We start from the raw sequence: 288,358 nt of genomic DNA, 5'->3' as shown, positions 1-288,358 counted from the left end.
CCCTGTAAATCCATTTTATGATAATTTAATAAAAATTACTCAGTATACTTCTATAGTTCCAACTTCTCAATATTTAAAAACTGCTGCTTAATAAGATTTCATCAATCCCTAATTATACTTCCAAAACCCCTAAATTTATGATCTTTAAAATTCTTTAGTAATTTACAGCCTTATTATTTTCCAATTATATATCTTCCCATTTATCCAAATTTTAAAGTCTTATTTAACTTTCCTTCTTTTCTCTTTTCTTCTATCACCTTTCTTCTTTAAGAACATAGAATGTTCTGTTAAATAACATTAATAATCCAAATCCAAATTAACCCACTAGATTCCTCCAATCTTTCAGATCCATAATCCAGTAACCAATTTTAATAAAACTTAGTTATTTGCATGTTAATTCCTTTTAGAAATCTTCAGAAGGGGGGGAAAACTCATTAAGTATCCAAGTCATCTTCTAACATAAAATCAAGGTCAGGCCATCTTCCAGATGTTGTTATTTCTATTCTGTGTATTAGACTTTGTGTGTATTGGGTTCACTTTCACTGAGTATACTGCGGCTATAGTGCTGTAGTACTTCTCTTCTTCTAGTAGATGGCTCTCTTGTTCCCACATCCAATGTTAAACAATCTGTCAAAAACAGCTGATTATCAGATAAATCAAGGGGGTTTAGAAATACAAATAAATAAGATGGTTTTTCCCGAAAATCACCTTTCAAATTGCTTAAGCTTTTTTCAGGCTTTCTGTGTTTTAAAGCTTCACTTGGGCTTCTTTCGCACTCTTGATTTTCAGGGGGGGTTTCTCCATGAATTGAATCGCTGCTTTCTTAGGCTTGGAAGTTCTCTTTTAGAATTCTTGTATTTAAATCAGGTCTTTAGAGTAAAAGTTGGTAATTATCTCAACCAGTTTCAATGCTCTGTCCACGATCTGCTCCAGCACAAATCTTACAGTCCCAGTTGTCCCAGCTTTGTGACTGCCAAAAATGGCCATTGTCCCTGCTGCCATTCAGGAGAGCTTGCTTTGGACCAAACAAGGAAATTGCGAGTTCCTCGTGGTCAGCAAAGCATCTCTCCTTCCTTCAACACCCCTACAAGGCGGCTATGACCCCGTAGTGTCTCCTGACAGCAGTTATCAGCTGGATTTCTCAGGGCTCAGAGGAGTCCACTATTTTCCAGCCATTCTCACCATGATGTCAACCAGAAGCCTTACGCACAATCAAGTTAAATTGTGCTGGTTTCAGGTTGTGAAATATATTTCTGACTGTTTAGTATCAGTAGATGATTGTGCATTGTATAAATTAAGGAGGAATCTATGGGGATTTAAAAGCTTTGTAGGTTGCAAATATTCTTTTTAATATATCCAGTCACAGCCCGAAATCCATTAATTATTCTTAAAGGAATTTGTTTTTTATAATATTTGTTAAGTTGACTTCTATGTGTGTTTGAAAGTTTGTGGTTTACATAAGGCCACAAAATGAGCTTCAGAGCCAAACAAAAATTTGGATTTACATGTTCCCCATCCTAAGCAGCAATGGATTGATTTATAGTGGAAACTAAAAAGTTTCCTGCTGATGTTTAGTTCCTATTTGAAAGACATAAGAATATTCTTATCTAACTTCCTGATCAGTGGCATCCTGGTTTTCTGCAATTTTGTGCCAAAGAACATTTTGACATTGGAATATAAACCCAAAAATAGGTTTAATGCAGTTTGGCAAACACCCTCTTGGAACAAGAAATAAGTAAGCAAACATGTTGGTCTTGCTCATGTATGTCACTATGGTAACAAAGTTTGTTTTCTGTATTTATCTGCTAACAATAATCCTCTAGATTATAGCAGACCATGTCAGATAGCCCTGCTGTGGTTATTCCTATCATCTCAATGTATGACAACTTTTAGCCTTACAAGTTTACAATAATAGAAATTTCTATTATTTCTGGAATATACCTAGATGTTTTGCTTCTTTTTTAGAGAAGCATCTTTTCTTCCCAAATAGGTTTCAGATTAAATAGTTTAGGAGACTTTTCTCCTTATTGTGGATATTTGTGCATGTGCATAAGTAAAAGAAAATGAGAAAATCATGATTTACATGTTGGAAAAATGCATGGAATCTTATTTAAACAGGATTTGGCAAGTCTGAACTTGCCAAATATCTTGTGTTGTTTAAAAATATTCTTATTTAAAATTGAAGTGAACAAAAATCTGTATTGGGCAGTACAAGTGTCTTTTGAATCCACTTCTAGGGCCCACTTATATCACTTGTAATGTTTTCTAGTACTTACCTAATTTTAGTAGTGAGCGGTGGTAGAATGCAATATTACAGGCTAATTCTGTTAGCAGTTCGATTCTCATCAGTTCAATGTTGACTCAGCCTTCCATCCTTCCGAGGTCAGTAAAATGAGACCCCAGTTTGTTGGGGGCAAAAGGCTGACTTTGTAAACTGCTTAGAGAGTGCTATAAAGCACTACGAAGCAGTATATAAACCTGTTATTGCTATAGCTATTTGCATAGCTTTAATCACCTCATAAACAAGCCTTTTCTAATATTACTGAACTTTTTTCAGTATGGAGTATGAACTTTTTTTCTGATGGAGACATAATGTTTCAGCCAAGCACATGAGCTCAAGCACATAAGCTAAAACATTTTATGCTGGAAATACTATATACTGTACTCCTAATCTTGTTTTTATTGCTTCAATTCATGTCATGAATTCTAAACTCAATGCTGCCATTTCTAATAGCAGTGATCTACATGACCTGCCAGCCATAGCAGAAACTTAACAGGACCTTGTTATACTGCCATTATCCTAGTGCAAGTAGAAAATTCATAATCCATATGACGAACATGGCATTTTACATGCAGCTAGAGAATTTGTTTCTTCACACACATACACACACACACACACACACACACACACACTCAAATATTTTAACTCTTTTGCCTTCAGGATATTGGATGTATGTGAGGATCAAAATGACTACTCCCAGTTTGATAGTTAAAACCTGCCAATCATCAAAACACAAAAAAGAAACAGAAACAAATCACCATTCCCCACTACCTATTCTGATAACACCATGATATTAATTGTTACAACTCTTGGATCACCAGGCCAGGAAAAAAGCCAAAATAAGCCTCTGGCCTTAAAAAAGATTAGCATTGCTCCTTCCTTGACTAAAGAACTGCTAATAAAAGAATTGACAACCGCCTACCTGCCACAATACTTGCTTAGCTGAGTCACATGCAGTCTACTGATTTTTAACTTAATCCAAAAGGGGGGAAAGGAATTCCTTATGAAATATAACAGAAGCGAAGAGGGAAAAATGGAAAATTTAGAGTCAGCCATTTGTGTTTGGGCTTTATATAGCACCTGCCATTGTCCTGATATCTAAACCCTGTGGAAAAGCCCAGATGAAAAGCAATAGGCCTAGAAAGATATTTCATGAGGGAAAGGGATATTATCTAAATGTTATGCATATTTATTGTCTCTGCAGATAGGACAGGATGTAGTGAAGGATTGTATGATAGCATGGGGGCGAAATTTTGGATATCCCCTTGACTTCCAACAATGGGAACAGATTTGGTTGAAAAATATGAAATTAACCATGGCCTCCTCATATAAAGAAAACATATATAAAATGGTCTACCGGTGGCATCTCCCCCCGGCGAGATTAGCTAAAATGTTTCCCGGGACATCTGCCTGCTGTTGGAAGTGCGGTTACAGCAATGGAACCTATTTTCACCAATGGTGGACCTGCCCGCAGGCGGTTAAATATTGGAAAAAAATACGGCAATGGATTTTGGAAATTACACAGATTAATTTGGAATTAAGACCTGAGATTTTCCTATTGGGGGCAAAACCTTTGAATGTTAAATCAGATATATGGTTCTTGTTAACTCACATTATCACTGCAGCAAGATTAGCGTATGCGCAGGAGTGGAAAAATCAATACTTACCGATAGATTTGAAAATAATATATAAAATCAATGAGTGTGCGGAATCAGATAGATTAACTAGACTGATCAATGGTAAAAAAGATTCAGAATTTTATAACAGTTGGAAAGTATGGTACGATTGGGTCCAGAAAAGGTGGGATAGAATAGATATATGATGATGTATATATATATGGTGGCAAATATGTATGTATAAAGGAATGATTTTATACTTATGGACAATGTAATCATATTATACCATGGTGGCAGGATTGTATATTTTATTTGTGTATTAGTGTATAGAATATATTAATAAAAATTATAAAAAAAAAAAAGAAAGATATTTCATGATGTGACACTCATATTCTCATCTTGCAGTGACCTTTTACACAAAGCTTCTCAGCTGCAAATGAAAAGTATAAGTTCCTATTCAGGTAAAAATAAAGACACGGCACAGAACAACAAGCCATGGGTCTTAGCTAGGAGTTCCAAGAGAAAGACTCCTTTTGTGAGAGGGTGGAAAATGTTAGTTTTTTTTTAATGGATTTAAATATTTCATATACGTTTATGAAATGCAAATAAGAGAAAAACGAGGAGACAAAACAAGGTGATACGTGCAACTTAAATATGAGAAAAGGGGAAATACAATTGTAAAAAAAAATCTGGAACTGGAATAAATGAACTGGAAGGTGGAGAGCGAAAATGATAATGGTGAGGTTATTCAAAGTGGGTCAGTTGTGTCAAATTGAGAAGAATAATTTGTGACATCCTCCCTCCATGAAAACATAAACGAAGATGAACCTCTCTGATTTCAAAACATTTTCCTGAAGTAGACTGGCAATAAGTCATTCATACCATTTAATAGCAATGCACCGATCTACCATTCACTTTTCGGTAAGACAGAAATGTAACTGAATTCAGCGTGAAAGATTTCAAATAATTTAAGATTAGAATATTCTTTGTTGGAAGGAGGGAGGGAGAGAGGTTTATGAAAAGACCTTTAATGTGATATTGAATTATATACCAAAACTTGGGAAGCTGTTAATCAACAATTATATTTATATCATAAAGGGGATAGTGGCTAAAGCATGAGCCGCGATGGCACAGTGGTTGCAGGCTAATTCTGCTGACTGTTTGGCAGTTTGATCCTCACTGGCTCAAGGTTGACTCAGCCTTCCATCCTTCTGAGATCAGTAAAATGAAGACCCAGATTGTTGAGGGCAATACGCTAACACTGAAAACTGCTTAGACAGTATTGTAAAGCACTTTAAAGTGGTATATAAGTCTATTGCTAGAGGACGCTAAGTGGCTAAGGCGCTGAGCTTGTCGATCAGAAAGGTCAGCAGTTCAGCGGTTCGAATCCCTAGCGTCGCATAATGGAGTGAGCTCCCGTTACTTGACCCAGCTTCTGCCAACCTAGCAGATCGAAAGCATGTAAAAAGGCAAGTAGAAAAATAGGGACCACCTTGGTGGGAAGGTAACAGCGTTCCATGCGCCTTCGGCATTTAGTCATACCGGACACATGACCACAGAATTGTCATCAGACAGTGCTGTCTCTTTGGCTTAGAAACGGAGATGAGCACCGCCCCTTAGAGTCGGGAACGACTGGCATGTATGTGCGAAGGGAACCTTTACCTTTACCTTAAGTCTATTGCTATTGTTAAAAGAATTATGTTGTGAAATCGGAAAAGTTGTACTATTAACAACATCAGCTACTCATTATTGGGTTTTTCTATCCTTTTTTTTTTCTTTCATAATACAGTACATTTCCCAAGCATCCACTGAATTGATGTTGGCATGTTTTCAAAGCACAGAATATCCAAAAGTCCATCTTCTGTGAAGTCAGCATAGTTTTTGAGGGGAAACAGATAGAAACAAATGGGCTACAAGTAAGTTATAATCAATTTCTAGTTGTAACCAGTTTCACTCTCTTCCTCATATACTGCAAATTCTGCATATTATGTGAAGTGGGACTCACATATAAGAAGACCAGATGAAATTATACATTTCCAGAACCAGATTTCCACATTATTTGTGCTCTCCTAATGAGTAGATGGAACACATTAATGCTAAATTGGAGAACTACCAGTGAATCACTCAGGTAGAAAAGGTCCTTTATTTAAACATAATTTAAGTTCATTCTTGCTGACTCATAATTTTCTACATGCATTACAAAATAAATTCTGCTAACTCACTTTGTTCTGATCTCATTCTTTGGTAAAAAAATGCTGGGCTATATTTGGAATACTGAGGATAGTGAGATGTAGCAGATAAATAATAGATTGAATTCCACCATCCAAAACATTCTTCATCATCCTTTTATTGACTTCTGATCCATTCCTTGGCTCAGTTAAAGATGCTGGGATTAATCCTTACAGGAATGTAGTAGATCATTTGGGATCAAGTATTTCCAAAAGTGTCTTCTTTTCTTTAAATCTTTCTCAGAGGTCCTTGTCTGGTGTCTTCATAATCCAAAGTAGGGAAGATGAAAACCTGTGACAGAAACTTTCCCCCCGCCCCCTAATTTCTAAGGTGGGTTGCATGGCTCCGAATGCTTTGACCAGAGCAGTATCCCTCTGAAGTTTTGTGTGGCCTTGATGCCTCCATCAAGATCATTCAGTGAGCTCAGTGGGCCAATGGATGTAAGACAATTTATCAATAGTTCACCAAAGACTTTTCTGCAAATAGCTTATTGCTGATCATTTGGTAGAATGATAAAAAGTAAGCAAATTCCATATTGCCTTCTGTTTCCATGGACACCACTTTCTACTTCTGTGTGGAAGTCTTGAGTTGCTTTTTGGTGTTCTTTTTTGGAACAAAAAAAATCTACCAACCTCATTAATTCTGTTCTAGGAGCTTCTTTACTTAATAGCTTGTGCAAATGTTGGCACCAGAAAGGAAAGTACACAAAAATAGAAGAGAAAAAGAGACTTCCAAATACAGTAAAGCAGTTATAATGAATGAAAGACCTAAAGATTGTGAATCATCATTGTGATCTGAAGAGGCTTTCAGAAATAGCTTTAAATGAGAACTACAGTTTTTTCCCCTCAACTAATAATATCCCCCCATTTATCTTTAGGTTGCTTGGGTCTCTCACCCCAGAAATGGCAATTACAAATTGGAATATAAATCAATTAGCTGATACCATGAGAAAAGTCACAATGTAACAGAAATGGTAAGGTACTCAAATACCAAAGTAAAGTACACATAAAGTTGACTCAGGAGCTGCATTGGCTTCCAGTGGACTTCCGGGTGCTGGTGATCACCTTTAAAGCGCTCCATGGCTTAGGGCCAGGGTACTTACGGGACCGCCTTCTGCCACCAATAGCCTCCCACCAGCCGGTTCGCTCCCACAGAAAGGGCCTCCTCAGGGTGCCACCGGCCAGACAATGCCAGCTGGCGACCCCCAGGAGGAGAGCCTTCTCTGTGGTGGCACCTACCCTATGGAACAATCTACTCCCAGAGATACGAGTGATCTCCGACCTCCGGACTTTTCGTCGGGCCCTAAAATGTACTTTTTTCAGTTAGCCGGTCTGTCTTGATTTTAGGGTTAGTTTTAAAATTTTGATATTGATTTTAAATTGACAAGTTTTAAATTACGGGCCAAATTTATAAATTATTTTAACTCTATTTTTAATTGTAATGTTATGTATAGATGTTTTTATTTTGGCTGTTCACTGCCCTGAGTCCGAAAGGAGAAGGCCGGTATAGAAATTTGAATAATAAATAAATAAATAAATAAATAAATAAATAAATAAATAAATAAATAAATAAATAAGCATATGAATTAGATTGCCTGAGATTTAAGATTGCATAGGTCTATTTGAGGTCAACAATAATCTCAGCATAAGTTGCTAATGGGAATGGTGGAATCTGATAAGAATGCTAAAATATTTAGGATTATTATTAGTAGTAGTAGTAGTCATATTTCTATGCTGCCCACTCTCCGAGGACTCTGGGCAGCTTACACCAAAGACAGTATACTAAATAGCATATTGACCCCAACAATCTGGGTCCTCATTTTACCCACCTCGGAAGGATGGAAGGCTGAGTCAACTTTGAGCCGGTGAGATTTGATCCGCTGATCTGCTGAACTAGCAGTCAACTAAAGTAGCTGCAGTACTGCACTCTAACCACTGCACCACCTCGGCTCTTCAAAGGATCTTCAAGGATCCTTTGCTGCGCCACCTCAGCTCTTCAAGGATCAGCTGGGTGTGTTTTTTCTTGTGCTTCTTTCCAATCCATTTTTATCCCTAGCCATTCCCAATAATTGCTTTCAAGTGAAAATAGATACATTGCTAAATTCAATTGCTAATCCCCAGATTAAAGTGCAATTTGGCTCTTACTCTTCATCTGAATATTAATTGGGAGTGTTACAGCTATATGTGAATAGCATCTATAAAAATTAAACTTTGCTGGAATTTTGTATCCAAGGGACAATAAAGTCTACCTCCATTCTATGCCCCACCCCCAATTGCCTATTCTTTGCTCATCTAATAAAGAAAGAAAGAAGGACCTGCAATAAATACAGTACTCATTTTCTGTATTTTTAATGCAAACAATAGTTGCATTCCAAGCAAAGAATACAAGCTTGAAGTCATGTCCAAATGCCATAAATAGCATTTGCAATGAGCATTGTTCTCCACTGCATTTTTTTTTCTGACTGACAGGACCCCGTTTCTTAAATTATCCGTTTTCCTCTCCAGTTTTTTTCTTATACAACATTTAAAAAAAAAAAAACCCTCATATTTAGGACAATAATTCCCCAAAAAGTTATTTTGGGGAGATTAAAAAGAAGATTCTGATTGATCCTACAGCAACAAATTATGTGCATTACAGCAGTTTAAAAGAGAAAGGACAGTATTTATTTCCTACCACTTGAAGTTGGAAGTGCTCATACCCATTGATTAATGGGTGATCTAACTGCCTCAGGATCTTACAGGTTAGTACTCAGCTGCCAAAAATTTGTATTCTGTGTATCTCTGTGGAAATCCATGATTACTCACCATGATCTTGTTTCAGAAAAATAAATTAGTTTTAGGATTAGCATGAAAAAAACTTTCAATACAAACATCAGATCTGAAATTATTACTTTTAATTATTTATAAATAAATATTCCAAATATTTGGCTTTATCTGTAAATAAACATTTCTCTTTTCTTGAAAATGTAATTTAGAATCCAGGATCTAGTTGACTAGATCTAGTTGACTAGATTTCTAGACTTGAACAGATGAACTGATGGTTGACTCATTCTTCAGAAAAATACTACATCATGACACTGCTACTGTAAAAAAGCATCTTTAGCTGGAAATAGTTATTACATGCATTATTGTTGTGACTGCTCACACAACTTGCTAAGTGCCTCTGTGAACCTTACTGCAAGCAAGCAGCCTGATAGCAAAGATCCTCAGAATGAGGACTTCAAAAAATGAGCATAACTTTTTTTTTCAGTGTGTGTCCCCCATGTAATCTTGTTCTGGATGTCTGATTGTGAATTCATGGAGAACCATGTGATAAATCAATACCACACACATTTATCTAACTGAAATACACTTTCTTCTGTTAAGAAATGAATGGAATGATCCTCTTAGTAATCTCCATTATCAAATGCGAACATCAGAAAACGGTGAAGTAATAGGTAGATTCAGGATTGTGTGGCAAAATGCTGACATTCTGCTTTGACAGTCTCCAGTTCCTTAGATGGAAAGAATAGAGACAATATTTTTTTTGATACCTTAGAATAAATTTAGATTATAGAATTACATCTAAAAATAGACTGAACAAATGCACAAGAAACTGGGGACTGTGAGTTACTGTCTCATTAACCCAGAATACAAAAATGCTCCAGGTTTTTTTTGTCAAAAGTTAAAAAAAAAAAAGACTTCAGTTTTGGAAAACAGAAAAATTGTAGGAATGGCACATATGAGATCATCTCTTACCTCCTTATATGCTGCCTATCCAAAGTCTTTTGTGTTGAAAAATATAGATTTCCCTGCTGAATCAACACCAGTGGTGGGTTGCTCCTGGTTCGAAAAGCGCAGGCGCGAAGAGAACCGGTGGTAACAACGGTTGGAACCCACCACTGATCAACACATATAATTATTTTAATTTTAGCCAATAATTTTATATTGCATTTTGCTCCTATGTTTGGAAAGGATGGCTGAAGCGAATCATAGATGAATCTTAAAAAAAAACAAACAAGAAATTACCTCTTGGGTTTTTAATAATTTCTTCCCCCTCTGAAGGCTGCAGGACACAGAGATGGCAATGTAGTGAGCAAAGATTTCAACTTTTTTTAAAATGCTATTTTGATGGATTAAAAAGTGTAGTAAGAATCATAGAGCTCTTTGAAGTTATTTGTGGTATCAAGTTGAATATGTACACATATTGTGTGACCAGAGAGGGCATTTACTCTGGCATGATATCATGCCCTCCCCTCAGCTGTCCATTAAGGCTGATATAGGGAGAACCTTGTCTGGAGAGACAATGCCCCATGATTCTGGACACACAAAAACAACAGAGGATGTATTCTCCCAGTGCATGTACTATAAAGACATTCATACAAGTCTCATATCACCATTACTGCATAAATATCCAGGGCACAAAGAACAAATCTACATTTCCCTGCTGCTTTCAGATACCAGTTTCCCTGCTGCTTTCAGATACCTACTAAAGCATGCAATGTTGCCAGGTTCTGCATAGACTTAAAATCCATCAGATGATGACTGGTACCATAAACCAGTTTTAAGGAGCACCTGGTTCACCATTCTAGAGCGCCAGGTATTGTGATAGATCATATTTTGCATTCATAAATTGATCCATCCTAACAAAACAAAAAAAGTCCTTATTCAAGCTTTAAATTTTCTGAACTGACATCAAGCAACATGATGAGTCAGGAAGCAAGAGATCAAGGAGAAAGAAGTAAATAGAAGTAGAGACTAGAATTCATTCTCAGAGAGTCAAAGAACAATATCTTACCGGTAATTCTGCCTTTCTTCTCCCAGTACTGTTGCACTGAACATTACATTGACAAATCAACTATTCTCAAGATTAAAGCAATCAGCAGCTCCAATGGCATCAGAAATGGTAATATCCTAAAACAAGAGACAGTGCATCTAAAGACAGTGTGCAGAGAAGAGCAACAAAGATGATAAGCGATCTATAGGCTAACTATATAATGAATGATTGAGGGAACTAAGTATGTCTAGTCTAATGAAGAGAAGGTCTAGGGGTGACATGATAGCAGTCTTCCAGTACTTGAATGGCTGTCGCAGTGAAGAGGGAGTTGACCTATTCTCCACAGAAACTGAGGCCAGGAGAAGAAGTAACAGGTGGATTATCATTAAAGAGAGATCCAACTGAGAAGGAGAACAATGAATCAGTGGAACAGCTTGCCTCTGGAAGTTGTGGGCGCTCCATCACTGGAGATTTTCAAGAAGAATCTGGACAGCCATTTGTATGAAATGGTATGTCTCCTGCTTGAGCAGGGAATTGGACTAGAAGTTCTCCAAGGTCCCTCTTAACCCTAACATTCTGTTTTCTATGTTCTAAAGTCTCCAAATCATTTGAAAAAAAGAATTACTGTACAGAGATAAATTGTACTGTATGAAACAGATGAACAACAATCCATCAGAGTTTATATTTTCAGTACAAAAATAACTATCACATAAGAAAAAAGCTACTGTTAAAGCTCACTATCCTCAGTTTTTTAATCTCTCCTTCACTTTATTTTCTTTTCTCTGTTCATCATTCTTCCAGAATTGTATGATGTACATGTGATTATACTCCACTCATCTGATTAGATGATTTATAATTTAAAAACAAAGATATGCAAAAATAAAGGTGTTATTCTCTTATCAACAATTGCTGATCATACAGAATGCACCCTATGTGTGATAATCTTAAATAGACGCTCGTTAAAAGTACTTCTCTGCACATCATGAAGGAATGAATAAATCAAGTGAATACTCTTAGAGTATAAGTCAATTTAAATATAAAATTTTATATAGAGTATAAAGACAATTTTTAAAAAACTATGAAAAGCAGTTATTTCATAAACTAAGAAAAACAACACAATGAATTACAGTCTCATTAAAATAATTGATGTAAAATTGAAATGTTATGGGGTTAAATTTTCTGCAAATGTATAACTTTTAATTTAGTTTCTAAAGTTTCAGAAAATTCATATCTTCATGTTAGTATGGATAAGCTATGTGTTAATGACCTATATCATTGTGATTAAAAGAAATAAAATCCTGGGAACTTGAGCTTATCCAATTATATCATGAATTTGCAGTGTTGTTTTACAATGAATGATACAGATTTTCATTTCTGTTGATAATGTTATTACCTTTCCTAACTTCTCAATTTCTTTTAAAATTGCAGATAGTTCATTTAAGAATGTCATATTTATTACAGATATTATTTTAATGAATTTCAAAACAATTAATTGACAAAAACTCAAAACCTTGCATTCTTTATAAAACCTTTTCATATTTAAGTGACATTTATTGACTACTTAATTCTTGCCAAATGAATTCTTGTTATAATTAGAAGGTAATGAAAATCAGCCACTTTATATTTACTCTGTATGGAGTGACAGAAATTTGTTGGTGGGGAAAGCTGGAAATACCTTCTGGGAAGTCAACATGCAACAATCTATAGTTTAAAATAAAGACTTGCTTTTAATAAGAATAGTATTCTGGTTTCACCAGTGATGTTTTATTATTTAATAAATTCATTAAGGAAGTTATTGTTTAACAAATTGAGACTAATCAGATGACCACTTTCAAAGGAATCCATCCTAAATTATGGGAAAGAAGGAACATGACAAATTTGATGTTCATATGAAAAGTAAGGTCCTACTAAAGCCATTCTTTAGTAGGCCAATGGAAAGTAATTGAAAAAATAATAATTTTCTGATATCCAAAAGAAGAAAAGGTGGCATTTCCCCAGACCAAGACTCTTAAAATGTAGATTGCATTCAGTCAGTAGTTGAGTTTTATAGGCCTGTGGAGACAAAGACTTTTGAACTTTGTGCTGCCTTCTGTCTGGCTATGATGTACCCTCAGTTTTTGGAGCCAAAAGCTCTTTTAACTGCTTGCAGTTAGGATATAGTCCTCTAATCTTCTCCTTAGGCAAAATCACTTCTACTGAAGGATGAATTGACTATTTGTTCTTATTAAAGCCTAAGGTTACTGCATTAAAGTTTGGAAGGATGGATAATGACTAAAAAAAGTTTATTGAATCATAGAAGATGTAGGATGAGATTACTGTAATACTGAGTACCAAATGTGTTTGATATTGCTAGTCTTGAAGAAAGCTGGGATGTTCACCTCCACCTCCCCATCCATACAGCTCTGCCATTAAGTTTCGTTTTAAAAAGTCAGTAATTCCAAGTCAGCTCAGTGAAATCACTGATGCCTTTGTTAAGGTATTCATATTTCAAAAGTATTCATTTTTTTTATATTGGTTAGATTCAACATTGGATCATGAGAAGGAGAAATTTAATATGAAAACAACAGCTGCTTCATATGTTACATAAAGTTCAAGGGCCACAGTAGATTTTGCATTCCAAAAATGGACAGAGATCGGGAATTTTAAAATATAGAGCAGTGGTTCTCAACCTTCCTAATGCCATGACCCTTTAATACAGTTCCTCACGTTGTGGTGACCCCCAACCAGAGGTGGGTTCTAAATTTTTTTACTACTGGTTCTGTGGGCGTGGCTTATTTTGTGGGCGTGGCTTGGAGGTCATGTGACTGGGTGGGTGTGGCTAGCTGGTCATGTGACCGGGTGGCCATGGCTATGTGTATACGGACTACTCAGAGGGCTGAAAAAAGTCATTTCTGGCAGGTCCTCGCACTTTTGACTGGTCCTCACACTTATGACCATCCTCACATTTATGCCCGTGCAGCATTCTTAACAACCATGTCACTCATTTCACAACTGCTTCTTTTAACCATGGTAATAAGATAGGGCAAAAAATGTAAAATGTGAGGATAGTAGTAAATTCGAGATCTAGTCAAAAGTGCGAGGACCAGTCAAAAATAACTTTTTCAGCCCTCTGAGTAGTCCATATGCACAAAAGGACTACCCAGAGGGCTGAAAAAAGTGATTTCTGACAGGTCCTCGCACTTTTGACCCGTCTTCGCACTTATGACTGGTCATCGTTTATGCCCATTGTAGCATTCTTAACAACCATGTCACTCATTTCACAACTGCTTCTCTTCACCATGGTGACAAGATAGGGCAAAAACGTAAAATGTGAGGACAGTCGTAAATTCGAGGACTGGTCAAATGTGTGAGGACCAGTCAGAAATAACTTTTTCAGCCCCCTGAGTAGTCCATATGCATAAAAGGATACAGCAATAGAGAGGGATGAAGGAAGGGAAGGGAAATTAGAGTAGGAGTGAGGGTAAGAGAGGGAGGAAGAGAGGAGGAGAAGGAGAAAGGAAGAGGAAGTAGGGAGGAGAAGAAGAGGGAGAGGAAGAGAAAGTAAGAAGGAAAGAAAAGAGAGAGGTGGTAGGTTTGAGGAGAAAGATTGCTGTACAATAAAAAAAGATGAAAGAGAAGAAAGCCAACCCCAAACAAATATAAAGATATTAAGATAAAGAATGAATTGTTAAACTTTAAAGAATAAAAGAGAACAAATATGAATAAATAACAATAATTAGAAACACACATACAAACATACAATGTATTTTCTTTGAACAGAGTATTTGGCCGGTTCACAAATTTAAACAGTGTTTAGTCATTTCAATTAAATTTACAATTTCTATATTTCATTTTTGCCATATTTATTCCTCATCTATTTTTGTAAAAAACCAATATTACCCTTCATCCTCATCTCTAATGTTAATCAAATTCAATTTTTCCCTTCTATTCTATATTATACCCCTTCCCATTGTCATCTATTTTTATATCCATCCTCACATTGGTTAATTATGTAATATTACAGTTGTTTAATATAAATTCAACATTTTAATATAAATCAATTAGTTATATAACTATCTTTTTTGTATATTAATCAATATGAACATGAATATTCCAATTATTTCCATGCAATCCAATTTCTTACAAATCAATTAATTATATTTACCAATAATAATAAACCAAATAATTTCCCCCATATATTCCTCCAAACCACAACTTAACCATTTCTGCTTTCAACACAATATACAATTAAGAGTATCTCAATTATTACAATTCCCTAGTTAAATAAAGCTTTTTTTCTTTTGTGTTTTAAAATCTTGAACTCTCCTCTTTTTCCCTAAATTTCCCATTGTTTGCACCTACCTTTTTTGGTGAGGAAAAAGAAAAGAAATCTGCCTGACTAATTTTCCAATGTTGCAGCAACAGCAAAGCCAACAGCCTGCTTTACTTTCAGTTTCGTTTTTCAGCATAGCTAGGGGGAAAAAAAACTGCTCCAGCAAGCAAACAAGCAGCAGAGCCCTGAGCAAAACAGCTGAGAGCAAATCAGCTGAGAGTCGGGAGCCGATCTAATCAAGGGCTAATTAGCCTATGCTGAAGCTCCGCAGGCCAATAAAATTACAAAAAAACACCGAACCATTTGTTAAATTGCTGGTTCGCCCGCCCCTCGCCCACCACTATTTATTGGCAATAAATAGTGGTGTGGAGGGGTGGGGCAAGGGGCGGGGCGGAACCGGCAGAATCCCACCACTGGCTATAGGGTGGCCCTTTGAAGCCCCACGGCAAGAATTTAAACAGTTTTTTTCCTCTAGCCATCAACTGGGACTCAGGAGGCAGCAATAGATTGGGAGTGGGCGGGGTAAGCGAACGGCCAGCAATCCAACAGAGCAGAGAGTGAGGGTGAGTGAAGGTGTGGGGGGGCGAGAGAGGGCTTTGGCGATCCCTGTGAAATGGTCGTTCGACCCCCAAAGGGGTCGCGACCCCCAGGTTGAGAACCACTGGTATAGAGGATATAAGACATTATTTTCCTTAAGCTGCCAAATCCTACAAATATGCAAATAATTGGGTCCCCTCTGAGAGCCCCAAAGAGATGGTGATGAACCAATACGTGGCTCTCGGCCACAATTTGTACATTCTCCATTGAGGGTGGAGACAGCAGCCATGCTTGGGTAGTGACTCATACGATCAGATTGGAGGACTGAGCCTGTAAAATTTGACAAGTCCCGCCTCTGTTGCCAGGGATCCCAGCTTTTGGCTCAGTCCTTCAGACTGGACAGTCGTCTGGTTTTCTGTCTCTGACAATTTTACTAATTTTCCTATTTTTCTTTTTCAGATGGTTGATATCAAGGTTTGACTCAGATTTCTCTTGGACTATTCTTTCGTGAGTGTGACTAATTCTTTGTCTCTTTTTACCTCAGCAACCAGCATTGCTGGGTTGCTGGGGGGTGGGGGTGAAAAGGAATTCCCTCTTCCCCTTCTATATTAATTTTAAAAACCTTCCCCTGACTGAAGGGATCGTGGAGCTTCGCGCCCCCTTCCTTATTTGGTCAATCCCTTACCTCACCTTAAATATATTGTGGTAGCTGGAAGAGTGTTTGCGCTCCCTACATTGTGTCCCTCTAGTCACAGAGCTCCACATTATAGCCTGGAAGCCATTTTGTCTCATTTACTGCTATTGAATTGTAAAAGAGATTTACCATCTCCAGCCTGTGTCTTGGCTTGCCTTATTATCTGATTGCCCTTTTCGCAGCGTTTCCACTTACTTAATTGATTTGAAGGCTCTGAGGCAGTTTCGTTCTTGCGGAGCTTCGCGCCCCCCTTTTTGATTGATAGGTGGCCATTTTGAGTAGGCATTCACCCAAAATCGCTGAGGAGCCTCGCACTCCCCTTTTTGATTGACAAGCAGCCGTTTTGAATGAACATCCACTCAGAATCACTGCGGAGCCTCGCGCCCCTTATTTGATTGACAGGTGGCCATTTTGGATAGCAATTTACTCGGAATCGCTGCTTAGCCCCTGTTGCCAGGGGATTTCAGCGTTAGAGTGTATTTTATTCATATCTGATTATTCGGTTTTGACCATTGGACTTTGTATTGGACTACTCTTCTTCTTACGGTAAGATTTGAACAAAAAAATTTACTTCAACATACCTTGATTAACAGCAGGGGCACATTGAAACTGGTCAGTTTCAAAGGTTAGTGGACTTTCCGCTCCTGTGGGTGATCCAAAGTCACTGGTTTAGCCGGTGAGATCCTAACAATTAAATAATGTTACCAGCTGTGGAGCTTTGCGCTTCCATATCGATTCTCCCAACAACTATAGCCATAAACTTTTCCATTTGAGGAGTTGTCTCACTCCCTGATTCTTGCCGCTTGTCGGCAGTTTTAACAAAGCACAGAGTTTTCCTGCTATTTTAAACTGCCTCACAGCTGATTGAAGCTAATTAACAGTTTCGCTATGAGGCTTGACTCTCTCTGGCTATCTCTGTTTATCAGAGCTTTTAGCAGAAGCTACTTTCCCCCTAATAGGCTGTTAAAGCGCTACTGCTGCTTAGCCTAACTGCCTCTCAGCTGATTGAATTTGGTGCTGGCTGTGAAGTGGAGTTTCGCACTCCCAAAGGCTTGCCACTTGTCGGCGTTTTTTACAAACAGGCTTATTGCTTATTAACTGACTGAGACTAATTGTGTGTACTCTCTTTACTCCGACAGTGCTTTGATTATTTGGCCAAATTAGAGTGTTTAAGACAGATCTGCCTTCATTTGAGACTGAGCAGTGCTTCAGTTTTTGACAGTTACGCCAGCTTGAGCTCTTAGGTGACTGCTCGGCCGCCATTTTGTTTAAGGGCAAGGGCACTGTTTTTTTCTATCAAGCCTCCAATCCTGAGTTCTATGCCAGCTATAAGCATATTCTGCCCTTATAAACTAAGACTGCCACATCTGGCTATTGGAAATTGAGTTGGATATATAATTTACATCTATAACACATTTATATTAATTTAAACTACTTTTAAATTTACATTACCCTATTACAGGGCTGATAAAATTTTAGGGGTGTCCTTTCAACCCTATTGATTAATTACGGCCAGACATGCCTAAGGCTCTGGCCAAGTCAAAACATGGCCATAGTGCCATAGTGCGTGAGCTGTCAGTGGCTTCTAAGATGGAAGCTTCCAAGCATACACAAGGGGAAGGCGTAGCAATTAAGCCTTGTTCTGAGGCTCCTCCTAAGCGCAAGGAGAAGCTACTAAGAAAACCTATTGTCAAAGACAAAGGCACTGGTTCTGCCCCATTGGCTATAACCGTTGGGTCTCCAGGAGAATGTAGACATGCCTCCTCTCTGACCCCGGATCAGATGTCAATGCAAGATTTCCCACTATTAGTTGAGTCATCTGATTTATGGAGATCTCCTCCTCCTGCTCGGAGTAACAATAATGTGGAGTCTAGCGCTCCCACCCTTATGGTGGCACAGTTTGTGGATAGCTAGCTCTGACAGCTTTCAGAGTTAGAGTGTTTTCTTTCATACCTGATTCTTCAGATTTGACCTTGGATGTCATACTTGGCTATTCTTTTGTTTGCTGGACATTCTGTGAACCTTTTTACCTCAGGAAGCCTCAGATTGCAATTCTGAGGTCTCGTTGAAGCCATTCTGCCATTCCATCCTTTCATCGAACTGGTAAATTTCTGTATGTTGGTGGAGCTTTCCGCTCCCATGAGTGGCTCAAAATCACCAGCTTTGCCGGTGGAGCCCTGCGTTTTAAACAGTGGCTTCTCTTTGCAGAGTCTTGCACTCCCCATGGTCTTTGGGCAGCCATTCTGTCACTGCCAGCCGCATAACTGTTAATGGAGTTTTTCATGCTCCCTGCCTCTCGCCGCTTGTCGGCCTTTCACCCAGGCACGGCTTTTCTCCAGCAGACTCAATAGAGCCACTTCTCAGCTGTTTGAGACTAGCTGCCGGGTTCTGAGTGGAGTCTTTGCGCTCCCTGACTATCACCGCTTGTCGGTTTTCCTCCAGGCTCTGATTCTTTCCTGCGGAAATGAACAGAGCTCTGCCCGCTGTCACTATTAACCGCTTCTCAGCTGATTGACCTTGCCGCCGGCTTCGAAGTGGAGTTTTCACGCTCCCTGTGATTTGCCGCTTGTGGTCACATCACAAGGGCTTGGTGAACTGTAAAATCGCCCTGATTTATTCCTGCTCAGCTCTTTGACTTCTCTTACCAGTCCGCATCTCAGCTGTTTGACATTGCTGATTTGCTCAGTAACAGAGCTTGGTGATCCCTGAGTTGGCAGCTTTGGCTGCCATTTTGTTTAGGGGTGAGGCGACATGTTGAGCTTCTCTCAGGCCTCCAGTATTTCTGGCTGTACCTGCTACCCTGGCCTAACCTTGCCTTCAGCCCTTTTGGCAGACATTGCTGAACCTTACAGGCTTGGGGTTAATTGCGTTCTCCTTTCTCTGTTGGTGCCTCGCATATTTATCACAGGCTGCATCTAGAATTTGACATTCCTCTGATACAGGACTGCCTTGCTTAACACGGAATCTAATTTCCACTCCTTGGGTGTTATACGGCCTATCATGCCTAAGGTTCTGGCCAAGTCAAAACATGGCCACTAGGCCACAGTAAGGGAGCAGTCAGTTGCTTCCAAGCATAAAGATGCCAAACACACGCAAGGGGATGGAGTATCTATTAAACCTCAGTCTAAGTTTTCTGCTAGACGCAAGGAAAAGCTTCTATGGAAGCCTGTAGTCAAGACCAAGGACAGTGGTTCTACATCATCTACAACAGCCAGGGTTTCTCCATGGGAATGTAGACATGACCCCTCTCCGACCCCAGATCAGATGTTGCTGCAAGACTTCCTGGTGTCAGTTGAGTCAGCTGACTTATTGGGATCTCCCCTGTCTGTGGGGTGTCAATGCTGTGGAGTCTAACACTCCAGCTGGGTTGGTGGTTCATCCACCTCTATCTTATGCTCTGGTCCGAGCCTCTATGGACGCCAGCCCAGCCCGAGACCATGATTCTACTCCTTTACGTCCAGAGGACATTCAATGTATGATTGCAGCAATGGTGCAACGATCCCTGTCGGCTCATCCTTTTTCGACTGCCAGACCGATTACAGTGTATTTGGTCCATTTGGACCATTCGGCTTCGCACAGATGGTGGCAGTCTCCAGCCATTTCTAGGGGCTGCCTTTTCTTTGAACCGCAGTGGCTGGTCGAGTCATCATTAAACATCAACTGGCTCGAGTTACATGCAGTTTATTTAGCCCTTCGAGCCTTTCAACATCTAGTGTCCGGATCTCACGTCTTAGTTCTTACAGATAATGTGACGACAAAGGCGCACATTAATCGCCAAGGGGGCACCAAGTCCAGAGCACTTATGCGGCAGGCCAAGAGATTGGGTCTCTGGGCGGAGCGCTGGCCGGCTTCTTTGAGGGCAGAACACATATCAGGGAATCAAATGTACGTGCAGACTGGTTAAGCCGACAACTAATTGATCACGCAGAGTGGCGTCTGAATCCTCGTTTGTTCCAGGTCCTGTCATCCCGGTTCGGCACTCCAGTGGTCGATTTGTTCGCATCACCAATGAACTCCCAACTTCCACGATTTTTCACGAGATTTCCGGCACACCAGGCGGAGGCTGTGGATGCTCTGCGCTCCCGTTGGCCCCACGGGCTGCTTTATGCATTCCCCCTGATTCCCCTCATCCCAAGGGTTCTGCAGAAACTCATACAGGAACAAGAGGAGTTGCTCCTTCCCACACTGGCTGCGAAGGTCATGGTTTGCCAACCTTCTGTAATTGTCAGTGTCCCCCCCCCCAGAGACTTCCCTGCCCCATGGACTGCCTATCTCAAGGGGTAATACTTCACCTGGATCCCCAGTGGTTGCAACTGACCGTTTGGAGATTGAGTGGGACGCGCTGCTGCGAGACAATCTCCCTGCCACGGTCATAAAGACCATCCAGGCATCTAGGCGCCCATCCATGGACCGTATTTACTCAGCCACTTGGCAGGCATTTTCTACTTGGTGTATCCTACACGGCATTGCTCCCATCCGGGCCTCGATAGTTCATGTTCTCATGTTTTTGCAGGACGGCCTAGATGAGGGTCTCTCTCCCAATACTCTCCGACGACAGGTGGCGGCTCTCGCTTCAGTCCTAACCTACGGCTCCCTTCCTTCGTTGTCACAGGATCCTTTGATTCGTTGCTTCCTCAGAGGAGCCTCTAATTTATCCCCACCGGTGTTACATAGGTACCCCACTTGGGACCTTTCTATTGTTTTGACTTCTCTCACAGGTGCACCGTATGAGCCGTTGAAGTCTACCAGCCTGCGGCTTCTGTCTTGCAAAGTGGCCTTCCTAGTGGCGATTACGATAGCTAGGAGGATTTCAGAAATCGCAGCACTATCGATGAGAAGCAACTTATGTGTCTTCCATGCGGACCGTGTGGTCCTAAGGCTAGATCCTACCTTTGTCCCTAAAATTAACTCTGTGTTTCACCGTTCACAGGAACTTATCCTTCCAGACTTTTGTCCTCACCCAACCACTTTGTCAGACAAGAAGTGGCACACGTTTGATGTCCGGAGGGCTCTCCGGATATACCTCAACAGAACAGCAGCGATCCATCGTTCGGAGTCCTTGTTTGTCTCCTTCCTTCCTGTCTTCTTAGGTTCTAAGGTATCCTCTTCTACAATCAGTTGCTGGATTCGCCAGACAATTGCTACGGCTTACAAGCTTCGCTCTTCTCCTGTACCTGCAAGGTTGATGGCGCATTCGACACACAGCACGGCAACATCCGCAGCCTGGGCCACGCAAACTTCCTTAGTGGACATTTGCAGAGCGGCAACCTGGACTTCTCCTTTCCCTTTTGTTAAACATTATAAGTTGGGCAGGTTTGCCTCACAGGAGGCATCTTTTGGACGTAGTGTGTTACAAGGGGTTCTTGCGGGAGGAGAGTCGTTGGCCCAGACTGAGCCCTCCCTTGCCTAACACTGTGAACTTGGGTATGTCCCAAGCATGGCTGCTGTCTCCACCCTCAATAGAGAAGGGGCGTTGGTCCTACCTGACACGCTCCTTCTCGTTGGGTGGAGACAGCAGCCATCCCCACCCGTTTTCAGTCTGGGTCTTTGGGGTATTGTTTTTTTCTCTTTTTGGTACTCTTCACAAATGTTTCTGCCACACGACGAGCCTGTTTCCTTCTGTCTTCACCAAAAGCTGGGATCCCTGGCAACAGAGGTGGGACTTGTCAAATTTTACAGGCTCAGTTCTCCAATCTGATTGTATGAGTCACTACCCAAGCATGGCTGCTGTCTCCACCCAACGAGAAGGAGCGTGTCAGGTAGGACCAACGCCCCTTCCTACACTAGGTTATAATGTAGTTAGGCCTAGCATGATTGAACCTAGAACATGGGTTAAGATGTGACTAATTCAGGATAAATAACCAAAATGTATAATTATGGTTTGTTCTGGAAGTTCCTTCCAGCACCTGGACAGAGAGAAGGAAATCCAGAAAAATCACATACTGGAGCCAAATCAGCAACAATATTTTATATCTTTTTTTTTCCTTATCACAGGTGTGTGTGTGTGTGTGTGTGTGTGTGTGTGTGTGTGTGTGTGGCTGGAGGAAGTCAGTGGTGTAGCATCTTTAAAAACTCTGTATTTTACAAAATAGTGTGTTTTTTTTAATTACAAAAGTGGATAAAATATTGGTCATAAAATATGGAGGGTGGTGAAAATCAAGGTAGATCTGGTGTGCCAGAGATGAATATGTAATGTATCCATGATTGACCCCAGACTTGTGCAAAAACAATTTCTCTGTGGGTTTTTTCTTTGAAAAATATTGACTTCATTCCAGTTTCAAAATAGTATATTTGAAGGGGAGGAGATGACATATACTCTTAATGTGCATTACTCTTTTTTCAGCACCATATTTTATCATTGAACACAATAAGTCCTTTAAGCTAGAATAATACATCAGCTTACCTTTGAGCCAAATACAGCTTACTTTTAACCTGATTTTATATATATATATATATATATATATATATATTCTCAGGTTTTCGCGGGTGTTTGTATGTGGGTCTTTGGTTATTCGGGTCTTCTCCCACGTAAAATTGGAAGTGTCTTGGTGACGTTTCAACAAAGTCTCATTCGTCATCTTCAGGCTGGTGTTCTCGGCTTCGTGCTTCCAGGAGCAATGTGAGATCGCAGCTGTCTCTTCCTTTCAATTTTGTCTTTGGGGTTCCTTAGGATGGTGGATATTTTTCCGAAAAATATCCACCATCCTAAGGAACCCCAAAGACAAAATTGAGTTAGAAAATCAAGGAGTATATGAAATCCCATGCACCACCTGCCCCACCACATACATCGGACAAACCAACAGACGAATAAGTGCACGCATAGAAGAACACAAGAACTCAGTCAGAAAAGAGGAACCAACTTCTTCCCTGGTCCAACACCTTAAAGCCACAGGACATGATATTGACTTTAAAAAGACCAGAACTATCGCCAAAACTGAACACTTTAACAACAGAATAATCAGAGAAGCCATCGAGATAAAAAAACGCCCACACAGCATGAACAAATGAGACGATACCTCCCGCCTACCAGCCATTTGGAAACCCGCCCTTATTGACAAACGAGTCCCTAACACGACGAATGACACCAGACCCACACTCACGAGAGCCACACAGGATGTCACCACCACACATCCATGCAGAAAGCAGACTCAAACCCACACTGATAATGAGCCATGACCAAGGACCAGAAGCCAGACCGCAGCTGCATCATTAGCCACTTTAAACCCCTCCAATCCATACATGAAGCAGACTGACACCCACCATGAAGAGCTCGCACGGCCACAAAAACAAAGCCAAACAACAACAACGCAGCTCACCAGCTCAAATCCCCCTGCAACTCAGACTAAGCTGAGCACAACCAAGCCCACACCCAAACAGAACACACCCCCAGCCAATCAGAGCACAACCAACCCCCCATCCAATTAGAGCACAGCCAAGCCCCTAACCAATCAGAACACACCTCCACCCAATCAGAACACAGCCAAGCTCCCACCCAATCAGCTCACACCCCCACCAGCAGTTAAAAGGAAGAGACAGCTGCGATCTCACATTGCTCCTGGAAGCACGAAGCCGAGAACACCAGCCTGAAGATGACGAATGAGACTTCGTCGAAACGTCGCCAAGACACTTCCAATTTTACGTAGGAGAAGACCCGAATAACCAAAGACACACACACACACACACACACACACACACACACACATATATATATATTTACACACTCTTCATATTTTAGACTGTGCTTCTTTGTACACATACTAAGCAATATGCTTCCTTTAATTTACTTATTTACTTCCAAGTAAACATGCTTAAAATAGCATACTAATCATTTTATTGCACATATGAAAATTATTCATTTTATAGGATTACTTTAAGTAGTTATGGGAACTATAGTTCAAATATATCTGACGGGTATATGTTGGAAAATAGTATAGATCTGTTTAAATTAAATACAGTTTCTCTTACCATGATTGGTGTATTATGGCCAGATGGGTATCCTTTATGGTGGTTGTCAACTCTGCTTTTCAGATGCTAACTATTGATGAACCATTTCAAAGCTCCTTTCCTTTTGTGATGTTGCATCTTGAAACCTGAAAGAAAATGAATCATAACCTTTGAAGTACAACCAGGAGGCCTTTAAACTCCAAAAAACAGCACATAAGAGCCGGGGTGGTGCAGTGGTTAGAGTGCTGTACTGCAGCTACTTCAACTACTTCAAAAAAAAAAAAAAAAAGAGCCTTGGTAGTACAGTGGTCTAAGGCACCCTGTTATTAAGCTGGTTATTAAGACCAGCTGCCTGCAATTACTGCAGGGTTCGAATCTTGCCAAGGCTCAAGGCTGACTCAACCTTCCATCCTTTCTAAGGTAGGTAAATTGAGGACCCAGTTGTGGGGGCAATAAGCTGACTTTATATAAACATACAAAAGGATGAAGGCTATTGCTGAGCACATTGTAAGCCGCCCTGAGTCTCCGGAGAAGGGCGGCATATAAATCAAATTTTAAAAAAACCTGACAGCTAGTTCAGCAGATCAGCAGATCAAATCTCACCCGCTCAAGGTTGACTCAGCCTTCCATCCTTCCGAGGTGGGTAAAATGAGGACCCAGATTGTTGGGAGCAATATACTAATGCTAATGCAATATGCTATTATGCAATATGTTATATGCTGACTTTGTAAACCCCTTAGAGAGGGCTATGAAGCGGTATAGAAGTCTAACTAATAAATAAATATGGCCAACCAAGTCAAGTGGGGGATTACTGTTGCAGTCGTTACATTTGTATTCAAAAAGTACTATTGACTATGGTTACTATTTGCCTAAAGATGCAACATGAACACGTGATTGTAATAAAGATTCTGATGTTAAAATCATAAAACCAATGGAGAGGGAAAAAAAACCCTCCCTGTAACTAATTCCATACTTATGAGTTTCCCTATCTTTAGACAATTTTCTAGAGGTGGGAAATGCTGCTTATTGCAGTGTCACAGAATACAATACTGCCCACAAGTCTGTAGGCGGCAAATCACATGGTAATTTGGGGCAAAGGGGAGATTTTTTTTTAAAAAAAATCCCTAGTTTCTCAAGTGCTCTTTTAAATATTGAGTTATATCAGTTGTTTCCAAGGAAACTCTGTGTCATTTTTGAAAACGTCTTACCATTTAATCCTGCAGCTGGTTTTCAAGAGCTTTTTTATGGGGGGTGGGGTGGGGTGGGGGATGGAATACTTACTATATTTGGATTTCATATTTTTAATCCAAGCCTCAGTTCCTTATAAAGGTGAGGAAAACTCAGTGAAAAAAACTGTGACATTTTATTTTTCCTATTATATACACCACCTGAAATTTTTGCAAATCTTGTATCGGCATCCATACAGTACACTAATTAATGATAAAAATAAATTCTCCAACAAAAATAAATTGTTTTGCAGGAATATTGTAGAATAATCCATAACTAAATTGTGGAAATCTGGCTGGCACAATAGGAACAAGATATTAAAAGAACATTTATTACTTACATACAGAAGAGCAATGTTTTTTAATGACCATAATAAAATGAATAAACAGTTTAGTACAATTATTAAGCAAGTAAAAGAATAAGTTTCTTTTATGCACTATTTTAATTGCATGGATGCAAGAACAGAAATTCTCTCTCTCTTTCACTCTCTCTCTCTCTCTTTCTCTCTCTCTAATACACACACACACACACACACACAAATTATATCTCTCAGAATTCCCAGCCATCATGAGCATTTTAACACAGTTGGTGATTGGCTGGTGAAATCTGCAGAATACATTTATATCTGATCTTCTTTTATTCCTGCATCACTGCACTTCCTGCCCTTGCTTCATGTCAGAATGTAAGGGCCCCTTCCATAGCAGCCTAGCTGTATCTGGGATGCCCTCCTTGTGTGTTAAGATTGCACTTCCCAGAATTCTTCGGTCTTGACCAATACTAGCTGGGAATTTTGGGAGATGCAGTTGAAAGATACTAGGGTAGAACTTGCTACTCTACTCCAAACCAACATTTGATCACCCTTGTTTCTTCCATGGTTAGTATATTACTTGCTAAATTATTCTTTCTTATAGCATTTGTTACGTATTTTTGTTGTATTGTGATTCTATGTATCCCTCAGAATTTGTCTGAAGGCGTATTCCAGTACAGGAATAGGCATATCTGTTGAATTTGTCTTTTAAGCATGCAAAATTTAAAAATATTGGGGCAATCTTATGGCTCCATAACTCTTTTATGGTGACACAACTGCTGACAGCTGTGTGCTGGTAAAGGAAAATGGGTGCCAAACGGGTGCCCATTAAAGAGGGGAACTTCTTTAGTGATATCAAATGTAGTTCTAAGAGCATCCAAAATTCTCATTAAACCTCTCTTACCCTCTCCCCCTTTTGTCCTGGCTTGCACAAAACAGATTTCTTTCCTGATCCTGAAGTGCCTTGTAATTCCTATTGACACCTATTGTTTTTTGGGGGAGGTGAGGGGTGTCCTAACTTTTTCTTATAATGCCCTCATTTGTGTTTAACAGTCAGCTTTATCTTCCAGGACACTGGCATTCTGGGAAGTGATTACATTTGTTCTCTTTTGCATCAGTAGGAAGTCGTTTGTGGACTTTCTGTATGTTAAATACAGTAACAGGTGCTTTGCAGACAGGTTTGAAGACCACTGTAATATTTAGGCTAACTTCTTGGCTGTCGCTTTTAATTTTTTTCTTTTCACTTTTTATATACTGTCTATTAGATGTTGGGTCGATTCTATTATTAGATAGTAACTTCCTGATCTGAAATATATCTTTATATATTCTTTGCATTTGTTAAATTATTAACAGTTCAAATCGTATGCTTAACAACCTGAAGAAAATGGTTGGAAGATGGAGTCAACTCTTACATTTTGTAATAACTGTATTCTTTCTATATCTTAACACACACACACACACATACAGAGAGGCATACTTGAAAGGAAAACAGGATTATGTCTTTAACAGATTTCAATTGATTTCATGCTCCTGACTCCATGCGCAAGGTCTTCACCCCAATCTCCAGCTGAAAATAAACAGACCTCCCACATAGTATTTGTCTGCATACGTGTGGTCATTAGAGCTTTAAAATTGACAAGTTGGGGAATTTATTAGTAGAACTTGGCCAGCTGGAGAATCCTTTGTCTTTCTTCCTGTGGACCTGGCGGAGTTGCAAAATAGATTACAATTATTTCCCTTCCCAATTATAGATCTGCAATTCTACTTATCATGCTTAGGAGGGGTTATTCTTTCTCCCTTCCCAACATACCCAACACTCTCTTATTATACATTATTACGAATTATGGGAACATATGTTGGGCACATGGAAACTTTAGAGGTGCCTGCTGTAGACAAAGACTTAATGTACAAATTTCCTTTTGCAGGATTCTCTAAAAGATGAAAGTTGTGATGTTTACAAAGATAGGTTCCCATACATTCAGATCCAAAATAATCCTTTAATGTAATGGACAGTTCCAGCCTAAAGATGGCAATTAAGGCCCAGAGGAGACAATTGGGACTTGTCCTGTTGGAGTTACAGAGAGAAGTATAATCGCCAGTTCAGTCAGCATTTATATGTGGAATAAGCCTGCCATCTTGTTTACACTTCGGGTAAAAAAAACCCTCAAATCTGTACACCTTGGGGTCTTTTCACCTGCATGGTTGACATATTGTAGAACTGATAGCCCAATTTAATGAGACATCCTGCTTTTCTCTATACTTTTAGTCACCTCCTTAAAAACAAATCTGGTTTCATTTCTGTGTGTATGTAAAAAGAACATATCATAAAATCATAGTGTTAAAGGACCATGAAGTCTTCTTCTCCAACCCCCTACTCAGGGTAGGCATCCTCATTTCAGGAGCCAATCTGGGTCAGTTACTGGGACCAGAGGTTTAATCCTCTGAGCTTTCAGTCATGTGCTGGAGCCCATCTTCATGGAACATCTTTCTAGCAGAATGACCGACCCAGACTGGATCCTGCAACATTATCCTGGGACACATATATTTGCCTTCATTCTCATTTCATCCTAGACCAGTGATGGCTAACCTTTTCCAGACCGAGTGCCCAAAGTGTGTGCCCTAACTCTCACAATGCAATGCGCTCTGCTTCTTGTGCATGTGCCCCACCCCATGCATGCACACGCCCCCCATATCCACCCCACCCCATGCATGTGTATGTGCTCCCCATGCGCCCCGCTTCCCGTGCATGTGTGTGCAGCCCCCGCACATGCGCCCTGCCCACAGATCATGTGAGCCCACATGCACACATGCCTCCTACGTGTCCCGACCCCATGCATGTGGATGTGGCCCCCACAAATGTGCCCCACCCCATGCATCCACATGCAGGCTCCCTGCATGCACCCCACCCCCCGCACATGCATGGCAGAGACCTAACAACCAACTGGCCAGAGGGAGGTGCTTGCGCATGCATGGTGGAGCTGAACTGGGCCAACAGCTCGCATACCCACCGAGAGGGCACTGCATGTCACCTGTGGCATGCATGCCATAGGTTCATCATCACAGACCTATACAAATGGCTGTCCGACCTTTACTGGAAAACTTTCAGTGATGGAACACTGACAGTTTCAAGAGACAGCCTGCTCCACTGCTTAACAGCATTCATGGTCAGGAAATTACTTTTTAAACGATAGTTTTATTTGGACTTAGCAATTACCTCTTAAAGGTAATAAAGATACACCTGTTGAGAGGAAGTTTGATACTCCTGTTCTAGAGAATTGATTTTTTTTTTCTTTTTAAAAACACAGAATATGTAAAAATCATTTATTTATTTATTATTTATTAATTCAATTTGTATGCCGCCCCTCTCCGAAGACTCAGGGTGGCTCACAATGCATTTAAAATCATTATAAAAAACATTTAAAAATTAAAAACATTAAAAACATTAAAACTCATTCACACCATTCATGGCCGGATCTCGCCGGATCGCAAGAGCGAGATCAACGGCCCCAGGCCTGCCAGAAAAGCCAGGTCTTCACCGCTTTTCGGAAGGCCAATAGGGTGGGGATAGTCTGGACCTCAGGAGGTAACTGGTTCCAGAGAGCTGGGGCAGCCACAGAGAAGGCCCTCCCCCGCAGGCCTGCCAGCCAGTATTGTTTAGCTGACAGGACCCAAAGGAGACCAACTCTGTGGGATCTTACCAGTCGTTGGGAGTTATGCAGTAGAAGGCGGTCTCAAAGATACCCTGGCCTATACTATCCCCTGCTTTCTAGCTTCCTTCTCTAAATGGCATGGGCACCAAGCAGATTTCAGAAAGACACCTTATGATGAAATTCTGTAGCTAACCTTTAATTAAAAATAGAGTCTTTGGATTGTGGGATGGAGACTGGGAATGGGAGGTGCAGAGTGGGAAAGGCATCTGCAACTACAAAGCATAGCAACCTTATAATTAAAAGTGTGTGTATGTATATATCCCCCAGGGGTGGGTTTCACTTACCTTTGCTACTGGTTTGTTTGCGCGTGCTCGTGCTCACTTCACTCATGCACCACTTCTGCGCATGCGCAGAGCGTATATGATGATGTCCAGGTGGGTGGGTGGATCCTCCCACCACTGCTGCTATTGGTTCACCTAAACCGGGGTGAACCAGTAGCAACCTACCACTGGTAACCCCCCTTAAAGGCAAAACTTATATGGATTCTTCCCCAAAGGTATAAAAAAAGTGGTGAGCCTCTCTGCTGAATTATTATAATTGCAATAACTTCAGTTTTTCTCTCTTATTTCAAAATATTATTTTTATAAAATACAGTGGATGATAACAATGTAATGATTTTCCAATAATGTTTAATTCATCAATACATTGCTTTGTCTTTTAAGGGGGGGGGGATATCACCTTCTAACCCCCATTGTTCTTTCTTCTCTGACATTTTCAAAATATTACACTATACAACTGGTGGCAATTGGAACAGTCTGAAACTGATGAACTATTTAAAAAAATTGTACTGTGTTTGTATAACATTTGTATATTTCAAATTATCTATGTTGTACTTCTTCCTTTACTTCCTTCCTTTTCTTTTGTTTTATCCAATGTGATTTGGAGTGGGTGGGTGTTCTAAGCTTTAAAGCACAGCAACAAAATTGATATAAATGCACCAGGATAACCTTTCCGTGATGTGATAAAAAAAACAAAACAAAAGAAAACCCACTCTCTGCTTTTGATTTTGTTCCTATCAGTTGCAAACCCACTGTGAAGTAAAGGGTTATAGACTTTGTCTACATCAAAGGAATACACTGTTTATTCAAGATGCTATGGATTGTACGTTCTGACCTGCATGAAAGTAGAAATTACTTTGCAAGTCAGGGTTCTCATTACTGTGTATTTTATTATTTTTATAATTTCCCAATTTAATTTTGCCTGCTCTTTCTTGTTCTATTTTAGAACAAGAAAAAACATGTTCCATTTTACAGCAATCCTGTAGAGTAGGTTAAACAGTAAATGGATAATTCCTGAGCTCTATGTCTCAGATAAACATTTAAACCTGACTCTCCTCACTTCTATTCTCATCCTTTTTGGCTCAGTCCTTTTCTGTGCACAATAAAAGTATAGCTTAGTCATCCCTACCTGTAAACAATAAGAAGAAATAATGTAGAACATTATTCTTATTAAAAATGTTCTGAAAGTCAAACATAACTACTTATGTTAAAAAGAGCCTTGGTGGCGCAGCAGATTAAAGCACTGTTAAGTAACACCAGCTGCCTGCAATTACTGCAAGTTCAAATCTCACCAGGCTCAAGGCTGGCTCAGCCTTCCATCCTTTCGAGGTAGGTAAAATGAGGACCCGGATTGTGGGGGCAATGAGCTGACTTTGTATAAAAAAGAACACCACTTTGGGGGGTGGGGAAAGCCCTACTAAGCAGGTATATACAAAAAGTATGAAGGCTATTGCTTAACGCATTGTAAGCCGCCCTGAGTCTCCGGAAAAGGGTGGCATATAAATCGAACCAATAAATAAATAAATAAATACTTTCCACCAGCTTCCTTGGAAATATCTTGAGTTTCTCTCTACCACTCCAGAATAAGCTTTGTGAACCTACGGAGTTTCTTGAAGATCTATTGAATAGAAAGCTTTCATTGAGATGGATTGCTTGTGAAATGTGAAGGATATATTGAAGTACACTGTGCTTAAAAGAGAGTGGTGGGGGGGAGGAGAGAGAGAAAACAGAAGACAAGCATCCAACTTGCTGAATGGAAGAGACTCAAAAAATTATGCTCAGCTGGTTTAGTTCACACTGTGACCCTGCCTGGCTTCCTGCTATTCAGATGTGTTACTTCCTTTTTCCAGTAATGGCCTGTGGCACTCAGCCAGGGAACATTATTAATTTCAGAAGTGGCCTGACAGCAAAACCACAGCAAAACGAGAGGAAGTAGCAGGGAGGCCATCTGTTGGTTTCAGCAGAACAGTAGGAGCTGAGCTCCATAGGCTCAAATGAGGAAAGCAGATTAATAATCCACAGTGAGGAAACAGTGCTAAATTTATCCACAGAGCATATTAAAAAGAAAAAGAAAAAAGAGTGAGCTGCAGCTGGACAGGAAATTGCTGGAGCAGCTTGCAATTTTTTTATTTTGCTTTGAATGACACCGGACAGAGACGGCAAAGGAAACCCTCGATCCTAGGTTACAATCAGGGTTCTTCCAGAATGATGACTACAGATCCAAATTAATTGTGTGATTTCACATTTGTGGAAAGAAAAGGAAGAAAGGTTAAAGTAGATGGCCATTCTTGTTGCTTGGTTCTATACATTAATCTGGGTGGGGGGGGGGAACCTTTGTGTCCAATCATTAAAGCAACGTAACTCGTTTTATTTAGCTTTGCTTCTGTGAAATAAACTCGCCCCACCATTGATGTTTTAGATGCTTTTTTCCATTCAGTTTCAGATAGCTCAACTATGACTTTTGTTCAGCAGAATTTGGGACTGAAATAAACAGGAAGTGCTGGTGTAAAACTTTTTCATGGTTTTAGTTTTGGTTGACTTCTATCACTAGAAAGGGAAGCAATTTATCTGAAGAATCTTGCTGCTGACACATTGGTTACACATGGTCTGCTTTCTTCTTCTGTGTTTTAATTTTTACTATCCAGCTTTTGCTATGTCATCAATGTACTGCTTGGTCCAAATGGTATGTAAATGCTTTATGTAAGATACTGAACAAATTTATATGAAATGAAAGTGTTATCCCATGGAAAGTAAAGAGTTTCACAGAATCCATCAATTAAACATCCTGTTTTGTAAAGCCAGCCAGATGCTTAGAAAGTCTTAAAGTAGCACTTAAAGAATTTTGGTAATGTCCAGTATTATTTGACATTCAAATTCCAAACAAGGAAGATAATAATCATAGCTAATAACTATTTCCCGCATCCATTAATTTATCTCCATCTTTTATGCCATTAATTGTTTGCCTCATTTTATGATACCAAATCCTACATACTGGTATATTCTATAAAGAAACACCTTGTCTTGTTTAATTGGATGCAACTTCCTGAAAATCAGCTGCAGTAATAATGAATAATACTTTATTAAGCTTATGTGCTGCCCAACTCCTAGTGAAATGAGTTTACAAATTACAAAAAAATATTTGAAACAAGAAACAACACAAAGCAAAAAAACAGAGGAAAGATGGCAGAGATTACACATCCAGATGGTAATAAAGAAAAAGAATAATACAAGGATTCAATCATACTCACCAAAATCCTGATGATCATTGTCCAGATACTCAACAGTGTGTGTTCAGCATTGAGCCAAAAGATATAATTAGGTATCATCAGCATATAGATCAGTAGTTCTCAACCTGTGGATGTGACCCCTTTGGGGGTCGATTGACCCTTTCACAGGGGTCACCTAAGACCATCAGAAAACACATCTTTTCAATGGTTTTAGGAATAATTTTATGGTTGGGGGTCACCACAACATGAGGAACTGTATTAAAGGGTTGCGGCATTAGGAAGGTTGAGAACCACTGATATAGATGATACTGAACCCAAACAGTGGATGGCCTCACCCAGTAGTTTCATATAGATTTTGAAATGGTTGGAGGAGAGAACAGAATTTTTCAGCAACCCACAAAGACCTGGAGAATTATCTTTCCCCACCTACCAACACTGAAGAAGCTGACCCCAGAGAAAAAACAAGAATCACTGTAAAATAGTATCCCAAATACCCAATACACAGATCTGGTTTAGGATATCATGGTCAACCAATTGAATTGAAATTGAAAACCAAGAGATCAAGGAACACAAGGATGGGCCACCACGTCATCTGGGCTCTACTATAGATCAGCAAGTAAAACCAAAGCTGTGTCATTAAAATGTAAATTACTTGTTGGGACTTCAGCAGTCTGAAATATCCCAAAGTACCTCATCTGTATTGTTGTTAAAAACAGCACAGGCACTTTGCAGGCAGATCATATCAGATGAAGTATCAGGGCTGGTGTAAGAGAGTCCCTACTCAGTTTGTGCCAGATTTGATATTTGAAAGAGTGACTTCCTCATCTGCAGTTTAGGGTTTTGAGCTAACGAAGAATGTTAGCATACTGGGAAAGGTTTAGTTGAAAGAGAATTTTGTTCTATGGTAGGAAAAGATATTGAATTGACAGGGTTAGATTGAATTAAAATATTAGCTAAAATAAAGTTTGGAGTCCTAGTTTTAATAGAGATGCTGCAAGGATGCATAATACCAACTTCACATTCAGTTTATTTGAAAACAAAAGAATGATGGTGCAGGTATCTTGTAAACAAGATGTGATAAAACAGGAATAAAATCTCCTCTAAATAATTGGGAGAAAAGGAAGCAACTCTTCTCTCAAATAAAATATGCCATAAAATTAGGAAAATATGTCCAGCTTTTGGTAAATCATTACAATGCTTAGTATATGAATTCACTGTTGGAACATGGCCTTTCAATGGCCTTCATTTCCAGTGAAGGATTTCCCAAGACCATCTCCATCATGGTTGAACAACTCTTCCCATTAGGATTTTTTTTTAATCCAACCAACATCTACTTCCTTGTTAATTACAACTGATTTCTTCCCTTTGCACACAATAACTTTTCAGATACTTGATAAGTCATGTGTTCCCATAGTCTTCTCTTTTCCAAACTAATGATGTCCAATCACCTTTAATGAGTCTTTCCAAGCCCATCATCTTCACTGCTCTCATCTGGAAATACTCTAATTTGCCATCTTTTTAAAAATGAATATTCTAGGTGTGGTCTAATCAACACTGGATAAAAAGATTGATGACTTCATTTAACCCAAGACTTCTGTTAACTGAGCCTAAGGCTGCATTTACTTTAATTGCATCATGACTGTTTAACATTCAGCTTCTGAGTCATTAAAATACCCAGATCTTTTTCTTCTAATTGTATTGTTAGAATTGGCCTTAACAAGGCATACTTCAGGGAAGGTAATTCACTAAACAGTAATCTCGGGGGCAAGAAACACTGATTATTTTCAAAAGATTTATCTTTCAAAATATGTACTCTTGCCCAAATATAAGGAGGTACCTGAATTTGCACAGAGCACACATTCCAATGAAAATAATGCAGTGAAGACTGACATGCTACAGTCTACCCAGCATCTCCATCAAATGAAGTGTATAAAAATGTAGCCGTGCCCAGAACTTATTTTCTGATTCAGGCTGAAAGGTTTTTTTTAGAACTAAAATACTTGCAAACTTTAATTCCTCTTTTTGTAGATTACAAGATGGTCCTGGCTTTTGGGGTCACTTATGAACATTCTTACATAATACATAAAACAACCTGGTTTCTCAATAACCAAAATAAGTCATTTATTAATAATTTAAGTTCTTACATACTGAGAATAACATCTCGACTTCATACTAACAAATTTGAGACTTTCTCTTACTGACAATCATGTGCAGGATCTTCTTGCATTTACACAGGTACACAATATTCACACACCCTTCGTTTTCTACAAAAATAAATGCGAGATATTGCATTTGAGGTGAAGCTCCCTGAAGTATTTGTAATGCACTGTTTAGCATTTATCATATATATCCTTCACTTTGAAGAAATGATTTTCCATTTTTAAAATATGCAACAGGGATTATTTATAAAGGCTCCTACCCCCAAAAATCATGAGACCAGTTTCACCACACACACACACACACACCAAAATAAAAATTATGTAACTATAAAACAGACTATTCATTCACAAAATTGAATAAACAAACCCAAAGGGATCAGCGTTCATTTATAACCAAGAAAGTTTGCCTAATTCTATAATAAAATTAAGCATGCTGCAGATGATGTGTCATTTGTGCTCCAAAAAGAACTTATCACTGGAGAATGCAAAGAATACATTTCAAGCATTCCTCTTGCAACTTTCACGTCATTCATCTGAGATTAAAAACATTTACATTGATCAAGCTGAGTATACCAAAGGTCTTTGCAAACAGATATTCCAAAATACATTAAACTGAAATCGCTCTTTGGCTCCCCTAAATCAGTATTAATAATTTTTAAAAATCAAGTCTTCACTGAAGACAACGTATATTATAAATGCACATAATACATTTCTCCCAGTGTCACACACATGGATGTGTACTTATAGTGTTCATTCTTGCTCATCTTTGTTTGGAAACCCTAAATTTTAAGTCACTGCTTAAGTGTCTATTGTGCATGGAGTACAATATACTGTCCCACTTGAAGTGGTATCTGTCTTTTTTCCTGCTGGGAAAACCCAGCAAAATCCCTCATTTTCCAACAGCAGATTCCAAATGTTGTAACCTTTATTGTGTTGAATCAGAGACAGCTACTGCCCAAAACCAGGGCTCACAAAAGAATTGCAGTTCTCCTTAGCTGTCAAGAGAGCAGCATTGTGGAATGCTCACAATACCCAATTTTGGAAGAATTGATGATCACGTTGGCCCTCACGTAGATTGCAAAGAGTCCACCTGGAAGACGTTTTGATTGGAAGGAGTGGTAAAATATAGTTGCTGGGTGGGCATGCGATTATCACAGGGGCTATTCAGCCCCAGAGTCCTTTCAAAGTCTAGCAACTGTCCCATGAAATTAAAGTTGGGGGAGATATTAGATTTCTTCATTTTGACAATATCATAAGCATCATTCATGGATAAGTTGAGTTTTTGCATAAGATATGCAACTGTCACGGTGACCGAGCGACTGATCCCTGCCAGGCAGTGCACAAGTACTCCACAATTTTTCCCACGAGCTTCATCTGTTGGAAAAAAAAGAGAGACAAGAGACTATTAAGTCATATATTTCTTTCCTGTTTCAGATAACGTGAGTACCTGATGTGAGATGAAACATCAGTGAATTGCTGCTGTAATTTATTAAAAACCTACTGTACCTTCTCATGCCCAGATTTGAATAATATTTTAATACTTGGGTTTTCCTTTCCCAAAAAACCAAATACATCAAGGAAATAAGGTATTTCAAACTCAGGTCGTTCTATCCATATACAGCATAAATATTCTCTGGTGTTAAATGCAAGTGGTGAAATTACATGGTGCCATCTTTACTGGGCTGCATCACTCAACCTATATGCACACAACTAAAATGTGCATTACTCTGTGCATAGACTGAACTGCTTTCTTGCAATGAAAGGGTATTATGCACTGTTCTGCACATAAAAAAGTAGTTGTGATCTATTTTTGCCTAAATGTCTGATCTACCCATCTTTTAAAACCAAGTTTTAATTAAAGAATATCTTTTAACTTTTTGGAATAATCCCAATAACTGTTCATCTGAAATAGAAAGGTCCTGGTAATTTGGTTGGTTATATTTACTGGCTGCCAGCAAGAATTCTTTGTAAAATCACATTCTAGATAGAATTGGAAAGAAGTATTTTATAGAAATCATTTGTTGTAAAAACTTGGTCAGACACAGAAGTTTAAGATCGCATTTGGCTGATAAAATAAAGCATTTTTTCAAGAGGAAGGAAGAAAAGAATCCTCCTCCAAACGCTTATGTATTTTATTTGGGTTTGTTTTCAAAGGTCTGTTAAATGGTTTTACAAGGGTAGTGCACTGCAGCTAAACAAGGAAAGTATTCAGCTGTTGTTTTTTTTTTAAAAAGGGGGGGAGACCCAGAAGTCACAGGGGACAGCCCATTAAGAGAAACAGGATGTCAACATGGCTAGAAAATGGATTCCTTTGTCATAAGAAATACATTATAATGCCTGGAGATTTGCAGCTACCATCCCACAAATTCTTCTTACTGAGCTCAATTTACCAATATTGTGCTTATTACTACTACAGTTCCATCAGATTACAGTACAGTATTCATTGACAAACAAGGGCAAAATGGAAAAAGAAGTCCAGCATAATTGGATCATTTCGCAGAGAGTAGAGAGAGAAAAAAACAAGTGTTTGTGTCTAGTGCCACTTGAGAGTATATCTGATGTGTTTAAGAGCTGGTATTCCCAAGAAAAGGCATGTTTGAACATATTTTAAGAAATTCGCTAAACCAGGATTGCTTAACCAATGTCCTACAGATACTACATCCATGATGGGGCAGATCCAAATTATAGTGATTATTTGAATTGAGAGTGATTTCATGATAAAAAGGCATGCCATAAGCATGCAACATAACCTATTCATGCTGACTCTTGTTTACTAAATTACTAAATTTTGAATTTGATCAGATTCACTTCAATCAGAAGCCATCAAGAAGTTTTGAAACTGTAACATTTGATGGCATATATTTCTAAGATAATATACAGACAAAAATATTTGGTCTAATGAAAGTAATCAATAAAGCTAAATTAAGATTAAAAAGTATAACTGCCTGGACTATTTCTATTTTCTGGTACAATTCTACCTCAAACTATTGCTTATTTAAAAACAAAAAGCACAAAATGCAGTGAACATGGAAATCATTCTTCATAAAAAGCATTTATTAAAAACCAAAATTGTAACAGCAAAAATAAAGACCCCTCCACCCTAGGATATCTCTTTTCCTTATCCATTTTCACAACAAGATCAATAACTAAAATATCAACTGTACACTGTAAATTGAAATTATGCCAGCAGAAATGGATAAAGCTAAAGACATCTCTTGTGATCTGAAAAATGTGTGAAAAAATGCATTATGAAGTTGTCTTTGGAGAAGACTTGCTGCTAGCAACATCTATGCTATCAAAGACAGGAACTAATTTTTCAACCTTACCTATAAAAGAGATTGCTTCAGGAAAGAATTGGGATAGGTTTTGGCTCCAATGATCAGAGATAGGGATCTGCTTGTACTTAAACTCCCCAGCATTTTCGAAGAGATTGGGCAGGTTGGGGGTGACATTCAGTATGTATTTAATGCCAAACTCTTCGAGAACATCCAGGTTAGTAGAGTCCTTGGCGCAGCCCAAGTAGAGGTATGGCAAGATTTCCACAGGGAAGGAAGGCTGGTTGTTAGACAAAGGGCTGCCATCAGAGTCGGTGGCACTGTTAGGATCTCGGTCAATATCGGATTCCACATCTGAAGATGAGTCAGAGCTGATTCGGAGACCGCCCAACCCCAAGACTGGCAAAGGCGGAGAATTGCTGCTACAAGAACTGTCTAGATTAGTTTCACAGTGCAAGGCATACTCTGCCTGGAACCTGCAGAAACCCCCTGGGAAGAAAAGAAAAAGAAAGGGTTGGAATTAAAGAGAGTTCCCTTTAGAGCTCCTATAAACTGCTAGAGCCAGACGTCCCGGGACACTTTATGGTTTAAAAACATTAGAAAACTGAAAAGGGACTGATGCAGCTGTAAAAAAAACAAGCAAACCCAGGAGATATTAGTGAAGAAAATTGAAATATTTCTCTTCTGTGGAGTTTAGTGGAATAAAACTAAACATAAACATAGCTATAGTGTCCCTTAGTAAAATGAAATCTATGTAACTGGATTTAGGCCATCCACCATTACAGTTGATCCAACAGCCGCAGCACATCAACTATTAATCAGACCTTTAAAGCATACATAGTAAATTTCCAATCGCTTAAACATTCAGATGCTTTTATCTGAGCCCTCACATATGCCTCCAGTGTTAAGCAGGCAGCTCAAGGTGCTAAAAAATTCAAACCCTACCCTTCCCTTTGGCTTCAGCTCCCCCACATCTTGATAACCTTCAAATAGCAAAGCTTATGCCACTCCAACCAGCAGGAACAGTAGCATGCAGAGGGATCAAGAACTGTAGTTCATCACTGATCCGGAAACTGGATTACATGATCTGTAAAGTACCTCTTTGGGTGGTATCGGGTTAGGGATGCCAGAGCTACCCACTGGCTTTTCAACCAAAGATGCAGTAGAACAATTGGCTGTTCCTTAAGGGCATCCTTTGCTTGAAAAGATTTCCTTACCCCTACAGAGCCTCTATACAGTATCCTTAATTGAAACAGCAGGATGCTCCTTTGAAATAATATTTTCGGTGAAGAAGGGTATTAATGGCTTAGGGAAGAGGAATTTTAGGAAGCAATGCATATTATTCTTCTGAAGAGCTAAGCTTGATTTGACAACCTCGGAGCCCAGACTATTCCTGGGGAAGGAAGCTGAAAATGCTGCTTGAGGATTCCCCTCCTCTCCGCCCAGAGCGGGCTCTTTCTCTTTGGAAGGGGCAGGCACAAGGCGTTTGACGCCAGAGGCAGGCACTTGCTACGTCGTTTTTCTGGAATCGGGATTTTCCCTACGAAGGGAATCCTTAACAAAGAGGAGAGTTCCTTTTACTAGAAGGGGGCACGTTCCGTTCATCCACCGGACTCCAGAGGCGGGGAGTTTGCTTCCAAGCCAGCCCAAGAACTAGTTCAAAGGATTGAAAACATGGGAAGGGGGAGGGGAGGGTTTGCAGCCTGGAGCCTACAAGAGGTTTTAATCTCTTTACAACTCCAGGGCCATCTGGCAGCTCTGCGCTTCGGGCCACGCAGGGCAAAGGCGCCGGGCGGCCAGATGCCGGGGGCTGGTGCTAAAAGGAATAAGGGCAAAAACGAATGGGGGGGCGGGGGAGGGAGAGACGCCGCGGATCTGGGTGCAAAAGGCAAAAAAAAAAAAAAACCCGCGGGAGAAAAGCGGAGCCGACCTGGTTAACCCCTCACCTTCCAGGTAGAAGGCCTTACAGCCGTCGTCTTTCAGACGCTTGAGGAGCAGCCCCAGCACCGAGTCGCCCACCGTGTTCTCGTTCCAGTCGCTGCTGTTCTCGTCGTAGAGGACCACGGTGTCGGTTCCGCAGCGGCGGGCGAACTTTTCGCGCTCCTCCTCGCCCCGGGCGAAGAGAGCGCGCAGCGGCAGGTTGCCCTTCTGCAGCCGGCGCAGCATAATCCCCGGCAGGGCCACGTTGATGGCCGACTCGATGTGCGAGGACTCGTAGAGCTCCTGCGGGCGACAGTCCATCAGCAGCAGCCGCTCGTTGCCCAGCTCCAGCTGCTCGTTTAGCCACGCCACCGTCTTGCAGATCGCCATGTCCGACGCGAGAGAGGCTACCGGCGAGCGAAGCGTATCTAGCATGAGGAAGGACTCGGGCGGGCCAGGCTGGGGGGGCCGCTCCGCAAAGCGCCCCTATCCAGAGAGCCACGGCGACCGGCGGGATGGAGCCCGGGAGGGGGGGAGGGCGCCCGTTGCTCGCCTTTTCCGCCTTAGCCTCCGGGTGAAGGGAGTCGGCTAACCCGTCTCTCCGCGGCGCTGTGCGCGTTGCAAGCCGAAGTGCTGCTCTCGTCTTGGGAGAGCTGCTTTCTCTGGAGCGTTGCCGGGGACTCCCTTAGTTTAGATACGTTAGCATCGCTCTTTAGTTCCTGCAATTACAAGTACATGTGTAGAAGCGCTTTTTTTTCTCCTCTTTTGCACAGCACAAGTAAATGCATTAAAGGTAGGTAGAGCGATTTAACTAGACCCGGGGCAGTTACTGCTCTATCTACCGCTCCCGTATGCAGCTTTTCATGGCCTGGGCTCCTATTTCTTTTCTCCTCTCCTGCTTCTTCTCCTTCTCTTTCTTTCTTTGCCTCCTATTTTGCTTGCTTGCTTGCTTGCTTTCAAGTCCTCTTGTGATCAATGTCCCTTTTAATCAACCCTGCACACTATCGCCCCTCTTTCAGCGCCAGGCAGTTCCTCAATGGATACAAACATGGAACGTCTCAATGGATACATTCTCTCGCTCGGCCAATCAGCGCTTGCGGAAGGGGCGGTTGCCGTGGAAACGGGCCGGCTGGAACAGGTTGTGTTGATGAATTGTTAATGAGTTTGTCATTCACAAAAACGGAAAGGAATTTCCGCTCCGGATAAGCCGAGTGCAAACAAGCAGCAACAGCAGCTCAGCGGGAGGAAGGAAGAAAGGTGCGGGGGGGGGAGGGCGGGAGAGGGGAAGGCACAGCCACTAGAGTCGCGCGTCTGGGGCTCGAGTTTCCTTCTGTTGAAGCTCCAGCAGAGCAGCCCAGCGATTATACAACAAATGGTCCAATTAAAGGAAGAACAAAAGGGCTCTCCATGTTTTCCCTACATAAACGCGCTTGTTAAGGGCACTTCACAGCCGGGTGTTTCATTCTGCAACTCAAGTTGCATTGATCGTGGATCCCCTTCCTCTTTAAAATATTTTTTTCCGGTGTTCCTCCCCCCCCCCTCCTTCTCTCTTTCCTTCCTTGTGCCTTTTTTTTTTTTTTTTAATAGGATCCCCGGTAGCTTTCTTTTGAACCTTCCATAGGCGAACCCCTTGAAAAAAAATCGCTTTTCCCCCTCCCCCCCCCACTCCTTAAGAAACCCAACCAGCACACTTCCGGCTGCTTCCCAACGAGCCAAAGCATCTGAAAGAATTAATAGCACCGCTGACCTGAAAAAGGGAAAGTGCGCTGCTGCTCCTTATTCTGTCCTCCGGGCAAGCATATTAATTGTTGCAGAAGGGACTGGCTTGTCATTACAGCCAAGCGTGGGCCGGAGTTAAATGTGTAGCGTAAAAGAGAAAGTCGTTTGGCATTTCCTAGGATGGCTGCTGGCGCTGTATTGTCCATTGTTCCCATAGTCTGAAATCTTATGGGAGATTTCCCTGCTCGGACGCGCGCTTTCCTTGCAGTTCTTGGCTTGAAAGGGGTAATTCCCACGCATTAACCTCTCCCTTTACTGCCAGATGCCCGGTTCATTATTCGAAAAGCCATTAAGGACAAGGAAGTTAGTTCGGCAGTCAACGGGCATAGGCGGTAAGAGAATAACCCGCGTTAAAATCCTGCCCCATCCGCTGTGGCTTCGATTGGCAGTCAGAGGCCAAACTTAGTGCGTGTAACAAGTGTTTACTCGAAAGTAAGTCTCGCTGCATTGGTAGGCCGGCTTTCAAGGCGCCCCTCCCTCCCAAAGTAGGAGCATCTATGAAATAGCTGATTTGTAAGGTGGCGACGAGGATGTAAAGTTCTTCAAAAAGTTTGGGCATTAGGTTGGTACCACGTAAAGTCTGCGGAAAGAATGCAAAGCTTTCCCCCTGCAATCTGATCATGAAATCAGCTTGTTGCAAAATTATCGAGGCTAGGGGTGGGAAAGATGGGAACAGTAGTGTAATCTAGAAGGGTTTTTGCAGCCAGACCCTGAGATACAACATCGGAAAGAAAGTTTGTGCGGAGGGGAGGAACAGAGAACCAACAGTGACAATCCTAGCTTTAAGCATTGAAAGCCAATACCCTCCACAGAATTCCCAAATTCACTTGTCCCTGTTTATAAATTAGCTCTGGCTCTGTCCTTCCCTCTAAGAAGGAAACTCCTTATTGTGTGAGTGTGTGGTGGAGGGGAGACACAAGGCTCTTGTATGATCCCCAGATTGCTGTTAATACTTCTACCCTAAAAAACAAATCCAGAATCTTGCATTATCTGTGTCCAAATCCCTCTATCTATAACATTTTCAAATTGGTTAGCATTTGACAATTTAAAAAGACATTTTTAAAGATGATGTCTGAAGACTTTTTTTTTTTTTTTTTGCAAATTCATTTCACTTGTATCTATTTTGATACAGCATTAGGTAAACAATCCCAGTAAGTGGCAGCCCTTTGTCGGTCTCAGCTGATAAGTCTGGTGGGACCTGGTTGACACTTGATGAGAGACCAAGAGGAACTAATGTAGATGTGGGTAGTCTGGGAAGTCATTGCAGTATTCTAAAGCTTCTGAGAAAGAAAGAAAAAACTAGAAAAAGGTCCGTGTGATCCATTGTTTCTTGACCTTGCCAATTTTAAGATGTGTAGACTTCAACTCCCAGAATTCCCAAGCCAACATGCTGGCTGGGGAAGTCTGGGAGTTGAAGTCTACACATCTTAAAGTTGCCAAGATTGAGAAATACTGATGTATTCATCAGCTCAACTCAAGGAAGAGCCTAAATTGTTATAGGTAAGAGGCCTGGATCTTTTTATCCTACTAAAAGGTCCCTAAATTCTTATCTCGGGCTAGTCAAATATATTTATATCTGACTAGCTCCACATAATGCAGAGCTGGCCCCTATTTATCTACATTTCCAAATACTCAAGCATACTTACCTCTTTCCATTTGAATGCTATATGAACGCAGACTGAGTTCAGACATAGGCAGTATAATATTCCTTCCACAAGCAATACAGAACATGTGGAAACCAAAGAATCTCCTTAGAAACAAGGGAAGAAGGAGGAAGGAGAATGTATTGCCAAGATCTACCTATAATATATCTCCTGACAACTGATGCTTGTCTAATGATGCTTGTCTAACTGATGCTTGTCAGTAAATTCACTGAGTGGCCAGGGATTGTCTAAAGGACACAAACCTTACTGGAACTTGATTGGAGATTTAGCAATAATAGATAAATAGAAGTAATAGATAAAATGAACCTTACTTTTAAATATGTTCTGCAAGGCGATCAAACCGGTCAGTCCTAGAGGAGATCAACCCTTACTGTGTTGAAGTGTTAATCAGCCTCGTTCCACCCCTGGGGAAACTGTAATTAATTAGAGGTGAATGGATCTTGTTTTCGATGCTGTATACTTTCAAAGAAAGAAAACCCGAATGTATTCTAAGAAACATTAAACACTTAATGCAGTGACAGACTGCTCTTTAGAAGACCAGATCCTGAAGATGAAATACTTTGGCCACTTAATGAGAACGAAGGACTTACTGGAGAAAAGCCTAATGCTGGGAAAGATTGAGGGCAAAAAAGAAGAGGACTCCAGAGAATGAGGTGGCTGAATGGAGTCACCAAAGCCGTAGGCGTGAGCTTAAATGGACTCCAGAGGATCATAGAGGACAGGAAGGCCTGGAGGAACATTGTCCATGGGGTTGCGATGTGTCGGACATGACTTTGCAACTAAGAACAACAACAACAACATGACCAAGGAGCTAGGAAAGGAAGGTACTGTGATGCTATCAACTTATAAGACTCTTTGTCATGTTGAGTGTGAATTACATATGTAAGTCACTTCTTATGAGATGGGCAGCCATATAAATGTGATAAATAATTTATCCAATAAAACCTACAAAACTTTCAATGTGTACCTGGCCCTCCAAGGAAAGTGTCATCATATTGATGAGAAGGGTAGCATATAAAGTTTAAATAAATAAATAAACAGAATTGGTTTGTTCATGCTTTCTGTGATATTGTCTCCCAGTTTGGTGATATGTTGGAGTGCATTTCTTAAAATTTTCAATTTATATGATGACTGGATTGGAATGATGGAACTGTCGTCCAACTTACTGAGAGGGCATTTAGTTGAAGAAGACTGTTATAACATGCTTCATCTATTCATCAATGTTCTTGGAGTTCTCTTTGGCATGGGAAAGAAATTGAACAAGCATAGCTGGAGTCCAGCTCTTCACTTTTAATCATTGTAGAAATCCCATTCCAGCAATTTCCCAGGTTCCTTTCCCTCATCTGTATCATGTGCTATTCCAGAGCCTAATAGCAGAGAAAATATAAGTTCATTTGTGGTACTAAAAAAAAACCCTCCCCTTTCAAGAAAGTGTTTTTATCTACAGTTAGGGAAAACTTTGCCATTGTCCTTCAAATACATTCCCCATAGCTTGGTGGATGGTGGAGCTTCAAGGTAACAAAATTCCTGCCTTTGCTACCTTCTAGTGTGCTGCTCAGAAGAAGTAACAGGGCAACACTGTTTTCTTTGGAAAGAAGGAAGAGAATATGGGTAGGGCTTTCTTGGAAGGGCCACGTAAATATTGGAAAGCTTTGTAGGCTTTATTGGATAATCTTGCATGCCAGATTAACCTCACTGACTGGAGGTTAACCATGAGTACTCTGTGCAGCCAACCAAAATAGTCTCATGATTAAAACAGTTACAGTGGTTTGCAAAACTCAGTCATGCAGTTCAGTTCTTTATTGTGATTAATCCTCTGTCAAGTGAAGGTGGACAAGGAGGGAGTCACAATATATAGACTTCATATACAGTGGAACATACTCATGAAAACTGCATGCTGGTTTTTAGGTTCCAGTTGTTACAGCTTTTTGAAGCAGCTTTTTAGTTTGGTAAGGCTAAGGATTGTTACAGGTGACAAAGCCCACATATTATATATCATTAAAGATCTGAGGATGAAAAGTGACTGGTTAAAGATACAGTTTGTATGACTGTGCAAGCTTACGCTGTTTTAATGATCATGTTGGAACGGAGCAAGAAAGAGATTGTTTCTGCCACCATCCCTTTCATCTTTACATAATGGAGTTGATTGAAGCTTAGATTCTGTTATCAAAATTAGATTGGCTCTAATCAATATTTTTTTAGCACCAGCTTTGCAAATGTAACAATAATCGAATTGCTCTTTACTGCCTTACAATTATACTATTTGTTTTGAGTAAGGCATAAAGCAGAACTAAATAAATAGTTGGTGCTATATAAAATAAAATAAAAAGTTGGTGCTAAATAAATAGTTGGTGCTACAGTTGATGCTCTATTTTGACAGACAGTCCTTAATGTGTTTTGCGAGGCCCATTCACAAAATTCTCTGATTCCAGTTCAGAAGTAGAGGCATGTATTTAATTTATAGGCTACCCAACTCTGATAGCCACAAGGAAAATAATGGCATTCTCAGTTCCATTTTTCTACCTTCCCCAGCCATGCCAGGGTGTACTTTCTTCCAGTTGATTAAAATATTCAGAAGTGTCTAATAGCTTGCTTACTTATAACCTTTTGGATATTTTTGATAAATATTATCCCCACGTTGTGGATTGTGGACTTTTCCTCCAAGAATATTCAGATTCTTGGCTTACTACTACCCAGTCTTTTGCAAAGTCAAGAATCTGAAAATAATACAGTTCTTTGTCATTATAAAACACTGTTCTCTCTCTTTGAATATACTTGTTTTCTTCTAGGTTTCCAGGCTCCCATTGTCTCAAACCTCTCTCTAGGTAGTTGCTATGATTATCCCTAAGGACTAAAGTCTTTGGAGGATAGATCAAGAGCCTTTTTGTAATCAGGAAAAAAAAGAAAACAACAATAAAAAGCATTTATTAATATAGTTATTTAAAAATCCATCAGGAAAGGGAAAAATGTCATAATAGACGATGCCATAGTTTTCATTTTAGGGATATGTTTAAGTAAAGGCATCACATGGACATTTTATATAACAATGAAAAAAATGAAATTTGATTTATGACTGTGATAATTAGGATAGTTTATAGAAAGTAATGAGTAATGATGTAACTTTAGAGAGATAGGTTAAAATATATTTGTATTTACAGCTGCCATGAAGAATATTTCAATAATAATTATACGGGGGAAAATGTTTCCTACAAATGGGGCATTGTTGCCTCAGACAATTAGAATAAATCAGAGGTGAAATCCAAATTTTTTTACTACTAGTTCTGTGGGTGTGGTGTGGCTTGGTGGGTGTGGCAGGGGAAGGATACTGCAAAATCCCCATTCCCTCCCCACTCCTGGGGGAAGGATATTGCAAAATCTCCATTCCCACCCCACTCTGGGGCCAGCCAGAGGTGGTATTTGCCGGTTCTCTGAACTACTCCAAACTACTCAAAATTTCCGCTGCTGGTTCTCTGAACTGCTCAAAATTTCCACTACCGGTTCTCCAGAACCTGTCAGAATCTGCTGGATTTCACCCCTGGAATAAATGCTATCCATGCTTCCATGTTTTCATGGAAGTTTTCTGGGGCAATTTGAAAGTTATTTTGTAGAATTCAAATGCAGAATCATAAGCCCTGTGCAGCTACAGAAATGAAACTGAGAGATAATAATACAGATTAGTTCAAAGCTTGGAAGTATATATAGAACTGCCCCACTCTAGTTTGTTGGACAAGATGTACAATATGGACATGGTTTTATAACAGAAGTCATGTCTGACTCTAGGGGGCAGTGCTCAACTCCATTTCTTAATCAAGCCAGCATTGCCTGAACACCATTTCCGTGGTCATGTGGCCAGCATGATGATATGCCGAGCCACACAGAAAGCTACTACCTTCCCAAATGTACCCGAAGTGGTACCTATTTATCTTCGTGCATTTGCATGCTTTCGAACTGCTAGTTCGACAGAAGCTGGGGTAAGGACAGGAGCTCACCCTGTCATAGGGTGCTCAGAACTCAAACCCAGGCTGTTAGCTTTCCTGATGAGCCTCTTGATTTATCCTATACACATACTTTAAAACTGCTGATAAACTTTTCCCATCACTTTACTTAGATTTTGACTAGGGCTACTTGTTTTGTTTTTGACAAGTGGCATTTGCAACTAGTTTTTAGATAGAATTGCTAAGTGGTTATTTAATTGCTTGCTCTAAAGTTTTCACATTCTCTGCATAGCAAAGCAGTACGCCAGATTTGATTGAACATAAACAGGTAAAGAAGGAACATTTCTTCTTGCAAAAGCTTGGTCTGATATTTCAGAAAGTGGTAACTATGCATGTCAGTTTACTCCCCCATAGAATTTTCCACATAGGTGGAAATTCTGCAGCATCCAGAAGTTCCAACTGGGAGCTAATTTTTGGGCAAATGTGTGCATATTTAAATTTTCCAAAATTCAGATTCCCTTTACATGCTAACTTGGCATGGCACTATGTCACCTAGCTCCCATGTTAGCCTCCTGGGCAGTTAAAGGAGATTTCTTATGGTCTAGTTATGGTGCAATTCCAATTGTAGAATATCTGTTGAATAATGCTCAACATTATCGCTGTGTAAACACAGCTCTGCTGGGTTTGAGGGAAGATCATTTTTCCATTTGTGGAAATCTTCCTTTCCGTATATAAATGTGAGGTTCTGACTAGATATCAATTGAAACTTTAACTGAATGTAATCTTTCTAGTCACTCTTATAAATTTCATACTCCTGATTGCCTCCCCACCTTCCTGGATTCATTTTTTCTTGCTTATATAAATAATCTGTATTAAACTCTTACTTGCCATGTTTATCAATCTCTAAGCTCTAGCAAACCATTGTGTTTTTCAACCCCACGCCCGACCGTAGAGATTGTATCTCCCATGGTTGCAGTGTTAAGGAAAGGCTACTTGTAAAACTATAGTATTATGCTTTCAGTGGGATGTTTTATGTCCAAAGAAGGAAATTTTACCTCAACTTAAATTTTACTGTATATAAAGTGGCCAAACTGTACCTCATTCAGCATAGAACAATGTTTCCTTTTTTCTGCCTGGAGTGAGGATGTGAAGAAGACTTCGTTACTCCAGAAACAGCTTAGCTTGGGGAGAAAAGGGCAGGCACTTAAATGAATGACATTGGTTGCCACTTTCCTATTAGGTGGCTAGCGAGAAGAGTGACTATCTCGTGTTTCCTACCTATTTTAGTGTAGAGATGGGTTTAAAGCGGTAGAATTATAGATTAAAAATTGTGTATTTACACATATTGAACTATTTATATTGTTTTATAATGAAATTACTTTCCAAGTAGCAGAGAGAAACATTTCCTATTAATAGTCTGGAAATCATACACACAGGGATAGAATTAGTCTGCATTTCTGGCAATTTCAAATTGAATCCACGTTCTGTGTTGTTGTTGTTTTAAAAAATATACTTGTTCAAATAGACGTCCAATAAAATGTTACTTTATAACCTCAGTGAGTTCTCAACAAAATATTATCCCAGCCTCTTTAAAAGACAAGGAGAGGATGAGAAAGAGAAGATTACATTTCATTTTCCTCCCAGTTTCTCTCTCTCACACAACAGCACCAGTGGTGGGTTCCTCCCGGTTCCACCGAGCCAGTAGCGGTGACGAATGATGTCACCGAACCGGTTCTGCCCCCCCCGCCCCCACCCCCTGCATTATTCTTACTTTTTATTTGGCCCCACCCCCAATCTATTGCTGCGTCCTGAGTCCCAGCTGATGGCTAGAGGGAAAAAAACTGTTTAAATTCTTGCCAGGGGGCTTCAAAGGGCCGCCCTACAGCTGATCAGTGTTAAAAGAAAACAAATGAGTAGACCAGTGCCTGCAAAAATACATGAGTAGATCAGTGCCTGCAAAAATACATGAGTAGATCGGTACAGCTCTGCAAGCAGTTAAAAGCCTGGTAGACCAGTACGTCTGCTAAATCCTAAATAATTGTCACATGACCATCAAGCCACACCCACAGAATAAGCCATGCCCACAGAACCAGTAGTAAAAAATTTTAGAACCCACCCCTGAACAGCACATCTTGTGGCATCGATAAATTATTTTTTCCCATTTTTTTTCCTTTGTTCTGTTTTTGTACTTTCGCAAATCTTGGACTTTTTTCCAAGCCAGCAAAAGATGTATTGTGTGGGAGCTGGTGCAAGTTAGTGGCATAAACAATGGCAGACACAATGCAAACATTATAAATAAAGAATATTATGCTCAAAATGCATTTTATGATTTTATTGCTTGTTCTTGTTAATTTCCATGCATCACAGTAACAACTATTCAGAGAAATTCCTGAGGCAGTGGCATAGAGTTTTAATAAAGACCAGTTTTTCCTCTCATTTTCAGTCACATGTGAAAGTGGAACTACCTGGTTTCCTGTCTGGTTATCAGGAAACAATTCTTGTATGTTTTTTAAAAATGCTATATCCTTTGGCATCCATTATCTGTACTATAAAATGTAAAATCTGTAAAAGAAACTTAAATTTATCCTTTGCACTTCATACTGCAAAAAAGCAGAGCTTGCTAAGAATATATACTGTACCGAAGAATGCCTGCAAACAAGGTTTTTATTATCTGGGTGTGCATATAAAGCAATATGCCTTACCTAAATCTAGTTAGGTTTGGAAATCCAACAACCACAGTTTCAAGTGTGGTTTCTTATCAAAAAAATAAACCACAATTTCCCCAGAAGGATTTGCATAAACCATGATAGCTTTAGGTATGTTTAATACCATTTGTGGAATCATATTAATTCCTTATTAAAAAGGCATTAGTTAAGAGTCAAGGAACACCACTAGAGATAAAGCAATCTGGATATGCACCCCTGAGATAGAGGAGCCTGGATAGCTCAACAGACAGAGCACTGTAATTTAACACCAGCTGTCTGCAATTAAAGTAAGTTCGAATCTTGCCAGGCTCAAGGTTGACTCAGCCTTCCATCCTTTCTAAGGTAGGTAAATTGAGGACCCAGTTTGTGGGGGCAATAAGCTGACTTTGTATAAATATACAAAAGTATGAAGGCTATTGCTTAACGCACTGTAGGCCGCCCTGAGTCTCCGGAGAAGGGCGGCATATAAATCAAATTTTTAAAAAAACCCATTTGGCATCAGGAATTTGGGTACACCAATGACCTATCTCCACTGCTTGGACTGAGTTCATCACTCATTATTGCTGTGACTAAGCACTGATGTAACATTTCCAGAGGTTTACCTAAATGGAAACAAATAAGAGAAATAGAGAAGATATAATTTGCAAAGTGTGATACCATCAATCCCACTAGGTGAATTAGAGAAGGAAATCAACCCCAACCCTATGATAGATATAGAAAATATACACTGCTCAAAAAAATAAAGGAAACACAAGCAGAAGACATCCGAGATCTGAATGAATGAAATAGCCTTATTAAATACTTTGTTCATTACATACAGTAGTTTTGTGTTCCCTTTAGTTGTTTGAGCAGTGTATAAACTACTGTATGTAAAGAACAAAGTATTTAATAAGGCTATTTCATTCATTCAGATCTCGGATGTCTTCTGCTTGTGTTCCCTTTATTTTTTTCAGCAGTATATTTTTTCCCTTCTTATATCTTTCACTATCTCTACTTTTGCTTACTTTTAATCCTGTTTTTACCAGTTAACTGTTTTGCTTTTTCTTTTATTTATTTTTCTTTCTGTTGATGTTTAATAAGTAAATATTAAGCTGTAGCTTTGCTAGCTGAACTGACTTGAGTTATGTGCTTGCTCTGATCTCAATATAGGGATGAACCGGAAGTGTGCTGAATGCAAACCAAACTGGAAATGACCCAGAGTAACATCCCAACTTAGTGTGAATGTGAAGACTTGTTTCACCTTGATCTTACTTGTGTCTCATTTACAGATATATTCATTTAATAAAATGTATATTTATATTACTCATCAAACATGGTTTCAAGACTATTGACATAACATGATTCCCAACATATTGTGTAAATATATCAGTATATCAGACTTAAAACACAGTCCTGCCAATGTTCTGTATATTGTCAGTCTGATCACATGAAAGAATTTGCAGGAATAGCTACTGTTCCATAAAATGTTGCAGAACTCATCTTGAGTGCTGTATCAATTTCTAACTGCAGTCATTTAAAAAAAGATCTGAAGAGTTGGAATTGGTGCTTACAAGGGGAATGAAAGTGTATGAACAACAAAGCGTGGAAGGCTAAAAAACCTCATCCTGGATATGTTTATCCTAGGCAAAATAAGATAAAAAGGGTCTTCAATAAGATAAAAGAGGGTCCTGGATATGTTTAACTGAGGCAAAAAAAAAGAAGAAAGATAAAAGACTACAACATACAGGAAAACTTGGGAGGGTTTGCTGCTTCTTTAGAAGCAAAGATTACATCTCCTGAGAAGATAGATTATGATTGAACAGTAGTAGATACCTCATAGGATCCCAAAGCAACTGAAGTGAAAGTCTTAGGCTATCTGCATGTCTTTGAGCAGAAACTAGCACCCATATGCATTAACTTGGAATGTTATGTACTCAGGCAGCACTAGGTTAGATTATCTCTAATAATGACGGCTGTGGCTGGAAGGGCTTTTTATCAGGTTCGCCTGATTCACCAGTTGTATCCCTTTTTGGATTGGGACTCATTAAATACGGTCACTCATGCCCTCATCACTTCCCGGCTGGACTACTGCAATGCTCTCTATATGGGGCTCCCCTTGAGGAGCACCCAGAGGCTCCAGCTGGTCCAGAATGCGGCCATGCGGGTGGTTATGGGAGCGACGTGCTCCCATGTGACCCCCCTCCTGCGCGAGCTGCACTGGCTCCCGGTGGTCTTCTGGGTGCGCTTCAAGGTTTTGGTTACCACCTTTAGAGCGCTCCATGGCTTAGGACCGGGGTATTTACGAGACCACCTTCTGCCACCAGTAGCCTCTCACTGATCAGTACGCTCCCATAGAGAGGGGCTTCTCAGGGTGCTGTCGGTCAAACAGTGTCGACTGGCGGCCCCCAGGGGGAGAGCCTTCTCTGTGGGGGCACCCGCCATCTGGAACGAGCTCCCCACGGAGATACGGAGGATCCCGGATCTGCGCACTTTCTGCCGTGCCCTCAAAACATTCCTATTTCAGCAGGCTGGCCTGGCCTAACTTTTCTTTTAAACTGTTTTTTAAATTTTAAATTTGTCTTATAAATTGGGGTGTTTTAAATTTGTTTTCTGGGCCAAATTATTTAATTGTATTTTAAATTGGTTTTTTAACATTTGTATTATATGTATTTTATCTTTTGGCTGTTCACCACCCTGAGTCCTTTAGGAGTAGGGCGGTATATAAATTCAATAAATAATAATAATAATCTCCTAGATTTGATTCTATGATTTCAGGTGTTTTACCTTACCAACAATTTGTGGCTTCTAAGTCGTTTTGTAAAGAGAACCTCTCAGTTTTGTAGTGCTGCTGCAGTTCTAGCTTTCTATACATTCATTCACAGGTATTATTTATTTTTCCTACGGTTGATTTTTTAAAAATTTGATTTGATTATGTGCCATCATGTCATTTTCAACTTCTAGCAACCACATAGATTTTCTCTGTGAAGATCAGTCCCAAACCTGTTCTTTCAGTTCTCCCAAAGGTGAATGCATCACCATCAGGGGTGAAATGCTCTGAAGTCTGCTACTGGTTCGCTTCGCTACTGGTCTGCTTCGCGCGCGCATGCATGGTGCTCACCAAACACATGCTTTGCATGCAGGCGCACCGCAGGCGCTACTGCGCAGCACTGAAAAAGGAGGATTAAGAAGTCTTTTCTGAGTCTGCAAAGGTAAGTAGAACAGCAGGGGGGAAACAGCTGTACCGTGCAATTTAGATTTCCTAGAAAACAGGATTTCCTGCTTTCTGGAGAATATAAATTGTGCGGCACAGCTGATCGTCGCACAGCTGATCATTGGAAATACCTGTTCGCCCAAACCTATAGCATTTTTTTCTACCGGTTCGGGTGAACTGGTCTGAACCGGTAGCATTTCATCCCTGATCACCACTGAAAAATGAGCCAATACACCTTGCTGTTAATAGTTTTTTTTTATTCCAGGTCAATCTGACTATATCTACCAAGTGCCTTTTTGCTATCTCAGTACTGAGTACTTTAAAAAACTAGAAAGTGCATATTGCTTTTGGATAAGCTGTGGAAACTATTATGAGATACCATCAGGCTATAGTTTTCTATATGAGGACCTTGGGCCTATGTACTTGAAACTGCACATAGTTCATGAAAGAGTAAAGCACCATGTAGCCAGGTTTTTGTGCTGCAAAATTTCTAGGGTTCCATTAAAATGTAGAGTATTGTTTAGGTAATTATATGAACAGAAAGAACTTCAGGCAACAAGCAAAGTCAATGCGGAAGCCAGATTCACTTAACATTATTAACTTAGCAACTGTAATGATTCACGTAACAACTGTGGCAAGAAAGGTTATAAAATGGGGCAAAGCTCACTTAACAAATGTTTCATTTAGCAAATATCTGTTTGATTTACAAAGATTTGTTTAAGAACCACAGCAGAAAAGGTTGTAAAATAGGATGCGACTCACTTAATGACTGCAACACTTAGCGATGGACATTCCAATCCCAGTTGTGATTGCAAATTGAGAGCTCCCAGTATTAAATTTTATACAATTAATTCTCAATGTACCAGAAGTATAAGGCCTCACACATACTTGTACACCAGTTCATATGTAGAATACAACCCTGTATGTAGACTTCAGAATAGTCGAGGGCTATCTGTATGATAAATTGCACTTTCCAGATCGTTAAATGCCCAGAACTGTCCATGCCACTGCATTCTGGTCATGTCATAGCTTCTGAACACTCTTCAAAAACACCTTCATGTAGGGTAAAGGATAGTAATCCATACAGGAAATGATTAATGCAAGTGTTATTAAGAATAGGGTTTTTCTAATACAGAAAATGGCACAATTGGCTCACAAATGGAACCTGTGCAAAGGCTCTCCTGACAGCAGCTGCCATCTGCTTTCTGAGCAGGAGTTGAGTCAAGAGGATGCCCTCTCCCTCTTCCCACCAACTGAACACCAGCTCTGTCTGGGTAAGTGCTAAAACTTTAGCACTTAAACTAAAAACAAAAAAATGTCTGGATCCAGGGGGAACCAGCTCCCCCACAGCCACTTGGTCCTGTTACAATTGAGCTGAAGCCTGTTCTCTCCCAGCCTTGCCCCCACAGTCTCCAGACAATGGGAAAGCGTCCGGCAACGTCATTTGGTTGACATGGGACAACCAAATATAAGGTTGGTTATCATCAGCATATCATGCCAATCAGGTGGTATTCATTTATTTTTGCTACCGGTTCGCAAATGTGAGTGTGCGTGTGTGCAGGGACTTCCGCGCATGCGCAAATAATCAAAAAAAGGACGTGATGACATCCGGGTGGGTTGGTGGAGCCTCCTGCAGCCGCTGCTACCAGTTTGCCCGAGCCGGATAGAACCGGCTGAATACCACCGATGCCAATGGATGAGTGTGCCCAGGGGTTGAATGCAGATGTTAATATGTCTTCAAGAACCTTTTTAAAAAGACATTGCTCAGTTTAATAATGTGTAGAGGTGGGGCTTTTTTCTTAAGAGTTCAGAAGTATCTTTATTGGTGGGAGAAATTCAATCAGGAAGTCAACTTGTAATTATTAGAAATGGGAAAGAATATTTGGCAGTTGACAGCACAATCATAATGTCATTCATTCTTGGCTGGCCCATAGCAAGTCACGCAGCTGTGCCAATTTATACTCACTGAAAGTTGCAATATGCACATACTGTCACACATTATAAGACAACATTCATGACTTTTCCATTTCCTGGTGACTCTCAATTGATATTACTAATTCCCCCCTTCTCTCAATATTCAGAACCTAGAGGGAGAGGTATTAGCGTTTTGTCATGTATAACTGGTCTGATTTTATTTGTTCAGCTGGGTGTGTTGACTTCAAGGAGATCTGAATGAGATCAGTTGAGAGGTTTATAACTTCACCCTATTGTTAGCAGATTGTTCAGAGCAGTGAACTGGACATGGCTGAATATCTTTTTAATCACAGGAAAGTCTTCATAATTTGTACAAACAATGCTGTGAGGCAGTGTCTTTGAGAATGTCCTTGGCCAGCAATTCATAACTTTGTTCATTCAATAGCCACATTTCAACAATCCAGAGGCCTCGTTAGTAAAGCCAATGAGTAGCCAATGGGTAGAGCCAAGAACAGACAGGGCAAGGATTTATATTCAGTGTAAACAATGTAACATCAGTTTATTTCTGTAACATTAAAAAGTGTAATTGGCAGCTATTTTTGAATGGGAGAATCCAAGATGTGGAGATGGCTGTGGCTCTGACAGATTGGGCACCTTTTGCTACACTAAATTATTTCTGAAAGCACAAATAGTACTATTCACTTATTTTGGTATAACGATCTTTGCCATTAAAGAACAATTGATGTAACTAACTTAAATGTGAAAATATATTGTAAATAATACCCAAGATTATAAAATCAAATGACTCAGTTGGCTTATCTTTTTGCTTGCTTTGATTTGGAATTATCCTATAAAAATCTGGAGCATTAACTTGATTAGTTATATAAAAACATTTTAAATAAAGTGATAAAATAGGGCACGGGAAAGTAGGAAAAATACCCCATTTAAATCTATTCACTGAAGAAATTTGCTGAATTTTCTTAAAGTACGTGAATGGAAGACCAGAATTACTGTTATTGTTATGGCATTGATGGTGGAATGTTGGTTTTTTGAGATTGAAGAGATTACTTTGAAATAGGTCAAGATGCATGACTTGAATATCAGGGACATTTAAATAGTTATCTGGGTGGCAGTTGTAATCATCATCTAATAAAAACAACACAAAACAATCTGATTAACTTCAGTGGCAGTATTAAACTGTGAGCTTATTGTCTTTCATTGAAAAGTTTGCTGAATTGCAGCTAATAATCATAGTTTTCTTGTTTTGGCTCCTGAACACTTGTACCCAGGCTGGGAAATGCTGAAGTTCTCAATGATATAATAACTATAAATGGAGCAGATGGAAGCTTTGTCACATTATATTAAGCAGTGGTTTATTTAATAATGGTTTCTTGAATGAAGCACAATTGATTAGGTTTACACATGGTGAGCTGTAAATCTTGTATATATACTGCCGTGGCTGGATTCACATACAAAGCCAGATCTTTTTATGGCTAAATGTGATATGTAAAGTCAACCACAGATTCCCTAAGGTATTTTGTAATATAGATAGTAGACATTCCTTCCACAGCAGTATAACTGTTGTCATGACCAGTCATGCTCCAAAAAATTTCTTGCTGGCTTTATTATCCAATTATCTTTTAATGTTATATACATTTAGTGCAGGGGTGGGTTCTACTTACCTTTACTACTGGTTTGCAACGGGGCCGCGTGCGCGTGCTTGCTTCGCTTGCACATGCTCTTCTGTGCATGCACAGAACACATGCACATTCTGATGATGTCGGGGTCGGTGGGCGGAGCCTCCTGTCGGTTTTACTACTGGTTCTATAGAACCTGTGCGAACCAGGGGCAACCCACCACTGATTTAGTGGCTTCCTCTTGTTAGATCATTATTCATGCAGATCTATTAAGGTTTGCCATACATCTTAAAAGTAAAATGTGCTAAAACTCCTTCAGCAAGAGAAACCTATTGGGTAGAACAGAAAAATTGTTGAAGGGGCAGTCACATCATTTTTACAAAATATTAATTCATGAGCTGCTGAAAATATTTGAAAATGATCACTCCCAATAAGACAAGAACTTTGAAAACAGGATGAAAAGACACTCCAAAATAAGACGGGCATCTCTCTGAGCTTTAAAGGGAAAACATCCACTGGGTAATAAAATGGCATGTACTGTAAACAGGAAAAGAACTCTTAACCTAGTGAGAGTCCTTGAAGGTGAAAAGGCTGTGAAGAGATAAGGAAATGGGGAAAAATGCTTCTATTGATCGTTCTGTCAAAACCTGGCAAAGTGAATCTTGTTGAGAGGCATCTGTACTTTTCAGCATAAAGGCATCTGTGCTTAGTGAAAGCTAACTCAAAATCAACTAGAGACAAATGAGGAAATACATAGTTCTAATTGGTTCCTGTATGTGAAATGTCAACATTCGTTAAATCCAAAGAATCTGGAATGTAAAGCATCATTTTGCATGCAGAAAACCCTAGATTCAATGTTCTTGCTTTCCAGCATGACTGGGAATTTCTTGAGTGAAACCAGGAAAAATTACTGTTGATATAGAACTGAGGCAGAAAATGATCAAAGTCTACTGCTAAATAGCTGGGTGTTTTGTAGTAGATTGCTATGGGCATTCCAAATCATTTTGATTTTTTTAAAAAAAATACAATTTGTTTCAGGTTATTTTCGACATGCTCCGTAGTTTCACCACTAGTTTCCCACATTTTTAAAATAGTAGCATAAATGGGATGCAGTGACAAAATCCATTAATTTAGTAATTTGCCCCATATTGAGACCCTGAATAGATAAGAAATCATCTTTTCATTCCCAAATGCTTTTCTACACAAACCTTTTTAGCTAGTAAATAGTAACCAGGGCCTATAATATTGCCCTTAGAAAAATGGCATCAGCCATCAAATAATTTTCTGATATATGATATCGCTGGTGGAACGCTTGCCTGACTGGGCAAAGCAAACTCCACAGTTTGCAAGTCCTTTTTTGGTAAAATGCCCAAAATACCCTTTTCAAACCATCCAATTTGTGTGCATTCTGAAACTCAACAATAATGTGCTCAAACAGGTTTAACCTGAAACTAATTTAATTAGCCTGATTTTATTAATTTTATTTAGAATTCTGGGTGTATGCTTGACTCCTCCACTTATTTTTCTATTTTCTTCTTTTCAATATACTCCATTTAGATGCTGCAGTGCTGTCTTTCAGGGTTGAAAAGGTGGTTTTGTCCTCTGATCACCAGTTGTTGCTGTTTTTGAAATCCTGTGTGTTTGTTTTTACAAGGAAGAACTTGGAAGTATGAAGATTTGTGTATTTATTTATGGCTGCCTATCTAATATAATGATCCAGAAATAAATAAAAACTGGAATAAAAACAAAACTATCCAGCTCCCACCTCCCCCTGGCTACCAGACCAAACAACCTCCCAGCTCAACCATCATCCTAGTCCAATGCTTGGGAGAGCCAATTCTTCATGATCTTCTAGAAGCCTCAAAGGATAGGGAGACCTTGGATATAAGTGGGAGGCTATTCCAAAGAGCTGGAACGGTGCCTGAAGACGCCCACCCTAACCTAGTAATATATTTGCTTTGATTTATATGCTGCCCTTCTCCGGAGACTCAGGGCGGCTTACAATATGCTAAGCAATAGCCTTCATTCTTTTTGTATATTTATACAAAGTCAGCTTATTGCCCCCACAACCGGGTCCTCAATTTACCTACCTTAGAAAGGATGGAAGGCTGAATGTTGAATGTTGTACATTTAAAAATTGCATTTACAGTTATAGAAGTCTCTAACTCAGTGGGCCCCAACCTTTTGGGCACCAGGGACTGGTTCCATAGAGTTTTTTTCCGCAGACTGGAGGGAGCGTGGTTTCGTGGGCTGCCTGCAGCCCACAGATAGGGCTTTGCTTGTTTGTGCGGCCCAGTTTCTGGCATGCTGAGGACCAGGGGTTGGGAACCCCAGCTTTAATTCACATAAGTGCGCATAAAAATAATAAATAATTAATAGATTCTGGGTAAATGAAAACAATCTCCATCGTTGGCCTAAATTCCAGGAATATTATGTTTGTTCCAAAAAATAAGCCAGTAACCTTCCATCTTTCTCTCCTGATTGCTAGTATTTCTGGTTATTTCCTGCATATTAGGAAACATTCCAATTGTTCCATGGGCAGTAGCACCAATTTCAGCTTTTCTGCTATAAATGCTTGATATGATTCATTTGTGAGTTTCTGGCATGTAACAAAAATGAATCTTAAGCCTTATTTTTCAATTGTAAAAGATGAGAGCCTCTGAGTCTCTTTTATTGTTAAGATGAGAGCGCTAATAGATTTCCAAAAGGATGCTTTAAATGGATTCCAGAGGACTGATGTATTGGCAGAACCTTGATTTGTTTATTTTTTAAAAAGAATATATATTTTTTAATAACAAGAAGATAATATTTTAGAATAATAAGAGAATCTCTTAGAAGAGGAATATTCAGATACCAGCTAGAATTGGCTGGCTTATGATGTTTACAATGTTATAAGAGTAATGGGAGTATGGTCTGAGATTGCAGTGGGATTTATTAAAGAGTCGATAACTTGATCCACACCAAAGCAGAGAATTTTTTGTTAAAAAATCTAAAACTATTTTGATGTATATGTGAAAAATTGCTAAATGTCTATTAACATAAATATGTGTATGTGTGTGTGTGTGTGTGTGTGTGTGTGTGTGTGTGTGTGTGTGTGTTTGGGTATTCGGGTTTTCTCCCGCGTAAAAGTCTCATTCGTCATCTTCAGGCTGGTGTTTCGGCTTCGTGATTCTAGGAGCAATGTGTGATCACAGCTGAACTTCTTCCCTGGTCCAACACCTTAAAGCCACAGGACATGAAATTGACTTTAAAAAGACCAGAACTATCGCCAAAACTGAACACTTTAACAACAGAATAATCAGAGAAGCCATTGAGATAGAAAAACGCCCACAAAGCATGAATAAACGAGATGATACCTCCCGCCTACCAGCCATTTGGAAACCCACCCTTATTGACAAATGAGTCCCTAACGCAAAGAATGACACCAGACCCACACTCACAAAAACCACACAGGATGTCACCACCACACATCCACGCAAAAAGCAAACCCACACCGATGAGGCACGACCACAAACCAGAAGCCAGACCACAGCTGCATCATTAGCCACTTTAAACCCCTCCAATCCATACATGAAGCAAACTGACATCCACCATGAAGATGTGGCACGACCACGAACACGAAGCCAAACAACAGCAATGCAGCTCACCAGCTCAAATCCCCCTGCAACTCAGACTATCCCGAGCACAAGCCCCCACCCAAACAGAACACACCCCCACCCAATCAGAGCACAGCCAACCCCCCCATCCAATCAGAGCACAGCCAAACCCCCAACCAATCAGAACATACCTCCACCCAATCAGAACACAGCCAAGCTCCCACCCAATCAGTTCACACCCCCACTGGCAATTAAAAGGAAGAAACAGCTGTGACCACACATTGCTCCTAGAAGCACGAAGCCAAAAACACCAGCCTGAAGATGATGAGACTTCGTTGAAACGTCGCCAAGACACTTCCAATTTTACGTGGGAGAAAACCCGAATAACCAAAGACCTACATATATATTATATCTTCATAATATCTTCCAATTTCAACAAAACCTTTTAAAAATGCTTTTATCTGAGAACCTTGAATTAACAATCTTGAAATTTACAGCACAGATTATATATTGATAGTTTGCAGAATAGTTTAGAGAAACAGCAAGGAAAAATATTTTAGAGTGTTCTTAATGAGACCATAACGATCAGAGCAAAAAGATCTAGTGGTCAGTTAACAGTTGTAATTTTTCCATCTTGCTGATTTGTCTTTAAGATGGAAATCCATTTTCATTCCATCTAACTACTTTAAATATGTACAGACAGAATATTTTTCCAATACCACTTTCTTGTGTTAGAAGCATCATGCATTCCATTAAGTGAGATTTCTGTTAGGTAGCAATGGGGATGGTTTTCAGTACAACATATGCACCAGTGTTAGGTAGAAAAAAACACTGCAACTTCCCCTCCCAGTCATTATTCAAAAAATGAAGATAATTTCAGAGAGCTTCACATGGGGAATGGGTTGTATTCTTGCATTGATGCCATTGCAAGCTAGCCAAGAGATGCATATGGATATCCTCTTATATCTTTTCCATAGTTCTCTGTGGCCTCCCACAGTTAACTTATAGACCACTGATGGCTAACCTTTTCCAGACTGAGTGCCTAATGTGCATGCGCGTGCGCCCGAACCTCCAAAATGCAATGCTTGTGCCCCCTGCACATGTGCCCCCCATGTGCATGTGCCCCCTGCACATGCGTGCATGCCTCCATGCGCCCCACCCTCCGCACATGCACAACAGAGACCCGAAGACCAGCTGGCCGGTGGGGTGTGTGTGTAAATGCGCAGCGGAGCTGAACTGGGGTGATGGCTTGTGTGCCATCAGAGAGGGCGCTGTGTGCCACCGCTGGCACACGTGCCATAGGTTCGCCCTCACGATTACAGACTATAAAATTTTACTACTTTGCTTTTTTGAGCAGTGGAGTGAGAGATTTTCTTTTTCTTCTACAGCAGAGGAAGAATCAGAGCTACTTAAAAGGGGAAAATTCTGGTGAGGTCATTTCAGTTGTCACACTGTTTGAACATTATACAAAGTGTTATAGTGACTTTTTTTGCAAATAGCAAGTAGTCATTTGACATTTATCTAAAGAAATTTAGAGAACATCTAGATCAGAACAGTCACATTGACTCAAGGGAAGATAAACTATCCATAATAGGAAAAAATGTTTTTTTTAAGGGGTTAAATTAATATTACAACTGCTCTTTTCTTTGTGCTAAAAACACAATAGTGAAAATTTATTAATTTTCTCTAGAGTCCACAGAGTGGTTTAGTTAACAATCTGGGCTACTAAATAGGAGAACCATTATCTTAAACAAGTTTACTCAAAAATAGTCCCCAACAATTAAAGTAGATAGACTGAAATACAAAAGAATTCATTAGAATAATCCTACCCTTTTCACCTTAATGCTTTTAAGAGATGGCTGTGTTTATGATTCTGGTTGTTTGCTTCTTATACGTTTCTAGTCTTACACTATCTTTCTCAAAATGGGACAGCTATGCACAATCCTCAAAATATTAAATGTTAGCCCAATGTCTATTCTTGTACATTTGATATTATTCACTTAAACCATAAATAGAATTACCAGTTACATATTTATGGCTGTAATTTTTTTAAAAATGCAGCTTGCTTTATGACCTGTAACATTTTTAGGGGTATAATTTGTCCCAAGATTTTAGTTCTTTCATTTGAATTTTTTAAAAGCAATTTTCTATGAAGCACTGGTTCAGATATTTTCACTTTGGACTACGTAATACCAGCACCAATTTCTAAACAGATATTCTTATTTAATCATCAGGCATATTAGTTCTAATATGTTTTTCTCCATTTCCTCCATGTGTGCATGATTGGCTCTCCAAATGTTGAACTAAATTTTGTTGTTCAGTATAAGTCAGTGCTTAGGATTCTGAAATCTCAAAGGGTATATATTTGCAATTTTGATAAGGGAACACATTCCTCTTACTTGTTCTAGCAATACTTGGTATGGGTAGGTGTGTACATATTTAAGGACAATGGCGTTTACACCACAGAAAAGTAACAGAATAGACATGCCATAAAGAATTCTTTGGGGAGAAATTGAGGGGGAGGAGAACGTGTGTCATCATAATAAGATTTTTCTCAATGCCCCTTTGCTACTGTACAAGAAAATGTTAATGAGAAGCTTCTTTTTCAGCAGGAAAACATTTTTTTCCATATACGAAGGACTTGTTGAAACGGTTGTTTCTTTGTGGGCCAAGTTCATTTCTCATGTGGTGGCTTGTAGTCATTCTGTCTGGGGCAACAGACAATTAACAATGGTTAATATTTGAAAGGTACAATATGTTCTGTGTAACCAGGCTGCTCATTTCCTTTTCTTAATAGCTTGATTGCTCTTGCGGGATTCTGAAGATTTTTATTTACCTAATTAGACCACAAGAAACAATGTCATTAATATTCAAACTCTGACACATTTTGAAAGTAGAAACAAAAGTTAAGCCTTAGTAACCTATTAACTGTTCACTTTTTAAAGGTCAAAGTATTTGATTTGAGTATCATAGGAGCATTACATCCTTGACTTCTACAAAATTTAGACAAGTGCACAGCTCAGGGTTAAAGACACCCATGTACCCAATAACACTTTACAAAATACTCTATTCTAATACTTTTAAATAGTAAACTTTGTCCAAAGATCAGTTCCCTAATCTTCTCTTGCAGTGATTTTTAATTGTCTTGAAAATCTCTGGGCAGAGATTTTTGTGTGTGTGTGCGTGTGTGTGTGCAGAATGGAATTCAGAAGATTGTGTCTACTATTAATACAGATGGTTAAGTTATGGTTCTTTATCATGGCTTGCTGTTTTCAAAAGATTTAAGGAGGGTAACCTAAATGTAATTTATTAGAAAAACACAATTTTTAATTTATTTGTACTTTAGGCTTTGCATATTTGGTGATGAAGCCAGTTTGCAGGAGATAGTTCTTTTTGATTTTTTGAATGGGGCTCTTTTAAAATGCAAAATAGGCTCATTGAATATTATTAGAACTTAAGAAACCAGTTTTTTTTTTAAAGCACAAAATTTGAAAAAAAAAATACACAACTAAAGGTCAGCTGCTTTACTGCCAGCATAATATGACATATATCATCAAAAAGAAAAAATATTATCTATTCCTGGTATATTCATTTAGTTTCAGGTAAGACCTGCAAAATCACCAGAATTTATAACACACATAGTATTTTATCATTAATCCATAAACTGTATGAATTTTGATTGATTGATTCATCAATTAAATATACCTAAGTTCTCATGAGGCAAAATAGCACGAAAGAAAAAACATATTCTATTCCACCAGACAGTGCCCATTCCTTTACATGTAGCAGTATTATAATTATTGTTACAAAATGAAGCCCTATAAATAGCAGCCCATGAGATGAAATAATTAAACCCATGAGCTTTTAAATAATTAAAGTAATTGTTTTTGGAGGGCTTTAATGCCAGCAATCTAGGAACAGACTCAAAACAAAATTATAATTATTCTAGTAACTTTTAGATTGAGTTAATTTGGAGTTCATGAAATATTTATAGAAAAATTATACATGGTTCTTTATGTTTAAAGCTCTTGCCTGTCTATGATGATTGAAGGATTATTTAATACAGTATGTCAACATTCTGTATAAGTTTCCCAGTGTACAATAAGGAAAAGAAAAAATTAATAATGCTACTTCAGTAGATCAGACTATGAAGTTTTAAGCAAATAAAAGGTTTTAAGAATTAAATGACAAAATTTAATCGCTTATATAGTCTAGAAGATTCTTGCTAATTAAAATACATTCTCCTAATTGGTACCCTTTTAAGAACAACATAAAAGTATCAGTTTCTGATGAGCAACTGTGGCAAACTGACATCCCTCTAGAACAGGGCTGTCAAACTCCCAGCCCAAGAGCCGGATGCGTCACGCGCTGACTATGCCCATGCCCGGTTTAGCGAAGGGGAAAAAAGTCCCGATATGTCACATGACGCTGCTGTGACGTGAGTTTTAGACACCCCTGCTCTAGAATATAGAGAAAAACTGTTGCTTAATACAGCACTTGAATGTGGGATTCAGGCTACTGAAATCTCTCTGGAAAAAAGGATAGATTTGAAGATTACCCATATGTATTCCGGACAGCTATTTTTTTGTGAGCATGTGGCAGGAATTGCATTTTTGCAGTGTCTTGCAACTGACCGGGAGTTGCAGGATTCCATCATTATTATAGCCACTAATGTTGCCTATATTTGTTGTCTATATAATCATTAAGGGTAAACTTTTTAACACTGTTGATTTTTTTTGGCTGTTTTTAAAGATTGGGAAACTTCAGACTGTCAAGTTTTATTGAAATCACTGGGTGAGTGTTCCTCAAACTTTTAATAAAAGTATAACTGCAAGTTTAAAGACTTGTATTATTTTTTGGAATATACAGCAAAAGGATTAGTTTAGACCAGGGGTGTCAAACTCAATTTCATTGATGGCCATATCAGGGTTGTGTTTGACCTTGAAGGGTGTGGCAAGGGTGAGCATGGCCAGCTCGATGTCACTCATTGAGGCTCCATTTTTGGCCGTGGCACCCCTCTCAGGCTCCATTTTCAGCTGCGACTGTCTCCTGCAGCCCTCTGCCAGTGAAAACAGAGCTCAGGGAGGCCTCTCAGAGCTCCATTTTTGCTGGCAGAGGGCTGAGGAGACCGTCGCAGCCAAAAACAGAGCACAGGAGGGTGAGCTCCCTTTTCACTGGAGGAGGCACCGCATGCTGGTCCTTTGCTGTTTCCAGGGCGGGCCTGCAGATCAGATCTAAGCATCCTGCAGGCCAGATTCGACCCACGGGCCTTGAGCTTGACACTCCTAGTTTAGACCGTGGGTGTCAAACTCGCCGGGTCATGTTGTTGTCACATGATGTTTTGTTGCTTTTTTCCCATTCACGGAGCTCAGTTGTGCGTGGCCTGCAATGATGCATCTGGCCTGTGGGTCGCTAGTTTGACATCCATGGTTTAGACTTTAGAAAGTTTTAAACAGATTAAGAACTCAGACTTGATTCAAGACTTTGAAGTTAACTGAAAGGATACTTTCCCATGGAAAAATGTTTATACTTTGAAAGAACTGAAGACTTTGTAGGGTCTTCAGTTCTTTCAAACGTCTTGTAAGCCGCCCTGAGTCTCCAGAAAAGGGCGGCATATAAATAAATAAATAATAAAAAAAGACACACTACAGGGCACTACAGTGCATTCAGAAAGTATTCAGACCCTCCTTCACTTTTATCACTTTTGTTATGCTGCCTGATTCTTGAATTCATATTTTTCTCACTAATCTACACTCTATACCCCATAAGGACAAAGTAAAAACAGAATTTTAGAAATGTCTGTAAATTTATTAAAAAGAAAACACTGAAATATCACATTCAGGTACAGCACAAGCACCACTCAATGGTTAATTTGCCCAACCTGACTTACTTTGATGCCTCTACTTAAGAAAATTGCTGGTAATAGGAAATCGCTGCCATATGCTTATTCAAAATAATGAATATTTCTTTATTGATATGAGAGAATCTTGTAATAAATAATTGACTTTTTCTCTTCACAGAGACAACCTAATGATTAGGAAGGTAAGCTAATCATAACTGGTAATTAAAAAACTACTGCTGGTAAACTTGAATCAAGAAACATAAATTTGGAAGGAGGGGAAATTGTTGTAAATTTACCTTTTAAAATCTTTTCATGAAGGAAGATATTATTTTTGACTTCTATATCTCAATAATTTAAGTCATATGGGAGTTCCAGGTTAGGAAATGGATTTAGTACAAAGATGTCACTTTCTTGTGGTAATTCTCAAAAAAGTATTGCTAACTATTGTGACTTAATAGGTACCTGCTAGCTGGCAGAATCACAAAAAGTTCAGAAACTTGCTCTGCTCGTTAAAGATTGCCAATTTTATATTTATCACAGAATAACATTTTCATACAGGTTATTGGGAGACGGTGGTTTTGCTAAATTGTATTGTGTTATAGTCTAAACCTAAAAAAGATAGCCCCTAAAACCTTACATATTACCTTCCAGATGTTATCACCAAAAAGAAAATGGATATGTGTACAAGAGTAACTTTATTTACAATAATTTATTATTATTATTATTATTATTATTATTATTATTATTATTATTATTATTATTATTATATATGACAGTTTATATATATTAAAACTATATCAACCATTGTTTATTCCTAATGTTATGCATATTATTCAAATAGCACATATGGTCCTTAACTCAAAAGATGCACTTCACAGGGCCTGGGTACTTACGGGACCGCCTTCTGCCACCAATAGCCTCCCACCAGCCAGTACACTCCCACAGAGAGAGATTCCTCAGGGTGCCGTCAGCCAGGCAATGTCGGCTGGCGACCGCCAGGGGGAGGGCCTTCTCTGTGGCAGCACCTGCCCTCTGGAACGACCTGCCCCCGGAGATACGTAGGATACCAGATCTCTGTGTTTTTCGCCGTGCCCTCAAAATTTTTTTATTTCACCAAGCTGGGCTGGCGTAACCCCCCCACCCCCCTTAGATATTTTAATCGTAACGGATTTTAGTTGTGATGTTTTAAATCTGGGCCAAAATTTGTCTAATTCTTTTAATTAATTTTAAATTTTGTATTGGATGTTTTTATTCTTGGCTGTTCACCGCCCTGAGCCCAGCAGGAGAAGGGCGGTATAAAAATTTAATAAAAAAATAATAAATAATAATAATATAACTGACCTTCTGTAGATTGTACTTGGACTTTGAAGATGGACGTATAACATGAAAAAAATATGAAGAAACCTCCATATTATATTACAAGAAGTGATAACATTTGGAGCCCAATAGCCACTTTACAAAATCCACTATTAAATAAGAGAAAAGGCCATTTTTCTTGCTTTGCATCAGTCACATTATAAAGTGTTTTATTAAAGAATGGAACAAGCCTTTTTTCTTGTTTTGCACTCTAGTGAGCAAATGGTTTTGACAACATTATGCAAAATTTGCAGTTCACTGAGCGGATAATATTGCAACCAGATGTTGATATTACAGATTAAGCTATTGTTGGCTACAGCTCTATATAGCCAATAATAGCTTAGTCTGTAATATTGGTGCAACTTTGGATGGTGGTCATTTTGCTAATCTGAGAGGGGAGGGGGAGTTTATAACTACCTTCCATTCCAAGTATAAATGTGGTAAGATGTACACTCATGTACTACAACAAACTTTCAGTGCAGCGTAATCAAACACATCACTGCGATCTTTAAAATGAAAGAGGGAGGGAGGAATAGGCGTTTGTTTGTTCTACCAAACATGAATTCAGCCACATGGCCTAAAACAGAAATTGAAGACAAACACACAGGAATGTACTGCATACCTTTTATTAGCAGTCAGCTGGACTTTACCGTGTTTCCTCAAAAATAAGACCCTGTCTTATATTTTTTTGAACTCTGAAATAAGCGCTTGGCCTTCTTGCCATGCATGCAAAATCCGATTGGGCTTATTATCAGGGGATGTCTTATTTTGGGGAAAACAGGGTAGGAATAATGTTATGTTTTTGAAGACTACCTATTCCTAACTACATACAAGGCTTCAAAAAACCAAAAATGAAACCTTTACATAGTTTTATGTTTATATTCCAAATGCATAAATATGAAAATAGAAAATATCCAAAAAGACATGTCCAGCAAGGTGAATCAGTTGTGAAGAAATCATTGTCCTCCACTAATTTTTATGATCCATACGAAGACTAGCAGAATGGTCCAAAGTAAATTGAAAGCACTCATCATATTTGTAAACGATGTTCAACATTTAGATGAAATGTTAAGAACAGATCACCCTACAGACACATTTTATAATTTCCTGGTTCCATTTTTAAAAAGTTCCTAATATTAAAAAAAAGGAGAATTTTAAGCAGTTCAAAAACAAAGCATTTAACAGAAGCTGTACATAAATTAGGAGACATTTTCTATCTGCCTTTTCCCTTCATTTTCCCATTCTGTCTCTTAAGTAAGCCTGAGGATGCTCTGAATAATAATATATAGGTATAGATAGGTATATATATTGAAAAATGAGCCCCCATCCTTTTGCAAGACAATCCCTGCAGAGGCTTTCAATGTCATAAATATACTACTTGCAGCAGTCTGTCCCTTTTTGCTGCCTCAAAGAGGATGACAGCTTTAATGTTTTGACAGCAATGTGAGGAACAAAAGTGAACATGAAGCAGCAGGCAGTGGCATATAGCTCAGTTGGAGTTTACTTATTTAAAAATCCCCAGCTTACAGATGCTTTAGCACTTTTTTGAACTCTGTGGAACTTTTTGTGATGCAAATGTTCTCTGAAATAATTGTCTTGTGGTAACATGCTCTATTATGTTGTTTAATGATTCATCTTGCCACCGATCTTGATACTCAATACAGGTGAAACAATAAACACAGTAAAGCTTATCATCAAGAGGCTGGAAAAACTTCAATAGAAATTCGGTAGCATTAATAGAAGCATCAAGCAGTTTCTGAGCTTTGCTGTTTTCTCTGTTCTATCTTTTTAAAAAGAAAGGGATTTCATAGGGATTTGGGAAACAACTGTAACTAGTTAACTTTCCTTTGCAAAATAAAAGCACGAAATATGATCTAGTTATTTATTTTTTTCTCGCTTCTCTGAAATTATTTATATAGCCAGTTTGAATGGATCAGGCAGTAAAAGACGTGTAGCTGCTGATACTTCCTGACTGCTATGGCAGCCAAGGAAATTAGGTTGGTGTGAAGTAGTATATGGAAACAGACAGCAGACTTGAAGATGTTTAGATTTTTAAAACAAAAGAAAAATAAGATTCTGATGAGAAATGACAGCGTTTGGTAAGAAAGGAGCATGAATTACATAGAGCTTTTTTAGGCTTTCTAAACTCTGCTCTTCCTAAATTAAAAAGAAAAGAGATGGCTATCTTAAACGGCTTATATATTATTGTTTCCCAAAACAGCCATTGAGGAGAGGAGCTACGTAAAATGATTTCTATAATGGCTATGGGGCAAATGCGTGAAGGTGCCTCAAGGGCTGGAGAGCAAACCAAGAAGCAAATCACAAATTTGCCTCCTGGAAAATATGCTTTGTGATTGCTCATAGAAAGTTGTTCCTACCTATCCATGCATCCATAAAACATCTTTTTCCATTGGAAAACCTGCTGTTAAGATTCCTTTGGATTTTTGGCTACTGTAGACTTCCCATCTATCCAGTTTCATTTTGTATTATTTTCCTTGAAAATGTGAATACATTTTAGCAATGTGTCACTCTCCATATCACAGGTATTTTCTGGGACTATTCCTAAAATCTCCATTTAATTTTTTTATAATAATCTTATTGGAAAAAAATAATATTGGAGGATAATGGGGTCTATTATCAGGAGTGTCAAACTCGATTTCACTGAAGACCGCATCAGGGTTGTGTTTGACTTCAGGGGGCTCAGATGGTTGTGGTTGGGGTGGCCGTGGCCAGCTCGACGTCACTCGTATTGGTGGCCAAGTGCTAAGGCAGGACTTCCCTCAGACCCTCCCTCACTCTCATTATAATCTCCTTCCTTCCTTCCTTGTCTTCTTTTTCCTTCCCACTTCCCTCTTTTCTTCTTCCTTCCCTCTTTCCTTATTTTTCCTTCCTTGCTCTCTTTTCATCTTTCTTTTTTTTTCTTGTTCTTTCCTCTTGCTCTTTCTCCTTTCCTGTCCCTTCTTGCATGTTCAAATGCAGAAAGGGAAACATTACTCCTTTTGTTTTGTTTTTAATTTGTTTTGCTAGCCATATGCCAGCAAAAATGGAGCTTTTCCTGCCAGGAGGCCGTGCAGGAAGCTATTGTGGCTGAAAAAGGGGCTCAGGGGGCTGCACAGCCCCCCTAGCTCCGTTTTCACAGGGCTGTGGGAGGCCAATGCAGTAAAAAAAGGGGCCTGGGAAGGCCGCACATGACCCTCCATAGCTCTGTTTTCGCTGGCAGATGCACCACTGGATGGTCCTTTGCTGTTTCCAAAGGACCATCCCATGGGGCCAGATCTAAGCACCCCATGGGCCGGATCCAGCCTGCGGAGTTTAACACCCTTCCCTGGATCAATGAATTCCTTGATCCTCTCCTATTTATTCTACCTTTTTCAAAAACTTTGTAGGAAATCCTTTTTCCTCCTAGTTCTTGAAACTTTTTAAAGTCCAACAAGTTGCATTAGTCTTGTTCCTATCCTGAATATGGCAACCTCATCTTTTTCATGGGTTAAGGAATGTCACCTTTCTATAAATAGAAAATATCATCAGTTAGGCAAGATATAGCTTCTGTACAGATGCAGAATTATATGCAAAGTTTTGGGCTATGCTAATTATGTCAAGAATAATTAACTATCGGAACACAGAGAATACTGGATACTCATAAAAAAGCAATATATATATATAAATATTTTAATAAAATATATTCAATATTTTAGCAATGATCTGTTAAAAAAATCTTACAAGCAAAATCTTACAGGCACTTTTTATTTGTGGGATTCATGTCATTAAGTACTACCACTTTTTACTTCACTTCCCTGAGAATAGATTAATGAGTATTCACCAGCATTTATGTTGTTTCTTCTCTCAGTCTGACCGAATGTAATAGTTTCCCTTGGTTCTGTAAGCACTCTTTTAATTTATCTTCAGTTAAAGTCAGGCGCTGTTCCAAGATTGAAACTGTCTGTTAGAAGGAGAAAATAATGAACACTATTAGATGCTTGCTAAATGTATATTATGTTATTCGTTTTTAATCCATTCAAGAAATCAGAATTGCAGCAATTGATCAAATAATCTTAACTTTTCTAAATAGATTAGGAAGTCCGAAATATTACTTCCCCAAAGACTCTTTATTATCAAGTCATAAATTTGGATACCTGCAATACAGAAATGTAATGCCTCATATTCTTATAATTAAAAAAATACTAGAGAGGAACAATAAAATCTGGCATGTCATCTGTACACTGGTATGGCAGGATCGCTATAAAGCAGGATGATGTGGCATATATAGTCAAATATAGATTATAAATTATAATTACCAAAATGCAAATTAACTATCTTCTTTTATCTTAGTTCTGAAAGTGAAATTTTTGAAAAGCTAATTCTCTCGACCTTATGCTATTATTTGAGAAGCAAATAATAACAATTGGTGCTATATAGTATTAGATACACCAACCAGCAAGAACAACCTGCAAGAACAGCATGAAATATGATTTGTGGGCTCCAGTTTAAGAAATGGGCAAATCACCCTCGCTATTGGCTCAGTGGCTAAGACGCTGAGCTTGTCGATCGAAAGGTCGGCAGTTCAGCAGTTCGAATCCCTAGTGCCACATAATGGGGTGAGCTCCCGTTAACTTGTCCCATCTTCTGCCAACCTAGCAGTTCGAAAGCACGTAAAAAATGCAAGTAGAAAAATAGGGACCACCTTTGGTGGGAAGGCGTTCCGTGCACCTTTGGCATTTAGTCATGCCGGCCACATGACCACGGAGATTTCTTCATATAGCGCTAGTTCTTCGGCTTTGAAAAGAAGATGAGCACCGCCCCCTAGAGTCGGGAACGACTAGCACATATGTGCGAGGGGGACCTTTACCTTTTGCTTTTATATGCACTTGGAAGAGATACCCACTTAAGGCATGGAGCTCTATGGATCGAACATATGAATATAATTATTTGAAATATTTATATGAAGCTTTATATCTTTTTTGAAAAGTTTAATCCATTTATGTCTTACATTCCACCGATAAGTCTGTCAAAGAACCTGGGTCACATAATGACAGAGATTAAAAAGTACTTTCTTCTAAGAAGAATATTTATATGTTTATACACTTTCTTTTGTTACATTTATCATTTATGGTAAGTTTCTTCCAACAATCAGAATCAAAAATAGAGATATAACTTTATAAGCTTTTCTATCTGAGGCACCGAGCCATGGACAGAATATATTCTCTTTCTCTCATATGAATTAGTATCCCAATCCCCAAAGGGGCAGTGATAACAATATGTAAATTCTCTCATACAGTACTGTAGAGAAAACATATCTTGAACATAAACAGTAACTTTTCTTATGATGAATTATTCTTGGAATCCTGACACTTTTACAACTTGTAAATCTTCAGTTGATGTAATGATATTGTCTTAGCCAGGATTTTTGCTCTCCCCATCCATTGTCAATGTAGCTGCTTTTGCAGATAAATGACTGAGCTCCAAGACATGCTCAAAATAGGCTCCTTGGAGAAAAAATAATAATAGCAGACAAAAATCACACCAAAATAGAAAAAAGGATAACACGATCACATTCAAAAAGGCTCTTTTATATAATAGAACACTTGACTGTGTCATTCACCTACTCTACCCATCTCCATTTGCTATACTCAATCATGCATTTGTTTAAATGGATGGTTGGATATGTTGCAAGCCCAGGTTGAGCTGTAATTGGAAGACAGACTGCTGTCTTAATGCTTAGCAGGTTGCTTTAAATTGCGTCGAGGAACAAGTTTGCACTCCAGTCAGAATTGCTGCTCAGGGATACAATTAGCTGAGATACCTAACATTCTTGATCCCATTCTGGTCTCATCCATTACCAGCAACTCAGTTAAGGTTACTTAGGTTAGAAATAAGATACTCTCTGTAGTGCTCTCTCATTTATGAATGAGACAAAAGCAACCTTGAGTCTCAACCTCCGGGAAAGAAGTGCTGGGCACTTTTGGTGGGAATCACATCTTGCCCTAGCTTCCAAACAATGTAGATTATTTCTCAATGTCACTGGTTGCCCAACATAACTGACAGAAGCAAGGGAAACACAATTACTAGTTTACTGGCTGTCCCAAAGTTCCACGGGCCTCCTGACATGCAATGGCATAGTGACTGTAGGATGGAAATGTTGCCTTTCCTAGTTCCTCCCAATATGAACTTTCTGCCTTTTTCTGGTAAGAAGGTGCTCTCTATCACAGAACAAACATTATTAATGTGACAGCCTGTTCTGCTTTTGTCATGCATTCTACCATAGTTCAAACTTAGCCATCTTTCTGATTCTGTAGATAAACTGATTTTATTCTAGGTTAAGGGAAAGCATATTAGGACATTTTCCTTCTCTACCTTGTAGCAGCAATCCTTTTCCAGTAGCTTAAATCTCTTTTCTTTCATTCTGGTATTGGTGACAAGTATGCCAGTATATCACCAGTGGCACATATGCCACATATGAGAAACACTCGCTTAAATTGTACGTGAATGTTATTTACATTCTATTCTAATTTGGAAAGAGGTCATATATGCTTTCATATGTGACAATGAGGATCACACAAGACAACTTTAAAAAGTGTTTAAGTCACCGTTCATGCAAAGCTGCTCAGTTTGGAAGCACTTATTTTATTATTTACTGTAAAGAGAGGGCTAAAAAATTGAAGGTTCCCTCAGATCCGAAGCTGATGAATTCATCTACAGATTTGATATACACCATTCTTGAAAATTTTGAAAGATAGGGTACAACTTGGAATGTTGTACCCTATCTTGGAACAGTCTTGAAAACAGTCTTGGAACGTGCTGGAATTTCTAGCATGTATACACTATTGAAACAGCGACGTCTACGCTGGCTGGGGCATGTCGTGAGAATGGCTGATGGTCGGATTCCGAAAGATCTCCTGTATGGAGAATTAGTACAGGGAAAGCGCCTCAGAGGGAGACCACAGCTGCGATATAAGGATATCTCCAAGAGGGACTTAAAAGCCCTGGGAATGAACTGGGAAACCTTGACCTCCGTTCATTCAGCTTGGAGGCTAAAGACGCAGCATGGCCTTCTCCAATTCGAAGAGACACTTGTTCGGCAGGCTGAGGCAAAGAGGCAGTCCCGGAACCAGCAAAATCTGGGAGCTGGGCAGGGGACAGAATGTATCTGCCCTCAGTGTGGAAAGGATTGCCACTCTTGAATTGGCCTTTTTAGTCACACTAGATGCTGTTTTAGGACCTCTTTCCAGAGCACGATACCATAATCTCTTGAGACTGAAGGATGCCAATGATGAGGGTACAACTTGTAAAACAAAGTAAAAATGTTGAATGAAGTGTTTCAAGTCTGGATAAAAGCCATGTTTGAGGCCCCTTCCCACATGGGCCAACTTCATTTGTTAAATGTAAAATATAGACGGAAATTTAAACTATTTAAGAAGAGTTCAATTTCAAAACTGAACTCTAATATAGAGGTGCAGGAATACTCACAATTGTCAGAACATCTAATTGCTCCACAATATGTTCCAAGGCAGTAGTCAGTACTGGTGAAATGCCCCCAGACTCATCCATGGTTCCTGGTCCAGCCACCGTGTGCATCATTTCCCCTTTCAAATTTCTTTTTAACATTGCTGGAGAAGGTAACATGGGAGGATGCTGGATGTCTTCATTGTTCATCCCATTTTGGTGCATAGGCCAATGGGCTACAGATGGATTCGTTCTTAACTAGATTTACAGAAGAAAACAGAAAGCATATTTGTGCAGCTTCATACGAAAATGGGTATCCATTTTCTCCTACTAACAAACACATCTAATAACAGGTATTATTTCAACTACTACTTTTCTACTCCTGATTTTGGACAAACATTAGATTGAGCTCAATCTTCTATTTTGTTTGTCTTGTTTTTTCAAAGATCTTGAGCAACTCACAATATTTTTGTTTTCTCCTTGATCGTTTTATAACTGATATGTGTCCTGGCATTGAAAGATCCATAGAACTAGTTTGGCAATGTGTTTCCCCTTCCATAGCAGGGATCAAAATCTGTGGCTGTTTGCAGTTTGTTCATCTACAACACTGGAAGCATTGTCAATGGTGAGGAATGCTTCAAAAGAACATTTACTCAAAGAGTCTTGCTCTCATAGAATTCCTTACCCCTTCCCCAAGCAATTTCTGAATCTGAAAAGTCTATTCAGAAAATTACAACACAGCCTTGAGTGGTATGTATGGAGCATCTGCTGTTAAAAAAAAGGAAGAGTAATGTTTAAAAACTTCACTGGGCATGTCCAAGATTTCTGTACCTCAAAAATAGTTTAACAGTATTCATGGATGATGGAACCCGTAGGTGCCATTTTACCACTACTGTCTTTTGATGTATACAGAGGAAAATTAAAGACATAAAATTTAGCTTCTGTAAGTTAAATGATAAGATCTCTTTTTTAAAAAAGAAAACGTAACAGGAAATTATTGCTATCATCTAATTCACCATTTAAAGAGAACAAAATACATTGTTTTCTATTAACAAAGGCCACCTTTGTTAAATACAGTGAGCTGTGTTTACATAAATACATGCAAAGTTATACATAAAATAATTGGCATTCCATGAGAGCAAGTGTTTACATTTGCAGGATAGAAATGGTGAAGTATCTTTGAAGCCCAAATTTACAGAGAAAGGAATGACGTAATCTAGAAAAGCTTGCAGATAAAACAAGATGACCCAACTGATAATCAAGTGCTATAGTTCAAAGAGAAAACACCCTCAACTTTAAAAGTTACCAGTCTGTATAATAACACATTTATAAATTTATTTGAAAATGTTACATTCCCCCCCCCCCCAAATTTGTACTGCATTATACAAGTGAAATGACAAATCTTTGGCCATATTTTTCATAGTAATACATCAAACAGTTTTATCATTTCATGAAGAGATATATTTTATCTTTATATTTACATGATAATGACAGTCTTAAAGTGCAAACAGGCTCTGATCCTCCTATTTTTAAGTACATGTTCTTCAATGCCATGATTCATTGCAAAGCCTATCTATAAAGTTTTGTTTATCATGAGATAATTCTGTTATTGCACAGGAAGTGAAACTCTAGAACAGTGATGACGAATCTGTGGCACACAGCGCCCTCTCTGTGGACACGCAAGCTGTCACCCCAGCTCAGCTCCCCGTGTGTGTGCTTGTGCCTCCCGCTGGCCAGCTGGTCTTTGGGTCTCTGCTGCACATGTGTGGGGTGTGGGGGGCATGCAGGGGGGGGGCATGCACGCATTGTATTTTGGGGGTGCACACACGCTTTGGGCAGTCAGTACAGAAAAGGTTCGCCATCACTGCTCTAGAAGGTAACCTGTTCAATTATTCTTATTGGTTTCTCCTTGGTTCCAGATTGGATCTCTCTTTAACGAGCTTCCATGTACTGCTTCTCGTCTACCTTCAGGTGCTTTGGAGTACAAGTCCTCTCTATGACTATGACTCTCCACTGAACTGCATCTTGTTAGATAGGGCCCAATGTTCAAGTCTGTCAAGATCCTTCTGAATCGTAAGTCTACCTTCCAAAGTGTTGGCAATTCTTCCTGGTTTGCTATCATCTGCAAATTTGATGAGTTCCCCTTTTATTCCCTTATCTAGACCGTTTATTAAGATATTGAAGAACACTGGGCCTAAAACAGAACCTTGAAGTACCCCACTATATGCTTCCATCCATGTACATTTAGTTGAGGACTACATGCTGAGTACAGCTGATCAGCCAGCTGTGAATCCGTCTGGTCGTGGTACTGTCTATTCCACATTGTCCTGTTTTACTCATGCTGGTTTCTAATGGTCGCTTTGTTTATTTTTAAGCGCTCACTAATATGCTTTTCGGTTATTTTTCTCTAGGTATTGAGGGTCAAGCTGATTGGTCTGTAGTTTCCTGGATATACTTTCCCCCCCTTCTGGTAGAATGGAATCATATCACCATTTTTTCCAGTCCTCTGGCAGTTCTCCTATGTTCCAGGAGCTCTGAAAGATTTTGTACAATGGTTCAGAGCTCACATCTGCCAGCTGTTTCAGAACCCTAGATGCAAACCATCTGATCCTCGCAATTTGAACTAATCTAAAGTGTATAGTAAAGTTTTAAAACCAATTTCTTACCTACTTTGATCTGCGTACCTGCTCTGTCTCCCACTGTGCTGCTTTTAATGGGCTGGATTAATATTTTCCTTTTGCGTAAAGACAGATGCAAAGAAGGAAATAATAAACCTAAAAGAAAGAACCTAAGTTCTCAATTACAGTTTTTGCACCTCTTTGTAAGTTAGCTTTATTTATTTCTTGCTTGCTAAGGGTGACAGTCAATTTAAATTTAGTAAAATGATGGCATCAAATAACGGCTACTTCTTTAACATACCCAAGAACTGCTTTATTTGAAGTAAAATTTATTTTTATCTTTGCAAATATTACAGGCTCTGCTTTTTTTATATTAAGCAGATGTTTTCCATGATCATTTCATAACTAACAATTCTTTTTTATATGACCATGTCAGTTGAATAAGATGTAATTTTCACCTTTCAGTAAAACAGTCTGGTTAAAGAAAAAAATAGCACACATTCAGAATCTAAAATTGTCAAAGGTTCTAGAGTTTCAAGGTGAGAAATTCCTTATCTGGCAGTCAATTCTAAATATAAATGCTGCAGGAAGGCAGAAGAGCAGGCAGGAAAGAAGGAAGGGAGACATATAGGCACTTTCATAAACTAGAAATATTCTTGTGGAAAGCATAGCTGCTAAAAATAGCAATACTAGCGCTAAAGAGAAAGTAAAGAAATAAATATTTGAAACCAATCTGTGAATGCAAACGATTAAGAAGATCTCACTAAAATAGTCCCAACTTTACAAGCAAAATAAACACTGTTTGTTTAAATTTGCAACATTTATTTTTCAGACTATATCGTATATACAAGAAACATTGCATGTCTTACAGTAAAGCAACTTTACAAAGAGCCAGAGTTCTGTAATATCCATACCAGATTAATGTTCTAGCAAAAATATCTTGTTTTTATTTATTTTTCAAATGTACATAGCCACCAATCTCACAAAACAAGTGACTCTAGGCAGTGCACAACTAAGCTAAAAAGCAATAATTAATAAATATTATTATTAAAAAGTATTAAAACTATAAAAACACAGTTAAAAAAGAAACAATAGGCAAAGGGCTCTTAATAATAATGGAGCCACTTCAGACTTCAGCAGCTCCCTGGAATCGTCAGGTCTGATGGCACAATACCGTTACCCAAAATAATTTATTATTAAGTTAATATTTTTATTCCTCTTTTATTTTATAAATAATTTAAGGTGGTGAACATACAGTATCTAGTATTCCTTTCTTCTATTTTCCCTATAGCAACAACCCTGTGAGGTGAGTTAGGCTTCAAAATCTCACCAATACCATCGTAACTTTTTTTTTCTTGCCATAGTAGTTTCCTGCCTATTCAAGAATGGACTTGACTGTTACAATAAGTGATAAACTGTACTCAAACTGAGATAAAGGAGATACTCGGCATAATAAATCAAAACACATCACATAACTTATTGGTCATAAACCTGACCAATTTTTTAGATTATTACTAAATATCTTTGGAATATGTTGAATTACTGGTAGGGGGAGGAGGGGAAATGGATTAAAGTGCGTTCTTGTCAAAATTAAAGGAAAACTAGTTGAACTGTAAACTCACATTCCCCAAAATACTCAGAAAAAAAATCAAGGGTGAGTAATCCAAATCCATTTGCCATTGTCTCCCCTCAGCACTGCTGAGATTTTGAACCAAAATACTCAGTCTTTCATGATACTATTTTTGTTTGTTTGGTAAAAAAAAAAAAAGGGGGGGGGGAGTATTTTTATCCTAAATCCCTCCAACTGGTGGGAGAAGTAGGTTGTGGCTTCTAATCCCGAGAAAGCTGCCTATCCCTGACTGCAGTAGTGAGAATATTTAGAATAGCTTTTTGTACTCTGACCAATGAAATAGAATCTGAAATAATGGCCATGCTTACACTCTACCTAGAATCGAAGCATTTCAGCATTATCAGATTATTTTTAAAACCATCCTAATCTAGACAATGCACAAAAAGGAGAGCTGTCAGTATTCAACCTGCATTGCATGCAAATAAACCAGCAATCTTATGATATTTACTAAAAATAAGTATTACTGACTTTAATGGGATTTAATGTGGTGTATAACTACATTCCAGTCTTTCCAGCTTGTTCACTTTCAAGTGGAAAAATTTGTTTCATATTTAAAACAAATCTTTAAATGATAAAACTTTTCCCCAAAATAAGGTATACATGGGCTATTTTTTTAGCTTTTTCCAGTTAACATCTACAACCATTATCTTGAAAGTAGAAATGAAGCATATGGTATGTATGCAATAACATTCAACTAAAACTATTCTGGAAAAAAAAATCTATGTATAGTGTCCAATAGTAACAATATGTGATTTCTTTGATCTAAGGCCCACAAACTAACACAAATCTCAGAATAAATAAATATAGTTTATTAATATAGCTGGCAGGGCAAGCTACACATATAAACAGGGAGCAAACTTCATACGCATATTGATGTTACTTCATTGGGTAATGAAACGTCTGCAAGCAAACAATCAAGATCAGAGAGTACCAAGAACTCTGTAATTCAATCCCAAACTACATATATTCTCTTTTTTTGATAAAATTTCTTTTAAAAAATAAAATTCTCCTAAAACTGCAAGGTTACTTCCATTTTTTCTCATATTGGACTATTAACATTAGGGGAAAAAATCTTGGATTATTGTACATAACTTTGGGGAACACCTATTCAGCAATAACTCTGAATGAATTTTAATAAATTAAGGACAAGAGTCACAATTCAAATTATAATTTATCAATGTGGCTTCCCTTACTAACCTCAACAATAAGTGTGTTAAAATAGTGCAGCCAAGCTAAGTTCTCTGAGATATGGACTTTAGAAAATAGTACAAACAAGTATTACAGTCACACACACACACACACACACACACACACACACACACACATAAACAGCTAACTTGTAAATGGCTCTGTGATTTCAATTACTTCCATGAGTTTAAAGGATTCCTACCAAACCTGCTTGATAGAATAAAAATCAATCAAAACCAACCAACCAACCAATCGAATAGACATCTGCCATATTCAAGTTTAAAACTGGTCAGTTACAGATTTACAGAACTATAGATAGCCTGCTTCATTATACTTATGAACTGGCAAAGGTATTTAGATCAGTACTAAATCATCTTGTAGGTCAGCAGGAAACTCATTACGATCAGAGTGTCCAAGTAACAGAAGCACTTTCTAAGAGTGCTAAAATAATTATTTCCTGTGTGAAAGGCTTGCTGGTGCATCTGCATCCTTGGGGCTTAGCTTTCAGAGAGTTGCTTTTTATTCTACGGGAAGACGGAATTGTCAGTGGATGTGTGCACTGAAGGATTTTACACATGCCTCAGAATCAGTTGTGACAATGATACCTAGTCCTTAGATTACAAGATACGTTGGTCGGGGGGTAGGGGTGGGGAGATAAAAATGGAAAAGAAGGAAATGATGATAGATACAGGTCATAGTTCATAAGAATAGCATCATCTTAAGGTACAGTGGAATGAAAATAGCATAGCCTTATTTGTATAGCAAACAACTATATTACTTTAAAAGTAGAACATATTTTTAGATCTATGTTACATAAATGTTAGAATTGGAGGAATACTTAATTATTAACAAATCCTATGATAACAAGCTAAACTATTACTTGTCTGTTCAAAGTGACATTTTGTTAAGAAAGTATTCCTTAGTTGGTATGCAGGGATGAAGTTTCAGTCTCAACCAGTAAACAGTTTCCCCTTAACAGTTCGTGGAACCAGAATTACCACTACTTGTCTTGTTTTGATTTCTATCATAATATTTTCCTAGCTCATGGATTACTTGTAAACAACCTTGGATTGATAGGGGTTTAGTGAAATATAAACTGAATTAATTAATAAATAAATTTACAATCATGAATTAGGTGGTGGGTGATAAATTTCTGTTTGCTGGGTATGTTTCAGAGAATAGTAATGGATTATCATATACTTCTTGACCCTTGCAGAAATCTTGTAGGTTATTTTTTAGTTATTTAAATATTTATGTCTATCTCACAAAATACAAATGGAAGCCTTAAAGTGGTCACCAAAAACAAACCCACTAAACAATTCAATAACATAAAGGAGTATGTGAGGTCTGCAATTTTTATAAACATTTTTTTCCTGGGAAATTGCAAATTTCTGTTATATATATCTCCTAATTCAAAGTATTGAAGTTGGAAGTAAGTGAGAGATCTATCTATCTATCTTAATTTTTTTCTATTAACTCTGTCTGGATTATCAGGTCATAGAATAGGTCACAGAAGACTTTTGGAGACAAGTTGTATTAATATACCAATAATATTTCTAATTAACATCTGAATCAGAAGAGGATATACGTATTCTACACTGAATGCAGTGATGGGTTGAATGTCAATAAATTGGGAATAAATCAACCAAATAAAATATTTGCTTGTTATGGGAACGGATGAATTTATGTGTTCTATCTACAACTGTGTTCTCTAAAACATAAACACAAAACGCCTTATTCCTAACATCCTCACTTGAAAGCTCAAATTACCATCAGGAATACCTATTTATTGCTTGAATAATTTTATTGCAAGCCTTTTGGAGATGTGATCGTTTAGGAAGTGATCATGTGTGTGGATGGGTGCCTTCAGGCCACTTTGACTCCTGATGACAGCCTGGACTTCTCTGACCAGGATTTTGGAATATTTGCCACTGCCTCCTTCCTAGGGCTAAAGAGAGCGACTGGTCCAAGGACACTCAGCTGACTTAGTGCCCAAGACAGGAATAGGACTCACAGATTCCTAGTTTCTAACCTGGTAACTTAACCACTACACCAAATTGGTTCTCATAGAATGTAATGTAGAAATAATACATTAAAGTAAAATAAGTGTTTTCCAGTACATGGCTGGCAGTCCAAGGACCATCTTCTAAAGCTTAGTGATAAATATTTGGAAGAACACAGCAAGAACACTCCTTTATATAGAGAGCACTTGGTCTTTTTTGTATCACATTTTTTATAATAAAAATTGATAATATACTGATGCTTTAAAATAGCTATATGGCCATTAACTAAAGTATTTTTCACACTATAAGATGCTCCAGACTATAAGTTGCACATTAGCTTTAGAGGAGGAAAGCAATGTGTATATATATATATTGTCGCTGCCGGGCAACTCTGGAGCCTTCGCTGCTGAGCAGCTGATCGGCCTCCCGGAATACAGGCGATCAGCTGTTCTAGGCAGCAGGGATTGCTGTCACCTATCGCCGCCCTCATTCACCACCACCAATCGGTGGTGGTGAATGGACAATACGCCGTCTAGAACAGCTGATTGGCCGCCGCCACGCCAACCCCTCTTCCCCACTTTTGGGGGGGAAAAGTGCATCTTATAGTGCAAAAAATATGGTATATCAATACATTTAAAAATATAAATATAAATATATATAATATATATATAAATATAAATATAATATAAATATCAGAAGGCATGGAGGAAATATTTAGTAAATAGTTATTTCCAAATATATAACTAGCAGTTAATAAATCATTTGTCTGACAAATCATTTTGAAACAAAATTTTCAGTGAAAAATGTAGTGAAAGGAAAATTCCTCCACAAATGCTATTTCTAAAAGCATTTATGGAGGGAAAAGTAGATATTTTTAAAATTTGTTCTAAGATGCACAACAGTACAGGTCAAGGTAAATTAACATAAAGAGTTTATGGAAACAGGACAGCTGTAAATTATTTATTCAAGACTCTTTAACTACAAGCAAAATTTAAAATAGAACATTATGTAATACTAGAAATATTTAAGCTGTAATGTCTAAAAACAGTGTACTGATTTTTCTAGAGAAGTGTCTATACAATAAGGTTCACTGTGCAGAACCCAGAATTGTGTAAAGAACCCCTAACCAATTTTTTCTTACAACCAACTCCAGTACTGAACTACCATTCTTCCAAAGTTAGGCAGACTGTATTTATATGAATTTGTGTGATTAGACTCTTATTTCTTATTTAGCAACTGGATTCCATTCCACTTCCAGGTTAAGCAAAACAGTCACTAAATGAAAATCATAGTAGTGTAGGTGTGACTGCGAATGTATTTATTATTTATTTCAGTTTTCCATACTCAAATTTCTTTTATCCTTTATGGAGTGGATATTTTTAACAATATTTTATACATTCTACTTCAAAGATCTCTTTAATTCTAACATATTTTTGCCTACAACACTAATAATTTCTTACATTAATTATTATATTATAGAGTCCTTTCAATCTTTAAATCTTTGCATGTTATTATGGCAATTTAAAGCTTTACAATATTTTTAAGCTTTGGTTTAATACTGTGTGCATATTTTTGTCCCTAAATAGTCCCTAAATAAAAACAAATAACATTAAATAGAAATTCAAGGTATGAAAAGTTGATTTAAGTACAAAATAAGAATATTGCATTACAAAAATTAAAAAACCCCAGACTATATCAAATTTTACACTTACATTACCTGTAATCATTAAATTAATTAGATATAAATCTTTTCAAAGATCCTTTTTTTTTACCGTTGGATCCTCTGGCATAGCTGGTTGTTGGCTGTGGATTGTCTGGGTGTTCCATTCTATTGAATAGGGAGGGTGATAGGGAGGGAAGTGGAGTTGAGGAAGGAGTAACTTTCTTTAAAAAACCCTCATTAAATTTGATTTGCCCGGTTTTTTTCTTTTGTCTTTATATATTTAACAATTGACACTTTAAGATTTCATGTATTTCCTGGTGTACCTTTCCAAAACATTCTACATTGGGATCCACACCAATTCTTCTTTCAATTAAATCTTTGTTTGAAAGCTCTCATTCAGTCTTGGCTATCATGCTGAAATTGAGATCATTTTTTTCACATCTTTCAGTATCAACCTCTAAAATCAAGAGATTTCATCAGTATAAAATTTTTCTTATTTATTTCAGCCATATTTTTGTTTTGGACAAATCCTTCAATTTTATTTACAAGACCAACATTTCTTCCCAAAAACCTTGCATTTATATCATGCTAATATCCTGCCATGCTAGCGTTATGATTTGGCATATGAAACAATTCATAAATCAATCTTCAAAGAGGACTTGTGTCATTCAAGCCTTCCAAGTAGATCAATAATAAACAGGCAGTGTGTGGTTTCTTATGTTTCCGGACACATGGGGGGTTACCTGATTTGTAGATCAAAAATAACTTCAGCTTGAACCTGGTAGCTTTTCTCCCCAATAGAAAGGATACTCTAGCCTCAAATGCTTTACATCCAGGCATTGCTCTGGCCTCTTTGCGTACGAAGGTCTAGTCTGGCATTTTTTCCCCAGTATAACCTGGATTTGTCTACTTTGAATATTTGTTCAGGCCAATAGTTCCCTTCCACTATGGATGAACTTGATGTTCCTCCAGAAAATATTTGGCAGCTTCTTTGTCGGGGTTTGCATCTTAACCTTTTGTGTTGTAATGGTATGTGGGAAAAGACCTTGGGAATGAGGCAAAGAAGGCTTAAAGGAGATGGCGGGAGAGCTGTACTTTCAGACCTGAAAGATTCTGTTAATGCAGTTTTACCATAAAGTGGAATCAGTTTATTTGGTCATGTTTCCTCTTCTGGTCTACCTGTTAAGCTGACATGTATATTTGTTATGGTAATTAAATCTTTGCAGAAACTAAGCCAGCCATGATTGACTGTGAATGTTTCCATGCAATTCTCATCTGCTTGTTCCTTCAGTGTTCTGAAAATACTGCCTGCCTTAGCCTGAATGATAAGATGCCCTACTGGCATCCTCTTTTGTATCTGATTTTCAATTAAAAGTATATGGAGTTTTTTCATTTCCTGAATGAGGCCATTTTGCTGTCTTATATGGGTTATAACTGCTTTCATTCCTGATAAATCTTTTTATCAGCTCTCTGATCCTTTCCTTATCCTTCAAAATAGTGGAGACAGTGGAATGGGCCAGATCTTCTTCTCATGCTATAACAGTCACCCATAATCTTCATCTTTAAATTGAAACTATAATACAATTTAAATTATTAAATTGAACCTACAATCTTAATTTTCAATTTTGTGATCAATGGCTTTGCTTTGCTTTTTGACACTTTTTTCAGCTGAACATCTTAGTATGGGGTATTAATGGGCATAAATGAGTAGATAAGCAAAAATAACTGTAGGATATATGTGATACTAACTGCAAATAGCAAACAACTGACTGAAAAGGAGAGAAAGAGAGAAAGAAATTCTGCAAAGGTCATAAATGCACACAATGGGTGCAAAATTATTTTTTTAACCATCATATTTGTGAAGGTTGCTAATCAATTTAGTTGCTAAATGAAGAGTGGTTGTAATTTATTCATTCAAATCTGAAAAAAAAAAAAAACCCACATTGTTTTAGATCTTGTAGTGCTTCACTTCCTTCCTGCTAAATTTTACCACAACCACTTAGGTGCTTTTAAACTAACACATACCGGTGATTAAAACTATCGTATTTTCATTATCAGTAGCAGAAGAAATGTTACTCTGTGTGTAGGCACCTTTCTATGTAACTGGACTGGGAATGTCTGCTCAGCCTGTCTCCTGCTACAATTCTTAAGATTCCTTATCCACTTCTGCTAGACTATGAGATACCTTTATATCTGAAGTTTACTGAGAAATAAAACAGAATCACAGTATTGGCATATAAAAACTTATGATTCAAAAAAGTGCTTTTTGGTAGTTATAAATAACTCATAAAACTTAATTCAGGATTCTCTCATAATTTTATTTCAATTAAGAAAGGAAATTGTCAGGCACAGGGGCCGTACATGCATATTAGCTTTCTAAATCTTAACTTGTATTGAACTGATGTAACTTGAAACTTACCTGCCATGATGGAGGATAAGTAGGTGATGAAGCAATGTTTACAACAGGAGGATCTAATATTTGCATATTTGTTACATCAGAGTTGGGATTTATCTGTTGAAAAATAGATTTGCTATTATTGTTATTAAAAAATAAATATTGAATGCTTAAAATATACATGAGGAAAGAAATCATACTCATAAGAGGTTCCTTACTTTTTTCTTACAGTATGGATTATATCAAATTTATTTTGCTTCTTCCTCAAGAGTAAGGGTGAAATTTGTTTAATGTCATGTTCTCTGATGAGACAATTGGCTATCTCATTATATTTGGATTTCAATTATCTTTATAGCTTCTGGGAATTCTCATTTAAAACATATGAAGCATTAGTTTAACTACTCCTTTCTTAGATAAATTGATAATTTAAAAAACTGCCTAACAGTGGTTAAAGCAGATGTCTATAATGTCAATGTAATACAAAGCCTTGTTGCATTGCATTGACAAAACCCTAAAACAAGAGTTGTTCTCTAAGAGAACCTAGAAAATGGTTCAGGAATTCCGTAAAAAGAAGTGGGAGACTTTGTTCTGTATGTAGAGCAGAAGTAAAATTTTATGAAGCATGTCCAAATTATTAATATAAAAAATATTGCCCCTACTACCTTCATAAAAGTATAATGAAGAATGTTAAAATTCACTAAAATACATCTAAAAAACAAACGAATTCAAAATAGTCGACACCATGACATTAAAAATCTCCTACAGCTATATGGACACATTCAACCAGAGTTTCAATTGGGAAACTGATCATCCTTAACCAAGCTAAATTCAAAGAATACTAGAGAATTCCTAGAGGCCTATACTGGTAATTCAGATGAATCAGCCATCACTGAATATAACAAACCATATTTCTGCTCCATTGAAAAGAGACAATAAAAAAGCTAAGAAGGAAACAAAAAAAACCAAAAAACATCCTCTCCAGCAACCAACACCCAGATAAACAGGGATTAAGTTAAAAGTAGAGACTTCCTTTTTCAAGTTGTGTCTGACCTTATCTTATTTCCATTGCTTAGTCAAGGGAGCCAGTGTTGCCAGAAGACATTTCCATGGTATGTAGCCAGCATGATTATACGCCATATGATTATATGCCAAGGCGCATGAAATGCTGTTACTTTCCCACCTATATATCACATTTGTATACTTTTGAACTGCTAGGTGGGCAGGAGCTGGGGCAAGTAATGGGAGCTCACTCAATCGTGCAGCGCTCAGGTCTCGAACCTGGGCTGTCACGTCTCCAGCTGACAAGCTCAGCATCTTTAACCACTGAGCCATCACACTCCTAAACAAACAGGGATTAACACCAGACAAACGATCAGGCAAAATACAATACCCAAATCAAGGAACTACACATGGCGAAACCCATCCCCCATCAAAATTGGCAAGGACAAGCTACTGTATATAAACAGGGAGCAAACCTCACATTCACTCACACTGATGATATTATCTACCTGGGTAATGAAATATCTGCAAGCAAAATCAAGCTTAAAGAGCACTAAAGACTCCACATTAAAAATATCCTTTGTACATTAAAGCTTCTAAAATTAAAATTACCTTGAGAATGATGGATGGCCTATAAATTTTACAAACAAATAAATAAAATCGGATTTAAGTATGTACTTGGATGTAAATATGATTCTCTAAGGGAGGTGGGAAAATTACTTAAAAGGGTAATTTCTATTGTGGTAATTTTTTTTTTTACTTTGATGCATGGAACTATAGCTGAGGCTTGATAAGTAGATCCCAGCAAGCAATGAAACAGCAATGGTTTCATGAAGAATTTAAAACAAAACAATATAAGTTCAATTGGCATAGAAACTACTGTAAGTGGAATCTATTGTAATAGCTGCTAAATGTCTGCTAAATAGATTAAAATAGGCTCTCACCTTCCTGACAGAAAGAACACAGATATTTTTTGTATGAGCTGAAGTTTCCAATCTGTGTATCTTTTAATAGTTCCTATTCTAAAATACTTCAACTTTCTTTTCTGTGTGATCATATCGAATATAATTATATAATGGGAGCATTATATAAATTATATATGAAAATTCCTATAAAATGTTCTTTATCGCCACATTTATTGTTCTTATATATTCTTCATATATTTAAAAATGCACTGATCCTTAAAAAATCCTGTTATATATTAGGATGGTTCCCATTCAACATAATATTCTTAAACATTAGTGCCATCTAGTGTGTTAAAGCTATAATAAGCTAATAACATAAAATACTATGTAAAAATTGTACATGTACATTATATATGGCCATGATGGCGAACCTATGGCACGCGTGCCATAGGTGGCACACAGCGCCCGCTCTGATGGCACGTGAGCCATTGCCCCAGTTCAGTTCTGCTGCGTATGCGCGTGTGCCTCCCGCCAGCCAGCTGGTGTTTGGGTCTCTGCTGCGCATGCGGGGAGGCCACATGGCATGCCCGGGAGGGCGGGGCACATGCAAGGGGCCGTGCACGCATGCGTGGGGTGGATGCATTGGGGCACATGCTCATTGCATTTTTGAGGTTTGGGCATGTGCATGTGCATTCACGTGCACGCTATGAGCCTCAGTCTGGAAAAGGTTAGCCATCACTGATATATGGGATCCATATTAACATTATATGAACTATATTGTCTGTTACTCGATAGTTAAGTCTCTATTCTATTCTCAAGCTTTCTTAAACAGGGTGAGAACTGTCAATGTGGCTATGCTGAGATATGGCCTTTTAGAGTGCACACTAAGTGTTTCAAGGTCAAGGGCATAATATCCCTCTCAAAGAGATATTTGGCACCTTTCAAATCCAGTGGCACATGTCATGCCTGATCATTGCAGGACCTGGAGGGCCATGAGTTTAATTCACAGGTGGCAGAAATCATGGTATAGAAGACTCTGTCTCAAATGAATTGCAAATGGACACTTGATCTTGCTCAGACAACATTGCTCTGTCAAATTGTCATTCAAACAATAGCAGTTATAAGCAACTTTATCTACAAGGAAATTCACAAAATCATTTTGTCCCTCCCCATAAAAGGGCCATGTCACTCTGAACAGAATCATGGATAGGAATGCACACACACATTAAACACAAATAAATGTTTACTGCTTTTATTGTCACTGAATATGTTCAAACATGAACTCTCAATAGAATCTAGTTGTCCTTTTTTCTGCCATTCTTATTGGCCTGCCTATTTAGAATATGGTTGCCTGTGTATTAATGGTAATTGGGAAGAAGTGTGAGAAGGGAAAGGTTTGAGGCTTTAAAGTCAGAGTTGTTCACATTATTCACCACCCTATCATCTCAATAAAAAACTACTGAACTTTAAAATTGGCAGCCTACCCTCCACCCACAACATAGCTCTATAACTGTGCTCTACAACCAGGGAAAGTCCTTTAAAAAAAGATGTAGAGAAAAGAAGCTAACTACGTAATGAGAAATGAAACATTCTCTGAGTATAAAATGCCCAATTTTAGAAGAAAGAATAAAAATTGTGGATGGTAGAGAAGAAAATGAATGAAAAACTCTGGAAAGACATGATCAAAAGTTCAGTCAGTATTACTAAAGAAATATCTATGCTGAAAAATTGCAGATCCCAGTTGTAGCCAATAATTTGTTACTAAAAGCCGTAATAGTTTACCTCAACTGCCTGTGATTTTGCATCATGGCGATGAGGTGACTGAGGGTAAATATCCAGGAGGTGAGGTGGATCGTCACTATGTAATCTTTGTACATGTCTTTCAAGAACTTTCTTATATTCAGAGGAATCAAAATTTGTCTTCCAGAGCAGCACCTGTAGGAAATGTACTAATGTTTCATGAATGCAGCCAAATGTTTCATTTGCTAATTAAGCATTTAACTGAATATCTAATTTATAGTAAAGCAATAAGATATACAGTGTAATATAATTAAAGGGAAAATTTGCTGAGAAAAAAAATCAGACAATAATTTTATAATTAACACATACTTGAAAAATATATTCTTCTAAATTTGATAATAAAATATTTATTTAGTGAACTTATTAATAAGAATGATGTTTAGTTAAGAATTTAACTATTTTAACAAACCTGTGTATCTGTGCCACCAGAAGCGAAGGTCTCTCCATCTTTTGAAAAAGCTACAGAAAGCACAGGACCCTAATTTTAAAAAAGGACAGAGGGGAACAAGATAAATATATTTTTTAAAGGCATAATGTTTTTTGTTAGTACTCTCTCCCTTCTTTTTATTTAATCATTCCTAAATTGCTAATAAACAAATAATATATTATTAATCATTAAATATATTTAGGTGATGAAATGGACATTAATTGGCATATTATGCATGCAATATTTGTCCAAATGATATTTTAACTGATTATGTGCCATTAAATTATTTTTTACTTCTAGAAACCACGTATAGAGTTGGGTCTTTGTATAACGTGTCCAAATTAGGATAATTTGATATAGCTACAGTATAATTGACAGGTTTTCATTACAGTAACGTTATCATTCCATGCATAGGAATTATTGTTTATGACGAAAATAACAAGGTCTTAAAAGCAAGTCCCAAAATAAAGACTGTACCTCATGCCCATGAAGTGTGTATAAGAGTCTTCCTTCTATAAGATCCATAATCTTAAGAGTTCCATCATTAGATGCTGTTATGAGAAAGTTGCCAGAAGGATGGAAAGATGTGTAATTAACACTTCCTCTGTGAACTGATTTAAATAAAAGTAGTTCAGATATTGATACAAAGAAGAAAACTTCCAAAACAAAAAGAACACATAACATCGCTGACCAACAATACAAACCTAACTATATTACTGAGAAGAATAACAATAAAGTTTATCACCAGGATATGGTGGCCAGGGTTCTATCCTATGATTGATATTTTTAAAATGCAATTCTAATAAGTACCATTTTTTTCAGATTTTAACTAGCTTTTACATCAATGTTATCCTTTACAGGTGTGCAAAATGCTTTTGAGGTTGAAATGTTCCATAACTAGTTACACTCACACCAAGGGCTGTGTAACTGATTGCATTTATAAAGGGGCATTCTGAATTCCACTTTCCCATCCGTATTATCTATGAGTTCCTACAATAGCTTATTTTCATTGCTATTCTTTTGTACTGCTCTGTGACATTTTCCTTACATTTAAATAAGCAGACTTAAATACTAGTTTTCTTATTCTTCTTCATTATTCTTCTTCACTAGTCAGTTATTTTAATATTTACATTTCAGATCATTTGATAGATTTTGATTTGGCAAAAGACAAATTCATTCCATTATACACTGCTGCAGAATTCCAAGGAAAAATGGAATTATCAACATCCCATCAACATTTAAGAACAGAGGTACAAACCTGAGCCCCAGAATGCACACCAATCTGAACACATAGCTATTTAAGTAATCCTCTGTTTCTGCCTAGCAGAACTTTAGAATCCAGGGTTTAAGGAATTAGGCTTGGAATATTCACTGTTACAAAATCCTTGCACAATTAATCAGTCCCCAGACACATGTCCCCAGTGGCATACACTTATACTTTTTTTTCCTGCTAAGCATTTAAGCCACTTCCTAGCCCAAGACAGGTTATAAAAATTAAGAATTCACTTAATACTTATTAAAAAACAACTAGAGAAAATGGAAAAACAAAGTGAGAAATGTAGAAGGCTGTCAATGAAACTTCAAAGTTTGGAAAAGAAAAGTCAACATAATTTCCAAGAGAAAAAAAAAAACTGTACAAAAGCAGGTACTGTTGTGATTGTAAGAGAAATGTGAGGTTTTCTGATCCATGTGAAAAGATTCAACCCCCCCAAGCATTTGCGGCCTCATTAACTGAAAGATACATACAACACACCCTTTTAGTTAAAGAATGGGCCATTTACACAGTAAAGTAAAAGTAGGTAGAATACTGGGTGAAAATGATTATGTAATGATGCAGTTCTTGATTTTAAACACTAAAAGTGAAAATTTGAAAAGTCAAATACATTTATTGGATTTCTTAAAAAAGATTTTAATGCATTTAGGGAAGTCATAAGAATTCCATAGCAGAAGAAACTAAGCGGGGGGGGGGGGGGAGAGCTAAAAATGGGTGAGAGTTCCTAAAGAGGATACAAAAAACTCAAGTACAATAGAAGACCTGGAGAGGGGATAAGAAAGTTTGTATCTAAAGATTTTCCAACTTTGATTTCAATGTATACATAGGATACAAAGTATTTTATAAAACTTGTTTCACAACAGAGCTATAATATCTTTGAAATTTAGGATCCATCACCAAAAACCCTACATATGCAGGACAGGTTAAAATGAGTAATCACTATTTTGAAGAAAAGAGAGAATATTTGGGAGGAAGGACAATTTCTTCTATAATAGATATGACATACAGTATAAATGAAGGGAGACTTTTCAACTTTAGAAAGAATGGGATCTTTGCCCCCAAAGGGAAAGATTGCCGATTCAAGAGAATTAGTCTTTCAATACCAAAATTATAAGACTTTAGAATGTCTGTAACCATCAAATCCAAAAACAATACATGAAAAACTGAATGTTTTATTAAGTCATTGCCTCTTTGTTCTAGTTTGAAGGCAGAATATGAATATTTGACTAAAGATATGTGATTTTACTGCCATCTTGTGGTTTTTAAACACCACTAACATTCAGTTTTAATTAGGTGTACTGTAGCATAATTTATCTTTAAATCTACAAAATACCATACCTTGATTGGAAATTTTCTAAAACAATCACCAGCAATACACAGATTAAATAGCATTTCAGACTGTGAAAACAATTTATGATGATGTTCATATTAGTTAGCTATTTTTAACACTTCTATTTTCTTTCTAAGGTGGAAACTGTATGACAACTGAACAGAGAATGAACATTTCATTTGGGATATGGATTAATGACAAATTTAAGTAATATCTATGAAGTATCTATATTCATCTGGAATTTTATTCCAATTCAAACAATTTATTAATTTCCAATGTGTATAGATTTTGGTATACACAAAATGTATACCAATAGTATTCTAATTAAAATTTTAAAATGGTAAACTGGATAGACATGTCCCAACTAATTGTTTCCATTACAAACAGAAGCAGTATCTAGACTATGATCTTAGTTTAGGATTTATCTACACCCACAACCATACACATTTGTATGGCAGTTTTTCACAGCAGTTTACAATAAAGTAGTTTATAATAAAGTAGTTTTATGTGAGTCCCTTGGACTGCAAGGTGATCAAACCGGTCAGTCCTAAAGGAGATCAACCCTGACTGCTCTTCAGAAGGCCAGATCCTGAAGATGAAACTCAAATATTTTGGCCCCCTAATGAGAAGGAAGGACTCACTGGAGAAGAGCCTAATGCTGGGAACAATTGAGGGCAAAAGAAGAAAGGGATGACAGAGAATGAGGTGGCTGGATGGAGTCGCTGAAGCAGTAGGCGTGAGCTTAAATGGACTCCAGAGGATGGTAGAGGACAGGAAGGTCTGGAGGAACATTGTCCATGCAGTCACGATGGATCAGACATGACTTCGCAACTAACAACAACAATATCTGAGTCCTAATAGCACCACCAATTCTGAGTGGAGAAATAAATGTGTAAAGTTGAGTGACCGTAGTTGGTTCCCTGAGAGATATTAACAAACAATAAGCACCAGTTGAGTCTACTTGGAACTTTATAAGACATGGACAACACTGAGTGTAGCTGGAGACAAACTGGTTTGTCCAGCAGAAATGCAGAAAATGAGAGAATGAAAAAATAGTAAGATCAAAGGCAGTCAGTGCCATACAATTACTAAGTCTAAAGAACTGCCAAATCCAGCCTGTAAAACAAACACCAAACAATTTAGTTCTATGTCCAAAAGTGGTTTGAGTTCAAAATGCAGTTGAGGCACAAGTAAAGATAAAGAAAACCAAGTATTTATGGTTGTGGGTTCTGGCTATACAAAATAATTCATGCTGAAATAAATGTTACCTTCAAGAATTCTGTACCTTATGCTGCCTTCTTATAATCTCATCTCATTATTACAGTTATAGGTTAAGGTTAAGGTTAAGGTCCATGGGGTCGCAATGGGTCGGACACGACTTCGCAACTAACAAAGTTTTATATAAAATCGTTGCAATAAAGTCAACAATGCTTAAGAATAAATACAAACACTAAAACAAAATTCTTTTAAAAAATAGCAAACCAAAATAATACATAAACTGAAGTATAGTCTTACACTGGAGTAATTGTTAACCAATACATGTCTACAAGAACAAGTGTTTTCTATGTTCTATTGTTTTCTAGGGGGAGTTAAATGCTTTTCATGAGAGAGTTCCATATGAGTTCTTATTATTAACACCTTACCACTTGATATGACACTGAATCAAACCCATCAGCAGGCGAATAGTTCCCAGTAGAACTTAATGCACAAGTTGGACATATTTAGGGAAGTGATTCTTTTATGCATTTAGTGCTTCACAGACAAATGTCAATATATTAAAATGGGTTCAGAAAGTTACAGTATTATATAGTCAAGTGGCTACCTTATAAACTAGCTTCTTCAAATTGTTGCTGTTAGGTATATAATTTTTGTTAGGTATATAATGTGTATTTTATAGGTACTGAAGGAACAACCTATACTTTCAATTTATACATACTTATAAAACATATATAATTGAATATACCACTTTTAAAATACTATTGGCATTTACGCTGGTATAAAATATGAGCAGGGCAAGAAATAAGTTTAAAAACAGTAATTTAGCAGAGATAAAATTAAAATTAGAATATTTAGAAATATAGTATCTATTTCTATTCTAGATTTTACTTTTAACTACTACAGTAAGATCTATATTATGGGTATTTGTTCTGCAGTTAAACAAAAGAGACGCTAATCAAATTATGCTGCATAAACATTTACCTTTATAACGCTGCAGTAATCTGTTTATTCGAATGTCCCAAAACTTCACTGTGTGATCAGAACCAGCAGAAACTATACATGTACCATCAGGATTAAAATCTACGTAGTTTGCAAACCTATAAAGAAAATTAAAAATAATGGTTGTTATTGTAAAGGAATCGGGTCATCTGTTTATTTCAATGAATTCTTAAGGAGTCTTTGCCACACAAGCAGTACATTCTGTTTTCCCAATATTGGGTAAAATAACTCATCCTGAGATATGCCAATATATTTATTTCAGTCTCTCCATCTTGCCTATAAATTAGCAATCAGGTATCTATTCCTTTATATGTTGTCAACTTGTACTTAGATATTTACTAAATGGAAGTAGTAATATAGCTAGAACATGTTCTCAAGCCTAGGTCCTTCTTGAATTACAATTCTTGAATTACAATTCCTATCAGCCTTATTTGGAGAAAAGTTAAGAAAGGATCTCAAGATAGCAATAGCACTTTTAAAGCTTCACAGTGCTTTACAGCCCTCTCTAAGAGGTTTACAGAATCAGCATATTGTCCCCAACAATCTGGGTCCTTATTTTATCGACCTTGGAAGGATGGAAGGCTGAGTCAATCTTGATCCAGTGAGACTCGAACTGCCAAACTGCCGGCAGCCGGCAGTCAGCAGAAGTAGCCTATAGTACTGCATTCTAGCCACTGCGCCACCACGGTTCAAGATATGAGAAGCTGCACGAGAGCCTCCTGAATATTATATGCCAGTGTTGGCGAGCCTTTTCGGCACCAAGTGTGCGGCACCGTGTGCGCATTCCAGAAACTGGAAGAGCAGCTGCCCGGTACGCATGCATGCACTAGGCGGCTGCTCTTCCAGTTTCCGGCGTTCCCGTGCACATGAAGACCAGCTAGCCAGCGCACCGGAACCTGGAAGAACAACGAGCGACGGCTCTGCATGCCACTTCCGGCACACGTGCCATAGGTTCGCCATCACAGTTATATGCTATCTTGAACATTAAATGCCAGCAAGGTGTATTTCTGAAAAGTTGCTCATAAAAATTGCTTCTTTTTAAAAATTTAAATCATAGAAAAATAAAATCATAGGGCTGGAAAGGTCTTTGGATGTCTTTTAGTCCAATCTCCTGTCCAAGGTTGCAGTCACTACACCATTCTAGACAAATGGTTGTCCCATTTTTTTTCTTGAAAACCTGCAGCAACCCTGAGAAGAGACAAGCTGTTCCATTGATTAATGTATTCTCCCTGTTAGGAACGTTCTCCTTAATTTCAGGATGAATCTCCCTCTAATAAGCACCTATCCATTGCTTCTTGTACTGCCCTCAGTGCTTTGGAGAATAAATCAACTTTCTCTTCTCTGTGATGGTGGGCATCCTTCAAGTATTAGAAGACAACTAGCATGTCACCCCAAGCCTTCTCTTTGTTAAGCTAAACATACCTAGTTCCCTTAGCTGTTCATAATAAAATTTGGCCTTCAGATTGTTTATCATCTTTGTTGTTCTTCTCTACACTGTTTCTAGGGTCTCAGCATCTTTTTTATATTGTCATGACCAGAACTGGATGCAGTATTCCAAGTGTGGCCTCACTAGTGCAGTATAGACGGGTACTATCTTTCTGAATCTTGGGTTGATCTTGCAAAGTGTTGGCAATTTCCCCCAACTTGGTGTTATTTGCGAATTTGCAAACTATATTGTGCATGCATATGTATGCTGCAGAACAATTTCAACTCAGGACTGGACATAATGGAGTATCAAATGTTCTATCAGCCATAACCAAGGAAGAAAACCTGAGCCAGTCTGAAAAAGAATATGGCCATTGCATTTTTCGCTGTTTACGCTCAGTTACAATGTACTTCTAATCTCAAGCCACTGTATGGGCAGAAGAAAGGAGGAGGAATGGAGATGGCCTTGTTTTGTCCTGCACTAAATAATCTTTGCTTATGGTTATTAGGGAATACAGTGAATTCAAAGGTAGTTGGGATATTTGATAAACAAGAAGGAATTGCTATTGCATAGTGTTTACAGGAAGACCTGATCACAAGTTGGAGAAATTGAGTAACAAAGTAGCCTTAAGACTATCAAAATAAAAGGTACCATTAGTTTAGTTTTTGTGAATCACAACAGAATTTTGACATAACCAATCCCAGCTGATATAACTATAATTATCAATAAAATATTTCCCTTTGCTTTTAAATGAATATGACGTACCCATCATAATCTATTATATTATTAATACATATCTTGTTTCTTATATCCCAGATTTTAACAGTTTTATCTTCACTGCAAGACACTATTAATCTTCCATCTGGTGAATATCTAGAAAGGAAAAAAAAATAAAGGGAGGGGTAAAGATCTACATATTTACAAATAATATTTAAATGATCTGCAGTTATAAAATTTGTGATATTAAAGTATAGAAGCATTCAGGAGTTCACATTCAACTGGTTAATCCAACTACGATTTATCACTATACTGAAAATAGCTAGACGTCATAAATACAAAATACTCATGCTCTAGTCGCCTCCCGTTTAGACTACTGTAATGTACTCTACATGTGGCCACCCTTGAAGAGTATCTAGAAGCTGCAGCTGGTGCAAAATGAATTGGCACACATAATTATGTATGCCCTTAAGACACACTTTGTGCTTTGTGAGTTGCACTGTTTACCAGTCTGCTTCAGGATCCAATTCAAAGTGCTTGTTTTGATTTTTAAAGTCTAGCATATAGCAAGATTATATGAGGGATTGCCTATTCCTGATTACATTTCCCTGTCTGATCAAGTCCGGCCGGAGAAGCATGCTACAGATCCCATCTGCGAAAGAGTTTCACCTGACAAGACCTAGGAGGCAAGCCATTTCTCATGCTCTGGAACATCATCCCACCTGAGATTAGGTGAGCTCCAACTCTCATGGCCTTTCAGAAAACCCTTAAAATGTGTTGCTTTTAACAAGTCTGGGGATCCCCTGGTAAAGGAAGTATGCATATTGACTGTATTCTGTGTAATATTCTCATTGTTGTGGTTTTGTTTTTATTGTTTTAATCATTTTTAATTGTTTTTATAATATGTTTTTGATTTTATGTTACCCATACGGGTGGCCATATACATCTATGCAAGAAATACATAAATAAATACACTTTTTGCTCACATTAACTGTTTTTATTTTGGGATAACTTCAAATATTCAATATATGACAAGTAAAAGGACATACTTATTTATGAGTTTGCATCCAACTTTTTTCCCATTTTAGAATTCAGGGCACTGATTACAGGACTCCCAGACAATCTCCCACAGAACCCTTTCTAGGTATAATCCTATTAGCTTCAGCAGGGATGCTGCACCCATATCTTCACTACATATTTTGAGGTCATTGAGAAAAGCAATTATCTTTAGGAAGGTAATGAATTAAAAAACTTACTTTGCACACCGCACCCAGTGTGTATGCTGGGATAAAGAATACAAAAGATTTTGGCTGCAAATGCTCCACACTTTCACTGACTTGTCATTAGATGCAGTGACTAGAAACTGACTGTCATTTGAGAAGTTCACACTGCGGACTGGGGCAGTATGGCCCTTTAATGATGTGGATTCGCCATGGCTATAAAGAAATTAAAAAATATATGTTTTAGCAGAAACTAATCATAAATTTAAAATACAGATTGCATCCTCAATCTATCTAGTTTAAAGTGATGCATTCCCAAATGAAAGACCTTTATTTCATGTCTGATATGGTATATTTCTGTGAACAATCATAGAAGTCTTTCAGAAATAATGTAATTAATAATATTAGTGTTGTATCTAGTTTATTAAGATGAGAACAAACTTAGGCATCGCCTAACAAAATGCTATTAATAAAAACATACAGGTAGTTGTGAACAAACAACCACAATGGCGCACGGAATTTCAGTTTTAAGTAATTGTTGTTGTAAGTCGAGGCACCACGTGACTGGATTACATTTTATGACCATTTTTACAATGGTTGTAAAATGAGTCAGTGTAGTCACTAAGTAAATCATGTGATTGTTAAGCAAATTCAGCATATCTAATAGGGTTTTCTTTTTGCCATTTTCTGCAAGAGAACAGCAAAAATCATTACAAATCAGTCATGTGACTGCAGGACATTGCAATCACACGGCTGATTGCAATTCCAAAATGAGATAATATGACCATGGGGAAGGGAGAGTATGGCAGCCTTAACTTTGAGATGGGTTGTAAGTAGCTTTTTAAAAGTCTTTTGTAACTTTGATCATTAAGTGAAGACTACCTCTATTTCCTCTGTTTTAACAAAGTTTAAAGTAATCATTAAAGCTCCTGGGGAGGAAAGCTATGGCAAATCTAGACAGCATACTAAAAAGCAGAGACATCACCCTGCCAACAAAAGTGTGTATAGTCAAGGCTATGGTTTTCCCAGTTGCAATGTATGGCTGTGAAAGTTGGACCATAAGAAAGACCATGAGCGCCAAAGAATTGAGGCCTTTGAACTATGGTGGTGGAGAAGACTCCTGCGAGTCCCTTGGACTGCAAGGTGATCAAACTGGTCAGTCCTAGAGGAGATCAACCCTGACTGCTCTTTAAAAGGCCAGATCCTGAAGATGAAACTCAAATATTTTGGCCCCCTAATGAGAAGGAAGGACTCACTGGAGAAAAGCCTAATGCTGGGAAAGATTGAGGGCAAAAGAAGAAGGACGACAGAGAACAAGGTGGCTGGATGGAGTCACTGAAGCAGTAGGTGTGAGCTTAAATGGACTCCAGAGGATGGTAGAGGACAGGAAGGCCTGGAGGAATGTTGTCCATAGGGTTGCAATGGGTTGAACACACCTTCGCAACTAACAACAACAAAAAGTACTCATTTGTTATTCCAGAGTATACAATTTGTGACCCTCAATAATTTCTTTGCAATTTTTAGAGACTCCTTTCCAAATATTTTGAGGCATGAAAATATATATTTTTAAATGTGCATTGCAAGCATTGACTATATTGAAAAAATGGCCTCAAAATTTGAAAAAATACAAGTCTGGGCCATGGGAATTTCATCATCTTATCTGCTAAAATCCTGATCCCACAAACATTAAACAAGCTCCCCTGCACCAAAGCTTCATAAATTCTGACTTATGGGGTTAACAGAGGATATTTTATCACTTCTTGATCCAGAAATTTACATAAAATAGACAGCTAGGGAAGATATTTTCCAGAATAACTTTTATGAGTTTCTTCTTTAAATTAACTTTTAGCTGATTTAGCTTTCTCCTACTAGAGAAAGTAACAAATTGTTACTAAGCCACTTTTATGTACAATAAGTGTAACTGAAAGAAATAAATGGAACCAATGCTACTTGCATGCAAGGAATCCATAGTCTGGCAGTTCGGTCTTCAGAAGCAGATGCCAACAGGTATCCATCTGGTGAAAACTGTACACTAGTTACAGCTTCTAAATGACCCACAAATCTGAAGGCTTTTGTATTTGGCCTCAAATTCCATATCATGAGAAACCTGTCCAGAGAAGAGGTGGCTGCAAAGAAGGAATTTTAAAGCTATAAAACAAAAAGTGAACTGATGTAGAAATATGACATATCAGTACATCAATTGTTATTTTTCCACTTAGTTTACCTATTTCCAAACTGAGAACTGATTGTCTTCCCTGAAACTACTAGATTTCTAAATGATCTTGCCCAGAAACATCCCACATTATTTATAGTCCTTCCGTTATTTATAAAGCTTTTGATTTTGTTATTATTTTTAGTATACACAATATATTTAGTTATTAGTTATAAGGCCTCACAAACGGCCAGCAGCTGTCTCTGCTGGGGACACCTTATTGGTACCAGGGGTAAGAAGATAGCAAAAGTGACTGGGGCCATCAGGGGAGTTGCAGGGGTAGGCTGTGAGTACAGAATGGCCAAAAGATCAGAGATGGGAGAAATAATTAAGAATGGGGAGTGGAGGCATGTGTAGCAGAGAAGCATGAGGTCTTTGCTTAATGGGCAACTGGGTTTAGGACGTGTAGACATGGACGCTTGGCCGCGCCTCCTTCACCCTCAGCCACCTGCCTCAGCCTATTTACAGCCAGCTTTCCTCCTCTGCTGGTCTTCCCCAGGCCATTCTCCATGACCATTGGGCCCCTGGCCCTTCGTCCCTTCCCATTCATTCAAACACCATTTGACTTGGGCCTGTGCAACCCCTCCAGCCCCCTGCAATGCCAGAAGCAGCGCCAGCCTTGCTGTTCGCCTGTGTGACCTCCAAGCCCCCCCTCCGCAATGCCAGATGCCATGCTGGCTTTGCTCCTTCTCCTGTCTTTCGTTGGAGCTGAGTTGCGAGCCAAGCTGTCTTTCTGAAGCCCCCTTGAGGACTCCTTTCCTGTTCCTCCCAATACGGTCTCACCTGTCTGCCTCCCCACCACCCAGCGGCTGCTACTCGCACCATCCTGCCCTCTGGTCCTGGTGATCTTGCAGAGCAGCTGCAGTATTTTTTTTTTTTTAATCTTGCATTGCACGCTGCCGTCACAGCACCATTGCTTCTGCCTGCCACCCGATTGGCTGGGGGCTATTTGTACCATGCAGCCAAAGGCCCGAGTCAAATGGTGTTTGAGTGAATGGGCAGGGGTGAAGGGCCAGGGCCCCATTGACCATGGAGGGTCAGTGGAGGAGGCAAGCTGGCTGTAAATGGGCTGAGGCAAGTGGCTGGGGCGAACGAGGCGCAGCCAAGGGCCCATGCCTAAATGTCCCATTCCCCTGCAACGAGGACTACTGTAACTGCCATTGCTAAGCATTGTGGTCACATGATATTTTGCCTAATGACCATTCGCTTAGTAATGGAATCCCTGGTCCCAATCAGCATCGTTAAACAAGGACTACCTGTAATATTATTTATAATTGAAAAGAAATAGAAGTAGTTGTGAAAAAAGAAATAGTGTAATCAATGTCTGTGTGTCTATCATTTGGCAAATACCAAATGATTAAAATCTGGGCGTCCGAACTTAGGATACTACGAGAAAAACTTTAGGAAGTATTATTATATCCTAATAACTATCCTAATATAATTATATCCTAGTAAATAGAAAAAGGGAAATCATGAGTTCTTGTCCGGTTTTAGGCACAAAGCCAGCTGGATGATCTTGGGCCCATTACTCTCTTTTAGTCCTAGGAAGGAGGTAATGGCAAAACACCTCTAAAAACCCAGAAAATAGCAGACTTGTCCAAGCACTCTCTGAGAATCAGACATGAATGAATGTTTAAAGGAAAACAACATTTACTACTTGTGGAAAACGTATACATCTGTCCAAGGCAAGACCTACCTCTTATATCCTTTTAATTGATTCTATTGACAACTATACCATTACAGGGCAAGGTTCTACCTATACATTTCCATAACTGTTTTCATTCTAGAAGATATTCTGCTGTTAAGCAACATTAATATAGTTTCAATAGGTTTATTCTAGAACCTATTTAAATTAAGCCTACCTTCAATACCAAAGAGCTGGATACTACTTACAGATTAGAATAATAATCTGTGGCAGCATAACTCTTACCTTGGAGTTATAATTGTCCTAAAGTATGGAGTTCAGCAAGTAGCCTAGTTACATTTGTTTTTAATCTGTAGGGAGAACACTATGAGATCACACAATTAACATTTTCAGATATGCCTCAGGTGGACTTACCAAGCACTTTAGTATTTGGACTGAAAGCAACACAAGTGACTGCATCTTTGTGGCCTTTAAAATGACGAATCAAAACAGGATCTTCCTATAGTAGAGAAATATGTACAAATATGTATATTTATTTGTATAATGTTTAATTCTAAGGTGGATTTTTATATTTTTACATTTGCTGTTTTTATATTTTATTCAACTGTTGTATGCTATCCAGACTTTTTGTCAAATGGGCAGTTCAACAAATTTGATAAAGAACTATTATTTAAATACTAATTTGATACAATAATATGTTGCCACAGAGTAGTACATGAAGATGCTACAATTCATTTTTTTTGTTTTTTTTATATACCACTTAATGAGACCAATAGAATCCAGATGAATAATTAGCATCTTTTGCTTTTATTCACTGTAAAAACCCGTGCAAAAAAATGCCCCAGAAAAGCAGGACCTTGGATGCTGGCCAAATACCTAGCATCTCTCACTTTCCCAAGATTGGGGAAAGATTTCTTTCAGATATATCATACTGTATTATATCAATGCTCCCACTGATGAGAGAAGATATATTGAACTCCCTCGGTATGAAGGTGATTGCCCTTGCTGTTTGATGGCATTTGAAACATATGCCTGCTTGCATATGTATTACTATATTTTATTTTCCACAGCTCCTCAAGTCTTCATTGTGTGCTGGGAGTGTATGTGAAGAGTTTTAATTCCCAGCAGAGTCACCTAAGGGATGAAGGTCATTCAGCTGCTGAACTAAAGCAAGCGGGCACTTATACTGGACAGCAGCAAAATAGGAATACATTGGAGACAGATGATCACTGTAGTGACAACTGCAAAAGCATCAATTCATACAGTGCAGAACAAGGTAATGGTAAACCACTCCTTTATTTTATCTAAAATAGAAATGAATATGAATAAAAATATAGGAATAGAAAATAAAATGATTAATAATATAGAGCAGGATAATGGATCTCTCAGCCTAGAGGGCACTCAGCACTCCTTGCTAAGGGATAGCTGAAGATCTTTTGGAGTATAGGTAGTCCTCGACTTATGATCACAATTGAGTCAAAAATTTTTGCTAAATGAGGTATTTGTTAAATGAGTTTTGTCCCATTTTATAACCTTTCTTGCTATCATTGTTAAGTAATCACTGAGTTAAGTTAGTAACATGGTTGTTAAGTGAATCTGGCTTCCCCACTGACTTTGCTTGTCAGAAGGTTGCAAAAGATAATCACATGAAAATTCAGGGCACTGAATTTTGATCACACGACCATTGGGATGCTGCAACTATTGTAAGTGTGAAAACAGTCATAAATCTGTTTACAGGAAAAAATAATCCAAAATTGCAAAGACAGAACTATAGTAAGTGAATGGAAGTAAGGAGCATGAAAAGAGTAAAGCGCAACATAGTGGAAGTTGAAATGAAACAACTTCAATTTCAACAACAATTTGAACTTCAAACAACAATTAACTTTTTAGGCATCGGCAAATTGAGAGGGGCTGCAATTGAACACTTTTAATCAGAAGGTAACATTGTTTACTAATCAGGTTATTATAAAAAAGATGGAAATGTATTTTTATCTTTGGGAAGGATATTGGCTACAATGCAATCAATAATCAAATATTTATCAATTAAATATCAAAACAACATTTCTATGCTGCACTGTCTGGAGAGACAAAAAGAAGTGAACTTCACCATCTGCATTAATGGGAATATAAAATATGGCTTCTATTTAAAGGAAGAGCAGCTACTATTTTTTTTTCCTTCTTCATCAGATGATATAGGAAACTGGATTGTGTAAACATAGCCCTAATATCACACAGCCAAGTAAGACAGATGAGTGAGGTAAGAGAGTGGTATGCAATTTTTAATGACCAACCCTACACATGGAACTGCCAAGAAAGAAAAAGAAACAAGCAGAGGCATTTGTTACCAAGCCATCTCATGATTCCTTTTGTTGTGGTAGCTAAGGCAGTTGAGCAGGAAGACAAAGTTGCAGCTGTTGATTTCTTTTGATTGCAAGTGGCAGGAGCAAAAAAAAAACTAGGAATTTTCAAAAGATCCTGTTCTCTGCAGTTGCTTTTCCTCTATTGCACAGCAAAAATAAAATTTAACCCCCTCAAAAAAATCTGCATAATTTTATGGTCGCAGCTATACAAGCTTTCCTAACAATCATGTTAATAGGATTTGGCAGTGTTTTTCCCATTATTTCTTTTTAATCTCTGCAGTTTCCCATTCAAATATCCAAACTTGACATCCTTTGGAATCCCTGGTGCTTTCCAAGCTTGTCTGTTTGCTTGCAGATATTTCATTACCCGACTTCAAGCAGGGTCAGAGAACACCAAGGATTCCATGGTTCAAGCAGAAACTACATATATTCTCTTTTATTGAACATCCTTTAGCTTCCCAGCCCATAGACTGGCAACCAAAAGGAAGATAAAACAGCCTACAGGTCCTGGTTTGATTGCTTCTCCAAACCAAGCAGCTTTTTTTCCCTTCACAACAATAGCTATCCCAAAAAACAAAAACAAAAAACCAACCACCACCCTTTAGTCCAGGGGTCCCCAAACTTGGCAGCTTTAAGACTTGTGGACTTCAACTCCCAGAATTCTCCAGCCAGCATAGCTGGCTGGAGAATTCTGAGAGTTGTAGTCCACAAGTCTTAAAGCTGCCAAGTTTGAAGACCTCTGCTTTTAGTCCTTTACAGGCATAGTCCTTTCCCCCCAAAAAACCCTTTTCAGAGATGCTGGGACTGAGAATTCAGGAGTTATACTATTCAGTGCAACGGCACCCAGGCGGAGAAGCGCTTCTCGGCTGTGTCAGCTCTACACCACGCCCTGGTTCACCAGATCACGGTTTATTTAGTTCAAGATCCCAGCTTGTGCAGGAAACACTGAACAAAAAGAAAAAAGAAAGCCCCCCCCCGTCTCCCCCCCCACCCCCCTCTTCCAGGCTACGAAAGTCAATTACCAGCCGTCGGCTCGGCCACACACGTGAGCAAACAGCAAAAGCGAAAGGGAGCAGTAACAGAGTTGGAAGGGATCTATGGAGGCCATCTAGTCCAACCCCCTGCTCACGCAGGAGACGTGTACTAGGGATTCGAACCGCCGGCCTTTCTGATCGACAAGCTCAGTGTCTTAGCCACTGAGCCACCTAGAAACAATCGGCCCTTCCCGCCGTTTGCGAAGCGAGCAGCGTCCCCGCTCCAATGACCGGCCCTACCAGAGCGGACGCCATCGGGACCCCAGACGAAGAAGGAGGGGCCTTTCTTTCCTGCGCCGCTTTCCAAAGGCCGTCAAATCGCCCGCGGTCTAGGCCGGATCAGTTGAGCCCCGATTTTGCCGCCTGCGTTGGAGGCGGCGAGAACGCCTTGGAAAGGAGAAGAGTCCTTGGCCGCCTCTCCTCGGAGTAGGAAAACGAGGCAGGGAGAAAAAAGGGGTTGCGCCTGTTTCAAAGCCGAGCTCGGACATCCACGCCATCGGTACTCGACACTCCTCAGTACGGCCTTTCCGGAGTTAGGCCTGTTTGGAGTTAGGCCTGTCGCTTAGAGACAAGCGCGCGCGTGTCCAGCAGAACTCGCCAGTGATTGGTGGAAGAGCGGGCCGCTTTCCGCCCAGAAAGGAGGGGCTGCGCTAAGAAAATTAAACTCTTCGCTTTGAGAAATAGTTTTTCTCTTGAAACGGAGCGGGAGGGATATTTGTTATATCCAGTAGCCGCTTTTTTTTTTCTTCAAATGGAGCATCTTGAAGCTATCATCCTAATGATTCCAAGGACAGCCCATGTTGTTACTGTGAATTGTGGTTTGTCCCTGTCCTCTTCCACAATGCCTTTTCGACTTTCCAGGCTAATCTAGGATTGTCTCCAGTCCAAGTCCTAAGGGAGGCAAGTGCTGTTTAGGAATATCACTGCTGGATTTCTTCATGCTGAGAAAGGGCTTAATTTCTCTCAACCTGTTCCAGAGCCTACAACTCATAGAATGAGAACTATAGCAAACACAACTTATGTACAGGTGCTTCCTCGGTGATGAGGGTTCTTGGTGCTCTCTGAGCTTGGTTGCTTACTTGCAGACATTTCATTAACCAAGCTAGGTAACATCAGTGCTAGTATTGTTTACTGTTAGCTTGTTTGGCAGTTCTCTTCCGACCAACAATCGACACCCAGATGAGCATAGATTAACAGACCAATAGTTACCAAGAAGTAAACAATACCCCATCAAACTGCCCAACCAAAGAACCTCCAAGAACACAGGGCAAGCCACTAGAATAAAATAAAGAGTAAACTCCACTCCTTACTAGCATTGATGATCTACTTCATATCATTTACAGAAAAACCTATCATAAAGCCTGCAAATTACAGTTCAAAAAGTACCTTGGGGAAATAATTGAATTTTTCTCTTCTTAAACCTTGATTTCAGGATATCTTGAAAAGGTACCACCTAAACAGGCTGGTTAGATTGTATAACTTGAAAGCAAGAAATAAGGTACTGGATAAATAAGGTCAACTATGATACTTTGACATAGTGAAAGATGCACTTACTGGTTGGTTGATGCATGTGCAACATTTGTGTGAGCAAAGCAGGACACCCTACGATTTATATTGTAAAATTCTTAAGACAGAAATTGCGAAGAGACAACTTGGCTGGAAAATATCAGTTGTTGAGCTTTAAATAAATAAATTATTCTGATATATAGTAGTAACATAACATGGATGAAAAGTTATTAAGATTCTATGTTAGTAAAAGCATTAAAATTTTAGAGAGAAAAGTGTAGTTTTTCAGATTATGAAAATTAAAGCTTGATGCAATCATGACAGAATCACCCTTTTAGCTAAGACATTGCACACATCAATTGTTTGACTTCTGAGGAAAGAGTTATTGGACTACTGTTGCAATAGTTAAGCTTAGTGAAGTCTAAAAGGTACCATGTTGCATTGACTTAATTGAAGGGGTGTTTAAAACATTTCTATAGCCGCGCATATTAACTCTGGGAGATTCCCAACGAACAGCTAAAGCTTCAGTAAATAAAGCATAAATCAGGAGTGGGTTGCTGGGGTTTTCGGAGAACCTCTAGCTAAGATTCTGTGCAGTTCGTAGAACCCCCAAATCCCATTCCTGGCTGGCCACTCCCACCCCAGCCCATCCCTCCCAGAAGTCCCAATGCAGCCCATTTTGGATGCAGGTAAGTGCAGGGTGCGCACAGAGGCTCAGGGAGGGCAAAAAACGGGCCTGCCAGAAGTTTGGGAAGGCAGGAAACAGGCCTGTTTCTGGCCTCCAGAGGGCCTCCGGAGCCTGGGGAGGCCATTTTTTTTATTTATTCATTCATTCATTCATTCAATTTGTATCCCGCCCTTCTCCTAGTGGACTCAGGGCGGTGTGCAGCCAGAACCAAAACACATACCAATACAAAATTTAAAATTGTTAAAAAAATTATATGACTTTGGCCCAAAATTTAAAACATTCAAACTAAAACCCATTGAGGCTTGAAGAGCCCGGGGAGGGCAAAAACGCACCCCCCCCCCGTGGTGTAGGAGGCAGACACGGCCACGCCCATCCAGCAACCGGGCAGACAACCCCTTGCTAAAATTTTTGAAGCCCACCCCTGGCATAAATACATTAAAGGTATAAAACCATACCAGGGGTGGGTTGTAATTTTTTTTACTATCGGTTCTGTGGGCATGGCTTATTTTGTGGGCGTGGCTTGATGGTCATGTGACAATTCTTTAGGATTTAGCAGAGGTACTGGTCTACCAGGCTTTTAACTGTTTGCAGAGCTGTACCAGTCTACCCATTTATTTTTGCAGGCACCGGTCTACTCATTTGTTTTCTTTTAACACAGTTCAGCTGTAGGGCGGCCCTTTGAAGCCCCGCAGCAAGAGTTTAAACAGTTTTTTTTCCCTCTAGCCGATCAGCTGGGACTCAGGAGGCAGCAATAGATTGGGGGTGGGGCCAAATAAAAGGTAAGAATAATGCAGAGGGGTCAGGGGGGGCAGAACCAGTTCGGTGATGTCATATCCTCACCGCTACCGGCTCGGCGGAACCGGTAGGAACCCACCACTGAATCATACGTATTAAATGAACTGCTCAACTTTATCTGCAGCAAATTAAAGTGTTCAAGCTCAAATGGGTAGGAACTAAAAGCAACATAATATAGCATAGTACACTGGAGAGTCTCATACAATATTTTCCAAATCACAATATTAAGCTAGTCCTTTATCTTACATTTGTTAAATAAATGCAGTTGAACAATGAAACATTTCTATCCCATAGACACGAGCTTTTATTTCCTCTTCCATTATCGCCCTATTTTATAATAGTGCCCAAATGATTTTGTCATACTTTTGTGTGAATAAATATAGCAATAACATCAACAGTAAACAGGCCAGAAAGTTACAAAATAAAAAAAAAACATATTTTTACATAAAGTCTTTAACAGTAGTTAACAGTATTTAACAGTATCATAATGAATCATGGGAATAATTGAACCTGGAGAATTATTTATGGATCTGTTCCAGTGTCCATGGAGATTGAATATTTTTCATACACATTGTATTTAAACTTCACTGTAATATTCTTTAATTTCACATCCTAAAAACAATTGCATTTGTTGGAGCACTCACTACCTTCAATGAGTCCAATGGCAAAAATGAGATGAGCTGCAAGTAGGATCACCATCAATGGCAAGATCAAATAGGGAGTAGTCAAGCCAAGAGTAATTCACAATGGAATGAGAGCAGTTGGGCTCTAGAGATGAAGGAACCTAATCCACTAGGAAAAAGAACTTTGAAATCAAACCTGAATGAAGACAAACTATTTCTGATATACTTAGTTCGGAGGTCACTTGTCATAGACAGTAATAAAGTTTCACAATCTGAATGCAAACAGGAAATTTGTTCACATGTGGACTTGGTATTGAAAGATGAGGCCTTGTTTTCTCATGGACATATACAGTAACAAGGGTGCAGACTATAAGAATGAATCAAAACTTGAAATTATCAAAGCAGAAATGACGAGTATTTATTTATTTATTTATTATTATTTATTTATTATCGGATTTATATGCTGCCCTTTCTTCACAAGGACTCAGGGCGGCTCACAGCAATAAAGCAACAAGAAGTCCAGATTAAAATTCAAACGATAATTCCCATTAAAACCCCTTCAGTCCAGGTCAGCCTTAAAACCATGTTTTAAGGTCACGGCAGAAGGAGCGAAGGTCGGGGGCCACCTGGACCTCCAAGGGGAGCTGATTCCAGAGGGTAGGTGCGCCTACAGAGAAGGCTCGCTCTCCCCATCGCACCGGGCAATGGGGAGCTGTTGCTGGCCGCAGGTGATCCTCCAGATAACCCGGGCCTAAGCCATGTAGGGCTTTATAGGTAATCACCAACACCTTGAACCTCACCCGGAGAGCAACCGGTAGCCATTGCAGGTCACGCAGGAGAGGTGTGACATGGGAGCGTCGGGACACTCCCATCACTACCCGCACGGCCGCATTCTGCACCAGCTGAAGCCTCCGAGTGGTTTTCAAGGGCAGCCCCATGTAGAGAGCGTTGCAATAGTCGATCCGGGAGGTGACGAGTGCATGGGTGACCGTGCGTAAGGCGTCTCAGTCCAGATATCCAATTATATTGGATATTATAGGATTTTTGTTTTTATTTTATGACTGTAAGAGTAAGATCAAGAAAAAACAAAGAGAAACAACAGGAGCTTAATTTTAAATATATAATTTTGACCACACAAGATAGTATTGATCTATCTTTTCATAATTCAGATAGTGAACACAAAATGAAGACATAATGGTGATCTAGGGTTGTGCTGTAACTATCTTTCCAACACTGCACATTTTTCACCATATTTTCCAAATCTATAATTCTTTATATAAGAATAAGTACTCTTGCTGGCAGTATTTATAATGACAGCATCTGTTGATATCTTAATTTGGAGCATTTTCAGTTTCAGAGAAATCTATATTATTAGAACTGATGGTTAAAACACACAAAGCACACACTCCACACACAATATTTATAAATACTTGTTAATGATAAATCAATGTAATTGATAAAATCAATTTAATAAGCACATTTTAAAGAATGAACAGAACAAAGAATTGGCAATCCCCACTTCGTCTAAACAGCAGGAACTGTCATGTCTGTATCAAAAACATCACTAGATCTTAGATTATGGATTAGTCAACAAAAATAGTACAGTATTTTGGATTGATTTGCATTGATATATCAAAGGCATGAGTAAATTACTGTGTTGTTGTAGTTGCAATGTAAGTAATTCTTCATAAATTGTTAGGAAACTGGTTTGCGGTATCCTAAAATCATATTCTGGGAAAAGTCATTGTAAACATTGATTTGATTTTGATAGGATTTAATATTTTTAGATGTCCATATTCTGTTGAATTACATACCTAGTACATGGAAATTTAGGACTGGACAATGAAAATTGATTCCTGCACCCTTCTTATTATTAAGAAATTCACTGGAAAGATAAATTTATGGTCCCAATTTCTCAGTGGATTAAAAAGAAATAATGGATTAAAAATTCCAATTTAAGAACGAACTACTCATAGAGAACTGTAATGGAATATGATTGTGTACCATCAAATTATTGTCAACTCTTGGTGACCACATTGGGGCATTTTCTTCCATGAGTTAATTTTTTTACATAGATTTTCTGCATGGAAATGGAATACAGGTAATCCTTGTTTAGCATCTACAGTTTACAACCACCATTCAAAGTTACAATGGTGATGGAAAAGTAACATTGTGACAATCCTCACATTTACCACCTTTGCAGGTCTGTAAAACAAAAGAAAGCTGATGTAAGATCACAAGCATAATAATGGTTTACTTTAACATCTGCTTCACTTAACAATCAAGTTGCTGCTCCCAGTTGTGGTCACTAAAGGAGTATTGGTGTAGGATATGGTAGTCTTAGTAATCTTGTATTAAAACGATTATATAAAATTTTATATAATAAATGAGATGCCCTTATATATTGTTTGCTTTTTTTAACCTTTTCTTTTCTTTTTAATTAAAGGCATTTTTTTAAAAAAATATACATTCCAAGTCTTTGTATATAATTGAAAAAGTATATTTATATCTTCAAATAATATTGATCTTTATTCATTACTAACCTATGAAAATTAGGGGAATTGTTTACAAACTTAATAGGTAGCATTGTTAAGCCAGGCCATTTTCAAGATTCAAAGGGCCAGAAAATGTGACAAAGAATTTTGTTGAATTACTTTCATCTTAAATTCATATTAAATACACTTTTGATTTTGTTTTTATTGATTTGAGTACAAACAGAAAGAAAACTAACAATACAGACAATTAAAAAGACAAATGTTTACCTGCATTTCATAGAGATCAAAAATAATAAAGCTGAAAATTGAAAAATTATGCCTCCCCCTCTGTATGATAATCATAATATAAATCCATTAAAACTGCCTTAATATTTTATACATCCATTTGAAATAATTTAAAAGTACAGAATTTTAAAAGAATACATCAACCTTGATTAATTGCCATTTTTACATTTATTTTTCCTAATAAAATCAGTGGATTTTTTTTACACATCTGTGTTTATCATTTGTAACCCGAGAGGGGAAAAATAAAAGTTTCATAAGATTGAAAAAAACCACTTTGGTAAAACAATTTTCAGATACTTAAGAGAATTCCAGCAACCCACCAAAACTTCAATTATTTTATATTTCTATAGAAACAAATCTCTTGTATATTATCAGTAAGTTCTGCTCTACAAACATATTCATGAGTTTGTACTGAATTTAGGTTATGCTGGAAAATATTTAGTAAAAACAAATCAGTGTTTCCAAAATCAAATTAAAAATAAGAGAAAATGAATAGTGCACCCTTTTATGTTCTACAAGTCACCTTCATGGATGAAGATACAGCCTCAATTTACAGCCACTTGTTTAGCGACCATTCAGTTACAATGGTACTGAAAAGTGACTTTCTGGTTTTCACACTTAAAACTGTTGCAGGATCCCCAATTAAATGATCAAAATTTGGGTGTTTGGCAGCTAGCATGTTGCACTGTCCTGGAGTCATATGATCATTTGTAACCTTCCCAACTGGCTTCTGACAAGCAAATGCAATGGGGAAGCCAGAATCACTTAATGACCACGATTGTGGTCTTTAACTGCAATGATCTGCTTAACAACCATAGCAAAAAAGGTCATAAAATGGGGCAAAACTCACTTAGCAACTGCCTTGCTTAGCAACAGAAAGTTTGGGCCCAATTTTGGTCATAAGATGGGGAGTACCTATATAACTTTTATGTGTAATAATCTTAGCAAAATAATGAAATTACCGTATATTGATCAATTGATTTTTTTTTTTAAAAAAGAAAATCCATATTGAGGCAATGTTTTGTAGGTTACTTTATCATCCCACCAGAGACTTTTTTCAAATCTTGCAGAACTAGAATGATTTATTTAAATTTTTATGAGGATATAAATTACTAATGTTATTAATCCCCTGAACTTCTGTAAATCCAGGATGGATAACAACATTTTTGTAGTCTATATGTTAGGTTTGCTGTCAATATGTTGCATTAAAATATGAAGAAAATAAATTTGACAAATCTAATCAATTATAGCTCTATATGCCTCACTAAAGGAGAAACATTATTTAAAAAGCTATCATGATTTTTCTCTAATATTATTAATGCAAAAATCTTGATATATGTCTTTCACCATTCAATGAGAGAGCCTTACAGATGGGAATTTTTACCCTTGTCATAGATTTAATGGTTATTAATTTTGGATGCATAAAGGTGTAGCTAAACAGGCAGTTTGATCACTGTAATCTTTGGGATAAATATACTCTCAGTGTATTGTTTCTCAGTGCTACATTTTCTCAGTGCTACATTTTAGTATTATATCAATGTAACATAAAATGTTAATGTATTGAGTAAGAATCATTTCAGTCAGTATTGAGTCAGTATTTTAGACTGGCATCCTTTAATAACAGAAATATATTGCTGTCATCGTTTCAGTCGAGTCTGCTAACCTACTAGGTGTTTCACTTGCTTCCATTATCTTTGCTTTATATGGTTCAATTCTGTTTCAAGAGCAAAAAAAGATAATTAAATTCTTGTGCGGTACCCATAATACATTATATAATTCAGATGTAGGGCATCTTGCAATGTGCTTAAAAGATTAACTTCCCACCCTCATTTCATTACTTCACTTGAACTTTTTTTTTTCATAAAGTCTAAACAATACATCCATATTTGAATGCCTTATAGACATTGCAAACAAACAATAAATCCAAAAGTCTATTTGCAATAAAAGAACCTTCAAACTCTTGTATCTATTTTTCAAAAAGCAAATCTTGTAATAAATATATGTTAAGTGCCTAGGGAAAAAATGGGAGAGTTATTTCTTGTAGGAATTGAACTGGGGCAGATTTTATATAGGGATATTACTTGTATTACATTTTTTAATCCATTGAACTAAAAATTGAGATACCAGAAAATAATGTAGTCAAGAACAACTCTGATGTAGAATTGGAAAAAAAATAGTTTTGAAATAATTAACAGTCTCTAAATAAATTAAATTTTGACATATGAGACTGTGGTACTATTGATTTAATTAAGAATCTAAAACTTGATTAAGCTATTTAGACATTACATTTTAGGAATAAATGAACACAGGTGGACAAAAAGTAACCACTTTAGATCAAATGTATTATACCGTACTACTTGAAAAATGAGACCCTACAAAGAGAATAACACTGTTAAGTAGATGCTAGTTTTTATGCAAGTTAAATTTAGTCAGAATTTGCTATATTTACCCAGAAATCCACAGAAACAGAACAGTCAGATTACAGGCATGTTTCAGAAAATGCAGAGGAGATGGGATAAGATAGTTAGCTTAACATAGTTAACATGAGAGAACAAGAGAATATAAGACCTATACTTTATTGAAAAGTTATTGCATCTATTTATAGTTGTTCCTGCCAAAATGTGAAATATATTAAGGCAAATGGGTGTGCAGAAATATATTATGGTTAATTTTGGAGAGACTTTTACAATAAACAAATGACAACTGTGAAATTTGGGGTTTGGGGAAACTCAGTTGTTCAAGAATAGCGATGGATATGAGAGGAAGCTGCATATTATCTTTATATCAATTTACCTTTTTTTAACAATGGCCACATTGGAAGATGACAGTGGAAATAAAAAGTGGAAGCAAAACAGTAATAGTTTGAGATATGTAGACAATGCCACTATATTAAGATGGTTTTTGGATTAAATTGTAAGAATAAAAAATGTAAAATTTATTCTAATATTAAATACTAATGCCAACCAATATTCTCAAGTGAACTCAGAGTTTATGGCAAAGAAAATAATAGATAATGAAAGATAAGCATTTATTCAGCAATAAATAAGAATAATTGAAAAGTTTTTTCAGTAGCTACGTGCATCAGTTTAAGATACACATTGAGAAAATATGACCTCAAACTGTGAATGTGGGGTACTAAGAATACAACAACACATTCAAGAACTAGTCAATTGACCCTACATCAAAAAAGGATAAGAACTTCCTTGAGCAAACAAAAATATATTTTGGTCATATGACAGAAGTGAATAATGGATTAGGAAAACTTGCTGTACTACACTTGTCGCAGTTGAAAAAATAGGAAGTTGAAGAAAGGGAATAGATAAAAGTATATTGCATGGATAAGAAAGTATTCTCACAAGAGATACGGTTTTATTATTGGAGACAGGTTAAGCTAATGTGCCATTGGTGCAGTCTCCAGAAATCAGAACTGATTGGTACGTAGGCTTGAAACATGTTTTTGAAAAAAAATTGTATCTTAATTCTCAAGCTTTCATTTCTGCTTTAAAAAATGGTGCTCTGAGAATTATTTCGTGTTTCAAAAAATGGATGCTGAATGACTGAATAGCAAAAGCAAAAATTAGATGTACAAATACATGAATCCAGCATACCATACAATGGAAATGTTCAGCAAAATGTATTGTTTAGAAACAAAACTACACATATTTGTGAAATACGTACCTTAAAATGAATGATAAAATTCTATCAGTATATATAAATGACACATATACAACATCTAAATCAAACAGAAATAAAACTGTTAGGGCTATTTCTTTTTCTCTGCATCTTACTGCCTTAAAATGGCATACAGCTGTCATGTTCACTTTTATACTCAAAAGATTTAGATGCAGGTTGAAAAATTAATTTTGGTACCATTATTGTTCATTACTTGCTTAATATTTCTAAGTTATTATGATACATAGACCATTATTTCCAGCAGAATGAGTGTGTGAGAAAGAGCACAAATGTTTGACACAGAATCATTACCCAAGCCCAGTGGTGGGTTGCCCCTGGTTCGGACCGGTTCGCAAGAACCGGTAATAAAACCATCGGGAAGCTTTGCCCACCACCCCGGATGTCGTCATTGGCGATCTGCACATGCGCAGAACCTTCTGCACATGCGCGATCCCCTTGCGAACCGGTAGTAAAGGTAAGTAGAACCCACCCCTGCCCAAGCTCCATTCCTCTGTTCACAATACATGTACAAGAGGGGCAGGTCTTAGATCATGACACATCCATTGTCTTACTAGTTCATGCCTTGCAGATGTTGCTGATTTATACAGCTTCCATTACATTTAATCAAGTATTCTAAATAATAATAAACTAATACTCATATTATTGTGGAGTACATGAATTCTTCAAACAACTGTGTAGCACTTACAATTAACAGGAATAAATGCTTCACAGCCCACAATTCCTTGGTGGTCAAAATGGCAATGATAGCAGCATAACTAAAACGCCACATCCTTTGGTTATTGATGTTGCACATACTGTATACAGAAATAGGGCTTTGATAGCACTGCCATGACTGTCATCCTAATTTTGTTGATTATCCTCCCTGCCCCACAGGCATTGTTGCATGGGCCACATCTGCAATTTTCTGAAGCAGCTGTACTTTTAGCAGAGAAACCTTGTGCCTAATGGCACTTCATTCAAGTCAACGCTGATTTTTCTCCCAGACTTAAGTAAAATAATCCTTTGTTTCATGGTCTTCAGTTTCAGAAAAATTTCAAGCTAGAAAAAAGCATTAGGTTATAAATAATTATTCCAGTATACATGTAATCACATCTGTATATGAAAATATATAGGTTGAACATTTTAATTTGTGAACGTTTGTTTGCCAGTGTCAGGGTTTTATATGGTTTATAATAAAACAATAAAACAACTCTAAAAAAATTCATAAACCCAAATAATTAAAAATCAATTAATAACATTATTAATAAACAATTATATCAGGCAGACGTGAATCCCCTTCAGAGGGCTGTTTTCATCACAAAAATATGTGCACCAAACAGACATAAAATGAAACTGTACTGTAAGCATCAGATTAATGTATAAGGGAGAATAGAATGAAACTATTTGTTATTCATAAAATGTGGTGGAGCTGAGTGTCCAAAGTAAGAATTGTAGTAATTCCAAAGGCAGTTAAATTATACAGGCCTAAATATCAATTCCATTTTACCAACATTTAAATCTAATCCAATATTCTCCTTTTTGCAACCTCAGACAGTTACCAAAGGAAAGTTATCAAGATGATGATAAATTGTCATGCTGAATTTCATTTAGCTTAAATTACATGTTATATGACATCGAAATGCACAATAGTAGGTTGTACTTCTATGGGATCAAAAATCAAAACACAAAGGATGACAGTTATAGCCAACATCTAAAAAACCTTTGCAACTAATTTTATCACTAGTTTCCATGTCATGTAGAATGGACCTTCACAACCAGCTACATAATTTCTAACATTATTTGGAATGGGTAGATTTTCTTCTCTATGAGAATATAAGGAACACCAAACTAAACTGATTACTAATAGATTTTAAATAAATGGAAAAACTTTACACAAAAGCTTTACTGCCTTCCCTTAACTGCTGCTTTCTGCATGTACTGGACTTCAATTTCCATAACTCCAAACCAGTATTGTGGCTGCAGAATATGAACAGTGCAACTTCATCACACAGCATTATCTGATTGCAGTAGGAAATCAATAGGAAAAGCAACAGTGTATACAATCCTTCAGATTTAAGACAGTTTCCATTTAAACTATCTAGAGCAGGGGTGTCAAACTAGCGACAACACATTGTCACATGACGTATTGCAACTTTCCCCCCTTCACTAAAATGGGGGTGGGGTGGCCAGCGCAGGACGCATCCGGTCTGCGGGTCGTGAGTTTGACACCCCTGATCTAGAACATACCCATAGCTACAACTATTATGTGGAAATTAATTATTTTAGCATTGTAATATGCCATGCCATGACAAAATGTTCTAGGAGACTTTGGAATAGAAGGTTTTAGCAAATAAGATTTATTCTGTCATTTAGTTTTTTATAGTATAAAACTGGAATCCTTCTTTATCAAGGAAATTCTTAACCATGTATACAACTGTGATATGTTGATAAAATAGAAATGTTTCAGAATTTCATCTGTTTAGCAAGATGAAAACACCAGTTGAAGAGAAAAGAAAAGATGTACTGTAAGTATTTAAAATGTATTTCAACCACAAAGTCATTCTTTCACAAAAATGACTTTGGATTCCTGAATGATATCCCTGGGATTGAATCTGCTCAGATTGAAGAATATACTCAATATCAAGTTTCTTGTTCATTTTATTAAAGTGATACAATGTCTACAACTGGATCATCATTTTTATGTCAAAGCGGTTAGATTCTGGGTTTAAAATTAAACAACCAATTGTAAGTGGTTGTGCCAATTCCCCTTTTGTATTTCTGATTCCCTATTTTATGCTATAAAAAACATAGAAATCCTTCATGTTATTTCAAAAGAACAAAGTGGATTCAAACACAATGAAATGGAAAGCTATCATATTGTTGCTTCATCTTGGGAGTAGTTTACATTCCTGCTGTATCTATATATGCAATCAATTTAGATTATTATCTAATATTGAGTCTATTCTCTGTTATCGATTTCTGCAAGTGTTAATTTTTCCTGAATATTAAATTGGTTTGAATCCATACATTTAGCTAAAATTAATTCAAATAATATTTCAAATTGAAATCCTAATGAGGTACATATCACAAAGTAAAAAGTCAGATACAAAACAGGCTACATATTCAGAATAAAATTATGTATTTCAAGTAAAATATTTTCAGAGATTTCAGTCCCCATCCAGAGACAGATAAACAGCATATTTATTTATTTAAGTTACATCAAGCAAAATGAAAGTAAGCCTTACAACCAGGAAAAGCAATGTGGGGGTCAGTAATTGAAAAGCAGTAATGACTACTTTAATAAATAATGAAATTATGTTGCTTTCATAGTAGTAAAATTATAGAACAAATATCCTTGGTATTAGATTACACTTACTATTAAGACTCAACGTACTGCAGTCAACAGGATTGAAAAAGTTAATTTGTAAATTAAATTTCTCCTTGAGGTATGACCTGTAGAATTCACTCTAGAGTTTGGACATTCAAATAATGATGATTACCATTAAAAGAAAAGAAAATCTTTCCAAATAGCAAGTTTAAAAAATAACAACTATAATGAATCATACACAGCTGAGATAGTTTGAACAATTACATCTCATTCTTCAATATGCGTTGCAGTTACATCATTCTCCCAGTTACATAAATACTACCTTTCCAAACCATACTTCTTATCCACTTACAAAATAAGAATCTGAAAATAATTACTATATCGGCATAAATAGTAAGTTCTCTAAATAGGATAAAGGACAAACCAACTAGAAAATGAATGGTTGATATTTGGATACAATATGCAAAACCTTATGGATGGATATGGTGTCCAATGAAAGGACAATTAACCATTATCGAATCCCTGTATATTTTACTTGAAATCTGAATGATAAAATCTAGCTGTAACATTACATGTCTCAAATTGCTTCCCCAGAAGACAAGCTAATGTTCACAGATGTGACTATCATATTCTTGAGGTGCTTAAATACTATATACTAAATTTAAGATGCATTCCCTTCTTCCTTTGTTAGCTCAGTTAATGTCTGGTTTAGCAGCAGACTTATTCCAAGTTTTCTTATGAAGAATATACACCTCTTGCAGAAATTTTTTTTAAGTAGATCATTCTGAAGAGTAGAAAATTATTCTGTCATGATTGAGAAAATATATTATCACAGAGAATCATGTTTCTCCTTACCTGCCTTATATTTTCAGTAAGGTATTTATCCCTACTCTATTGGGCTGTACTGGCAAAAAGGAAGAATACATCCCAAATCATCAGAAAGCAAAAATTAAAATTAGACACTGATAATAAACACAAAAAGAAAAATTGACATTTTCAATTATTGGTTAAGAAAAACAAATTGTCTAAGATAGGCATATCGGAGAACATACATTTATTCGTATTTTCTTTTAGAGTGGAAAAAGTTTCTAAGGTGATTTATTTCTATCTCTCACTCTTGTGAATGAGGATAGGACTGTGCAGTGCTTCAGATCAGATCAGGAATAGGGGTTTTGGAACATGCAGGAATGCAAAGAAAATCTGTCTACAACTTTTTGTTTTCCTTGGGCTGCACGGCAGCTTTAAAGTGTTACAGATAGATGTTGTATTCATACTTCCATGTATTCCAGAGCACCTCTTCTGCATAAAATCAGAAACAGTCCACAGTCTTTGTTCTTTAACATCTAGTGAAGCCACCAAAACCTAATATTTATAAAGATGCTGGATTCTATAAAAACCATTGCCGCATATTTATTTTATCAAAAGGGGTGATTTATTTTAACTCAAATGAATTTCAAAACAGTGTATGGTAACTATTCATAACTTTCCAAATACCAATAGCCTTCATGCTATAAAGATATTTAGGTCAGAAAAATAAACAGCTCCACTCACAGTTCACCAAGCTACTGTTTCTAGACAAAAACAAAAAAGACTAAAGTTCTGATGTATTTTGATTTAATCCATTTTGCCTGAGATAACAAAAGTATTTCAAGCAAGTTCCATCATAGGTCCTGCATTAAACAATCCTCTATTAAATTCTGAACATGTTCAGCGAGTTCTGAATTTTAAAAATTTTTACAATTGTTTCAAAACCATTAAGTAGTAAATGTTTAAGAAACTAATTAGGACAGAGGCCATAACTTCATTAGAACACCATTGCTCATGTTTTTTTGTTTTTGTTTTTTACAAAGCATTAGTGTTACCTATTTGGCTATTAGTAGTAGCAGTTTTATCTACAATATTTAACAAGGTAAGTTGCAGGCAAAATTTTTAGTACAGTTTCAATAGAAACACCCTTTCCTGAAAATACAGCAGTATTTGATGGACTAATTTTTTTCTACATCATTTATAAGGAAACTTCCCATCTCTGAACAGGAACAAAAAAGTATCTACAAACCTTGTAAACAGATCTGCATTATTTATAAACATAAATAATTCAAATTATTAACAGCCAAGAGCAGAAATGAAAATTATAAATTTGGTGATCCTGGGCTCTCCTGCCCAATCCAGCCCTCTCATCAAAGGAATTAAGAACATAAGTTCTGGTAAGACATTCTTATGGGCCATTCTTAAGTACAGCTAATGATCCACAGGACACATAAGCAAGTTACTGTTTATCTGTCAGAGTTCATTATTACTCCCACTTTCCCCTCCCCCAGAAAAGCACCCTGAAGTCTGGCAGAAAGCTTCTTTTTAAAAAAATAAATCTACATTCGTACAATTTTATCTTCTTGTTGAAGTCCAAGACAAGAATACCATCTTGTCCATCATAGTGAGGGAGAAAGCCCAGTTTCAGTGTGTTTCTTTAAATGCAGCTAGTGTGTTAACATTCAGCATACAATCAGAGTGATGTTTCCAAACTATGCAGTGGGCTCCCTGGGGATGAAGAGGTAGCAGACTTACTCAAGTCTGTCGTAAGATGAATTCCACTATTAACCGCATTGTTATTTTTGTTGGGTGATGGTGGAAGAGGAGTTGAGTTGCGTTTTGTTGGAGCATCATCTTCAGCATCAGTATCATCAATAAGTGGAATATGAGTTTCAGAATCTTCTATTCTAAACTCAGGATGGGTCATAAAATTGTGGATTGAACTTCGGGATTCAGGTTTTTCCAATCCTTCATATAAGGAACTACGAAATGCATTCACCACTCGGATCTGCAAGTATGAAAAGCGCAAGTGTTACTGTTTAATAATATTGTTCATAGGAGAACATTGTTTTATGAGGTTGAATCCACAAATAGGTAAGACAAGTGAATTGAATTTATATAATGCAATGGAACTTGCAATAAACTGTAAAAAAATAAATAAAAATGAAGAGCATTTCAGAACAGCACTGTCGGGCTATAACAGAAATAAATGTAAAAAAATTGGTCCAAAATGTCAAGCTACAAAATTGAACCTATCTACTTTTATAACTAATATGAAATGTTGAAAATTTTAAGCCAATTTATAAATTCTACTCCATTTTAAAGACAGATGAATATTAGATTTCTAGAATATGGAATTATAAACTACTGGCCGGGCTTTAAGAATTTTTAAGTTTTTTTTTTTTAAACAAATGCTGGGAACTCAAGCTATGAAAATTTCAATATAACATAAGCTTGTTCAAACTTGCTGGATTTAATCTAAATATTTGAGTATATGTCACATAAAATACTTTCATAGAAATGTGTGCCATAATTTGTAGGATCAAGAAATGCATGCTAAAAATAGCCTATATGAAGTAATCTGTTCTCCCTCACATTACTGCAGATATTTCAGCCATATTATGTATATATGCTCAAATGACAAAAATATGAGCCAAGTCAGGTTTATGTGAATTTATTTTAAATACCTTTGGATATATTTTAAGCTTTTTGCTTCAAATATCCCATTTGCCATATTTTATATACACTAAGTTCTAGATCATAACTAGAAAATAAATGTGTCTTATCAAATTAAAATTAATGGTATGCACATGCCTAGCTAAACATTTTTACTTATTGGGTTCTTGGTGTTTTCTGAGGTTGATTCTCTTCCTACAGACATTCCATTACCAATGTAAGTAACTGATGATGCCATCTAGTTTGGTAATGAATACAAAAAGAGACAGCTGTTTTTTGAAACAGGTATTTGCTCAATTAAGACTTCCCATATCCTGCAGATGCCAATATCGTCAATGCTGAAGCTGCTGTAGATATAAACAACTCTAGTTCTTTTTCCAACCTCACTCTATAGCAGGGGTGTCAAACTCAAGGCCCAGAGGCTAGATCTGGCCTGCGGGGTGCTTCAATCTGCCCTTTGGGACCGCCCTGGAAACAGCAAAGGACTGGCCCGTGGTGCCTCTGCCAGCAAGAATGGAGCTTGGGAGGCTGTCGCAGCTGATAACAGAGCTTGTGACGGCCGCGGGTGGCAGTCCCAAGCTCCATTTTCACTGGCAAAGAGTTGCAGGAGGCTGTCGCAACCAAAAACAGAGCTTGTGACGGCCGCAGGTGGCAGTCCCAAGCTCCGTTTTCACTGGCAGAGGGTTGCAGGAGGCTGTTGCTACTGAAAACGGAGCTTGGGAGTTTTTATTATCCACAATAAGCAATCCAGAGTAGTCCTATGTTTACAACTTCAATAGTATGAAACCCAATGTATGATCAACTTACATTCAGAATATTTAACTTGAGTCTGATATTATATCCACTTTATTTTGTGCATGTCTACTATTTCAAATGGAACATTAAATTATGATCCAAAGACATTAAAGTCTCTTTTGGGAAGTAATGTCTATCAAAAGCCCCCATTAGAAGCCAGATGGAACAGATCTATTTCTTATTTATGTCTCTATAGTTCTTTTTCATTTGTGCCATGAATGTAAACTCTTTATAGAATGGCATATTTATGTATATGTATTTTTCCATAACTAAAGATGGTAATTCCACTTAGGCATTACATGTGGCATTCTGAATAATATGCCTGTCAGTGAAGACTTTCTTACCTATAAACATCACCACTGACTAAGAGGATGTCTCCAAAATGACACTGACATCGACATCAATGACATTGCTGGGAGAGTTGAACAAGGCTTTTATTATCATGCATAACAATTTTTTTTACATAAAGGACATTTTAATCCTAATATTTATAGCATAGAATACAATTTATGTATTTTCACTTTAAATATTGTTAATTCTGGAAGGATCTTAGAACATAAAATAACAATCTTTATGAAAAATATATGTGCTTAAAATTAATTTTGCTGTTGCAAATTAAACCTTTTCCCTCATGATCTACAAATTATTCTGAAATTACAGAAGTAAACATGAAGTAAACATATTTGTCTTGGACCAGCTTTAAGCATTTCACTAAACAAGTTTGTAGATCTTTTTGTTTATAGACTTCAAGGCATATACTCAAATATTTGTAGCTATTACTATAAATATTTTTCAAAAATGTCTGTTCTGTGCAAATACGAAGGTACTATGTGCATGTTCAAGGTTTCACTGTATAGAATTGTTTCAATTGTTCCACTTGAACTGTGACCCTCGAAAAAGATGGGGGGGGGTTAGGACTCCCATTTTGAAGGTAAAAATGTGAAAAAACGTTAATGATGAATTTAACGACTGAAGGAAAGAATGAAACGTTAGATGTGTGAATTAGGAAACGTTAATTTCATGCACTTATGAACACACACTCACACCCCACAGTAGTAGAAGCAGAAGTAGTAGTAGTAGTAGTGGTAGAGGAAAACACTACATGTGTAGGGGTAGAAATATTTGTTACATCATGATGCTGGCTGGCGATGGAAGGTTGCCGCCTTAGAGCCCCCTGAATGGAAGTTCCACTCTGGAAAGCATTCACTACATCCATCTGCAAGGAATCAGAGATTGTGACAGCTTGCTCAGCAAGAGAGAGAGAGAACAAGAGAAAGGAGCATCCCATCTACAACACATAAAAAGCAAAGAAAAAAGGCACTTTTATAGAGCAGGTAAAGAGGCGAGAAGCACATTTGGTGATGAAGTAAAGAAGGAATTTGAAAGTTTAAACAGCTAATACTTTTCCCATATAAAGATTTCAGTCACACATTTTATGACTACAATCCAAACCAATACTAAGAACAATGAGGAAATGTCAAGTCCTCAACCCTACTTCCTACCTTTACAAGACCATACCTGAGTTTGTATCCTGTTTAGACCCCTAAACCATAAGATCTGACCACGCCTTAGCTCTCTTTCAGCATGATCAATTTCTTCCACGTCTTCTGCTAATTCTTCTTCAGGAATCTCTTCCTTTTGTGTTCCATGGCCAGCTTCTTTAAGGAATTTCAAATGACTGGTTGGAATAGTTGATATCAACTATAACAATGAGAAACAAAAACTTAACATATTTATGAAAACTTTCCCTTATGTTCAAATACTCTTTTAGAATTAGTGACAGACTTGCTAGCCCTTCCTTAAATAAAAAACAGCTAGCTTAAAGTTTTTCACTATTTTCTTTGGAGAGGGTTTAAACAAATTGTAGCTAGTCAACATTGCAGCATAATACTTCCATGCATTTGGATGCATAATAAAAAGATTGTATTAAATTGCTTTCTTTTCCATATTGTCTTGAAATTTCAAAGTTTAAAACAGCAATAGTAGAGCAACATGGAGAAAATTAATGACAGTGAAACTGAGTAATATGAGTAAAATGCATTCTTTGGTAATTTGAGGAACTGAACTACGAAAGTAGTATTACATACCTGGCCCCAGAGAAGTGTTCCCATTCCTAGAAAAATTGACCACAACCAGTGTTCTACTGTAAGCTCAGAGCAACTGAAAGGCTTCCCACCGAACTGTACAATAACTATCTGTTAAGAAAAATAATGATTGTATCAGCTATTTGAAATTATAAAACAATGTATTGGCTTTTATGATACAATTTCAGTAACTATTTAAAAGATTGTAATTCTAGCCATTACATGAACCAGTTCATAAGTAGACAGTGGACATATGTCATTGGAATGGCTTCCAATTTTGCTTCCCATTATAAAAAGATGTTTTTTACTGTACCCTAAGCTTCACAAATCCAAGGTTATCTTCTATGGCTTTATATTGACTTTATAAAAACTTATTACTCTTCTCAAATCATATTAACAAATGTATGGACAGTAGGCCAAAGCAGGACAAACTGATACACACACATGCACACACACACACACACACACACACACAGAATATATCGTCCTACACCAGGTTTATTTATTTCTGGGGCAAAAGATTTCACAAGTGGGCTCCATCACTGAGATGTCTCTCAGATGAACACCCTCTTTTCCTTGGATTGAAGGAAAACCTGAAGGAAATCTTGCAAAAATAATTATAATGCATAGCTATGTTATAAATAACCCTATGTTGTGTTTCAAGATAAGTTATTAACACTTTTGAATTTTATAATACCAAATTATAGCAATAGTATTATATACACTGCTTCCTAGTGCTTTATGGCACTCTCTAAGCGGTTTACAAAGTCAGTATATTACCCCCAACTACCAGGGTCCTCATTTTACCAACCTTGGAAGGATGGAAGACTGAGTCAACCTTGAGCCGATCAGGTTTGAACTTCTGGCAGTGGTCAGAGTTAGCCTGCAATATTGCGTTCGAACCACTGCACCGTGACAGCTCTTATTATGTGAACACATTCTAATTATCAAGCTTGCCATAAGCTAACATGAGTGTGATATGAACATATTATACATCTTTAACAGTAATATTAAAATTAACAGTAACACAAACATATTTCTGTAAGCATATTACCAATGATAAAACCATGATCACATTATCCTCTAATGTGATACACACAGATATGTTTTACATTTAAATAAATTCTGAACCTGTCAAGGGGTGTCCTACCTGAATACTGATTATACATACAGCAATCATTGGCCTCTAAAAACTCTAACCTTCCAAATTCTGCATGACTTTATTTAAAAAAATCTACTCACCTGTACAATAAATGTTCCAAGAACTATAGTACAGAATATAGCATTATTGAAAATTCCTTCAAATACATTCCTTTCACCATGAATTTTTCGGGCATTTATTTCATTAAATAGCTGCATCATCACAAATGTATTAAACACAATTGTGTAGTGCTCTGAAGGAGGAGCATGAAGAGGTGCATTTCTTCCACTATCAATATCGAAGATTTTTTCACCTGTAAACAAGAGATAAATATTCTCAAAATGCCACTCAAATTCATGTTTTTGTAACCATTGCTTTAGTCTTCTTTTAACATGCCTTTCTCCTTTAACATTCTATTAACATGTCAATGTCCCTTAGCATTCCTTTAAATATTGAAGAAATTCTCACAATAAAGCAAGCACAGAAAGTATTCCAGAAGTTTAAATTATAATATTATTCTTACCAGCAAACAACAATGTGAAGACAACCACAAGCTGATAGAAAGCATGACCCAGAATATTCTTCATCATGGTCCGTGAGATGAGAGGTTTGTTTCTACCATAAGGTTTTCTCAGCAAAAGTGCTTCTGTGGGGGGTTCTGTTGCCAAAGCAAGTGAAGCTAGGGTATCCATTATGAGATTTACCCATAACATCTGAACAGCTTTAAGTGGAGAGTCCTGTAAAATCAAAGTTTTTTTAATATAATCACAAATATCCTAAGAAAGTAAAATTATCTAACATTTAATATTTCCAATCAGGGTTTATTATTGTACTTTAAACTGTGGTGTAGTGATTAAGAAGTTAAGCCGCCAGCCCCATCGCCTGTAAAGAGCTGCCTTTACAACGGAAAGGCGGCTCGAAAAACTCCATTTCCAGGAGGAAATGTGAGAGAGAGCAGGTGAGTGTAGGTAGAGCTCTCCGCGTAGCCCCCAGAGGTTTTTTTTTTACTCTTGGGGGCGAGCGGATGAGGCTCCCTATATCACTCGCCGTTTGCTCCGGGCGTTGGGAGACCTCTGCAAAATGCAGAGCAAGGCTACGAAAACAAGCTTTTCAAGATAATTAACAGATTAAGCAAAGAGGATGAGATCTGGATCTGGACCTGTGACCCTAAATTGCAAGTATTTATACTTATTTTGTAAAGGATATTGAATAAAGTAAAACAGGACTTTTAAAATGGCGACTGCCGAAATTTGAGCAGGGAAGCTGAAAAGGGAAAGTCCTTCCGTTTCTTATTAAGCCACAAAGTAGCGGAATAAATGCTCCTGGCTACAATTGAAGAAAAAGCTCCACTTTTGTGTTTTCTCCTTCCTGGAGATTTGATTTGATATTGATCTCGTTTGGAAAGAAGCTTTGCTTTTTTTTTTTTCTTTTCTAAAAAAGTTTGCCTGTGTGGAAATATGGCGTTTAGGCTTACAAAGCTGGACAAACAAGCGGGGGGGGGGATTCCCCCATCCACAAACTATATGAACAAGTTCTTAACTTACAGTCTCAGAAAGCTGATTTTAATATAATTGAATTTCTTCTGGAGGAGATTGTAAGAAGGGATGAGATTATGAATCAGAACTTTGAGAAATTTAAGCAGGAACATAAAGAATTGGTGCAATTAAAGTTTGATATTTTGCAACAAAAGATCATAAAAATGGCTAATGGTTTCTCAGAATTTTTGATCAAGTTGGATACAAATATTAATCTATTAGAGTCTAAAATGGAGGAAACTGAGGACAATTTGGAAAATAAAATAGAGAAAATTGAAAATGATTTGATAAACATTCAAGACAATAGTTTAGAAGAAAAACCTAAAATGGAAGCTGATCCAAAGATTTGTAATGTAGAAAATATACAACAACGTATTGAAAAGGAAGTTTTAATGATGCAATATAATTTTACTGAATATGCGATTAGACTGAGAGGATTACAGGAAAATAACAGAGATGACTTAAGGAAAATATCTTCTGAAGTTCTGGCTGGGATTTTAAAGGTTCAACCTGAGGAGGTATTTTGTAGGATTGATAGAGTCTATAGAATAAACTCCTGGATTGCAAAACAAAGGCAATTGCCAAGAGATGTGGTGATTTATTTGACAGACAAAGAAATAAGAAATAATATTGTACAAAAATCTTTTAATTCTACTCTGCATTTGTTTGGAAGAAAGATTTGGATATACAAGGACCTGCCACCTAAGATGTTATTGGAAAGAAAGAAATTTGGTTTTCTGGTGACTGAGCTTAAAAAGAGAAATATTATATTCAGGTGGGACACTCCAGTTGGTATAATATTGAGATATCAAGGAGTAAGATATCAATTAAATACTGTTGAAAAAGCGGAAGAATTTTACCAAAAATTTTTGAAAATGAGTTCAACATTTTTATGCACAACACAAGATAAGCAGGAGTTGGAAATAAGGGAAAAAAATCGAGCTACAGAGGCCTCTGTAGATGAATTGCCTTTGGATTCTTTAGATACCTCAGCTGGATTATCCACAAATAAAAGAGATGTGGCATTGGATTCTAACGTGATGACTCACCAAGTTACAGGCAACCATGGAAATCAACTAATTGATACACAATTTACAGAAAAGAAATATGACTCACAAAAGCAAAACCAACAAGATCAAGTTATAAATCAGAATGAAAACCGATCAGTTGATACACAACTTGCAGAAAGGAAATTAGGATGGAGATCAAACCCACAAAAAGAAAGGAAGAAGAGAAACAGGTCTCACAAAAATAAAAATTTCTAAATTAAGCAACAGTGAAGCCAGTTATTTTTAAAAAATACATGACTGAATATATGAAAAGATGGTTGAGGCGAAGTAGTGGTTAATATCATCCTGAGGAGAGTGACAGACCTCTGCAATGCCGTAATTTTGGGATGTGAAAAGGGCCTTAAATTGTTGGATTGGAATTATCTATTTTTGGTTTTCTTTTCATTGATTAACGTGTTATATCTATGCTGAGCTATAAGGCAAGAGAGTCATGCTGGGGCATGCAGAAGATCTGGCTGTTACCCCATTATGACGATGGGAATTATTAATCCTGAAGAAACACTACTACAGATATTATATGGATTACAATTATAAAGTCACTCGGGTGGTTGTTTTTTTTTTTTGTTTGTTTGTTTATATGTACGAAGATATTCATTATTGATGGGGGCAGATGATAATTGAGGATTTTGAATATTCTGTTGTAACTGGGATGTTATGTTACCCTAATCCGGATGATGGAGTCAGCAATCCAGTGGAAAGACATCAAAGAAGATATTATATGGATTATAAATTTAAAGTCATTAATTTTGTTTATATAAGGGAATACTTTTTAGTAGGATGGGCAGAAGAACAAAGATATTAAGAATTGTTGTGTATGGTAATTTTGTAGGAAAGTGGGTGGTGATAGGCTAGTGTATTGATTGTATAGATTAAGAAAAGGGATGCTTAAGAGATATATTTATGGGAGTGGAGGAAATGGATAGAGTAGAATAAATGTAAAACTAGAATTCATGGGGAAGGCTGCTTTGAAATGTCATGTTAATATACACAAAAGATTAAATGTTAAAGTAGGATTTATTATATAGTTCTAAAGTGGAAGGTTTTTTTATATATTAATACACAGACATAAGTAAGGGGGAGGAGAAAAAAGGGCAGATTATCGATAAATTGGGAGTTATAATAATATTACTGTGTTAAATCAGAAGTTATTATATAGTGTTATAATGGAATGTTATTTTGAAGTGTATGGTAAGAGGGGGAAATAATAATATTAACAATATCACTAGAAGTAAGGGTCAGTATTTGGAGGAGTAAGGGGATGTTAAAATATTACATAATCTGTTATGTATCTTTTTATTTTGAAGAAGTCACGGGGGATGGGGTGGTGGTGGGGGTTAGGGAGGAGGGGGGGGGAAAGGGGGAAAAATTTGTAATTGAAAACTTTTCAATAAAAAAAAAAAAAGAAGTTAAGCTAAGACTAGAAAAATCCACCCAGTTTCTAGTTCCATATTAGCCATGGAAACTCATTGTGCTACTTTGGGCAGTTATTCTTTTTCAATTCAGCTCCCTTACAGGAACATTGTTATGGGATAAACAGATTTGAGAGCCTGATGAATTCCTGGAGAAAGGGTGAGAAATAAATCTACCAAAGAAGAAATCACTCTCAAAATTAACTACATTGATTCAATCTGTTTTAATCCCATTACATGCACATAAATACATAATACTTACTTGTGTAATACATGCTCCTGTGAAAGCAACAATTACAGCTACTACATTAACAGTAAGCTGGAACTGAAGGAATTTGGAGATACTATCATATACATTTCGCCCCCACATAACTGCTTTAACAATGCTTGAGAAGTTGTCATCTGTAAGAATAATATCAGAAGCTTCTTTAGCTACATCAGTTCCAGCAATGCCCTGAAAGAGAAAACAAAACACAATTACAATATGATCCTTGAATATTATGTCAGCCCAGATTATATACTACTCACTTTTATAGTCTCCCCATCTGTTATGAAGTCAAAAAAAATAAGGAAGAATAAAGAGATACATCATTCTTCCTGCTGTCTGCCAAGTGTAGAGGAGAAGATTTCATTATGGCCTGCCATTTATCCTGAGGAACAGAGTAGGGACAGGTTCCTTCTCCCAGGGGGAGAGCCTTCTCTGTGGGGGCACCTACTATCTGGAACGAGCTCCCCCCGGAGATACGGAGGATTCCGGATCTGCGTGCCTTCCGTCGCGCGCTTAAGACGTTCCTATTTCATCAAGCTGGCCTGACCTAAACTTTTCCTCTTTTAAATGGGAATTTTAAATTTGGTTTTAAATTATTGGGGTTTTAAAATGGTTCAGCCAAATTTATTTAATTTGTTTTATCTCTATTTTAAATTTTGTATCTATATGTTTTATTTTATGGCTGTTCACCGCCCTGAGTCCTCCGGGAGTAGGGCGGTATACAAATTTAATAAAATGAAAAAAAATGAAGTGAAAAATGAGTATTTGTTCTTCCAATCCGTTCATTTGCTACCATACAATTTCTTGTGAATTATAAATTACCATGGAAGTAATTAAATGGTGTAATTAAACAATTATTGAAAACTCTGGATTAGAGCTAATGACTTTGTTTCTTCAGCTTTCAATACACTTTTAAAATCTTGAATAGAGGAAAAACTACCCATTAGCATGAAATTTAAGCAAATTCAGAATTATTTTGTCATACTCACTTTTTTAAAGTAGATATTATAATATCAATATTTATGCAGAAAGATCAACTGCAGTGGAAGCTATTATGAAAAATCTTACTGATGATTCTGTCGTATAAACTGAATTCAATGGTGCTTAGCTAAATATATTTATGTACATAACTGCAATACTACAATATCTGTACAGTTTTTAAAAATATTGAATTTCTTTCTACAGATAGTTCTCAATTTACAGCCACAATTGAGCCCAAAATTTCCACTGCTAAGCAAAGCAGTTGTTCAGTGAGTTGCGTCTCATTTTAAGAACTTTTTTTGCCAGAGTTTTTAAGTGAATCACTACAGTTAAGTGAATTATGTGGTTATTAAATGAACTTGGCTTCTCCCATTGACTCTGCTTATTGCAAGCCTGCTGGAAAGGTTACAAATAATGATAACATGACTCTGGGACAGTGCTATTGTCATAAAATACTTGCCACTTGCCAAGCAATCAAATTGGTCATTAAATTGAGGACTACCTGTATTGGAAGTGAATTAAAAATGATGTGCCATTTTTCAGCTATAATAATTTTATAGTAGTAATGAGAATTACACAAAGATTTATCTGCCTTAGTTAATATTTTGCACATTTCTTGCTCAATTGAAAAAGTAAAAATGGCCATTATGTTAAGTAACTTTGACTTCTAATTCCAGATAACCCTCAAAGCCAGTAGATGGCACAGGAGAATAGCTTCTGAGCATTTAATTTAGACTAATTAAATTCCTCAGTCTAGGTCAAGGAGGCAGAGTGCAGTATGTTTTGGATTCAAGGTGTGGTTCCTTAAAACTTTGACAAATCATTTGAGAAACAGATGATATTTAACTATTCAGAATAGGATACTTGTTACTGATATCATTTGCAATAATACAAGCTTGCCTGTTTTCCCCAGTGCCTCAATTAAATGAAATTATGTTATACAAAATTTGCATGACAATGGTATGGGAAGTACCTGCAACTTAAAACACTCACAGGTATACCAGACTATCTGATTTCTACTCCTTAGAAAAAACATAATGTTACAGATTCCAAGTTATAAAAAAGTGTTGAGAATAATTTGATTGTTTACTATCCTGCTAAATAATATAACTAACACCAAATTCTATTGAAGAAAAGACCACAGTTATCTTAGATGTATGTTATTGCAAAAAGCAAAGGAAAATAGAAGAATACTGATCTTAGAATTATGTATTCAAGTTAACATGGAACACAATACAACCCTACACCAAACTTTAAAATGGTTATCCTTGTAAAAGTATTTCCAGGTTCAAGTTTTAAGTTGATCATGTCAGTTAGTGTCATTCTCAGAAATATTCCAAGAATTGTACCTATTTTAACTAATAACTTATCAGAATACATATATCATCTAACATTGCTGTACATTCTTTTGTACATTATATATAATAATAATATATAATTTTAGATTTACTCTCAAGAAAAATTGAAAACATATTTTATTATTTTTAGCCTCTCTCTGAACTCAGTTAAATTGTGGAACTCAACTGTTTAAATTTACATACAAGGATTGTGATTTTCTATATCGACATCAAATTTGGACCTCATCATTAATTGTGCAATTATCCCAAGGTAATCTTAGCAGAGAAGGATAATGAACACAGGAAGCTACAATCAATTCCTCTTTGCTCACTGCTATATGTGAGCTAATTTTGTTCAGTCTTCAATATAATGTTAACATCATAACTCAGACATTTCAGTTTATAAAAGCACTTATTAGTAACAATTATAATAGTTGTTAAACTCCTTACCATAGCAAAGCCAACATCTGCTTTTTTTAACGCTGGGCCATCATTGGTTCCATCACCAGTCACTGCTACAACCTGCCTTTGTTCTGACACTGTGCTATCGATTATTCCTAAAAATAACAAGTATTTGTTACAACAGTACATATTTATACATTACAAATTTCAATAATTTATTCATTCATTTACTGAAACTGAGTAAATGTCTGACTAAATCCAATATTTATACTGCATAGCAAGATATAATCTTCTATTTCTCAAGAGTGTTTCCAGCTATTGAAGAACCGATTGACTAAAAAGCTGTTTGTAAAATCTGTTAGAAAATGTATTTACCTTTCACCAGTGTATGTTTGTCAGTGGGAGAAGACCTTGCAAGTACCCGAAGTTTTGGCCAAATTTTATCTATTCGCTCCTGTTCTATCTGTAAAGATAGCTTAGATTAATTTCATAACTAAGTTTTCATAAGTCAAAAAAAGAATATTAACCATACCTACCTCTCCTTTTTCATTACGTATTCGTCTATTGAATTCCTTGCCTTCCAGGCATAAGAAGTCTTCGCCAGGATGCAAAATACCACATTTTAATGCAATAGCACGAGCAGTGTTAATATTGTCACCAGTAACCATACGGACAGTTATACCAGCACGCTGGCATTTTTTAATTGCATCTGGTACCTAAGGAGAGGGAAAAGCTAATTATGTAGTTATTTCTCAGCAATGATTAATTTAAAAAGAGTTAACCTGCTTTTGGCTAAAATACTAAGGTTTAATTCCATCTTTGTGTCAATAATTTTATGTTATTTAAGTTATAATGCTGAAATATTTTACATATATTTCATCATGTGCTATGAAATTGTTTTCAGTTCCTAGTGACATGTAGGTTTCGTCTATGATCATCTATCCTTACCTTCTTCTTTCAAGTCCGAAAGATATACATTATCTGTGATGCATGACTATAATGTTCTTAAGGTCACAGTTAGGCAATTAGTATCCTCCCAATGTTTGGGAATTAAGCTCCCACCATTCCCGAACCCCAAAGTAAGTACCGTGTTTCCCCGAAAATAAGATATGTCCTGAAAATAAGGCCAAGCTTTATTTTTTGGGTGGGCCTAAATATATACACCCTCCCCTGAAAATAAGCCCCACCTCTCTCTCTCACACACACACGCACACACAGGTTCCACACCCAACCCCAATCCTCCCAAGGCAGCCACATCCCTGCAAACTCCTGCACCCCCCCACCCGTTTCGCTGCCCGTGGCACCAACCGTAAACTTCAAGTGCCTGCTCCTGCACCATGGTAGCGGCCCGCCCACTCTCTCCCCTGTGCCCAGGTGCCGCGTCCACATAGCCTGCGTTATGGTTTGGAAGCCACAGAAGCAGAGTTTGGGGGAGAGAAAGAAAGACTTCTGTGCTTCTGCTGCTTTTCTTGCATGCAGCCAAAAGCAGAAGCGGGCAGAAGTCTTTTTTCTCTCCCCCAAACTCTGCCTCTGCCGCAGCCAGGGCAGCAGCCGCTTTGGGAGTGTGCTTCCCACTCTATGGTGACAGTGGCCTGAGGCCTCCAGCAGGGCTGTGGCAGAGGCAGAGTTTGGGGAATAGAAAGAAAGACTTCTGCTGCTTCTGCTTTTGGCTGCATGCAAGGAAAGCAGCAGAAGCAGCAGAAGTCTTTCTTTCTTTCCCCCAAACTCTGCCTCTGCGGCTTCCAAACCCCAGCCAGGGCAGCGGCCACTCTGGGAGTGTGCTTCCCACTCTATGGTGACAGCTGGAGCTGGAGCCTGCAGGGAGAGCTGGCCCAGGCCATGGCTTCTACTATGAGCTCAAGGACCTGGTGCTCACCGGCTTCACCCACATCGACATGGTGAGGCCTGGGAGGCGCACGAGCGGAGTTGGGGGTGGGGGACAGGCACTCATGCGGATTGATCACACACCCCGTGGGAAGGGAGGGGCTTGATGGCGGCGCACGAAGGGAACCTCTCTTTGCCGGACTCCCGGCTGTGAGTGCGCAGGCCACCCAGGCCTCCTGCACCCCCAAAATAATAAGACCTCCCTGATATTAAGGCCAAGACCTTATTTTGGGGTTCAAAAGAAAATAAGACCCTGTCTTATTTTGGGGGAAATATGGTAATCTGGAAATTGTAGTAATACAACTCCTGGTACCTCTGAGACAGTCAGCTCATTGACTATGTTACTCAGTATAAGATTTTATGGTTACCCTAAACTGACTTACTAAGAGGTTCAGGCAAAATAAAAAGACTGGAACATATTACTGTTTAATCGATGCACAAAGAATTTGTGGCCAAACCTAGTTCTTAGGCAACAGATATAAAAAATAAAAACTATACCAATCACATCGTATAGCACAAAACATATTATAACATCTGCATTTTGAAGAAATGGCTTCAGAATTATTCTAATGCGTAAGAACCCATTTCTGTGACATTTAAGCAATTTTAAATTAAATATATATGCCTGTTATAATGAATATTATTCAATCACTACTCTTAAATAAAGAACAAAAGAAATGTGGGAGTTCATATACTTTCCCAAAACAGTAGCTAAGAATAGCTATTACTCATTTCCAGAAAGGCTTGGAAGACAAGTTTAAATCAATGGTTATTAAATCCTCAAACCATGATGAACGACATTTTGCCCTACCTCAGGTCTCACAGGATCTTCAATGCCTACAACAGCAATGCATGTAAGACCAGTGACAATATCATTTTCATTATCCCATTCTGGTTCAGGTTCTCCAGCTGGGAAGTCTCGGAATGCTAGACATATTGTTCTGAGTCCCTCTGATGCCATAGGTTCTATAACAGTTTTTACAATATCATCACGGTCTCTTGGTCTGAATACTTTTGGTTCACCATTAGCGCTTAGTATCTTGAAACACCTACAAACAAAATACAACCCATTTCAAGGTTCTGAATGTCAATGAAATCTCTTCCAACGCAAAGAATTCACTCTCAATGCCTAATAAGTTTTTTTTAAAATACTTTTAATTTATGGAGATTTTGTTTAACTCCATTGAACAATGTGGAAAAATGTGTACCTAGGTTTAGTGATGAAGAGAAATTGGAAGAACGTTAGGAAAAAATATGAGAAGGATAATATGCGATTTATTCTAAATCACTATGAATTCATAATGTACTTAACATGGTTTGGGATGCACTCAGAAGATCCCTAAGTAGGAATATTTTTGATGCATTGTCTAAAGGTTAAAAACAGTAAGCCATAAGAGCCAGTTTGTTGTAGCAGTTAAGGCATCAAGATAGAAACTGGGAGACTGTGAGTTCTAGTCCCACCTGAAGCCCAAAGCCAAACTAGGTGACTGTGAGACAGTCTTAGCCCTAGGAAGGAGGCAATCTTGCCAAGAGAAGGCCCAGGCTATCACCAAGAGTCAAAATTGTCTACGGTAGGTAGTATAAAAAATTGTAAGTATAAAACATCCTTTTCAAACAAGAGGTGCTACGCTTATTTCACTATTTGACAAATGTTTTTATTAACAGAAGAGTAATAAACCTTCAAAATGTATTTTTCTCTCTGTGCGGTATATTCACAGCTATAACTAACTACAAGATTCTATAAATAAGGACAATAAAGAAACTGTTCAAGAACTAAACTGGAAAAAGCTTCCCAGGAAATACCATTATTTTCAGCAGTAATTCCAGTAAATAATAACATTCATAGTAGTAGCAGAAATTAAAAGATTATGGGACTATAACTGTACAAATAACATTCCAACTCTTCTTTTATCTAATCTATTCCTACTCAACTGTACAATCATCAATCCAGTTTTGCATTTAAAAATCATGAAGGAGAATATATTCAGCTTGGCTATATTAATTCAAATAAAAATGTAAACAAATGGAAATGTTTTTATTATTAAATTTATTTGCAGCCTATCTCGCTCTGGGGCTACTCTGGGCTGCTCACAACCATAAAAAGTGAAGAAATAAAAAGGAGGTTTAAACAAAGCAAAAGTAAAATAGAAAAGTAAAAGTAAAATAACCAAAGAAAAAGAAAATAAAGAAAACACATCAATATGATTAGCAAAAAAAAAAAAAGATGGAAGAGTGGGCAGCAGAGTTTGGGGTGGGTGGGTGTTGAGTCTGCTATTAATCTAGCAGCCACTTCCAGATATAAACTCCCCCATTGCGTCTCCAGGTCAACTTGCAGGGTCCGATCTTTTAAACTCTTGCAGAATAAGAGGGGATTGGGGACAGATCTTATCCTGGAGCGCAGGGTGTTCCAAAGGGCAGGTGCTGTGGCAAAGAGGGCTCTTCTGGAATCTAGCAGTCAGAGTTCTTTGACTGATGGGATCTGCAGCAGGCTGCCTCTACCAGGCTGAGTAGGACGGGAAAGACTTAATGGGACAATATGGTTCATCAGGTAGCCTGGACCTATGCCATTAAGGGCTTTAAAGGTCATAACCAACTGTACTTGGAAGCAGACTAGTAGCCAATGTAGTTCGTCAGGCAGCGGTATAATATGAACCATACTAGGGCTCAAAAATTGCTCTCACTGCCACATTTTGCACCAACTGAAGCTGCCAAATGGATTTCAAGGATAGCCCCATGTAGAGTGCATTGAATTAGTCCAGACGAGAGATGACCGGGGCTTGAGTAACTGAGTGCAGAGTCAAGATCCAGGAAAGGTCACAGCTGGTGCACAAACCAGAGTGGGCAAAAGCTCTCCTAGTCACACCCCACTAACTGCTCTTTCAGCAGGTAATATGAGTCCAGAAGAAGCTCCAAATTGTGAACTGGGTCTGAACAGAGAAATGCAACCCCATCAAGAACCAGAGATGACAAAGCCCAGTATCCTGAGGCTCCGTGCACTCAAACCCACTCAGTCTTGCCAGTGTACAGAAGTCCATTGTCCCCTATCCAGAATCCCACAACCTCCAGGCATCACGAGAGGACAGAGACAACATCACTTGGATCACCACATGTAGAAATGTAGAGCTGAGTATCATTAGCATATTGATAATATCTCAACTCATGGTGATGGATGATCTCACCCAGTGACTTCATGTAGATGTTAAATAGAAGAGTAGAGAGTACCAAGCCTTGCGGGAAGCTGCAAATGAGTGGTTGGGGTTGGATTTTTAAATGCCTATCAACACCGAGTGAGTTTAGAGAAAGGAGCTGAACCAGTTTAAAACTGTGCCACCAAGCCCTAACTTGTGAAACTGGCCCAAAAGGGTACTATGGCTAATGGTATTGAAGGCCGCTGAGACGTCAAGAAGGGCTGCTTTCACCAGAAATCATCCATAAGTGTGACCAAGGCTGTCTCTGTCCTATAGCCAGGCCTGAATCCAGACTGAAAGGGATCCAGGAAATCCATTTCATCCAGAATTCTCTGAAGCTGCCAAATATCCACCTTTTCTACTACTTTCTCTAAAAAGGGAAGATGAACAAAAATTGTCCAGGCAGGTGGGGCTGAATGATGGTTTCTTAAGGAGAGCCTCCTTAAAAGGTCCTGGGAATATCCCCTTTTGCAGGAATGGCCAAGGAAGACTTAACTGTTTCTAAAATTAAGGAACTTTTTAAAAGATAGTTTATGAATTAATCTAACACCACAACATGTCAAACAAAAGCATTCAATTGCTAATACAGATTAAAAACACCCTTACAACCACTTTGAAGGCTGCTTGTTCAACCTTATCAGCAAAGCAAATATTCTAAATAGAATATATTATTCTAGTTTTAAAAGTTACTGAGAAGTTACAAATACAGTGTTCAATTACCAGCAAATACCCTTTCACATATTTATTCAGATCTCTATAATAAGAGTTATTTAAATGCCAGGGAATTTCAAGAATACAATTTCAAGAATACAAAGAATTCCCAAATACAAAAGATAACTTGCTTTTTAAGTACTATCTCTGAAGCACCCTTGCTGAAGATCCGGAAACTGCCATCTGAGTTCTTTAACACAGTACTCATAGATTTTCTAACAGAGTTAAAGGTGTAGACTTTATAGAGTGCCTCTTCTGGTATTTCATTTCTAACTTCCTGGTAATCTCGTTTCAAATCCAGAAGGAATCCCAGCAAGGCACATTCAGTTTTATTACCAACATGGCGAGGAAGGCCACCTTCCTTTTCAGGAGGCTGAAAGACAAAGCAATCTTTTTGACTAGGAATTTGCTTCAATTAAAATAAGCCACAATAATTTAGGATTTAACCTTTTGGAAACAGTTTTATGAATTATGAATTCTGTGCTTAAATTAAATGTCTTATATGTAACTTCAATGAAAGTGCATTTCTCAAAAAACACATTACAGAAACTAAAATGGAGCACATTTTGTAGAATATTAAAAGCCTAATTGGGATAATTGCCATTTGTCTTCAAGGGCAACTTTTAAGATTTAGTCACATTTGGGGATTCAGATAAATTAATTAAGAAAAACCATTTGACATTTTTGTCCACGTGCAATATTAAATGTGTATTTTAATCTCAGATAAAGAATTGATAGAAATAACTTCTCAATAAGCCATAAATCCTTCTCCTCCACACACACATACCTACCCACACACACATACCCTGTTGTTCTGCCAGGCCGGGCTATCAACATAATGATTTTAAATTGGGGTATTTTAAATTTTGGGGGTTTTAAACCGGCCAAATCTATTTAATTATTTTAATTTTTAATCATTGTTGTGTCTTGTGTTTTTAAATTGGCTGTACACCGCCCTGAGTCCTTCGGGAGAAGGGCGGTATAGAAATAAAATTATTATTATTATTATTATTATTATTATTATTATTATTATTATTATTATTATCATCATCATCATCATCATCATCATCATATCAGGTTTTTATATCATCATCATCATCATCATCATCATCATCATCATCATCATCATCATCATATCAGGTTTTTATATCCCAGTTTCCCCCATGGGAAGTCTCTTTAATTAGATCAAACTACTAGACTGTTAGAAGCTATTGCAATCTAAAAACACAATCATATATTATATTACCACAAATGTTGGTTTGTAGTTGTGGAAACATACATAAATTGACATATAGCAAGTAAGATTCAATTTACTGACCATGCTCATAGCTTCTCAATAAAATTGTTTTTGCTGCTCTCTTGAGATTGCAAAACTAGGATAGGGGCTGCTGCAGAAAATTTGCCAGATGCCAAACATGGATTATATTTGGTTTGGTGAGTTATTTAAGGCACTTCTCTGTATATGGTCTTGTAATATGTATCTTGTAACGTATATCTATAACAGGGGTTTTAATTTTTTTTCTACATTCTAGAACAGGGGTGTCAAACTCAATTTCATTCAGGGCCGCATCAGCGTTGTGTTTCACCTCGGGGGGGGGGCAGAGTGGGCGTGCCCAGGATGAGAATGGCCAGCTTGACATCACTCGGGTCGGGGGCACCTGTAGTGGCCCGAGCGTTCTGCCACAGAAGACAAACTCCCGAGCTCTCTTTTCAGCTGTGACAGCCTCCTGCAACCCTCTGCCAGCGAAATGGAGCTCGGGAGGACCACCTACAGCCCTCCCAAGCTCCATTTAGGTTATGACTGTTTCCTGCAACCCTCCACCTGCATCCCTCCTAAGCTCTGTCTTTGCTGTCAGAGGCACCGCAGGCCGGTCCTTTGCTATTTCCAGGGCGGCCCTGTGGGCCAGATCTAAACACCCTGCAGGCTGGATGCAGGCCCTGGGCTTTGAGTTTGACACCCCTGTTCTAGAACATCTTACAATCAGCTGAAAAACTGCCCTCAAACATTTCTGAGAACATCACTGAGATGGGATCAGATGGCTGTGTATGTTCAAATTTGTTTTCCACCTAGTCCCTTGTAGAAGATTGTGGGGAAAATAAACTATCTGAAGGGACTCACCCTTAGTTCATGTTTTCTTGTTTTAGCTCCACAGAACCCATTTAAATAGCCACAGACATCTAGGGATTTGGAGAACCCAGTTTTTAAAGAAAAAAAAACTATGCTAAGAATATGTTATATACATTTGTTTGTATCTTTTAATAGATGGTCTAGTGGTTAAAGCACCAGACTAGAAGCCAACAGACTGATTTGTAAAAACAATGAGGACAGACTAATAAATAAATAAAGCTAAGGATCACTTTATATGACCATTAATTCTATATTATCCAGAATGAAGTTTAGTTATGCTTTATAAATTTAAAATGGGTTAACCTTTGAAGAGCAAATGTAAATATAGCATTTTACATTTAATATTAATTTTCAACACCATTAAATACAAGAGAACTCATCTACTAGCATTAATTACAAGAAAGCTCTTGTAAATTTAGTAATGTTTTCTTAATGTACAGATAATATTGTAATATGACATAAATATTTAAAAAGAATTTTACTATATTTACCTTTAACAAGTTAAATTTAAGTAGGTTTACACAGACATTGATTAAAATATACTTAATTAACAAAATATTAATGCTTAGTTTGGATTGAAATAACGGTATGTTCAATGTTAAAGCATATATCTTTTCAATATTGTTCTGAATTGAGAACGACGGATAAGAGACCAAGATAAGCAACACGGTTTATTCACAGCAAATATATACCTACCAAGATTTTGGAAGTATAAGCAGAATTAACAGAGATGCCCGTTACAAGATATGATAAGGTTTTATCAGGAATAGCTTGTACTTCAGGAATTTTTTTATAATGCTTTTCACTGATATATGCCTGGACCACTGTCATTCGGTTCATTGTCAGGGTTCCTGTTTTATCTGAGCAAATGGCTGTTGCATTTCCCATTGTTTCACAAGCATCCAGATGTCTGACCAAATTGTTATCTTTCATCATTTTCTGTTTCAAAAAAAGTACAAAATCATGTCTGAACGGCATTAAGGCATTCTTAGAAAGTATTTGTTACCATCTTACCCAAGTTAAATTTCTTATATGAAGACAAATATGGAGGTTTTCCAGCAGATACCAGACAAAATAAAGGCGTAAACTGCGTATTTGTAACATTTGGAAAGAATCTGGAAGGCTCCGTCTTTTAGTTTTCCAGAAGCCACTGGGATAGAGTGATGGGAGCCTAGGGATGGTTATGGGAGCATCATCCCAGGAGATGAATGGGACATTGGGGCTTTTTTAGTTTTTTTTTTTTATAGATTGTAATTTTTTTATTATGGCGAGCTGCCCAGAGTTGTGCTCTAAGATAAATAGCCATACATATCTTTTCTAAAAAATAAACAGGCAAAATTTATATTTAATTCTAGATTGTAAGAGTGCCAGCCATTAGATCAGATGAATAATACACAGACTGCTTCTGCTTGTTGCTCTCCTTCATGCCCACCTCCATCATGGAGCTCCCATCTGTTCATGTAATGCACTGTGTTCTGATATTTGGCTGTATCTTTTGGCTTTGATAGCACTTTCTGCAACTTATCATTCCTTTGTCTTGTTGCTCATTCTTAAGAGGGAATTTTTTCATCAAATTCCACCCAGGCATTTTATCTCTGAAGTCCTCATCACCTTCTATTACTAGATAGGCACATAAGACTTTGAAATGGACTTATATCCACTAGGGGTTAAGCAAGGCAAAAAGCCATATGATGGGGGAACTCTCAAAGTCATTTCTGCACATTTTTCTTTGAAGTGTAGCATACTGTACTGTTCCATCTTTAGTTTTGTTCCCTCAGAAAGAGTCAGTTCCCCATCTGGGAGTTCTCTTATACTTGTATAGCAGCAGATGAAGGCTGTGGTCAGGAAAGTATTTGCTAAATTTTGGCTGAAGTGTCAACTATGACTGTTCTTGCAGCAGAGAATACTACTAATGGTTATTTATGCTCTTCTCACTTGGACTGCTAGAGTCCAGTCTACATGCAGCTACCCTAGACACCACTATGTTTATAACAATAGCTATGTTTATAGTTAATATAAATTATAGTTGCCTAGCCTGCCTGCTCACTATCTTTACTGGAGGAGCTGCATTGTTTATCAATTCAAGAAGTTTGCTATTATATATAAAGCTCTAAACAGCTTGGATCTTGAATACCCTTGACACCAGTTACACCATGTAGAATCTACCCAATATACTGCTAGGGAAGGTATGCTGCAAATCCGGTCCATTCAGGAGTTGAATAGAGTGTTTACTTAGAAATTACATTTCTCTGAGATAGTCTTTATCCAATGAAATCCTCTTGTTGTTGTTCCTTCCACCTACACCCTATTAAGGTGGATTCATCCTTCCTGTTAATATTCAGGAAGGCAGTTGAAATGTTGCTTTTTTGCAGTGTTTTCAGAGGATGAATTTCATTGCCCTTTCCAATATGAACATTATTTAGCAATTTTTTATGAGAAGGTTTGTGATGGTTTTTTCAGATATTAAATTCTGATCTGTTGCTTTTGGTAATGATTGAATACTATTTTATTTTGCTTGTTGTACTGTCCATGTTGTAAGCCATTTGTAGTCTTTCATTGAAATGGCATATAAATTTGAAAATAAATGAAATAAGCTATTAAATGACCACTTCAAACAAATATCACAGAAGTTATATTTTATTATAGGCATATTATTTTCCTTGGGGGAAAAATCCTATACTTAACTATTACATATTAAAACACTACATACCAAATCACATTTTTTGCTCATACCTTTACAGAGTAAGCCAACGAGATAGTTACTGCAAGTGGAAGACCCTCTGGAACAGCCACAACCAAAACAGTAACACCAATGATGAAGAATTTCACAAAATACTGAATATATATGGGTGTACATTCTGCAAGCCAAGGACGCTTCTGGATCCAGAAGGTATCAATTACAAAATATAATACAAGAATGATGACTGTAACAGCAGACATCAGCAACCCTTTCACGAAGAAAAGAGACCTAGTTAATTATTTGTCATATAAATAACAGTCTTAAATAGCATTCACAAACTTAGTCACCAGTTTATAGAATTGGAAGGTACCTTAATGGCAATCTAGTATAACCTCTTAGGGCAAAAATTCAGTAAAGTATCTTTGACAGATTACCATTTAGACTCTGTTTAAAGATTCAGTGAAGAACTCACCTTTTCATGTGGTTGCGTGTTCTACTGGCTGATAAACTTGTACAGAGTAAAGTGAACCAATAACTGCCTACAATTAGGATTTTATGCTCCTATAAACTGAACCCCAAGATAACATTTTTTTCACTAGCTATATCACATTACTTAGTGATACCCAGACCTTTTTCACATAGACTATTGTCAAGCCAGATTTTATGTATTCTCTACCTGCGCCTTAGTAATGTAAAATAGTGAAGATGTTAAAACAATTTCTTTGAAGCCTAGAATTTTATGAACAATGGCACATATAGTTTCAGAGAGCCAAAATCTATAGTGCAAAAAGATCTTAATCACATATATATTAATGAGGCCTGAACTGGTAATGACTGATCCAGAAATATGTTTTGGAGTTTTAGGTTTTACCACAATGAGAATGTCAAAATATTATGTTGCAGTTAAGAAAAAAGAAAGTTTTGTGTTGCTCATTAGAAAAAACACTAAAAAGAAAACTCTGCCATTATATTACATTTATTCAAATCTAGTGTGTATTTTAAAGCTGAAACTAAAAGCAGAAAAGGCAAGTAACACAATGAAAGGATTAGAGTAACTCCCATGGGTTACAACATTTGAGATTGTTTTATTTAGAGAAAAGGACAATAAGACAGTAAGTACACAGCACATAATTAATATTATCGATTTACTGCCATCAAAAGTATTGGTAGACAGCACTATTTATGGCTCTAAACTACTGTTTAGAAAATCATGGAATGTAAACATTGTCAATGGCTACTAATCATGCCATCTCTAGAATAAACAAAGGTAAAAAGCTTTTAAATAGCTACTGTTTTTGAACAACATGCTTTCCATGAACATTGATTTGAGTACCAAAAGTAAGAAAAGGATATGTTTTAAAAATATTTTGATTAATTCAACATGGTTTCTAAATGTTCTATGATGCCCTAAAACATTTCTTATTAAAAATTAGCATAATGGCTATATAATGGTAACCTCTGAGGAGTATTGATGGTAATGGCAAACTCAATACATTGTAATCAGAATTGTTAAGACACCACTCAAATAGTGTGATCAAAGCAAAGAAATGGCAGAAGCTGGACTTTCAGGGTTCAGCTTGTGAAAAGAGGCAAATTTTAAATATTATAAATCAAGCCTAAACAAAGGTGTTAACTTTAGTTGATGTTCAACTACACCATCACCAGCACAAATTGAAATGTGACAAGCTCCAGTAATCTATTCTAACTAGTCTGTTGTATTCTCTGTATCACAATGCCAATCCATGGTTTTATTCTTTCCAGAAACATAACAACTGAAGAGTCATACCTGCTTTGCCAATCTGAACTGCTAGTTTTGTGAGTTTTCCCTGTAGAACTGATTTCTCTTTCTTAGGCATATTATTTCTTTTTTTGTCATCTCCATCTATACCATCTTCGCTCTTCAAAGGTTGCATTTCCATGGCTGCACCATCTTGAGCTTTTGCTAAATTCATAAAAACACAATTGAATGAACAATTGATTATGGCTCAGAAGCAGATCATGAATTTCAAAACAACCAAATACAACCTTGGAATATAGCAAAATCTCATTAACTGAGTGAACAATCTGCTTCTGTTGTTGGGTCTGAATATAGCAGAATCTTATGGCTTTGATCAGGTGTATAAGTAATTTCAGGGCACCTATCTTTTAGGAAGAATTCTAAACACCATTCACCAGAATGGCCTGACAGTTCACCTATTAAAGATTGGATCAGGTGGGAATGTAATAAGCTCCAGAAAATCTAGAGTACATATAAAAGATATGAGATTAATTTTGTACAGTTTTAAGAGGAGCTACTTTAACACTTATTGAGAGAAATACTGTATTTTTTGGAGTTTAAGACGCACCGGAGTATAAGACGAACCTACCTCTTTTGGTGAAGAAAAGAAGAAAAAGAAATCTCCCTCTGCTCTGCACAATTTTGCCTCGTTGCAGCAAATAGCCTGCTTTACTTTCATTTTCATTTTCAGCATAGCTTGATTAGCATAAGGAAAAAAAAAAATCTGCTCCAGCAATTTACCTCTTTGCAGCAAGCAACAGAGTCCTGTGCAAAACAGCTGAGAGCAAATCAGCTGAGAGTCGGGAGGCCATCCAATCAACTTGTGCTAATTAGGCTGTGCTGAAGCTGAAAGGAGCTGTTTTTTCTTGCTGTTTGCTTGCAAGGAGGTAACTGCTGCGAGGCAGAGGCCAAAGGGTGGGGGCCAATGGGTGGGTGGGGCTACATTCGGTGTATAAGACGCACCTAAATTTCACCCCCTTTTAGGGGGGGGAAAGGTGCGTTTTATACTCCAAAAAATACGGTAAGCTTCAATTTTCAATCAATCAAAAGTATATGTTTAAATTTCCAAAGTTTCCAGCAGGCATGTGTAAAAAATTTCATTTCAAATCATATTAAGCACAAAATACCATGAATTTTGAGTTTAAATTATATCCTGGAAGTCTTTTGAACTTAAAACAGAATTATTCCAACTCCGAACAGCTCTGCCTAAAATTGCAAATAGAAATAATCAGTGAAATCCATTTTGCACCGACTATACTGTCTCAAGTGCTACTATATGTTTTATATGCACAACACTAAAAAATATAATGTTATGCTCATTATTAAATAGCATGGTCACCAACAAGTTAGGCATCTTATTCTTTATCACACTTAAAATATTGTTCTACTAGTTCTGTTCACCCATATTGTAATTTTAATACTATCATAAACTATATATTTGATATTTAAAATTAAGATGCAGTGAACATTTTGCATAGAAGTTATTTTTAGGAAAAAATTAATACAATAATACTTTTATTAGAACAAACTGGAATACCCTGAAAAAGTGTGCAAGCTTTTGAATTTTACAGAATTCATTCAAAATGCTACTTTACCCTTTTTAAAAACCTAATGAAGAATTCTGCAGAAATTGAAAGCTTAGACATATTACTGTGGTATTCTGATTATTTCTAATAAAGGTGCTATTCTAACATATATTTGCATTTTTAAAATATAAGTCATATTGTTACCTTTGTTACGATTTTCAATAGCACCATCTTGTTTTTTACCTAAAACAAAAATAGTTATCATTTTCAAGAAATTGGTAAACACTTTATATATTTTTTGTGACTGAGATATCTATTCCTATTAATTTGCTAAAAATCATTTTCTTTCAGAATAACTGGCAGCAATCTAATATGAATGTTTATTGGACCATATAATGATCTACAGGAATAATGAACAATTCAGTATGTATAGAAGGCAATATTAAACAAAATGTTTAATTCTGTTTAAAATAAATATAGGTTTAAACTAATGTAGTAAACCTATTAAAATGTTCAGAGGCAGAATTTTTGAAGAAGTGATAAGAAAACTCAGCAGAGGGCAATTAAAGTCATTCTTAAACTTACAAGATTTCAGATACATTGCTAAAATATATTGCTCAAACCCCAATTACAAGGTATTGCATTCTATTCATTTTGGTTTGTAAAACAGGAAATGCCTTATTATTTGATTGTTTAATTGTAATGCAGTAATTTCCCTGCTTCTCCAGCTGATTAATCCAGTCAAGTTTAATAAAATTGTATCAGTATGCCAGTACCAGTACCAATTTTAATTTTGTCCTTGCTTCAATTTTGTCTTTGTTCTTTTCTTGTAGCCTTCTCATAATCTCATGTTTTCCCAAAGAGTTGTTCTATAACTTTGATCATTGATTATTATTACTGTATAATAAATCCCTAGTATGATCACATTGAATATGAATACAACATGCTAAAGTATGCTTCAGGATTTATTTTTTAGACTTTTTAAATAATTATTCTGTTTTGTTTATCATTATCTGATATGTCTCATTGAACACATCTTACTTTAGTGTTATTGCTAAGAACACTTGAGAGAAACTTGATTCTACAGGCTGACAAATTGAAAGCTGAAGCTAATTTGAAACATTAGGTTGAAATAATTCAGATACTGAAAAGATTCTAATTTTGTTTTTAAATTTATTTTGAATGGCTGAAGAGTATCAGTGAATTCTAAAATTATACTACTCAAAATTTACATATAGGATAAATGAACAACAACTATCTGTAATTATTTCTAAAATAAATTTACAGGATTTAAAAAGTGCCTACTTTTCTTGTCTTTTTTCTCTTTTTCCTTTTTTTCGTCTTCATCTTCCCCTCCAGCACCAAGTAAAGTAAAGATAATTCCAGTTTGTGAGTTTACCCCTACAGCAGTAACTACCATTCTTCCAGAACCTTCCATAACATGTGTACCTAGGATGAAAAAAACTTGTGTGAATTAAGGATAAGCGTTGTGAATTTTGTAGCTTTATGAAAATGTTAATACTTATTTATTTGGTAATCTAAAGAGTTCAAGTAGCTCATACAGAGTTATCTTTCATTATATCTGCCAATAAACCTATGAGGTAGGTTGGTTGGTTGAAAGTCACAGCACAAAATTGCTAGTAATACTTAAATCCATGATAATAATACTCTGTTTTCCCCAAAATAAGACATCCCCTGATAATAAGCTTTTTATCAATATGGCAATAAGGCCAAGCGCTTATTTCAGGGTTCAAAAAAATATAAGACAGAGTGTTATTTTTGGGAAAACATGGTATACAAAGCTATGATCAATAAAAGCAGCACTGAAAATAAAAATATATACTTATTTTATCAAAGATGAAGACACAAAAGGGGGTCAAATGCTCTCCTGGTGCTTTGAACTAATTCTATTGTAATTTCAGCATACTAATTGATTGGTTAGACATATCTATCACATTATTTTCCTTCATAGTAAGGATGTAATGCAAGTGCCGAAAAAGTGAATAATAGTAAGCAAAATAAAGGCAGGAAGTAAGACAGAAGGAACTTGCATCTTATTTACATCAATAAGATTCACTACTACTTTTTATATATTTAAATCCCTCTAGAAAATGATTATTCAATGTTTTAAGTATAAATGTCTAGGAATGGAGTAAAGAGAGAGATTACCATGAATTTTAACTTCAATCAATCACCAAGCAAGCCACTAGCCTACCATTTGTAGCGGAAAACTTTTCTAATCAGTCTTCACATGTTTCCTGCATCAATAAATAAAGATGTAATCTTGACTGATCTTATCTTCATTGTTTTGAATTACATTTTGAAGCTTCGGGGGAAGGAATTATGTCTCATAGAAACAAAGAGCAACTTTCTCCAAGTCCTGACTCATTTGGAACTTATAGGAAGGAAGTTGTCCTCTGAAAAACGTTTAAATAAAGCATCCAGGGACCTTATGACATATTTTTTGTTTTATAGTGCAATTGGTACAATTCCAGTTTATAAAAGGAATTAGATATTAGAAGATACTTTAGAAATTTATTTATGATTTATTTATATGATTTATATATAGCCACCTATCTCACACAAGTGATTCTAGGCAGCTTACAAAATTAAAGCAAACAAACCTACCAAACCAATCCCACATCCACACTGACACCCAAATAATTCCACACAGCATCAAAATAGTAGAGCTCATTTACCCTCACCCCAAATGTATGGGAAACAGCTAGGTCTTCAATATCTTGCAAAAGTCTAACAAGGTTAAAACCATCCAAATTCCGGAGGGTTGGGGTAGAGGGCTCTTATTCCAGAGGGTAGATGCTGCCACTGAGAAAGCATGACTCTGGGGTCCAAGAAGATGACACAGTTTTACAGCAGGGATCCGGAACAATAAGAGTAAAACAATAGGAGAAAGGCAGTCCTGGGAATAATCTGGCCCTATGCCACCGAGGTTTTTTTAAGATTATAAGCAGCATCTTGAGTTGCAGCCAGAAGCTTATTGTAAGTCTGTACATCTTATAGAACAGTGGTGATACATGAGTGTAATGAGAAATGCTAAAAACTGTCAATACTGCTACATTCTGGACCAGCTGCAGCTTTCGAAAGTTCTTCAAGGGAAGCCCCATCTACACCGTATTATAGGAATTCAAACATAAGATGATTAAGGAACAAGTTATCATGAATAAGATGAGAATCCGAGAAACCTGATTCATATCCGATAGCTTCTTTAGATGCAGATAAACGCTTCAATGTGGCATGATTTGGGAAAAATTAAATTACTGTGTGTTTATTAATGCATTAAAATTAATATTTAAATCTATCAGTTAGAATGATTATGAATAGTATTAAACAGTTATTTTTTGATAGCAGTAGCATATAAATCTTAATGAATGAAGGAATATAAATTTGCCTATAACATTATATTATATTTATTATACATATTTTGTTATATTTATATTATGCTATGCTATGTTGAAATTTCTTAAGGATAAGCTTTATCTTTATAAAAATTTTGGGAATCAAAGCTTAACAGAAACTATTATTTATTCAGATGATATTTTCTTATTTCTGATAAACTTCCAATTTCTTTACCTCAATTTGTAAATACTCTAAAGTAACAGGTTAAATCATTGGGTTACTTGGAATAAGTCTAATATATTTCTGCTTACATTACCAATATTAATGGCTATTTGTTAATTATTGGTATTTGCCTATTCTCCAAAGTAGTATCTTAGAACATGTAGCCCTCGACTTACACCCACAATTGGGATTGGAACTTCCATTGCTGAACAATACAGTCCTTAAGTAAGTTGTGCCTGATTTTACAATCTTTTTTTATAGCAGTCATTAAGCAAACTCTACTTCTCCCATTGACTTTATTTATTGGAAGCCCTCTGAGAAAATTTATATAGTGATCACATGAACCCTGGAGACTGTAAAATTCATAAGTACATGCTGGTTGCTGAGTGCAGGAGTTTTGATCACGCGATAATTAGGATGCTGAACAGTTATAAGTGATAGCCAGTGGTACGTCACTTTTTCAGTGTCATTGTAACTTTGAATGGATGTTAAACAAATGGTTAAGTCAAAGACTACCTGTATTCCCTTGAACATTTGTTAATATATTTAAATGTTACATTACATTGAACATTCCTATGAGTCAATGGGGAAAAATAAACATGGTCAAAATGATTATTTCTTCTACACTGATTTACACTTCAAGATGAATTTCTATATTAAATCCTTTAGATGTTTTATATCAAGAGAGATGTTATTCAGGATTTTTTATGAGGTAGCCATATGGGTTTTTAATAGTTTTTTTTTTAGCTAATGTAGGCTTTAACACAAAGAATGGGGTTTTATCTACCATATTTTTCAGAGTATAAGACGCACTCCCCCCTCCCCAAAAGTGGGTGGAAATGTCTGAGCGTCTTACACAGCAAATGTTGTTGAAGCTCTGCCCACCCTTCGGGCATTTTGGCCTCCGTGCATCATGTTTTCAGCCTCCGCATGCTCCATATTAGACCCGTTTCAGGCTGCGGGGATCGCCACAGCACATTGCTGCCAATCACCGCCTCCGTGCGTTGCGTTTTTGCCCTCTGCACATTGCATTTTCAGCTTCTACACATCACATTTTAGGCCTCTGCACACCTTGTTTTTGTCTTCCATGCATTGCGTTTTCGGCTAGTTCCAGGTGGCGGGGATTGCCACCACCGCCGATCCCCACCGCCTGGAACTGGCAAAAACGCAACATGTGGAAGCCAAAAACGGGGTGTGTAGAGGCTAAAAACGCGACGCACACAGGCCAAAAACGCGACACATGGAGGCCAAAAATGACACATGGAGGCGGCGAGGGGCTGTGGCAATCCCTGCAACCTGGAACAGCTGATTGGTGGTATTCCAGGAGGCTGATCCAACCGCCAATCAGCTCCTCGTACTGAATCAGGCTGCGATAACGTGCTGAAGTTGACCAGGCTGCTTGCTGTTTGCTGCAAGGACGCTAGCCAGATGAATACCGATGGAGGCTGGTAGGCAGAGGCAGAATTTTTTTTCTTTTTTTCCTCCCCCAAACCTAATATGTGTCTTATACTCCAGAGCATCTTATATTCTGAAAAATATGGTATATTTAATCTCCAAGATTTTCAGTTCTACTAAGTGGCTTATATTTTCATTAGTTTTATAAATAAAATAATCCTGAGTATAAACTTTTATAGGAACAATTTATAGGGAGTGAGAATATATTTATGACAGGTCATGATTCCTACATTATGAAAAAAAGTCATTCCATACATATCTTATTTGTATTGTGAAAGAAATCTAAGTATTGAATCATAATACTAAATGAAATGCAAGTCAAGAAATAAATGATTTCTGTATCAAATTTTGGGGACTGCACCATTCTATTGCATTTTTTGAAAGATTAACTATGTATCGCTCTTTACTTTGAAAATTTATTTCATTACTGAAGTATTACACAATTAAGTATTGCAGATTGGCCAGAAAAATAACCTACTGAGGGCCACAACATCAATAATTTGTAATAGTGTTCTATTCTAATATATTAGTATTCTAGAAATTATTTAATCTCACGGGAAAAGAAGATACTACAGTTACATATGCTTAATTAAACTAATCACATTAAAGGATGCTTGTATGTCTGAAATCCTACCTGTTGTTAGACCCTATCATTTTGGTCCTGAGGAAGTTAAAAAAGTAATAAATAATATATAAGAGCACTAGTTCTTACCATACTGTCACCTGGGAAGACAATGTGTCACATAACCTAGTTCTAGAAGTAGGAAACTTTGTTCAGTTTCCATAATATCTCATGCTTAGATCCTAGCTATCATTTGATCACTCACCTGAGAGCATCATAAGATCTCGATCCAATACTTTCTTAACAAGATCAGATTCTCCAGTGAGCGAGCTTTCGTCAATTTTGAGGTCATTGCCTTGTATAAGTACACCATCAGCTGGTAAAAGGTCACCTAAAACAGAAGCCAAAACTATATTTAACAAACAAATCATAAGATACAGCGATGACAATAACATAAATGGGTATATTTACCATATTTTACTTGTGCAATGTCACCAACAACTATGTCAGCTACAGGTATCTGGATGACTTGGCCACCCCTGATGACAGTAAACTTCTGTTCTTGTTCAATGCGGCTTTGCAATCCCCTAAACTGCTTCTCTTTACTCCAGTCATTAAAAGCTGTCACTAATACCACACAAACGACAGACAGGAGGATTGCAGCTCCTTCAATCCATCCTGTTTCAGCTTCCTCTTCTTCTTCTCCAACTGATACTGTTCCACATACTGCAGAAAGTAAACAAATAATCCAAATTTCATATTCGGTTTTTATACTGATCTGGTTTATTCCAAAATTCCAATAATTTAATCCATACAATCATTACTTCACTATATTGAGTACGTTTTAATAACAATAACACATCTGCATATTCGGTATTTAAATTTAACTACCTCAGTTGCTTTCATATTACACACACTTTAGCAGGTAGTACCGATACAAGCATGTTAACCCACTATTGTATTACAGCTAATGTAAGGCTTTTTTAAATGGGCATCTGTTCTGTTCTTCCATGTCTTAAAATATATTTCTATTTCAATAGGTTTTCAGAATTTCCTGAAACAATTTCAGAATTGTTTAATCTCAGGTTTCTTTATTGTTGTTTTAGTTTTATTTATTTATTTAAGAAAATTTATATGGCCGCCCACTCACTCTCAGTGAATTTGGGTGGCTTATGAAAATAAAAACCCAATATACAAACAATAAAAAAATAACCCCATAATACTTCAGTTTATTAATTCATTAATTCTATTTTGGTCTAATTTAAGCATTTTAGCTTAGATTGAGTTGTCTTACTCTATATTCCCAGAGCTAGTTACAGAGGATCACTAATATTTTTTTGTAAATAAATAAGTTGGTAAGGCTATTTGGAACAATCTCTCCAAATCTTTCTTCTTGTGATGGAGTTTATAATCTCAGAAATTATGAAAGAAGCAACTGGGATAAAACACACTGTTTTTGCATTCTGATAAGATCTACTTCTTAAATTTTTGCTGGTATATTTTGAGTTCTAAATACAAGGTATCATCTCACCACCCACTTTTTTCAATTTTGGAAAGTGGGCAGTGGCAGAAATGTCCTCTGTTGGTCTCTCATCAGCATGATCTAAACTGTAAATTTACATAGAAAAATTATTACAACATTTACTAATTTAAGAAAATTTATATGGTCACCCAAGTCACTCTCAGTGATTACGTTTTAGTAGCAATATAAAAGTAACATGACATGGATCAACACTGTTCCCTTGGCATTAAAGTAAACTTCAAAGCTATGTATGTACAAGCACTCATAAAAATAAATGTACAAATAAATAAAACTAATATGTTTCATGATATATTTTATTCTTCTTCTATTTCTAATTGATGTACCTCAAATCCAGTTACTAGTCATCTTCAGAAATTCAAAATAAATGTTTTGCTATACATAGAAGGGAAAATGAAGATACCTCCTTCAACTGTTACAGCACTACTGTTTCTAGAGTGATATGTCTGCTTCAAAAGGTTTTATGTGTGTATGCATACACACCTACACTGCAGAAAGCTGGGAGCAACTCCCCAAGCAATTGTATGAGCCTTGCAAAGTAATTTATAGGGAAGTACTTAATTTGTCCTCTCACAAGTTGCAGAACACCTGTTCTTAAATAGATTAAAACCCAATTAAACAGATAATTTTAAATTGACTACTCATAGATACTCTGACTTTAATCTAATTTTGGATTAAACAATTTCTCATAAACAAACACATAACTAAACTAGTTCTTACTCAATTTACTTACTCAAAAGATATATCCCATTCAGTTTTCAATGCTAGTAATTATTTGGTCAAGTTTTCATAAAATTAAAGAAAAATAAACTCCAATTTAGTTGAAAAGGCTCCATACTGGGGTACAGAACAATAAAATAAGCTTATTATCAAAGGTGAACAAGCAGTACTAAAAAGGGCATGGCAAGCATCTCTACCAGAGATGATAACCCTTCTTGGGTACCACATATAGTCCATTTTTTCAGTTGAATTACAATGAAAGTTGTTTCTTTAGTGATTCAGTAAGTTTTAGAGGCCTTTATGCTTTATTAATTGTGAGGATCAGTAGATATTGAATTAAAAGCAGAAGAGCTACATTCAAAATTCTATCAATAAATTTCTGCTAATGCAAAAGGCCTTTCTCTTCTCTTTAGAATTCTCCAGCTTCAGAAATCTGAAGAATAAGCAGGTATTGGGTGGACAACACATTGCAATGTAAGGAGAAACCTCGTTTACCATCCAATATCATCAACTGATAAAAAGAAAAAACTGATTCAAAAAATAACAAGTAGAGCCAGTCACACTGTCATAAAATACTACTTAAGCTATATGGTTTATGTCAATCAGGACAAACATAGATTCTAATTTAAGACCAAGGATGGGGGAAGTGAAGTTGGAGCTTAATCCTCTCTTGGCCTGGGACCAGACCTTGCAATTACTGAGAAATATTAACAATGCTTCTTCCTCCTAACTTCTAAGGAATAAATACAAACAAAAAAAAGAAAGAAAGAAAGAAAAGAAAAGAAAAGAAAAGAAAAGAAAAGAACCCCAATGAAAGTGAAAAGAAACAATTACATTTTACCCAATTACATTTTAAATTAAATATTAAAGGCTACCCTTGGGCTGGCAGAAATAACTCATTATTTGTTCAGTGTGTTTTACAAACGGAATCTATTAATATTATAACATGTATGTTACCTTATAAAGCAGCCTTCCCAATCTACTTAGTTCTAGATCAGGAGTGTCAAACTGGTGGCCCGCAGGCCGGATGTGTCACGCGCTGGCCATACCCACCACTGGTTTAGCAAAGGAGGAAAAAGTCATGATTCATCATGTGACAATGGGAGTTTGACACCCTGTTCTAGATGTTGGCTTACTTTAATTAGTACTTACAGCCAGCAAGGTCAAGGGCTTTATTGGACAGAGAAGGCAGGTGTACTCAAAGCAGAGATATTCTATACCTGTCAGCTAATTCCTAAAAGGAGTCACTTTTTCACAGACATGCATGTAGCTATACGGTTTCTTACAAACAAGAGCTTGAGTTAAGGAGGATGCTCATTATTGCCTACTTCATGTTTCCTTTACATAAACATATATTTTCCTAAATCCATTCGGGACCAAGAGAAACCAATGAAAAGGAAATGCTCCTCAAAGGTTTCTTATTCAATTATACCTGAAGGTCTACAGAATGTAGAAGGCTGATAAGTCTGCCAGAAACCATTGGAAGGCAAGCAATGCTTTAGAAATTAATATACTAGTTTTCTCCCTTTTCTCGCAATCATGATCCTTTTCAACAGAGACTTTTGCTCCAATAAAATAATACTGCTTAGAAAAATGTTATATTTGGTGGTCGTGCAAATAGTATTAATATAACTTGTCAAATTTTGAATTAAGAGGAAACTGAAATTGCTTTGTAGCAGCCTTTGTGGACTATCTTTCATAAGAGCTCCTGGAAGAAGCATTTGTTCATTTTATAATTCATGATAAAAAATTAAGTGGCGCTGAATTGAGTGCAGTCTCTGGGGTTATATGAACATTCAAACATCAGAATTAATATAACACTTGCATCTCATATAGGTAAAAATAACTTTGAAAAGAAATATATATGAAGCATAGTAGCAGATTCAGATTTAAAGAAAGAATATATAAAGCTATACTGTATAATTCAATCAAAATGGGTTGATTAGTCATATACAGTTTTGTTGTCTTTTTTTGAAACTATTACTACCCTGAAAGACAGTGTGATAACTGATGTAGTTCTTAAAGTAGTGATATTGTAAAACAGCAACCTGGCAGTTCAGAAATTTGGCATTCAGTAAACACTACTTTCTTTTTTCTACATAATTTAAGTGAAATAATGGAACATTTAAAAGGATGGCTATGGCTATCATGTGATGGCAAGATTAAAAAATGTGGAAGACAGCACTCCTGGAATCATAGAAAGCAACCATAACCAAGAATTCATTGTATTTATTTAAATTACTATATCAGCTAAAACTATAACCGGACATACTGGGCAATTCAGCAGTGTTCTATAGCAAGAGTTATAAATACTTTGCTTTAAACATATTTTGTTGAGTAAGGTACAATAGCTTTATTAACAAATAAGCCTTAACCCTATTAATATACTACATTATAACAAAGCCAAGTAAATTACATGTTATGTAATGTGTAAACCATTAGGGTTGACTCTAAATAATATCCAGGGTTCTATCTGTTCTAAATGCAATACCTGTGTTTTAGTCAGCATTGCACTGGTTTCAAATTTATTTCTCAACACAATTCACAGTTATAATTAACTTTTAAAGTTTTAATGGCCTTGCTCCATTCAGACTACCTATGGAATAAACAGACAGAACATAGAACTAGATTTATCTGAGGTACGGAAGTAAGATTTACCAATTACTAATTATACTGCTGAATAAAAATAGGGATAATTAAGCAGATTGTTACAGGGAAATGAAACAGTTTAATTTTAAAACTTACACCAAATTCAAATATAAAATTTGATTCTTTGATTTTAAAATTGTTTTTGTAATAAACTTTACTTGTTAAATGTCAGAGTTATTATAAAAACTGAAACATGTTCCACTAGCCTGAAATCTTCTTGATCCTATTCTGAATAAAGAATATGTATATCCCCAACACTGAAATATTTAAAGGAGGCTTTGTTTCCAGGCTACTTTAAAAGTAAGCCAACAATTAAGGAATAGGTTTCCAACAGATTTCCATATTACAGAATGTCTATGGACATTCTCAGTCATCCAGGTCATGACTGTCCCAAATATGCTTTTTAAAAGAGTCAAAGAAAGTCCAGTTGCCTTTTGAAAAAGCACCTTTGGGACAGTATTTCAGAAGTCATCTCAGTGAACATGTCAGAGAAAGAATTCTGCAGAAAAACACTCTCACTTTACTACCAAACGCCTCTGACAGATTTTGAAACAATATGCAATTTTTGTCTTAGACCATTTCAGATACAGTGTTTTGATTTTAAGATTATGATTTTATCTGATAATTCTGACATTTTGTAGCACCATATTTAGTTATTACAATTAATAATATTACGGTAAATAAATATTTGTACTATGCATTTAGAAAAATACCTGTTCTGAAATCAGAACATGGTTTATACATCTTGATTGCTCCATTTAGCAGATTTCAATATAGATGAATGGCATTTTAAAAAAGAAATTTATCTAATAAAATGCTAATCCAGGAATATTAATCTGCACTAGTGTTTGCTAAGTAACTGAGTATTGACCTGGATATAAGAGTAAACATGGGGTATATATGTTAAATGTGTCTGCTTTTGCATTTACATCATCAGGAATGGGACTTAGAGAGGACCTTGTCCTGCCTCCACCGGGTTTCCTACTTCTTTCATTAATGCCTCTATTTAGACACTCATATTTACCTGTCCTCGGGAGCAGTAAAGAATGGAGTACATGAATCCAGGCCTGCTCCTGAATTCTCTCCAGTGAAAAATACAGCATCTGAAGAGATCCTATACTTGAGGAAATTAGATTATAGTAAAGCTCAAAATGCCAGTCCAAACATAGATTAACTGAGCTCTTTTGATTGTCTACACTATGTAACCCTGGGGAAATTAAATTAAGAACACAGAATGAAGTTGCTCTAATTATCCTTGTTTTCTAGATTTAAAAACAGAAGATAAAGGAAGAGTGATATGAAAGATTATATAAACCTACTGTCATTCCATCAGACATTCAAGATATGTGCATATGTGCATATGATATTAAAATCTATATCTTGCTCAAATGAAGAAATGACTAGAATTTAATGTGAATATACTTTAACCTGTCAAGTTCTCAGTTCTAAGAACACAAAACCCATTTTTTTGATTTCTAACACACTTATTCTGGTGTATTTCATGATAAATAAGAATAAAAAACCCCTATTTGATTACTTACATGCTTCGTTTCCTCCTGGAGGTTGGTAAAAAGAAAGGCCCAATGATATTATGGCTGCAATTTCTAAAATTATTAACGTAACATCCTGTAGTGCTTCCCATACTAACTGAAGAAATGTTTTTGGCTTTTTAGGAGGTATAAAATTCTTCCCAAATACAGCTGCTCTCCTCTCTATATCTGCTGGATTTCCACTTAAGCCTAAACAGTAAAAAGAGAAAATGGTTTTAGAAAATGGTTTATTGTCACCTCCTAACAAAAATGAAACATTTTCATACTGGATTTATTAAAATGTTAAATATACTGCAAATCTGTTATTTTGTATTTATTTATTATCATGCTATTTATCCCATGTTTTCAAGAAAAATAGCCACTAGAGTAATATCAGGATATTTTAGAGTTGCTTGCTTTTCTAAAATAGTAGCAGCAACTGGCTACAAATCACTGAATACATGTATTGTTTTACTGATTTTAATTTGATTTATATACATATACATATGCATATGCATATACATATACATATACATATACACATACATATACATACATATATATATATTGAGTCTAGATAAAAACCAGGTATGCTTTTAAATATATATATTTATTTATTTTGACAATTCAGTATATGCTAAACAACCCCCAAGTTTCGAAGAAATTAATTATATCAATATCTGGCATTAGGATTACATGAAGGGGTTGTTTTGTATGATAAGATTTTTTCTTGAATGCATAGAGGTTTGAATACAAAAGTTTTGAGTTTCTGCTCATTCATTGTTACCATGCCAGTTTCACATGTATCAAGCATATCTTTTTCCTTTTACACACATAACAATTGGTTGTGTGACTTTCCACAAGCATAAATTAATAACAGTAGCAAATTAGATGTCCTTATTTCCCATGTTTCAAGAAAGGGAAATTCCAATATGCTGGGAAGATTTTATTTTGGAAAATTACCAATGATTTCTGGGAATATCATGTAACATTTTTTTCAATGCTATCTGAAACTGTAACTATTGTTTGTTTTTAAAAGAAGTAAAAATATATATTGTGAGTACTTAAGGCAGATTTTGACCATTTCTGGAAAAAAAAATTCAAAAGGGAAACTTCAGACTTTTCTAACATTGCACTTCTCCGAAGCCTTTGCTCCAAAATAATTATAGCACGGAATATATGTGTGTTCTCAACACTTTGAGAACAAAAGCTGTTCTCAAAAGCTGTGCTACAAAAGCTGTGCAGGCAGAAGTAGTTTGTCCACCATTTTAAGTACTAATCGTATTTGTTTATATAACTGTATGTTACAAAGCCACTTGGTTATTGCAAATAACCTTGGTATTGCAAGAGCCTTGGTAGCACAGTGGACTAAAGCATTGTTATTAACATCTGCTGCTTGCAATTACTGCAAGTTCAAATCTCACCAGGCTCAAGGTTGACTCAGCCTTCCATCCTTTCAAAGGTAGGTAAAATGAGGACCCAGATTGTGGGGGCAATAAGCTGACTTTGTATAAATATGCAAAAAATTGAAGGCTATTGCTTAACGCATTGTAAGCCGCCCTGAGTCTCCGGAGAAGGGCGGCATATAAATTAAAGCAAATATATATCCAATAAGAAATTTTAAAAAAGAACATATCCCAGAATTGTATTGCTGTTTTATTTTCCCTGCCAGTATTAAGGAATCATTCTATTCTACCTGTATTAATATTGGGGGGGGAGGAAATCTCACAATTTTGCTTAATGACACTAAATACAACAGAAACAATGACAATAGAAGTGATTCCTATAGCTACTGCCAAGTTACAATTCCCAGTTGAATGCCCAATATTGGCTGGGAATTCTGAGCACTGTAGTCCAACCACATTTAGGCAACTCAGACCTTGACTACACAGAATTAAAACCCAATTTACATATTAGTAACACCCCAAGAACACTTCAGTTAATAACATGTTGGAAGTCAACATGTAAACACCTGCACTCAGCTCAATAAAGTCTGTAGGAGAATCCTAATGAACAAATTGGCCAATAGTTATTAAAAATGAAAGTGTTTCTCTTTTAAACATGTGTTGAAAGGACATTGTACAGTCATTACAAATCTCATAAATTATGAATGGCTCAAATACATAGAGATCAAGTTTGTTCCATAATTAGGCAACAAATAAATGTGAATAGGAGCCATGAGTTGTGGTCCAAAAAATGTTCACCAATGGTTGCTGGAAACGTCATATACATAAACAGCCCTTAATAAATCTTTTAGATCATGAGTGTCCAAACTTTTGGCTTGCGTAGGCCACACTGAGTATAGAGGTATTGTCTTGAGCCACATATAAAATATATAAAATGTATATGTATGTACATATGAATATGTATATAAATCACATGTTAAAAATTTATGATCTTGTGGAGCCACTTTACTAGCTGATGTGGACCACATGCAGCCCGTGGGCCATATGTTGGACAACCCTGTTTTAGATGGAAGATAGTATGTTTTACTATAATCCTTTTTTTAAAATATACACTGTGTGCACAATTATTAGGCAAGTTGTATTTTGGAGGATTAATTTAATTATTGAACAACTACAGTGCACTCAGTCAATCCAAAATGATAATACACCTCAAACCTGAATATTTAAGAAAATAAAAATGAGGTTTTGACTTTCTTAGGAGAATATCTATGTGTGCATAATTATTGGACAACAATTAGTGTGCAGAATTATTATGCAACTAAATGGAAAACAAAAATTTGCCCATCTTACGCTCGTTTATTTGCATCTGTTAAAGTGAGTATAATAAACAAACAACTTAAAATGTACAAATGGATATTTCTGACATTAAAAAAAAAAATCAGTGACCAATATAGCCACCCTTATTTTCAATAACAGTCATAAGCCATTCATGGAGTCTGTCAGATTCTTGATCTGTTGACGATCAACCTTTTGTGCTGCAGCAACCACAACGTCCCAGACACTGTTCAGAGAGGTGTGCTGTTTTCATTCACCGTAAATCTTCCATTTATGAAGGGCCCACAAGTTTTTAATAGGGTTTAGGTCAGGTGAGGAAGGGGGCCATTTCATTATTCTTTCATCTTTAAGGTCTTTACTGCCTAGTCACGAAGTGGAGTACTTCAGTGCATGCGATGGAGCATTGTCCTGTATAAAAATCATGATCTTCTTGAAAGATGCAGACTATTTCCTGTACCACTGTCTTCTAAAAACTGGCGGCAGGTTTGGGAGTTGATTTTGAGTCCATCTTCAACCCAAAAAGGTCCAACTAGCTCATCTTTAATAATACTAGCCCATACCAGTACCCCACCTCCACCTTGCTGGTTTCTGAGTCGAAGTGGAACACTGAACACCTTGTACTTCTGGACACACCAGGTAGGTTGCAGTTCTGGAATATGACAGCACTGGAGTATAATGGGTTCCTGGTAGCTTCATTCAAAGAGCACTGAAGTCAAAACAAGGATAGAGAAAGCTCGAACAGCATTCTTCAAAATGAAAAAAGTCTTTTGCAGTCATGACATAAGCCTAAAATTGAAAATCGGGCTTGTCAGATGCTACATATTCTCTATCCTGCCTTACAGAGTGGAGAGCTGGTCTCTGACAGAAAGCCACTTGAAGAAACTAGAAGCATTTGAAATGTGGATTTACAGGTGACTGTTACGTATAAGTTGGATTGACAAAACCAGAAATAAGGAGGTGATAAGCCGCCTGGGAAAGCCAAAGGAAATCATCAAAACCATAAAAAAGCAAAAGTTAGAATATTTTGGACATGTGATGCGACACCCAGAAAAATACGGCATACTTCCCTTAATCGTCCAAGGAAAGATTGAAGGCAAACGAGGTCCAGGCAGAAGAAGAACATCATGGCTTCAAAATCTAAGGGACTGGTTTGGACAAAATTCAACAGCACTTTTTTGTGTGGCTGTTGATAAAAATAGGATCGCCAACATGATCGCCTCATGACAGATATGGCACAAGAAGAAGAAGGTAGCTTCATGCTTGATCCTTCTCAAATCTTTGGCAATTAATGTGCATCTTTTTTTCTCAACATGTTTCTTGAGACCTTGTTCACTATTTGCAACAAAACGTTTTATGGTTCTGTGATCACACCCCAATATCTTAGCAATTTCAAGAGTGCTGCATCCCTCTGAAAGACTTTTTACAATTTTTGACTTTTCAGAGTCAGTTAAATCTCTTCCTGGCCTATTTTGCCTGAGGAAAAGAAGCTGCCTAATAATTATGCCCACCTTGACATATGATGTTGCTCTCCTTAGGCCACACCCTCCCTCATTACACAAATACACATCATCTGATATGCTTATATCCACTAAGCATTCAAATTTATACAGCTTGGAAGTGGAAAATACGCATAAAAATGATGATATGGTCAAAATACTCACTTGCCTAATAATTGTGCACACAGGGTAAGTAGCATTCTATTTCCACTGCTCTCCCCCCTCCCAAAAAACAGAGCAAGATACTTAAATACATTAAATACATTGAGTTTCGACCAGTACTCATACTCATGACTGTCACAGTGCCCCACAATCACATGATCATATTTTAAGTACTTGGCAACTGACATGTATTTACAATAGTTGCAGTGTCCCAAGTTCACGTGATCACAATTTGCAAACTTCCTGGACAGCGTCAAACAAGCAAGGTTAATGGGGGAAGCTGGATTCACTTAGTGACTGTGGTGATTCACTTAATAACTATGGTGATTCACTAAATGACTGGCAAAAATTAGGCATGGTTGTGGTCATGGTTGACCCAACAACTGCATTGCTTAGCGATGGAAGTTCCCAACCCAATTGTGGTCATAATTTGAGGATTACCTATAATGACGTTTAAGTAGCCTGTGAGTTTTACTAGGAAGTAATCAAATCAGAAGGACACATACTATAATGGGCCCTACATATAAAAATGCCTAGTTTTAGGAGAAAATGTTTCTGAAAAAAATGCATGAATAATTTGCGTAGAATGTTTCATTTTTTTTCTAACTGAAGTGTCTGAAAAAAGTTATACATAAAATAACAGGTTTATCTATCCTTACTTGAAAAGCTCAAGAAACTGTTAAAAAAATAAAAATAAGTTATATTTTTTTGGAAAAAATACCACATTATTGGCCTGATAAATGTGTGTTCACTATGTTGCTTCTTAAATTATTTTTTGGAAGCTTACAACACTGAGAAACAAACCTTAAATAAAAGGTTTGTTTTAATCCTAATATAAGAATATATTTAAAAATTACTTTTTAAAGTTTTTTAAACCAACTTTTTAAAAGTTAAAGATATAGAGCACAAAAGAAGGGGAAAAAACTACTATAGAGTTTTAAAAATCTCAGAAAACTCTTTTAGTAATGCTTTTTCCCATTAGATTTGAATGCACACACACACAAACAAACAATTCTTTCAAATGTTAAGAGAGGTTGTAAAAAAGGGATCAATTTTTCATTTGTGGTGGTCATGTGATAAAGCTATATCTTTTTGGCATAAAATACTTGGGGAGATAAGTAATATCAACAAAGAATTAAATGCTTCCCAGAGCTGGGTTTACTACAGGATCAAACCTCAAGCTTAAAAGTAAAGAACATATTATCTATTTAATTTTTGTAGCCAAAATAATTACACAACACTGAAAAACATTAGATAACATAATGTTAGAGATGTGGATTAACAAAATCTTTTCAATTGCTACATTAGAAAAATATCATAGATGAAGTTAAAATAAAAGAGGAACCTCAACTTAATCAAATTTGGTTATTTTCCTTATATATGCATCTTGAATTTATGTTAATGTAGTTACCTAATACTGTTTGTTAAGTATAGTTCAATAAAAACAACAGGGGCAAAATCATCAGAATTTCTAGCATCAAATGAAATATTACATGAAATCAAGGACAACAAAGTAATGCTTTTTCCCCTCCCTTTCCATTTATTTCAAAATTGCTAACCTGACTGTTTGTACTTTGTTACTGACCATTGAGTTTATTTCTAATGTCTGCTTAACTTGCTTTATCTGTTGTTTTTCATGGTCTCATAATCTTATCTAGAAACTATATTCCAAATGTCTTAATTTCTCTTGCTCTGTACTATGTATAAGGAAGCCATTCCTGCTAAAATTTAGCAGGAATAGAAATATGTCTATTATGGACATATATTGTCAACTGTGCCACTGCTGCATATTCTCCAATTTTGGCCTCCTGGTCTTGCATCACTGGCAGTTTCTCTTTCCCACTGTTATACTAAATATGTCCTGGCAGGTATCAGCATGCATCTTAGTAAACTGTGGTATTTTTGACATATTTTCTGGACTTATACCTAACAGAAATATTTGCAGCTTCAATTCAATATTTATTTTGTTCAACTCTACTTTTAATTATCTTAATTTAGAACCAAATAAATCCATTTAAGATACAACAAAAGCCAGGTGGCTCTTCACGTGACAAATAAAAACATTGTCAATTAACAAGGCCTTCAGTATCTATACAAGTCAGAATTCTCTTACTTAAAATTCATATACAATCATCCTTACCTTCATTTGGAGAAGTTTTCAATCTTGTACAGATTCCATATACATCTCCATAGCATTCTTGTATTTTATGCAAACCATCAGTAGCTCGCAGTTCCATAAGTGTACGAAGCTCTTCAAGTGTAATACCAAAATCTCCATGATTAGAATCTTTTATAGTGTATTTTACACCACCATATGCCACTGAGTTGTTGGCCATGTCTCCCATGGTGTATAGTTTTCAAAAGTAAAAAGTTTCCAACAAGAAACAATTTTGTATTTTGAGTATATCCAAAAGAAAAATAAATCCTTTGTATGTAAAAACCATCAAATATGCAGATATAAATCAACTCGAAATAGCCATAAGACACCTTGTCCAGGAGTGTTATCTTGAGTGTGTTCCCATTGTCTGTTCCTTCATTCCACTTCTAGCGAAAGGTAAATGGTATCTGCAAATAAAAGAGAGATCACAGCAATAAGATGCAATATTTTCACATAATCAGTTCATTCACTGCTAACAGTAAACTATATTGTTATACTTGTGATTCACAATGCTTCTTTGCTATTATAGATGATATGCAAATATGCTTGTGCTTGTCTTTCCCACATTCCTCTGAGTCTAAGTCTTTATATTTTATATAATGTTAATATCACACTACCTAGTCTCATTTTTTCCTCACCCCTTTTATATCAGCTATTTCTCTCCTCTATCCTTTCTCACAATGAATTAACTACACTACGGTTCTTGCCTTAATCTGTTCTTGTATTTTCCTTGATCTCACCTTTCTTCCATCATTTGCTTTTAATACCTTCTCTACAACACTGAACCCATACTGCAGTATCCCCATACTACAGTATTTTTAAATTTACTTTAATTCATTGGTCTAATTGCCCTTTCATGTTTCAGTTTAAAGTTACTTTAGTGAGTTTCCATTAATAAATTTAATTCCCTTCAGCCTAATTTTTGCATTTCATGAAAGATTTCCTTTCAAAAATGACTGACCTTAACAATTCAAAATCAGAACTAAAATCAGACTGCACATGGTCCTCAAGTTACAACCATTTGTTTAGTGATCATTCAAAGTTATGACAGATGCTGAAGGTACTTACAACTATCCCCAAAGTTACACCCTTTGCACCCACCCAATCATAGATTGTGATCTCGGCAGTTAACAACCCATTCACACTTAGCCCTGGTTGCCAAATGCTCTGTGATCATACAATTATGATCTGCAATATTCCCTGCGATCATGTGAGCACCATTTGCAATTTTACTTGCCAGTTTTCCCAGAAAGACAATGGGGAAGCCGACAGGGAAGACCGCAAGAACTGTAGCATGTCCAGAGGATTCTGTCTAGTCTTCAGGGACTGGCTAAAAAAGGTGCATAGCAGAATCCAAGCAGGATTTTCAGCTCCAGAGCAAAGCAGGGGATGAAAATTCTCCCTGCTGAAATCCAAGCAGGTCAGCAAAGGCCATGTAAAAGATGGGAGGTGCTGCAAACAAGTCTCTCTGGGGCTGAAAATTCTGCTTGGATTTCAGTGACTCTGCTTAATGACCCACAAGATCATTTAATGATCTCAACTGGGTGTGCTAGGATTGCGGTTGTTGGGTAAAGCTATGACATCTGAGTTACCTACAGATTCACTCAATGACCAAAATTAAGGTCCCAACTGTGGTTGTAAGTTGTGTACTACAGTCTAGTCAAGAAGCACCTGATCTTACAAATAGCTTAGAAATTTTACACAAAAGGAAAACAAGAATATCAATTTTATACACAAAAAGTAAAAAATGAGGCTGTTCTTGAGTATATCTCCAAGATAACAACTTTACAGTAGTTGATCAATTGCTTGGTTTGAGAAATACAAAAACCTAGGAACACCTTAAGTGGGATAGAACTTTATAAGATCTAAGATAGAAAGATATTAGAGATCACATTATTATTCTCTGTTCACAACAATGTGAAATCTCAGCAGCCAGTTCTTTAGCTGGTGTGGGCCTTCATATGGATCACATTTTTCCCCAAGGACTTATAATGTCATAATGTGTAGGTGTACAGATCCAAGCAATATGGCCTTTTGCAACTGACAGATGGACATTTTGTCAACTTATGATGATGATGATTTATTCCAAGCTTCCTTCCTAAGTATGTTTTTGATCGACTCGTTACAGCTTTTGATGAACATAACCAATATTTATTTTAAAAAAACAATTTAAGAGGATCCAATAAAGGTTTAACCTAAATACAGATTTGTAATTTTATGACAGTTCAAAATCAAACGTAATTCTTGTTAAATATTCTTACAAATATGTTTCTAATGTTAAACTTCATTATACTTGCTATTTGAAAATGTATCCATGGCACACTCTGACACAAAGAGAGAAGTAAAAATTTATTATAAATTGTTTCAATTATACAAATGTGCAACAAAATAAAGTGGAGAAGAGCCGCTCATGCTTGCGAAATTTTCCAAATGTGCAAGCATATCTGCACCTGTGAAAATTACTAGCTTACAAACCCATTTCCTAGTTAATGATTATGCTAGAAAAGAAAACATTTTTTTGTGGCAGAGGGAGGGAAATTCAACAAGAGCTGCAAACTCCAAGTGGTAATTTAGATCAAGGTAACTTACATCAGGTATTTAAATAAGCCATAAGATAGCTGCATAAATTTCCCACTGATACTTACTGCCTGAGCATGCTTCCTTATCTAATAATTAACTCATGTTAATTTACAGCAACAGAGTTTATTTATATAACATCATTCTTAAAAACACTTAAATAGGTATAAATTCAAGTTTAGTTTGTGGTTTACTCTTTTATTTGAACCTTAAAGAACTAATCTCTTTTTTCTTCCACTTATGTTCCTAATATATCTTGTCCTGTTAATATAAATGGCTGATAGACTGGCCCATCTACCTCAAATTCACATGAATCACAATAATTACCCAGGAAGTGGAATAAAAGTCAATTATGATCAGATACATAATTGTAATAATAATGCTGACATTTCTATTGCATTTCATGAAACGTTCCCTTCTTTCCCAATTTTTTTCCTTATCTTCAAATTTTATTCTTAGCTAATTTTCCTATTTTTACAATGTTTTCACTTAATAATTATTATTAAGATAATAATAATAATTTTAATTTTAATTATTCCTCTGCTTGTTAGTTATTGCTAGTTTCAAATATAAGGTTAAGCCTTCAGGTGATTGCTTAATTTTAGCTTAGCCATGTTATACGATTCTAATCACTCTGGTCTCTGAAAATCATAGTTTATGAATTCATACAGTGAGTGCATCCAGCCTCATCATAAGTGCATACACCAGAGTTTGTCAGTAATAAGTTCAGAGTTCTCAGATCTTCTTTAGATAGTTCCTCTGAGAGTCTCAAGAAGCACATTGGCTTTTCCTAAAGACCGCAGATTTATTTTTTCTATGGTGACCTATGCCTCTTGCTTCAGTTTTGCACTCTGTTTCCTACTCTGTTTCCTTGATGGAGAGAAAGCAGCTGAAGTTTTACATCCATTGAAAAACTTTCCAGGAGTATGCCATGAATTGTGTGTCTGTCAAAAAACAAGTGATTAAGCAAAGTATAATTCCAGAAAGCATATTGACAGAATATATGAGACTTCCTAGGACCCGAGGAAAGACCTCAACAAGGCTTGAAATAAACAATAATAGATTCATTGCCACCATAATCCCATTAACAAGTTAGTTATAAAGTCCAAGGAAGCTGCATTATGTGCTTTGCTAAACACAGAATTAGCTTGGGAACATGTAGCAAGAATAGATGTAGCCATGACATCCATTTTAACATGACACCATCAAAAATCATGGAGGAGAGAGGTCATTTAAAACATTCTAAATTGCCCAGCTGACCTGGTAAAGAAATATTTCCCCCCCAATGAAAGAAGGATATATAAATGGCCACCTAAAAGAGAATCACACATTTATTTAAGCCCACACTAAGTGTTGATTTCTTACTTTCTGGCTCCAATACTCTCATAGGGTGAACCAGGTCTTAGAGGAGGGAGACCAAAGGTTTTTGGACATAGAGTAGAGGTTGTAGGACAATAATAGGATAAAATACATTCTTATTTAGTGGTGGTGCAGTGATTAAAAATGCAGTATTGCAGGCAAACTCTGCCCACAGCTTGGAGTTGGATCCTGACAGGGCTCAAGTTTCATTTAGCCTTCTGAGATCAGGGTAATGAGGACCCAGATAATTGGGCCAATATGCAAATAATGCTGACATTGTAAACTGCCCAGAGAATGCTATAAGGTGCTATAGGGTAGTATATAACTGTAAATGTGATTGCTGTTATAGAGTAATAGCCCATGAGTCAGGAATCTAAGAAAAATGAAAAAGGGAAAATTGTTCACCCAACTTACTACTGTGTGAATTTATAAGAAAACGAGTTGATGGTTATTTAGGGATGGTTAATATATAAAGACAAAGTAGCAATTTGAGACTATGCTTACTTTTGTAAAAGACATATATACTTTTCAAGAATAGATATGATTTGGACTTCAAAGAACTTTGCTACTAAAATTTCTAAAGTACAGAAATTACCAAAATTCTGTGAGTTTGGTTTATAAAAGAAAATCCAATACTTTTAGATGAAGACCAAACACAATATGGATGTTTGTTAAAAGAAATTAAAATATTTTTGTAAAAATAATTTATGCAAAAGTATTAGAATGCTTTGGAATGCAAGTAAAGTTTTTATTAGAGGTTCTTTTATACCACATTAGAGTGACCTTAAAAAGAAGGGGCAATAGAAAACATAGGCTATGGAAAGAATTTCAGAGAAGATAAGTATTTCTCAACAAATTAAACTTTAACAAAGACAATAATAACAATAAGAGAAAGAGAAATAAAAATAAATTATGTAAAGCAAAAAAAAATATTATGTTTTGCAAAATTATTTGAAAATAAACCAGGGAAGTAGCTAGCATATAAATTATGAAAAGATTATGATAAAAATGATACTGAAGTTACAAGTGGAAAACAGTGTATTAATAGACAATTTTACCATACAAAGTGCTTTTCAATAATATTCCAATCTATGTAAATAAAACAACATTTCTCTTGTTCAAGGTTGTGGAAGATAATAATTTTGGAGAGAACTTTATATAATGGTTAAGATTGAGTTATACTTTACAGAAAGCACAAATACCTGTTAATGGAGAGCTAATAAAACTCTGAGATAAAAAAAAAAGAAACAAAATTGGGATGTCCACTGTGTCCTCTCTTGTTTATTTTGATTCTTGAAATACTGACAAGATGATTCTTCAAAATAAAAACAATGGTAAAGACAGTATTATTGAAATAAAACAAGATTAGAGGATTGTGATTAAAAAAGAAATTTGTTAAATTAAGGGTTTTTGCAAATGACTTGAGGTTGGTTTTGGAAGATCCTTTAAAGGGAATCAAAATATTAAAAGTGGGCAAATTAGAATTTGTTATTAGGTGTTGTGGTCTGCCAGCTGCCAGTGGAGCTGGCAGCAGACTTGGATGATGAGGTGGTTGGGGAACTTGGGCCAGTTCTGGAATCTAGGGAAGGTTCTGATGGATGCTCTGCGTTCGACACAGAGATAGAGCCAGGGGTGTCTGACATTTTCCAGCCACCAGAGAGGCAGCTGCCTTTGGAGGCTGAGATGAGTGAGGAGGAAGAACAGCTGGGGCCTGTTCCAGATGCAAGTATGCACAGAGCAGTTTGGAGAGGTAAACAATGGAGGACAAGGAGTCAACTCGGGAAACAAAGCACACATGGACACTGAATGGCCCCTCACTGGCTGGGGAATAAATAGAAGGAAAGGGGAGTGGTTGTCGTAGGAGATAACAGTTCGTATTTCTGGAAATTTTTCTCATTGTGTTTCATGCATCAAAGACTGCTTGCCAGAACTTAATTTGCAGCCTTTCGGCTGGGAGCTCACGGCCTTGCAATTATCGCAAAGAACTGATAAGGTCTGTTGCTGCCGTTATAACTCCTTGCAGGACTCTTGCCTGGACTTTTCGGTGGGTGAATGCAATTAATTCATAAGAGGTAAATAAAGAGGGGGTATTCGTGACAAGGAATCTGTTTCTTGCTTCTGCTACGGCTGGGTCAGAACATTGTTTTAAGAATAATTAACAAAAATATGAAAATAGATCATACAGAAATAGATCAAACAGAACTGATGAATAAGATTGAGAAGGTAAAATATTCTGGGTATCTATGTGACAAACATGAATTGTATGTTATTTTAAAATTAAAATAGCTATGTTAAGATATGAAATAAAATTAAAAAACTTGTTAAGAAAGGAGAAACTCCAACTGTCATTGCTAGGCAGAATTTATGTGATAAAAATAAATGTCTTAACTAGAATGATGTATTTGTTTTAGACAATACCTGTTTTGATAACGGATGTATCATTTAAACACTGGTAAAGGGATATAATTGTCAATGATTCTCCTATTTACAATTATTAGAAAGATTTAAAGTAGCAAAAGAATGTGCAGTTTAAAACATGCGGAAAGAGCTATTTCCACAGTTCATTTCATAGTTTAAACTTTGCTAAAGGCTGAGCTTCAATTGTATGTTTTCCGTATCTCTCTACACATCATGAATATTTAGAATGATATTTGTTTTTGTCTTGTTCATTTTTATATCTGTGCTCAAGAGAAATATTCGAAAATGATCCTCAGTACACATAATGTATGTTAAATGTGGTTGGCAGGCATTCGGCAAGCTAAGCATAATTTTCAAGAACAACCTCCCCCTATGCCTGAAGAGAAAAGTTTTTGATCAGTGTGTGCTACCTGCTCTAACATATTACAGTGAAACATGGACACTAACCTCACAATCGATATAAAAGCTATGAGTAGCACAAAGAGCCATGCAAAGATACATGCTCGGCATTACAAGACAAGATAAAAAACCCACACGTGGATTAGAGAACAAATAATTGTAGTGTAGGATATCATCAAGAGAGTAAAAGAATTGAAATGGAAATGGGCTGGTCACATAACAAGAAGAACTGATGGCAGGTGGACCAAGGAAGTCATAGAATGGATTCCACTTGATAAAAAGTGTCCACGAAAGAGACCTAAAACACCGATCAACGACATCAGCAAATATTGCAGCCCAATTGGCAAAAGAAAGTTCAGGACCATATTGGTTGGAAACATGCGGAAGAGGCCTTCATCCTGCAGTGGACAGATAATGGCTAAAATGATGATGACGACGCATAATGTATACTACATTCAGAGCAATAAACACATAAAAACATACTTTTCACAGTATCAAGAAAAAAAATAATACTTTAAATAGATCAGAAAATGACATCCTGGGAAATATCAAGATTTATAAAACAGAAATGATTAATAAGAATATGTACCGTTTCCTAGTAAATATTCTTACTAAGCCTTAAAGCCTACTAGTGCAAAGTTGCAGGTCTATTACATCTATAATTCTAGTCAGTTCATTCATTTACTGAAATATGATTTCTGAACTAGTACAATACTTGAAATTATAAGCATATAGAACCAATGGTAAGTCTCTATAAAGTAAGACAGGAAAAATTCATTAAAGAATATTAAGTCCTCAAATCTTAGGAGCCAGAAAAAAATATTAATCACATAATTAATGACAAGATTTTGAACTTGGTCACTATATTAATGGAATAATTCATCAGATGGGTATTTGCAAGATGCAAGCGACAGATAAATTATTTATACTGACCCAGTTAAAGATGATTGGCTAGAATGATCTTTGATCCCCTCCAAACCCATTTAATTTCCAGTTCACACTTCAAATAACAGCTGAGCAGTGATGACACCAAGATAGTGGCAGGAGAAAGAGGAAGCAGAACTGCTCACTCTCAGTGGTGCCTCAAAGATCAAATAGCATGACAGGGAAGGTCATATCCCCAAGAAAGAATTCAGAAAGGGTGGGAATCTGAGCCCAAGAAAGTCCCTGCTATCCCAGAATAATTTGGCTCCCAAACTTGTAACACAGATCACCTCCCTTTCTTCTTCAGTGAATAATTGTTGGAAGTTATTACTGTATATTAACTAGTTTAATCGATATCCTATTTATCTGGTCTCAATGCTTAACATAGCTATTTGCAAAATTATATAGAAGACTGAACAACATCATGGAGGAAACACCTTAAAGTAAATATTTTAAACTGAGTGAAAGAACATAGGATAGTGTCAGATGCTATTCACTCTAAATAGTTGCCAAATGAGGCTTTGTGTAATCCTGAAAGATAGGATCAAAGTTGCCTGGAAATAAGCCCAGAGGAGACCACTGAACTGATATGGCCTACATAATTGCCAATCCAAAACAGGCAATGTCAGAAATTTAATTGTAAGCTGCCCCGAGTTACTGATTGAGATAGGTGGCTATAGATATTAAATTCATACATACATGCATACATACTAGAATTCTGATTTATATAAGCTATAATGTGGAATTTAGAAAGTATTACAGCATTTCCCTTCCCTCCTAGACCAAAGAGTTCAAGCGGGGTTACCTATGTTCTTCGAAATCATCTCTGTATTCCTCTACAACACTATACCAGCTAATTTTTATTGGCAAGTTGACAAATATATCTCAATAAAATTTTAAGACATTGAATTCCACATTTGTTAATACAACACATAAATCTCCCCAAAGGCAAAAGAAAGCAATTTAACAATTCATCTTATCACTAGAGCTTGACATTTAGTTTTTTAAATATATGCTCTTAGCAGTAAAGTTGTGTCAATTTTAGGACCAATTAACTGAATTACAATGTATCCTGATAGATTTTTGGTATATGATATCTAAATATTTATCAGTTTTTATGATGTCCGCTTACATTGCTAAAATGTACCTTAGACAATCTTCCAGCCCTTCAAACCAGGTTTTATTCATGGCAAACATAAGGAAGCAAGAATTGTTGCTTCACATCAGTTCTATCAGTAAACAACTGAATGTAACATAAGCATTTTTGTTTATTTTTAAATAGAAGAGCAATAATATATATTTCTTACAACATAAAATACTATCTATTCTAGAACTTAAAATAACTTGCATTCAAGTCACAGAAAACCCTAGAACCGTGATGGTGAACCTCAGGTGGCATGCAGCGGCCTCTCTGTGGGCACGCGAACTGTTCAGCTCCACCGCGCATGCGTGTGTACCTCCTGCCAGCCAGCTGGTTGTTGGGTCTCTGCCACACATGTGCAGGGGCTGGGATGCATGCAGGGGGTGCGTGCACATGCATGGGGGGGGCCAGGATGCATGCGTGGGGGCTGCGCGCATGTGCGGATGGTGGAGCGCATGGGAGGAGTCTGCATGCACATGCAGGGGGTGGAGCGCATGTGGGGGGGATGCGTGCACATGCGGGGGGTTGTGCACACATTGCATTTGGGGAGTTTGGCTGCGAGCACCCGCATTTGCGCACACACGGACGTGCTTTGGGCACCTGGTCTGAAAAAGGTCAGTCATCACTGCCCTAGAAGATAGTCAGTATGACACTTCTAAAAATGACTTGAGTATATACAAGAAATTATAGTCCAGTCAGCCTAACATCTGATTGGTAGAAACAGTAAGTGAATGAATGAATGAATGAATGAATGAAAACATAATGAGTACATAATAGAGGAACAAGACTTGCTGAAGGGAAATAAGTATGAATATATCTTGCCTTACTAACCTTTTTAGTTTTTAGAGTTATCAACAAGCACATATATGGAGGTAATTCTGCTGACACTTATATTTTCAAAAAAAGCCTTTGATAAAGTTCCTCATCACATATTAAGATAGCTTAGTAGTCATGGGATAAGAAGCCTGAATTGCTAATTGATTTTTTAAAAACCCAGAAAATTAGAGTTGAGAAGGAGGTGGAGTCCCTCAAAAATCTCTTAGTTTGCTTATGTATGAACTTAACATGAAGGGGGAGCAGTAAGCTGGCCAAATTTGTGGATACTGAACTATTCAGTGTCATAAAAACCAAATGATTATGAAAAGCTCCAGGACAATTTATTTAAAACTGATGGTCAATCTAATGGCATACAATGAAAATATGCTTAGAGAATGCATACTAGCAGAAAAAAGAAAAAACAAAAGCAACTTTTAACTTGGTATGTACACTGATGAGGTTTGGGCTACCTGCAATTAACCAGGAAAGAGATGTGGGAGTCACAGTGGATGTTCAATTAACAGCCACATCAATATGGAGCAGCTGAGGAAAAAGTATATCCCATGCTAGGACTTATTAGGAAAGGGTCTGAAAGTAAAAAAATCAAAAATCAAACACTGATAAATTCCTTATTTAGGCCACAACTATGTTGGAATACCATATACAATTTTAGTCAACTTAATTTTCATGCTTTCCTGTGAACCAACTTGTAACTTCAGGTTATTGCTCAAGACAAAGTAGTAAGCACTGAGTCCGTAGAATGAATAATGCTCATAAAATAATTTACTGCACAAAATATACTAAACTTTTATAATGTTATTTTAACTACAGACTTCTAGATGAAGATAGTCTTACATAACAAGCTTGATCTCGTAAGAATGCCACAGATATGCTATACTGTTTGACCAGGAATCTAAAATATATAGTTGGTAGAACAGAATGAAGTCCCATTTCCCTTTATGCTTAAAAAACAGCTGCTTCTACAAAGAAACACTGACTGACATGTGTTAATGGGACCTTTTTCCACTACATTCTTACATGTGCCTGTCATCAACAGAATGATTTTCTCTTACACACTTATCTCATCATTAAAATTAGAGTGATGACAAGCATTTAGAAGATGATTTTTCATTTGCAGATATTAAAGAACTTTTCTGCATGCATTACACCTTAATGTACTATAAATCCCACTCAGATTTTCATACGGCTCGAACTACCAAATTTGTCTCTGCTTCATGAAACAAATCCTAGGAGTATTCTCTGAAGCTTCCAAAATTAACATGCTTAAACTGAGATCAACCCATCAATTTATATTAAATATATAGGTAATGTTACATATGATGGGTGAAGAGTTTTCATCCTAATTTAAATGGAGTTTTGTCCGTTGTTTGATTACTTATCCCCTCACAGTTCTAAAACTGAAATGCAAGCCAAGAATTATTTGGTAGATAGATAAGCCAGAAAGCTATCTTCCCAACAGTCAAGTACAATAAATGTGGTGTTGGATGTTGTTGCCTAAATGGTGACAAGGTCCTTGTGGTGCTACTGGAAACTTCCCACTAGGACGGTATCGAACTGAACAAGACCAACCAACATCAAGTTTCAGTGGCAAACCAGTTGGTAAAATTTGAATAATGCTAGGGCATTCCCTGGAAGCAACATGTGTTGGCATTGCCTAACCATCAGGACAAATGGGCAAAAGCCACCAGTTCAAGGATAGAACTGGCTAAAGAAGCTAATTCAAACATGACAATATATTATTGCCACGTTGAATATCAGCATGGTCTTCTGACTGTGTGCAGCGATGAGCTTGCAGAAATACTAAAGTGACACAAGGTAAATATTGTGTGCATATAAGAAATGTGTTGGAAAGATCAAGAATGACATCAGTGAACGATACAAAACAATCTACCATAGCGTGACTAATAAAAAAGTGTGGCTATCATAGCATGCACTGAACTGCACAACTTTATTCATTTCATTTCATTTCATTTTCATTTCATTTTATTAAATTTGTATACCACCCTACTCCCGAAGGACTCAGGGCGGTGAACAGCCATAAAATAAAACATATAATTATTGCTGATCTTCATTGAAATTCTGATCACCTTATGTTAACTGTCATTGATGCTGCTCGCCATCAATTACATGTTTTCTTGGCCTTCACACCTCAAATTGGATGTGATGAAGAAGAGAAAGAATAGTTTTGGATGAGACTACAAGATTGTATAGCTACATGTATAACAAGAAGACTTACTGCTTCTCTGCAGTTACCTAAACAGACAATTGGAATGTGCAGGAAGGCTACAAATCTCATGGCAGCATGGACAGCAAATCCTGGACTTTTCCGAAGTAAATTACCTCATCATCACCAATATGTTTTTCAAAAAGCACATCAGCCACTTGGCTACCTGACAGTGGCAACCACAATAGCCAGATTGGCTCTGTCCTGTCTAATGTGACTTCCCTAGTATCGTGCAGCAGAAAATATAGAAAAAGTTGGTTTACAAAGAACTGATATTTGCAGAAGACAAACAAAAATTGGCATCTGTAAACGTCACTGCAAGAAGAGTGGCAAAGAAAGCTGTTGCAAAGACCAAAGTCAATCGCTACTAGGACTTATATGAACAACTGGACATAAATGAACACGAGAAAAGCATCTATCAACTAGTGAAAATGTACCCTAAGGCAGTAAAGGCATTGAACGCTACATGTGTTCTAAGGAATAAATGGACAGCAACTTCAGGAAATCCTGAAACACTGGCAATAGCACTTTGGCAAAATCTTTAAGGTCAAATTTCCATACCTGTCAATTCTTGTTGGTTCAGCTAAAGTCTACTTCAGTCCTGCACATTACACCTGAATAGATTATAAAAGCTATCAAAAGCATGAAGAATTCAAAAGCAATTGACCTGGACAATCTACCAGCAGACATCCGAAAGTTGAAAGAACTTTATGACAAAGCAATTGACTGTCAAGAAAACTCTTAAACTCTCTGGCCACATGCCTCCTAACTGGGCCACAAGAACCATAATTCACCTCTTCAAGAACAAAGCTGACCCAACACACCATTCCCACAACCAACAAATCCTCCCACTGCACACAATGACAATTTTGAGTAGATCCTCAACCAGCATTTCCATGACATTTTTGAAATCAGTATCAAGCAGTTCAGTTTTGTCAAAGGCTTGAGCAGGCTTGAGCACCACTGATGCTATTTGTGCAAGTTGCATGCTCATGAAGAAGCATAGAGAAAATAAGTCATTACACATCGTTTCCCTCAACCTAGAAAAAGCATTTCATTGTGAGCAACATTAGTTGATATGATACATTCTACTTCAGGGGTCATCAACCTTTCGAACCTCAGGGACTACCAAATGCATAATTTTAAATCCTGTGAACCACTAATATGAATTTTTTAAAAAGATAAATAGTATTTAATGCAATATAAAAAATGCAAATAATTTTTCTGCTGACTACCAGTTGATGACCACTGTTCTACATGACCATGGTGTACCTGAGCTATTCATAAAATCGATCCAGATGCTTTATGTTAATGTCAGCAGCCAAGCATTATGCGTCACCGGCCTTTCTGACAGCTTTCCTGTGAAAGTTGGTATGCACTATTACCATTGCTGTTGATTCTCATCAAGAATACTATAATGTGAGATTTGCATCATAGTGCCCTCTGGGCTTTGCTGTACACTGATAATTTCCTGCTTGCAGCTACCAACAGGGAAGCAAAGGTGGAACGGCTGTCTTAGCCTATTTGGTTTGTGCCTCAATATCAAGAAGACTAAGGTATCTACAGACTAGCTCAGGCTCCTTCACATCCAGGTCAATGGTAAAGATCTACTAAAAATGCTATTTCCGGAAGTTAGAATGCCATTTACAAAATGACAGTAGATGTACAATGTACATGCAACAGCAACATCGCTGTGGTGGAAGAAGATCACTGGGTGCTCTGTGACAGTCATATGCCAATTCAGCTAAAAGCAAAAGCGTATAATAGTCTATCCAGTAGCACTGGATAGACCTGGATAGATCTGCATGCTTCATTAGGCATTTCCCTTCTTGAGAATGTCAACAATACATGGCAGTAGATGCACATTACACCAATAAAATTCCTTATGTGTCTAATCACACTTAGCTAAATAAAGTGTTCTGTTCTGTTCTATTGTACAGAAAGAAACTGCAAGAAAAACACCTATAGTATTACAACCACATTCTATGAGCAGCACCCTACACCATTGCCTGCACCACCTACCACTTTGACATAGATGACAAATGCTCATGCGTAAGACTAAAGCAAAGATGGCAGGACATAATTAATACGGCCATGAAAATAATCCATTTGGACTCAACTGCTACATTTGATTGCATAAAATGGTATTTATTGATCAGAAAAGTGGACCTAACCTGTGGGAAAACACTAGGAAGATATGAAGAACAAGACGTTGCTGCCAAATGTTTCCGGACTACTTTCAAGCAAAAAATTATAACAGCATATGGTCCCTTAGGAAAAGTGAATGGAAGTCTTGAATTTTCCATTTTTTAAATGGCCCTTAAAAGAGAACCAACATGCACAGATTCTTCTATTTTAGTTACGTCCAAATAAAACTTAAAAACTGAAAAGTTGCTTTCTTTTGGAGAATGTTTGGAGATTGGAATATAATCCATGTTTTTTTTTTAGTCCCCCCCCCATTGCTTTAATTATATTATGAATATAATTCTGGTTAACAATCTGGAGTCCCTATTTATGAAAAAAGTACACAAATTGAATAAACAATTTCTAATAGTATCTTTAATTTCTAGTACGCTTTCATTATTTTTGGTCACTAAAAATTGAAAAAGAATGTAATATATTTTACCAAACGTTCACTAATCATATTTTTGCTCAGAGGCTGTTTAGCATAACAGTAGCATAAAATGTTTCAGTTTTTTAAGATACTGGGTAAAATGTTTGCACTATAGGCTAAGTTATTAAAAATAATAATTTCTATATTTCCTTTCCTCCAGGAGGTCAAGTCAGATTATCTAGCACTACTTTCTCCAATTTCCCCTCAAAACAATAATTCTGTTAGCAAGCTGAGCTGAGAGTAACTGGCTCAAATCACCTGCTGTTCACAGCTACCAATCTCATTGAATGGAAGAATTATGTAGTCTCAAGCTTTCTCCTGAATATATAGGGCAATTAGGCATTTAAGGAACAAATTAGGCACATTGAACATCAGAATGATCTTGTCAGTGTTTCTGAATTTTATTTCCAAATGTTAGACTGCCACAAGCTCTCTCCTGCATATTTATACAAACTAATCCTGAGTAAGCACATAGCAGGGCTTCTGTAGAGCTCATTTTATTCCTTCTGCACTGTTGGTGGGTATATTTCATGATACTCCTTACCCTTCAAAGAATTGTGGTTTAGGGAGATAGAAACCCCGACCGTGTCTTCCTATGATTTCCTTTCTATGATACAAGACACTTTATACTCCCCAACTATTTCCAAATTTGAGAGTCATATAGATAAATGACCCTCATTATGGTTATTATTTTTATGGATGTTAACTCTTCATTTAAATCTCAGGTTTCAAAATACCTTTACCAAGTCATAACACTACACAAGGCTTTGGCATATGTGTTGTTCTCTTCTTATATGACAGGGTTTTTTCTTGGGTGATGGGCTTTCTGTAGCAAATATGCTTAAAGATCAATATGTGATTTTCCTCCTTTCTGTGAGTCACAAATATGGATGAATAACTTTTTAAATGGAAATGAATTCTGTATGATTATCAGAAACTGACTGAAGAATGAGAGTCCTTCCAAAGATTACTATGTCTAGGAAGCAAAGTTAATATATGGATGAAGGTAGGGGCCTCAGCATATAATGATATCATATATAACTCCACAGGAAATATTCTGGAAGAAGGCTATCAAATTGATGCCAATTTTGTAATGGGAGTATAAATCTGGATGAAGATTACCTGTTTGCCCAGCTCATGGCAAAATTTTGATGGCCAGACCATTTAGATGAACAAATACTGGTGGGAAAGACCAGAACTTTAAATACACCTTGGAAGATCAAAAATAAACATCAACAATTAACAGAAGTAAACATCACCCGAATACTACTTTATGATCTGATTAACAAGTATTATGGGCATCCAATGAAGCAAGGTTCAAAATGGTGCTTTAAGGTTGATCACAGGTGAGGTGATTAATGAAAGGTCAATACTGAATTTCAAATGAAATATTTTGGTAAATTTTACCAATTGTCCTACTGTCCCTAATGTCTGAAGCAAATATTAAATCTAAGCAGATTTGTATATTATAACCAACGTAATAATTCATTTGTCCAGTTAGATATAGCATATTCCAATTAATAAAATGGATTAAATCTGTATTGTTTATTCAAGCATAATCATTATAAAAATTACAAATAAAAAACTTAGCAGCAGTCATTTGTTCATTTGCAAGACAAACTAGAAAACATTTCTTAATAGGATAACTGCAACATTCACACATGTCATCTAAAAATAAGCTTATTTTTCTTCACATCCAAATTTATGCAGATTTAATCTGAAAAAATTGCAGTTGAATAAGATGTCTTTAATCACACATTTGAGAATCTCAAAACCAATTTATTTGACATTAGGCCATTTCTACATTATTGTATGTGCATTATTTTAGGGAAAAAGAAAATTCGTTATCAAATACATCAAGGCAATGGTTTACCACATTAGAAAAACCAGTGCTGATGGAAGCCAATGTGAATGCAGTGCTTACTACCTAAAATAACTTTGAACATCTTTTATTATCCTTTGGTTAAAGCAAAATCTGGGTCTTATAATATATAAATCAGAAACCAGGCCATTAAAGAACATGGTGACTGGATACCTCAAAGCTGACACCAGCCAGAAGACTGAACAACTCAAAGAAACAGTGCAAGATTGGAAGATATGGAGAGACCTGGCCCATAGAAATGCCAAGAGTTGGACATGACTGAACAAATAACATCATCATAATCATCACAAGTCAAGAGAAATGGAAAATATGAAACCACGAGTTTTTTTTTAATAATACAGGTAGCACTTAATTTACTACAACAATTGAGAACACAATTTCTATCATTAAGTGATGCGGTCGTAAAGCATGACCACATTGCTTAGTGATGGCAATCACTATGGTCCTGGTTGCCATTGTTAACCGAATCCTAGTCATTAGGCAAAGTAACTTCCTGCCAGTTTACCACAATCACAACCACAAAGTTAGTGAGGAAACCAGCAGGAAGTTTCCAGGTATACATGAAGTACTTGCTCCCAAGTAGGGAGGGAGCAAGAGGATGTGGGGACAGTCAGGAAGGATGTGCAAAAGACACAGTACAGGTTTGGTAGGCAAGAGTGCAAGGGAACGTGTGATGAGGGTTGAGGAAGCTGCATCAAAGGCACACTGTGGATCAAAGAAGTGTGCATAAAGGAAGGGATACACAAGAGAGTATGCATGGGGATGAGCAAGTGGTGGATGTGACCAGGGGTGGGTTCTACTTATCTTTACTACCAGTTCGCAACAGGAGCTCACGCACGTGCGCTTCTGCACATGCACAGAAGCTTCTGCGCATATGCAGATCCTCCATAATGATGTCTGGTGGGGGGGGGTGAGTGGTACCAGTTCACAAGAATCGGACTAAACCGGGAGCAACCCACCACTGGATGTGACACAAGGAAAGGTTCTGGGGAAGGATCACAGGTGATTGAGACCTTTCATGTCAGCTTCTGCACTGACTTTCTGGGGAAGCCAGCAGGGAAGCTGGCAAATGACAAGCACATAGTTGTGGCATGCTTGGCAACTGGGTGTAAATGCAAATTGTTTATCAAGCACCCAGATCAAATCACATGACCATGGTGGTATTGGGACAGCCAGTACTCCCAGGATTGGTTGTAACCACCATACATTCAACATTGTAATTTGGAATGCTCCCTGACCAAATGGTTATAGGTTAAGGACTACTTGTACAACAAATATACACACATACCAATTAAGTTATGGTTTTGAGGGAGGACTGTGAACATGATTTTGGCCACAATAGCATTTTGCAATGTACATAAAAAAGTAGTAACAAAAATAATTTTATGAAGGAGATAGGAAATAAGGAAAAAATGAACTCAAAATAGTTTATCTCAATACTATTCATTATATATACCTATACCTTTCTATACTTGCAAACCATCTTTGCCCCATCATGTTCATGTACCAATTCATACACTGCTCCAGATGTAATAAACATGAAATATAAATTAACAAATAAGATGAAGAATATGAAAATAATAAGTGTACAAAAAATGCAGAGAATAATAATCTACTTCAGTATACTTTGCTGAAGTGTACTGAAAAAATAGCACAGTGATACCCCAAGGCTGCTAATCTTTGGCATTGGTGGTATTCTTTCCAAACATGAAGCGGATATCATCATTCCTTTCCGCTTCTTTTACTAAACAGAAAGAACCATGAACAATATTGAGAAGCATATTTCTGCAGCATTTGGAAGATATTTAATTTTCCATACCAATGTGAACACCACTCCCACCTATTCAAAAGCACTTATATTTGGCAGTAAATCCAAGGCAGGACTGAGGATCAGGTCTTCAGGAACACTGCTCTTGTAGTGGGCATCATGGGCACAATTCTAAAGCAAAGTCTTTTCAGTTTTTTAGCCAGTCAGTAATGGTATATACATGTAGACAGCAAAATGGCACAAACTTAAAACTATCCCCTACTGAGATGTCAGAGCTGCCATTGCTTCTGTGTATCCTTTTTGTTTTAATTGCTTCAAAAACTATTTTGCAAGCAGTTGCAAGAGGCAAAGAAAGCTTTTCCTGCATAGTTTCTTATCACATTTTACTTGCTTCTTGATGCATGGTAGTACGAAGTAAAGAGGCAATGGGTGACCCAGACAAGCAGTAGCTTGTCTCTGCACTCAATTCTTTCTGACTACGACAGCTGAGGTCCCATATATCTTTTCATTCCTTTGCTCTTTGCCAGCAACTGAAAAAAGCAATGAAAGCTTTCCTCCTCAGTTTCTCCAACTGCTTCTCCTGTTTATCTATTTCTTGCAAAGCAGGAAATAAAAAACAATTGTATTATGTATCAGTCAACAGCTTCTCAGCTTTACTTTTTGACATTTTCTTTCAACTACTAATGAAATTATGTTTTAAGTTTAAAAACCATAGCAATATAATTTATTCTAAATAACAGCATTATGATTATCTTGCCTTAACTATAAATAAGAGAATTCTTCTAAACAAAGGAAAAACTTCATATATTTGTCTCAGAAAAATAAGATCAATAAGAACAAGACACAAATAGTTTGGGTGGGATTGAAAGCAGAGAACCATAAATTTAGAATAGCTAAAATAATGTCCATTTCTCCTCTGGATGATATAATTTCATTCTCAAATATGAAGTATTATAACAATTTACTCATTCTTCTCATGGAGTAAAGAGAACATAATTTCAGTCCTTCACTTCAAACCTGCACAGAAATCCCATTTATTTTGCATAGACTCAAGATCCACACTGCTTTTGACATACATATCAATTTACCATTTTCTGTCCATACACTACTTTTATCAAGAACTATATTTAATGTTTTCCCATTTATCAGATACGTTCTATGCCTGATATATTTTTCTTCTTCTTCAGACTTGAGCACTATAATTCTTTAATTTAATTCAGAAGCTTCTAATGTTAACATAAGAAAAATATATATGATGTTTCTCTCCAAACATCCCCAACATGGGTATTTACTCTTGTGAACCTTTACCTTTTCAACATGAAACAACCATGTTTTAATATACTATATGTTTTAATTTTACTTTGTCTCTATTTAGATGAGGATGAAAACATTTTTACTCCCAAGTAGAGATAATTCAACCCAAATCAAAACCATCTCTAGTTTCTGTTAGCTATTCTTCAGAATGTAATTGAAAAAATGCCCAATTATTTTCCTGTTCTTAAGAAAAAGTAGTTGTATGGTTTTATTTTTGATTATGACAGATGGTCCTCTGCACAAGCCCAGTTTGTTCTAAAATAATGTTCTAACACCTACAATATTTAATTCCTTCCTGTATACCGTATTTTTCGGAGTATAAGATGCACTTCCCCCCCCCAAAAGTGGGTGAAAATTTCGGTGCATCTTATAGACTGAATACGGGCCTGTTTTTAGGCTCCGCACATCGCATTTTCACCCTCCCCAGCCCCCAGAAGCACTCTGCAGGCCAAAAACGGTTGCATTTTTGGCAAAAATAGGGTGCGCGGACGGTTTGGGAGGCCAAAAATGGGCCTGTTTTTGGCCTGCAAAGTGCTTCTGGGGGCCAGGAACGGCGAAATTGTGACATTCAGAGGCCAAAAACTATTTCTTTTCTTTTCTTCCTCTAAATCTAGGTGTGTCTTATCCATAAAATATGCTAATTATAACAATCTTACAATGAAGCCTTCAGTTTTATTCAAATAGCTGAAGGGTGTCAAATTTGTGTCATCACGGTGGCGTCACGTGACATACTGCGACTTTTCCCCCCTTCGCTAAACTGGGTGTGGGCGTGGCCAGTGTGTGACACATCCAGCCCGCGAGCTTGACAGCCCTGATCTAGCTGTTTGTGCGCAATAGTAGCAATTTTTAAGAAGCTGATCTCACTTTTGACAAATCTGAATTTGACTTGACTGAGTTCATTTCCCCACATCACTGTTAATGTGCATCATTGTAACATTATCTACCAATTTTTGTAAGTGATATTTGATATTTGCAATGTTCATATTGAGCAGGCAATTAATCAAGTGGTCCATATGCCCAATCCAAAATTCAATATTTATTTTATTTATTTTTATTTATTTATAAAATTTGTATGCCGCCCTATCTCCAAGGACTCAGGGCGGCCAATATGTTGCCTAAAGACTGAAGCTACTGTTCTGCCTATATAATTGACACAAGATATTAACAGTTCCAAAATAAGGAATTCATTCTATGAAATTATTTTATTTTTTCCATTGTCATCCATTTCTGAAGGCCTTACTTACCAGTCCCTTTGCCTCTTCAGGATATCAGTCTTAGATTCAAATGAATCAGCTTGTTCCCTTAGACTCAAAAGCCTACTGAGTCGAACAATGGGCAGAGTGCAGATACTGTCAGTTTTCTAGCTTCATTGTTTATCTGAAAAGCTATCAGAAGAGGGAGAAAGATCAACTTATCTGCCAAGGTCACAAAAATGTTTCTCTTAATGCTTGAAGTTCTTCCTATTATCTTAGATCTAGGACTCTCATAAATCAGTTCTGCTTTTTAAAGTCATGAATTTCCCAACCACTGCCACAGCCTATTTTGTTAGAAATCCCTGTTTAAAAAATCTTTGGCTGAACTAGGCTGTATTAGGCTGCATTAAACTGGAAATCTAAATCAGCGGAATCCTTCGAAAGGAGGATTAAAAAAGAGGACATACAGGTAGTCCTCAATTTATAACTTATAGGTCATTTAATGATCATTCGCAGCACTAATGGCTTCGGAAAGAATGTTCCATGGTCCATAAAGCACTTCCAGAAATTGTAAAAACTCCCCAGGTTGCATAACCACAATTCAGGTGTTTGGTAATTTGTTCGTATTTTTTAAAATGTATTTATTTATTAAATTTATATGCCCCCAATCTTACAATCAAGTGATTTATGATTACCATTTGCAATCTTCTCTCGCGGCTTTCCTAGAAAGTCGATGGAGAAGCTTAACAGGGAAGGTTGCAAGCAAAGGACATGTTGGATTTGAGGCCTGTTCTCCCAACGCACTGAGGGATTTCCCTTCCCCTCCCTGAAGGAGGGACAATCCTGCAGGGATTTGGACCTCAAATTTGGTAAAAAAAAATTAGTGAATGCCATCAACTGCTCTCACAATCGTTCTCTCGGATGGAAGGGTGAGAGGATCTAGGTCTCCCACCATGCCTGGGAAGCCTGTGTCCTTTGCCTGGCATTCCACTTAATGATCACTGGGAGAGTCAGTATTGTAGTTGCTTAATCTTCACTTTGCTCAACAACCAACATTCTGGGCCCAATTGTGATTGTAAATGCAGGTATAGTCATAATAATTCTTATAAGAATACCTGATTAATATATGTTTATAGAATGCACTTACATTCATCTTTACTGCTGTATTTTGAGTCAACACCAGTTTTTGAACACATTTTGTAAGTCATGCACTCTAGTGTGTGCCATGTAGTGCTTCAACTATCTTGGGAAAACAGTTCAATCTCTATGTCTCAATTACATATAAAGAACAAAAATTATTTAATTCTAAATGAAAACATTTAACATCAGGTAAGCTTGTAGTAAAGTTCATTTTATTTTAAGTAAGCAAGCACCAATGACATATTTAAATGCTCATATAAAATGTGGCACATAAGAAAGTTAGCAAGAAACAATGAAGTCTACCATTCCACTCATTCTTGTTTTTCACATATAACTGGTGTTTCAAAACAAAACATACATGTATGTCTATATAGGCATGTTCAGGCACTAGGCAATTAGGTGCTGCTGTTATTACCTAAGCTTCAACTCACTGGGGAAACTGGAACTAATTGTACTAGAAAGGGAAACCAAAGGGCCATGTGCACTAAAATTACCAGCCAGCATCATTAGGGACATTCTAAGCAGCCAATTTGCATCACAATTGACCATTGTAAAAACATGAAACATTAAGAGATAATGATTTTTCTTTCCTTCTCCTTTGCCATCTCCTTTCCCCTTTGCATCCTGTGTAAACTTAAATGCAAGCATTGCCTTATTTTTATTATTTGGTATGCCTACTTCCATTATTCTGGAGATATTTATATTTCATACTCAAAACCAGGATATAAATATTTTAAATTAATAATCAGTAAGATATCTGAGACAGCCAGTTTGGTATAAAGAGTAAAAACAAAGGACTAGAAATGGGGAGACTAAATTCTAACCACAAAGCCAGATAGGTAACCTTGGACTCGTCACTTTCTGTCAGCCCTAGTAAAAAAATAGTTGCAAAAGTCATCCAAAAATCATGTCAAGAAAACTGCAGGGACTTATGTAAGCAATCATCAGAAATTGAGACTAAATTGAAGACACACACAAAAATAGGTGTTAAAGCAAATTATGGCCCCAGGGAATGGTGATTCCAAGACTATTGTTTTTACTTTTATCGTTAAACCAGACAGCACAGCCCTTTTAAAATAATCCAGTTGTATTAGGTATTACTACCACCAATTTTTTTATTTATTTATTTATAAAATTTATTGGCCACCCATATTTCCTCATGGTAATTTTGGGTGAGTTACAATCATAAAAGATAAAAATCATATAAACTAAAAATATAAAGTAATATAAAATCCAGAACACCACAGCCCAATTAAAACATCGAGGGGGGGAGGTGGGATCCATTGTTATTCAATCAACCACCTCCACTGTGATACTCCCCATTGGGGCACCAAACTAACTGACAGGGCCAGGTCTTTAGGCTCTTCCATAAGGCCAGGAGGGTCGGGGCTGGCCTCACACTGGAGGGGAGCAAAATGCAGGTGCAATGGAAGAGAAGGCTCTACTCTTAGATTCCAGCAGTTGAAATAATCAGGCTGACAGGACCTGCAGCATACCTCCTCTGCTGGCATGGGAGGGGCAAGCTAATCCCAGTGGGATGAGAAGGTTCCTCAAGTAGCCTGAACCCATTTTACTTTATTCTAAGTCTCCATTTCAGAGATAGCCCTGTTGGGAATTCCCTCATTGAGTAAAACCACTGGAAGAGAAAAAGCTTTGTTGCGAGCTCTGAAAGTTGAGAGATAATGAAGAAGACCTCATTCCTACAAAACAATAAGCTAAGCAGTATATGAAAATAAACTGGGAGTTCCTATCTGGTAACCTATCAACTGTGACTTAAGATACAAATACTAGTACTGAGTATCTGTATGTTCAGAAATGATCCTCAGAAATAAGAACCGAATGAAAGAGCAGAAATATACAAAGATGAAGGCATATGTCAGCAAAAGGGATCATTTGGGATTCTGAAATGAGAATATATACTGAGTTGAAAGAAACAGCAGATTAACGGATGCAAGCACTAAGAACCACCCATGAAAGAGAACCAGAAGGGAAAATGGCACAGGCAATCTTGTTCAGAAGCAAAAACAATGTAATACAGAATACAAAGAAAAGTAAGAATAGAAGGTAGACAGAAATCCTCATGGAAAGGGGAACTTTTACTGGGCAAGTAAATAAAATCCCTAATGCAATAGTTGCATTCACACATTCTAGTAAAGAATGTCTTCCATGATTTAGACTGTCTTCTTCTTCCTAGCGTATAGCTACAGTTGCAGGGTCCGCTTTTGATTTATACTTAGTATATTCTGTGAATTCAACCAATTGCAGACAATTTAATATAACATGTTTAAAGAAATTAGGGTTTGGTGTGAAATGTAAATATAAACAGGAAAGACAAAGAAGGTAAATGAGTACAGAGAGACTTTTGATAGGCATTCAGCAAAAGAAGAAATGTTATATGTGTAAGAAAGTTTATTAGAATGGGTTCATATCAACTGTTAAAACTAAAATTATTGGTTTTAATGATGTCATTTGTCTAATTGACTGATGCACCTAGTATTTCATAACTAGAGACAGATGACATTGTTTATTTATTATAATTCTGTCTCACTGCAATCAAAAAAGTTTTGGTGGCTTAAAGGCTATATAAATAAAAATTAAAAGTAATATTTTAAACCAATCAAAACAATCCTAACAATGACAAGCACGCCAGTCCTTACATAATCACCCAACACAAAAACAACAAAAAACAAGAAATAATTTTTAAGAAGTGGAGAGTAAGAATATACATGCTTCCCAAGAACTGGTATTTTGCTACTGTGACTATTTTACTTCCTTAAATAACTAAGACAGAAACAGTTCAATAGAAATTAACCCCTAATATGACATCTAATCAACTACTGTAGCCCTATAATCTGCCATTTATCTACTTATTAAACAAAACTTAAGCAGGAAGTGCTGAATGACCATTTATTTCATTATAAAAATATTCTGTATACTCTTGAATTTAAAAAAGAAGTGCCATTAATGTGTGCATAATCAAAACTACAACTATAGCATGAACAGCAACAAGAGGAAGGGAAGGTATCCAAAGAAAGGAAAAAGAGTTAAGGCTAAAAGTAATAGGCAAGTGCAACTGCAAGTGCAGGAGAAAGTGGGAAAGTACTACCCACATTATGTACTTGACCTTCATAACTCTAACCTTCTGCATTTCTTCAGTGTACATGGTTTCTCTGATGCACTACAATATTATATTGTATAGCATCATGGAAGACTAGGCCAGAGAGCAATATAAAAGGTAACAATCAGATATCTGACAAGAAAGCCTTGAATAAAAAACTTGCAGGCTCATGGTTTCCAGGAAACCACAAATATCTGTGTGCAATTAACACAAAAAATATGGAATTTCTCTAACATGCCTGACAGTCGTATAAATAACTATAGATAAAATGTCAGGTGCAGGGAGAAGCTGGTTTGGGATAGGACTGTGCCCAAGCTGAAACATGCATGCTGTTCCATGCACAGAATGGAACAAAATAATTTTGTTCTAGGAAGATATGGCTCCAAGCAAGGTGAGGAAAAATGGCAGCTAAGGAGAGAAACTGGGAAGACTGGAGGAAGGGCATCAATGGGTTATGCTGCGTTGAGTGGGTGGCAGAGGAGTGGTCAGGCCAGTGGGATATTCTGTGCTGAGAATTACTACCAGACAAAAGAATAATCACTAACCTTACCCTCTTCATCCAAGCCTCCGCCTCCCCTTTTTTTGGCACAAAAGAAGGAACAACAAAAAAAAGTTCTAGTTTCAGTTCCTGATACAAAACATTTCAGCAGAATTTTCACAGTGATATCTCACTCTGGATCTGAAACAATTATTTCCTCATTTGGTGCACAACTATACAACAAAGGTCTTTGTTACTGAACAAAGGCTCCTGTGGACACCAATATTCCCAAGGAAACTTCCTTTCATTCGCCACCAACCCATTCAGTTTTTGTTTTGTGGCTAACCAAACCCCTAAGACAATTACTTTGTGAAAACAGCCTCCCTCTAGAAGCCATTGTTCCCACTATTTGCTCCCAAAATCCCAACATTATCACTGGACAAATAAGAACTAAGGCAGTTAGCACTGCGGAAAAACTCAACAGTATTTTTTAACCACATCAACTATATAATTTGATTAATCCTAACACACAAAATATGTAATAGTTCACCAAATGAAACCTAAGTATTTTTGGAAAGGATCTGGCCCACAACCTACACAACACACTACAGGATAATTCATTTTATATTCACATAGCAAAGAGATAGATAAATTTTATTTAAAGCAAAAAATTGAGAATAGTAGTGAAAAATAAAGTGAATATATATTCCCCATATCATAATATATGCAATGGGCCTATGATACATACTTTAATTAATATACTATTTCAAGATTCATTTTACAATTTCCATTATCCTGATTTTGTTTCCTAAGACATGGAAGTCTGCAGATATAGTCCTTCACACAATCTTCAAATGAAATATTGCATATATCAAGTTCCATTATCGCACCAAAAACTTACCTAGTGAAAACTTGTGAAGGGAAATATACATTTCAGACAATAGATATGCATGGTTTTAAAAAAATAAAAAATTAAATAAATTTCAATTAATTTAAACTGTTTTTTGTTGTATCAATACAGTATAATTCAATAGTTCAAAATGAATGGGCATGCTCAAACACAAAAATGTGTAGATCAAACTGCTGGATCCATCTGTGAATTAATTATCCAATATTTTTGCTATTCTAACTTCATATTTTGGTTATTTAATGTACTGCTTAAGCACTTTTTTAAAAAAAATTCAGTAAGTTTTAACATAAAACATGGAACCCTACAGAAAAGAAACAGTTCATGCATTTTTTAAAAAGTAAATCAGTTAAACTGTCCAGATTTAATGTATGTGTTGCTGTAGACATTATAGACATAATAGTGCAAACAGCTTCTGAAGCCCCTGATGACTTAAGGGGCTTCTTAAACCCAGTGAAACACTGATATTTTGGAGTACATAAGGAAGGGTCTTTCATTTAAACGATTCTATATAAGGTCCCCAAGAACCTTTTTAACCTTTAATGGCAGACCAATCAGCAATCCTTCAAACTAGCGGTTTTATACATTGTAGGCAGTCCTTCAAATATTCTTGATCAAAACTATTTGAAGATTTTAAAAACTTAATCCAGCATTTGAATTGAATCTGTAAATGCATTTGCAACCAGTTAAACCAATACTTTCCCAATCTGACCATTTCACCACCTAAAGACAACAAAAAAACCAGGAGTATCTTTAGGATCTGAACTTAAGTCTTTCAGGAAAATTGTAATATCTGCATGTGAACATCTGAAAGTTTTATAATAATTTATAGAAATCCTATAGTTACTTTTGTGAATTATGGGTCCTAGAAAATAAAGCACTACATAAATATGCAATTACTCTGTATCACTACCAAAAGCAAGACGACAACCCAGAAAATATGCGCTTAGCACATTTTAATATATAGCATTATCTAGAGGTAACTTTTAATAAGTAAAAATATGAATCAGCCTTATGGATGGAGGTGTATAAACATAAGACCATATCTACAAACTGAATTTTAAGTGTTGATATTTCAATATTGTTCCTTGCTAATCAGAGAATATCATCAGGGTTCATGAAATATTTCAATCTCCTTATACCAACTGAAATCCCTTTCATCTGTTTCATAGCACTATTCTCCATCCATTCTGCTTTTAGAAGTCTTTCATATATAATCAGGAAAGGGATGACGAATACTGTAAAATAGGTTCCCAATCTTACAGTATTATTCCTTTAAAACATTTTGCCACTGCATTAAGACAGAAGTTTCAGATGAATTCCTAATTAAGACACATTTATACACCTTTTGTTTGGTACACTATAAATCAAATATAGTGAATGTTATTTTTTCTATTGTCTGTGCAACAATCATTGATTTGATAGCAACACAAGCTTCTGGAATCAAAAATATATGCACATAAGTCACAATATATACCAACGATAAGTTATTCAAATATCAAGAGTCTGATTCTGGCTGTTTGATATCAAACTCTGTTCTTTAATATATACATATTTTTCATGTTCTATTGACAGCAATATTTATATTTATCTCACAGGAAAAATGTTTATGTATAATTATTTTTCCTATATTCAAGGCTGAAGGTGATGAGAGCAGGCTGAGGCTACAACACGGTTTCTTAAGGCTATGAAGTAAGCTCATGGAAAAGGTGAAATTTCAAGCTTCCAGTTCTTATTTGGTGCCTTTTCTACATGAATATCTCAAGCTTGAATTCTTTACAGTATCTATTTGCACTGAAATCAGCAAAATTTAATAGTCTGTATATCAGCAAACACCTTCATGCTTTTCATATATTTAAATTTATAGAACACAGCAGCTTCACTGTCTCCTGGGGGAGGGGGACGACACATGGAGACTAGCAAAACTAAAGTGGCTATCACAGCATTAGAATTGCATCTACGTAAATACATAGGCCAAAAGAATAAGCAGTTATTTCAACTTGGTAAGTCCTACCCTACTTTATTGAAATGTTTCTACAATAGATGTGATTACAATACATAGCAATATATCACATAAGCCAACTTTTATCAGTTAGTTTTCATATGTGATGCTCTTCAGTATCTCAAGTTTCTCCTTTATTTGGGGTATTTTTTACACCAATGGCTTAAAAGTACATATCAGTTGATGAATACATGAGGTAGTCCTCTAAGCCACCAATCTTCCAAGTGCCTCTACTACTTGGATTATAGCTTCCCCTTTCCACTCTCCCCCCTCCCTCAAGTGAGGGTGAATTCATAAGCTCAGTGCTGGCTGCAATACTTAGCCCCCAGAAAGGGTCTTTCAAGCATGCCATAAAAACCACAAAAGATCTACAGTATCCAAGGCTGTTTTGACCAGCTTCGCCGGCTCAAGCTACAATTCGTAGGGATGCTTCTGAAATGTTTCTATCGTGGTTCCATTTTTTTTTTTAAAAAAAAGTCTCCTTTATCATTAAAATAAGTAACGTTGATAGTCGGAGTGTCCGCCGGAAAAAAGAGGAATACGATCAATCGTTTCATTTTTCAGCAATATAGCTCACTGTCAAAAGTCAACGATCTTACAGGTAGGAAAGCAGAGAAAGGCAGCCTCAAGTTCAGAACTAGCACACCGATCCCCTGCGAGACAAGGCTGAACAGCTGACTCCCCGCCAAAAGGGGATCACACGGACCGAAGCTATCGGAGACGGGCAAAGGCATCGGCTTGTTGAGCCGGCGGCGGGGACACCCTGCTGAAGGGTCCGAGGGGGTCATTCCAAGAGCGCAACGCGGCGGCGGAGCGAGCTGCGCGTTCTCGAATATCTAAGGGGGGAAGAAGCAGCAGCAGCAGCACGAGCTGCTCTCGGTCTAACCAGGTGGCGCGGAGATTCGGGGCCGGGCAGCCGCAACTGGCCGCCCGTCTTGCACGGGGGTGCCCTCAAGGTCACACGGCGCTTCGCTCCGAGGCGGCCGGCGTGGTCGTCCCCCCCATCGCCCACCGAGGGGAAGAAGCAGGCAGAGGAGAGGGCGCGAGTGGGCCCACCGCGCCGACCCAGTTCTCATCACCCGCACCTCCTTCCGGCTCGCCTGCCGGCCTGCGCCGCTCAGCGGAACCCCGACACCTGCCTCTCTCCAGCTGGAGGTCCCCGGTGGTGGCACCCGGTCTCCCTCGCGTTTTCCGCCATGGTCTTCGCCTCTTACCTCAGGGCTCCTTTACCGCCGCCCAGGTTCACACGCGGCAAGAACGGCGGCTGCCGCCATCGGTACCACTGCCTGCTGCTCGCCTGCCGAGCAAGGTCCCCCAATCCAGCCCGGAACGCTTAAGCTGCTGCCGCCGCCGCCGCCGCCACCGAGCCAGCCCGCGAGCAGGGAGGGAGGAGGGGGAGAAAGGAGGCGGCAGCGGCGGAGGCAGCAGCGGTAGCAGCAGCAGTGGAGGAGGGAGCTGGGCTCCCCGCCCCGCCTTCGGCACTAACACCCTGGCAGCACCTCGCCCTCGTTTAGTCGGCGGTAGACGAGCACGCGTGCAAGCCGAGCAGCTGCGCTCGTCTTCCTCTCCAGGCCACTCTGGCAGGGAAGGAGCCGGCGGCTGGCTCGGGTCCCGCCCCAAGCCCCGTCAAGGCACCACACCGTCCTCCCATCCACCCGTTGCCCTCCGCCGAAGGGCTGGCCACTTACTCGCTCGCGCCGTGCCCGGGCGACTCCCCCCCCTCCCTCCTCCAGCACGCCAGGAGCTGCCAGGCTCCGAACCGGCCCGGTCCCCGTCACGTGACAGGGTCTCGCTCAATTTAGAGGAAGAGGAGGGGGTTCGAAGACATGGTGCCTTCATGGGTATGGGGGAGAAAGGGAGGGGGGCATAAGAGATGGGGCGGGGACTGGGAAGTGTGCCCGAAAAGGCGGTGAGTGCCTTTTTTTTCCCCGCCTTCATGTCGCCTCCCTATTGGGTAGGATTGGTTGACGTGCTTGTTTCCATGACGTGTGTGGGTCGGGCCGTGGCGTTTGATGAGGCCCGGCGGGCTCCGGGTCGTTGACTTTGCCACGAGCGTTTCCCTTGGGGAGGAGGGGGGGGGATGAGGAGAAGCGGGATGGTGGGTTAACTGTTCTGCTCTTCCTCCGCGCTCCGTCGTCCCGCCTCTTTCCCAGCATTATTCCTCCTCCGAAAAGGTATCCGCCGGGGCGCTTGGCGCCCGCGCGGGTAATCATGCTGTTGCTTTATTTCAGTCCGCAAAAAACGACGGGGCGGGGGAGAATGGATGGTAAGGCGCGTGAAGGGGTGGGGGTGGGGGTGGAGGTGGGGGTGAGTCAGATCACCCACCGTCCAGAGGCTGAGATAGTGGCTAGTGGACTGTGGAGCTTAAACTCTGGTGCAAAGAATACCGGAGCGAGTAGGAGTACTGACAGCGCAAAGGAGGCAGCTTTCAACGCCTGTGAACGACGGGCAATAGATAGGAGAGGAGGTGGGGCTGAGGTGAAGCGACGTTGTCTCAGGCCACCCAGCGGGCCGGTATTTACACTCGGAACGTAGGAGGGAAAGCTGCGGACCGCTTTCGTTCACAGGCTCTTGGTGGGGGTGATGGAGGAGGAGGAGGAGGAGGAGGACGGATTTAATGTTCGGGGGCTGCTTCTTATGTCATCCCTGTCAGAACCCAGATGACGACGTTTGCTGTTTCATGTTTAGTCACTTCCTCTCCTCTTGCCCAAATAGTTACATCCGAGGAGGTTTGCCATTGTGTTTGTACGCGCGCGAGAGAGAAAAAAGAACTAAAGAGCGAGAGGCGTAAGAAAACAGCGGGGCTGCCATTAAGAAAGCAGCGGGGTGCCTAATATTTCAATCAGTTTTATTTCCCAGCAGCGTGACTGGAAAGTAGGACCCCAGTCCTAAACCAGTGCAGTCATTTGAAATGCAGCGTGGTCCGCGGATAGAAACATTGGTTGCTTCTATGTTGTCTGGTCACTTGTGTGAACTGCTTCCACATGACAGATGAAGCAAGAAGAAAATCCTATTAAAGTTCCTGTTCTTTAAGCTTTCGGATTTTTTTAGGCACGCATTCCCACAACTATACTTGGCTAGGCATTATGTAAATGCCACTGAAAGCCATTTTTTTAGACACTTTCTCTCGATCTGAAGTCACAGCAATTAGGATTCAAGGTCCATTATGGAGCCTTTATTTACATATAATATGGAACTAGTGCTAACATTAAAAATTACATGTCTTGGCACATCTTCTGTTAGTACCTCCCCAGGGCTGCTAATTTAAGGTTCTGATTTAAGGCTGCTAATTTACCTCCCTAGGGTTAGAGTAGAACAGAATAAAATTCTTTATTGACCAAATGTGATTGAGCACACGGGGAATTTGTTTCCAGTGCATAAGCTCTGTTTATTTATTTATATCCTGCCTTTATTACTTTTATAAATAAATTGCAGCAAACATATCTAATATTCCTTCCTATTTTCTCCACATCAACAATATATGTTGGATTTCAACTACTAGTGTTAAATTTAGGCTATGAATTCCACAGTTGAAAGTCAGAAGGTGAAGTCTATTAGATTTAAAAGATACCATACCAGGTCATTAATCTAAAATAAAAGTTTTGCTTTAGATTGATTAATTAAAAATGAAATCAATGAATGCAATTCTAATCTTACATTAACACTGTAAGCCATTCAAAATGTGGCATGTAAGTTATGATAACATTGGACAATAATGATTTTGCTTCCTGAACACTTTTGGGTGTATCTTAAAGATGTTTGGCTGCTAATCATTAAAATAACCTGTAATTTAACCTAACATGTACCATTTTATTAAAAAAATGTTTTACACAATGGCAACAGTACCTGTTGGCTATGCTGCGCATATGAAAGAAACATACAAAAAATGGAACAGTTGAAGCACACTCAGAACACTAACTACAATAAATACCTGTGGAGATAGAAAAGTAGTGTCTCTGCTGCTTGCATTGCAACTCTAGATACTGTTGTTACAAATGTGAATGTGACAGCTGTGCAAGAGAGTTGCATTACATTAAAAAGAAAAGGTCACTCCAAAAGAATTTGGTTCCAGGACAAAAATGTGGCACCTGAACTTGTTAATCCATCAAAGATATTTTGTTGCCTGCTCTTCACATAAAACTCGGATTGATGAATTTTTTGTGAAAGCGATGAACGGGTAAGGTGAAGGTTTTCATTATTTGAGACAGATATTTCCAATAATACCTGATTAAGAGTTACTAAAAGTTATTAAGGAAGGCATTTTTGTTGGTCAGATCAACAAAATCAGATCAGATATGACAAGTGGTTTGAAGATCTTTTAATGGGCCAAAGAAAATCACTTGAAATCATTCAAGCTTGTTGCAAATTTTCTAGGCAACTACAGAGCACCAAACTACATTCAGCTGGTTGACAAAACATACAAAGACCATGAAGTGCAGCATGTCATTGAAGATTCATTTTTTGCATTCCCACCTGGACTTCTTTCTCAGAAACATGAAAGTTTTCACTGAGACATTGCCACAATTGAAAAACAATATCATGGCAACTGGAATTCATTAATGTAGGCTGATTATTGTTGGACACTGCAGCAAAATGTACCAGACATTGAATACAAATAAAAATCAGCAGCAAAATATTTTTAGGCATATTGAACTCATACAGCATGTTGGTAACATGCAATTAAATACACTAAAAGTCATTAAAAGTTAACTTCACATTTCTCAAGATTCATATATGATACAGTCATTCTGAAATTTGTGTTCAGTTTGAAGGGGTCTATCACAATCACTAGCAGTTTTTCAGGAAGCAAAAAATTTCAGAAAATTTGTTGTCCAGTGTAGTGAATAAATTTGCTGGTATTTAAAAATCTAAATGCACAGTCTCCCCTAATGCATATAAAATACTATTAAGATTAAAGGCCAGATTACTAAAGATTGAAGTGAAGATTTGGCTGGCACATTTAATTTTTGGTTTGCCCTTCTCAGTTTGCTCCTTTTAGTACTGATTTTATTAGTTTTCATGGTGCCATCAAGTAGAGGCTAAACTGTTCATAAGTCTTTTCACCAAGATACTCTTGTCTTTAAGGGTTGAGCATGTTAAAGTGGACATTAAAAGCAAGCATTTTTACTACAGAATATCAGATAAATGTGACGGGTTTCAAACTATTATACTTTGAGTAGCATAAACTGCTTGCTCAAGCCAAGTAGATATATTAATTGCTAAAAAGGTTTTACAAATAGAATGGTACACTTCTTTCCCTTTGCAGCGCAATATGGAAAAAAAAATGAAAGCAAGCCTTTGTAGCAGAATCAGTAGACTGTGGTCTTAAGATATGATTTTTATCAAGATAATCACCAGTGTCTAATTTCTGTTCATCTCTTATTTAGGTGGCTCTGACCTAAATCTACCATTTCCTTTTTACTTATCTGGCCCAGATGTTAATATATTTATGAAAATAGCTAAATTTTGTGCAGTAATTTTTAGGAATACACCATTGGGCCAAGTTATTTGCACAAAAGTCTTTCTCATTTTTTGGTCCTGCCTACTAGATCCAGCAGAGAAGGCCAGCTTCAAGTTCCCATCTATTAAGCAATGCTAACTGGCAGGATCCAAGAAGTGTGGACCTTGTCTGTCACAATCATTTTAGAATACATTACTATTATTATTTGTTTGGCCTCTAATCTCTAGCATTTTGTAATTCTTGAAGACCCAGATGCTTTCCTAGATACGGGGCCTGTGAGTTGGGTAGACTCATCATTGTGGTGTTCTTTAGCATTATGTGATTATGTGTTTGAGTTGATTGCCCTAAATCAATGTTGTGTTATTACAATACTGCATTATTATTTACAATGATATTCATTATTTTTGTTTACTGCCAAGAATCACGATTATATGGATGGCTATATAAATCGATAAAAATAAATAAATTATAAGACCATCAGACCTGACTGATCATTCTGATTTTGAATTTTTTTTAAAAAAAATTGCATAATAAAATTATGAACTATGTATGTTTCATGTTTAAGTATGTTCTGGCCTGTAATTGAAATATATCATATTAGAAAACAACAAATTATCATTTCCAGAGTTCCAAAGAACTTAGACCCAAGATTCATTATTACTATTAATACACCCAGTGATATATAAAACATGTAATTTCCGTTCTCAGATTTCATTCCTCATGCTCCACATCCTACCCTCCCTGGAGTCTTTTAACTACTGGGGAAGTCAAATTTAAAAAGTTTTGAATATTTACTTACATATGCTGATAATATATATGTCATTATTTAGTTATGTCACTATATTAATACAAGGGACTATTGAACTATGGAATTAATTTTAATTTTCTAATTCTAATATGTCTGTAAAACAAATGCAGATTTCTGCATAAGACAAGCAACAATGAGAACTGAGGTGCATAACTGCATGCATGGAAAGTGGACACATTATAAGGTATATTTTAGAACAAAGTATAACTAAATAGGTATAAAGAATTTTTTCACAACCATTATTAAAATTATTTTATTTCATTCTTTGACTCCATCACATTCTCTATTCCTTTTTGATTCAAGTTTGCTACTTTTGAAAAGTCCTTTAAAGAATGAAAGGACCACGGCAGTATTTATTTCCTTTCTGAATATAGCTAGGTTTTATCTTATGAAAGATATATTTAGGTTACTTTAAAAATCAAAATAATGAAACAGCACATCCTGTAGATTTATTTATGTGATTTTCTTTCATGTCTTCCTGGTAAGATAATATAAAAGTACATCACAGATTATATTGAATTCTCTCTCATTCTATCTGCAGCCCAGTATCCCCATGTATACTGATCATTGCGGCTCAGGCAGACTTCTCCAGACTTTTGAAAACTGCCTTTGTGCACATAGTTATCTGAAGGCTGCAGAATTCCAATCATTTATTGTTATAACTCCTAAAAGGAACCTTTTGGTATTAAAAGTGAATAAGATGCATTATTAAACTACTGGATCAAATTATCTAGACTTCTTAGAAATAATACATTTTATGTTTCATTTTTACTGCTCCAGTTGAAATAAACATATTTGATTTCTCTTAACATAAAAAGGGTAAAGAAAATAGATCACATTTATATGCAAGAAACAATTCTGACCTGTGGAATCAATGCAGATTTTATTTCTGTGGTGTTCTATATCATTCATGCAGGTTCTGTAGGGTCATTTTATGTTACATAGCAAACCAATATAATCTAAAAGCCTCACAGTGCTCTTCCCTACAGGATATTCATAACCATTCTCAAATTTACTTGTTTATAATAATAGGGCATTATAAATAGAAAAAAAATGAAAAAATCCTTTATGTTTCTCTATAGTTAATGTAGTCTATGAAAAATGCATTTTTACTATGAATAATTAGGGACACACAAATAAGGTGCAAATCATTTACATATTTTTTTTAAAATAATTTAACATTTTAAATAGTTGGCTGATTTGCTAAGGATTTTTTAAAAATATTATAAATCTGGAAAATTTATAATCATGTTATAGTTCCCTCAGCCATTAATTCTTTACAGATTGTATGTAGAAAAAGAATATAATCCACTGCTTTGTCTTTAAAAAACTTGGAGTACATGATGGTACGTCTTTGTATGTGCATGTAAAATTTATATTTAAAAAAGGGGTGGGGTTTTTAATGCAGAGGTAGTGCTGGGATTAGAGGGTATGTAATGCTCAATTCCCTATCAGTAACCAGCATTGTTGCATATAGGAACAGTCTGATAAACTGAAAGACAAAAAGGACAAGTATAAAAAGTGGAAAGAGACATATAACTAAAGGAGAATACCAGCAAATAGCCTGAATCTACAAAGATAAAGTCATGAAAGCTAAGACTCAGAACGAACTACCACGTGCAACAAATGTTACAAACAATTTTTTTTTAAAAGTTTTTTTCAGTATGTAAAAAACAAGAAGAAGTCAAGGAAATGATTGATGCACTAATGGGGGAAAATGTCAAGGAGATCTTCTGCAGAGATGTCAAGATTTCTGCAGAGAAGAAGCAGATCTGCTAATTCTTTGCATATATCTTTGCACACAAAAAATATTTCAACCTAACAAAAGCAATATCGTAAAAGATGGATTAGGAATACAAATCAAAATAGGCAACCAAATATAAAACCACACCTATCTAGTCCTAGATTAGTGGTGGGTTGCCCCTGGTTCAGACCGGTTCTATAGAACCGGTAGTAAAACCGAAGGAAGGCTCCGCCCACTGACCCTAATGTCATCAGAAGCAATCTGCACATGCGCAGATGCAAGGCATGCACACGAGCTTTGCTCATGCTCAGGCACAATCCCATTGCGAACTGGTAATAAAGGTAAGTAGAACCCACCCATACTCTAGATCAGTGGTTCTCAACCTGTGGGTCGGGACCCCTTTGGGGGTCAAATGACCCTTTCACAGGGGTCGCCTAAGACCATTGGAAAACACATATTTTCAATGGTTTTAGGAATAATTTTATTGTTGGGGGTCACCACAACATGAGGAACTGTATTAAAGGGTCGCAGCATTAGGAAGGTTAAGAACCACTGCTCTAGATTTATTTAAATCATCAGCTGCATGTAGATTACATCTCAGGATTATGAAGGAGCTGGCAGATGTGATCTTGGAACTACTGAAGTATATCTTTCAAAACTCCTGGAGCCCTGGGAAGTATCAGAGGACTGGAAAAGAGCTGATGTGATTCCATTCTTCAAAAAGAAAAAAAAAATGGACCCACGAAAGTACAGACCAATCAGCCTGGCATCAATCCCTGGGAAAACCTGAGAAAAAAGAAGCAACGGATATGTGAACACCTAAAAACAAGCAAAGCAGTTTCTAAAGCCAACATGGATTAGTCAAAAACAAATCATGCCAGACAAATCTTATTGCATTATTTGACAAAGTGACTAAATTAGTGCACCAGTGAAATGCTGTGAGCATAGTATACTTGGACTTCAGTAAGGCATCTGACAAAGTAAAACACAGCCTACTTCTTGGTATGATAGAAAAATGTGGAATAGACAGTGTCACCAGCAGATGGATTCATAATTGACTGACCAACCGCATTCAGCCTGTAGTCCTCAATGGAGGGAAGCATGCAGTGGGGTACCTCAAGGTTCTGTCTTAGATCCAGTACTCTTCAACATCTTCATTAATGATTTAGATGAAAGGATAGAAGGGGAACTCATCAAATTTATAGACAACACCAAGGTGATGGGAATAGCCAACCCTTTAGAAGATAGGCTAAACACTGGGCCCTATCTAACAATATGCAATTCAATGGTGAGAAAAGTAAGATTTTACACTTGGACAAGAAAAAACAAATGCACAGTTGTAGAATAGATCGTACGTGGCTCAACAGCAGTAACTATGACAGAGATCTAGGAATTCTAGTAGACAATCGCTTGGGTATGAGTCAGCAGTGTGCTGCAGCTACCAGAAAAGCCAATGCAGTCCTAGTTTGCATCAACATAATCAAGGCTTCCCTCCAGAGGTTGTGGTTATTCCATCATTGGAGATTTTAAAGAAGAGATTTAGCAGTCATTTGTCTGTAATGGTATAGAGTCTCCTCCTTAATCAGGGGATGAACTAGAAAACCTTCATGTTATTAATAACTCTGTTATTCTATTATTCAAACAACAGCCATGATGATTAATCAATTAATAGTAAAATCAAGTAATGAGCCCTTTACATATTCCGTGCCTCAGGGCCGCTACATAGCCAAGTTTTAAAAGCTTTGCGAAAAGCCAATAGGGTTGGAGCCATTCTAATCTCCAACGGGAGAATATTCCTTAAGGCAGGGGCTACAGCAGAAAAAGTCTATCTTCCAGTTTCCGCCAGTTGACACTCTGGCTGATGATCTGCAGCATGCCCAATTTGTTGGATCAAATTAGACAGGTAGAACTCTTTGAAAAAGACAGTCCTTAAGGTGACCCAGTCCCAGATCATATAGGGTTTTAAAACTGAATCAGCACTTTGAATTGTACCTGAAAACACACCATAACCAGTGCAGTTTACAGAGTAGTGGTGTTAGATGTGCTGTGTAGCCAGCATCATTTATTACCTGTGCAGCTGCATTTTGCACAAGCTGAAGTGGACAGTACCACATAGAACATGTTTCATTAATCTATGGTATGTTACCACAGGACTGCTATTTTCATTATTACCTTAGTGATTCTATTACTTAGGTTTAGCTCCCATATTGAACACAGTATTTCTAACTAATAGCTTGATTCTAGGCTTAGGCGAATATTAAGGCATGGAGCATGGGAATAGAAATTAACACTAAACCGAATGGAAGACTTGATAAGACATTAGAAATTTACATTTAAGGATCTTTCTTGCAAAAGATCCTTAAATAAAACAAAAGTAAAGCATGAAAACTGGATTTCAGTTAACTGTTTTAGAACAAAAGCAGATTTTCTACAGTTTTATTTATAGATATGCTTTCCTTTTTAAAGATGTTTTGCTTATATATGCACATGGCAATGAATTTTTTAAATGGTCTTTATTTCAAACAGCAAAAGAGAAAGAATTTTTCAAAGGACCTGTGATCATGGGGAGGGAATGCTAGTCTTACTATACCCAGTATTGGTGTACATGCAAAAATACTTCCCTATTCTGTTGCATTGGTTTATCCATATACCGATAGATCTTGGAGTCAAGTAATGGATTTGAAGTATTTTTTGTCACAAGAAAGTGAACTGAAGAATCTTTATGTGACACGAAAAAGAAAATGTACTGCTGATTTAGAATAGTATTCATGGCTGAATGTCAGTTGAACTTAGCAGAGACATGCTAGTTATAGAACTCATCAAATAAACCTGTGAATAAAACTAGACTGGAATTCAATAGAACAGAGTTGTCTGAAGCGGTGCAACGAATAGTTGATATTAGCTACATTTACTATATTTGACAAGCTGCATTTTCACAGATAAATGCAGAGCTCATTACTGATTGGCAAAGTTCTCTCAGCAGGATTTCATTTTTGTGAACTTCATTACTGAAATTCTACATACCAGGCAGCTGTTATAAATGCAGGACGTTGCCAGGAAAAAAAGAAAAAGTGTAGACACTCATACAACAGGACTGTTTCATATTTGATCCCAATTGCTTGGTAATTGACCAATTCAGTGCAGCCAAAGGGGAACAAATCTGAAAACAATTTACAGACATAATTGTTAATAGTTATTTTTATTTTCATCCATAACATAGGAAAGCTGTTAAGCTAAGTGATCTGTATAAATAAGACAGAAACTTTGGTAATTTTATAGAGTTGTTAAGAGAGATACACATTGGCTTTCACATCAAAATTAATCTCCATATGTTCTGTTATTAAGTTTACACACACACACACACACACACGGGAAAATGCTGGGAAACAATAATAATAATTTTTTTTCTTTGATTTCAATATGTTTGACTTTTCCCACCTCAATAATAATTACCTATAAAATCTGCACTCTTTATATTATGTTCCCAAACAAATCAATGCTTTTATGAGAAGTATAATACAGAGATAATGCAAAATGTGCTTTCAAACTAATGGGACCATTATTTTTATGTGTGTTGCTCAATATATTTTCTATGATCTTATGAATTACTATCTCAAACTATTGCCATGAAATAATAAAATATTCTCATTCCCATTCTCAGAAACATTATGTTTATATCCCTGTCAAGACAATTAAATCCATCCAGCACAAATTTACATTTACATAAATGGAAATAAACTCAGTAATTTATTATTTTAAATCACTTAATATTCTGAGGATATATAGTCCATCAATTTTCTTGCCCATAACAATCTTTCACTATGTAGTTAATTGCACTTTTTCCACATCTCTTTTCAAATGACATCAGTGCTAAACAGATATGTTAAAACTGTTTCAGATACAGGCTACATTTGAATGGTAATGTCAAACTGTTAGTTAAATTAATTGGGAATTTGTGATGAATTCCTGAGTAAAAATTAATATGGAGGGATTTCAAATCTGTGATTTCCAACGTTACACATTTATCGTTTGCTGAAATGTGGAACAAGTTTATAGAAACAGGATTCACTGAACTTTGAAAAAAGTATAGAAATAGCTTGAAATACAATCTAATCAAGGCATAACATTATATATTTATGAAATCAAGGCAACATCTGTGCATGTACATACCATCAATACCCAGGCTGCCATTTTTTCTAACCTGGCAGCCTTATTTCTTTCTTTAGCTATCTGTATAACACCTTTCTATGCCTAATTTGCAACAGCTTGATGAGAAATAAAAATAACTACATTGTTCATTTATCTTGTGTTAGTGTTTGTTTGTGAGATGAGTAGATGCTACTGATGTCTAAGCCAGTGTTGTATGAGTCTGGACCCAGAAATCTCTGTTCTTCAGCCATAGATCACTTGTTTTAGGCAGTTAAACCCAAATCTGACATGCTGGAAGTGGATCACTATGTTGTTGCATTATTTGCAACAGATAGTAAAGAAATACAGAATAAAGATCAAAATTATCTTAACAGAATGGAATACTGTGTCTAAGCCAGCAAGATGAAATTCAACAGATGTAAAATTCCACTATTTCAGTTCAAAAAATGAAGAGCTATAAGTATGACATATGAAGGACAACCTAACATACTATGCCACTTTTTAAAAATGAAAGCTAAAGCAATAGACTACTTATAAAATATAAACTAAAGCAATAAGCTAAAGCATAGATAGAATAAAAACAAATTGTTCTGGTCCACATTTCATCATTTCTACATTGCATCTTAGAACTGTATCCAGTTCTAAGTATTGAAATACTTGCAATATTTGGAATGGGATAACTATACTTGTGGCCAAATTCCAATCTATGAAGATGGAAAATAACTAGGTGTTTTTAGACCTAAGGAGATTTATAATTTTTATATAGTATCTGGAAACACCATAAGACTTTTCTTTGTTGAGCCAGAAGGCAGAATCAATGAAGTGAGCATTAGGGGAAAAACTTTTCATCAGTTAAGTAGAACAAATTGCCTTGGGAGGTTTCCCTTCACTGAAAATTAGAAACTTTTCCCTTCAATGGAAATTCAAATGCCATTCTATAAGAATTAGTGGCCATCTATAGTCAATAGGAAAACCATCCTTGCTGGGAATATTGGAAGTTGTCCTTTCATGCCAAGAAATATCAGGTTAGGAAACCAGTTTAACTAGGTAATCTCTAGGATTCTTCCAAGCCTATGACATAAGATTTTGAGAGAGGATTTATATCCTTTTCTCGATATAAAATATCCCTTTGCTGGAGTTATTAGCTCTACATAAGATGAAATTAATAGCATTTATTCCACAGGGGTACTAGTTATGAAACAAAGCAAAATCACATTGAAGAAAGAAGAGGAAAGGAACTCTTTTAAAAACTACACATTATCAGTTTAAAACTAAGAAAGATGGAGCCCTTTACTCATTTAGTCTTTATATTGACACCAGAATATCTGGTAACTCCTTGGTCAAATGATGTTGTTTTGTCTGTCCCCCAACCATATTAAAAAAAAATTAAGTAGGAAAAAAGTTTTTCCTACTTAATTCCTCAAGAACCAAAATATCTAAACTGAAGTCTGCCCGCCCACCTTTTGATATGTTCATGTGACCAGACCAACCTTGATCAATCATACTTAGGTTTCTGGAAGAGTTGGTAAGCAGTTTAGAAAAGAGACATATTATTTGCCCATTAGAATCCTCAAAATATTCTTTCAGTCACAAAGTGGCCATTGTCAATATCTCCCAACAGTAGATTTTCCTGTGAACTGATATGTGACCTTCATTCAGAATAGTTTTGATACTACATTATAATTATCTGTCAGTCCATATATCTTCTAGACGATGAGATGTAGACAACATGTTGGCTTTTAAAGCTCTCTTTAGATAGAGATGCTAGCTTGCATAGAAGTATATGAGCTAAAACTCAGTTTTGGCTGGATTTGTAGCATACTCCCCAAAATGTTCCCAAACAAACTGGTATTGTCAACATTAACAAGGAATGCCAATATGACTAAAGCTGGTAAATTATTTACATTTGTTCCATATTACAAAAAAATATTATATGGAAATCTTGAAAGATATGATGGGCGGCAGAAGTCAATATTTATATGCCTCTCTAGTTGATGTATATGGAAGAGATTTATTGCTATTGTGAGCCATCCAAAGTTATTTAAGATGGCTGGCTATACAAATCCACCCTTCCTTCCTTCCTTCCTTCCTTCCTTCCTTCCTTCCTTCCTTCCTTCCTTCCTTCTTTCTTTCCATCCATCTATCAAATCAATGTCAATAAAGCAAGAACTGTTGTCCTAAAGATCTATACTGAAAATAGCTTCCTGATTTGGCTCTCTGTAGATTGAGGAACAGTTGATTACTCAATGGATAATCAGAATATGCATTCATTTTATCTAGGATGCAAGAATTGAAAAATAATCCAAGCAATGTGAGTTATAGAAAATCCCTATTGGAGAGTACAGTATCACTTTGGACAGCAACATTAATTAATGGGATAGATGGCAAAGGATTGCAACCAGGGATAGTAATGTGACAACGTATGTGGGACAAATTGCATAACTTGTTAATCAATGAAAACAAAAGACACTACAAAGGCTAAGTGCTGAATGTAAAGCATAGCAGAATTTGTTAAAGAAAAATGTGTATGTATTTGAGTTTGATGTTTTACAAATATGTCACTTGAAGCATTAGGTTTAACACTGCATATTCAAGTAAGTGCATAATATATCAATTGGGCAATTCAGAAATGGGAGAGTTTGAAATGGATTATTAATGCTAACCATTGTTACTTGCCATGTATAATTAAAATTAGAAGTCTATAGTATAGTAGTAAAACACTACACTATTTAGTAAAGCGGGATCAAACGTTCACTTTCTCTTGATCAGTTGATAAAAGTTCAGATTTTTATAAAGTAAAACTTCATTGATACTTGAAAAATTATTAGTGAAAAAGGTGTTACATAGAATGTGTTCATGTAAAATGTGAGTCAAATGCATTAATTTCCCATTTTTGTCTTTGGTAATGTGAGATAGGGTTCGGTTTTGAAAAGCAGAGTTTTCTAACAATAATACAATTAATTTTGTTCTGCTTTATCAGTCATAACAAATTTAAAATGAGGGTTTTTAAATACCCTTAAGCATTTTTGAGATTCTCATTTATCAGAAAATCCATTCTTAGAAAATAATGCACATATTTAAGTAGACCTGTGCATGTATTTTACAATCTTAACTCTGACCTCCACCCATGCCTATTTACATATTTACATATGCATGTGGTTTAAGCAGCTTTGATGAATCATTATAAATAAACTTGTTACTTAGCCTGTAAAGCAGAAGTGGCAACTTTCATGCCTACTTCTGCATGTTGACCTCACCATAGTTCTTTTTTTTCCAGACTTTCACTTAACTTCAAAAGGTTTCTCTGAATAATCTCAAAATCAAAAAATTCTCTAGCAATAGCAAAGAAACCCAGATTGTGATGTGGTAGAGAGAAGTGTGCCAGAGAATAAGAAAAAAAGGGAGCATATTGTCAGAAAGAGAAAATGGATTTTCCAATTGAATTTTTCTCCCAGAAAATTAATCACAGAACGGAAAACCGCTGTCTTATTGCAGAATATTTTAGTTCTCCAATTCTCAGTAAAACAGACTGAGATGAAGCTCTGGAGACTTAGATCAAACTTTCACTTAGTATCATATCTTGTTCTGCTCTATTTTAGAGCAATCACAAAATAAAGTATGAAATATTATTTGTAGCAACTTTTTAAAACTCTTAATGTTTCCTCTTCAGATTATAAGTGGTATAAATTAATCAGTTGAATATGTCTTTGTGCTTGTGGGTTTTCTTCATTTTTTAGTGATAGCTAAAAAAACTAACTAAACTTTTTTAGTGATAACAAAAAAAAAAATAGATATAATTTTTTGAATGCAGGAGTACTTGAAGGTGGAACCCAAAATTATCCTTTATCAGCAAATTTTAATTGTAAATATTGCCTTTCAACATTGAATTGAAACTACGATGGACCCTCTGAACCTTCAAATGTTGCTGAACGATTGCTTTTAGCAGCCTGATAACATAATGACTGATCAGCGATTTAAAGGATTATGACCTAATTATAACTGTATACTTTAACTCATTTTTTCCCCATGCCTAAATGGTAAAAGCACTATCAGTAATACCTTTTATTGACAAAATTGCTTGGAATGAAGAATCTGTAAAGTAAAGAATGATTAACTTGTTTTCTTCTTCCTATTTCAACTGATATTTGGTTATTTTGGACTCTGGAGCTAAATCAAACTTCGATAACAGATAATTTTCAATTTAATACCATGAAATAAACTGGCACGCAGAAGTTAATACTTGTTTTACAAAAATGCCATTTGTCCTGGTAAATAAAGACAGTACCAGGAAAAGCAATAAACCTGTAGAGAAATATTGAAAACAACTCAAAGCAAAATCATAATTCTTTCAGGACCTTTATTGTAGGATTAAAGCTGACAGTTAATTTCGTAGGTGCAACATGTGCTCAGTCTAACACAGTTCAGCTAGTTTTCACATTGTTTCTATTTTTTTTAAGTGTTAAACTTCCAACATTGATCACTCACCATTCCAATCAACATATATTTCAATTAATGTATGTGCTTTTACAGACATTTATTTATTTATTTATTTATTTATTTATTTATTTATTTATTTATTTATTTATTAAGCTTATATGCCGCCGTCTCTCCAGAAAGGACTCAGGAGACATACTGTAATTATGCATTTATCTATTGTTAGAGAATTTATTTTACTTTGAACAGGCTAACAGCAAATTTCTACTTTTTGAAGTTAGATTAACAAAACAGATGCTATATAATCATAAATGTGATTAACTGGTTTATTTCACCATTCTGCTTAATAAAATCCATAGATTCTTGGGGATGAATATGATTAGTAGCAGCTGATCTTGACTTATTGATATATACTTTGGTCCATTCAAACATAAACAAATATTGGACCATAGTTTAACTCCTTGCACAAAATCATATCTAAGCACAGTTATACACTACCAATTACATTTTGGTTGTTTCCAATAAAATATTTTGTAAGTATAATGATTAAAATTATCAAAACATAATTTCTATATGTTTTGAAGTAATCACAATATTTACCTAATAGAAAGGTGAGCTCTCCTCCAGATAATTACCTGAAAATAAGAATCATTTAACATTCCCCAAAAAGACTAGAAACCATTGATAACAAAGAATTAAAGAGATGCAAGTAGCTGCAAATAATACGGTTAAAATTTTAAATGAATTTGAAAACCTGTTGTGCCTTGAGAGAGGCTTTCTGTTTGGTCAATTTAATATTTGTGTAACACCAACACCTCTTCCCCCTTTACCTGTCCATTTCATCTCCTATTTTCATTTTTTTCTTTTTCCTTTTTTATACCAAAGCTACCTCTTTCTCCATCTTGCTGTTTAAGAACACCATAACCTGTCATAATTCACAGAGAGCAAAACTGTTAAATTCACAATTTATATACTTTGAGGCCAAATGAAATTTATCAGAAATTATCAGAGGATTCAAGCTGGTTGGACAGTTGTTAATTTTTAAGCAAAGGTTCAAGATTACCGCTAAACCATAAGGTAAGAAGAATGCCATGTTAACATATGGCAGTCAATGGGCAAAAGGAATCTAGTAGCACCTTTGCAGACAAAGATACATTATAAGAGGCTACAACCCACTTCATCAAATGCAGTGGAGTGGTTAAACTGATCCCAGGTAGAACAGCTTTCAGCTGAAGGATGGAGTTTTGATCTTACTTTGGAATTCAAAGTCCTCCCCTCAGAAATTTGGACAAAACTTTTTCCATAAAATTATAATTGGAATATAGATTTAACTCGGTTCCATAGAAGAGTTTATTTAATGACTTAGCTTTTAATAGTTTGATGGCAGAAGGTATAAAACAACTCTTTTTAAATAGAACTTTTACAGCTGCAGCTGTGTTGTCTGCACCGCCTGAAGCATGAAATACTATCCATAGATATTTAAAGTATTTACTGTAACTTGTGCAATAGTGTTGCCCTAAATATTCCATTTATTCACTTTAGGGCTTTTGGCAAGCACTATAATCTTAATCTTATGATCATTAATTAAAATATAATTGTCAGTATAATGGGAAACAAGGTTCCTCAATGTTCTCCTGAGACTAATGAGTGTTTATTATAAAAATCCCAGCATGGTTTGTGTAAACCTGAATTAATGAACTTTTACCACTTCTCTTAGGTGTGAAAAAGACCTTCCAAAGATCTAACTAAGGTGTTAATGTAGAGACTGAAAGGCACGAGAGGAGGGAAGTAATAAATTATCCTCTTTCTGGATCTGGAAATAAAATGTAAGGTTTTCCCTATACTTGCATTTTATTTTGAAGCTTGTGTAATTTATAAATAATGAAGTGTAAATGTTTATCTGTGATAGAGGCCTTAAGCTTATAATATTTTTTTTCAAGATGAAATCAAAGTTCCCTTTAAAAATGACAAGTGTTATACATAGTTCTACTTTGGGTTGCTACAGTATTTCTCAACCATATGTTATAAAATAATACTTGATCCATAGCAGAATACTCTGCTCTTAAACTGGTCAGAATGTTCTTCTGCTCCAGCTGGTACTTGAAATTTCTAACACAGCCAAAGTGTAATTCAATTAATAAGTTCATGATGCTTATAGGATGGCAATTAGCAGAATCTGCTCTGCTGCCTTTTTATTGCCAATTCAATAGAATGTTGGAAATAAATTATGTAAATTATGGGGTCATGACCCTGCCAGAATGGGATTTAATTTGGTGTGGCAGAAGAAGACAGAAAATGAAAGAATAAGTTTGAAAATGGGCCAGTTCTGGCTGCGGACCACAGGAAAAGAAGTCCAGAAAAAAGTCCCTTCCCCCATCCCTACAGCCAGGTGGTAGAGGCCTGGAATGATAATGACTCCCTCCATTCTAAGTCCCCCTATTTTCCCTTCTGCTCAGCAGAGCATATGCAGGCCACCTTGTACGTTCCGGTTACATATATGGTAAAAATCAGGTTTCACATGGTCAGAAGCAAACATCCTGATATCACATCTGGCCATTACCAAAACATGGAGCAGATAGTCTGTCTTGTTGAAAAGAGTCACTTTTAGTCCTTTATATTCAATCAGTAGGATAAAGAGGCAGAAGAAATTGAGCAATGTAGTTTGAATGGTTCAATATTTGTAGAAAGAGTTTGTAAAAAGAGTTTCTGGAACGGTTTGATAAAGGTTTCCCAATATGAAAGGAGAGCAAGAACACACACACACAGAGGCAATCCAAATGCAACCACCTGAATTAGTTCTTTTTTTTTTTCCCCTCACATATACAAAAACAGGCCTTATGATATACAGTTTGATTTGTCCCTGGCATAATGTTATTGAGGAAGGCTGTTGTAATGGTAAGGAGTTGGAGACATTTTCTTCTGTGATATCTTGTATAAAATGTCTTCCTTTATGTATTCTTGTGCAAAGAATGGCTTGGAAAAATCTTAGATATCTAACTGAATAACAGAGTTGGAAGGGACCTTGGAGGTCTTCTCATTCAACCCTTTGCTGAAGCAGGAAGCCCTACCATTTCAGACAAATGGTTGTGCAATCTCTTCTTTAAAACTTCCAGTGTTGGAGCATTCACAACTTCTGGAGGCAAATTGTTCCACTGATTAATTATTCTAACTGTCAGGAAATTTCTCCTTAGTTCTAGGTTGGTTCTCTCCTCGATTACTTTCCATCCATTGCTTCTTATCCTTCCTTGAGGTGCTTTGAAGAATAGGTTGATTCCCTCTTCTTTGTGGCAACCCATGAGATATCAGAACACTGCTATCATGTCACCCCTAATCCTTCTTTTCATTAAACTAGACATATCCAATTCCAGCAACTGTTCTTTATGTTTTAGTCTCCAGTCCCCTAATCATCTTTGTTACTCTTCTCTGCACTCTTTTTAGAGTGTCAACATTTTTTTTTTACATTATGGTGACCAAAACTTGATGCAGTATTCCAATGTCTTACCTAGGTATTGTAAAGTGGTATTAATACTTCACATGATCTTGATTCTATCCCTCTGTTAATGCAGCCTAGGACTGCATTGACTTTTTTGGCAGTTGCAGCAGAGTGCTGGCTCATATTTCAATGACTGTCCCCTAGAACTCCAAGACCCCTCTCACAATTACTACTATCGATTCAAGAACTACCTATACGATACCTATGCATTTGGGTTTTTTTGCCTAAATGTAAAACCTTTATTCACTATTGAATTTCATTTTGTTAGATAGGGCCCAATGTTCAAGTCTGTCAAGGTCCTTCTGTATCTTTTGATAGCTAATGGGCAAGAAATGTAAATAATAAATGTACTTAATTATAAAGATGAAGGTAAAAGATCCAATCTGGGTCAATCACCAGGACTTGAGGTTTAGTCTTTCAAGCTTTCGGACTCATGTTAGAGCCCATTCTTAGGGAACTTCTGTCTACCAGAATTTGTTATCGGGTACTTAGGAGCCGAGAATTTGGCAGCACTAAGAGACAACAACCAACAATTTAATAGCTGTCAACACCCCAATCAACAAATAAAAAGCCACATACAACCAGGCACCACATAAATACTGTGTAGGATAGCCTTAAGCACACATTCTGTCTGTGACTCTAGGGGGTGGTATTCATCTCCATCTTTTAGATAAGGAAGCCAGTGTTGTACGAAGCTATTTCCCTCATCATATGCCCAGCATGATTATACACTGAAGCACATGGAATGCTGTTACCTTCCCACCAAAGGGGTATCTATTTATCTGCTAGCATTTGCATGCTTTCGAATTGCTAGGTGGGCAGAAGCTGGGGCAAGTAATGGCAGCTCATCCCATTACATGGTGCTCAGGTCTCAAACCTGGGCTCTCACCTTTTCCAGCTGTCAAAATCAGCATCTTTAACCGTTGACCCATCGCACCTCTTTATACTTAATTATAAGTAATTGCAATCATATATTATACAAGCTTTGAAATACTTCCCTGGGATGAGCTTCAGATTAAAACTTTATCCTGGAAAAAGTGCCACATATTAGCTGTTTTCTGGGGAAGTTTAATGTTACCTTTGCTGAGGACATGAATCCCAGCAGCTAAGGAAAAGGAGATTCTATTCTGTATTCATATTGCTCTTTTAAGTATTGCCACTTCTTGTTATTACCAAATATTTTTCTTTCTTTACCTGTTTATATGTTTGTTGCCTTCAGAACCATTAATCCGCTGCTAGCACCTTGCTGTGGCAAAACACTCAGGGAGAAAAATGACCTCTGACACAAAACACACATCTTTCTTATGCAGAAGAAAATAGAGATGTTTCCTATGGCCATGGCTGATAAAGGGTTTGGAAAGAATTACAGAAGTCAGGCTTGAATGTTTCCCCTTCTTATTATTCTTTCTACCCAATGAAATGTTGGAAATAAACTATGTACACTAAAGGGGCTTGGGACTCTGTCCATCAGCAGAATAACTCTCTAAAAAAATCAAACAGTACAGGACTGAAAAGGGAGGGGTGGCATGGAGAAGTCACCAAAGGACTGAGTTTAACAATGCGATAGATCTGAGAAAACATTCCAGGAAAAATCCCCCATACATTCCTATGAGAAAGGCAATTAACCAAAGTTTAGAAGGCTGCTGATTGCACCATTCTTTATCCTCCCTCCTGGTCATGTGATCCAAAACAGAACTGTTATTAAGGGGATGGAAGTAATTCCAGAAACAACAACAACAACAATAATAACAACAATAATAACTTTATTGTCATTATACGTGTATACACAGTATACCCATACAACTAAATTCACTTAACACCCAAAAACCAGGTCCAACACGCATAACAATCCCCAAACATACTCCCACCCACCACAGTTCCCCACCCCTAAACTACCCAAACATCCACACAACAGACCAAGTAATGCTGTCCAACAGTTCACTGATGGTGCCCTTTACTTTGTATACTTTTCTAATTTGTTTAAGTATATAAATCAGGAGTATCAAACTCGTGGCCCCCAGGCTGGATGTGTCACTTGCTGGCCATGCCCATCCCTGTTTTAGTGAAGGGGGAAAAAGTTGTGATACATCTGTGACGACAACATGTCATTGCGGGTTTGACATCCCTGATATAGATGATAAATGCAGATGCTTGATCACTGGGAATGTGGCAATTATATTGATATTGGGAAATCTTGAAGGCAAGCTTATCACCTCAGTTCATTACCTTAATTGGTTCAGCTGGGATAGAATCATCACAAGAGACTTTGACAATTTTCTGCTGAGCTATTAGTTTTCTGCTCTCAAAGATTAAGAGAACCCTCAAATAAGTTTATAGGAATCTTGGCCTCTTCTGTGATAAAGGAGACTTAGATCTTGCTGAGGGCCTGTGGGAGAGTTTGAACGTGGCCACTTACAAGTAATAAGGGTGGTTTCTTGGCCCTAACCAATAGCATTAATTGCTGCAATGGAATGCATGGGTGACCTTGAGGAAACAGGAGAAGTCATGCTGCCTAGGAACCAATCAGACAAGAGATGGAGGAACCTACAATAGTTTAATGATCAGAGAAAAAATATATATGGATGGACTGGCAATCAAAATTGAAGGATTGGAAATTTGTACTTTTAGACTTGCAAGATTTAATTAATTTAGCCTTACAATAAAGTAGATTTAGGTCTTGTAGTTGAGTTTCAGGTCTGGTTTACCTGGGAATGCCAACAATTGATGTCAGAAAGTCTCCCTTTTTCTAGAGATTCATGTGTTAGGTTGAGTAGGAGGTGTGGGTAGACTGTGGGTTGACTGAAACTTTTCTGGGATGTAAAAATTATTTTTTAGCTATCACACAGTTCTGGTCAAAACAGTTATTAGATTTAAATCTACACAAGCATACACAAGGATAGTTTGGTGTCTTTATCATTACACATTCCTGTAGCCTCTGGGTAATTTTATTGTTGAGGGATTTGAGTTTTGTAGCTTAGTCTACAGCAATGGATCATGAACTGACCAGAGATCAAACATGTTGAATAAGTGAGTGGCAAGTCTGTATACCTGCTCACACCAAGTATCAGAATAGGGCACTATACTGACATTTAAAGATGCTTAGATTTAAGGACTGACATTAATATTATATTATGCTGCTAAAGGTACTAATCTGATAAGTCCTGGTCATAGAAATGGATTTTGTTTCTATATAATTGGTTTGGTTTGGAGAGTTAACTTGCTTTTAAATTGAATATAAGCCAAGAAAGTCGCATTTATATCTGTTACATTAATAAAGAGCCTTGGTGGCGCAGCAGACTAAAGTGCTGTTAAATAGCACTTAGCTGCCAGCTGCCTGCAATTACTGCAAGTTCAAATCCCACCAGGCTCAAGGTTGACTCAGCCTTCCATCCAGTGGTGGGTTCCTCCCGGTTTGGTCCGGTTCGGCCGAGCCGATAGCGGTGACGATATGATGTCACCGAACTAGTTCTCCCCCCACCCTCCCACCCCCCCACGTTATTCTTACCTTTTATTTGGTCCCACCCCCAATCTATTGCTGCCTCCTGAGTCCCAGCTGATGACTAGAGGGGAAAAAAACTGTTTAAACTCTTGCCACCGGGCTTCAAAGGGCCATCCTACAGCTGATCAGTGTTAAAAGCAAACAAATGAGTCGGGTCGTAAGTGTGAGGACTGGTCGTAAGTGCGAGGACCTTCCAGAAATGACTCTGACCAGCTAGCCACGCCCACCTAGTCACATAACCTCCAAGCTACACCCACAAAATAAGCCACGCCCACAGAACCGGTAGTAAAAATATTTAGAACCCACCCCTGCTTCCATCCTTTCAAGATAGGTAAAATAGGACCCGGATTGTGGGGGGCAATAAGCTGACTTTGTATAAAAAGAACACTGCTTAAGGGGGGGCGAAAGCCCTACTAAGCAGGTATATACAAAAGTATGAAGGCTATTGCTTAACGCATTGTAAGCCGCCCTGAGTCTCCGGAGAAGGGCGGCATATAAATCGAACCAATAAATAAATAAATAAATAGTGTATTTGTGTAGTTATATTGTTGTGGAAATAAGATATTAATAAGCTGCTGTTGTGTTAACAGGTGAAGGCACAGATAGAAGGGGAGTGATGGAATTGGAAACAGGGTCTTCCATAGAATCTAGCTGATGAGTCTGAAAGTCTGGGCACAGTGTCGCATTGAATGAGGGAAAGAAAGCTGCTGTTTGAAAATAATTATTAAATTATTGTTTTAAAAACAAGACTCCCCCCCACACACACACACTGTAACAAGGAGTTCAAATGAATTATTCCCTCCCTGAACCCACCCACCCCTATTTAAAATGTACCTTTTGAAAAACGGTATTAGTGATATTATTAGACTTGGATTGGAGAGGCCTGCTGAGGGGGTACATTTTCCTTCCCTAGTGTATAAGTAAGGTAAATCGCCATATAGATTTTTCTTTTTAAAAAATGCCATGTAAACCTTAAGAATATATTTGTTGAGAAAGTTAGGCTCAGAAAGAAAAACATTCTCTGACATTTTAAAGCCATTAAGCTCATTTTAGAAAACTATCAATATGCATAGGACGCTAAAATGCATGTTAAAGGAAAGGCTGCAAGCAAAGTGATATTTCATATGACAGAATATTTTAAAAGCCATCTGCTGCATTAAGAACATTTGATATTTTACCATGGTATAGTCATTCCTCAGCAGAGTGACTCAGATGCCATGTAATTTACTCTTGAAAGTATTCTGTTGGAGCTTTGCACTTTTCAGGAGCCATTACATGGAATTACCCACAGAAATCTAGAGAAGAGCAGTAGGCTGTTCAGCTTCAAAGCCTACTTCTGGGTACTTGCTAGGATTTTACACAACACACACGCACACACACAACACACACACACACACACACACACACACACACAGATGTGACATGAATCCAGAAAATTATATAGAAATATAAACAATTTATAGTTTTCATGCTTATACAAAGACTTCAATCAAGACTTAGCTAAGAAAGAAGGTAACAAATTGCACTCTTCTAATACAGAAAACCCACAGTGTTTATTCCACACCATATGGGCTGTGAGTAAACAGAATTCTTGAGAACTGGTCCTATTCATTTCTGTGTTTCTTTTTCTCTTCATTAATTCCAGGCAGTAGGCGCAATACCAACTTCAAATAAATTTAGCAGGCCATTATTCCTGTTATCAATTCAGCTGTCCCAGCCAGCTTAATCATTGAGAAGTGTTCAGGAATGTTTTCTGTCTTTGCTGATTTCATTGTCCTGTTTGTTGGTAGGGGCACATGGTATGCCAATGCCAATAAATAATAAATATAAAATATGCTGAAAAGTGGACATAATTATAATAAAATAAATATACTGAATTCTTATTTTGTTCATTTCAACAAGCAACAGTTAGACCATGAGGGCAATTAACCCATTATGCATTCCAACAGTTTAGTAAGATAAGTCCCCGCTAGATCTTGTTCAAACAACTTCCAGTGTTGGAGCACCCACAACTTCTGGAGGCTAGTTGTTCCACTGATTAATTGTTCTAACAGTCAGGAAATTTCTTCTTAGTTCTAGGTTGCTTCTCTCCTTGATTTCATCCACTGCTTCTTGTCCTTCCTTCAGGTGCTTTGGAAAATAGGTTGACTCCCTCCTCTTCTTTATGGCAACTTCTAGAATAGAAATAGAAAAAAAAAGATAGAAATAGAAAAATGATATGTAAAGAATTTACCTCCCCTTCTACCCCAATAAATATAAACAAGCCACCAGGAGCCCTGGTGGGGCAGCAGACTAAAGCACTGTTATTAACAGTTATTAACATCAGCTGCCTGCAATTACTGCAAGTTCAAATCTCACCAGGCTCAAGGTTGACTCAGCCTTCCATCCTTTCTAAGGTAGGTAAAATGAGGACCCAGATTGTGGGGGCAATAAGCTGACTTTGTATAAAATATACAAAAGTATGAAGGCTATTGCTTAACGCATTGTAAGCCGCCCTGAGTCTTCGGAGAAGGGCAGCATATAAATCAAATTAAAAAAAAAAAAACTTAAGTAAATTAACATCTTCTCTAGTATTTCAGTAAAAAAATCTGTTCTACCCAGAACTCATCTCTTATCAATAAACAAATTATAAAAACTCATTATTCCATCTTAACAAACAAAGTATATTTTAAGTACAGCTAAGTACAGAAAAAAATGACATATATATTTTATTAATCAAATAAATATATTTTGTATTCCAATTTATCTCTTTCTCAAGATATAAATAGACATCTCTTCTGTTTTAAAAAATATTTGCTTATTTCTCATTTTATACTATCCATCTCACCTAAGTGATTCTGGGCAATTTATAAATAAAAACCATAAAGAGAGACATACTTAAAAACAATCTAAGAACAGAATTAAAAATTTAAAAAAATTATAAATTACGTAGGTTAAAAAAAGTATTTAAAGCCTCATCATTCAGTGCTATTAAAAAAAAATTCCATTAATAGTTACTGAAAATTATATGTATATTTTAGCCCCGCTCAAATAAACCCACTTTATTTTCATTCCATTTTGTTTGAAAAAGATTGATCTCCTAATCCCTTCAAATAATCTCCCAGAAGTTGAAGTCTTAATCATTGTCTTTTTGTCTTCTCTTGGAAACTTCTTCAGTAGTTAACACATCTCTTTTGTGAAAACTTTCCAGGCAGCTCTTCTGATTTATTATTTTTATGTCTCGTTTAATTATTAAGATACATTTGGTTTCATTTGTTAATTCATTTGGGCATATTTTTCCACATCACTTTTGTAGTCTGACATTTTAAAATATTTTTTCCAATCCACACTAAGATCAGCTTCAATATCTATTTTGTGCCATATAAATCTGTCTCTCTTCTGTAGCCATTTCTATAGTTGCAGACAATTTTAAGAGTAATTTCTGGATGCATTGTTCCAAAATATTCTTGGGATAATTTTTATAGTCAAATAATGTTGCTACATTGTATTAATGGGTAAAAGCCACCCACCTTTAATTGTAAACTTTAGTTCTTTCTGGTTCCGTCTAGTTAAATATCTCCTTATATACTAATTTTTCAATTATTAATAATTAATAACTTTTCCCATAGAATCTTTCTTACAATTAATTTCAAAATCATTGAAGAAAATTGAAGAAAGATGTTCTTAAACATGACTGTAATTTAAAAATCATTTGAACTGAGGAAAGATATTTTTCCTACATCACCCCAAACTATGGATCTACATTTTTGGGAATTTCTAATTTGTCCCCACTCTCTACTTTAAAGATACAAATGAGGACACTCTTCCAACCAGACTTTTCAATTGTAAGGAATCTTTTTTTAAAAAAAAGAAGGCGGAAATACTTCTAAAATTAGTAACTCAAATGGCTCAATTAAAAAGTTGACATATACATCAAAATAATACAATACTAAGATACAATTTCCAAATTGAGTATGTCTTGTACTGACCTCATGACACCCATGCTGTTCTTCTTCGACACAATACAAAATTGATTTAGTGTTGCCTTCTTGGCATGTTCATTAGCTTTGCAATTTAGCCTTATAATCCTAATATTTTTGGTAGTCCATCCTCCAAATACTAACCATATATGATCCTGTTTGGAAATAGAATAGTAAAGGAGCTAAGGAAAATGGGAGAGCTGATTATCAAAATTTTAAAAAGGTAAATAAGGAATGATCAACCATTCAACATTAAGCTCTTATACAGTTAGAATTGCTAAACAAAACTCATGTAATGCATACGCTTCTAGCACACAGAAAAGGAAAGTATGGAAAATAGAGCTATATCCTTATTTATAGCCCCTCTATTTCAGCTAATTTAGAACACTGAGGATAAAAGCATTCCTTAGTGACAGTACTCCTTAGAGGACTTTGTGTCTATAAGCCAACAGTCTATACTCATTCCTACAGATAGTTTTGTGACAGATTGAAAAATAGTCTTAGTTTTCTTTCATATCTCCAGAACACCATCTGTGAGAGAACACAACAGAATGGTAATTGCTCATGAAAAATGAGTGGGGAGAGGAGGGATGACAAAATTTCACAGTATGTAGCTTCCATGTAAGGGAAGCTTTTCAGCTTATTCTTTCAGCTTTCTGTATTAGTCTCCAAGAGTGAGAGAGAGAAAGGAAGTAAATTAACATTGGGAGGATCAGTTTTCATTGGTGAGTCATGTAACAGCTAGGCTATAAATGATACTTTAGTTCTATCAGTTTATATCCATATTTGTCAAAAAGGCCAGAAGCAAATAAAATTGGTTGGATATATAATATTCTGTAAAAATAATATAGGTGAAATTGCTAATATTCATATATCTAATATTCACCTAAAATTTAACTGGGAAAGAATTAATTCAGTTATTGACTTGAATTGATAGATATTCTAGTTTTCCACTCAGGTTTTGCTACTTAGATTTAAAAATCAGACTATTTTGCCTAACATTATGAGTTTATTCCATCAAGTAACAATTATTCCTTCTCAAGTGGTATTTGCTTAGAGATATCTGGAAGATATTCAAATATTTCTTTTGGTAGAATCTAAGTGCTGATAGTTGTGGTTTTGAAAAGTCTTTAGCATATTGGATGAGAGACATAAAAGTATGATATTTAATAGCAGTCCTGTTACTAATCCTGAAAAGAACAAGAGGACCTGCCATTTTCCCCCCTTCTGTTTTCCTGCGTGCAGGGTCTGCTTTTTTTTTTTTTTTTTTAAAAATCACTTGGGTGTTGATCCATTAGTTATGACAGGAACTGCATAACCAGCTTGTCACCCAAGCCTGGCATTATAGGATGAGAGAGAGTGACTGGCCCAAAGCCACCCTGCTGGCTTTCATGCCTAAAGTGGAACTGAAATTCATAGTCTCTTGGTTTTTAGCCTGGCGCCTTAACCACTAGACCAAACTGGCTCAAATCTGCCACTCTATATTAAAAGTCAAAATTATTCCTGTAACTGTTGTAAAATCATGTCCTGAATCAAGCAAGTTTGTTTATTTACTACATTTCTATACCACCCATCTCACTTAAGTGACGCTGGGTGGTTTAATGTAAGTTAGCTTCCTTTAGCTAATTGAACGAAAAATTATAGTATTACACTCAAGTCTATTTTGTCAATTATTTTACTCGTCTCCCACTGTGAAATTTGTGCATTTACTACATTGTTGATTACATCACCATATATAAATATTCATTTTTCTATTGGGATCTGGATTTTTGAAAAGCAACAATTGTCAGAATTCATCACACTCTTTAATAGAAAAAAAATGGCTTTCTCCCCCCACCCCCACCCTGCCCAGTTATTTCACTGACTGAATAGGTAGGCAACTATTTCAGGGGGCAGAAATATGACATTGCCTCTATTATCCCCCAATTCACCTGCAAAGCAACTTTTAAAATGTATATTTTATTCCTTAATAACAAAAGAGAAAGAAGGAAAAAATACAAGATTTATTTATTTATTTATTTATTGGTTCGATTTATATGCTGCCCTTTTCCGGAGACTCAGGGCGGCTTACAATGCGTTAAGCAATAGCCTTCATACTTTTGTATATACCTGCTTAGTAGGGCTTTCGCCTCCCCCCCCAGCGGTATTCTTTTTTTAAAAAAACAAAGTCAGCTTATTGCCCCCACAAACCAGGTCCTCATTTTACCTACCTCGAAGGGATGGAAGGCTGAGTCAACCTTGAGCCTGGTGAGATTTGAATTTGCAGTAATTTCAGGCAACTGGTGTTACTTAACAGTGCTTTAGTCTGCTGCGCCACCAAGGCTCTGTTAATAGTGATGGCTATACAAAATAAAGAACACATAAAAAGTTGTCTAATAAAAAGTGGGAGAACTACGACAGGAAAAAATATAGCATAATATGTCATTATAACAATAAATGGTTACGATTCTGTATATCCTTGTCTAATGCATTATATTTCCAGTACACTTACATGATTATTTTTTATCTTGATTATTCTCTTTGTTTAGCATAGAGAAGACTGGTGATTTAACACCTGAGACTTGAAAAAGACATTATTTTCTTTTCTTCTGTAGCTAGTTTTCTCTCTGGGGATTTACTTTTTTAAAAATGAGCTACCTGGGAGCAGGGATGAAAACTTTGTATCTCAGGTGGCTGGAAAAAATAGACATAAAAAAAAGCCCAGGAGGAAAAAAAAATCTAGGTAGGAAAGAAAAACAGTAATTTTAAAAAAAGTTTCCCAACAGGGTGTAAGAAGTTAGCACCCACCCCTTTCCTAGAGGAATGAAATATTTTGGGAAATATTAAAAAGGCAGAATATTATGTTTCCCTGGATGAGAAATGGAGAAGCATGTTTTAAAGACGAAGCAGCTCCCATCTTCCTGCCCCCACCCTTTGTCAATGGGCCAGAGGCAGAAACTCAATCTTTGCCAATAGGACCCATCTAGCAACAGAAAGTCACCACATAGCACCTGGGAAGATTACATCAGCCAGCAAGGCTAGCTAAGACCCCCACCCCCTGGGAGTCTGACAACCAATCAGGATACTCTTTCTGGGCCCCAGGACGTTCAAAACCAGAGAAAGCATAAAACCCGGGGACTCGCTGCATCTCGCCCCTTTTTCTGTTCAGGAACTCAAACCATGTGATCCTGTCCACCATTAAACCATCTTTCCAAGCAGTCTCCATGTTTCCAGTGTCTTTTTCCCCACTTGGAGCTGAACCCAGAAGGATATTTCTTCCTACAGGGGTTTTAAACTGGCAAACTTCTCTCTTTTCAGCTATGCTGAAAAGTATTATGTATTAAAATGTGTGTACATAATTTTCACATTTCTCTCTCTTCTTGGATACATATACTACATGCATATATAAAAGTATATCAAGAAAACCCTCCCATAGGAACGAAATCAATTGGCAATTGCTTCATGGAACAGAAAGGAAGGAGGGCACTGGGGCAGAGAAGGTGGAAAGTCATGGTATGTTGTAATCTAGGCAAAATATTTTTCAAGTTATTGCCAAAGTGCCTCAAACTGACAAGATTTTCTTGAGCTGGTATATGCAAGAAAAAAGCAGTCTAAATGATAATAATAGATATGTTTGTTACCTATACTTTATTTAGAATGTGTTTAGTGCACATCATATTCACTTACCTTTGCTCCTGGTTCGCAAATGTGAGTGCGTGAGCTCAGAGCCTTCCGTGTATGTGCAGAGCGTCAAAAATGGGACATGAAAATGGAGCCTCCCACAAAAATGGAGCCTCCCACAGCCACTCCTATCCGTTCGCCTGAATCCGATTGAACTGGCTGAATACCACCAGTGGTTTAGTGGTATAGAATAGGTTCATTCCCCTGCCCCCACATACAGCCTGCATAATAAACAAACATACATTTGTTTGTATCTTGCTTGTTCAAGATTGTTAGTCATATGAAGTCACATTAAAGTGTATGTGTGTATATATATGTGTGTGTGTGTGTGTGTGTGGTTGGTCTTGTACCTTGTTTCTTCCTTTCTCTACTCAACAAGAAGAAACAAGCTACAAGACTACAAGCTACAAGAGCCTTGGTACTACAGTGGTTTAAAGCACCCTGTTATTAACACAGCTGCCTGCAATTTACTGCTGGTTCGAATCTCTCCAAGGCTCAAGGTTGACTCAGCCTTCCATCCTTTCTAAGGTAGGTTAAATGAGGACCCAGTTTGTGGGGGCAATAAGCTGACTTTGTATAAATATACAAAAGTATGAAGGCTATTGCTGAATGCACTGTAAGCCGCCCTGAGTCTCCGGAGAAGGGCGGCATATAAATCAAATTAAAAAAAAAAAAAAAAAGACCAACTACATGGCACACCCTGTCATACATCAAAAACATTTTGAAAGCTGTAGAATGTAGTTTCTGAGATCTGCAAGTGGGCATCACACACTGCCCAGAGGCTATCACACGAGGACAGATTATGCATTGTAAAGATCATTTGGAGGTGGGAGATATTTCCAATGTAATCTACTGGATTCCCTGCATGGATTGTCCCTGTGTCTATATAGGACAGACAGGGAGGAAGCGAACACAAGCGAGCGGTCAGACAAGGAGACCCAAACTCATTAGTGGCCTCAATGAACTGTTGTATCTATTCAATATTTTTTAATTAGGATAAGCAAATATCATTCTGATTTGAAAGAAGACCTATTAAACCCTGAAAAAAATGCTCCCTATCAAATCTTTCAGTTAGCAAATGTGAATAATTAGGGTTTGGGGGTTTTTTTTGGTGCATGAATTCCCAAAATACATATCAGAGGAAAGTTTTATTGTTTTCACTCTTTTAAAATGTAAGCTGCCCAAAGCCATTCTGGTGCCTGGAAACCTTTAAATAAACAAAGTATTAGAGGAGAAGCCCAATGGAAGATCTGGTAATCTTTCATATGGATAAACCTATTGGTAATTATAATTATTTCAAGGATATACCTTCTTTCAGAATAATAATTTGCAGGGCTAATGGCTAGCAGTCAGATATGTAATAATAAACAACTATTATTGATTATGAACCATGGTGGTTAGAGTGCAGTACTGCAAGCTACTTCTGCTGATTGCCAGCTGCCTGCAATTTGGTGGTTCAAATCTCACTGGGCTCAAGGTTGACTCAGCCTTCCATCCTTCTGAGGTCCCAGATTGTTGAGGGCAATATGCTGACTCTGTAAACTGCTTAGAGAGGACTGTAAAGCTCTGTAAAGTGGTATATAAGTCTAAGTGTTATTGCTATTGCTATTATTAGCAAGATTGGAATAATGTATTCTAAAGCTGTTACTTTATAGTTGACTCTCCAGCTTTCTCACAATGAGAACATATAAGTTCTCTGTAGTAAAATGCCTCCTATAATAATTAATATACTTGTTGATTAATAATTCATTATGCTATACTCTTAATTTTAATGCTAGTTTTATTATGATGTTAATACCTTTGGATCCTAAAGTTCTTTGGCATGTCTCTAGTTGCAAAAGATTGCATATTATTCAAACTTTCTTTTCTATTGCACAATTTGGGTTTATTTAATATAGCTGACTTCAGCTGATGTCTTGGAAATGGAGCTCCCAAGTTCTACAAAAAGAATAACTGTGTAAGAAAATCAGCCCTTCTATGTGCTATTCTAGAATGGAAAGAAAAAACACAAGTTGTTTCCTGTGACCCAGAAACTTTAATGTCTTAAATGAGGAATTGTGGCAATTGACACTTTGTGGGCATCTTTCCATTAGGACCTTTCTTTTGAATTTTTTCAGGGCAGATCCCGACTGAAACTGATACTAAGGAAGCAATTTCTCTCAGCATTCCTGATATACAGCATTCCTGATATACAGGAATTACAAGCAAGTACAGTAGTAAATAGATAGTTTTTATGGCAATGGAAAATAATATATAGAGAGTATATCTATATAAGTCATTTTGGCTTTTTATTAATAAAAATAAGGTCAGGTCTGCAAACATGCATAGAAGGCTTTTTTCTCTAATGTTCCTTTTTGGGACATACATGTGCTTCAAATAAAACTGCACAAAACTGCAAAGATTATAGATGATTATATGAAGTTCATATATCCTGAACAAATTGAAATTTTGAATATGGATAACGCTTTATAAATGATGGAGCTGTAATAACCTCAGAACCATTTGGAATATAAGCATATACATCTAGAAGGGAAAATAAATTATCTTGTGTTGAACATATTAGAATAATACCTGTGCCAACATAAGACTTAACAAGAATCATCCTGAATCTATTTAAAATGCCACCTTCTCAGGAACTTTCACTGTGCTATTCAACAATTTGTGTGTGTGTATGCAAAAAATTAAAATCTCGGGTGTTTTCCCGCGTCATTGTAAATAAGTTGGTTAAAATGTTTAAAATTCTGGTTAAAATCCCAGCTTAAAATCTTCTAAAAATCCTTACAGAGCACTCTGCAAGGTCCTTTAAAACCTCAGCTAAAATCCTACCAGTGACTTTAAAAGTTTTTCTTATAGCAACGTTTCGACATATATATATGTCTTCTTAAGTTTTCACGGGTGTGTGTGTATGTAAAAAGTTAAAGTCTCGGGTGTTTTCCCGCATCATTATAAGTTTGTTAGTTAAAATGTTTAAAATCTTGGCTAAGATCCATACATATATATATATGTAGGTCTTTGGTTATTCGGGTTTTCTCCCGCGTAAAATTGGAAGTGTCTTGGCGATGTTTCGACAAAGTCTCATTCGTCATCTTCAGGCTGGTGTTTTCAGCTTTGTGCTTCTAGGAGCAATGTGTGATCGCAGCTGTTTCTTCCTTTTAACTGCCAGTGGGGGTGTGAACTGATTGGGTGGGAGCTTGGCTGTGTTCTGATTGGGTGGAGGTGTGTTCTGATTGGTTGGGGGCTTGGCTATGCTCTGATTGGTTGGGGGCTTGGCTGTGCTCTGATTGGATGGGTGTGTGTTCTGTTTGGGTGGGGGCTTGGTTGTGCTCGGGTTAGTCTGAGTTGCAGGGGGATTTGAGCTAGTGAGCTGCGTTGCTGTTGTTTGGCTTCGCGTTTGTGGTCGTGCCACATCTTCATGGTGGGTGTCAGTGTCAGGGTGGCAATTAATCCCATTCCGCTTTGGGGTAATTGCACCTAATTAGAGATGGACCGTGGCTTTTCTTGGAGTATACTTTTAAAGAAAATAAAACCCGAGGTACATTCTAATAAAACACATTTTATTATAAAGAAGTAAAAACAGTCTTACTAGCTTTTAATTACATCTTGGCAGCGTTCCTGCCTTACCTCTTGGCAGGCGAACAAAGAAAGTTAGAAGAAAGTGAAAGAATGTGGACATGCGCAGTAGCTTAGAGATAAGGTTCAGACAGTCTACCGTAAATCTCAGACTGGGAGCCCAGCTGACAAATACAAAAAATGCAGTGACAGTCAGTTTGCTTCATGTATGGATTGGAGGGGTTTAAAGTGGCTAATGATGCAGCTGTGGTCTGGCTTCTGGTCCGTGGTCGTGCCTCATCATCAGTGTGGGTCTGAGTCTGCTTTTTGCGTGGATGTGTGGTGGTGACATCCTGTGTGGTTTTCGTGAGTGTGGGTCTGGTGTCATTCTTTGTGTTAGGGACTCATTTGTCAATAAGGGCGGGTTTTGAAATGGCTGGTAGGCAGGAGGTATCATCTCGTTTATTCATGCTGTGTGGGCATTTTTCTATCTCGATGGCTTCTCTGATTATTCTGTTATTAAAGTGTTCAGTTTTGGCAATAGTTCTGGTCTTTTTAAAGTCAGTTTCATGTCCTGTAGCTTTAAGGTGTTGAACCAGGGAACCAAAGATCTACATACAAACACCCGCGAAAACCTCAGAAAACACACACACACACACACACACACACACACACACACACACACTTTTAGAACAGATTTTGGATACTGCTTAGAATGCAATTAATCCCCAAATAGAAGCTTGTATGCTTGAAAGTATTGGCAGCTGAACATTAAAAACTAATACAAATTTAAGTTGCCCCCATAATAGAGATTTTAAGTCACCTAGAGAATTAATTATGCATGGTCCACAATATGGAATTATTTTTTCCTTGAAGAATTAATAAATCCTAGAAGAATGATAGCACAACAAATCCATTTGGACTGCTTTTAAATGCAGGTGAAATTTTACAGTGTCCAATGTCTTTTTCCTGTGTATCTGTTGCGTTATATTCAAAGTGACATACTTTCAGGTAAATACCTACACTGTAACATTATAGACTATGCCTTGAGTTACTACAGTGTTTCAAAATCAACCAGTTTTCTGTATCCCTTCAAACTTTCTTCTATAATTTTTATGTCTTGGAATATATACAATATTAAGCGTAATCCCACAAATAATTATTACTTCCAGTTTTGATTTATTTCAATAGTATTTGTCTTCAAATCTTCTTCATCTCATTGCACAGATTTCTTCAAGAGATTATAAGCCTCTTTTGTAGATCCAAAAGAAAACTGTTTCTGGGTCATTTTTCTGAGTTATCATTGATGTTTCTATTTTTCATTTTTAAAACCTCGTTCAGTTTCTTTTGTATATCCAGTAAACATTCCCTTTCCAAATCTTTCTCTTGGTGTGTCATTTGTAGTCCCACTTTTGGTACATTTTCTATTTTGTCACATAAAATTTGTCTACCTCTGTCTTCAGTAACATGTTTTGGACATAGCTTATTCATAGAAGCAGACAAGTGATAGTGTTGATATTGTAGGCCCTAATTTCTGGCTCCATGCTTCAAAGATTTCCTTTAATATTTTCAAAGTTATTTTGTAAGTCCCAGTATTAATTGACCTCAAGAAAAGGCTGGTATTTTTTTTCTTTCTGCTTACAATCTTTAGACTTCCTACTATCCAGGTTCTAAAATCATAAAGTAACTTAGGTTTGTTATAATTTACAATAGCCAAGATAGCCAAAATAAATGTGTTTCCCACAAGAATTTAATTATAATTGTTTGTAATCTGTTTATAACTTTCTTAAATCAAACTCTTATTTAGCTTTTTGCTGTTTATTTATTTATTTATTTTACATTTTAAGTTTATAATTCTTCTTTTCTTTAAAGTTGAAGATAAATTCAGCCAATGAGTTTTCAAATTTGTTATTCCAAAGATCTCTAATACCTTTAGGATGGTTAATAGAAAACTTCCAAGTGATTAGAAAGTGTCTTTTAGAAGGCTCCAGCAGGGTTGCAGTTAAAATGGCTAATCCCTTTGCCTCCTGGCACCCAAACCTGCAGAAAACTATTGTCCTGCATTCCCCTTGGGAGGAACAGCAGTCTGGAGATATGTAAGTAATCTCTTGTTCTCTCCTTCTCCAGAGAGTTTCCAAGGAACTGCTATACTTGCTAATTCTTTTATATGCTACAGTTGGCAGCACAGCTTTTGCAGAGACATCTTCACCATACCTCTGCTTTAAATCCTAATTTAGTCTTTTAGGTCTTTCAGTGATACATTCATTGCTGTAATTTAGTCCATCAACCTTCCTGCTAGTCATTTTCTCTTTTCTTCCACCTTCTAGCCATCTTGAGAGATAGATCTTTACTAATAAGTCCAAAGTAGGATAATATGAGTGTAATCATTTGTGTCTTTATGGATTGTTTTGTTTTGTTTTGTTTTCTTCTGTCCCAACATTTTCAGGAGTTAATTCCTGCTACTAATTCTAATTTACAGTTCGTTTTTTTGTTTATAAAATCGATTGGCCACCCATCTTACCACAAGATAACTCGATCCATATATATTTAAATGATAAATAAATTAAACCAACCATTAAACTCTAATTATACATGGGCAGGGTGAGGGCAGAGTGAGGAGGAGATGGTATCTGTTGCTACTCAATCAATACCTCTACTACGCTGTTCCTCCATTGGGGTCCCAAATATATGACAGAATCTTGTCCATTATGGTTTTTATTATAAATATTTCAATATTTGGGAAGCATTATAGCAGTCTTAACTTGCTTACTTGGAGACTTAACCCAATTGGGCTGTGTCAAATAAACATGCTTAGGACAAGACAAGAATGCAACCATAAGAATATACTGTATCTTTTGAAACCAGTAATTAAAACCTGTAAGTATGACCGTAGCATCCAAAATACAGCAATTTGGATCTCAACTCTTACCTTCTAAGGCAGCCCCGGTCAGTAGAACAGCAGAGGCACAGAAATCAGCTGAGCCAGAAAGAAGGACATATAGGGTGGGACCAGCTGATGGTCAGAATTACCGGTTTGCTAGAACCAGTCCAAACTGGCAGCAGCCCACCACTGGTCAGATTTGGTAAGTTGATTTCAAATAATGTTCCACCAACTATATATGTCAGCATTGGTGAAGAAATCACAATCTCTTGAAGCAGCAGAGATAGGAATGTTGTTCCAAAACAAGGTATATTAGTATTTTAATATTTTAAAATTTACAGTTGCATCTCTTCTCACTAGGTATTCTATGATTTTGAACAATTGATGAAGCTATCATATTTGATATCAAAGCAAAGAAGCAACAAATAACGGCCAACTGAATACATATAAATATTCATTTATTAGATATTAGATATAATAGCTTTCTAAGCCAGTCTTTAGCAAACATTGCTAGATACACAGAAGCTTTCCTTCTATCTGAAGAGGGATTTAGATTAATCCTCAGTGTTTATTTAAGGACGTAAATGCCAACTGTTGCTCCACAGAAAAATAATCCAATCCCTGAATTTAAAATTACTGTTGCATTTACAGTTTAATCATACAGTACATTTAAAACATCTTCCATTTTTTGTGCAGCTAGCAGCACTGCTTTATTTCATTTATATTCAGCTGTCAGTATTGTTTTAGAGTAAAAGATTACTAAATTAATTAACCTTCAGGTTTTATTCTCTCTGTATGCATCCTGGTGTTGTATAAGAGCTTAACTGAGTTTGATTCTAAGTACTGTAAGTTTGATTGAGATGCAGCGTGAGATTATGTGACTTAAATCTTTGTAATAAACCATAGCTTTACTTAAGGTACTATTTTGAGTTTCCTTGGCAAATTGGATTGCTCCTTTTCAACTTTGACACAATAGTTAATATTGACATTGGACAAAGGAATTACACACATGTATCATTATCCCCTACCAACTATTTTCTGTTAATTCATGAACTGGGAAAGTGCAATGTAAGTTTGTTCAGGTCATGTTTAAAGGAAGCTGGATTGCTTAGAAGGAGGGTGGACTGTTTAAAAATAGACAGGGTTTTCTAAAAGGGCAGGTGTTGCTCTCTCTCGCTTTTGTTTTGTCAAGATTTATGATATCTTTCTCTGTGAATAAATCAAGGAGTTTTGTGTCATTTTATGAATGCAATCACATGCAAGCACAGTTGCTATGCCAATAGATGGGAGGAATTTATGACTTATTTATACCTCCTACACATGGACTACCTGTACTGTCTCTACATGTACTGTTGTTAAAGTGTTTAGGACTGACAAAATACTGAATGCACATGGTTAATAGGAGAGGGTCCAATCAAAGTAGCACTCTTCTCACATGAGACTTGTGGAGAAATAGGCTGCTGTTAGTTATGTCAGCCAGGGGTGAAATGATACCGGTTCGCTCCGGTTTGAGCAAACCAGTAGTAAAAAAAAAGCTACTGGTTCAGTTGAAAAGGTAGTTAAAAAAAGCTACTGGTTCCTCCGAACTGGTATTTCCGACGATCAGCTGTGCCGCACGGTTTAGCTTTGCTAGAAAGCAGGAAATCCTGCTTTCTAGCAAAGCTAAACTGTGCGGCACAACTGATCCCTCCCTTGCTATTCTACTTACCCTCCCAAGCCTCCTTTTGGCATGTACTGTGCATGCGCGGACATGCAGCAGACGTTTGGTGTGCACTGTGCATGTGCGTGCAGTGTGCATTTGGTGTGCACTGCGCATGCATGGCCAGTGAACTGGTAGCAAACCGGTTCAGATTTCACCACTGATGTCAGCCCAATAGTCATCACATCCCACAAGCCAGGGTGAGAAAAATACCAAAGAAAATTAAAAAAGAGAAGTCTTGAAAGAACAGATGTACCTATTGTGACTGTAAAAATACCACTTTAAATCACAAAATATATATTGGTGGTTGTAAGAATTATATTCTGCTCACATATGGTAGTAGCCTACCAACTTATGATATGTTCCAAGTCCCTTGAATCAAAACTGGCAGACAAAGATGTTTCCATAGCATATCTAGTCTTTCAGCCATGAGTGCCTCCCCAGGCATCCCTACATGAAAGGGTTCCAATCTGCTTGTGGTCTTTGCACAACACTCAGGAAAATATAGTCTAGACAGAGTCTGCATATACTGACAGGGCAGGATGTCTGCAGAGAGCACCCATGCGTATTCTGGTACAAGATTGCTGTAAGCAGGAAAAGTATATTGCCAAATAATTCAGGGAAGGACTAAATGTGCAAGGTCCTACAGGCACGCAATGAGATCAGGAGCCACTACAAAAGTTGCAGAGAATGGGAATTCAGGTCAAAGAGAATGTGAGGTGAATATGTTGCTATTCCTTTTTTGGATGTCCTTATAGGAGACTGTGCAATTTAGTATACTCTGGCCTCTTCTATATAATCAACAAAAGCATCAGGCATCTACAGTGAGGAATAATGATGACATTGACAGAGATAAGCAGGAATATTAGCAAGGCATGAGAGTTGAAGCATTTTTTAAGTATAGAAAAGGACATTTGAAAGCAGCTCAGGCACATGCCTTCTTAATTCACTGAACTATAAGAAGGAAGAGGAAGTGCAGCACAATTCAATTTGTAAGATTCTGTTATCATAAACAATTTCTATAAAAGTAGTTTTATCATGGAGTTGATTTTCTGGTCTGGTCTATCTTCTGGAACTGACAAGTGTCCTTTTTAAATTACAAGAATTTAGATGAAGATTTGGAATTTCTGGTTGAAATTGAGTGCATAACCTACAATAGAAAAGGTAAAAGGCCAATTCCTCTACATATCCAATCAAATCCTGGGAACCCCTCACATTATGCTTATCCTGTCAAGGAGTATCCGGCATGTCAAGGAGTACCTGGCATGTTCTATTGGTCCCCTCCCATAATTCCTTCCATCTCTCTCTTTCTCTCTCCAATTGACAAACACCATAGTGACAATTCCCAGCTTCCTTGATCATCCTTTCATATTACCCCCAATAATCTGAGTCCTTATTTTACCCACCTCAGAAGGATAGAATGCTGAATCAACCCTGAGCCCCATCAGAATCGAACTCCAGGCTATGGCAGAGTTTGCCTGCAGTATCACATTCTAACCACTGTGCCACCAAAGCTTCTACTATTCTATTTATCTTCTACTTCTATTTATCATATGTAGCCATTCATTTATCATAAGGCTGTTTCCTTCTCTTTCTCTTTTCTTAGTCTGCATTATGAAGATAAAACTACCAGTTCTGAACTGGAAAAATCTGGATGAGCATTAGATGGAAAGAAAGACAGTTTTGGTCATCTGATTGCTACCATTTCTATGCCATCTGGATATTTGCAGTCCAGATCAGATAACTCTTCAGAACTGCCATTTAGTAAACTAAAGTTTAAAATTTCATTTTATATCATATCTGGGATGTAGAAATCATGACAATCATTAGATAGTTTTATGAACACTGTAACTCTATGCTGTTGCTGTCTGAGGCCATGCATGTCTGCACCCCAATTATGCTAGCCCTGTATTCCTTACAGTGAAAGTTGAAGCTATAGAAATGCGAAGAAAAGGAAGCAAAGGTTGTGATCTGATGGAACACAACAGCGACATATAGAAGTGTTTAAGTGAAGTAATTGTTTGCATTGTAATTCTATTACACTTTTGATAGTTTGCAAGATAAGTATTTGCATTTTCCTCTTAGGGAAAGAAAATGCAGAGAAGCCTAGATTTCCATCCATTTTCTTTAATTTGAAAATCATTAATGCATGAATAGAGAAAGCATATTTTTCCTTTCCACAGAAAGCATAATAGAGTGTTACAAATAGCAATTCCCAGGAGTGAAATATCCATCTTCATTGAAAATTTGATTTTATTATTTTGGTTCAAAACCAAATATTTCAGATAATATAGCTGCTGCATTAGAAAGACAAATACACTTCACACTAACCACCTAAGTGTTGCTGTCTAAGCCATATGTTCCATATGGTTCTGGCATTTTAATTACAGCCTTTGAAATATGCAAAATAATTTCTGCTCTATGGAGGGTCTGTTCTAGTTAGAGGAAGTAAATTTTAAAAGATCATTTGCACTGAATACTGAGTGCTAAATCTGTTTAATTAGTTCTTTGTTCTATAAAGTACGAGAAGTACCCACTTTGTCTAGATCCATGTAAGGAATGTTGCTGTGTCTTTTTATTAATCAGCAGTTCCAAGCTACTTGGATTTGATGGCAGTTTTAAAAAATACTTTGATAGATGCTGACATTTTAACTTAATATGCAATAATGATTTTAAAATTACACCAATTCACTAAATAAACAGAATAACATAATTAGCTGAGAACAATGTGATACTGGACATAGCTTTTTCCAGTTTGGTATGCATGCTCCTAGTATGTTGGCACAAATATTTTTGGAGTGTCCAAACATTATGACTTATACAGGTACACTCTTAGAACATTTGGAGAAACCAGTTGGGAGAGGTTACTTAAGCCTTAAAATAAGATTATTACAATAATATACATTAAATCACCTGCTTCACTACTAACTACTAATTATTAATATTACTTTCATTCTAAAGCAACTGTGATTTGTAACCAGGTAGCCAAATAATGTACTGGGAATTAACAGATAGAATACTTAGGAGCAAAAATTCAAACTGGAAAATGAGAAGAAATACAACCAAGCTTAGCTGAATATAGCGCAAATTATGGAAAAGGTTGAGGTACTTTTAAAAAGTCCTTTCCTTAAAATATAAGATATATTCCTATTATGTTCGCTCAACAGGAACCTTCTCTAAACTCCATCTCCAGAGTTTAAGAGGGACAAGTCTTAGAAATTTAAGAACCACTTAATCAGCCACTCAAAGGAATAGACATTTTAAAGCTAATCATCACCAGGATACATTTGAACTAGACAAAAACTAGAAACCATAATGATCAGAAGATTCTCAATATTTCTATAATTCACCTGACATATTTTCAGAAGATCTGTCATAACTTGCATCAAATGTACTATCGTCAATAATGTAATTATTAATGTACTATTGTCAATGCTTATAAAAATAATAGTCAGGTAAAATATACCTTCCGTGTCATGTACTGGTCTGCCACCAATTGCAGTGCCCTAATAACGGTTTTGCATTGGTGCTTTTATTGTATAACTTAGATCTTAGTTCTGGATCCCAGCTGGTAGATTTAACTGAGATTTTTTTACAGCCCATTTTGCAAATATTTATCCTTTGAACTATGAACATTAAACATTTTTCCCAAGGAAAAATCTCAATGTGACTGTATATTACTATATTATCTCTGATGCTATGTCTGGAATATTTCTGGCAGTTAAATTTGTTTGAAATTTGAGAAAGTAGTATGGAATTCCTATCTTCAGTTTCACTGTTAATATTCAGAAAGAATCAGAATAGAGCTGGAAGGGACCTTGGAGGTCTTCTAGTCTAGCCCCCTGCTCAAGAAGGGGGCTGAAATGTTACCTGATAACATTTCAGACAGGTGACTGTCCAGACTCTTCTTAAAAACCTCCAGTGATGAAGCAATCACAACTTCTGAAGGCAAGCTGTTCTACTGGTTAATTGTCCTCAATGTTAGGAAGTTTCTCCTTAATCCCAGGTTGCTTCTCTCTTTGATTAGTTTCCATCCATTGTTTTTTGTTTTGCTCTCTGGTGCTTTGGAAAATAAATTGACCCCCCCCCTCCTCTTTGTGGCAGCCTCTCAACTACTCAAATATTGCTATCATGCCCCCCCCTTAGTCGTTCTTTTCTCTAATCTAGCCAAACCTAATCCTGCAACCATTCTTCATATCTTTTAGTCTCCAGGCCTTTAATCATTTTAGTTGCTCTTCTCTGCACTTTTCCCAAAGTTTAAACATCTGTAGTGCAATGTGTTGACTAACAATGGATGCATTATTTCAGGTGTGGCTTTACTAAGGCTTTATAAAGCAATACTGATACTTCATGTGATTTTGATTTGCCTATGCAAATAAGCTATTAATGGAATTTAGCTGCGGCTCCGTGATTTCAAAAGGGCATGATTTGATTGGACATTTAATTAAAAATAATTAGATATCAGATTAGATAATTATCTATCTATTTTTCTAGTACAAAGCTCCTCTTTATAGTAGGAAAAACATTAAAAAGTGAATACATTTTCATGGAAATGATAAATGAAATATTCCAGCCTGTTTCATGATTTAGGCTTTGGCCAAATCCAATGCAATAGGAAAAAACATTTTTATTTGTTTTAAATAAAAATCCCTTTTTCAATAAAAATTACTCTTTAAATAAAATCAAGTTTGGTTTTAACTATATTTAAAAATTTGACACTCAAATAAAATATACAAGTTCTGATTGTCATAAATGAATCCAGGTAAGTTTCCACTGGACTGTCACTTAAAGAAGCAGGAAGATAGAGATGGATAATCTCTATTAACAAATACCTTAATAATATTTCTTACAACATTCACTGTTATAATACTCAAATATACTGTATAACATTTATACAGAACTGTTGAATTATTTTTTAAAAATATTCATATTTTATCTTGTAGAAAATTAAAAGTGTCAAGTTGTTGGTGCTCCAACACGGGGCTTTTTAAGAAGAGATTGGTCAACCATTTGTCTGAAATAGTGTAGGGTTTCCTGCCTGAATAGGGGTTGCACTAGAAGACCTCCAAGGTCCCTTCTAATTCTGTTATTCTGTTATTTTTTTCTGTTAATAATTCATTTCTAATATTCTTTTCACTAAACAGTTAAGCAAATAAATAAGTCCCTGCTTAAAATGCTACATATTAGATACCCAGATTTATAAACATAATGATTTAAACTATAAAAATAAAATGTTTCACGGATGTAGGCAAATATATGTGTCCCAGGATAATGTTGTAAAATCGATTAAGACAGTTGCGAACTAGTAGTAAAGGTAAGTAGAACCCACCCCTACCCACAATGATTTATGTTCAATATCTTTTTCATTCCAATATACTATTTAGGTTAACATATGTGCCCAATGGCATTCTTTAAAACAGGGGACATTAAAACAAACATACTTATATGAAAAGCAAAGCTTTAAAATAAATACTATATATGTATTACTTGCAGTAAAAATTCCAAACAAAATTATCAATTGTTTTAAGTGGATCCAACACAGGAAATCTCTCTCCACCTGTCTCTTCTAAATCTTACAGTCATATTTTTACTACATTTATTCTTCCTTCATTTATTCATCTCTGGATTTACCGTTTTAGCTAGCTGGTACAACATAAAATATTCATTTTCAATAAGCAAGCATGATGAATTATTTGCAGGTATTTAATAGAATCAGGCAATATAAAAATCTATCTATAGGTACTGTAGATTTTGATCAATATGTTTAATGCTAGTTATTCCAATTCTTCTCTCCCCTGAGCATTTATTATATTACTGAAGCATTTTTACTTAGAATAATATCCATAGGTATACACTGTTTTGTTACGATAGTTGTACAGTAGTGGTTAATGTCTTTTTTTCCCCAGTAACTTAGAAGAATTGTGGAAAATAAGGATTAAGAACTTTTTTTTGACTGTCTGTTTCTCTTGTCTCTTTTTCTCTCGCTTTCTACACACACACACACACACACACACACACACACACACACACACACACACGGTAGTACCTATGAATTTATATATGTGTATATATCAACGCAGGTATACCTATGAGGTAGCAAGAAGTTTATATTCACATGTCAACCAAGCAGCAGTATGAGCTATTTTGTGGAACAAGATGTCCCATTCCATTTACAAATGTAGTTACATAGTTCCATTTTAGTTCGGTTTGGATAGGGCTTCCCTTATCTCTGAAGACTGAAAAGGAGCTTGACAAGGCATAAAGCAAGGTGTTTGGCATATATTTCCAGCAACTACTGGCCACTTTCCAGAATTTTCTGTCTGAGTTATTGCCTCAGTTTGCCTGAGGCATGACAATGCTTTCTCTGCAACCAAGGAAACATAGTTACTCCAAGGTTTATTTGGATAATGGATAATAATACACCTGTTCCTGTTCTACTCGTATCCATGCTGCTTAGGTATTCTGAAAAAATGCCCCCTTCTGTCTGAAACTATGGTTGAGTATTTGGATTTAATTGTTGCCCCTTGCTAACTTGTCCTGGCGTGATTCATCAGAAGCCTTGCCATATTGTTTTCAATCCTTGGAAGGAAAATAAAAATACTAATATGGTTGGATTCGTATTTTATGAACCAAGCTTTCTACGTTGTGTCACCTTGACTTTGAGCAAATGAATCATTTTATAGACTAAACACATTCAAAACATAATGGAGCATAAAACGATTTTAAAAAGTAGAAGCACACACTGACTTTCATGATTCCTAAGAAAAGATATAGACATTTGCCAAACTCCCAGAAGATTCTAGTAATTTTGATGCTATCTTCAAGTGCTTTGTGCTACAGATAACAATTGCAAAGACACTAATAAATTTCTAAATAAAGTTGGTCTGGAAATAGTTCCCATTAGCATGAATAGCTGTACTGTGATCAGTGGCGGTGGCACTGTCTGTATAGAAGGGACAAACTGCTCTCCAGAGAACTCCAAACAGTGAGTGCCTAATTCCACATTTTTCTCTTTGCTCCAGTTTATTATCCTGTACACTTTTATCTCCCCAGTGCTCACTCCCCATTTTTGTTCTTTTTTCTTGCCTTAGTAGTCAGGAACATTCCTGTTCACACAAACCCATTTGTGCTGCAGAGCAAAGCCATACAGAAGAAAACTGAATGGTGTCTGGCCACATTGTTTTCTTGAGAGGTTCGGTAGGGTAGGGTAGGGTAGGGTAGGGTAGGGTAGGGTAGGGTAGGGTAGGGTAGGGAAAACCCTGGGCTTCTGCTGAGCATTTTTAAAAGACATATGTGGTGCTCTTAATACTGTTAAATCCAACTAAAGACGCACACCTGCTTTGTGACTGCTATGCAAAGGGAACTGCATATATACATACTTTATTTATTTATTTATTTATTATATTTCTATACCGCCTTTCTCCCGTAGGACTCAAGGCGGTGTACAGTCAAGAAAAATATAGACACACAAACATCATAAAATTGCTAATTAAAATTGTTACTTAGTTTGGTCAATTAAATAAAACCCAGAATTAGATAACATTTAAAAAATCATTCGCATGTTTGTATGTTTAGCCCTGCCTGTTGGAACATCAGGGTCTTGAGGGCACGGTGGAAAGCACGGAGATCAGGGATATTCCGTATCTCCGGAGGCAGTTCATTCCAAAGGGTTGGAGCCCCCACAGAGAAGGCCCTCCCCCTGGGAGTCGCCAGTCGACATAATTTGACTGACGGTACCCTGAGTAGTCCCTCCCTGTGAGAACGAACTGGTCGGTGGGAGGCTATTGGTGGCAAAATACTTCACCCCTTTGATGTTTACTATTATGATGAAAACTATGTAGGGTGGAAGCTGTGTCATGATAGCCTTCTGATATTTCAAATGATGAAATCTGAATATGCGGAGGTTGCACCTGGAGTACTACTTCCCTTTGTGTGGGTGTGCTGGAGGATGGTTTTGGCTTTCCTGTTGGAATGGCAAGATTCTGATGTAACTTTCTCCATTAGTTATTAGTGAAACCTTAGCTTTTCTGGATAAACTACAACAATAAAATCTTACTTGTTTTCTCTATGTTACCTTGTTCTTTTTGACTGGGTTTTCTCATGTGCCTCATGAATTTGATCCAACTTGTTTTGTTGAATCTTTGGCTATGAAGATAGATATTCCTCACTATTTCTTATCATGAGTGGAAAAGAAAGCCCACTATTGTTAATAGTCAGGAACATATTTGTTCTGTTAGGGGGAAAGAATAAAAAGTCCTGGAAGCATTCTAGCACTTTACTTCATGAGTATGAAGAAATCAGACTTTCAAACTGGCAGCTTTTTTATGTGGCAGCATTCTTTTGGATGCTGAAGCCAAGTCATCCGTAAGGTCCCAATTCATACTGCTGTGTTCAGTGCATTTAATCTTCTTATGGCTGATCCTCACCACAGAGTTATCTCTAGTAGCTTGGCCACATGACTTGCTAATGGTATTAACTCATCATATAAATTACATCTTATCTTATTAAGCCCTTTAGTATGAATGCATGAAGTTCTGTTGGCACAGAACTGGCTAATTGGTCTTAAATACAATATTTGTTCTGTCCTGGCTATAGGTTACAGCTCAAATATTTTCAAGTTACAATTAAATACCTATCAGGAACCAGATAATGACAAGAGAGGGGACTATTATGATTTTAGGTACCATAGAACAGTATTACTCAATCTCAGCAACTTTAAGAAGTGTGGACTTCAACTCCAAGAACACCGTAGACAGCATGGAGGTTGGGGAAATCTAGGAATGAAGTTCAGGCTTCTTAAAATTGCTGAAGTTGAAAAACATTGCTCTCGGGAGATTCTGTCTGGAAAATAGGAGAAAAACCTGGTTTGAAAGAAAAAAGATTCTCTGCTGCCAAAAGAAGAACAGACCTGGAAAACTGGGTCCAGGGATAGGAGGGGTGGTGGGCTAGCATGAAATGAAATTAACCTGCTGATCAGAATTGGTATTAGTAAAATGTCAGTATATTTTTTAGTAGTTGCATATTTTGCCTATATTCAAGGAAAGCCAGTTGAAAGGTAAAAATGCACAATTATAAATGCTGGGTTTTTTAAAATATTATAAAGAGCAATTCTTTCCTGTCCTTCTACTTCCCTGCTTCTTACTAATTGCAGATAGCAGTTTGGATGTTTTGGGAGAAGGAGGAGTCACCTGATATCTCATCTCTGAGGCCAACTGGCAATATATGTGACACACTACTATCACTATCAAAAATGAAATAGGAATTTGCAGGTACACAGATATATATCTTTAAGCATATATCTTTAATAAAAGGTATAAGAATCAGACTGCAAATGCTGATACTAAATGTAAAAATAACCCACAATTCTTTTAACGGTGTCTTTAAAAGGACATAGAACAAGTCTATGAGGTTTTATAGATTTTCTTTCTACTCAGTAACATTTCTTATGCTTTATTTATCTTAATCTGAAATGAAAATATTTAAGATGCCAATTTCATTCATTTTCTCTTTTCATTGCATAATAATCCTGCCGCATAAGAGAAGTGATATTTTAGCAGTAGAACTGATTCATAGTTACTGGAGTGCCACGTGCGTTAGTTGCACAACCTGTTGAACGGATTCATAACCTGTTCAGTCTTGTTTAATTATAGCAGCTATGGGAATACAGTATGTATGTTTCTGTCTCCAGTAAGTAATTAATGAAGGCTGAAATAATTCATGGTAAATGGAATAGAAGTATAACAGCAGATACTAAAGTTAAGAATCTACTGCATTCCTAGCATCTAGGCAATACTTTAGCTGCTCAGGAGTTGTCTTCTTTTCAGTAGACATGCTGTTATATTATGAAAGAAACATTGCATGATAAATTAGTTGTGCATATCAGATTCATATGCATATTTGAAAATTTATATCATATTATACAACAGTAAAAGCATAGGCTACTCAAACTGGTATTCTCCAGATGGGTTGATCTTCAGCTCTCATAACCTGTCATAGTTTTCATATGTCATAACAACATAGCTTGACTAGGTGGCTCAGTTGCTAAGACACTGAGCTTGTCGATCAAAAAAGTCGACAGTTTGGCAGGTCGAATCCATAGTACAGGTCTCCTGCGTGAGCAGAGGGTTGGACTAGTTGACCTCCAAAGTCTCTTCCAACTCTGTTACTGTTATTATTATTACCTCCTCAGGCAGCTGCAGTAATTGGCCATGTTGGAGTCAGCAGAGGCATTTTTAAGGAATGGTAAAACAAGTCACGATCATGCCTGCAGAGTCACTGAACTTCTGCCTTTATATATGTGAACATTCAGGATAATGGGAAGTGATCTAACTCATCTGGAAGATGTTAGGTTGTATCAATGCTATATATAGATCTAATCATGCTTACATAGAACTAAGCCTTGCTAAGGCCATGATCATCCCAAAGCAGAAAACTGAATTATGATTTAAAATGTATATTTTGTGAAATAACACATGAAAATGCTGCTACTCAAGAATTATAATGGTACATTATTTACTGTATTTCAAATTTGTTTTCTATCATAAACAAGGTGAATGGGGTGGTGATGGTATACTCTAAAAGCATTCATTCTTTCTAGTACTGTAACTGGGGGATAATTATAAGAAAGGTGGCAGCAGTCTTTCAGCAACATCTGGGGAAACAGAGATTCCCTACTGTCCTCTAAAATAATTATACTTGATTTTGAAATTAAAATCTAGCTCCAGCTCTTATATGAAGAACAGTTACAGAACACACCATGTACATCATGCATTACAGTTTTCCAATTGTTATGGAAAACGTATTAGAAAGACTAATGATATTTTAAAAATGGATTTCATTTGTTTGTTAAATTACAGGTTTGTGTGAGCCTGTGTAAGTGTACTGCCAGTTGTCCTAAGCCTTATGTGACCTCTGGAGAAGTGAATAAGTGCACGTACAAAGTGAAATTCTCTGTAAAACCCAAGCAAAGCTTTAGATAGGGAGGATAGGATTTTGCAATATCAGTTTCCGTCTGAGCTGAAACATCTATTTGTCAGTCCTGTTTATGAAACTAACCCAATGAGTGGCTCAGCCACTCTCATCTCCACCCCACGCATCCTTTAACAAAATATCCAGTCCTTGCCAAGAGATGAGCTGTATTCATGTAATCTTCGCAGTAGGCATACACTCAGAAGCTGCAAAAATGTTTCTACAGTGTCAGGTCTTTATGCCAATTCAGATTGTACTGAACTCTGCTCAGAGCTGGCCTGTTTGTCATCTCTGGAAATGTCAGAAGCTATTGTACTTCTTTAGGCCAAGGCATCGTCTTCCAGGAGACTGAAAGTCAGCCTGTTTGATATGGTGGACAGAACCATTTAAAAATATATCAATAGGTAAATAATACATGTTAAATAAACAGGAGATCTGATCTACACTTGGAGACTCTACGTCTCTAATCTATTCCCCAGATTTTGAACCTTAGATTGTGCTACCACTGTCACATGAATTTGAGCAACAGAGCAATGACTCACTGTAGAGCTTGCTACCCTGGGAGAAATAGCGTTTCTGGACTTAGAATAATGAAGGAACAATCTCTGAGAGAGGGCAGCCACTTAAAGTGTTACTGAATGAAACCACTTGTCATAGTGTTCTCTCTTGAGATATTTTTTTTTTTAAAATATTTTTCTGGGATTTTATGTAATATGTAATATTGCATTATGAAATATAGAATGGCTCTTACTTACCTTAATCTTTGAGATTGTAGGAAACATCTTGCATCAACACATATTTTCTTTTTTTAATCTTTAGCCAAAGAGCCCTGCACCTGGTTAATTTTTGCCATCAGCACTGTAGATATTAAAATATTCCATTTATCTATGTTTTGAGAGAAACAATGAAACAATCTCTTTTGTGTTGCTTATACTTCAGATATACCCTATTCAAATTATTTCTATTACTTTAATTATTTCTAGATAACGTGGTACCTCTGATTAGTTTTATATACTTTTTCCTTCCTGTACAGATCTAACGATTGTAGAATTGGTTTTGTGCACAATTGATCAATAAGTAATCAAAACAATCCAATCGGCTTCCTAATGAAATCACTATCTTTGTTTGCTGAATAATTTGCTGATTTTACATTGGTATTGCCTCTATTGTACATATTTCTTTTTTGTTTTGTGGCTCATGCTGGACCTCTGGGACATGGTCACTCATCCTCCTGTAGCAAAATGTACACGGCAGCTGAGCTTCTTGTTCTACGAGATTCCCCCCTCTCGCAGGATTGGCCCTCCACTTTATCGAGGGCCTACCTCGATGACGGGTTTTGGAACCCCGAGAGGTGGCATGCGGCGAAGAGGGGGCTGAGGTTTTTTTTTAAATTGTCACTAGTTAATCTTTTAAAGGGTTTTGGGGGGGAGGGTTGTTTGGCGAAGGAGAGGGAGGGTGATTTGTGGGGGGGGGGCAGGCCCAGCACAGGGTCGTGTTAGGGGAGGTGCGGAGCGGGGAGTGGAAGGGGTTAGTGTTGGTATGGAGGAGGGCGATTCCATCAGGACTGTTGGTGGGAGGGGCAGATATGGTGGGAGCAGGGGGCCACATCATGTTGGGGGGGCACGTGCCCGCTGTCTCCGAGCGGTGACGTGCTCCAGCCCCCAATGCTCACCTCATTCCCTGGGTTGTCCAGAGTCTCAGAGCCCCGGTCTTAGGCTGATGCTGTGCAACACCAGGTCCATGGTTAACAAAGCCCCCCTCATCTGTGAGCTGATTCAGGAGGGGGAGCAGACCTGGCGGGTATTACAGAGACCTGGTTGGGCCAAGAGGGGGGGTCCCCCTCATTGAGATGTGCCCACCGGGTTTCTGCGCATTTTATCAGCCGAGGGCCCAGGGTAGGGGTGGGGGAGTGGTGGTTATTGTAAATGAAGGCCTTGATCCTAGGGAGGCCACTGTACCTCAGATAGCCGGATGTGAGTCTCTCCTTGTGAAGTGGGGCCATGGGATGCAGGTGGGCTTGCTGATTGCGTACCTGGCTCCCTGCTGCGTGGCAGCGGCCCTGCCCGAACTCCTCAACGTCATAGCCAGGGTGGCGGTTGATACCCCCAGGCTTTTGGTCATGGGGGATTTCAACCTGCCATCCATCAGTGAAAGGTCGGAGGTGGCTCGGGAGTTCATGGCTTCCATGACAGCCATGGACCTGACCCAGTTAATTCATGGCCCTTCTCACACAGGAGGACACACTCTGGACTTGGTTTTTGTTTCTGGTCAGTGGTTGAATGGTCTAGATACAGGGGATATAGTCATCGAACCCTTGTCATGATCAGACCATTCTCTCCTTAGACTTGACTTTCTGACTGCTACACCTCGCCGCAGGGAGGCAGAACCGACTAGTTGGTTCCATCCCAGGCGCCTGATGGATCCTGATAGGTTCCAAATGGAGCTTGGGCCATTCCCTGAGACTCTGGCTCACGACTCGATGGAAGACCTGGTGGCCGCCTGGGATAGGGCGGCTGCTGGTGCTTTAGATCAGGTCATGCCTTTGCGGCCTCTGACCCGGCGCCGAATCAGCCCAGCTCCTTGGTTCTCCAGGGAGCTGAGGGAGATGAAGCACCAGAAAAGATGCCTAGAGAGTAGTTGGAGGGCTAGTCGTTCTGGATCTGACCGAGCACTAGTGAGGTCTTATATCAAGACCTACTTAGTGACGATAAAAGTGGCAAAGTGTAATTACTTTTCCATTCTTATCGCGTTGGCAGATAATCGCCCAGCTGCCCTGTTTAGGGTGACCCGCTCCCTTCTCCATCTGGGAGCACGGGAAGACCCCTTACAAGGGCGTGCTGAGGATTTTGCGCATTATCTGCACGATAAAATTGCTCAAATTCGGGATGGCCTGGACTCTGACTGGGTGGGTTCAGGCGAGGTGTCTGAGGCGGGTCTTGAGAATGTTATCTGGGAGGAGTTTGATCCTGTGACTCCCGAGGATGTGGACAGGATGCTGGGGAGGTTGAACGCAACCACATGTTTATTGGACCCGTGTCCCCCCTGGCTGGTGCTAGCTATCCAGGAGGTTACACGAGGCTGGCTCCAGAGGATTATAAACGCTTCTCTGAGTGAGGGTTTCTTACCTCCCGCCTTGAAAGAGGCAGTGGTGAGGCCCCTCCTCAAGAAGCCTTCTCTGGATCCGGCTGTTTTGGCAAATTACCGTCCTGTCTCCAACCTTCGCTTTGTGGCAAAGGTTGCTGAAAGTGTGGTTGTGCGATAGCTCCCACAGTACCTGGATGAAACTGTCTATCTGGATCCATTCCAGTCTGGCTTCAGGCCTGGGTACAGCACAGAAATGGCATTTGTTGCATTGGTTGATGATCTCTGGAGGGCTCGGGACAGGGGATGTTCCTCGGTTCTGGTCCTATTAGATCTCTCAGTGGCTTTTGATACTATCGACCATGATATCATGCTGCGCCGGCTGGAGGGGTTGGGAGTGGGTGGCACCATCTTATGGTGATTCTCCTCCTATCTCTCTGACTGGTCGCAGTCCATGTTGGTTGGGGGGCAGAGGTCAACCTCGAGGCACCTTGTCTGTGGGGTGCTGCAAGGGTCGGTCCTCTTGCCTCTCCTGTTAAACATTTATGTGAAGCCGCTGGGTGAGATCATCCGTGGATTTGGGGTGCGGTGCCATCTGTACACTGATGATACTCAGCTGTACATCTCCACCCCAGACCACCCCAACAATGCCCTTGAAGTGATGTCCTGGTGCCTGGAGGCCGTGCGGGTCTGGATGGGGAGGAACAGGCTCCGACTCAACCCTTCCAAGACGGAGTGGCTGTGGCTGCCGGCGTCCCGATATAGCCAGCTGGTGCCATTGCTGGTTATTGGGGGCGAGTCATTGGCCCCCACGGAGAGGGCTCGTAACTTGGGCGTCCTCCTGGATGCACAGCTGTCTTTAGAAGAGCATATGACGGCCGTGGCCACGGGAGCTTTTTATCAGGTTCACCTGATACGCCAGTTGCGTCCCTTTCTGGATTGGGACTCCTTATGCACAGTCACTCGCACCCTCGTCACCTCTCACCTGGACTACTGCAACGCTCTCTACATGGGGATCCCCTTGAGGAGCACCTGGAGGCTCCAGCTGGTCCAGAATGCAGCTGCGTGGGTAATTATGGGGTTGACATAGCGTTCCCATGTAACACCTCTCCTGCGCGAGCTGCACTGGCTCCCGGTGGTCTTCTGGGTGCACTTCAAGATATTGGTTCTCATCTTTAAAGCGCTCCATGGCTTAGGGCCCGGATATTTACGAGACCACCTTCTGCCACCGATAACCTCCCACCGGCCAATCCGCTCCCACAGAGAGGGTCTCCTCAGGGTGCCGTCGGTCAAGCAATGTCGACTGATGACCCCCAGGGAGACAGCCTTCTCTGTGGGGGCACCCGCCCTCTGGAACGAGCTACCCCCAGGAATACAACTGATCCCAGACCTCCGTACTTTCCGCCGAGCGTTGAAGACCTTCTTATTCCAGCAAGCCAGGCTGGCTTAAAATTTTAATGGGCTATTTTATGGGTAAAGGGTTTTTTAAAAAAATTTAGGGAAGCCAAACTGGTTTAATTCTGTTTTAATTTATTTTAATTTTTCTACTGTATGTATTTTAATTTTGGCTGTTCACTGCCCTGAGTCCTTCGGGAGAAGGGCGGTATACAAATTTAATCAACCTTAACCTTAACCTATAACTGTAATAATGAGATGAGATTATAAGAAGGCAGCATAAGGTACAGAATTCTTGAAGGTAACATTTATTTCAGCATGAATTATTTTGTATAGCCAGAACCCACAACCATAAGTACTTGGCTTTCTTTATCCTTACTTGTGCCTCAGCTGCATTTTGAACTCAAACCACTTTTGGACATAGAACTAAATTGTTTGGTGTTTGTTTTACAGGCTGGATTTGGCAGTTCTTTAGACTTAGTAATTGTATGGCACTGACTGCCTTTGATCTTACTATTTTTTCATTCTCTCATTTTCTGCATTTCTGCTGGACAAACCAGTTTGTCTCCAACTACACTCAGTGTTGTCCATGTCTTATAAAGGTCCAAGTAGACTCAGCTGGTGCTTATTGTTTGTTAATATCTCTCTGGGTTCTTTCTTCCAGGGAACCAACTACAGTCACTCAACTTTACACATTTATTTTCTCCACTCAGAATTGGTGGTGCTATTAGGACTCAGATATTGTTATTGTTAGTTGCGAAGTCATGTCTGATCCATCGTGACTGCATGGACAACGTCCCTCCAGGCCTTCCTGTCCTCTACCATCCTCTGGAGTCCATTTAAGCTCACGCCTACTGCTTCAGCGACTCCATCCAGCCACCTCATTCTCTGTCATCCATTTCTTCTTTTGCCCTCAATCGTTCACAGCATTAGGCTCTTCTCCAGTGAGTCCTTCCTTCTCATTAGGGGGCCAAAATATTTGAGTTTCATCTTCAGGATTTGGCCTTCTGAAGAGCAGTCAGGGTTGGTCTCCTTTAGGACTGACGGGTTTGATCACCTTGCAGTCCAAGGAATTTGCAAGAGTCTTCTCCAGCACCATAGTTTAAAGGCCCCAATTCTTTGGCGCTCAGCCTTTCTTATGGTCCAATTTTCACAGCCATACATTGCAACTGGGAAAACCATAGCCTTGACTATATACATTTAAAGGGTGCTACAGGGTCTTTAAATCTAGAACAGATCAGTTCTACTTCCCACTCTATTCTCTTACCCAACCTCTCCAGCAAAACAGGAATTCTGGGTACCACATTATCATTGCCCTACATGTCCTTCCCACATAAGCAGCAGAGATCTAAAGTGAATGTGCCAAACAATAGTTTTAAAACTTTTAACAACCAGAATTGGAAAGAAGCGTACACCACCAAAGATCAGCATTTTGCTACGAAACTACAGTGGCATGACTTGGCTGCCTTGACATCTACAAAGTAGTGATGGGGGAAGGTCTGGCTATGTAACCCACTCTTAGCTTACTCTAAATAACAGAGTTGCTCCACAGGATTGTTATAGTACTCATTTAAGAAAACACAATGAAAACAATTTGGTCTGTGATGTAAATATTGCCTGGATGCACAAATATCATTATACAGACTATTAGCAATGTTAGTTGCTATTTGAATTTGTTTAGTTTATGAACAGAAAAAAGTTGGTCTTCCTTTCCATCTTTTCTGTCAGACGATGACCGAGATGACAGTGTGTTGTCCTTCTCTCTCTCTCTTGCTTTTTCCTCTCAGTTTCTGCTAGGATCCCTTCTTCCTAAACTTTTGATTGTTTTTTAAAAAAACACATTTAATTAAAAACATTTAATTGGGAAGCTGTCATACTACAAAACAAAACACCAGCCTTTAGCACTATCTTTATCTATAAGATTGCTCTTGAGCATTCTTAGAAATACCTGGAACCCAGTGTTTCTGCTTGTCATAGTCCCATGACAATTTTTTTGAGGAATAGATTGATAACCCTTTGATTAAATGTTCAGCATTAAATCAATTTACCCTTTTTCCATAGGCACTTTATTTAGAAGACATTTCTGACATTTTCATATTTAACTCAATAGATTCTCACTACAAAGTCATAATGAAATCCTAGATGTTTCTAGTAATGATTGAAAGGAGGTAAAATACTGTAATATATAGCCATTCATAAATGAATAAGGAGTTACAAAAGCAATCTTTATTGAAATCAGAGCTCTTCTCCCCTTTATTCTTTCTCCAGTATGAAAAAGAGTTTTATATCTCACTCCAGCTTTCCCTTCTGTTCTGACAGTAATTAATATGAAACATTTTATTAATAAATGACTTTTTGCCCTCTGGTTAAATATTTCAGAAAATATTTAATTCAGATTTCCTTTTAGCAGTCATTTCCTCATTATTATAATCCATATATTTTTATTTATCACACACACACACACACACACACACACACACACACACATATATATATCATACATACATACATACATACATACATACATACATACATACATACATACATATCTATCTATCTTAGAGTTGGATTGCCTAAATGATCGATTTTTTAAAATCACCATTCGGAAAATCAGAAATTGTTTTATTCAATGTGAACAATTCAATCATTGGTTATCATGCTAATTAGTCACTGGCCTAAATATCAACATGAGGCTTATAGTCCAAGTTTATAATACCGTCTTTCCCCCAAAATAAGATCCTGTCTTATATTTTTTTGAACCCTGAAATAAGCGCTTGGCCTTATTGCCATGTGCTCAAAAGCCCAATTGGGCTTATTATCAGGGGATGTCTTATTTCGGGGGAAACAGGGTATTATCTTGGAGTCTTAGTGGACAACCAGTTAAATATGAGCCAGCAGCGGCAGCCAAAGAAGCCAATGTAATCCTAAATTGAATTAACAGAGGGCTACAATCAAGATCAAGTGAGGTACTAATATCATTGCCAGGTGGTCAGGGTTCCAAGTAACACCCCCAATAAAAGAAAACTCCGAGACTTGTGTTTCCTCAAAGTTCCATTTTATTTGAGATGTCATATTGGCACATCTGGGAAAACCTGAATGTGAAAGCTCCCGTTGTGAACCGGTAGTAAAGGTAAGTAGAACCCACCCCTGAATGATACCATAGCAAAGCATTGTGGCAGTTGCAGTGACAGATTCCCTTCTGGTTCCATTAGTATTTCATTGTAGTTTTTAGTTTGCAGTTATCTATAATTTCTCTGGTTATTAAATGCAGGAAGTTCTGAATACCCAGCATCGTAGATGAGATACCAAGGGGAGAAGGTTTCAGGTAATGTTTCTTTTGTGTTTTCTGAGTCACAATTTTCTCAGACAAGTAGTACAGGCAAGCTAATTATCTCTTATGGCCTCTAGTTCATGTAGTTATTGGTTTTGTTACATTATATTGTTGTTTTATGCCTTATGAGCTGCCAAAATCTTAGATAAAATAGGACAGTGTGCAGTCACACATAAGCTCACAAAAATATACAGGGCTTTTTTTGTGCTTTAAAGCAAAGAAAAATGATTGAGAAAATGTAAATTAGATCCAGTTGCTGAACTCTTTTACTTCTTATGTTATAATGTGGCTAAAATTTTGGTAAAGGCTGTAGTTTAAATTAATGGATTCATTCTAAATATATTTGGAGTTTTAAGAAACAATGGACTGAATTTGTAATAACTTGAAGTTGATCTTGTGAAACAATATGAAAAATAATAAAGGCTGACGAAGCTCCAGTTTTCTTTTTGTATCCAAGGAAAAACCCCTTTTGAAAAATAAATATCTGTAGCATAGGTTTAGAAGATAATAACATTCAGATTTATGCAATAATAGAAAAGAAATAATAAAAATTGGAATCTCTTACATTTTCATTAGCAGACAATCATTGTTAGTAATCATTACCTCTCCTCTTCTCTCCTGTCTCCTCTCCTCCCCTCCCCTCCGCTCCCCTCCCCTCTCCTCTCATCTCCTGTCCATTAAAGATAGTTTTGTTATATAATCAAACTAACAGAGTGAACAGAGAAAAAAGTACAAGGCAATATTGTAATTTTTGTTGCTGGAATTTGCTTAAGTGTCCTTTTATTGCATTACTTCAGGTTCAAAAAAGACAGTTGGCTGGCAAGTGTCATTTCTCATTACTTCATTCAATGCTTTCACTTTCTTACTACAAAAAAAAAATCTGCACTAAAATGACCTTGTCACAAAAGTGAATCTTTTAAAATCATGACAGCATGGATAGTTTAATGCTGTTCTTAGTAAAAATGCTATCACATTATTTTGGTATCTGTAAGCAGTTTTTTTAGCTCAGTTCTAGGATGTTGAATAAAATAGGATTACATTTAAGAAAATATAAAGTAGTTAGACAAACGGCTCTGTCTTATGCTGTTTGCTGTTATAATCAAATAATGACAAAACATGACTATTTCATAGAAATTTCATATGGTTATTAAGTTGTTGTAATGTTCTGATTCTTCTTATATGAATATGAAGTTGAATGAAATCTTATACTCCGCTACAACATCTTTATTGAAAATGTCTGGAACAATGTGGATTTTACCCAAATGGCCAGTATTATGCCACTCTGAAAAGTGGGAATGCAATCTCAATAAAACTTCAGAAAAAACTTCTGGATTGGTGTGATCAATATCAAAGATAAGCATATGCAAAGTTTGCTAAGAGGATACACTGTTAATGCTTTCTACAGATACTTGCATCTATTCCACTTGCTCTAGTTCACTTTTGGATTTATGTTATTGTACATAATTGCATATTCTTTCAAGTGATTTTTCCATTAGGATGATGCAATGTCATAAGTCTCTAAAACATTAAAAATCCTGTAAATTACTACTGTGTGACATTTTATACCTCACATGTTTACATGTTCCAAATGCAGAAGACTAAAGATTCTTTATTATGTACTAAGAATGCACCTTTACTCAAACAGCACTGAAAAATTTGAGATCTGAACAAGAATTTATCTGAACCAGAATGTCTAAGCATTAGTTGCTATTGGCTTCCTGCTGAAGCAAATCTTGTTGATTTCTTGTTTTCCTCCTGTGCATTTCTATCTTTTCTTTTTCTTATTGATATGATAGAAAGCCTTGTAAGTAAAATTAGTTTTTTTTTTTTTTACTGTGACATGTAAATCTTCTTCGTTTGCCTTTAGACAGTTAACTGGGGAGGTTTTTTGGCTACAGTATATTAATTGTGGATTACACATATGATCATTTTTCAGATCTTATCTTCTAGTATCATTATCCTGAATTGGTTGAAAAGCAGTCTAGAGAGATGTAACAGAATAATAATATACCATGACAAAGATAGATTTGAATTTGGGGATATAGGCCAGTTTTAGCAAGAGGCAGATAGATGCTTGGCAAACTTGCTTGAATGCTTTTTTCAGTCATTTTGGTTTCTTGAAAAGACAGGCTTTTTAGCCAGATAACCAACAGAAAATCAATGATTGCAGATAATTCACACTATAGATTTCAGTAATCAGGATTGGTGATCTTGACATGTCCCAAAAATCCATTTCAGTTTTCTTTTTCTAACTGAAATCACTGTACATAAGATCCTTTACTGAAAGTTCTTCTAAGGTCACTGACGTAACTCTTGATCTTAAATTTATAAGCATCAGTTAGTTTGGCACTCACTAAAGGCCACTTCATTTTGTAGCCTTTTTTTTTTTTTTTTGGTATTTTCAAGCACTTCTAATGGGTGCCAAAGAAGGAAATCCAGCTTTTGAAAGTTTACCTCTCATATTTCTTATACTGATTCTCACTTCACAAATTAAATAGATCTAACTTCTCTTTTTGTCTCAATTCATATCCATTGAAATTGCCAGGCCACATGCAGTATTCCCCATACACCGTGCAGAGCAGTGGTTCTCAACCTGTGGGTCGGGACCCCTTTGGGGGTTGAATGACCCTTTCACAGGGGTCGCCTAAGACCATCGGAAAACACATATTTTCAATAGTTTTAGGAATAATTTTATTGTTGGGGGTCACCACAACATGAGGAACTGTATTAAAGGGTCGCAGCATTAGGAAGGTTGAGAACCACTGGTGTAGAGCTTAAAGGATTATATTGTTCTAATAATCTTCCTTTGTAACTTGTAACTTTTAATGCAGTCCGCATGTACACAAATTTGAATTATTTCTCACTGCTGTCATCCTCTTCCTGAATTCCCTCCATGTTGTGTTCAGCATTTGCATCATGATTTGAGACATGGTATTCGCTCTAACAAAAAACAATGTATGTTGGAAAAAATCAATAGTTCTCCTGTGACCGTAAAAGTAAGCATATGATTGTGGCAATTTGTCTAATGAAACACATTGATTCAAGTTGTTATTGCCACACAAAAGGAAATACTCTTGAATCATTTTCAGAAATAACCATATTGATATATTAAGTTTTTAGTTATTCAATGTAAATGAAGGCCTTTTATTGTCATAACATTAGCTGTGAGGAATTCATTATGCAGTTATTATGCACCCTAGGAACATATACATGGAGACAAATCTACTACATTGCTTTATAATGAAACTTGCTGGGTAGCAGATTTTATTTTTTGTGGATTTTTTCAAATTTCTTTGAATTCTCTTGATAGATGATAAATAGACACAGTATAAAGATAAGACTTGCCTTAATCTAAAACCACACACACACACGCACACACACACACACACACACACACACACACCCTGTTTCCTCCAAAATAAGACACCCCCTGATAATAAGCCCAATCGGGCTTTTGAGCACATAGCAATAAGGCCAAGTGCTTATTTCAGGGTTCAAAAAAATATAAGACAGGGTCTTATTTTCAGGAAAACATGGTGTGTGTGTGTGTGTGTGTGTGTGTGTGTGTGTGTGTATTTCTCTTTAGCCAGGTTTCTTCCTCCGTAAACCAAGATTTTTATGCAGCCCTAGTTCAGTGAAATCCCAATCCACTAGTTTCTAGGCTTTTTTTTTTCTGGCAGCCAGCAAACACTCTGCTGCCCATTTGCTGGCTCGTGTTTCTAGGAGCACGAAGCTGAAAACACCAGCCTGAAGATGACGAATGACACTTCGTCAAAACGTCGCCAAGACACTTCCAATTTTACGCGGTAGAAAACTCGAATAACCAAAGACCTACATACAAACACCCGCGAAAACCTCAGAAAACATATATCTGTATCTATATATCTATATATCTGTGTGTGTGTGTATGTTCCAGCATAGCTCTGGAATGCCTCAACCAATTTCATACACAGATGACTCTCTGGAAAAAAATATTGTGGGGGTAAGACACTCTTAACAACCCTTGGTGTGTGTGTTCTGTTAAGATACAGCCTGTTGTGCCTTCAAATGGCTTCTACTGTACTGCCTTAAGATGGCTTCTACTGTACAGCACAGTGAAGTTGCCATGGTAACGGCTTCACAGTATTCCACAAGGGGGCTCCCTCTGGTAAGGGGGAAAATCCAACATTGGTCCGGACATTTTCAACAAGGCTTTGATTATGAGGTGCCGGAAAATCAGCCCGGCCGCTTCTCCATCCCCTTTTAAATCAAGATCAGAAAAAAGCATACCAAATGATCATGGATCAGCTAGCAAAACAACAAGGTAGTATAATTTTTCTTGATGCTTCTTGGGGCACAGGGAAAACATTTTTAACTAATTTAATTCTCACAGAAATCAGGGCTCAGGGTGAAGTTGCTCTTCCTGTCTAATACAGGATTGAGATAAATAAATACTTGGGCAATGCTGGGCTATCAGCTAGTATGATATAAGTTTCTCTCAACTAAGAACGACACTTAAACCCAACACTTAAACAGAACTCTTTGGTTCTGTTATGTCACCATTACTCAGAAGCCAGGGCTTTTTTTAGTTTGTACTTGTCATCCTCCCAAGTAGATCAGACAGGAAACATAAGAAGATGAGCTAATTCTACATTATTGTAAAGCTACATTAAATGAATCTTGCAAATTTGAAAGTACAAATCTCCCACTGTCTCTTTTTTCACTTGATAAGTTAAGAAGAATACTTTCTAAGTTAATTTCTTTGCCTGTTATTCAGCTGTGGGCTTCCCGCCCCCACTATTTATCTGATCGTTCCCTAGGCAGCATCTCTTCTCCTCATCTTCTGTTATTTCCACATACCATTACATTATTTGAATATTATCATGTGCTCCCCATCCATAAAACAACCATTAATACAAAGCTGTCATGTTTGATACTGTACTGTACTATACTATACTATACTATACTATACTATACTATACTATACTATACTATACTATACTATACTACACTACACTACACTACACTACACTACACTACACTACACTACACTACACTACACTACACTACACTACACATCATGATAAAGTTCTGGAGCCACAATGGGAATCACAAAGCTTTCATGAAGAGTAAATCCCCTTAAATTTTGATATAATTACTGGATGATTTGAATAATATTTGTGGCTGATAGGATCACTGCTTTTGCATGTTTTGTTTGTCCTTTGGTAAAAGAATTATTTCTAGGCTGCTGCCAATTTTTAAAAAGTTGTTTTTAATTCCTAGGGATAAATAATTTTTAAGCATTTGTTACAGTGGGTTCTACTTACCTTTACTACTGGTTCGCATCGCACACGCTCTTCTGCGCATGCGCAGATCACCTTTAATGATGTCCAGGTCAGTGGGCGGAGCCTCCTACCAGTTTTACTATCAGTTCTTGTGAACCGGTCCGAATCGGGGACAAACCACCACTGATTTGTTAGTATAAAAAATTCCCTTTGAGGAATCCAGAAACTGCCTTCTATTCAAGTAAATCATTGATTTATCTATCCCAGTGTGGTCAAAAAGATTGGCACACCTCTTCAAGATTTTAGGTATCTGTTTTTATCTTTTTCTTAAAGATATTTGGGCTGATCTTGAAAACAGCTGCATGCACAGGAAATGCTTTTCTACAAAGCTAAAATCCTTTGGGAGATGAAGCTGCAGATGTCATTGCTGCCTTCACTTTATTACGTACATATACATCTGACACAGAGAGAAGCCACTATAGGTTATTCCTGTGTGTATATGACAACATTGCCATGACAAAAGTTATTTTGACTGGTAAGTGAAGATAGAAGAGGCATAAAGACTGTGGCACTTATTCTTGGTGCTATTTTATTTACTTATTTTTCATATTTATATGGACATCCATCTCACAAGAAGTTACTTTGGGCATCAAACAACAGTGCTATGGAGACCTTCTTCTATTATAATTCAGGTTGCTTCTATCATGGTAAATGGAATATGGAATATATGAGGTTATGGTTAATTTATGTCAGCATAGCATGCTCATAATATTTGCAATTTTCTATGGATTTGGAATTTTCTTGCATGTCCTTAGGATACGATGCTAGCATTGGATGGGATGCTAAACTGAGTTTCTATTCTCCCTTCACTATTAATTTACATTTCAATTTCCAGTTTCTTAAAACATGAATAAAGTTGTCTGATAGACCAACATTTATTTCTTACATAGTCTTCTGTTTTGGAAGCTTTACTAAGTTTTCCTTTCTTCAACCATAATATGACTAGAGTGATTTACAGTGCTGAAAAGAAACCACAAAAGCTGTAGCTTGAAGATGCATATTACCTAAGCAGGCACCATGACTCAAAAAAGCATCAAGATATCACAATTGTACATTTCAGTTTGCACATTGCTTAAAACAGAAAAAACCCATAGTGCTAACTAAAGCAGTGCTAATGATTTTGTTTACTTCCCTTAGTAAGATATAAATGAAAAGATATATTAAAAAGATTTTTTCCCATACTAAATACAGAGGGAGAGAAAAAAGGAGTCTCACCGTTTTCTGACAGTATCTCATTCACTTGATCAAAAAGTGTAGGCTGCCATGTTTTTTGTGGCCTAATTCTGATGTAGACAACATATTTGTTTGTTTGTTTGTTTATTCATTACCCAATAAATGGTTTTCTTAGAGATAGAAATATATATTAGCTTTCTATCTCTTTATTTCTCTCTTTAACTCTCTCTCTCTCTCTCTCCATCTCCATCTCCATCATCTCCAACTCCAATTCCAACTCCAACTCCAACTCCACCTGTCTGTCTGTCTGTCCGTCCATCCATCCATCCATCCATCCATCTATCTATCTATCTATCTATCTATCTATCTATCTATCTATCATCCATCTAATATATATACAAGTATTGCAGGCCCAATTGGCAAAGAAAGCTCAAGACCGTATAGGTTGGAAACACGCAGAACAGGTCTCCATCCTGTAGTGGCTAGGCAATGGCTAAAAGTGATGCTGCTGCTGCTATACATATACATATACATATACATATACATATACATATACATATACATATACATATACATATACACAGAGATACACACACACCAGAGTGAGTGTGTAAGAGTATATATAGACATACATACATACATATATATAGAAATCACACCTTTTTGATTTTCTGATTTTTGCACTTCTTTGTTTTCTGATGTTCTCTTCATGTAGGCTCTATTTCTATACATAAGAGGATTCTAACTGAACAAATACCAATATTTCATTATAACATAAATGAACAGGCATCAAAGTAATATAATATGCAACTGAACCAGTTTGAAAAAAATAATTGTTCTGTAAATTTTGTTAAATCAACTAAAGGGATAACTAGAACCATTTGCACAACTACATTATTAAACAATCAGGGTTAATTGAGTTTTTTCCCCTTCACAATGAAGTCCTCAATATATTGAATCAATGGCACTTTGTGCCCTATTGAAATAAGTTTCTAATGACCTTGCTAGCTGTCGGTTGGTGAAAGATTGCAAAAGCATTTCAAAAGCTCTGAAGCTACACTTGATCCACAGTTGGGCAAAGTCATGACATGGAGAAGATTTTAAAATCCTGCTAAGAGCAGGACATAAAATTTTCCAAGAAGCCATTAAAAAATCAGAACAACTTCTAGCATCTACAGTTTGCCTTCATAGCAATATGTGAGAGTGATTTACAGGAAGCCAGTATTTCTCAACTTGGCAACTTTAAGACATGTGGATTTCAACTCCAGAATTCCCCAGCTAGCAGTAAAGTTAAATTTTTTAGGATTTTAGGATACATTGCATATTGGAAATATTAGTTATAAATTGTCTTAAAATTGCTAAGGTTGAGAAATACAATAGGAAATCTTTGATTGCCATTATTGCAGCCAAAGATGGTACCGCCAATTACTGAATCTATGGGTCAATTTTGCTTTACATTGGCACAGTAGGACACACATGAAGCTTTGAGAACATGTAATAGCAAAAGAATAAAAACCAAATTCTACATCAGAAAGAGTAGAATATTCTTTCATTTAACTGAAAATGTCAACATAAACAATTTTAACTTTACAAAATCTAATTAATTATTTTTTTTACTTTAACAAATGCCTCATAAATAGAGGAAAATATTTGTAGCTCAGGATTGAAATTAGGGCTCCTTGGTGCTCTCTGAGCTTGGCTGTTTTCTTGCAGATGTTTCATTACCCAATATTGGTAACATCATCATTGCTGGTAAGGAGTAATGTTTGCTGTCATCAAACATCATTCTAGTGGCTTGCCCTGTCAGTGTTAGTGGGGGTGATCTTGGTAGTTCTTTGATTGGCCTGTTTATTGTTGGCTTGTTTGACCATTCCTTGATTGGGGTATTGTTTGCTTCTTGATTGTTGGTCTGATATTAATCTTGGTGTTAATCTCTGTTTAGCTGGTGTTGTTTGCTGTTTCTTTTTGTTCCTTTTTTGGCTTGTTGAATGTCTCTCTCTCTTTTTTTAAATTAGATTTATATGCCGCCCTTCTCCGGAGACTCAGGGCGGCTTACAATGCGTTAAGCAATAGCCTTCATACTTTTGTATATTTATACAAAGTCAATTTATTGCCCCCACAAACTGGGTCCTCAATTTACCTACCTTAGAAAGGATGGAAGGCTGAGTCAACCTTGAGCCTGGTGAGATTAGAATTTACAGTAATTGCAGACAGCTGGTGTTAATCACAATGCTATCAGTCTGCTGAGCCACCAGACCCTTTGAATGATATGTAGATACTGCTTATGTCTATATACCTATATACGTATTGATGGCCGATTTGTCAGAGTGCTGGCCTTCCATGAATTCTCTAGCATTTTTGGACCTGGCTTGGTCTAGCATGGTCACAGTTTCCCATCTGAAACAATGGTTAAGTCTGTTCATGTTTTAGGAAATTAAGGAGTCATCATGTTCTTCTGACTGCAAGTTGGTATTCATTGATGCACTAAGTCTTCTGCTTGTTTGTCCTACATAGTGGCTATTACAGTCCTTACATTGTATGTTGTAGATGACTCTTTTAATTTTTTTTATTCTGGAACTGCTAAACCAGAAGATCCAGCAGCACTGAGGATGTTACCTAGTTTGGAAAATAAAATGTCTGCAAGAAAATAACAAGCTAAAAAAGCACAAAAGACCCATTGTCTCATAAATAGTTTTACTATTTATGAGTGATTTGTGGAAGAAAAAATCACCCCCCCCCCCAAATGTATTTAATTGGTTAAATCTTGATTATGGTTCTTTATTCACTTTTTGAATGCTATAGTCAGCATTACATCCAAGATATGATCCAAAATCATGCAAAAGGTTCTGTAGCTTCAGAATAAATTTATTTAGGGCCAAAAGGAAAAATACCTTCTTAAAAGATTAAAATGAATATGACAATTTACAATATATTTGAAGTGACAATATATACTGTAGAAGTTAATATGGGTCTTTTCAAATCTTACTGCTTTGCATTAGCTTCTTGAGAATGTTCCCTATTTGGCACACTCCATGAGAATCAGAAGGGAAGTTAAGTTGCTGAAATTCTTCATTGTTTCTTTTCCCTGCCATTTGGTTAAATAAATCTAAATATTTATAATCTACCACACAGATATATTTAGGATGGCCAAGTGCCAGAAAGGACAGGTCTTCTGCCCCTTTAATAGTTATGTAGAAAATAGAACCTTAACAGATGTAGCATGTCATGCATGTTGTACTTTCAGAAACTCCTTCTTCTGTGCAACTATTAATGGAACAGAAGCCTAATTTTTTTGTATCTAAATACTCCAAGTGGAGTGAAGTAATGAGAATTTATGGGCACATAATAATGGAATCAGTAATTCACTCTTAATTTAAAAATATTGATCATTTTTTCAACTGGAGGAAAGTTATCCATGGGGTCGCGATGGGTCGGACACAACTTTACAACTAAGAACAACAACATGCATATTTATTCAGAAATGCAGAAATATAAACATCATTAAGATTGATCCAAGAAACATATATGTACAGCTTGATTATAGCTTTAGGAATGTATTTTAGGATACATTGCATACTGGAAATATTACTTGTAAATTGTTTGTTTTAATAATCCACCACATCTGTGTTTCAAGATTAAATAATATGCAACTTGCATGGGTGTTGAAACTCTGGCACATTGTTGTGCTGTCAATGCTGCAAAACACCTTGTATATTTTTGTCAGATTGAGTGATTGATCTTTTTCTGCCATATACTGTGGGCAGTGTGGGCAGTGGTTGGGGAGAAGAGAAGTCTGAATAGTTGTGGAACAAACAAACATTCAGAAAGTCTGGTGTTCTCTGTCTCTCTGTCTGTCTGTCTGTCTCTGTCTCTGTCTCTGTCTCTGTCTCTGTCTCTGTCTCTCTTAATATCATAATACAATGCTCCCTATGTGGAATCCAGAAGTGACATCTAGAGGTAACTCTAGAATATAATTCAGATGGTACCTGTGGATTATGTCAGGGAAGAAAATATATACTGAACATGTATCCTGAAATTTACAGAACCAGCCATAGCCTAAGCATCCGTTACATTTTGCAGATTTTTCAAAAATACCTTGTATATTTCTTGATTAAAGAGTCACATTGACATTAGTCAGGAAAAAAAAATATAGTACACAACTGCTATGAATGCTTGGAAATGAAGGGTGTTCTAGGAAGGACCTAAACTTAGAATTTTGTAAGCTAGACAATAATTGGCCTCTTAGAGCTCAATAATAAATCTACTTAGTGTGACCCAATTACTATGCATGAAGAAAACAATAAAAAAGACGATAATAATACAATCACTTTCAGTTTATGTACTGTTTATGATGTCAAATAAAATGTATTTTTTAAAGTGATCTGAATTAATATTCATTTGGTGTTAGCCCTCTGAGTTTTTTATGAAGAATCAACCAATGTCTACAAGATAAGAGTAGAGCTAAGGCTAAGATTTTGCTGTACTCTGATCTGCTACTGGAAGTGGAGTCCAAAACCCTAAACCAAGGATAATTAAATTATATTTATACAACAACTATATTACATTGGCTCAATGAAGTCTGTGGCTTTATTATTGTTATTGTTACTAGTGATAGAAGTTTTTCTATCCCAGTTTTTAAAAAGTGAGAAATTATATACAAGTTATAATTCATGAATGTTTTAGATTATACATCATATTTTTGTAAGTGTTTTTGTTGTTGTTGTTGCTGTTACTGCTGTTACCTTGTAGATTACAGACAAAAAAAATCAAGAATAATATACTCTAGTAATTAGAAAGTCCAGTCTACACCATGTAACTGTTCTGGGGACAGATTTCAAAGCTAGCAACAGTTTAAAATGACAATATTTAAAAACACGGGAATAATTTTAACTTTTAATACAGAATAACAGGTTTGAGCCAGCTTGGTGTAGTGATTAAGACACCAAGCTAAAAACCAGGAGACTATATTATAGTCATACTTTAGGCAGGAAAGCCATTTAGATGACTTTGGACCAGTCACTCTCTCTCAGTCTAAAACATTAGGCAGCACTTATAAGCCAGACATCAATTCCTGTCACAACCAATGGATCAATATTCAGTTGACCTGGAAAAGCAGACCCTGAACCTGCAGGAAAACACTGGGAAGGGGAAAAAAACCTGATGTACATTGTAAGAGGGATATCCATGTTAAAATGGTTTTGTCTAATTAACAAGTTAATTATTAAAATATTTATGAAATGGTAACAATTCCAACGTTTTCCCTGTGCAAATCGAGACATAGGACTTTAATTTTCCAGACTTTCAAGGTACCTTTAGCCATACTTTCAACTTACAGTTTTTTTAAAAAATGAGGTAGCATGTGCATTACTACAGGTATTACTAGAGAGTCATTATTTAGAACCACTGAAACCACTTGTGGAAATTTTTAGTTATGGTTGGAGTTTCCAGGATTAAAGTCAGCTAGATATAATTGGATGTCATTAAACAAGAAATTTAAATTTGTTCTCAGGAAAAACCGGCCCTTTGAAATGATTTTTATTTTAAAATAAAAAGACAGGGAGGGAGGGAAGGGAAGGGAAGGAAGGAAGGAAATGAAATGTAATGTTTTAGTCTTTTTTCTTCTTTCCTGTATTTTTCTTTTCTTTTTCTTTTGTTTTATTAAATGAATAATTATATATACAGGTAGTCCTCAATTTACAACAATTTGTTTAGTGACCATTCATATTTACAATGACACAGGAAAAAGTATCTTATGACCATTGTCACACGACCATTGCAGCATCCCCATGGTCACATGATCAAAATTCAGATACTTGGCAACTGACTCATATTTATGACCGTTGCATGTCCTGGGGTCATGTGATTACCTTTTGTAAAATCATAGGTCCATAAAATAACAAATTATCCAAATTTGTAAAAGAAACTGGATATATGGTGCTATGGGCATGCGTCTGGGAAAAAAATGCTCCAAAATTTTCAAGTTCATTACAGCTCAAGACATCTGGCAATGTTGCATAATTTTAGTCACTGTTTTATAGCGGTGGGGATGGGGGGTGGGGATTCTGGTATCTCACAGAATCAACTGGGAATGTCCAGATTAATGCCACATTGCTGAAGCCTATACTCATTTAGAATAAAGTCCCACCAAAATAAGTTTACTAAGCAAACAGAAAAAGGATAAGATAAAAGATAATTCTTGGAATACAGTTAATTTAATGAAAGTCAAAACTCTTCTGAAACAAGAAATGCAATGCTAAATGTCACATTAATTTCTTCATTATGTTAAATAGGAAAGAAATACAGGGTCTGAGCAACACTATTTCAGAACTGCAGAGTTTGGAAAAGGTGAATGCTTTAAATTATGATGAATGCCAAGTGCATGGTATCATATTTCCCTTGCTCTCCTTTTGATACATGGATAGTTCCAATTAGCTGTTTAATCCATTCATTAGCATTTTGGCCTTCAGAAAATAAAGCTGTGTATTGGTCCTTGGAGATCTGTACCAAATACAAGAGAGTGGCCTTGAGCGATTGAAGCCTTTGAAATAAATTCAGAGCATTTAAAATGTTACAGGAATACCTAGGGGATGAAAAAAAAATTATATTAGGACTATGGCAACCATTTCAAGAAAGAGGATACTCAGAATGAGACTATTTTCATATGTCTTACTTTGTTTACACATTTGCAGTTCTGTTCTGATACTGGGCCATAAATTACCTCCTTAAAATAAGTTACATTATGGATACCTTATAACAGGGGTGTCAAACTCGTTGTCACATATGTAACAGGCAGGGATGGGTTGCCCCTGGTTCGCACCAGTTCTATTGAACTGGTAGTAAAACCAGTGGGAGGCTCAAAACGCTTCTGTGCATGTGCAGAAGCTTCTGTGCTTGCGCAGAAGACCGCGCAGACCCACTATGAACCGGTAGTAAAGGTAAGTAGAACCCACCCGTGGTAACAGGACTTTTTCCCCCTTCACTAAACTGGGTGTGGGCATGTCCAGTGCGTGATGCATCCGGCCCCCGGGCTGTGAGTTTGACAGTCATGCTTTATAAGAACATTTAAATCAAACCAAATCATACTGTTAATTTTAGCAATCACTGTATGTGTCCTGTTGGTCAAAGATCAGTTTGCCCTTGTTTTTCCAAGTAAAAGTCATTTGATTAAACCAAGAGTAACTTGCTGAACTCTATAAAAACAATTTAGAAAAATATAGGAATCTCAGTTGCCCCTGAGATTAGACACATTTATGAGCTTTCACTTTTCAACAAACACTCCCATGGTAGCTTGCAAAAGAAAACAATGTACCAATTACTAACAAATTAATAAAAGACAGTAATAATAAAATAAGCTTCCTGTTTCAGTATAATAAAAGCTATAAACCACTGTACTTCCATAAAGAGATTTCTTTCTTTCTTAAAGAGATGGATAAAGAAAATAAGAAAGCTCTTGAGTCTGATTCCTGAAAATTTCACAGCTAAGTTCCATAAAATTTTCTTAACCAGTCTGTAGAAGTGATTTTCCATCACCTTCTCACCTCCCAAATTCTCAGTCATAGTCTAATGCAGGGGTCAACAACCTGCGGCTCTGGAGCCACATGTGGCTCTTCCATCCCTCTGCTGTGGCTTCCTGTTGCTGGTCAACTCCACAATTGATAGGGTTTTCGGTTAGAACAGGTAGGGAAAAAAGACTCCATGCTAGGAGGAAATTCTATGGTGGGAGAACCGACTTCCAGTCGGCAGAGGAAAAAGGATGCTGTGCTAGGAGAAGACTATGGTGGGGGAACCGGACTTCCGGTTGGTTTGAGAATTGAATGGGGGCTTCCAGTTAGGACCTTTGTGGCTCTTTGAATGTTTAAGATTGCTGACCCCTGGTATAATGTTATAATATTGTCCTGAGATCTTCCATTAAGTCGCTCCAATCAGGCCCAATCCTGCTTAACTTACAGAAAATAAATATCTTTATAATTTTCTTAAGGCTGGACTAAACTTTGTTGAGACCATTGCAGAACAGATTATTGTCAACTAATTGGTAACTCTTATCAATATAAGCAAGCAAGAAGGCAACTGCAGATTTTAAAGATTGGGAGGACAGTTATTCATATACCTTTATATATTCCGTACCCACATCTGACAGTATGAAGTAGAGCTGCTTTGCTGCTGTACCCTGAAGCTGCTGGAGAAGCTTCAGGGTGAATCAAATTAAGAAGAAAAAAAATAAGTTTGCCAGTATTTTAAACATTCTTTACCTAAAAGCATTGTCTTCTGCTATTTGTTATCGATGGCCTATGCATTTGTAAATATTTAACATTTAAGAATCTTGCTTTTGGAGTATATTGCTTATACAATCAACCCTTTGCTTTTAGCTTTCTGTAAGAAGCAAAGTATCTAGGGAAAGTGGCAGGCTGGTGTGACCTGCATGTGTGTACCTGATTATTAAGAAGCAATTCAGTGTTCCAAGCTTGCTGTTGAGTCACCAGCAAAGAGACATTGAATTCTAACAGCACTTGCATTACTTGTGTGGGAGGCTTAAATCCAGAAGTTCACAATTAAAATAAAAAGCCACAACAATCATGTAGGTTTGCTTTCAGTTTCTCAGCATGCGTGGTTCTACTTTATTCAAATGTGTATCTGGAATTTTATGCAAATTAAAGTGGCTAATTTAGGTTGGGATTTAAAAATATATAGCCTAGCTGCAAGATTTACAGAATGTGGTGTTGGTGGTAGTGGGGAGGGCGAGAATGTAGAGTTTGACATGCAGTAGAATTGAGTGTGGTAATTGTTTGTGATGTTTTTCTGGACTTCAAAGCTCCATAAACACAGCTGCACAAATTCTTAGCAAAGAGTACCTTCATCATCCGTCTTCTTTATTCTTGTAAAACAAACATTTAAGGCTCTCTTAATTTTCTCTTTGACAGCTTGTGCTTTTTGTTAATGTCTGTCAATGAAATAATGAAGACAGCATCCTTTTTTTGTTGTTTTTTTGTTGTTTTTGTTGTTTTGTTGTTTTATATACATGCATATAGGAGCGTGATAAGGAAATGCCATTCAGCTACGCTTGGCTAACTAAGAACATTTCAATTAACTTCTCCAACAATATTACAAGATCTCCATGTAACTTATGGCCTGGGTGTGAATTGTGGCCCAAAATATATGTCTTCTTCAGATGCTTGAAAAATATATGAGATTTCTATATGAAGAAATGGAATGGGAACATCAAGATATTCCCAGCTTCCTCTGTGCCATGACCAGGATACAAAGTAACTGACTTGTTTCTTTCTAAACATGGTGGATGAGGAAAGGGACAGATTGTACATGTACATGCAGGTATTACAGAAGGCTACATAGCACATGCATATATATATTTACTTATGAGAAAAATATATTGTGTCTGCCAAACAATAAGATCAAAATCAGTGAAAGATGACTGGGAACTACTGCTATTTGTGAGGTTGTACTGGGAATACTGATATTGGATTTTTTCTCCCATTCCATTAAATGTAGTTAACCATATCTGCATTGAAATTATGCACTTCTGGTGATGCTTTTTTTTTTTTTTTTAAAGAACAACCTGTGTAGATCACCAGGCTGATTATATGCATAAAAATCTCAGATCTTTCTATTTCCTAAGTCCAACTTAAGTTTATAGTTGTCACATTATCTGATTATTTTCCAGAATACTTTATAACTTTAATTAAAAACTTTTAAAAGCTTCTAAAGTAAAGTAAAGTATTTCTGCTCTGAATACTTTTACAGGGAAGCTCCATGTAAAGCATGTTGAGGTATTCCAATTGGGAGGTGACTAAGGCATGAGTGACTGTCAACAGGGCCTCCAGGTCCAGAAATTGGTACTACTGGTAGATAACACCAAACTGCACAAACCCCTCTGGTCATAGCTACCACCTGCTCTTCAAGCAAGAATTGTGCACAAGAAAAATCCTCCACTGAGAAATTACAGAAATTAAGTGTAACAGCAGAGACATCTTTATTGTAGCATAGTTTCCAAAGATACATAAATGGGGTTTGAAGCTTTTCTTTTCTATGGTACATTAAAAGCCTACTGCTACCATAGGAACAACAACAACAACAACAACAACAACAACAAAAAGCTACTGATAAATTGTCAGCATTGGAAAACATTCTGACTCACTGAATTTTCTTTCATAAAAATGAAATTACTGAAGCACCGATGAAAATATAAAATTATTGTTATTATTAAAATAAGCTTTGTTTTCTTTTTTTATAGCTCGAAAAACTTCCCTTACTATTACAGGTCCATTCATAATCTGTCTCTGTGATCTTTGGTAAATTTTGTTTCTTTAGAATATTCATCTATTTTCTCTAGAGGGATGTCACTTCCTTTATACAAAATGGAATAATATCGATGAAATGCTTTTTGTATGGCCCTTGTCCATTAAAACGCTCTCTCCTTGTAATTTCAATTTCATTATCTTTTATTATTCTTCTCGTAAAATAAATGTTAGTCACTTCCCTGGTTTATTTGCAAACTTGCTTCACATAATTCATTTTTATTTCCATTTCTCTTATTGTTAACATAGATAATTGTGTTTGTAAAAGCTTAATTTGTTGAGAAATACTCTGGAAGTTTCTTTCATTCTTCTTCCTTTCTCTTTATTTCATCTGAAATAGCTTGTGTTTTGTCTTGACTCTTCTTTTTAAGTTTATTATTATGTTGTATAAAATAATCTCTAATCAAAACATTACATGCACCCCAAACTATTCTTAAATCAATGGCTTTACTTAAATTAATTGAAAAATAATAATTTCTTTTTATAATTCTCCACTGTTGCTTCTTTTGGTAGTAATATTTTGTTTGGTTTCCATCTAAAAGAATTAGATTTTCTTTTATAACCCAAAACTCACAGGATTATGATCTGAAAAAGTGTTTGGTAATACTTTACAAATTGAGTGATCACATTCTTTGAAGTCAAAAATAAAGACAATTCTTGAAAAGAATCTATGTCTTTCAAAAAAGTAGATATACTTTCTTTAAATTGCCACTTCAGAACAAATGCATTCCATTGGCATGCACTGGCATTTTATATACATTTCACATTCTTATTTCACAAATTAATAATGCAATTAAGAACCTACATTATATTTATTATACACTAGCCTTTTTATAATAGTGTAGTGTCTCACAAGGACATTCAGCCTCAGGAAATATTTCATTTTATTTTGGAGAACTGCTTCCCTTACTTTTACAATAAACAACAGATAATTGATATAATCCTGGGCAGTTATCCTCAGCATTGTAAGGAGCATGATATAAAATATAAGTGCTTACATCTCACAGAGCTACAAGAAACATTGACCATCCAAATAAAACAACAGTGTTCAAGGAAGATCTATCTAGGAACAGGCTATCTGTTTTATGGACAAGAGTAAGTTCATTTTATTTCTTGTTTATGAAACCAAAGTAAAAAAGGATAAAAATTGGCCAATTTTTTTTACCACCAGTTCTGTGGGCATGGCTTGGTGGACGTGGCTTGGTGGGCATGGCAGAGAAGGATACTGCAAAATCTCCATTCCCACCACACTCCAGAGAAAGGATACTGCAAAATCCCCATTCCCTCCTCACTCCTGGGGGAAGGATATTGCAAAATCCCCATTCCCACCCCATTCTGGGGCCAGCCAGAGGTGGTATTTGCTGGCTCTCTGAACTACTCAAAATTTCCGCCACCGGTTCTCCAGAACTTGTCAGAACCTGCTGGATTTCACCCTTATTTGGCCTTCCCATCTTGTCACTAGAGTGACTTTTATAATATCCCATTTAACTTGTACAATAGTTTTTTTGTTCTTAGTCAAGCTACCTGGGCCAAACATATAGAAGATACCATGTAAGAACTGACAGCTTGATTGAGAATTACCATCCTATCAGGTTTTATTTTAAAGGGTACTTTTATATGTGTATAGACTGGACTTAAACCAGTGTGGCTTTATAGACTTTGTGTGAGTCATTCTGAGAAGTGCTCTCTCTCTCTCTCCCTCTGCCAGAGATAAGAAAGCATGCATACATCAGGCCATTTTGAGATTCTGGCTTGCTGGTGTGCTGATAATGACCTCTTGTCTTCAATAAGCCATGCGTGATAAGCAAAGTTATTCAGTTCTCTCTGCAGCATTATCAAAAGCACACAATGTGTGAATTAAGTGCCTTAACCTGGTAGAGCAAGCACTTATAAAAGCTGTATGTGTGTGAGAGAAATTCATTGAAATCTATGACACAAAATAAGACAACAGCTGCTTAATCCTTTTGCAGTGGTTCCTTGTCTTCCTGGCCTTTAGTTTATGTCATTTTTATCAACTTGGAAATAACTATTAAGATCAAGTGAGCAGTGATTTCTCTCCCCCTCCCACAGTAAGGTTCAAACAAATATACTCTAAAGCTTGACCTTTCTAAAATGGGATTATCTATAAATAGCAAAGGTTATTCCCCACAGCCTTCCCAAAGCAGCCACTGGTATGAAGCGGAGATCCTTTCCACTTGTTCTTTCAGAAGGGCTCAGAAGAAGCACATGGCACTTCTGGCCATGAATAACAAAAAAAGAATTTACTAGTGATCAGGCAGAAGTTTAAAAAAAAGATACCCAAGCAGCTGCATGTATTACATGTACTGGCACAGAATACCAGCTGCTCCCTGGCCTACAGTTAAAAGCAGAATAAGCACTGAAAGTTTTTTATGGCTGAAATATATCACCTCTAGAACTGATTTATTTTAAAAACTGCCTTGAACAATTTTAAAAATTGGCAAAACTCTGTCAGCGCTATTCGTCCAAAAAGGGTGTTTTAATTTTAGTATGATGATCTGCACAGCTAAATCTTCCACATAGTCTTGCATTTTGAAGCATGGGAAATAGCTGCAACTATTTTTCTGCTTGTGCATAATGTAGCAATGGGTTGGAACAGAATGCTACAACCCTTACGGAGGCTACATTTTCAAAAATGGCAACCTTCATTTGAGATTACATGCTCAAGACCAATATAAATGTGATTATAAACCCAACCAACAAAATGACTGAAGAGTAATGGAAATTATTCCTAACAAATCAGGATTCCTGTTACAAAAAGCTGGTTTAGAAAAATCTTGTCATTTGGTATTTCAGTCTGTCTTGTAGGTGGGTTTTCATAATCAGAAATGACTTTTAAGAAACCTGAAAGTATAATATGCCTGAGAATTGTGGAGTGACTGAGACTTGTGTCATTTTTCAGTCTTTATGCGCTTGACACTCAGCACTGGAGTTGTAATTGCATGCCCTGTAAAATGCTATTAACTCCGATTTGGATATTGTAATAAGTCACAAGCTAGGTATCTGCAAAATCATTCTGGATCACCTTACTCTGTCAAGAGTTGCTACAAGGCTAAAGAGAAGATAGTTGCTAACCATAGTGAGCAGTTTTCTAACTATATAGTCTTAACCCAGTGCATTGGTTTTTGTTGAGAACTATTTCTTTGTACTGCAATGTGGATTAATAATTTTGATTGTGGCTAGATTCTATTTTTTATTTAATATTAGATTTGAGTAGTGTTTTTAAAAATATATTCCAACCCAAATATTTAAAAATATAAGCATTTTAATCAATCATGACATTCATATAGATGCATGTGTGCACATGGAAATTGTGTGCAAATTATCATCATGTTCTTATACTACTGTACTATGCAAACATGAATAAGGGGTATTAATGATTAATAAATGGAATAGGCAGAAAAGAGAACAGGATTGTAAAACGTGGAGAATAAGGAATGCATGAGGACTTACATTAAATAATGGAAAGGTAATTTAAAGAATAGATGTTTGAAATTAGCTGGCAATGGTTCAGGCAGATAACTTCACTTGCATTTCGTCACACACACTGCTTTTCTCATTCTTCTTAATTCCTGTTTATGATTCTGCTTAGTGAAACTATCTTTTCAAGATGAATGCAATGAATATTACCTCTCCTAAAATTCAACAACATTAAAGAGACAATGGCCAGGATGGGATATGGGTACAGTTGTAGACATCTGGCCATAGTATAACTCACAGTATCACAGCTAACTTCTCAAAAACCTGGAAGAGATTCAGGCACTGTTTCCCTAGCACTGGAGTATTATTTTCAAGGATGCCTGCTGTTGACCTCACTCTGTTCCATTTTGGGAGGAGATCAAGGTCAATTATGGGGCTGCAATCTCTCTGATATGTAGTGGAGCCAGGCCAGCTCAGAGAGGATGTAAACTTGAGCTCATTGACGAAGAGATCTGTTAGGAATGCCCTGTTGAGCATGCATGGGAACAGCTACCTGGCACTTTCTGCTAAATCTTCCCAAGCTGCAAATTGACACACTATAAAATAGGGAACAATGCCAACAGATCCAGATTCATATAGTTCTCCCCAAATTTTTGAATCCCCCAAACCCCTACAAAAGTGAACAAAGTTATGAATAATATTCATCAAAGTAATATTATTTTTGTTGGTGTAGTGCTGCTATAATTTCTCAATTTCCTTCTGTAGTTTTCACAGGAACCTATTTCCATGCTGCCACAGATTTGACCACATTCACCACACAGGATTAAGCCTATACAAATGTCTATGTACTTAGCAAGGCATAGAGAGACCAATCTCTCTTGCTCTTTAATTGGTTTTAGGAAAAGACAATACCCCATTCTTTATTTTGCCCAAGCTATTAACATGTTGCATTTTTATTCTGATGTCTGGCCTGCCCTTAAGGGATTTGGGAGCAATACCTATGCCACATTTTTATCCAATTGATCTTCTCCTATCTTAATAAAGGGGCAGTTAGGTAGAAAGTGATAAGAAAGGAGCAAAGTTAAGTAGATTTTCCATACTGAGAAATGACAATACAGCAGAAGTTGACACAGCCTGATTGCACAGCAGACAAATATTGCACAGATTAGAGCGAATAGCTACAGTATTTAAAATACCAACTCAATACCTCAACACCTGGTGGCTCAGCAGACTGATAGCATTGTGATTAACACCAGCTGTCTGCAATTACTGTAAGTTCGAATCTCACTAGGCTCAAGGTTGACTCAGCCTTCCATCCTTTCTAAGGTAGGTAAATTGAGGACCCAGTTTGTGGGGGCAATAAACTGACTTTGTATAAATATATAAAAGTATGAAGGCTATTGCTTAACGCATTGTAAGCCACCCTGAGTCTCCGGAGAAGGGCGGCATATAAATCAAATTAAAAAAAAAATACAGGACTCAATGTTTTGTCATACAAATGTAAGCACCCTAAATATCTTATACTTCATATCTAGACTGATTTACTGAAAATATTTGGAGAGATAAAAATTAAACAACAAAAACCCAGCCCAACTAATCCAAGGTCCTTCTTTGTTTTGGCTTTATCTATGAATAAGCAAGTTAACAATAATATGATTAAGCCGCAGCCAATAATATGTGGTTAAGTGTAAGAAAAGACTGGCCTGTAAAAGTCTACATTTGCTTTTATGCTTTTCCAGAAGTGTGTCTGAATAAACTGCTCTTTCCTACAATTGGTTAAACTATGGCCATTCACAAATGTTTCATGCCACAGTTTCTGTTTTATTGTTTCATTGTAAGTAATTGCTTATTCTTTTTAAAGATAAACATTTTGGCAGCTATTATGAAATTCCATATGCAAGTATATCATACCATTGATAACCCCTTAAAAATTTAGAATAGCAATAAAATCATGCCAGTTTAGATTCAGGGTTATTTGCATTTAGATCCCATGTATAGTTTAAAAATTTTCATTTTACATAGTTTTAAAATTGTCATTTTTTCTCTACCTTTTTAGGATCTGCAAGCCACCCAGAGTTGCCTTACGGGAGAGATGGGCAGCAGATAAAGTTAATAATCAATCAATCAATCAATCAATCAATCAATCAATCAAACAAACAAACAAACAAACAAACAAACAAACAAACAAAATAATGAAATCAGTGAGATTGAATTAATGGATAACATTTGATACTGATTCCATGGGCCATATATACACGTATTTTAGCAATTTAGTATGTAGATCCATTTCATCATATATTTAATACCTATGGATGTAAGAGAAATCAAAATATTTCAATAGATTATATCAAGGGGCTTTTTGGTTTTCTAAACTTATTAATATTTTCCAGGTTTTCTGAATATACAAAAAATAATAATCTGTTTTTGAATTTATTGTATCAGTAAATAAAGCCAGCTAAACTGTATATCTTTATATCTATCTTTGCAAATTAAGATTTAGATAAATATTAAAGTTAATGAATTCCCTCAATCTTTGGATTTCTGCACTGAGAAAAATGAAACTTCTTTTAGCCAATCCATAAATGTATGATTTTCATAGCTTGGCTCAACAGAATCTCAGTTCAGTGATCTTGGTCTAACATAAACAGCCTAAGGCTTCAGGGCCACATGGAATTCAATGTAGCTTTTGGGGTCTTCTAAAAGTTATTAAATTGCCATTTAATGTGACAAACATTAACTATAATTATAATAACACTTAGTTGAAATGGAATCCAGTTTTTGCCCTTGTCCTGCCCATTATATTACAGTTGTTGCCTGTCACTCAAAAGTTAAACATAACCCTCAGCCTAGAAGAAACTGCAACTCTCTAGTGTAAAACCAATTTTATTCTGTATTTTTCACTTAGTATGCAGCCCTTGGGCTAACTTAATTAGGACTTGTATTGATTGAAAATCTGATATCTACATTTCCATGAATGAAAACATATGTCTCAACCATTTTAATAAGATGAGACTTAGGATGTTCTATTAACAATTTACTTATAGAAGACATGTGATTGGTATTTATCTTCACTATCCTCTCCCTAATCTTGGCCAGAATGACAGTATGTAAAAAGATTGTGAATGTAAACATCCTGTAGCAACCATTTTTGACTTAAAGGTTCCTAGGATAATAGTGCTGGGATCCAACACATCTAGAGAATACAAGACCAGGCTGATGACTCTATTAGAACATATTTCTTGGTACAAAAACAGCTGGATATCAGATTGCATTTGCATGAATCTAAATAGAATGAAGGCAGTAATGGCAATAGCAGCCATAGAGCAGGGATTACATTAAATCTTTCAGGACACTCCAAGCAGTGCTGCAGTCACCAAGAGATTTTCATGGGTGCAGAGGCAAAAAGTAACCTCTCTAATCCTTTCTCGCTGGCTTGCTGCCACCAAAGAAGCTTAATAATTAGAGAGGAATAAAGTCAAAGTGCTTTTAAGGACATATGGTGCAGCAGTTTATTTTCAGTAGTCCCTAACAGCACACGCATAGCTGGTTCTTAAGGAGCAAAAGGGGAGGGGATCTGAATGTTGTCTATGCCCACCACCTCGAGGTTAATAGTTTGTACAGATGTGAAAAAGAAACTTATTTTATCAATATGTAGGCTTGCACAACCATCTCCTGTTCGTGTATTTGCACCATTCATCAAGGAAAACTATGGAGCAGCAGGCAATGGAATTGTGCATCAAATATTATTACAAAGGATCCAGTATTGCTCTGCATTTCTTCTCTAATATTCTTGTCAGATCTAACATAAATGTTAGATGATAGAGATTTCGATCTTTGCTTCGCATAAACTGGAGAGATGCATGGCACAATGACAATGACTCACTTTCAGCATTGTTCACTTTGATAAGAGAAAGGAGAAAGAGAAAAGGCGCATGGATGTGCTCTTCCTGCTGAAAATAAGTGTGACTGCATATTAAATGTAAGTGGGAGGGTAGGTGAGTTTTATTAGTTAGCACTATTCTGTTCATTTAATATATTACTTGGTACTATTTTTTAATATATGCTGTACATCCATGGAGCGGATATATAGTTGCTATGATGTCATTACAAATTACAATACTCGCCCAAGTATAGAGACATAAAGAATAGTGATGCTGATGAAGATGATAATCATGAGATATCACATCATGAAATATTTGAAAAGATAAATAGAATAGAATAGAATAGAATTCTTTATTGGCCAAGTGTAATTATACACACAAGGAATTTATCTTGGTGCATATGCTTTCAGTGTGCATAAAAGAAAAGATACATTCATCAAGAATCATAAGGTACAACACTTAATGATAGTCATAGGGTACAAATAAGCAATCAGGAAACAATATTGATATAAATCATAAGGATACAAACAACAAAGTTACAGTCATACAGTCATAAGTGGAAGGAGATGGGTGATGGGAATGATGAGAAAATTAATAGTAATGCAGATTTAGTAAATAGTTTGACAGTGTTGAGGGAATTATTTGTTTAGCAGAGTGATGACATTCGGGAAAAACTGTTCTTGTGTCTAGTTGTTCTATTTGTTGGAGAGTTTATTTTTTTCTCTAACTTTCTACCATAGAACCTTAAGACAGATCCAAGATAACTACTTCTTTTGTAACTGAGTAGACCAACTTTTCCCAATCTAGAGCCTTCTAGATGTGTTGGAACAATAACTTCTTGCATTCCCAAAATATTAGAAATGAGTCACTCCCATTCAAGATTTGATTTAAAAAAAATAACAAGACTAAAATAGGAAAGAAAACAGAACAATTTCTAGTTCTGAATCTTTAAAGATAGTTTGCACTTGAACTATTGAACAAAAGAAGAAAGTATATGTCAGAAACAGTAGTATGATAATAATTCCATGAATTCAATGGAGATAATTTCTAAAAATACATGGCATCAGTATGGTTTTCCTTGGACAGAGAAGATTTATACCAAGTAACAAAAAAAAAATTGTTCCATCTACTGTACTTTAGCTTGTTAAAAATTAGCATGAAAAATGAGAGTATAAGGACAGGAGCAATCTATGTGCAAATTTTTATGAAGAATATTCTCATTAAATTCTAACATTTTGTGGATCTGAAGAAACTCATCATAATTACTATTTTATGTGGCTGGCAAAATAGTGTGTGCATTAATGAACACGTATCATCATGCTAAAATATCGATAGAAGTTCAAATTGAGGAGAAAATGCACATTTAATAAAAGAGCATCTAGATTATTTTCAACTCTGCCATATATCACTTTTTTTAAAAAAATAAACAAGGTTTGGCTGAATCAGTCTTCAGGTATAGTGCAGTATCAGAGACAAAAAAAGTGGTAGTGCATATATGATGGGTGAAAAAAGAGAAAAAGATAAGAGCTCTCCCCAGCCAGGGAAAAAGGTTGAAAGAATAGTTTGGTATAATACTCAAGAAAGATCAAAGCAAGTAAGTTGTGTTCCCACGACACACGGTGATTAGCATGGTGTCACACAAACCCAAACATCTTTTTCTAGTTAGGAGATAAATCAATTTAATACAAAAGTACTTGGGATTAATTGCTTGTTACAATATCATCTGAACCCAGAAACCACAATTGACTACAGGTTAACTCCTGCCCTTAGATAAGGAGATGGATTCTGGAGTATGTCTACTAAATCCTGTCTGATGCTTTCCCCCCTTTCCTTTGTACTTAGGGCTGAGTACATGTAAATATGTTGGTAAAAAGGGATCTTAAACCAGAATCAGCCACCAACAATTCCCCTTTCAGATATAAAACAAAACCATAGAAACTCTCAGTTATAAAAGTGTCTGCGATAAATAGCCAAGATGGCTGATCTTCATTTAACTAGAGAAGTTGCAGGTTTTGTCTGTTATTTGTTACAAGATCACTTCAAAAACTCCTTACTTAGAAAAAACAGCAGATCCAGTCATATTAACAAATGCATTCTGTATACCATTAGATCCAAATAGAATTTAGTTAGTTCACATCAGTGTGTACCCTTCCTTGCTAATTAATTCCAGTCAATGATGAAATGTCCTTTGCTGACCATAGAGGAAATCACAAAGCACAAAGATGGAATTATGCAATAGGAGTTGTAGGACCTTGGACAGTTCCTAATTAACAACTTTGTTGGTTAAATTCTATCTCTCAAATTCTACCTGAGAGTGGAAAACTTTTTTTTAAAGCAGCCAGATGTGAAACTTTAGTAGATCATTTTCTTTCAGATTTGCTTCTCAGTCTTACCAATTTTAAGATGTGTGGACAGAATTCCCCATCCTGACTGGGGAATCTGAAAGCTGAAATCCACACATGTTAAAGTTACTGAGGATGAGAAATGCTGCCCTCAGTATTTTTTCTATTCCCAATCTCTCTACATTTATATCCCTCAAATGTGTAAGTCCTTTGTATGAACTCTATCTTCTGCCTGCCTGCTTAGATATATGAGAATTAATACAGTATGTGTAGGTCTGTTTACTTCAATGTAGAAAGAGATGGGACATTATTTTTATTTGACTTATTCACTTATACACTGCTTAGTTGGCTAAATGATTTTTTAAAATTCTCTTTAAGAAAGTTCTCTTTCCTTCATTATTAAGAATTGAATTCTTGTCAGGAATCAAGATCTAGCACTTCTCTACAGCTTTCTATTTCTGCCCATCCAATTTCTGAACTGAATGACTTTTATAATTTCCTTTTGTTTGTTTGAATTATAAGCAGTTTGCTAGTCAGTCAAGCATGGAAGAAAATTCTGCTGCATTTCCTGGTCATCTTCAACCTGCACATGCTATACACTCTGATAAAACACAGCTGTTAAATATAACCAATTCAGTATTTTTGCCCCTTTGTAGTTCATATAAGGAAATTGTAAGTAATCTTAACTAGTTCACTGAAATCTTCAGGAATCTATAAACATTGTTTCTAGTCTCTGCAAAGCTTAAAGTGTCCTGTCTGCTATGAAGAAAATGACTGCTGTAACAATTTTTGGTTATTGGAATTTGTTTATTTTTTTAATCCCAACCACAAATGTGTTGCGCATATTCTGATATAACTTTAATTTTATATGCTTAATACTTTTGCAAATTAGAGTGCTACAGATTTCTTTTTAAATATGAGGAAAGTGCACTCCCTTAATAAACACAAGCTCCCATTAATCCTAGCCATAATGACTAATCATCAGGGATGATGAGAATTGTAATCCTGCAATATTGGAATGGCCATGGATTTTCCTATCCCTGCTTTCTATGTCTCCTTCTGTGCCTAAAAATAATGTTCTCTTTACGTAGGCCAGGATTAAAATCTTATGACTAATTGGGTGTACCTTAGGAACATTGATCTTCTATTTTCTCATTGCTGCCCTCAAATACGGTAATTAATCAGCATGCCATCTTGTAAGTGAGGCTGATGGTGGGATTTGTGTTCAGATTAAAGAATTTTACAAATTTTTAATGGAGTGATCTGAATCCTAGTTTTTTCCCCCCATCATGTATAAATTAGCTCTGTGCTTAACCTGTGATTGGGAAGAAATATCTTGGTGGCAAGCAAATAGTTTTGTGTATGATTATACAGAGACAAAAAAACTGAAATGTTACAAAACCATTTTCTAATACTGAATATCCTTGATTACCATTTGCCTTATTTTATTACTCCCCTAAACAATCTAGTTTTTGTAGTTTACACACAGAGCTACAAATGAGTTATAAAAGGAGCTTATCTAGTTTAGTACAAATCATTGCACATGATCTGACCTTTGAATCCACAAGTGTTTATTAAAAAGATTTTCCACTAGACAGCACATTGTTATATGTTTGTAATCTAATCAAGCTATCACTGCAAAGTAGTTAGAAACAATGATAAAATACTATGTTCTGCTTACCCCTGTGGTAAGCTAGTCTTGTACATCCTATTAAGAGTGTGTGTGTATGTGTGCATTTAGCTTCCAGCTGATGAGATCAATGGATTCCTTTATTAAAACAAGGTGGCCATTCAGAAATGTAAATATGCTAGAGTTAGGTGTTAGTTTCTATATTAGTTTCAGGTCCTGCATTTTATTCCCTTCACCAATTTCATTCTCATATCAAAAAATCCAGATACAAGTTTTGGGACTTCCTAATATTAACAAATTATGAGTTGTAGGATTCTTTTATGACTTGAAATACCAGATGAGCAAACTTCACCAAAATCTCTGCAGCTTAATAGTGAAGCATCCACACTGAATTTAAGTTCTAACCTTAGAATCTTCAGGTAGAACTCAAAAATTCTTTGTTGAAAAGTGTAGAAAGCTACTGCCAGTATGGAAAACATTCTTATTGTATGTATGTCTCTATTTTCCAAAAAGCAATTTAAGAACAACAAAGAATCTTTCTGGCCATTCTAACACTGATCATATAATGGATTTGTGTCCGATGAAGAATAAGGTTTGGTTGAGTGATATAAGAGGAGCATTGTTTTAAAATTCTGCTAAGTAAAAGAAATTATTGTTTTCACTACAGTTGCATCTACAGAGTCTCACTTTGGTCACCATTTGTATAGGGATGCAAAAGATTGGATGATAGGTGGAAAAGATGCTGTCTAATTAACATTCAGACAAAAGAGGCAGGACCCCCAATGGATTAACAATCAGAGGAAGAAATTTAGGAAGGATCTGCTTTATTGTTCAGGTCATTAAAAGTGTCAGTGGGGAGTTTGTACTTCTAGACTTGCAAGACTCTATTTTTTTTTAATTTGATTTATATGCCGCCCTTCTCCGGAGACTCAGGGTGGCTTACAATGCGTTAAGCAATAGCCTTCATACTTTTGTATATTTATACAAAGTCAGCTTATTGCCCCCACAAACTGGGTCCTCAATTTACCTACCTTAGAAAGGATGGAAGGCTGAGTCAACCTTGAGCCTGGTGAGATTCGAACTTACAGTAATTGCAGACAGCTGGCGTTAATCACAATGCTATTAGTCTGCTGAGCCACCAGGCTCTTATTATTGTAGCTATTCAATAAAGCTGAGTTAACTCACCTAGTCATGTTTTTCTGTTTGGTTTACTAGGAGGGCTGACAGCTAATAACAATTCAAACTTTAAGCATTTGTTGTACCTAAAGCTTGATTCATAATCCTAAATGGGTAGACATTTTGCTATTACAAAAGTAGTTTCATAGTAGATAGTGATAAAGGCACAAAACTGATAAAGCAACTGGCCACTTCTAGATAGTTAGCATTAGCTATCACATAGTATTATATTATTTTTCCATATCTAAATATCAAAATCAGGAGTGAGCATATTTTGCTAGATCACTCAATTTAAATTTATCTGAATGTAGATCAGGCCTGCATACAATGCATAAAAATAATTTGTAAATCTATCTTAAATATATTGCCTAAATATATTTATTTATACTGGAAAAAGAATAAGAATAAGAATAAGAATAAGAAATAGAATAGAATAGAATAGAATAGAATAGAATAGAATAGAATATGTATCAGTTTAGATTCATCTTGACTGCATATAATCTGTGAAGTACTTTTTACATCTCTAATTAACCAATCAATTTAATCACTGGCATTGATCATTGAAATGGTTCCTCATTCACTAAGAACTTTACTTAAATTACTATTCCCAACACTCCCCTTTTCTGACTAATAATAACAGAAAGCAGTTGTTTCATAAAGAAGAGATAGTATTTTAAGTTCACAGCTGTTGAATTGGGAAGTATTGCAAGAAGGACCAATGTAAAAACAGTGCTGTTTGGATGTTCTATAATTTTAAAAGGGTTTTAGGGCATCTGTATCCCTATGATCCTCAGGGAATATGAGAGATGCGTTGAGAACTTTGCAGAGCCCCAGAGCATACATTGAAGTGGAATGTTGTAATACTTGTCTTTCATTTTCATTTAGAGGAAGTTGTTGGACTAAAATATTCAACTGCCATATCAATATTCACCATTGTAGACTTCAGAATGGTAACATATTAATTGAAGTTATAGTAATGACTTTAAAAGTATTTCTTTAAAAATAGCTCAGCTTTATTTCCCAAATTAGGATTCTAGTTTCTAATTAAAGTTGCATAAACTTTCCTTTCCTTTCCTTTCCTTTCCTTTCCTTTCCTTCCCTTCCCTTCCCTTCCCTTCCCTTCCCTTCCCTTCCCTTTCTCCAGGCATATAAAGGACATGAGTGGGTTTCTAAATCTTTTTTGTACTACTGGCAGGATTATGTGTGAGCACCATTCTTAGTTAGCACATAGAGCATTTTTCAGAAAAAAGCTCAATTTTAATGCAATGAAACAAATTTACTGCTTTGAAACAAATAATTTGTATAGAATATTAATACTTTCTCTAAAAGGCAAGTAAACAAACAATTAAATCAAAGATGTGATGTCATTATTTTGCAACCTTGTAAAACCCTTTAATGATTACTGTTGTAATCAACTGAATCATTGTAAAGATGCATTGTATAATTGATAATATTGTTGGATCAAATCCAAAGATTAGTTTATAATCACATTTTATGAGATCTTAGGATAAAGGCAAATGGTGTTTATCCCAACCTAAGGTATCATATACAGGGAATATCTTTAATCATCTATTCCTATTTCCAATTCACTTACACCATTATAAAATTTCTTCATATAAATGCAAATTTATTTAAACAGAATTTAATTGATTACTATGCATGCTGTATATAGATAGGTAGATCTAGTAGACATCATCTTACTATTTTAACCTTTGTCAAAGTAAACTTTTTAAAGTGAATGGCTGATTATATTCCTATACAAATCTGATGGAGAATAATAATTACTGTAATATGACTACCCAAAGTTAGCTTGATTTTATTTGATTTCATTGCTTATAGTGAAATTGGGATTAATAAACAATCTATTATAGTCAGTGTTTGGGAAATAAAATATTGTTGGCAGTGGGAAAATTATTTAGCTGGGCATGTACCATTCCAGTTGTCAAAGCTAGAAGAGAAGAGTTGAACAATATTTCTGTAGTTATATAAAAAACAACAACAACCAACCCTCACTAACTGTGGAACTCTAGCTGCCTCCACTGATATGCAAAAAGTTGACACCTGCTGGGCAGGGAGTAATTTTTCATTATCCATAGTTATATCTGATGGTAAGAGAGGACATGCTTGAATTACAGTACAGAAAGAGCTGTATCCAGCTCTTTGGATCCATTTTCTATGGCTAACCAGTTTGATTATCATCTTTCTGCACCAATTGTTTCTGGTTTTTGTGCTCTACATACAACTCAACTTAAGTTTTTAAAGAAGTTTACACATGTATTCTTAGTTTTTTGAATCCGAGATGTTGGCAATGCAAGTGTCTCATTCTCTTCTGAAAACCTGACTTATTCAAGGCTATTGTACCCTGATACAATTCTTGATTCTTGAACTGCTTCATCTCCTAAAAAAGTGCATTTCCCAAACCTTGCTGGTTCAAGAAGCTGAGTGTGGTGCTTGTTTTGTTTGCTTTAAAAGATTTAGCCTCCTCTCTACTCTCTCCCCACACGTACACACTCACATGCAAGAACAGAACAGACTGTACCAACAAATGCTAGTGTTTTATTGCCAGATCATTTCTAGCCTACTGGTTGGCATGCATCTGTACGGAGGATTTAGCAAATATGTAAAACCAGTTTTATTGAAAACAAATGGACTAATAGTGATTGGATATATATGCTATCCACTGCATTGTTACTATTTTTTTCCCAGAGTAATGAAGCTTGAAACAAATTTTCTTGGGGAGGGGGAATTTCATTTACTGTTATCAGGTAGCCGTGATAAAAGAAAAAAAAAGGAGGGGGGGGAGGAGAGATAAAAAGAAAAATCATGTTATTTTTCACATCTAGATATTTCCATGTTTATCTATATGTGAGTAGTTAATGGATACATTTGACTCACTAACAATTGTGTTAGACAAACAATTGAATAATTCTGGATTTGTACCATCTGCTTGCCTTTATATGGCCTGGAATGTGATAATACATATGTAAGCAATATGTGATATGAGGCAACAGCCATGGTCCCAAAACTCTTTCTTGAAAACGCCAATACTATGCTGTGGTCAGGCCTTGATTGAGTACATCATAGTTTAGTGGACATTGAAGATTTATTTTATGATGACTATTGTAGAAAATATTTTCTTGTTCCATAAAATGCATATTACTACTTTGTTGTAGTTGTTAGTTGCGAAGTTGTGTCCGACCCTTCGCGACCCCATGGACAATGTTTCTCCAGGCCTTCCTGTCCCCTGGAGTCCATTTAGGCTCATGCCAACTATTTCAGTGACTCCATCCAGCAACCTCATTCTCTGTCATCCCATTCTTCTTTTGCCCTCAATCATTCCCAGCATTAGGCTCTTCTTCAGTGAGTCCTTCCTTCTCATTAGGTGGCCAAAGTATTTTTTTTTAAATTTGATTTATATGCCGCCCTTCTCCGGAGACTCAGGGCGGCTTACAATGTGCTAAGCAATAGCTTTCATACTTTTGTATATTTATACAAAGTCAGCTTATTGCCTCCACAAACTGGGTCCTCAATTGACCTACTTTAGAAAGGATGGAAAGCTGAGTCAACCTTGAGCCTGTCGAGATTTGAACCTGCAGTAATTGCAGGCAGCTGGTTTTTTAAATAACAGGGTGCTTTAGACCACTGTACTACCAAGGCTCTTTATTTGAGTTTCATCTTCAGGATCTGGCCTTCTAAAGAGCAGTCAGGGTTGATCTCCTCTAGGACTGAATGGTTTGATCGCCTTGCAGTTCAAGGGACTTGCAGGAATCTTCTCCAGCACCATAGTTCAGAGGCCTCAATCTTTGGTGCCCAGCCTTCCTTATAGTCCAACTTTCACAGGCAACTTGATTATAGCCTTGATAGCCTTGATTATAATCACTTTTGTTGGCAATGTGATATCTATGCTTTTTAGTATGCTGTCTAGATTTGCCATAGCTTTCCTCCCCAGGAGCAAGTGTCTTTTAATTTCTTTTAAATTAAAGTAGTATCATCTGATTAGTATCATCTGCATATCTGAGCTTGCTGATATTTTTCCTGGGAATCTTAATTCCGAATTGTTACTACTACTTAATTTCTCTAAAAGCACATTTTTTCCCATGCCAGGAGATACACAGTTATATATGCAAATAACAAAGAATGAGTTCACAAAAAAGTTTTTCTCTATAGACATTCTATATCCAAGGCTACTTTCGGAGAAGAGCAGGGCCAACACAATTGATAGAATATGATACAAGAACTAAGGAATCTATACCTTCACTGATAAAGGCATTGCACATATTTGATTACAATGTTCCACTAATTGTGATAGTTAGTTCTGCATAACTTTTCATGCATAATTAACACAGCTATATTTTAATATAGCCTCTCTAAACCAAGAACATTTTGGAAAAAGTAATTGAGAACAATACCAAGATTTTTTTGGGAATTATTCCATTAATTGACTCCTATTCCGAATCAATTTTCTGCTTTCTTAGATTTGGGCATTGAGTGATCTGGGAAGTATGGCTATAACTTTCAGACTTAACTTCCAGATAGGATGAATTGTTGGGTTGAAGTCAGGGATATGTGTGCTTCATTGAATCCTTCAAGAAAGAATTGGGATATAAATGCAATAGATCAGCCATAATATGTACACAGGATCCAAAATGCTTCATCAAGGATTTGCATTCTTGTCTTTTGGAAGGAAAACAATTGATTACCTCTCTTATACTATTTGCTTGGTTTTACAGGAGAGATATTTGCTTGGTTTTGCCCAACTATATGAATCCAAACATGACGATCTGCATACAATCGTATTCAAATTCAGGTGAGGTGTATTTTAGAGGCTTTAAATATTGCAATATGTAACAAGAAAGCTTATGCTTCATCCCCTTTTAGCAAAATTTAGCATATAATTGCTGATAGCAGAAACCAGCTCAGGTTTTTCTCATTTATATCTAAGTATCAAGTGTTCTGCACAGTGGATTAAAAGGACTTTAACAAAAGAGTTAAAGTCAGGCATGTTTTCTACAATAGACAACATTTCTCTCAGTAATTCATCATGTTAACTCTTCAAAAGGAGAAATATATAAGTAGTTGATATTGTATGAAGTAATGTGTATTTTAAAAAAGCTCTTTTATTTAAGAGGTAAAGATGTCATCTCACAGCAACATCAATAACAACACTCTTCAAGAAAAGTTCCCAAACACTCTGAACATTGCAAAGAGAATTGACATTTCTTATTTCTTTGTTTAAGTATACCTTTAAAAATAAATTAAAAATACTGACAAATATTTTTAAATATAAGACTGAAAGAAAAATATATCCCAGTTCCATATGAAGATTTTCCTTTAAATTGGATGGTGTTTCTTGTTATTAAAAGGTTAGAAAATTTGCTCCTGGTAATTTTAGTCAAAGAAGTGAAGACATGTACATAAATAGTTTGATATTTTCTGAGAGTATGAATGGTAAAAGTAGAAATGCTCAGATATTTTTTTTCTTATTTAACTTTCTCCTACTTATTGCAATATTGTTGATGTGATACATAGATAATTAAAACAATTTTAAATGCTTTATTAGTTAAGATGCATCAGCTGTGGATAGAAGGGATGCTATGCTTTGAATAGTACAAAATAAAATACCAATCTAATAAATCAGTGCTAAATTCACTGATAACTCCTATGTTTAGATGTCCGATTTAGATTCACTACAATTCTGTGCCCAA

The 288,358-nt window shown here is 36.9% G+C and overlaps 3 protein-coding genes and 1 long non-coding RNA gene across 17 annotated transcripts; all 4 read right to left on the bottom strand.

The window, feature by feature from the left end:
- Window positions 1-35,213: 35,213 nt before the first annotated feature.
- DUSP6 (dual specificity phosphatase 6) lies at window positions 35,214-42,331 on the bottom strand. The gene is made up of 3 exons (XM_034402689.3): window positions 40,498-42,331; window positions 38,603-39,040; window positions 35,214-36,650 (listed from the first exon to the last, which is right to left on the bottom strand). Exons 1-3 carry the CDS (start codon window positions 40,904-40,906, stop codon window positions 36,343-36,345), a joined length of 1,155 nt encoding a protein of 384 aa, XP_034258580.1. The 5' UTR covers window positions 40,907-42,331; the 3' UTR covers window positions 35,214-36,342.
- A 15,212-nt stretch (window positions 42,332-57,543) lies between these two features.
- Window positions 57,544-107,201, bottom strand: POC1B (POC1 centriolar protein B). 6 transcript variants are annotated; one of them, XM_034403414.3, is made up of 14 exons: window positions 106,832-107,193; window positions 103,612-103,696; window positions 101,295-101,466; window positions 99,377-99,556; window positions 98,169-98,276; window positions 95,960-96,075; window positions 91,635-91,768; window positions 91,140-91,208; window positions 90,713-90,865; window positions 87,051-87,143; window positions 75,554-75,787; window positions 71,910-72,029; window positions 68,075-68,095; window positions 62,532-63,727 (listed from the first exon to the last, which is right to left on the bottom strand). In XM_034403414.3, the coding sequence occupies exons 1-12, from the start codon at window positions 106,844-106,846 to the stop codon at window positions 71,916-71,918; spliced, it is 1,473 nt and encodes a 490-aa protein (XP_034259305.2). In that variant the 5' UTR covers window positions 106,847-107,193; the 3' UTR covers window positions 62,532-63,727; window positions 68,075-68,095; window positions 71,910-71,915. The 6 variants fall into 6 exon arrangements, with proteins under 6 accessions (XP_034259303.2, XP_034259305.2, XP_034259304.2 ...); XM_034403412.3 differs by lacking the exons at window positions 62,532-63,727; window positions 68,075-68,095 and adding an exon at window positions 57,544-57,624; XM_034403413.2 differs by lacking the exon at window positions 68,075-68,095.
- Window positions 107,202-119,777: 12,576 nt separating this feature from the next.
- On the bottom strand, window positions 119,778-197,126 carry ATP2B1 (ATPase plasma membrane Ca2+ transporting 1). 9 transcript variants are annotated; one of them, XM_087874016.1, is made up of 23 exons: window positions 196,957-197,126; window positions 187,675-187,815; window positions 166,956-167,380; window positions 160,429-160,626; window positions 154,450-154,704; window positions 154,244-154,369; window positions 149,688-149,831; window positions 148,587-148,625; window positions 146,866-147,021; window positions 145,133-145,347; window positions 143,096-143,338; window positions 140,403-140,644; window positions 137,184-137,421; window positions 135,025-135,204; window positions 134,864-134,951; window positions 134,537-134,643; window positions 131,763-131,954; window positions 128,010-128,223; window positions 127,588-127,799; window positions 126,349-126,456; window positions 125,780-125,962; window positions 125,391-125,549; window positions 119,839-122,798 (listed from the first exon to the last, which is right to left on the bottom strand). In XM_087874016.1, exons 3-23 carry the CDS (start codon window positions 167,158-167,160, stop codon window positions 122,484-122,486), a joined length of 3,819 nt encoding a protein of 1,272 aa, XP_087730142.1. In that variant the 5' UTR covers window positions 167,161-167,380; window positions 187,675-187,815; window positions 196,957-197,126; the 3' UTR covers window positions 119,839-122,483. The 9 variants fall into 9 exon arrangements, with proteins under 9 accessions (XP_087730145.1, XP_087730144.1, XP_087730142.1 ...); XM_087874017.1 differs by lacking the exon at window positions 196,957-197,126 and adding an exon at window positions 196,483-196,947; XM_087874015.1 differs by lacking the exon at window positions 187,675-187,815.
- Window positions 197,127-220,292: 23,166 nt separating this feature from the next.
- LOC148112814 (uncharacterized) lies at window positions 220,293-223,294 on the bottom strand. The gene is made up of 2 exons (XR_015728800.1): window positions 222,825-223,294; window positions 220,293-221,030 (listed from the first exon to the last, which is right to left on the bottom strand). It is a non-coding gene; the product is annotated as an uncharacterized LOC148112814 (long non-coding RNA).
- Between the last annotated feature and the right edge of the window lie 65,064 nt (window positions 223,295-288,358).

Source organism: Pantherophis guttatus, chromosome 7 (assembly GCF_059756535.1).
Source record: "Pantherophis guttatus breed Tessera chromosome 7, ASM5975653v1, whole genome shotgun sequence".
Taxonomy (NCBI): domain Eukaryota; kingdom Metazoa; phylum Chordata; class Lepidosauria; order Squamata; family Colubridae; genus Pantherophis; species Pantherophis guttatus.
Note: the sequence above shows the minus strand (reverse complement) of the source record. Positions and strands in the feature narration are given on the sequence as shown.

What these genes read in the sequence shown, in the direction of transcription:
- DUSP6 (XM_034402689.3), bottom strand. Translation starts at nt 40,906, where the DNA reads ATGCTAGATACGCTTCGCTCGCCGGTAGCCTCTCTCGCGTCGGACATG. An exon ending in TAAGGCCTTCTACCTGGAAG is followed by an intron (nt 39,041 to 40,497) that starts GTGAGGGGTTAA and finishes TTTTCTTCCCAG; the next exon opens with GGGGTTTCTGCAGGTTCCAG. An exon ending in TGAAGCAATCTCTTTTATAG is followed by an intron (nt 36,651 to 38,602) that starts GTAAGGTTGAAA and finishes TTTTTCCAACAG; the next exon opens with ATGAAGCTCGTGGGAAAAAT.
- POC1B (XM_034403410.3), bottom strand. An exon ending in CACTGGGTGCGGTGTGCAAA is followed by an intron (nt 98,277 to 99,376) that starts GTAAGTTTTTTA and finishes TTTCCTTTCTAG; the next exon opens with ATATTCACCAGATGGAAGAT. An exon ending in AATTAGATGTTCTGACAATT is followed by an intron (nt 72,030 to 75,553) that starts GTGAGTATTCCT and finishes TCCTTCTAACAG; the next exon opens with ACAGTTTCAATCTTGGAACA.
- ATP2B1 (XM_087874016.1), bottom strand. Translation starts at nt 167,160, where the DNA reads ATGGGAGACATGGCCAACAACTCAGTGGCATATGGTGGTGTAAAATAC. An exon ending in CAGGAGCATGTATTACACAA is followed by an intron (nt 128,224 to 131,762) that starts GTAAGTATTATG and finishes TTGATTTTACAG; the next exon opens with GACTCTCCACTTAAAGCTGT. An exon ending in CTTCACATTGTTGTTTGCTG is followed by an intron (nt 127,800 to 128,009) that starts GTAAGAATAATA and finishes TCTTGTTTACAG; the next exon opens with GTGAAAAAATCTTCGATATT.